This window comes from Bubalus bubalis, chromosome 12 (assembly GCF_019923935.1).
Source record: "Bubalus bubalis isolate 160015118507 breed Murrah chromosome 12, NDDB_SH_1, whole genome shotgun sequence".
In the NCBI taxonomy this organism is placed as follows: Eukaryota; Metazoa; Chordata; class Mammalia; order Artiodactyla; family Bovidae; genus Bubalus; species Bubalus bubalis.
The window spans coordinates 101,842,309-102,048,236 of NC_059168.1; the positions used below are offsets into that span (position 1 = coordinate 101,842,309).

General features: G+C 48.9%; 2 protein-coding genes across 7 annotated transcripts; one reads left to right on the forward strand and one right to left on the reverse strand.

Moving 5' to 3' along the window:
• Positions 1–4,802: 4,802 nt before the first annotated feature.
• On the reverse strand, positions 4,803–41,164 carry TTF1 (transcription termination factor 1). Of its 6 annotated transcripts, none has more exons than XM_025261928.3 (12): positions 41,015–41,161; positions 34,321–35,343; positions 30,762–30,982; positions 29,172–29,357; positions 27,947–28,025; positions 24,666–24,796; positions 22,652–22,886; positions 19,635–19,724; positions 18,381–18,446; positions 13,656–13,741; positions 12,239–12,418; positions 4,816–7,122 (listed from the first exon to the last, which is right to left on the reverse strand). In XM_025261928.3, exons 2-12 carry the CDS (start codon positions 35,334–35,336, stop codon positions 7,109–7,111), a joined length of 2,304 nt encoding a protein of 767 aa, XP_025117713.2. In that variant the 5' UTR covers positions 35,337–35,343; positions 41,015–41,161; the 3' UTR covers positions 4,816–7,108. The 6 variants fall into 6 exon arrangements, 5 of the variants coding, with proteins under 5 accessions (XP_044782418.1, XP_025117713.2, XP_044782417.1 ...); XM_044926482.2 differs by having other exon boundaries at positions 4,817–7,122; positions 34,321–35,354; positions 41,015–41,164; XM_025261927.3 differs by lacking the exon at positions 41,015–41,161 and adding an exon at positions 38,029–39,459 and having other exon boundaries at positions 4,817–7,122; positions 34,321–35,354.
• A 5,431-nt stretch (positions 41,165–46,595) lies between these two features.
• On the forward strand, positions 46,596–197,581 carry CFAP77 (cilia and flagella associated protein 77). The gene is made up of 6 exons (XM_025261933.3): positions 46,596–46,912; positions 137,833–137,932; positions 138,682–138,910; positions 169,509–169,614; positions 173,411–173,512; positions 197,139–197,581. The coding sequence occupies exons 1-6, from the start codon at positions 46,718–46,720 to the stop codon at positions 197,259–197,261; spliced, it is 855 nt and encodes a 284-aa protein (XP_025117718.2). The 5' UTR covers positions 46,596–46,717; the 3' UTR covers positions 197,262–197,581.
• The last annotated feature ends 8,347 nt before the right edge of the window (positions 197,582–205,928 follow it).

Below are 205,928 nucleotides of genomic sequence, written 5' to 3' on the forward strand. Positions count from 1 at the left end.
AGTACTCTTGCCTGGAAAATCCCATGGACGGAGGAGCCTGGTGGGCTGCAGTCCATGGGGTTGCAAAGAGTCGGACACAACTGAGCGACTTTCCTTTCAGTTTCACCTTTCTGGTCTGAAAACCCTCCCATGTCTAGATCTGATGCTTGCTCTGTCTCTTCAAATTGTGGTTTCGCCTCATGGTATGCCTTTGGGTTTTGTTGTTATTGTTTGTTGGTTTTGTTATTTTTTTGGCTGCAGAGGGGGACATGGGGGATCTTAGCTCCCCAACCAGAATTGAATCCGTGCCCCTTGCAGTGGAAGAGTAGAGTTCTCACCACTGGACCAGCGATCTCGCTGTAAATTGTTCTTGACAGTGGGACAGAATGCACTATGTAAAAGTGACTGTTACAAATAGGCTTTTAGGGAATGGTGGTGAGGTGTGGCAGGAGGCATTGTTGTATAGTCCTGTGATTAGGTCCAAATCTTTTACTGATCTACCACTGAACTGTGAACTTCACAAGTGTTTTCCTTTTTTTTCCACAAGTGTTTTTAATTTTTTTTTTCTCCCTGTTTCGGTTGCAGTGGGTGGGTAGAACTGCAGGAACTGGGTCTTTCCCTTCCCCCAGGTCAGTTACGCTCTGACAATATTCTGCCTGCTAGGTTGTCCTGAAGGTAGGTTTTGTTGAGAACAGAATGCTCTGGTGTATTTCTTCTTCTCTTCCTGCTGGAGGAACAAGGGGAATTTTCTTTGGTACTGTGGGAACCTCATCAAATTCCTGGAGGTAAAACTCATAAAATTGGTGGGGATTGGGGAGGGGATGGGGGGGGCCTTCTCTGTGAGTCAGTGCTCCTAGAGTTTTTAACCCTCTGAGTTGTCCACAGTAGCCTGGATCTCCTGCATTGCAGGCAGATTTTTTTACCGTCTGAGCCACCAGTGAAAGTGAAAGTCGCTCAGTCATGTCCGACTCTTTGCGGCCCCACGCATAGTCCATGGGATTCTCCAGGCCAGAACACTGGAGTGGGTAGACGTTTTTCTCCAGGGGATCTTCCCAACCCAGGAATCGAACTCAGGTCTCCCGCATTGCAGGTGGGTTCTTTACCAGCTGAGCCACCAGAATACTGGAGTGGGTAGTCTATCCCTTCTCCATCGGATCTTCCTGACCCAGGGATTGAACCAGGGTCTCCTGCATTGCAGGCAGATTCTTTACCAGCTGAGTTACCAGGAAAGTCTCCAAGCCACCAGGGAAGCTGGTGGCAATTGTAGTTGAGATTTTCTTGAGTAGCACTGGTTCCCATGGCAGTTTTCATTTGTGGGTTTCTGCTCAGGTAAATTGTTGTTCTTTGTATTTGCCTCTGTCTCTCCAGTCTTTCAGGTGGCATATTGCCCTTATTTCCTGCTCTCTTATAGATGTTAGAAGGGTTGATTTTTCAGTTGTGTATGCATGTTGAGTCACTTCAGTCTTGTCCGACTCTTTTCAACCTCATGAACTGCAGCCTGCCAGGCTCCTCTATGGAATTCTCCAGGCAAAAATACTGGAGTGGGTTACCATCACCTACTCCAGGGGATCTTCCCAGCCCAGGGATCAAACCCGAGTCTCCTGCAGTGGCAGACTGATTCTTTACCATCTGAGCCACCAGAGTTTGTAGTGGTTGATAATTATCTGATGCAAAACATGTAACAAAATATATTTGCTAGATTGTTTTCCAGATTGCACCTGCCCTTTGGCATCCAATATAAAGCTCTCCCATAAACAGTGGTGAAATTCACTTAATAATTACTTTATATTAATCATTTTTCTCCCCACCCCTCTTCTCACAGTGGCACCATATTACTAAAAGCTATAAGTACCTAGGATTTGTGCCTCAAATCAAGACATCATTTGGGTAATTTCAAATAATGTACAGCTCTTCATGTAAAAAAGGTCCTTTATGGTCACAAGTCTAAAAATAATTATATTCCAACAGCCTGATATACCATGTGTTAGAAATCACAAAAGCATGGTTTTGACACATATAATTTTTTAAGCTAAGAAAATGCGAGATGCTGAAAGATGAGAACAGCCATCCTTCTGTGTAAGTTTGCAGTGCTACGAAACTCAGGCAATGACTTTGCTTTTTCAGCTAACTTATCCAGCCCACAGTGGTGGTGGCTTAGTCACTAAGTTGTGTCTGACTCTTGTGCCCCCAGGAATTATAGCCCACCAGGCTCCTCCGTCCATAGGACTTCCCAGGCAAAAATACTGAAGTGGGTTGCTATTTCCTTCGCCAGTGGATCTTCCCGACCCAGGGATCGAACCTGAATCTCCTGCATTGGCAGGCAGATTCTTTACTCCTGAGCCACCAGGAAAGCCCATCCAGCTCATAGGGACAATGTATGAAATAAGGACTTTGGGAAGTACAAATAACTTTACCAAGTTACAAAATTTTGCCAAATCAAGCTAGTGGCCTGTAATACAATAAAAATAATACTTTTGTTGAAGTCACGTTACTCTCTTGATAGTTTTCATTCTAAAAATATAATTTTAAGTACCAAATCAGAACGTTGTGGCTTTCATGGTGGGTTTATAATACTGCAGGATAGTTGATATGAATACAAATACATATGACTGCTGCTGCTGCTAAGTCACTTCAGTCATGTCTGACTCTGTGTGACCCCATAGACGGCAGCCCACCAGTCTCCCCAGTCCCTGGGATTCTCTAGGCAAGAACACTGGAGTGGGTTGACTTTTCCTTCTCCAGTGCATGAAAGTGAAAGTTAAGTCGATCAGTTGTGTCCAACTCTTAGTGACCCCATGGACTGCAGCCTACCAGGCTCCTCCATCCATGGGATTTTCCAGGCAAGAGTACTGGAGTGGGGTGCCATTGCCTTCTCCTACTTATGACTTTAAAAGTACTTAATTTCTCCTCTTAAAAGTAAATTCTTTCCCTTCGCTGTTCACCTGAAACTATCACAATATTGTTAATCAGCCATACCCCAATACAAAAAGTTCAAAAGAAAATAAAGTAAATTCTCAGACTTCCCTGGTGGTACAGAGGATGGGAGTCTGCCTGCCGATTCAGGGGACGCATGTTCGATTACTGGTCAAGGAAGATTCCTCATTCTGTGGAGCAACTAAGCCTGTGTGCCATAACTACTGAAGCCCGTGTGCCTAGAGCCTGTGCACCTCAACAAGAGAAGCCACCTAAATGGGAGGCCCACATACCGCAAGAAGACCCAGCTCAACCAAAAATGAAAATAAGTTAAATTCTTTCATGGAAGCTGTTGAGGTTTAATGCACCTGAGCAGGTACATGTATATAAATTATGGCTCTTCTCTGAGGTTGGTCCCATGCCAGGTAGAGTTTATATGCATGAAAAGCTTTAGAATTGTACCTTAGTGAGATTCAACAGTCTCTAACTTTTCCCCCAATAATTTAGATTTCCCAATTTTATAGTTGTTTTTTTTTTAATTTTCATAGAGGACTTGCTTGTATTCTTTTAAAAAAATTAACTATTTTATTTTGGTTGTGCTGGGTCTTCACTGCGGCTTGCCAGCTTTCTCTAGCTGCAGCGAGCAGGGGTTACTCTTCATTGAGTGGCACTGGCTTCTCATTGCAGTGACTTTTCTTGGGGAGCATGGGCTGTAGGCATTCAGGCTTCAATAGTTGCAGCACTGGGGTTCAGCAGTCATGGCACATGGGCTTAGTTGCTCTGAGGCATGTGGCATCTTCCTGGGCCAGGGATTGAACTTATGTCCCCTATCATTGGCAGTCTTCATCACTGGACCAGCAGGAAAGTCCTGATGCCTGAGCTTTGGAGGATGCTTCAGAGTTTGGTAAGCAAATGAGGTGGGGAGGATATTCCAGGTAAAGGAAATAGCACCTGGAGAATCAGGGAGACAGGAAGGATGTTGTGTGTGAGAGCTGCTAGAGAAAAACATTGGGGACTGGGAGTGTGGAAGCTTCCCTGTTGCTCAGTTGGTAAAAAATCCACCTGTGATGCAGGAGACCCCAGTTCGATTCCTGAGTCGGGAAGATCCACTGGAGAAGGGATAGGCTACCCATTCCAGTATTCTTGGGCTTCACTTGTGGCTCAGTTGGTAAAGAACCCGCCTGCAATGAGGGAGGCCTGGGTTCGATCCCTGGGTTGGGAAGATCCCCTGGAGAAGGGAAATGCTACCCACTCCAGTATTCTGGCCTGGAGAATTCCATGGACTGTATAGTCTATGGGGTCACAAAGAGTCAGATACGACTGAGCGGCTTTCACTTTCTTCACTTTCTGGGAATGTGGAATTTGGGAGAGGAGATGACTGCAAAATGTGGGCACACGCTGGATGTGGGCCTAGATTGTCAATAATGAAAGCACTGACAACACCAGCTCTCATTAAGTCCTAAGCTTCTGTAAGATAGGTCCCCTTCTACAAGTGAGGGAAGGGAGGCATGGCTCACTCATATCTTGCATCTACATAGCTAATAACCGTAGTTGTCCAGGCCGTGTGCTTAATCAGTACACCACACTGCCTGCCTGGAGACTGTGGTTAGGGTCTAAGTCTTTAGCTTACAGCCAGCAGGAAAACAGCTCCACAACCACCAGGAACTGGATTCTTTCAACGAGCCAGAGGAGCAGGAGCCAGACTCCCTCCAAGAGCCTCCAGACAAGAAAGCCTCCAGTCCTGCTGACATCCTGACCTCAGCCTCATGACACCCATACAAGACGTCTGACCCACAGGACAGTACGATAATAATTTCTGTGGTTTTAGGCCACGAACCTTGGGATGATTTTTTTATTGCAGCATAGGAACTTAATATTTACATAAAATTTAAAATTTTGTTTATCACTGGTATAGAGATGGAGTTGATTTTTATATATTGAACTTGTCTCTAGTAACTTTGCTTAACACATTAATTCCAATACATCCTTTACAGAGTCTTTTGGATTTCCTGAGTTCACACTCAACTCATCTATGGATAATGGCCATTTTAGACCTTCATTCCCAATCCATGTAGCTTTCACTTCCTTTCCTTCCCTGACAGCACTGACTGGCTAAGGCTGAGGAGTTAAGTGTAGGAATCCTTCTCTTTCTTTATCTCAAAGCGAAACATTTCAGTGTGTTGCCTTTAAGAATAATGTTGGCTGCAGGTTTTTGCAGATAACCTTTACCAGTTTGAGGTGGTTGCCGTCTATTCTTATTGGTTGGAGCTGGAATTTATCAAGTGCAATTTCCTTATTTTTTGCCCCCACATGTAGCTTTTATTCTTCATTAACATGGTGAATTGTACTGATGGGATTCCTTAAGTTTTTATTTATTTTTTTGTAGAGCGAGGGGAATGGGAGCCTAGAAAGATAAGATTGTGCAGAACCTTCGTAGACAACGACATAGAGTTTGAACATTATCCAAAAGTGCAGCGAGAAGTCATTTCAAAGGTTCTAAACAGGGTGATGACATGACCCATTTTGCAGCTGTAGAGAGTCTAGCTTGAAAAAGGACCAGTAGTGAATGCAGGGAGGTCAGTATATTTCCTACAAAGAGGGTGCTGCCCAAGATTAAGGTGGCTGGTGGAGGCACACCGCAGGTGCAGGTCAGTGTCTGGAAGCAGAATTGAGGGGGCCTGCTGACCGGCTGACTGTGGAGGCGCTGGGGGAAGGTGCGCACAGCAAGGACGGATGACTCCCGGGTTTCTGACTGGAGCAGTGCCGTGAACAGTGACACCAGCAGCAGCCATGAGGAAGGCTGGGCGCGGGTGAGACTCTGAGGTGTGTGTAGACAACTACAAAGCTGTTTGTAACATGTCAAAGTGAGGTGTAAGATGCTTGAGTGGAGATGGCAGGTAGGCAGATAAATTTTGTAGCTTGGGGTTTGTGGGAGAATCTGACCTCTAACTACACATTTCAGAGCCATCAGCCTATAGATGTTATTTCAAGGCACTGGGAGACTGTGAAGAGCCCCCCAAAGCCTCTAGGAACATGAACAATTAGAAGTTGAGGGCAGTGGGAGGAGTGTAGCAGAAAGTGCTATTTGATTCTGTATACGTAGAATCAAAGGTGGCTTGAAGGATCCAGAATAGGTGTTATTCAGTCACCAAGTCATGTGCGATTCTTCACCACCCCAGGGACTGCAGCATGCCAGGCTTCCCTGTCCTTCACCATCTCCCGGAGTATGCTCAAACTCATGTCCATCGAGTTGGTGATGCCATTCAACCATCTCATCCGATGTCATCTGCTTCTCCTCCAGGATAGATGATGAAACTGATAATTTAGAAGAGTCAGCAAAGGTTCGAAATCTCTAAGATAAAGGAGACAGACTGAAGGGCTCAGGTAGAGGGACTCAGCTTGCAGTAGGAGGAATGAGTATAGATGAAGGCACGGTTGACTGGTTGGTGTAGGGGAGAGGGAGTTGATGGACAATGGCTTCAATTTTCTCAATGAACCGAGGAAAGAACAGAGGAGGGACATGGGAGAGTTGAATATACAGAATAGCTGATGCGGGTCAAAGAACAGTAAGCCTGTCAGAGGGTTGCTGATAACACTGGGTCCTTTCAAGGTTTACAGTCATTCAACCAGCTCAGTTGTGTGATTTTTTTCTAGGAATACTTGGCTCTTGTGGTGCAAGTAGGAGGCAGATGGAAGGACTCACCCAGGTCTTGTTCAGAAGGGAGGGAGTGTCACGATGAAGCCCTGGATAGGCTAGGAGTGGGCTGATGGATCAATGGATTATTTGATGAGGTTGAAGAATTATAATTGTGGCGTGTATTTCAGGAGGTGAATTTGAAAACGTGTTCAGGAAGGGCTAGATTGTGTGGCCTCCAGGAAAACAGGAACCAAGTCTGCGTGGTTCCCTCTCGCATCTTTAGCTCTGAACAGGGCCTGGCTCACAGCACAAGTGGCCCACGATGTTTGCTGAGCTGAAAGTAGTGCTCCGAGGAGAAGAGGCGCCCGGCTCCTGCAACGACTCCAAGAGACGCCCGGCTCCTGAAACGACTCCAAGAGACGCCCGGCTCCTGCAACGACTCCGAGAAGAGACGCCCGGCTCCTGCAACGACTCCGAGAAGAGACGCCCGGCTCCTGCAACGACTCCGAGAAGAGACGCCCGGCTCCTGCAGCGACGCCCATTGTTTGCCTCCTCCGTGCTGTGGTCCTGGCCTCCTCGTTAGACAATGAAGTCTACAAATCAAGATAAACAGCTACAAGTCATGCTTATTCAAAGTGCTCAGTGGCCAAGAACAGGGTCAAGGATGCAAATAAATGCAGTCAAGACTATTAAAAGTTTTATTTGTTCCAATGTCTTGTGTTAGGTCATTTTTTTCCTCTTTACTTCTGTTCAATTTCTGAGTCTACTCCTCAGAGTAGTACAGGTTTCCTCTTCTGCCCTTTTTCTCACTCTAAATGGGGTTGTTCATTTCATGGCCCCAACTTTCACCCTGGTGGAGTTAACATACCAACCCATCACTCTAGTGTGGCTTTTTCTTTCTCTCCATGCTGTGGACGGGGGTCTCCTCAAATGGTCCCTGTCGGTCCTACAAAGTCTACACATTCAAACCAAACTCAGGGTTTTCCATTTTCTCTACTCTCAGACCTGCGTTTGACAAATACAGTCTAGTAGTCCCGTCTCTGTCTTCCAGATTTCTGGATCTTTATATGTAAAAAGGGCGTTTGGCAAAGGTAAGATTTTTTTGGGGGGTGGGGGTGGAGGGGCATGGAGCTAGGGATGAGAAAAAATTAAAAAACTACACTTTCACGAAGTGCCGAAGTTTATCGGGTCAAATCCACAGCACAGGTAATGACCCACACTCCTGCATGTATGGGTTGCTTTCTCTGAGTCCGTTCACCTCTTCTGCTATATTGCGACCCTGGTTTTCCGTTGGGCTGTTTACCCTTTCAGTCACATAGGCATGCTGAGCTCCAGAAAGGACCCAGGTAGGTTGAAGACCATCCTGTTTTCCTGGCTGGGGCGATGGCTCAGAATTGGGCACAAGCTCTAACTTGGGCACTGGGAACAAAAGCCAGGATTTGAGCAACAGCTCTTGTTCTCTTCTTTGAATGGCACCCTCTATTTAAATAGTAAGAATGCTATAACATGGGGCTCCATGAAGGCATCCTTGGGGCAAAAGGGGCCCCCATTGTGTGGACTGAAGACGAAGTGGACTCTGGAGAAGGGAGAGCCTAGAATCAGCAAGAACACATGTTTTGAGGATGCTGAGTAACGGGACCCATCCTCTCCCTCTGGATTTCCAGTCTTGAGAGTTCCCAAATCCCTTTGGTCTACCTGAGTCTGATTTTCTGGCATTTTCAGATTGAGAGTTCTAGCCCCAAAACTCAACAATCCCACTGCCTGGAGAGACCCACTGTCAGCACTTCGGGTTTCATTCCTCCTATACATTTTAATGCATCTGTATTTACACAATTTTCTTTTACTGGTAGCAAAATTAAGAAAATATATGTACTTTTCTGCATGAAATACAGAAAGTACTTCATTCAGTATTTTAGATGATAATACTGTTCACCTTTTATGTTAACAAAATCTATCATCATTTTTAATTATTGCCTAATATTCCATTTTCAATGGACAGGAGTTTTGAGCAAACTCTGGGAGATAGTGAAGGTCAGGGAAGCCTGGCATGCTGCAATCCATGGGGTCACAAAGAGTTGGACATGACTTAGAGACTGAACAATATTTGATTCGAGGAATATACCGTAATACAGTGAATTTCCTCTAAGGAACACTCATTTCTAGGTTGCATATTGTAAATCTGCCAGTCTTTTACACTTGTTCTATTTTCTCTTTAGGTCCTAGAAGTACAATTGCTGGATCACAGAATACGTACATTCTTTTTTCCCACATTTTTTGGAGCATTTACTAGGTGTCAGGCACTGTTTAGCACTTTACCTTGTGAACTGATTTACTCTAACAGTCTTCTAAGACGGGTACCACTCTCCCCACTTTACACAGAAGAAAACTAAGGCAGCAAAAGGTTAAGTGCCTTGTCCACAGTCACGCACTTAGGAAAGGGCCAACTCAGGCTTCGGATTCAGGCCCTTCAGACGCCAAAGCACAAGTGCTCTTTTGCACGTGCAGCAGCTGGCAGGCCTGCTCCCCACTGGGGCCCGGGGTAGAACTCTGGCCTCCCCAAGGGCTTAGAACCTCTTCCCAATTACCCACAGCCCTGCAGGGCCTGAGTCAGCGCATGGAGTACTGGTGGTCTTGAAGCCTGGCATGGAGAGCCTGTACCTCTGAATCTGCTGGGGTTTCCAGTACAGGGGAGAGAGCTGGCAGGGCAGGAGTTTCCTGTGGCTGCCACCACAAATTGCTGCACACTTCGTGGCTTTAAATGATGCAAACGATTATATTACAGTTCTGCAGGTTGGAAGTCTGACATGGGTCTCTAAAATCAAGGTGTCATCAAGGCTGTGTTCCCCCTTAGCATCCTGGCGAAGAATTCACTTCCTCACTTTTCCCAGTTCCTAGAGGTCTCCTGTATTCCTTGGCTGGTGGCCTCTTCATCTTCAAAGACAGACCACAGCAGATCCTGACCTTCTGGTGTTGCTCCACCTGACTCTGCTTCCTTCATCCTTTTTCTTCCTCTGACTCTCTGGGACTTCCTGCGTTGCTTCAGAGGCCTGCTGCAGGGAAGGGTCAGAGAGCTGCCTCCTCGTCCTTCTTTGCAGTATAAGACTCCAGTCCCACCACTACCTAGGGGGCAAAGGTGGTCTTGGGGGGCACTCCATGGCAGGCACCATGCCTGCTTTGCAGTTTCTGGAGGACACAGCAGAACTGGCCTTGGCCCCCAGCATTGGTTCACATTCTTTGTCTGCTGCACAGTGGACATCCCACCTGGCTTTTCTTGGTCTCCCTGAAGGCGTCCTGCCCCCAGAGGACCTGTTTAGACACTCAGAATATGTACATTCTTAAGGCTCTGATGTATTCTACCACATTGTCCTCCAGAAGTGAAAGTCGCTCAGCGTGTCCAACTCTTTGCAAACCCAAGGACTATACAGTCCATGGAATTCTCCAGGCCAGAATACTGGAGTGGGTAGCCTTTCCCTTCTCCAGGGGATCTTCCCAACCCAGGAACAGAACCCAGGTCTCCCACATTGAAGGCTGATTCTTTACCAGCTGAACCACAAGGGAAGTCATATTTCCATCAGCATGAAGATTGGTATGTTTGACAGACAGAAGGAGGTGACTAGGGCAAAATGCTTGTTATATAGAAAATCCTCACTTGTTTCCTGAATACTTATTGTCTGTTCTGTGTACAACATGGTGATAGGTCTGGGGATATACTGTAAAGAAAGCTGAGCGCCGAAGAATTGATGGCTTTTGAAATGTGGTGTTGGAGAAGACTCTTGAGAGTCCCTTGAACTGCAAGGAGATCAGTCCTGGGTGTTCACTGGAAGGACTGATGTTGAAGCTGAAACTCCAATACTTTGGCCACTTGATGCGAAGAGCTGACTCATTTGAAAAGACCCTGATGCTAGGAAAGATTGAAGGTGGGAAGAGAAGGGGACGACAGAGGATGAGATGGTTGGATGGCATCACGGACTCAATGGACATGAGTTTGGGTAAACTCTGGGAGTTGGTGATGGACAGGGAGGCCTGGTGTGCTGCGGTTCATGGGGTCGCAAAGAGTCAGACACGACTGAGCGACTGAAGTGAACTGAACTGAACTGAGGACTCCTAAATTCGTTCTCTGTATTCTTCCTTCTCCCATGATGGCAAGTTTGGGAGAATGTCTAGCTCTGTGGATGAGTTAACCAACATCGCATATCATGGTGCCACATAAACAACATCAGAGAATTCTCAGGGGAGGGGGTGTCGCATCTTGGCACAGAGGGGGACATCACAGCATGCGATGCTGTTCACCCACACCTCCTTTTCTATGTTCTCCCCTGTAGAGACGAGGCTAGAAGCCTGGGAACTTGATTCCCCTCGCCAGCAGGGTTCTGCTAAGGGGCTGCCCATGGGAGGCACTTGTGGGAGGCTAGGCTAGGCTAGGAGGGAGGCAGAAGCCGTTGTGTTCTAAGCAGACACAGGTGCATAGGCTCCTGCAGCAGCAGACAGCCCAGAGTCTGCAAAGTCAGCACCAGGGCGTGTTCATCTGGGCCGCTCGGGGCTGTAGCCGCTTCCCCTCAGTTCCCCATCACTGGGCAGTTCAGCCTCTCTCCCGTTTGCCCCTTTGTCCTGTGAACAATTTCATAACCTAAATCCCTATACTAAATTCTCTGTTTGAAATATCTAGAGCGGTTTGCTTTCCAGATCGATGGACTAGCCCAATGTTAAAATTACCTTTCAGCTTCCATCAGGTATGGGTTGTGACCGAGACCCAGACAGCATCTGCCAGTAAGTCTTAACGGAGGCAGTTTTTTCCAGAAGCAGTGGAAGAGACTGCTGGCTGGTTTGTTTTTTCCAGTTAAACAGCAGGTAAATTCTGTGACTGGCTTTGAAAGGGCCAGTTTTATGGACAACACCTATCTTCAATACTAGAATCACACACAGGAAGACGAGATACACCCACCATGACGGGCACATGGGAACTGAAACTGGGCTGTGGAAACACAAACCTCCCTGTACCACTTACCTAATACACACACAAAACATACGTCTAAACAACTGAAAAACAGAAAGCAGAATGGCATGCACTAACAAAACTGTTAATGTTCTTTTTTTGCCGAGTGTACATACAGTTGAATCCACACCATGAAAATGTTCACTGGAGGAATTCCGTGGCGGTCCAGTGGCTGGGATTCTGCGCTTTCATTGCCTAGGGCCTGGGTTCAGTACCTGGTCAGGAAACTAAGACCCCAAAAGTTGCACGGTGCAGCCAAAAAAAAAAGAAAGAGAGAAAATGTTCTTCAGACGTGACTGCCTTGTTGCCATTAGAAGGATCTGGGACCCTGCTGTTTTGTGAAAACCATTCAAAAGCAAAGTGCTAGTCACTCAGTCGTGTCCGACTCTGCAATCCCATAGACTGTAGCCCGCCAGGCTCCTCTGTCCATGGGATCTCCTAGGCAAGAAACTGGAGTGGGTTGCCATTCCCTTCTCCAGGGGATCTTCTTGACACAATGGCACAGAAATATTAAATGAACCCATACACTCACCTTTCTTTTCACATTCAGACAGACTTGAATATGAAATGTGAACCAATGTTTAAATGCTCCAGAATGTAAGTTATCATTTTCAGACCCTTCTTTAGTAAAATCAATAGTGAAAATATCTTTATTGACATCTATAAATAAAACCAAACCCAGAAAAATGGACAAGAGAGAGTAACAGCTGCTTAACTTTTTTCATCTCTGTCTTCTCCCTCACTGTCGTCGTCATCATAATAAAAGATGTCTCGAAACAGGAAGACAGGCTTAGGGGCTGCTGGAGCCTGGATCTCAGTCCCTTTTTTCTCCATCTTCTTCTCCAACTTCTCTTTAAGCAGCGGGAGACTAGTCTCATAAAGGTAGTCTATGATCTCTAAAGAAAAGAGATTGAATCTTGAGATGGTCTGACAATGCCTCATTTCAAAGTCAAGGACAGAGGGTGCTTATGATGACAATGTATCGCTACTGGCTTTACTGTGTGCCAAGACCCAGCTCTTACTGGTTCACTCACAGTCCCTTGTTCAACCCACTAAAAAATCCTATGAGGGGTAGGCACTATTGTTCACCCATTTTTCAAATGAGGCATAAAGACATTATGTAACTTGCCCAAAGTCATGGAGTCAGGAGGGTAAAGTCAGATTCAAAGCCAGGAAGTGGGGTCTGCTGAATGCAGGAAGCAATTGGTCACACTACGGAGCAGAGTATCACTCAAGCCAGCAGTTCCCAAACAGACGCTGGGCAGGGTACTGGTGACTCAGTTGTAAGTTTGTTAGAGAAAAATCTCGCCTCTGGACCCAGCCTAGACATTAGGATGCACCGTATCTGCGGTAAAGCCCAGGGTAAGTCCCCTACATAGGAACCTTCAAGCTGAGAACTTTCAAAATACGAGCATGTGTTTGCATCTCCAATTACGTACGTCAGTTCGCGTGTCTGGTGTGCCCTGTCACAGGTGTGCATCCCCTACAGGTGGCTTTGCTTTGTGTACTTTACATATACCTCTTACTCTCATGGTCCAGGTTTGAGAATTACATGTGGAAATCACTCACAAAAGGCTTCAGACAAAGAGCTGGGCGCATCCAGTTGTCTGTGAAACTGTGTGTGCAGGCATGTGGTGTGAACCAGTGTATGTAAGCGTATGGTGTGTGCAACCCAGGATCACTCACAGTTACACGTCAAGTGCTTGCTAAGTGCCCAGCACCCTGGTGACCACATTTTACAAGTTTGTTAGCTCTTCTAGTACGTTCAAAAAAAGGTGGGGTTGCATGCGTGTGTGTTCACTTGCTCAGTTGTGTCTGACTCTCTGCAACCCCATGGACTGTAGCTTGCTAGGCTCCTCTGTCCGTGTGATTCTCCAGGCAAGAATACTGGAATTGGTTGCCCTTTCCTTCTCCAGGGGATCTTCACAACCCAAGGATTGAACCCATGTCTCCTGCATTGGCAGGCAGGTTCTGTACCACTGAGCTGCCAGAGAAGCCCCAGGCAGGGGTTATCATTTGTCAATTTTCACATTTGAAAAGTCTGAGGCTCCCAGAAGTCACCTGCCCGAGGTCACACGACCAACATGTGCCCGCACGCGCTGCTTTAACTATTCAAATACTGACGGCACTGACCTGGGAAAGTCTTCTTCTGCCAAAAGGGAACGCAGGTAGCTTTCAGTTTATAAAATTTAGTCTGGACGTAAGATGGGGGAACATCCCTTTAGAAAGGAAAAGGTGTCAAAAAGTTAGTGGCAGTTCAAAATAACTCATTCCAGTCCTGTGTACTAAACGCGCTGATTAAGGAAGGGGTGGTCTACAGACACAAGTAGCTTTCTTAATCCTCGTGTCTGCACACGTGTGACAAAAATAAGACATATGAAAAGCTACTGTCCACGTAAACACACACATACGAAAGGAAGACAGACAGCAGTGCACTGAGATGAACTCTGTCCAAACTAGAATAAACCACCTGCGACACCAGTGCACACGGGCTGATGCTTCCGTGTCCTGGCCTGGCTCCCTGCTCGCCACGGAGCAGCAACGAGCCTCACCACCGCTCTGCGAGGGGGCTCCGACTCTGAGCCCTCACTTTGGAGATGGGGAAACCGAGGCACAGAGAGCCAGCCAAGGTTTTACAGCTGTGAAGGGCAAGGGCTGGGACGTCGCTAGGGTCCATTCCAAATTCTATACTTTTTTTGGCTATCAGATAGATTTTTTTTTAAATTGAAGTTAATTTATAATATTAAGTTTCAAGTGTGCAGCAAAGTGATTCAGTCACACACAGTCACACATATTCTTTCCTCAGATTTTTTCCATTATAGATTAGTATAGGATATTGAGTATAGTTCCCTGTGCTATACAGTAGGTCCTTGTCATTTACATTATATAGTTGTATAGATATGTTAATCCCAAACTCCTAATTCATCCCCTCATCCCTTCCCACTCTCCTTTGGTAACCATAAATCTGTTTTCTATGTCCATGAGTCCATTTCTGTTCATAAGTAAGTTCATTTGTATCATCTTTTTAGATTCCACACATATCACATGATATGTGTCTTTCTTTGACTTATTGCACTTAACTAGGATATCTCTAGGTCCATCTATGTGGCTACAGATGGCATTATTCACAAGTCCTACACTCTTTACTACAGTTAGGATAACTATATATTTGTCACGATGCAAAGGCAGGTGTCTGGACTTTTAATTTTGCAAAGCTGAAGAAAGTGGACACTTACGGTGTGATGGTGAGTCAAATTCATTTTCCACTTACAAGAAGCAGGATGGACACAAACAAATCTTAAAAACTTTTTTTTAATTGAAAATTCACTAATGTCACTTCCTGGGCATGTGAAAGTGAAAGTCGCTCAGTTGTGTCCAACTCTTTGTGACCCCACAGACTATATAGTCTGAGGAATTCTCAAGGCCAGAATACGGGAGTGGGTAGCCTTTCCCTTCTCCAGGGGGTCTTCCCAAACCCAGGGATTGAACCCAGGTCTCCCACATTGCAGGTGGATTCTTTACCAGCTGAGCCACAAAGGAAGCCCTCCTGGGCATGTCTTCCCCTTTAAACCATAAAAGTGTGACATATTTGTTTTGACAATTAGCTAATCTAGATGTTATATGATTAGTGGGAACAATTTGATCTGCTACACACGTGGAAGACAGCTGGGCTCTTTATACCTCTTTGCGGCAGCGGCGGCTCGCCGAGCACACACTATGCGCCACGCACCGTCCCCTTCGGTCCTGATTACGGACGCGTTCAACCATCCCGCAAACGAGGAACGGTGGCGCGGAGACCAGCGAGGGGACCGCCTGACGAAGGCCAGCTAAATACCGAGCAGAGTTCTGGGTCTTGACGCCCAGTCTGTCTGACTGCAGAGGCCAAGTTCTAGGCCATCTGGAAAACCTTCCTTCTTCCCACAGTGCCCTGTGCCAGACTGCTCTGCAGATCAAAGCTTGGGCTTCAAGAAGTAACATTTTCAAATGAAGTGGGTGTTACATCTCATTAGGCAGGGATGCTGTCTTTAAAATCCTGCCTAAATAATTCATGAGGGAGGCTTCAAGAACCTGAGGAGACCAAACTTTCAATTTAATTACTTTCACTGTTTTAATTTATTATTAAAACTTTGAGAATGTTCTACTTCCAACAGTATTTGACTGGATGCCACGATGTCTATTTTATAGCTTTGAGATTCCTAAATCTCTTTTTTCTTCTTTCTAATCTTTTGGCCATGCTGCACAGCATGTAGGATCTTAGTTCCCCGACCAAGGATCAAACCCACGTCCCCTGCATTGGCAGCGCGGACTCTTGAGCACTGCACCTCTAGGGAAGTCCTGAGATTTCTAAATCTTAACCAGAACATTCAATATTTAAGTATATAATTCTACTTAAAATCACTAAAAATCCACTTTAAGAAACGTGATTTGAGGCAATGTTGCAAGATACCCAAACACTTATTGGAAAAGTCAGGGTTTTTCAAAAGTGGTTTGTATGGCAAAGGCAGAGATGTATCCACATGAATACTTCTTGGGGTGGGAGTTGGTGGGGTGCACAGCAGGATCTCCTTCCTTCAAAGCCCCTGACACCTCCCCCTTAGGGACCCACCAGCTGAAGACCAGATGGTGTACTGCTGAGACGAGCGAGAAAGAAAGGAAAGGGTTTGGAACCGTGGGCGTGTGTGACTCTTGACAGGGCCTGCCACTAAATGATTCCAATGCCAAGTAAAAACAAACAGCCAAAACTGACTGTGCTTTGTCCATAATCCTGAGATATAAATAACTGACCACTATGCCTTATGTTTGAAACTCCAATACTTTGGCCACCTGATGCGAAGAACTGACTCATCTGAAAAGACCCTGATGCTGGGAAAGACTGAAGGTGGGAGGAGACAGGGACGACAGAGGATGAGACGGTTGGATGGCATCACTGACTCAATGGACATGAGTTTGGGTAAACTCCGGGAGTTGGTGATGGACAGGGAGGCCTGGCGTGCTACAGTCCACGGGGTTGCAAAGAGTCAGACAGGACTGAGCTACTGAACTGGACTGATGCTTTATGGACTATGCTTTGTCCATAATCCTGAAATATAAATAACTAACCACTAGAACCAGTTTACACCCTTCCTAATGGGTCAATGACAACCTCACATCAGCAGCCAGGGTTCTGAAAGGCAGCCAGGCTGCAGGAGCCCTGCTCCCTGCTCCACCGTTCAAACCTAAAGGCCAGAGGGTCCCTCAATGCCCCGCCTCCCAAAGCCCACCAACCCTGCGCCCCACAGTGCCTGGCAATCTGCTGGGCTTAGAGGCACAGGGCTCTGCCGGCCAGCTCTCCCTGCTGGGCCAGCAGTGGCTTCAGATCTTAGGAGGGGTGGCCTCTCCTTCACTGGCTGAAAATGCAAGGACTTGTAGCAACAAAGGCAGAGAGTGACAGCGGATGAGAGTGAAATGGCACTCCTCAGGTGAGAAATGCAAATGATCAGCACAGCGAGGCCCCGAGAGGAAGAGGAACCTGAGGGGGTCTCAAAATATCTCCCCACAGCCGTTTCCTACCACCAGGAGAGAAACTGTCACTTTTCTACAAGGGGAAATGAGGCAGAGTCCAGGGGTCAGAACCACAGGCCTCAGGACAAGGTGGGACCTGGTGACAAAGACACAGCCCCGCCCCTGAGGGACTCCCATGTACAATACAAAACGCAAAGCCTAGCCGTGAGGGAGCCTCCGACAAGCTTCAGCTGAGGCAAGTTCTACAGGACGACTAGCCTGCGTTCTCCCACAGTTTCAACATCATTGAAGACAAAGGCGTTAACAGATACATGCTGTTGTGTATAAAACAAATAAACAGCAAAGACCTAGCGTATAGCCCAGGGAACTATATTCAACACCTTATAATAATGGAACAGAATGTGAAGGACTTCCCTGGTGGCCCAGTGCTGAAGAACCTGCCTTCCAACGCAGGGGGCGAGGGTTCGATCCCTGGTCAGAGGACTAAGATCCCATGTGCGGAGGGGCAGTGCCACAACAAAGACTCAGTGTAGCCAAAATAAATACAATTTCTTTTTTAAAAAAATGGAAAAGAATCTGAAAATACACACACACACACACACACACACACAAAACTGAATCGCTTTGTTGTACACGTGAAACAAATCAACGACACTGCAATGATAAAAAGAAAGAAACACAGAGGCAGAAGAATTCTGCGGATTAGATGACGCTAAGGAGACAGATCCTGGGTTGGATCCTAAGACGGTGGAATGTGCTTTGAAGGGATTTCTGGGACAACGGGTGAAATCCGCACGGGGCTGTGTGTTAGAGAAGAACACTGCAGCCACGCAGACGCCCCGGGCGTGATCACTGTGCCGGCAGATGCAGGGTAACATCCTTGCTGAGGACACGTCGTCCACCACTAACCCTCAAGTGGTTGATGGAAACAATTCTATTCCCTTGGAACGGGGAGCAGGAGGGGGACAGGGACGGAGGGATGACAGAGCCAACGTGGCAGATGGTAGGAGGCTGGTGATGGGTGAGGGCCACGTGGGGTCCTCCTGCCAGTCGTAACTGGTGAGTTCTTTAAGAGACTCTACACACATTTCATTCACTCTTCGCAGGTGTCCTGGGGGTGGAGATGGGGGCTGGAGTAGAGGGAGGGTTGGTATGATTAACCTGGTCTGGTACTAAGGGGGGCAGGGGCGGTTCACCAAGACAATACATTTTCTAAGGTTCATAAATATAATTTATAAGGTGAGTAACATAAGCAGCGCAAATTTCAGTCCTGTTCTTTGAAGTCTGATAGCCAGTCATTTATTAGATGTCATCTCTTATCTTTTCATTAGCTTAATATTAAACAAATGGCCTTACCCTATGATGCTAGCAAGATCTTCCCAGTCTATTTCATTAACATCTTGCACATTTATTTCGTACAACCTATGAGAAAAAAATAAAAATTTAGTTTTCAAGCCAAAATTCAGCATGATGGCCATCTTCATGGACTCACAGAATATTAAGAGCTGGAAGGCCTCAGTGTGTCCACCTCTGTTCCAGCTCCCTGTGTTACCCAGGCCCAGTGGGTAACACAGGCAGGCAAACCCAAGGTTAGTCCAAGGTCATGGGGTACGTGAACTCCAGACCAAAAAGCCTCCTCTCCTCCTCCTGAGCCCTTTGCACCTGCCACCAAGCCATGTCGCCTCCTCACAGTAAAAAACATCAACTTCACAGTTAATGTTCAACATCCTGTGATAAACCGTCATGGAAAAGAACGAAATATGAAAAAGTATACTGTATATATAGAAATACACATATATATGTATAACTAAGTCACTTTGCTGTACAGCAGAAATTAAATCAACTTAAGACTTCCCTGGTGACTCAGACGGTAAAGCGTCTGCCTACAATGCGGGAGACCCGGGTTCAATCCTTGGGTCGGGAAGATCTCCTGGAGAAGGAAATGGCAACCCACTCCAGTATTCTTGCCTGGAAAATCCCATGGGCGGAGGAGCCTGGTGGGCTACAGTCCAAGGGGTCACAAAGAGTCGGACATGACTGAGCGACTTCACTTTCACTTTCCTTTCATACTTCAATTTATAAAAACAAACACAAGCTCGCCATTCAACGCAGACACACAGGAGTAGTGACTGTGCGCTCAGCAATGACTATGTGACAGACACTGGGTTAAGGCCTTGCACCCGTGAATCCACTCGCCCTCGACACTATCTGCTGAAGCTGGGGGGACTGTGTCTATTCTGCACACCAGGAGACGCACTGAGAGCTCGGGTCACTGTGGGACCACCAACACGATGTACCCTCACTGGAGCCCAGGCCCGCCTGACTTGAGAGGTGCTCCTTGTCTCTGCTAGTCCCTCTGGTAGAGAAATAAAGGGGGGGCGGGCATCCCCAGCCAGGCCAGGGTGGAGAATGAGGAAGCCCACCGAGGAAGGAGCAGCAGCATTCCTGACAGAGAAAGGATGAAGGGTGCCCAGAATCCAGAGGCTTCTTCAGCTCTTCGGCGCCCCTCCTTTGACACAAGCCCAGGTCCATTAGACCCACAGGCTTGGTTAACTACTCATTGCCTAGAGGGAAAAACGGGTAAAACAGTGTTGCTGACTATTTCTGTACCTTTCGATCAGATTGATCTTGGCCTGCAGGGCGTTCACTCCTCGGTACACGTCCCGACCATTCGTCATCCTCTTGGTTAGAATTTCCGTCCTGTGTTAACAGAAAAACAGTTTACTTTCAGGGTAAAGTTTCCATTAAAATGTCCTTTGTTTTCCTCATTGAAATTGTCCTTATTCAGGATGTTGTTCAGGCCGTAAGGTGGTATCTCAGTGGTGCTTCCTCTAGGATGAAAGTACCTAAGTTCCATATGGAAGGCTGAGCACCGAAGATTCGATGCTTTTGAACTGTGATACTGGAGAAGACTCTTGAGAGTCCCTTGGACAGCCAGGAGATCAAACCAGTCAATCCTAAAGGAAATCAACCCTGAATATTCATTAGAAGGACTGATGCTGAAGCTCCAATTTGGTCACCTGATTGGAAGAGCTGACTCACTGGAAAAGACCCTGATGCTGGGAAAGACTGAGGGCAGGAGAAGGGGGTGACAGAGCATGAGATAGTTGGATGGTATCACAAACTCAATGGACACAAGTCTGAGAAAACTCTGGGAGATAGTGGAGGGCAGAGGAAACCAGCGTGCCATAGTCCATGGGGTTGCACAGATGGACATGACTTAGCGAACAACAACCAAGTTCCAAGGCATCATACACTCCAGCACTGAAGCAGCCCCCCAGCCTTGGCTCACCTCCCCTCAAGTATAGAGAAAATTAAAGAAATATTTGGAAAAATTAAAAAAACAATTGTCCTTATTCAGAACTACTTTCTAACTTTTGCAACCCATCACTGCTAGCATTTACCACGATCAAGAATACACTTGTTTTTAAGTGGGAAAGTACAAATAAATTGACAGAAAGCTGTTGATTATTTATTGAAACTGGATGATGGCTACAAGGAGTTCTAAGTTAGTGTGTCATAAAATTTTAATGATAAACAGTTAAACAAAGGAAGAAAGAAAAAATAAGCCTGCTTGCTGGTGCTAAAGGGTGCTGTGTAGACTCAATTTATTTTTGATTGCTTATAGAACAGGGACATGGCTGTTATTACCTTTGAGCTGTTGAAATACCAAATAAGAGACATTGAGTAAAGTGATAAATGATTCAATGATTCCTGTAAGGCTCAAAGCTCATGGCTGAGGAAAAGGGTTCCCTGGAGTTCCTAATGAGAGCAGGAACCTAATTAAAAATATTTAAAAAGTGCTTCTCTTAAAGAGTGAAATTTGTCACAATCTGATGGACAGATCACAAGCTGTGACATTTGCTTTCCTGAGAAGGAAGATGCATGACACACTCAGAAACCGACACTTCTTGGTCGGCTGCCCACGTCCCTGGTTTTGAAATGTATCACCTGATGCCACTTCAGTGTTTCGTGAAGTAAATCAATGTTCAGTGTTCCAGTTTTCTACATTTTCTTCCAATTAAAAAAGACGCCCTGCCTGTTATTTAGTTACGCTGATTCTGAGGCATGGCCCTCTTGGTCGTTTCCCTTCTAAGACACTGGCGTCTCATCTCTAAGGCTTATCACCCACTCTTTTTCTTAGCCACATGACTTGCAGGATCATAGCTCCCCGAGCAGGGATCAAACCCAGGCCTGACCCAGTGAAGGCATGCAGTCCTAACCACAGGACACCAGGGAAGTCTCACTGCTTTTTGTTTGGCCACAACCTGCAGCAAGTGGAACTTCTCCGACCAGGGATCGAACCTTTGCCCCCTGCAGTGGAAGTGCAGACTGAAACCAGTGGACAGCCAGGGAAGTCCTCCCACTTCTTCAAGTCTAAGTTACCAGAGGTAGAAAGGTCTCTGATTCCTCCATAGTACCTGTTTCCCCACCTAAAACATTATCTGTTCTTTGGAGTTTATGTCCTGAGGACAGTCTTCTAGAAAAATAAATAAGTACCCTACAGCAGAGCTGCCAGGTATGTACACGGTATACAGTATAATCCAGGAGTTTGCTTTTAACGCACAACATGCCCACTCTGGAGTCCATTCTTCAATAGTCAAGTCGATGGGGCCCCCTTTGTGTAGGAGGCCTGGGGCGTGAGCTCAGGACCACTGCTGCAAGCTATCATGTTGCAGCTGAAGTTCAGCTCAGAGCCTTTGCAGGCTGGGGAAACACTACCCCAGGCAAAGAATGTGTGGCCAGAGCCAGACTGAAACCACTTCTACGGATGCACCTAAAAGCCTTCCAGGACGAACGTACGGCCGCCCTGCTTCGGCGAAGGGGAGTCTGAATGAGAAAGAGAAAGTCAAAGTCAAAAAAACAAAACAAAACAAAAAAAAAAAACCAAAGAAAGCAAAAATAAAGAGGGAGAGCTATTTCTGATCATTAGGCTTGTGATTTCTCTCCTGAATGTTAGTTTTGTACTTTTTTTTCATGCTATAAATAGGTAACAGCCTTGTTTTATGAAGAAAGGGACAGAGTGAAAAAACCAGAAGTCAATACAATATTCAATAATATTGAATACAATATTCAATATTAAGAAGATTCAAGTTCTATTTACAAAACAGACATAGAAAACAAAGTTTTGGTAACGAAAGGGTCAGTGGGGGAGGGACAGATTAGGAGATGGGGAGTAGCAGGTGCTAACTCCTAGATACAAAAGAGACACACCAGGTACAAGCACAGGGAACTGTACTCAGTATCCTGTAAATACTGGAAAAGAATATGAAAAATTCTCTCTATATAGCTGAATCACTTAGCTATATCTCTGAAACTAATACAACATTGTAAATCAAGTATACTTCAATTAAAATAATAAAAAGAATTTAAAAGGTTCAAGTTATTTATGAAGTAGCCACACGATGAATCAGGGTTGGCTAAGTGCCACCTTACATCAGACACTGACATCGAAGCTGCTGGAGCCGAGGATCAGAGAGGATTCCTCTTGACCTGCAAGGCTTTCCACATGGTAGGTAGTTACAGGTATTCTTAGCAACCTCCCCAGCCCACCCACTCACTACAAACTGCCAAGAAGGGGGAGGTCGGCACCTTGTTGAGATTTAGGTAAGAAGCCTCAAACTTACCACTTACTTTTACACTGCATCCAATTCCTGGTTTCCACTCTAGCCTCCACTTCTACCCAGGATATGCCTTTGTAGAGCTTCTCCCGAACAATCGACAGGCGGCCTTCAGGGTTCAGCTGCAGTTTAGAATCCATCTCGTTTAACTCCTGGGGAGACATTTTCTTCAGAATCACTTCTTCAACGGCCTTGATTAGTTTCTGGGTTTCCGTCTTGCTCCAGGCACCATGATTAATTTCTGTTGACAGAAAAGGATGGTCTTGAAGCTGCTCATCGATTTGCTTTCAAACACAGTATTAAAAACACGACGAGAATGATGCAGATGTGTCACGGACATCAGTCCAAACCCCCAGAAGGGACAACAGCTAGAGAGGTTCCTGTCGTCGACTGTGGACTCTGGGGGGCTGAGACCTGCCACCGTCGGTTCATGGACTGTAACACGTGGGCCACTCTGCTGGGGGGCTGCTGATGGTGGGGGAGGCTGTGCGTGTGAGGGGTGGGCATACAGGAAATCTCTGTACCATCCTCTCACTTTAACCGTGACCCCGAAACTGCTCTGGAAAAATGAAGTCTTTACAAACAAAAAGATAATCAGCCACTTTCCAAAAGATAACGGGCAACATCTGAATTCTACAAACAGTTTACATGCAAATCAAGACGAAACTACTAAAGTGCCCACAGATTCTTTTTAAGAATCAAGGGTGTGTATACACGCACACGCATGCACACACATACAACCAATGGCTAAAAAAAAAAAAACAAAAAAAACCAACCCTTTCTTAAAGCAATCTATTTTTTGTTTTTAACTTTGAAAAAGCCGTTCTTTCTGTTTCTAAGAGTAATCTCTCCTGCAGGTAGTTGTGAGTTCCCTAAACATTTAGTGGGGAAAAAAGCAACCAAAGGTCTTCCATGTTATATGCGTAACTCCCCACAAGAGTTCCCGGAGAGGAGTACACGGTGGAGCGAGGCCACAGCAGCACGTGAGGATGAAGGCATCTGAGAACCTCGACAGCCAATCACCGCTGCAGGCGCCAGAGCACCCACTGTTCACCCTTCTTGTCTAGCTGCTCACATGCTAAGGACGAGGCCGCAAACCGGCAGGCTACACCTATCTTTGATTTGGCCTCAGTGTTACTGTTACTATTTTCCCAATAACAATTAGGATGAATATTTAAAAGTCAGGAGAGTCCCAAGGATAAAAAAGTAAAATTCCCAAAAGATACTTTGATTTCACATGTGCGCGCAAATTCGGATGTTTGCTTTACTCCCTGGAAACTGGCAGAACTGGCCACGCTGAGGCTTGGCTGGCACTGGTGGCACAGAAGGCCTGGTCTCCACCCCCTCGGGGTCTACCGCATGCAGACATGCAGACGCCTGGCTGGGACCCACTGCCCCGTTCTGCCTGCAGGCGGGAGACTGGCCATCGCCCCATGAAACTCTGCATTGATGCAACTGAATCACGCTGCAATGACATCACACTCGTGCTCAGCTCCACCTTCAAATATTTACTGGAAACGCAAGGCTGATTTAGCCTCTGGGCTGATGCCAACACCTGCTAAGGACTGCCTTCTTAAAGCTAACTGGGGATTTTTTTTAATGTGGAGAGTACAACCAAGGCAGCTTTTAATGAAAGAGGAGGAAGAGAGACAGGCGATGGCGGACACTGTGGGAAACACCCCCACCCAACAGGCCCTCCCTGCAACGGCCTCCTGGGCCACCTCGGGGAACAGACCTTGGCGGCCCCAGCTCTCCTGTCCACCGGCTTCCTCGGGTTTCGGTTTATCTGGCAGTTACAGTCAGGCTGAAAGCTACTGAACTGAGTTCAGTGCAGCATAGAAATCAGCCTGGGGAGTAAGGGTTGTGTGGTTTCAACCGTGCCCATGAAGAAATGAATCGGTCAGGGAATGGCTGAAAAAGTGATGGCTCTCTCAGCAGACAGGTGGGCAGTGATGCCTGGGCCCTGGGCCATTCTGGGCTGGGTTGTTCACCCGGGTGGGCACCAGGGGCCACGACTTACGACCGCTGATCTGGGAGAACTTCAGGGCCACGGAGAGGCTGCTTCGAGACACCATCTCGCCAATCTTCTTCCAGTCGTTCCCGTGCAGGGACTGGTATATCTTCAACTTCTCGGTATCTCCTTTGCTGTACCTAAGAGGAAGAGAAAACAGGTCACAGCTGAGCAGGAACCATAAGCTTAAAACCTGTATCCTCACTGGGCACTCTGCGGTGCTGGAAGCGGCTGAGTGGGGTGGGCCATCAGGATACCAGCTCCCAGGATCCAGAGCCCTGCCCCTTCCTGCCTTGGCATCTCACCCGTGACAGTGAAGTGAAAGTCACTCAGCTGTGTCAGCTGTGTCTGACTCTTTGGACTGTACAGTCCATGGAATTCTCCAGGCCAGAATACTGGAGTGGGTAGCCTTTCCTTTCTCCAGGGGATCTTCCCAACCCAAGGATTGAACCCAGGTCTTTCGCACTGCAGGCGGAGTCTTTACCAGCTGAGCCACAAGGGAAGCCCATCTCACCTACGGGCATCCTATAAATCGGTCACCACGGTCCCTGGCCAGAGGCCTGGCTCACTTACGCAGAGGCTAGGGCAGATGGATCTGATTATTCTCCAGCCAGACACATAAAGGCTCCGAACAATAAAACCGGGACTTTTGGACTATGCCTGCAAAGGCCAGCGCTCTCCACGGTTCAGCTCCACCAGTCACCTTGGCCTCTAGACCTGCGATGGGAAGCCCTCCTCTCCCTTCCACTCGACCCCCTGGAAAGCTCCTGCCGGCTCTTCAGATGCAGTTGAAGTGGTGCGTCTCCAGCCAGGCTTTCCTGACCATCAGGGCTGGCGGTGCCCTGCCATCCCATTACTGCCCTGTCACTACTTCCAACCGTGTACTGTGGCTCCCTGGTTTGCCTGACCTTCCCCCACGCCACCACCGGCCAATGGAAATGTTGTCTGAGTCAACTGTGTCACTTAGAAATTTCTAGGGGTTGTGTGAAAATTAATTGTATTTGGTTTTAGATGAGTTAATTTAATAACACATTTTATTTAACCCAATGTATTAAAGTTAGAGTAAACTCCGGGAGTTGGTGATGGACAGCGAGGCCTGGCATGCTGCAGTCCATGGGGTTGCAAAGGGTCGGACACGACTGAGCGATTGAACTGAACTGAACTGAATGTATTAAACCTGCAGCCATTTCAACATGTAATCAGAACCTCAAAATATGAATAAGGGACTTTATATTCCCTTCTCTACACTGGGGCTTCCCTTGTGGCTCAGCGGGTAAAGAATCTGCCTGCAACGTGGGAGATCTGGGTTTGATCCCTGGGTTGAGAAGATACCCTGGAGAAGGGAAGGCTGCCCACTCCAGTGTTCTGGCCTGGAGAATTCCATGCAGTAGGACGCAGAGAGTCAGACGTGACTGAGTGACCTTTACTCCACTTCTTCTCCATACGAGGCCTTCTAAATCCAGTATTTTATTCTTCAGAACGGCAAGGCTTGGACTAACCACGGCTTGAGTGCTCCACGTCGTGTGAGGGTAGTGGTCCCAAGACGGACAGCACAGCTCTGCAGGGGACGTCCTTGGAGGGCGGGGCCCCATGGACTTTCTTGACACATAATAGACTCTCAATAAAGACATGACAGGTGGCTTAGCACAAATCTGTCAGTTTAAGGAAGTTAAGGTGAATGAACCCCACATAAAAGCAAAGATATTCAAGAAAAGAACTAAAATGCACTATAAAGAGATTTTTGAGATCAAACACCTAAAATGTTTAAGTGAAGAAGCAGCCATCTTTATGACATTCTACAACTCCTTATGGATGGAGTGGGGGACGTGGAGGTTGATGTTATTACTAATATGACATGAAAGCAGCCTTTATAAAATACTAACCATCTCTAGTGAGAGTGATCCACAGCTATCTCAGGACAGTTAAGATTCCAGTGTTCTCAGAAATGTATCTAAAATGCAGAGAATGGTTCAACGACATTGAATGGCAATCCTTCACCACTAAGAATCAAGCGTTCCAGCAGTTTCCTTCTCAGGGCAGGCAGGGTCTTACTGAGATTTAAAACATGACTTAAGAGCACCTTTGCAGCCACAGAAAAGAGGTGCGGAGAAACTGAGTGGACGAAAATGAGGAAACAAGTGTTCTGACCTCTGCAGCTCCTTGGAGCCTTTCAATTCTTTGATTTTTGACTTCCTGTGGCTTTCTCACTTAAGAATTCCTTAAACTATAAAAACACTCTTAGGGTACATGGCCACCACAACATAAATATGGCAGCAATGAACTGTATGATCAGAATGAGACTTCCATTATTCTAAAAATGTCATTCCCACACCTAGGTTACCTCATTTGTCAACACTGATTTAGCAAAAGTGTTCTTTTAAGTCCCACTGAACATGTCATCTCTGGTGAATTTTCTTAAAGTTCTGTCCACAGCTGTGTGACGCTGGGGCTTGGGGAAGGGGTGGGGGACAGGTTTCAGTCCCCATGAACACCTTTCCTCTACTTTAGCTTTATTTCTTTCAGGCAAAAGTTTCAAAAAAGAAACCAAGGTCATATCTGTGTTAAGATCTGATAACACGTATGTCTTGGTTTAAAATCATGGCGCTAAGGAGGACCCAATGGCCCTGATAGGTTCACACTGTCTGCCTCCTGGAGGTGGGATCAGTGGTTGAGCCCTTGGTGGCTGGCTGGAACCTCATGCGCGGGAGCTGACACTTTTCTGCTCATCCCTTTGTTCTGAAGCAGAGTGCTTACCTACAACCGATGCTCAATCTACATTTGTTTTATTTGGAGTGTTAGAAACAGACCATAATTGGGTATTTTACTTAGGAAAAAACGAGAGGAAAGACTGGCCATTGCCCCATGAAACTCTCTGCACTGATGCAACTGAATCACGCTGGGATGGCCTTACTCGTGCTCAGCTCCACCTTCCAATATTCACCGGAAACCCAGCACCGGGCTCAGCGCTGCAGGCGCGCTGCACTGAGAAGGGGCGTCTGGGCTCCCAAGGAGCTTACAGCTTGGGAGGCCACCGAGAAAACCTCATGAGCAATGGTAAGAGGCAGTGCATGGTGAGTACTAAGATAAAAGCAGAAAGGAAAACTAGGGGTTTAAAAGAGGGATATTGTGGAAGATTTACTCAAGAGGTTGCACCTGAAAGGGTCCTTGGAGACATACAAATGGCAACACACCTTGTCTCGCACACAAGAATCTTCACCATTTTGTTGTGGACCCTTTGACTTATATTATCACAAAGACCAGAGAAATGTCCTGCTCCCGTTTTTTCTTACCTGCCTTTGTAATTGTTGACATCAAACATCTTCTTTGCTCGATAATATACGAGTTTCCAGGGCCGGGCAATGCCCTTACCTGAAGCCAGAAAAGAGGTGGTCAGAGGGACTCTGGGAGTGTGGCAGGGAACGCAGTTGCAATTATAAAAGAAACCCAGGAGAGCCCCTTTTTACTACATGAGCGATCCTAGACCCCAGGTGGAGGCCGGGATTTCCTAGGTCCTGCAGAAAGCTGTCTTGGGAAGCAGATATATTGATACAAAATCCCATTTCCTGGATGGTCTCTGAAAACTACATGCTCAGTATGGAGGCTCTCTGGCTTCTGGTCTCCTAAATTCATGAAAAGAACCTCATAAGGCACAGGCGCTGAATTAGAAGGGGAGGCTGAGGTGGAGGACACACACCAGCAGTTCTCTGTAAGATAAAACAAAAATCTTTTCCAAGCGAATAAGCTTTTTCCTGCTTTTCCACTCCAACGATGAAATGGTCCCCCAGCAGGCTGACTGTTCTGCTTTCCTTTGTGCATTCCAGACAAAAACCTAAGAAATCCTCCTCTTTAAATACAACAGAGATTTACTATTATTATTATTTATTTGTCTCCACCAGGTCTTAGTCGTGGCGTGGAAATTCTTTCAGTTGCAGCATGTGGGGTCTAGTTCCCTGACCAGGGATCAAACCCAGGTCTCTTGAATTAGGAGCGCCGAGTCTTAGTCATTGGACCACCAGGGGAGTCACAAGAGACTTTTTTTCAGTCCAAACCTATACTGCTTCATGACCTTCTCCGACTTTCCAAGGATACCTCCAGGACGAGGGTCCCAGCTCAAGCACACACATGGCTCTACTTAGAGACCCTGGGAGGTGCTGGCACACAGAGGGATGTGCTTTTTGCAGTATATGCAAAAAAATAAAATAAAATAAAATACACAGTACAGGACTGTGAGAGGAACCAAAACTGTGACTGTTACCCAGTAGCAAAGAGTCAGACAGGACTGAAGCGTAAGCATGCAGGAAACCCGGAAGCCGATCATTTCTTACACCTGTCAACGCGCTAGTGAACACGTTGCAAAGCCCTGGAAGTACAGGCTGGCAGGAAAAGGACTGCTCACACAGCAGCCACCACGCGCTGCTGCAGCGGTGGCCAGAGCCCGCGCTCACTGATCGCCGTGATCACACACGCAAGGCTGGAAGGCTGTGGAGGCTCAAAGAGCCCCAGTTCTAAACTTACTAATGTGCACTCTGAACGCGTATTTCCTCTTTAAGTCGGTGATCACAGACTTCTCCTCCGGGTATCTGTCTGCGTACAGCAGCTTGTCTGCATTCTCGATTCCCGTCAGGGACAGGAATTCTTGCACATTCTTCTCCAACTGCTGATTTTCCTTCACGGAAAACTTGCCAAATTTAATAGTGACACCTAGGATTGGGGGTGGTGGGGGCGGGAGAAAAAGGCACCAATGTTAAGTCTTTAGGAACTTATGACACAGTGCCTGTCAGCCCCTCCCCTCGTGTCAGGGAGCAGCCCCCGCCTGGGCCCTGGACATCTGCTCCCCTAAAGAGTTCAGCTCAAGCCACACTGTCCTCCCCAAGTCTCCCCTGGTCATCCTACTCCAGTGTGACCTCTGCTGTGTCATCAATCCCTTCTTATACAGTTACTTTAAAGAAATATTGAGAGTAATATACATTAAAAATTCAAACTATTGACACAGAAGTTTAAAAGAAGCCCCCTTCACTCTCCTCTGCCACACAGTCCCCTAAAGCAGTGCTGCCGATTGGCTTGCACTTACGTGAACACGTATGTACATTCTGTGTGTGGACCTTGGGGGATGGAGGGGTCAAGGTCACTGCGATTCACGTTTTATTCCTTGTCATAATTCCAAGCACTCAAGTCTCATTATTAATGACTGCGTTACACAGTACACCTTCCCATTCTTAGACTTATTTTTTGGCCAAGCCACGTGGCATGTGGGATCTTAGTTCCTAACCAGGCATTGAACCTATGCCCCCTGCAGTGGAAGTGAGGCCACTGGACCGCCAAGGAGGTCCCAGACTTATTTTTAAAATCTTTTCATAAAATACACACTCATAAAAATGTCAACATAAAATACAGAAATAAAATGGGGTCCTTTATAGATACTGCTCAATGAATTGTTCTTGCTTAGTTTGTCTATTTTTTTAAAAAACTAATCAACATGATGAATTCTATAAGGCTAACGCCCCCCTTTTACTTTTGTCAATAACCAGTGGCACCGGGCGTCACACGGCAGACAGTCGTGAGTAAATACCACTCACTTGCAGTACGAAGCCCTACACTAGCGGTTCATTCTGAAATCCAATAGGCTTTCTGAGAGCTTCTTGTAACACAGTGAAATCAAGGAGGAGACCAAGCTGGGTAATGCTTGAAACCAGCTCACCCTCCAATTAACACCCTGGAAATTACATCTCATCAAAGCCAATGATATTTGATACGAGTATTTTCGTTTAATCTCAGTGGTGCATCCTTCCCAGCCTCTTAGCCACTTAACCTCTTTCCCCACATTTTCCAGGCTTCATCTGTGTTCTCCGGGTTCTTTCAGCCTTGTTCTTCCCTCACCTCCCCTACCAAAACTTGCGTCAAAAAAGAGGAAAACCATTGCGCTTTATTTTGCTAATTTTATAGCACAGATGACGGTTCCGGAAGGAGATGAAGCTGCAAGCAGCTAAGGGATGCTTCCCGTAAACTATAAAGCGGAGCCTGTGCACAAAGGAGGTCCGGGCAATTTACACACATATTAATAGCAAAGAAGTCTGACCAACATTCAAGCTCAGTCCACAAACTCACCCTGGGCTTTGAACTCTTTAAACCGCCCCAGGTCATCTCGGTACATCCGCTTGATGGTGGTGGCAGCCCTGTCCTTGATGTCGGGGATGAATTCCTGCAGCTGCTTCACTGCAGACTCCAAGTCCACCTCCGGATCTTCGGAATCTCGCGAATCTTCAGATAAATATTTAGCTATGGAATCTTTAGCCGAATTGCTTTCATCGTCATTTGTAGGTTCTGACCTACGGAGAAAAACTGGGTTGATTAACCTCAATGGGTCACGTGCCCAATGGCTTTCAGATTCTTTTCTTACAATGACTCTCATTTAGACTGTGACAACATTAAAGCTTGCAGGGATCCTGCAGTTGATTCAGTCCACGACATCTGAACTCTTTAATGTGCTGAACAGCTTTACTAACTCGATACACCTTTGGGGCTGACAAGAAGGTAAACACGCAGCCCTAATCCCTATTTCCACAAGGTGTTGCTTCTTATATTTAGTGTTTCTCAACTTTATTGTTTCAGATATTGACTTCCTAATAAACCAGGCCCTCTTCTACGCTCATGGATACTCAAGACACCTCTGGGACTCTTTCAGTGAGTTACGTTCTATAATAATGGTTATTAATTAGGTAAGTCAATATTTAGGGTCTTCATAGTTACCACTACTTCAGTGCAGTTAACAACGGCCATATTTTTTCCCCTTTGCAGTATAAAGAAACACAGTTTTCTATGTATTGGTCATTAATTCATCCCCAGAAACTTCCAATCAGCTGTCCAAAGCCGCTCTTAGTCAACTATATCAGCTAGCTGCTCAGATAGGTAACTGAAAAATGAAACTGAAACTGTATGCACTTGTCTGAGCAAAGGGTCGACAGTCTTCACAGGTTCACAGCTCAGTACAAGAACCATGAGCCTAGAACACTCCTGCCTCCTTATGAGTGACCTAAAATGCCCTGATGAGATGACACGGAGGGTGATGTGAGCTGGGCCCTAGGCCATTTAACTTCTACTTCAAGCCAGGACAATCTTCTAGTCAGCAAAGAGAAGAAAGTCACTGATAAGGAAATGGGGAGGAAACCGGTCCCAAGCGCCAGGAAATCAGATAAAGTGGTTTAGGAAAACTCCTGCATCTATTCATCAGCCGTGATATTTAAATGATAACTATGTAAATAACAATATCTAAACTTCTTTTATTTGGGAGAACCCTAATTCAAGTTTTCTTCCTGCTCCAGTAACATTCTAAGTTCTCTAATCCTTTCTCCTATCTATGTGCATACAGACAAAGGGAACTTTGGGGTCTTAAAATGCCTTTTAAACTTATGCATAGAATTTCAGAGCCAGAGAGTCAGAGACATAAAGAAGGAACTTAGGGTTGTGGTGGCGGGGCGGGGGAAAGGGGGGGGAAGATGGGAGGAAGGAATAGTTACTGGGTTGGGATGGACAAGTACACACTGCTATATTTAAAACAAACAACAAGGACCCACTGTATAGCACAAGGAACTGCGCTCAGTGTTACATGGCAGCCTGGAGGTGGCGGGGGCGGGGGGAGGGGGCGTGTGCAGTTTGGGGGAGAATGGATACATGTATATGTAAGGGCTGAGTCCCTTCACTGCTCACCTGAGACTATCACAACGTTGTTAACTGGCTACACCCAATACAAAAGAAATGGTAGGGACCTCACAGAAGCAGAGGATATTAAGAAAGAAGCAGAAATGGTAGGGACCTAACAGAAGCAGAAGATATTAAGAGGTGGCAAGAATACACTCAAGAACTGTACAAAAAAAATCTTCATGACCCAGATAATCACGACGGTGTGATCATTCACCTAGAGCCAGACATCCTGGAATGTGAGGTCAAGTGGGCCTTAGGAAGCATCACTACGAACAAAGATAGTGGAGGTGATGGAATTCCAGCTGAGCTATTTCAATTCCTGGAAGATGATGCTGTGAAAGTGCTGCACTCAATATGCCAGCAAATCTGGAAAACTCAGCAGTGGCCACAGGACTGGAAAAGGTGTTTTCATTCCAATCCCAAAGAAAGGAAATGCCAAAGAATGCTCAAACTATGGCACAATTGCACTCATCTCACACGCTAGTAAAGTAATGCTCAAAATTCTCCAAGCCAGGCTTCAGCAACATGTGAACCGTGAACTTCCAGATGTTCAAGCTGGTTTTAGAAAAGACAGAGGAACCAGAGATCAAAGTGCCAACATCTGCTGGATCATGGAAAAAGCAAGAGAGTTCCAGAAAAACATCTATTTCTGCTTTACTGACTATGCCAAAGCCTTTGACTGTGTGGATCACAATAAACTGTGGAAAATTCTGAAAGAGATAGGAATACCAGACCACCTGACCTGCCTCTTGAGAAACCTGTATGCAGGTCAGGAAGCAACAGTTAGAACTGGACATGGAATAACAGACCGATTCCAAGTAGGAAAAGGAGCATGTCAAGGCTGTATATTGTCACCCTGCTTTTTTTTAACTTATATGCAGAGTACATCATGAGAAATGCTGGGCTGGAGGAAACACAAGCTGGAATCAAGATTGCTGGGAGAAATATCAATAACCTCAGATATGCAGATGGCACCACCCTTATGGCAGAAAGTGAAGAGGAACTAAAGAGCTTCTTGATGAAAGTGAAAGAGGAGAGTGAAAAAGTTGGCTTAAAGCTCAACATTCAGAAAACTAAGATCATGGCATCCGGTCCCATCACTTCATGGCAAATAGACAGGGAAACAGTGGAAACAGTGGGTGACTTTATTTTTCTGGGCTCCAAAATCATGGCAGATGGTGATTGCAGTCATGAAATTAAAATATGCTTACTCCTTGGAAGGAAAGTTATGACCAACCTAGATAGCATATTAAAAAGCAGAGACATTACTTTGCCAACAAAGGTCCGTCTAGTCAAGGCTATGGTTTTTCCAGTGGTCATGTATGGATGTGAGAGTTGGACTATAAAGAAAGCTGAGCACCGAAGAATTGATGCTTTTGAACTGTGGTGTTGGAGAAGACTCTTGAAAGTCCTTGGACTGCAAGGAGATCCAACCAGTCCATCCTAAAGGAGATCAGTCCTGGCTGTTCATTGGAAGGACTGATATTGAAGCTGAAACTCCTAATACTTTGGCCACCTGATGCGAAGAGCTGACTCATTTGAAAAGACCCTGATCCTGCAAAAGATTGAGGGCAGGAGGAGAAGGGCACGACAGAAGATGAGATGGTTGGATGGCATCACTGACTCGATGGACATAGGTTTGGGTTGACTCCGGGAGTTGGTGATGGACAGGGAGGCCTGGCGTGCTGCGGTTCATGGGGTCGCAGAGTTGGACACGACTGAGCGACTGAACTGAATACAAAAGAAAAAGTTAAAAAAAAAAAATAGTTCTCATGAAAACAGAATCTAACTGCCTTATTATATACACGAAGAAAGGAAGGTCCCTGACAAGTTATGCAGTTAGTTCTGCACGTCACTCTATACCCGGATGGTACACCTCTTCATGATTTCTAGCACTCACTATAGCTCGGCTGAACAAAGAGGTCACAGGCAGGATTCACACACAAGATGTACACCATCACGTTACCTCTGCACCTTTTTGGAACAGGCCTGGGGATTCTCCTCTTGTGGCCTGGGTTTCGCACTTCCTTCAACCAAGGTACCTTCCAGGGAATCAAGAGGCGTGTCCTCAGAGCTCCTCCTGGGCACTGAAAAATCACCAGGCTCCATGGTGCTCTCAAGAGATCTTCGCTTCCTTTTCTTAGACTTTTTCTTGAGGCCGCTGGAATCCTGACTGCCTCCTGAAGTCTCGACCTCGTCGGCTACTCGGGATCCCTCCGAGTACACACTCTTGGCCCTCTTGGGCGCAGCCAAGGCCTCGAATTCTGGGGGATCTGGATGCTTCCTCTTCCTTTTCCTGGACTTGCTGTGACCCGCAGACATTGAGAGTTGCACGATTCCCTCTTCTTGGTCCACTTGAGGCTGCGGTTCCTGCTCCTGGGAGGCTGCCCTGGGCAGGGCGATGCTTGCACCCAGACTTTCCTGGACAGCATCCCAGGATTCAACTTCCCTCTGACGTTTTTTGTGCTTCTTCTTCTTCTTCTTCTTCTTCCGAACTTCACTGTGCAGCTCCTCGGACGTGTTTTCACGTGGCTTAGTAACTGAATGGGGTTCGTCTACTTCAGGCCGTTCTGCCGACTTCTGCTCCTTGCTCGCATCAACGTAAACGACATCCACATCGCTTCTGAAATTCTTCGGTGTGTTCTCAATATTTTCTTTATCCACCAGGACGTACGCAACACCTGTTTCCTCGTCGACTCCCGAAGCACTTTTTCTTCTCTTTTTCTTCTTTTTTGGTTTAGATGTGGCCATTTCAGTCTCATCGCAGATTTCTGATATCTTCAAAGGAGAAGAAACGAGACACTGGCTGTCCTTTCTCTTTTTTTTACTCTTTGTTATGTCACACTGCTCGTTTGCCAGGGAGTCGGTTCTGAAACTCTCCTGGGAATGCCTCCGATGTCTGTCCTTATGTTTAGAATGCTTAGCCTTTTTCTTCATGAAAACGGGAGTTTGGGTTTCCAAGCTGCTTGATTCTCTTTCCATTTTACTCCTGTAGGGGAACTTAACAACACGGTTTATTTTTGCAGTGCATTTTATACATTAGCCTCAGAATAAAGAAAACAAAATCACAGAAGGATGAAACTGCATGACAAACGATAAGCCTGGAGTCATGATTATAAATGTCCTATTACTCTAAAAGCACAGCAAGCTCACTATAATTCACTTGTCTGCTTCCATTGCCTTTATGATATAGGAAGAAAAACCAGTTAGCTGAGAACAATGCTCTGGCGTGATCAGGCCCTTGCTCCCCCTCCTCTTTTACCTCTCTTTTGTGTTCCAGCCAAACATGCCTTTTTCTTTTTCTTTCTATGGCTCCCCAAACATGCTCCAATCCTCTCCTTGGCTCAAAGTCTGATAAAACATAATTTCCTCTCTCCAGGATGCTCTCCATTGCCTCCCGCCCCTCCCTGCCTCCTGCCTCCTTTCATCTTTCAGAGCTTGGCTTGAACATCGCTTCTTCAAGAAAGTTTTAAAAGAACACATACATTATGATACCATGTATATTAAATTAAAAAAATATACACATTATGGTTCCCAGGTGGCTCAGTGGTAAAGAATCCACTTGCCAAGCAAGAGACACAGGTTTGATCCTTGGGTCAGGAAGATCCCCTGGAGAAGGGAATGGCAACCCACCCAGTATCCTTGCCTGGGAAATCCCATGGACACAGGAGCCTGGCGGGCTACGGTCCATGGGTTTGCAAAGAGTCAGACTAAATAACAACCAAATATATTACATTTAAAACACAAAAAAACAGTTTTCTGAATGGATATATATGTGGCAAAACTATGAACACAGTAAACTGGCAAATCATGGATTAGGGACAAGTAGAGAGCCAGCTCGGAAAAGGCAAGGGCACCCCACTCCAGCACTCTTGCCTGGAAAATCCCATGGACGGAGGAGCCTGATGGGCTGCAGTCCATGGGGTCGCTAAGAGTCAGACATGACTGAGCGACTTCACTTTCACTTTTCACTTTCATGCATTGGAGAAGGAAATGGCAACCCACTCCAGTGTTCTTGCCTGGAGAATCCTAGGAACGGGGGAGCCTGGTGGGCTGCCGTCTATGGGGTCACACAGAGTCGGACACGACTGAAGCGACTTAGCAGCTTAGCAGAGAGCCAGCTTCTCTCATATCTGTAAATTTTTCTTTCTCTTCCTTTTTTTTTAGGCCACGCCCTATGACGGCATGTGAGATTTCAGTTCTATAACCAGGGATCCACGCGTGTTCCCTGCAGTGGGAGTGCAGGGTCTTAACCACTGGACTGCTAGGGAAGTCCCTGTAGTCTTTTATTTCTTAACTGGAGTAATGAGTACAGGGGTGTTTGTTATATTTTTGTCTACGCTTACTTGACTGCCTTAAATAGTTCACTTTATAAAGCAAGGGGCAGAACAAGGGCACAGGTTGCTTTCACTTGTGTTAAAAACAAGCAAATGAAGGATATAAATGTACTAAGTATCTACAAAAGGGAAAGACAGAAAAGAAAGTTTTCCTGATCACTTGGGCTTTGTCTATTCCCCAGACAATATACTTTCACAGCAAACTACTTCTCTTTTACAGCATTTAGCCCAGCTGTGGTTCACAGCGAGGACAGCAGGCAACCACTGACCTCAAGCTAAAAGATTATCTCTTTGAGAAAGAAGCTGAATGGGCCTTATTAGTGGTTCAAAGAAGAGTCCAAGTTCTGCAGTTAGTTGGAATGAAGTTTAATAAGGCCCCCAAGTCAGTTCTTATACACAGCACGTGCACTCTGGAGTTTGAATACAGGAATAGAAATGTACTTCACAAAAGACATGGTTAAAAATATAATTTTACAAACATGTCTTATACCTCTCCTTGCTCTGTACTGCTTCTGGGTTTCAATTTTTAAGATTTTACTTCTCTGTAAGTAGGAAGTATGTTTACAGGGGTCAAACATCAAAGTAATCTCTGAGTAGCCCTCCTCCTTTTCACACAGAAGGTGCAGGAGTGCTAAGTCACTTTGGTTGTGTCCAGCTCTTTGTGACCCTCTGGACTGTAGCCCACCAGGCTCCTCCCCGCCAGGCTTCAGGCAAGAACACTGGATTGGATTGTCGTTCCCACCTCCAGGGGATCTTCCCCACCCAGGAATCGAACCAGGAATCTCTTCTGTCTCCTGCGTTGGCAGGCGGGGTTTTTATCACTGGCACCACCTAGGAAGCCCCTCACACGGTGTCTGTATTTTACGATCTGCATTTTGTGATTTTCATTTAACAGATTCTGGAGACCTCGCTGTATCAATGGTCTTTCAATTCGGAATGCTACGCACATTTTCTACAGAAGCTACCTACTTTTTCCTAGGTAGTAAAGAAACTGTAACAGCTGTGGGGCTTCCCTGGTGGTCCGGTGGTTAGGAGTCCCCCCTACCAATGCAGCGGACCTGAATTCAATCCCCAGTCCAGGAAGGTCCCACATGCTGCAGAACAACTGGGTCTGCGCTCTAGAGCCCGTGCTCTGCTCTGCAACAAGAGAAGCCCCCCGATGAGAGGCCTGTGCACCGCACCCAAGAGCAGCCCCTGCTCGCCACAACTAGAGAACGTCCCTGCAGCAGCCAAATATTAAAACAACAAAAAAAGAATTGTGTAGCTGGAAGGTCTGGGAATGACAAACATGTGGACTGATCAGACTAAGAGCCAAATCCCCAGTCTCACGATTGTACCTTCAACGGAGGCACCAGGAGCTTTGGTGGAGGCCTCTCTTCCTGGCATCACTCGGAGACACATGGGCACCCATCTCTGACTCTCTGAGACCTCAGCCGTAAGCAGTGTAACGTCTGCAACTCGATGGCCTGTTCAGAGAGGGCCCAGCGGGCTTTGGCTGTCTCCTCCACTATCAGAGCCCCAGCGTCTAGCACAGTGCCTGGTTCACGGGAGGAATCCAATAAATACGTTTTGAGAATGAATTAATGCCTTCTCTTTGGTTGCTCTGGAACTGTTAAGAACAGGTGGAGGAAAAAACTCACAACTGGGCAGATGGGCACTACTTTAAGCCCTTAGCTGCTGACAACAGCTGGGACCTGAGCAGTGACCAGCAACTGAGCCCTGTCTCTCTAGTTCTGTGCTGTCCAATACAGCAGCCACGAGCCACATGAGGCTGCTGAGTGCTTAAACGTGGTTAGGCCAAACTGCGTCTAAGCATAAATACACACTGCATTTCAAAGACTTGGAACAGAGACAGAGAAAGAGCTCACCCATAGCTGTTGTTTATTGCTTTCATGATGAAATGATGGTTTGGATATAGTTCAGTATGTGCATTCCTACTTCTCTTTCCTTTTTATGTTTTTTTTTTTTAATGTAGCTACTAGCAAATTCTAAATGACACACGTGGCTTGTGTTCTTATGTTTTCTGAGAACAGCAGTGCTCCAGAAGGCTCACTTGCCTACTCTTCTTGAAATGGTTATTTCAAATCTTCCCAGGTGGCGCTAGTGGTAAAGAACCCACCTACCAATGCAGGAGATATAAAAGATACCGGTTCAATCCCTGGGTTGGGAAGATCCCTTGGAGGAGGGCATGGCAACCCACTCCAGTATTCTTGCCTGGAGAATCCCATGGATAGAGGAGCCTGGCAGGGTACAGTCCGTGAGGTTGCAAAGAGTTGGACATGACTGAAATGATTTAGCACACATGAATTTTGCAGCTCAACAAGCTACAAAATTTCATCCTTCACTCTGACCTGAAGTAGATTAACTTGCCTCTGACCTCACACACTTACACACATTAGCTAAGAAATATGTCCCCCCAAATCTAACATGTTTGCCTGCATTTGCCCTGTTCTCCCCTCTTGCTGCTGCAAAGGAAGTGTTTCTTCTCCGTGGACCCCAACCTCCTCCTCCTCCTCCTCAGAGAGATGGTGATCCATCAGCTAACCAGTCTCTCCCCTTCTACCTCCTGCACTGGATCCCTTCTAGCAATGTCCAACAATCTTCAGACTATTTTCTAACTTAAAACAAAAAACAAGGATGCCACTATCCTCCAATCCCAAAGTCCCACCTAGCTATTCTCTTTCCTCCCCTTCACAACAAAATTTCTTTTTTTTTTTTTTTGCCACACCACACAACTTGTGGGATCTTACTTCCCTGAAAGTGAAAGTCGCTCAGTCCCATCCAACTCTTTTGACCCCATGGATTATACAGCCCATGGAATTCTCCAGGCCAGAATACTGGAGTGCGTAGCCTTTTTCCTTCTCCAGGGGATCTTCCCAACCCGGGAATTGAACCCAGGTCTCCCACATTGCATGTGGACTCCTTGCCAGCTGAGCCACCCTGACCAGGGATCAAACCTATGTCCCCTGTAGTGCAAGCATGGTGTCCCAGCCACTGGACCACCAGAGACTTCTCTCAAGCTCTCTTAATAACAATGAACAGAGCAGATAATTCTTTTAAATATTCATTTACCTTTCATCCGTTTCTTTCTTTTTGGTAAATACCTTGTATGTTGCTCCTTCTGGTTTCTTGAACTCAGCACAACCTTTTATGTATAGGGTCACTTCCCCACTAAAAACCATTTTTCTTTTTTTTTTTTTTTAATGGCCTCTCCATTGTTCTTAAGACAGAATCCCAAATCCTTACAGATCTACCATTCCCTTTATGATTTAGTCTGGTCCAAGACCACCTCTCCACCTCTCATTTTTCTGTGGGTTTCAGACATCCTGTTTTCTTTATGTCCCCAGAATATACCATGATATCTTTATCAGGGGATTTACAAAAGCACCTCATTCTCCCAGGAATGCATTTCCCTCTGCGTTACCTTTCTGCGCTATAACTAGTCTTCCCCGCCCCCCCTTCCCCCTATAACTAGTCTTAAGTTTGAAAATCACTTTCTCTAATTCCTCCTGGGTCCCGCCTCCTCCTTACAGGGTTTCTCAACAATCCAGCTGTTTCCCCGATGGCACTTAGCTCCGGAGGGACGTAACCGGCCACCTAAGGGCTGCGGTCTCCTCGTCCTGTTTGTTTCCCAAACGGTTCCCTGGATATGCATTTATCCCTATTTATACGCATTTATCCCTGTTTATGGAGAAGGCAATGGCAACCCACTCCAGTACTCTTGCCTGGAAAATCCCATGGACGGAGGAGCCTGGTGGGCTGCAGTCCATGGGGTCGCTAAGAGTAGGGCACGACTGAGCGACTTCACTTTCACTTTTCACTTTCATGCATTGGAGAAGGAAATGGCAGCCCACTCCATTGTTTTTGCCTGGAGAATCCCAGGGACGGGGGAGCCTGGTGGGCTGCAGTCTATGGGGTCGCAGAGTCGGACACGACTGAAGCGACTTAGCAGCAGCAGCAGCATCCCTATTTATATGCATTTATCCCTATTTATATTCAGAATAGACCACTTCCTGCCTTGCAGGGACGTGCCCAAGCTTGGTCCCGGATTCCCTCCCCACTCTGGGGTTCCATGAAGACCCCGCTCGGCCCCAGGATGGGCATTCCGGGCCTGATAGGAAAAAAAAAACAAACAAACAACGAAAGTTCCCGCGTGGAAGCGCCTGGAGCGGCTGCGAGAAAACAGGCACCACGTCCATCCCTGGGGACCTGGGTCCAACGCAGGCCTCTGGGGAGATGAAGACAAGCGGCCATAAACAGCTCGGTTCAGACACGATCACTGGGGAAAAAAAACCGGAACAACTGAAAAGCACTCTCACCCACCTGCCAAACGCGTCGTCTCCTTGCCTTTCAATCCGGAAGTGCCGGTGTCGTGGAAGCGGATATCGTCGTGCGTCACTTCCGGCCCGCCCTCCGGCAACGCGTTGCTATGACAGCATGCCGGCCTGCTCTAGGCTGTAATTCGTAGGCCTTTGTTTTCTGCAGGTTTTGTTTACTACCGCGATCTTTGGGAGTTGGGTGCGTCAGGGGAGGGGCTTCCCAGGTGGCGCTCATGGTTAAGAACCTGCCGGCCAAGGCAGGAGATGTGAGAGACTCTAGAGACAAGGGTTCGATCCCTGGGTGGGGAAGATCCCCTGGAGGAAGGCATGGCCACCCACCAGTATTCTTGCCTGGAAAATTGCCATGGACAGAAGAGCCTGGCGGGATACGGTCCATAGGGTCTCACAGAGTCGGAAACAACTGAAGTGACTTAGCATGCACGCACAGGGCAGGGGAGAAAGTGGGACGACAGAGCTCTTCCGTCGACTTGCTGGTTCATGCCTACACTGCCATGTATTCAACGGTTATTTTGCTGAGGTCCATCTACACTGAACTGTGATGTTGGAGAAGACTCTTGAGAGTCCCTTGGACTGCAAGGAGATCCAGCCAGTCCATTCTGAAGGAGATCAGCCCTGGGTGTTCTTTGGAAGGAATGATGCTAAAGCTGAAACTCCAGTACTTTGGCCACCTCATGCGAAGAGCTGACTCATTGGAAAACACTCTGATGCTGGGAGGGATTGGGGGCAGGAGAAGAAGGGGATGACAGAGGATGGTGAGAGAGTCATTTCCTAGGCAGATTGATAGGAAATCTAGGGGTCCCCAAGGAGAGAGGGGTCTCCAAATGGAGAAAATAGCCTGCAAGTGTCAGACATTTTTATCTCTCTTAAACGGCAGGAGGAAACAAACTAACAATATTTTTTTCCTTCTCTATACAAATTTAAAGAGAGGTTTCTCTTAAAATACTGTGTTGTCATAATGACACCTGGTTTCGCCTGAAGTTAGCTATTCTTGAGCCTAGAGATAACCAATGCCTTTTTCTTATGGAAATGTTTGTCTTAAGCTATGCTAATGTACTACACCTTTACCCCAAACTCTGTCTCCAAGTCGGTTCCGCCTCTTGGCCCAAAACCTACTTGACAAACCAGTATGTTATACTCAGATATTGTTCCCCTAATCTATGTAAATGAAACTATTTGTATGGTGGTCTGCCCTTCTTTAAGATTCAAGTTAATCATTTTATGGCCCAGGATAAACCATTTGGTGCCATTCTGAATTTTAAGACATTCCTTTCTTTCATTAACAGACTGCTAGTGACTATATAACATCCAATTGAAGACTAGCAGGGGGGGTACTCTTTCTGCCCCCTTCTGATGCCTATGTCAGAAGCTTTCTCTATCTCCTTTATACTTTAATAAAACTTTATTACACAAAAGCTCTGAGCGATCAAGCCTCATCTCTGGCCCCGGATTGAATTCTTCTTCTCCGGGGGCCGAGAATCCCAGTGTATTCGCGTGATTCAACAACAACCTTTCAATGAGATGGCTGGATGGCATCACTGACTCGATGGATGTGAGTCTGAGTGAACTCCGGGAGTTGGTGATGGACAGGGAGGCCTGGGCGTGCTGCAATTTATGGGGTCGCAAAGAGTCGGAATCGACTGAACGACTGAACTGAATTGATCTACAGTCCAGGAGTGAACGAGAAGGTGAGGATTACCCGAGGAAGACAGAGAACAAGCAGATCAACCAAAATAATTTCAGATTACCCTCCAAGGAAAATAAAACAGGGCAATGTGATGGAGAACGACTGGGGTCAGTGAGTGCTAGGTTAGAAGACTGATGAGTGACAGTTGAGTTTGAAACGAAAAAGATGAACAAAAATCAAGATGGTAGAGTGTTCCAGGCTGGGAACAGATCCGGAGGCCCTGAACTTGGTTGCTGGAGGAACTGAAAGAAGGCCAGGGCAGTGGGAGCACCGTGAAAGACAGGGGAGAGGTGGGAGGTGACCTCAGGGGTTGGCAGGGGTGAACTGGTGCAGGGTCTGATGCACGTTGAACTTCCGTTAAAGTTAGAGCTAGAAGAAGCCTCGAATATCTATTCCGATTCTTTGATTTCCACTGTGTTCCGAAGAAACATAGTTTATGATTAAAAGTAAAGTTTTAAGCAGGTCATCAAGTCAAAGACAGAATGCATGCCACGCAAACTTTTTAGCCTTATTGCACAGTGAACATAATCACACGAGCGACGAGACTCCTCATTGAATCCTATAACAACCCGCTGCTGTAGGAATCTTTATTAGGCGATATCAGCCTTACCTTGGGCCTGAGAAAGCTAGTTCAGTTCAGTTCAGTCGCTCAGTCGTGTCCGACTCTTTGCGACCCCATGAACTGCAGCACGCCAGGCCTCCCTGTCACCATCTGCAGTGATTTTGGAGCCCCAAAAAACAAAGTCTGACACTTTTCCACTGTTTCCCCATCTATTTCCCATGAAGTGATGGGACCAGATGCCATGATCTCAGTTTTCTGAATGTTGAGCTTTAAGCCAACTTTTTCACTCTCCTCTTTCACTTTCATCAAGAGGCTTTTTAGTTCCTCTTCAGTTTTTGCCATAAGGGTGGTGTCATCTGCATATCTGAGGTTATTGATATTTCTTCCGGCAATCATGTAACTTGTCCCAGCGGACTTACATTGCCCCCAGCTAGGATTAAAACCTGTGAACTTTCCATTACTCCAGGAGCCTACCCCTTGCTGTACCATTTGACCTTCTCTGTGTGTGAGTTGCCGAGCAGCTTTGATTAAAAAATGAACAAGAGGGACTTCCTTTGTGGTCCAGTTGCTGAAACACTGCACTTCCAGTGCAGGGGGCTCTGGTTCCCTCCTTAGTCAGGGAACTAGATCTCACATGCCGCAACTAAGAGTTCACATGCCAGCACCTAAAGATTCCACGTGCTGTAACTAAAGACTCCAGTGCCATGACTAAGACCTGGCACAGCCAAATAAATATTTTTTTAAGTGCATAATGTACATATATGTGAAAACCTGAAAGCAAAGTAGACTAGAGAAACCATAAGCCTGCATCATACATACATATGCTATGCTAAGTCGCTTCAGTCGTGTCCAACTCTGTGCGACCCCATAGACGGCAGCCCACCAGGCTCCCCCGTCCCTGGGAGTCTCCAGGCAAGAACACTGGAGTAGGTTGCCATTTCCTTCTCCAATGCATGAAAGTGAAAAGTGAAAAGTGAAAGTGAAGTCGTTCAGTCATATCTGACTCTTCTCGACCCCATGGGCTGCAGCCCTCCAGGCTCCTCCATCACATGTCACCACTCAAAGGCTGCTCCAGGCCTCGGATGAGCAGTTGGAATTCTGGCTTTTGCTCTTGAGATGCAATGCTGGTGTTGTCCACTGTTGGTGTGAATGGCCTGAGTGCAGGTTTGTTGTCTGTGCAACTAACTCTGTGGTGAACCCCTTACCCAGAGCCTTGTAGACATTTGCACATTTAATGAAGGTGATCATGATGAGTGAATGACCCCACAGAAGGCTGAAACTAGAAGGCAGACCAAACATCCAGGCTAGTGGTTCCCAAAACAGTGCAGCGGTTACTAGGGCAGCTCTTAAAGTGCAGATTCCCAGCTTTGCACATGGACTGCAGAGTGTGTTAGTCGCTCACTCACGTCCGACTGTTTTCAACCCCATGGGCTAGCCATGGGTGGGCATGAATACTGGAGTGGGTTGCTATTCCCTTCTCCAGGGGATCTTCCTGACCCAGGGATGGAACACAAGTCTCCGGCATTGCAGTCAGATTCTTTACCCTCTGAGCTACCACTGTATCACATTAAAATCCATAGACATAATAGCATTCTATAAGAAAATGTCCTTATTCTTGGCAAATACATGTATTTAAGGTCAAATATGATACTGTCTCCCTGGAGGAAGACATGGCAACCTGCTCCAGTATTCTTGCCCCATGGACAGAGGAGCCTGGTGGGCTACAGTCCATTGGGTCTCAAAGAATTGGCCACAACTGAGCGACTTAGCACAAATGCACGATACTGTCTGCAGATATTTTCAAAATGATTCGGCAGTATGTGTGTGTGAAAGTAAATAGGGCAAATACTAAGGACCAGTGAATCTAGGCCTTGCAGATGGTGACTGCAGCCATGAAATTAGAAGACACTTGCTCCTTGGAAGAAAAGCTATGACTAACCTAGACAGCATATTAAAATGTAGAGGCATTACTTTGCCGACAAAGGTCCATCTAGTCAAAGCTATGGTTTTTCCAGTAGTCACGTATGGATGTGAGAGTTGGACCATAAAGACAGCTGAGTGCCAAAGAATCGATGCTTTTGAACTGTGGTGTTGGAGAAGACTCTTGAGAGTCCCTTGGACTGCAAGGAGATCTAACCAGTCAATCCCAAAGGAAATCAGTGCTGAATATTCATTGGAAGGACTGATGCTGAAGCTGAAGCTCCAGTACTTTGGATTCACTGGAAAAGACCCTGATGCTGGGCAAGATTGAAGGCAGGAGGAGAAAGGGACGACAGAGGACAAGATGGTTGTATGGCATCGCCGACTCAAAGGACACGAGTCTGAGCAAGCCCTGGAAGCTGATGATGGACAGGGAAGCCTGGAGCACTGCAGTCCATGGGGTCGCAAAGAATCGGGCATGACTGAGCGACTGGACTGGACTGAATGAATCTAGGTGAAGTCTACACAGACTTTCATTGCACTCTTCTTTCAAAGTTTCTGTAGCTTCGAACTTAAAAAAAAAAGAAAAAATCCAAAGGGGAAGGAGTATTAAAATGCAGATTCCTAGATCCCATTTCCAGATATTCTGATTCAGTGAGTCTGTATTTTTCAACTTCTCTTTGTTCTGTTGCGCAAAGTTGAGTACCATTGATTTCATTCAACTCTAGACTTTCCTCACTACCCACTTCACAGAAGAAAACAGAGGACTCAAGAATACGACTAATCTGAGATTAGCAGTAACATCAGTCCTAGAATGCCAATTTCTATTTCATCCTGAAACGCATAGCAGCCTGCCCTGTGTGTGTGTGTGTGTGTGTGTGTGTGTGTGTGTGTATGTGGCAAGGGAACGGCGCGGGGGGGTGGGATGGAGACGGGGGAGGGGCGCTGGGGAAAATGGGAAGGGGTGGAGAGGGGAGGGGTGTTTTATCTTGGAAATCAGGTGTAAATGGTCCTCTAGAAATCCGTCGCTTTTAAAAATCTGTGTAGACTTCAGCTAGATTCGTAGCCCTGTGGTGATTCCTGAGTTTTCCTCGAGTAAGAAAACTCCGAAACAGGTCCAATTAGGTGGCCGCCAGTAAGTTTCCTGTAAGTCAATCGACCTGTTCTGTTCCAGCGCCGTTGGCGTCCCGTCGCCACGGAGACGGGCGGTTCCATTTTTCCTTAAGGGGTGGTCATGATTTTCTCCCCTTTTCAAATCCACAGCGAGGCTCCCAGAAGACGCTCTCATAAACCTACAGAGAGGTTTATGTGGGTCTTAGCTCTCCTCGCAAGGAGGCGGGGGAGTGCGAGGTGGGAACGCCTCCCTCCGGATGGAGCCCGGAGTCCTAGCCTACCCCGGGGTCCAGGTGGTGCGTCCCGGGACAGGGGGCTCACCCGCTCTGAGCTCTGCGGCTGCCCGCCCCCAAGCTGGGAAGCGCGCTGAATCCAGCCTGCAGGCGGACTCCCGGCGACCCCCTAGGATGCCAGAGGCTAGGAACTCCTGCCAGGACCTCACGCGATGGAAGAAGAAGAAGCCGCCGGTCCGCCGCACGGTTAGCCAGATCTGCCCACCCCCGCGGCGGCCCCTGACCGTGGCCGACATCCGGCCGGGCATGGAGAACGAGAGGCTGGGGGTCGTGCGGGATTCCATGTTTCAGAACCCTCTCATCGTCAAGGTGAGGCCCGCCCCACACCCACTGGCCCCTTTGCGCTCGTCCCCTCACTGGGCATCCGCGGGGCCGCGGGTTTCTACCTGTTCTGCCCGGGTCCCACCCCTCCCGCCCGAGCGCGGCGTTGGAAGCTCCAGCTCTGGTCCAGACAGACCTGGACCCTTCCCCCCTCCACGTCCCCCGGCCTTGGTGCGGTCAGTGGCAGGCCGCGTAGTCTCGCTGAGCCTTAGTTTCCTCATCCTCAAAGTGGGTCGAGAATGGAACTCTTTCAAGGGAGTGATCGGGCAGATCGCATAAGGTAATCCCTGCGGGACCGCCGACACGCGCGCGGTAAGCCCTCCACGTTGGCGGCTGCTATTTGCATATGTATTCGCCCGGAATGAACCCAAGGGGTGACGGACTGGTTGTCCTTACCACCTGCCAGCCCTCCCAGGGTGCAGGCCGCCTCCCTCAATTCTTCTGCACGCCCGGGCTGCTGTTATGTACGAGGGTTCTGTATCTATCCTGAAAGTTTAACTTCCGTGTTAATTTCCACCCGGTCATACTCTTATGCAAAATTACGACCCGACGCATCGTCACCACACCCACCACCAAAAACCGCAGAACTCTCTGCCATAGGGGGCCCACAGGCACCGGCGAGAGGGAGGCACAGTTTCCAAAGAGTTCGCCTCCCCTTTGATCGCAAGCCCGCTCGCGTTAGTCACGTTTCCAGGCTAGTGATAACCCAACGCCGTGGCATCCAAGCGCCTTCCCGGGATGAGGGCGCCAGGAAAGTCAAGTTGAAGTTTGGCGCTAGGAAAGCAGGTCATGCAATTTTACCTTGCGTCACTGGAGGGCAGTGTGCCTTTAAAAATGCGCGCAGCTCCCCAGACGCGGGAGGTGGAAGGCGCAGGTGATAACGGTGGATTCAGTAGCAATTATTTATCTGAACGCCAGGAGCTGCTCAGAGCTCAGAGGTTTTGGTTGTTGTTTGTTTGTTTGTTTTTGGTACAGGGAACCTAGGCTATCTTAACATCCTAGTAAGATGAGCTGAGTTAATTGGCTCCTTTGAAAACCTTGACTTTCTCCTCTTGCCTTTTTCAAACTATTTTTATGTTCCTGGGCCAGCAGCTGGGAGAAGCTGGCTTGTTTCACTGGGCACTCTTCTATCTAATATGCTCCCCTTCTTTGGCCACCCAAAGTGGAGCAAAGTTCTTCACCTGTTTCTAGGTGAGAATAGCCATTCTCAGAGGACCGGTGCCTCCCACAGATGGGATCAAGATCAGACATTCTGGGATCAAGAGGACATCAACATCCCTGCCTCTGATCATTGCTTTTACTCAAGCAGTTACTGATGGGCCAACACCTTCCTACTTCAGTACAAAATGGACAGACAACATAATGGAGTTATTCTCCATGGCGAATGAATAGTGTGTGATACCCGTCCCAAGCTACCATATATACATAGAGACACATATACATTATAGGTAGATGTGTAGATATACAGGTGGCACTTGCTAAAGAGTCTGCCTGCCAATGCAGGTAGATGCAGGAAACACAGGTTCAGTCCCTGGATTGGGAAGATCCCCTGGAGGAGGGCATGGCAGTCTACTCCAGTATTCTTGCCTGGAGAATTTCATGGGCAGAAGAGACTGGCAGGCTACAGTCCACAGGGTCACAAAGAGTCGGACACGACTGAAATGACTTAGCATGCACACACATACATATTATACACGTATGTTTTGCATATGTGTGCACACATGTATGTATGTACAATATACATGTGTATGTATATTGTGTCGTACATACATGTGTATGTATATAATGAGCTTCCCAGGTGGCTCAGTGACAAAGAATCCACCTGCCAAGCAGGAGACAAAGGTTCCCTCCCTAGGAACGAAGGAAGCATTCTTGCCTGGGACATCCCATGGACAGAGGAACCTGGCAGGCTACAGTCCATGGGATTGCAAAAAGTCGGACACAGCTTAGCAACTAAACAACAGCAACAAACATGTATAATATACGTCTACGGGTAAAAATTCCTGTGCCTTTTCCCTTTTGCTTGTACTGCGTATCAAGAAGGACAGCATTTGGCCTCTGGATGGCGCTAGCTGCACAGCTTCCAGACATTCAGTCCTATTTCCTGAACCTGAACTTTGGGTTGGAAAATGTACAGGAGTCACTGGCCTACGGGTGGGGGTTCTGTCTTCAGGGCCTGAGACACAGAGCCAGCAGGGACGGGGCTCGAGCGGCAGGGGGCGTCCTGGTGACTGTGCCCAGCTTGTTTCATTGGGGCAGCTGGATTTCTTTCTTTCCTCCCTCCAGTTTTTTTTTTTTTAAACGTCATTTTAAAAAAAATTTTATATTTTACTTTATTTTTTTAACTTTACAATATTGTATTGGTTTTGCCATATATCAACATGAATCCGCCACCGGTATACATGTGTTCCCCATCCTGAACCCGCCACCCTCCTCCCTCCCCGTACCATCCCACTGGGTCGTCCCAGTGCACCAGCCCCAAGCATCCAGTATTGTGCATCGAACCTGGACTGGCAGCTCGTTTCGTATATGCTCCCTCCAGTTTTTTATGGGCCCTAAGGTACCGACAGAGGGTGAGATGGCTGAATGGCATCACCGACTCGACGGACATGAGTATGAGTAAACTCCGGGAGTTGGTTATGGACAGGGAGGCCTCGCGTGCTGCAGTCCATGGAGTCGCAGAGTTGGACACGACTGAGCTACTGAACTGAACTGAAGGTACTTTCAGTAGCAGTTAAGATTATGTCCACATTTCAATACTGACCTCTGCTGCCGGATTTTCTACCAAAACCTGACCTAAGTCAGAGTTGCAGAAACGCCGAGCCCGAGGCGCAGCCTTGACTGTTGCCTTCTCCAGACCTCTCCTGCCCTGGGCATGCTGGGGCTGTGTGGCAGGCTCTTTGTGCCAGGTTCTGGCGGGACTCAGGGTAGAAGCGACGTTCACTGGCTCCCAGGGCAGCTCTCCTCTCACCACTTCAAACTCCAAACAGCTTCCTCTATTTTAAAGAAAATTTAAATTATGAAAAAACTTGGGGAGGGAGGGTTTCAGCTCTCAAGGAAAGGAGAAGATTGAAAGTGTCCAAGATGGTGGAGCCTTTAAAAAAAAAATCTTTTCAAAAATAATATATTGCTGAACTTTCTGTTGAGGCATGGCTTGTGGATTTCTTCACTGTGGCATGTCAGTTTCACGAACCCAGATTTTCAGACCCTCCTTTCTGTGCGCTTTCTCATTGTGTGCAGCAGAGGCGGGAGTGCCCTCTGCCCGGGGTGTCTGCAGGAGGATGATTGGAACTGAGATATATTTGGGTTTTGTCTCACTCTGAACCTGAAGGCTGTTATCTATATTGGGAGAATGTAACACCATAGCTATAGTCATTTACTCCCCCGGAACTGGGGGTGTTGTTGCTCAGATTGTTTTCTCCAGTGAATAGGATCAGGGCTTTTTTTCATTTAAAATGCAGACACACTGCCTTGAACAAACACAACAGCGCTGTTTCACACCCATGGAATTTACCGGGACGTACACATATCAGTTATTCAAGAATGTGTCTGCAAGATGCCACCGTAACCAAGTGAAAAGTGAAAACCTCAGACATCCAAGCAGATATTTTATCAGCAAATGCTCAGCAACTGTTTGCCTCATTTAAAACCAAGCCAACCGGCTACTGAGTGGGGCTGGTTGAATCAACCCCGTGTTTTCATGTGGCCCCCAAGAAGAAGTAAATATTTTCCACTAGAAAGGGCTCCTATTCTATTGTATAAAGTGACGTGAGCCAGTTTTCCTTCAAATGTGATTCTCTGGGAAGAATAAAATTAAACAGAGAAAGAAGCCAGCTTCTCCCTGCTCGATTCTCATTCCGCCAGAACTCTGTGACTCAACATAGGATCCTGCTCCAATAGCCTTCAAGGCTCCTTCACAGAACCTGTCAGGGTTCACCCTTCCTGCCAGCCGAACTCAGCTGATAGCCTGTCAATACAATTATGGGGAGAGACTGTTTGGTTTGCTTCGCTGACAGCCTTGAATCTTCTGTCGCCCTGGAGAGGCAGGCGAGGTACAGGGGTGGAATTTATTGAATTGAGCATCCTTAGAGAGTGCAAATGATCACGGCACCCGATTTTTTCATAATTTATCACCAACTTTGTTTTTCTGTGGGGGTTTATGTCACAAATAAGAAGTGCATGCGTTTGTAAGATAGAGTTACAGAATCACATCATTTGGGGGCTGGAAGGAGGCTTACAGCCATCTAGTCCAATTCTTTTTTTTTTTTTTTTTTTTGAGGATCTTAAGGCTCAGAGGAGGGAAGAGACTTGCCCAAGGTGCTACCCTGACCTGCTCACCAAAGTGGGGTGAGACTTACATCACCTAGCCTCCAGTCCCGTGCTCTTTTTGGCCACAATACATGATTAGCTAATGAGTGATGACCCGGATTGGTTATGTATCTATACAGCAGGTAGTCAAAAGATGTTCACCAATGAGTCTGATTCCATTATTGTTTCACACAACATGCCTTTCAGAGTGAACTCTACTAATTTCTTGGGATTTGTTCAGAGTCAAGAAATATTTACTAAATGTTTATGAAGTACTCAGCACCATGCTAAGCTCTGTTGAGGGCATAGAGGCAAATTCAGAGCTCAGCTTTTGCCTGCAAGGAGTTAATTATTCAGCTACAGAGATGGAATATATATATTTATGTAATTATTTTTGTTGCTGTTTAGTCACTGAGTCACATCCAACTCTCTTGCAACCCCATGCATTCCATTTGTGGCTCGCCAGGCACCTCTGTCCACATATATATGTGTATTTCATATGTATGGCATATATATGTGTGTGTGTATTGTATATATGTGTATGTGTATATATGTGTATACACCCTTCCTGCCAGCCGAACTCAGCTGATATCCTGTCAATACAATTATGGCGAGAGACTGGTTTGCTTCGCTGACAGTCTTGAATCTTCTGTTGCTCTGGAGAGGCAGGTGAGATCTGTTTGGTTTGCTTGGTATATGTGTATATACGTGTGTAACACAGGTATATTTGTGTGTGTGTGTGTTACTATTGTGTGTGTGCATGCACACACACACACATACACAGATAATAATAAGACAGGCAATGTCATAGGTCACCCTTTGTAAGTTTCAAGTTTCTGCACTACCTGGGAGGGCTCAGATTTGGGAGGAGGAAACGCTGAGCAGGACACGAGAGGCTTTATAGAGGAAAAGTCCCGAAACTGGACCTTGAAGGGCGAAAAGGTAGATTCTGGTCCTGGGGTGGGGGTGGAGACTAGGAGAAACCAAGCCTTCCAGGGCTGTTTGATTCCACCCTCCTCAGATCCTGAGTGTTCACAGATTTCCACCCCAACCCCAACTGAGGTCTAGTTCCTCAGCCTTGGCACCAGCGCTGGGATCGTAGTCATCGTCATCACGAGGAAGCATTTATTTAGAGCCAGTGTGTTCAAACTGGATGCTTGACGAAATTAGGCAACCACACTAGGAACGTAACATCTCTAATAAGTGTTGATGCTGGTGAACATCAACGCGTAGGTAGAGACAGATGCAAAGAGATTGGCAGACCCACAGTCGGGGGAACACCCCAGTGCGGGTCAGGGTCTTTTTCATGATCGAGTAAAGCGTGACAGTGTTACGTTCCGCTTCTGCACTGAAGACGATGTGCCTCTGATTGTTCAGATGCTTTTACATTCAATTTACAGAGTAACTGGGGAAAATACAGCATGAGGAAGGGGGCTGAAATTTCACCACCACCCTAATGACAGTCTCAGCCAGCTGGTGGGAAGCTTTTATTTTTCCAGGGAAAGCTGTGGGCTCATTCATCCCTGGAACTCTTTCTCTCTCGGTCCTTTTTTTCTTTTCTCTTCCTCCTTTTTTTCTCCCCCTTTTCTTTTAAATCAGAACTTCTGGCTTCCTGGCACCCAGGCACATCCTTTGGTGATCAGGGTGAGCGAGCAGGGGCTGTAGCTGTTTCAGAAAGCAGACTTGCTCCCTCTCAGGCTTTTTATCATCATGGTAGGGGGCGCAGGTTAGGGCGGAGGCAGCTCTGCTTGAGACCTGCCTTCCTCTTTGTCCTTCTGAAGAAGGAGCCTTTGGCTCTCAAAACTCAGGAATTTGGGTTCCCCAGGATGAACCCAGCCCCTTTCTAAAGTCTCAGATCGCAGGCAGTAAGGCTGTTCCTCTAGGAAGAATTCTGAGTCCTGTATGGACAAGTCAGCAGTCGTTTCCAGCACCTTCCAGAACCTTCCAGGCTCAAGTGCTGCTCATTCATAGAATTTAGGCCATTTTTCCTGTATTTGAAAGACAGAGTTTTCTCGATTTAGAACTGGCCCTGTGGAAATTTCAAGCCCCTATTTCCTATTGCAGTGGTTCTCAAGTCAGTCATCTGTTTCTAGCAGCATGCGTTCTCATAAAGTGTCTCACTCAAACCACTTGTTAAGAAAATGCACCTTATAAAAACCCCCAAAACGCACCTTTAACTGTTTAAAAAGTATAATGGGAAGGCAACTCAATTAAACGTGTTCTATATGGAGACCCTAACTTGTTAGGTATGATTTGAGTTGGTCTTGTGTTTGTGCTGACCCTGCAGTGAACGAGTCACAGACTGAGGGGGTTGGAAGCAAGCTCAGACCTTGATGGGCTTTTGAGGCTGGGCGATTCCGTTCCTGGAGGCCAGTGTGCAGAGCCATCGTCCGGCCCTGGGGGCCCGGCTCTGTGAAACCCTGGGTTCCTCTGCTGGGCCGTCACTCCAGGACCCTCTGGCTGGCTGGGCAAAAACAAGCCAAGGCACAGTCACAATCGTACTGCATTTTGGCGGGTTTTAGCAGATATTGTGAGTGTTGTGTGCTTCTTGCCTGACTTGTATTAAATATTTGTAAAGAAAAAAAAGATGCGAGCATTTGTTGACTGTTGGTAACAATTCAACTCTAGATGAAATTGCCACTTGACTCCTTTCAAACACCAGAATTTGTGTGAACAAGGACTGTGAAAACAATTCCAGGCTACAGCTTGTGTTTTCATATGATCGCAAGACATACAGCTGTAAGTTGGCTGCTCAGGCAGGTATAAAACTGCAGCCGCCGCACTGGAGAGGAAGGCGGTGTGGGGATGGCAGGCTAGAGCCAGGCAGATCCCAGGGTGGGTTCTGTCTCAGCCGCTTTCTTGCTGTGCCACGTGTGAGGTTACTTAGCTTTGAGCCTCAGTTTCCTCTCTGTAAAATGGGCCGTTAGAGTTAACATCAGCCATGGGGGAGTCATGAGGATTCGATGAGACGACTCATTAGAAAAGACCCTGATGCTGGGAAAGACTGAGGGCAGGAGGAGAAGGGGACGATGGTAGGATGGCATGGTCGGCTCAGTGGACGTGAGTTTGGACAAACTCCGGGAGATAGTGAAAGATAGGGAAGCCTGGCGTGCTGCAGTTCATGGGGTTGCAAAGAGCTGGACATAATTTAGTGACTGAACAACGACAAATGAGATGACACGGCTGTGCCAGGCTCAGGAGGGCACTGAATAAGGGGGCACTTTGGTTATTTTCCTTCATCCTGCTTCCAACACTTAAGTTCCTCAAAACAACCTTATTCTCATTAATCGACCTTCAGTAAATGTCCTCAGTCTGAACTTATGAATGTATCATGAAACAGATCCACTCAGGGGCTTACTCTTTTCCCCCTTTGTGCTCTTTTTTGGAAAATACCTTTGCCCACCCCACCGGATATATCCTAAAGCCATGTATCCTGGAACAGATGGGTGCGCCCTGGCTAAGGGTGAAGACAATCCTACTTCTAACTCTCTTGAGGGTTCTTGGGCAAATGGCTTAATGTCTAAGCCTGTTTCCTCATTTGTAAAGTATGAGTTGGAGAAGACTCTTGAGAGTCCCTTGGACTGCAAGGAGATCCAACCAGTCCATTCTGAAGGAGATCAGCCCTGGGATTTCTTTGGAGGGAATGATGCTGAAGCTGAAACTCCAGTACTTTGGCCACATCATATGAAGAGTTGACTCATTGGAAAAGACTCTGATGCTGGGAGGGATTGGGGGCAGGAGGAGAAGGGGACGACAGAGGATGAGATGGCTGGATGGCATCCCTGACTTGATGGATGTGAGTCTGAGTGAACTCCGGGAGTTGGTGATGGACAGGGAGGCCTGGCGTGCTGCGATTCATGGGGTTGCAGAGTTGGACACGACTGAGCGACTGAACTGAACTGAAAGTATGAGTGCCAATACTTACCTTGTTTACTTCTCAAGGATGTAAGGAAGACAGATTTGAACGAGACACTATCTTACAGAAGAGATTATGGCACTCTAGAAGCAGACCAGTGGTTCTCAACCTCGAGGGGCAGCCTGGCTCCCTAAAGAACATTCAGCCATGTCAGAAGAATGCTTTTGGTTATCAGAACTGGAAAGGGCGCTGCTAGTGGCTAGGAGCAGGGGTGCCCTCCAACAATGCACAGGACGCCCGCCCCCACCACCCTAAGAAAGAAATCATCTCCCCAAGTACCAATAGTGCTGAGGCAGGGTTTCTCTAAAACCCTGAACCAGAAAACATCAACATGTGGAGGATTCATTATTAGTTCATCTGTGGTCCAGGGTCTCTTGAAAATTTAACACAAAGAAGATAGAAATGCAATGCTTTAGTTTAATTGCTTCTGTCCCCCAACTCCATTCATTGTTATGGCCATTTAATTTCTTTTAATTTTGAAAAACTTTTATTTATTGGCCGTGTTGCACATCTTGCGAGATCTTAGCTCCCGGACCATGAGAACCCTTGGACCGTTTATGGCCATTTAAAATCCCTTGCTTTTTTTTTTTTTTAATTTAAAGATTTTTTTTTTTGAAAATTTGGACCATTTTAAAAGTCTTTACAGAATTTATTACAATGTGGTTTCTGTTTTATGCTTTGGTTTCTTGGCCATGAGGCATGTGGGATCTTAGCTCTCTGACCAAGGATTGAACCTACACCCCCTGCATTGGAAGGCAACATCCCAGCCACTGGACCACCAGGGAAGTCTCTCAAATCCCCTTCTTTGGCTCCATCTCCTTTCCCTTCGTTACACGTTCCATTTGCTTGCTGGTTTCCGTCAGGGCTTGTCTATCTCCAGCCTCACCCACGTTGGAGTGAAAAAAAAAAAAAATCATCTCCAGCCATCCGCAGAGTGTGGCCCGGTAATTCATCAGCTAAACTGGTTAGCATGGGGCTGGTTTGTCTAGCGGCCACTGGCCGCCGCGCACAGGCTCTGTCTCCCTGGCGCGTCGCCTGCCACGGGCTTGTGTTGGTTGCGTTTTTCTCAGCATGGACTCATTTAAGATTTAAAATGGAATTGATTTGGTTAATCAGAAATTAAACTCCTGGTGGACCGGAGCTGCAGCCCAGCCCATACACTCTTGTTGTGCCACTAACCACAACATTTCAGGCGAGCAGGTCAACGTGCTTTATAAAGAAAACAGCTGTATTTTTCCACCCAACAGTTTAAAGGCCCATCAGGGTTTGGTCAAGAAACTGACTGACGTGGGTCAGTGAGCAGAAAGGTCAACATGAAGGGCACGCGGGGGGAGAACAGCTAACCAAGAGCATTGTAGAAAACACATAATGAGCCAAGAAAAGGGATTTTTTTGATCTTTTATATGAACCAAACAATACATATTGGCGGGGAGTGGGTGGAGGGTGGTGGGGAGGCCAATGAAGCCAGAAGCGAACAAGATGAATTTCTTTGTGTGGATCAAAACCTTTTGTGTTTGTCCAGAGGAATGAAAGTGGAGAATCAGAAGCGCTTTGATTTCGAGGTAAAACATTCGTGAGAGGCCACATCACTGCCAGGTGGCTGGCCCTTTGGAACCAATGGCACAACGTCCAAGCTCTCTCGCCACATCAGAGAAAAAGCCCCAGCTAGCTAGCCAAAGCTCAGAGGCCGCAACCGCTCACAAAGATGCGGGCACCCCAAAAGTCACGAAAAGGGGCAATCTTATGGCCGGAGAGTTGCAGTTAAGGGAGTTGGAAAATTTGCTGGCAGCTTTTTGGGTCAGTCTTGCTGGACTCTAGTCAGTTTGGCCATATTGCTGCCTAAAATGCTGTTTTAATGGTCCCGTTTAAGAGCTGCATTCCTGTATCCCCATGGTCTCCCACAGATCTTTAAGAACAGAGACACTGACTTTAAAACATTTGTCTTCGTGTGTGTTTGAAGCTGTCAGTGAACCCATCTGTCAATGAGCAAATATTTATTGCACACCTATAATGCACAAGGCACAAGTGGAAACAGGAGAGGTTTAAGACTTCGTTTCTAAGGAGTTTATGGTCCGGTCAGGGAGAACTAGACTCGGTGCATTAAAACGACTCCTAAGTCATTAGAGGCGGAAGGAGGGGCGCTGAGAGGTGTATCTGAGGGTGAAAGTAGAGCAGTATTGGAGCACCCAGGGCAGCTCAGAGAGCCTGTGCACCTGGGCTGGGGCTGTGGGGTGGGTTGGATACCAGTGACTGGACAGGAGAGGAGAGGGCACCTGGGGAGGAGCTGGCCCGAGCAAGGGTCTGAAATGGACAAGAGAAGGTGCAGCCTTAACTCACTGCTTGAATTAACAGAATTAACTGCTTGTGTAGCAGACACAGAGCTAAGCACCAAGGATACGGGGTTGGGGGAGGGGTATAAACCAATCTGGTTATGGGCCTTGCTGTCACAGAGCTTACAATCTCATAGAGAGAAACAGGCATTAAAATAAACAGCAAAGCCTGGCTGGGCTTCCCAGGTGGCTCAGTGGTAAAGAATCTGCCTACCACTGCAGGAGATGCAGGTTCGATCCCTGGCTTGGGAAGATCCCCTGGAGGAAGAAATGGCAACCCACTCCAGCATTCTTGTTTGGAGAATTCCATGGACAGAAGAGCCTGGTGGGCTACAGTCCACGGGGTCGCAAAGAATTGGACATGACTGAGTGACTGAGCAAGCACTCGGTGATGGCTGTCTGTCTGGATGGATTTGTGTTTAGCGCCTGAGGGCAGCTGTGCCTGGATGGAGGGGTGTGAGGGAAGGTCTTCTAGGCCGGATGACTTGAGCTGAATCTTGACACCAAGATGAGCCAGGAGAGATAAGATGGGGGCAGAGTTAGAGAAAGGTAGGGATTGTGTGGCCTGCAGCTTATGCAATTCGGGGATCTCTTTTTAAGTAAAAGGGTACAGGGACTTCCCTGGTGGTGCAGTGGTTAGGGCTCAGTGCTTTCACGGCAGGGATCCAGTTTCAGTCTGTGGTCTGAGAACTAAGATCCTGCAACTTGCATGGTGAGGCCAAAAAAAAAAAAAAAAATTAAAAATTGAAAAAGAAATAGTATAAAACTAAAAATGATGTTGGAAATGAGATCCAAGGCCCTGGAAGGTGCCACGTGCAAAGAAGGGCCCTGAAGACGAAGCTTCATTCGTTTCAGGGTGAATCAACTTTGGACTGAGAGAAACTTTCTGGGAAAAAAGGATGGCATGTTCATGGGGAGGGGGAAGGGGGAAAAATGCACTGAATTGTCAGACTTGAGCATCCTCAGTTCCTCCTCAGGTTATGTGTCATCCATCCATCCATCCACCCATCCATCCATCCACCCATCCATCCATCCATCTACCCATCCACCCATCCATCCATCCACCCATCCATCCATCCACCCATCCATCCATCTACCCATCCATCCATCCATCTACCCATCCACCCATCCATCCATCCATCCATCCACCCATCCATCCATCCATCCATCCATCTACCCATCCTTCCATCATCCATCCACCCATCCATCCATCCACCCACCCATCCATCCATCCACTCATCCATCCATCATCCATCCACCCATCCATCCATCCATCCATCCACCCATCCATCCATCCACCCATCCATCCATCCATCCACTCATCCATCCATCCATCCACCCAACCATCCATCCATCCATCCATCCACTCATCCATCCATCATCCATCCACCCATCCATCCATCCACCCATTTATCCATCCATCCACCCACCCATCCATCCACCCATCTACCCATCCATGCATCCACCCATCCATCCATCCACCTACCCATCCATCCATCCATCCACCTATCCATCCATCCATCCATCTAACCACCCATCCATCCATCCACCCATCCACCCATCCATCCATCCATCCACCTATCCATCCATCCATCCATCTAACCACCCATCCATCCATCCACCCATCCACCCATCCATCCATCCACCCATCCACCCATCCATCCATCCATCCATCCACCCATTTATCCATCCACCCATCCATCCATCCATCCACCTATCCATCCATCCATCCATCTAACCACCCATCCATCCATCCACCCATCCACCCATCTACCCATCCTCCATCCACCCATCCACCCAGTCATCCATCCATCCACCCATCCACCCATCCACCCATCTATCCACCCATCCACCCATCCTCCATCCACCCATCCACCCAGTCATCCATCCATCCACCCATCCACCCATCTATCCATCCATCCACCCATCCATCCATTCATCCATCCATCCATCCTTCCACCCATCCACCCATCCATCCACTCATCATCCATCCATCCATCTATCCATCCATCCATTCATTCAGTGCTACACACTTCCTCTGGACCAGACACTCCAGGCCCCAGAACTAGTCATGAGCTCTTAGTTTCCTGCACACTCTTGTTGACTCAGAAACCTTGGGCAAGTCCCTGGAATGTCCTGAAGCCTTGGTTTCTGCACACCTGCATGGCTTTCTCCCTGAGAACCATCTGGAGCCTACCTTTCATTTGCTCATTCGACACTTTGCAAAATGTTTATCAAGGGGCTGTTGGGTGCCAGGCAGCATGCTGGGCCTGGAGTGACCTCTGTGGACAGGAGAGCCTGAGTTCCTGTTTGGAGGCAGCACAAAGCCCTGGTGAAGACAGTGTGTGCATGTGTGCTAAGTCGCTTCAGTCATGTCTGACTCTTTGTGACCCTATGGACTGTAGCCCACCAAGCTTCTCTGTCCATGGGATTCTCCAGGCAAGAATACTGGAGTGGGTTGCCATGCCCTCCTCCAGGGGATCTTCCCGACCCAGGGACGGAACCCTCATCTCTTAGGTCTCCTGCACTTGGCAAGCTTCTGTACCACTAGCGCCACCTGGGAAGCCCCTGATGAAGGCAGACAACAGGGCAACTCCCTCTTCCCTAGGGATAAGCATCGTGGAGGTGGTTGCAGTGTCAGGAGGCTAAAGTCCAAGCCCAGGGATGTGACATCTCATCCCAACCTCCTGGAATGAGTGGAGTGGTCAGTTACTGGGTGCTGGCCGGAGTGTGTATGTGTTTGTGTTTGGGTGGGTGGTCGGTGGAGACTGTTTCAGACAAAATAAGTGGTTTCATGCCTCCAGGGCAAGGAGAAACTTGGAACTCAGGAAGTTTCAGGGAAGCAAAAGCTGAGAGGAGGCTGGGTGAGGAGTGAGGCCAGATAAAGTGGGGCTCCCGGTTGGATCTGAGAGCTGCAGGGGCCAAAGCAAGTAGGATAAACAAGACTGAGAACAGAGGGTGAGAGAAAAATCCAGACATCAACGGTAGGTCTAAATGCCAGCCTCCCCCCACGCCCGCCCCCAGTGCTACTGGGGACAGAGGGACCCATGCCTGGCTGCAGGATGCTGCGGGTGGACTGGAGGAATCATCACAAGCCCTTCTCTGCTGGGACAGACGTGGTCATTGCAGCCTGGGACCCTACCAGGCTGCATGTTTGGAGCACCGTGGGTGGGATGAGCAACACGATGGTTTAGGGTTAATGCCTGTGATTTGTTTACTTTTTGCAAGTTAAAAAAGCCCCCTAGTCTGTCATGCTCTGAATTTTCCCCACATTATTTGAGGGAGCCTGTTGGGGCGATTCTGAGGGATCCCTTAGGACTGAATGCCGGGTTTCATGTCTGCCTCCAAAACCTTTATAAACTGTCACTTAAGACTTTGCTCTCTTTGTAGGCACCCAGTGGGCATAAATCTGGAGGTTTAAGCGAGTCTTTCAGAAACTCCCCTTCTAAAAGGAAAGTGTCTGGTGTTTCCGAAACCTCCATCTTTCCTTCGAGCAGTAGTGTGGTCCTCTGGCGGCAGATCCACCCAGGATGGCCTGGCAGGATGCTCGCAGGCCTGACTTCTCCTGGAGAGGGAGTTTGTGTGGAGGTGGAGGCCTGGAGTCTGGGTTTCCAGAAAGTTCCTGGCTGGTGACCCGTTTGGCCAGCTGATGCTCTCCTGAGGCAGCTGACAGCAGTTGTACTTCGTGGAGCCCACTGTGTACCAGGCACTCTCTGCTGGTTCTTCTTAGGCATCACCTCCCTAAAATCTTGGCCACAATTCTAAAAATGTGGGATTACCATCGTTCCCATTTTACAGATGGGAAAGTTGAGTCTCAGAGCGGTTTCACAAGTTGCCCACAGTCATCCAGCACGTGGGTGGAGGTGCCAGGCTTTGAGAGGTCTGGGACTCTGTAGCCTGAGGTTCCAGCCACTGGACTAATCAAAAGAACTTGGTGACATCCACAGCCCTCATTGTTAAATACCTGCTAAGTGCCAGACTTTTGAGTCTATGATCTCAGCTCGATCTATGAGAGAGAAAAATCTAATCCATCTACATCTGTGTGTGCATGCGTGCTAAGTCGCTTCAGTCATGTCCAACTCTTTGTGGCCCTATGGACCATAGCCCATCAGCCTCCTCTGTCCATGGGATTCTCTAGACAAGAATACTGGACCGGGTTTCCATGCCCTCCTCCAGGAGATCTTCCCGACCCAGGGACTGAACTCGCCTTTCTTGCATCTCCTGCATTGGCAGGCGGGTTCTTTACCTCTAGTGCCACCTGGGAAGCCCCCATCTATGCCTACACCTGTCTAAAAGGTCAATGTCATCCACAGGTGTGTTTTCTGTTCTCAAGGAGCTTATAGTGTACTTGGGCACGTTTGCCACACCAGATGCGTGTGTGCGTACACACACACGCTCCCTAGAAGTTGCTGCACTTCTAAGGCTGAAACCTATAAGGCCAGTGTGACTCAGACCTACGAGACAGACAAAACAGTTGAAAGGAGGCCCTGTGGCCTGGATTGGTCCAGAAAAGCCTGTTGGAGTTTCTGGACGACCAAGCGGGACTCAGGGGACTGAGAGGAGAAAGCTGAGCATTTTAGATGTAGAAGATGACCAGACAGGGTGAGACGCTGGATGCCACGAGCTTGGGTGTATTTGGAGGGAAAGTCTGGAGGGGGTGTGATAGGAAGAAGGCAAGGAGGGACCGATGCTGGGTGGCTTAAGGTAAAGCCTGCCCTTTCAGCATGGCAACCCACTCCAGTATTCTTGCCAGGAAAATCCCATGGACAGAGCAGGCTGGTGGGCTACAGTCTGTGAGGGTCGCGCAACAGTCGGACGCGACTGAGCACGCATGTGCGCACATATGGTCTCAAGAAGAGACAAGACATAAAAAGAACAGGAGCGTGGACACTTGGTTTCCCACGGGTGCCTGGAGTTTATGTTATTCTAAACATGTGCATCTGCGGGCCAGGGAGCCAGGAGCTCTGGGGGTGGGGGGTGGGGCTCACCAGAATGGCCCCCCCTTTCAACGGGCAGGCCTCCCCTCCTCCTCTCCCACCCACCGCCGTCCCCTCCCCGCCCCCCTAATCAGAGAGAGCAAATTGTCATCAGATTAGCGCCAGCAAAGAAAAGCACAGCCCTGCTCACCCCCACGGTTCGTTAGCATTTAGATAGACTGGGACAGGGTCCCACACAATGGGCATCAAAGCCTGGCTGGGGCGGGCGGCAGGGCGGATTAATTCCTTTAACCAATAGGCCCGAGCTGGCCCTCACTCATTACCCTGCCTTGTCCGAGTGGCTGTTCGATTCGATTGAAGATTACGCCATTTAGGCCCTTCCCTTGTCTTCTGCCGAAACCCAGGGCTATTGAATTGCACATTCTCGTGTTGCCCCGTCAATACTCAGCGGCCTGAGGTTCTAATTCTGCTTCATTTAAACTTCATCAACTTTTCCAATCAAGTGGAAGGATCCGAAATAGGCTCTGTGAGCAGAAAGGCCCCAGCTTCCCTTTGTCAGATAATTTATTCTGTTTTCCCATCCCCTCCCCGCCTCCTTCTTTCTCTCTCCAGCCTTGCTTCCACCCTCCCAGGATCCCCCCTCCCTTTCTTTATCCCAATGCTGAAAATGAGATTACAGTATTTAAATGACTATGATAATCAATCTAGGGACCCGGAGCTGAGATTGAGGTTAATTTTTCTTAGCAGAACAAAGAAGCGTGATGCCTTTGGGGATGTGAAGGTGCAATCTGGGTTTCTTGCTCATGTGTTTTTCTTTTTCCCCCTGCAATTGCAGTTTTAGGAGTCTTTTCTTGTTACTAACTAGGCGCCGAGTGTGATTTTGAATGGGCGGCAGCCCCGAAGAGAGCAGAAATGTAACTTCGAGCTGATAAACAGCTAACGGCCTTCAATCAACAATTTTAATAGGAAAAAAAGGCACTTATATGATATGAGTACAGATCTAATGAAAGGGTGATCATTTACCTTATTTATTTTTAAACACACCAGGAATACTTTCCCACTGCGTTAGAACTAGTAATTACAGCTATGCAGTTCACCCGTGAACCTGTGGATGAGGAGTCTTGTCACTCCGTCCATCTTCTCCCTGGCAGTTTGTGCCGCTATAAAGTTAGGATTTTGTCATGTTTTGGCTAATTGGAAACAGGGTCATTATACCATTGAACATCGACATGAAAGTGACTTGTTCAATTGTTACCTGAAGCATTCAAAGCTGGCCAGTCATTCTGCCGCTACCCGCCTCCCCCCACCCCTCCCCAGCCCAGCTTCTAAAACCGAGAGCATCAAAATATGCATATTTCTTTGTCTCCCTTTGCTGTCTTGTCAGAGCTGTTTTACATGCTGCCACCCAATGTTATCTTTTATTTGTGTCAGGAGAAAGGATTTGACAAGTTCAGTATACAACGTTCATTTGGCAAGGCAAATTTTTCATGCCCATTTTGAGGAGGAAATGAAACTGTCTTTCAACAGAATGAGCACCATCATTTTTGGACAGACTTATTATGAGAGAGGAGTCGCAGAACTTCATTTCCTTGCGTGATCCTGAAAAGTCTAATCCATTTTTTAAAAAGTAGGATTGGGTTTCCACCTGCAACGCTAGCTGGGGGGAAATAAGAAAACACCCATAACGTCTTCAAACAGGGACATCTCATGTTCTGTTCCCCTCCCTGCGCCCCACAAGTTATTAATACGCTGGAATAAATTGTTCCTCTTCTCTATTATAATGAGTTTGTTTCAGACTCTTTAAACTGGGTGAATCTCTGACAGTTATTTACATTTGCAAAGCAAAGTATTTAATAACCGCCATTGTCTGAAGGAGAGAACGAAAAACCATAAGCAATCCTATTTGTGAAGAGTGAACCCCCCCGGACCCCCAGATCCAGACTCCATCACTGTTTACCTAAAGAAGAAGCCTCTCTCACCCTCTGTGCTACCAAATTCATTTGGGGCAGTGGTTTATGGTGACATTTTTCTTTCTTAAAGCAAATATTGACTCACCACGGGGAAATTAAAACTCCATTAGGCATCGCTACATTGTACAGCAGCCTGCATTACAGCAGTCAAGCTACTATTAATTGGCTTCTTCCGCAGGAATAATTCAGGCAGGGCAGAGGGAAAGGGGAGAGAGGAGACGGATCTAAGCCATAATTTCTTAAAATGACATCATCTAAATCAGCCCAGGTGATCATTATGTGGTCATTAATCTAAATATAAAGAAGACACTACCTAATAAGACAATGAATTTATCAATACAAAAAGCTTGCAGTGGAGTTACTGCAAGGCTGGGGAGAGTAGGCGTTAAGACACACGTGGACCAGCCTCAACCAGGTTTGGGCAGCTCAGGACTGACTTCTCGGAGCATGAGAAGCTCTGACTCTTGCATGCGGGAGTAAGATGCCTTCCAGCCTGTCCACTGCTTTCTTCCCAAAGTGAAAGGTCTGCTTTTCTGCACCTTTTGCCCTTTCCTCTGGAGCCCAGCCTGATCACATCTGCTCCATCATGACCTCTCTGGTCATTACTGGGTCTAGTGATCTTGCCCTCTGCTTTGGATGACCAGGGCTGGTAGGACAAAAAATGACCACAATTGAGGCGGTTTAAAAGCAGAAATTCATTGCCTTGCAGTCTGGAGGTTGGAAATCCGGGATCAAGGTGTCAGCTCAGCCTTGAAACCTTAGATCAAAAATCAGGGGCTGGTTCTTTCTGAGGCCACTTGGGAAGGATCTGTTACAGGATTCTCTCTCTTAAAGTAGGCCATCTCCATGTCTACACAGCATTCCCCCTGCATGTGTGTCTATGTCTAAATCCACGCCCCCTTTTCGGCCATGCCCATCGACTTTTCTGGTCTTAGTTCCCTGACCAGGGATTGAACCGGGTTCACAGTGAAAGCACGGAGTCTCAACTGCTGGGCCACCAGGGAATTCTCCTAATTTCCCTTTTCTCTCAGGACGTCAGTCATTTTGGATTAGGGGCCCACCCTAGGTTCATTATGATCTCATCTTAGCTAATTACCTTTGGAATGACCCTAGGGTCAAATCAGGTCACATTCTGAGGTCCTGGGGGTTAGGACTTCAACATGTAACACCTTTGGGCCTGAGTCCTAGTCCCTGATCCATGAGTTGTGGTAAGAATAATACGACCATCAGTAGAGCGGCATCCTTTGTGTTGTTCTTGACAGGCTGGTATCTTGGTGGCTGTGGCAAGCATTTAGAACTCTGTGGTCTCTTCTCCAGTGTGGTGTGGACACCATTCATAGGACCATCATGGCGATCTTGTGCCATCTATGGTATTTTTGCCTCATTATTGGTATTTAATCCTTAAGCACAACTAATGTGGATCACTAACAATCTGTATGGTTTTTCCAGCAGTCATGTATGGATGTGGGAGTTGGACCATAAAGAAAGTTGAGGACTGAAGAACTGATGCTTTTGGATTGTGGTGTTGGAGAATACTGTTGCGAGTCCCTTGGACTGCAAGGAGATCCAACCAGTCCATCCTAAAGGAGATCAGTCCTGGGTGTTCATTGGAAGGACTGATGTTGAAGCTGAAACTCCAATACTTTGGCCACCTGATGCAAACAACTGACTCAACTGACTCATCAGGGTCTTTTGAAAAGACCCTGATGCTGGGAAAGATTGAGGGCAGGAGGAGAAGGGGACAACAGAGGATGAGATGGTTGGATGGCATCATCAACTCAATGGACATGAGTTTAAGCAAACTCTGGGAGATGGGAAGGACAGGGAAGGCTGGCGTGCTGCAGTCCATGGGGTCCCAAAATTGGATACAACTTAGTGACTGAACAACATCAAATGGGAAGCCAATGAAGGCTGTTGAGCAGTGAAGCAGTAATCGGGACTGGAGGTGGAAGGATGTGTCGGATTGGCATTAGAAAGGCCCTTCTGGCTACAGTGTGGAGAATGGACTGCAGAGCACCAGGGTGACCATAGGGAGATCCATTGGGATGCTCATGAAGTCCTGCAGGTGAGAGACAATCCTTGAATGAGGATGGAGGAGATGGAGACGGGTGGGCACATTGGAGGGAGATCAGGAGGCAGACCTAGCAGGACTTTGTGAAGTGCGATGTATGAGTGCACGGGGTGAGGGAGAAGGAGGTGTGAGGAGTTTGGTGGGAAGGTCACAGGCTTGCTTTTGGATGCTTCTTGTGGGCAAGTGTCTATCTCTTGGTAAGTGTCTGATGATTCAGTAGGTTTCTGGGTACTCTCTGGACCTGACTTCAGTTATATCCCCATCTACAGCTCCCTGCACATCCCCATCTGCATCTCCTCCTGTAACTCCTCACGTTTCTACCCTCTGCCTGTTCACTGTACCCCTTGCTTGCTCCTACACATTCTTTAAGACTCAGTTTAAGAAGTTTCTCCTGGAAAGTGATTCTTTATCTGCCAGTGCATTCTGTGTGCCTCTCTCACTTTATACTCTATTGAAATTGTCCCTTTCTGTGGCTCTCTACCTGCAGTGACTTGTGACTGAATCTAGGCAAGGACTGTGTCTTTTTCATTGCTTTAGTTCAAGTTCTTAGCCAGTATTTGGCAAATCACGGGCACTCTATATGGTCTCTTGAATAAATGAATGGATGAATATAGAAGAAAATGAACGAGTGAGTATTTTGGTGGTTTAGAGGTGTCTGCTGACAGGCTGTGGGAGGTACTGCAGTAAACAGGAGTTACATGCACCGGTGGCCCTGGTTTTGTTTGTTTGTTTGTGTTTTGTTTTGCTGCATCATTTTGTTCAGTCACTCAGTGGTGTCTGACCCTTTGTGATCCCATGAACTGCAGCACACCAGGCTTCCCCGCCCTTTACTATCTCCCAGAGCTTGCTCAAACTCATGTCCATTGAGTCAGTGATACCATCCAACCATCTCATCCTTTGTCGCCCCACCTTCTGCTCCTGCCCTCAGTCTTTCCCAGCATCAGGGTCATTTCCAATGAATTGGCTCTTCCCATCAGGTGGCCAAAGTATTGGCGCTTTAGGACTATTCTCCATCTTTATGCTCCAATAATATTATCTCTAATTACACAGGCTGCTCTCTCTGCCTGGAACAGCTTCCTTACTCTTTTCATGGGCTGGAAAAAGTGCATTCTCATCCCCAAAGTCTCAATCCAAATGCTTCCTCTTCTTCTCTGACTCCCTCTGTGATGTGAATACTGCCTGTGTGTTCTTTGTGCACAATTTCATGGTGGGAATCACCTTGATGTGCTGTGGTCCTTGGGGCCAGAGATTGCTCCTTTTTATCTCTCTATTCTTAGAAGCTTGTACAGGGCCTGGCATACAATAGGTGCTCAATAAATGGCTGTTAGTTGAAGGGATGAATGAATGACAAGCTGTGTGACTTTGCGTGTATTATTTCTCTTCCTTTCTCATTTGCAAGATTTTGAATTTATTCTTTAGCTATACTAGTGTATTTTTTTTTTTTCAAGAAAAAATAGATGTGTTGTCCTTTGATATCTCTTAGGGAATGAATTTTTAAAAAGCGTCTTCTATTTGCCTTATTAACTCTATTTCCTCAAGTGTGAGTCTTGTTTGTCTTCATTCTTTCTTGGTAATGTTTTTTCTCAACTATTTGACTACTCTTTGTTGTGCAGAATATTTATATTTCCTATTCCTTAAATACTTGTATGGGCAACTTTTGTCTCTTTCTTATGGCCTACCTCTGGTGATTGTTGGGGAAGAGTTGGATGTATTGGGAGGTGGGATGAACCGGTGGTTTTTCTTCTGGGCGAGACCCTACTTTGGGGAATAAGGAGCCTTTCGTCTCTCCTTCCCATGCTCACTGCTTCAGTCTGGGTGTGGGTGCTGCTGCTGCTGTCTGCCTAGGGAACCTCGGAAACGGAAAGACTGAGCCAACCTGCTTGTTCCCAAAACAGCTCCTCAGATAGGCCCTGACTAGTGCTCCAGAGACATTCCTTTCCTGTGTGTTTGATCTGGACTTGACCTTCTCCTGAACACTCCTTGACTCTACGGTATCATTTCCCACACTTATTTCTGGTGATGGTTTCCTCTGGTTTTGCTTTCTGTATTTCTAATCCTGTCTGATTTTGACCATTTGGAAACTTCTCAAAAGTCCTGGTCCCTTGATAGAGTTCTTTCTTGTTTTCCTACACTATTTTGGGTTTTTCCTTGTGTAACATACTTTCTTTATCCTTTCATGATATTTTAGGAGAGTGGGAAGGTAGATATACATGCTCAGTCCACCGTTCGGGACCAATCTTGTTTCTTTTTCCTAAGATTTTGCAGGCATTACATCTCATGATATGTTGTGAAGGGGTAATCCATATCATAGCCTAAAGATAGTTATGTTTATCTTTTAAACAGAACTTTAGAAGGCATCCCTGGTGGCTCAGTGGTAAAGGATCCACTGGCCAATGCAGGAGACATGGGTACCTTCCCTGATCCGGGAAGATCCCACATGCATCGGAGCAACTAAGCCCGAGCATCACAACTACTGACCCTGTGCTCTGGAGCCCGGGAGCCGCAGCTCCGGAGCCTGTGCTCCCCAACAAGAGAAGCCCCCGCACTGCAGCAGAGGGTAGGAGCCCCCCTCATGGCAAGGAGAGAAAAGCCCAAGTAGCAGTGAAGACCCAACACAGCCAAAAAATAAACAAATACACTTATAATAAAAAGAGCTTTAGAAATTACCTTAGCATCTGCCCATAAGTTAAACACAACAAAGAGTATCTCCACTTTTTCCCGCCATGACCGGAGTTACCCTTTGAAAATTACTTCCTTGCTGTGATCTGAAGAAAACCCCTTCTTCCTTCCAGACTTCCGAAAAATCTCAGCAGGATTTGTTCTCTTATTTGAGGCACCTGGGATCTCAGTGAGTGTGTCAGAAGGAGGAGGCAACATATTTTTAAGTCATTTTTATCTAGTAGCAGTTGCCAACAAAGGACTGTCTAGTCAAGGCTATGGTTCTTCCAGTGGTCATGTGTGGATGTGAGAGTTGGACTATAAAGAAAGCTGACTGCTGAAGAATTGATGCTTTTGAACTGTGGTGTTGGAGAAGACTCTTGAGAGTCCCTTGAACTGCAAGGAGATCCAACCAGTCCATTCTAAAGGAGATCAGTCCTGAGTGTTCATTGGAAGGACTGATGTTGAAGCTGAAACTCCAATACTTTAGGCAACTGATGTGAAGATCTGACTCATTTGAAAAGACCCTGTTGCTGGGAAAGATTGAAGGGGGGAGGAGAAGGGGACGACAGAGGATGAGATGGTTGGGTGGCATCACTGACTCAATGGACATGAGTCTGAGTAAGCTCTGGTGATGGACCAGGGGGGCCTGGCGTGCTGCCGTTCATGGGGTCACAAAGAGTCCGACACGACTGAGCGACTGAACTAAACTGAACTGAGCAGAGATCTTGTTCCTCTTCTGGTCATGACCAAGTAAGCTCCTATCAGACCAACCCTCTTAGAGATAACATTTATAAACTCCAGGTGAAATTATTTATGAAAACTACCCAGGGCTCTGGAAAGGCTGTGAGCACGGGTAGATACTATGCTATGAGCAGGCAGATGGGCGTGCTGACACATGAAGAAGGGAAGATCAGAGAGTCTTGCCTTATCACCTCCATGAGGATGGATACCCCGAGATGCCAAGAACTAGTTGGTGTGACTGGTTGCCGGCCTGTGGGCACGTCTCCTTGCTCCTGCCTCGGGGGCTGCTTCTCTGTCTCCCCCTGCCTCCAGTTCTCCTGTGGTCTTTCCTCTGCCAGCTCCAAGTCCTCACCGTCGAGAAGCCTTTTGGACTCTATCACCATCCTGAGATGTTTTGTTTGCTCACCCAGCCCTTACCTCTAAAATATCCTGAGTGCATTTCTGGCCTCACTCTTAGCACATATATTTAAAATGTCTGTTTTGTGGGTTCGTTCCTTGCCGGCAGGAATTCATCTTTTCATCCCCAGCGCCTGCAGTACTCGGCATAAAGTAGGTGCTCAATAAATGTTTGTTGCACGAGTGAATAAATAAATGGTTTAATGAGAGCCTGGGAGACTGTCTCCTGGTAAATAGTAATCTTGGCATGTCTGTGAGCATATAGATTTATTTTTCAATTCAATCTTAAGACACTTTCATTTTAAGATTTAGAGACAGACTGTTCTCCGTGAAAGAAAACATAGCTGTGTGCACAGGTGGCTAAAAGCTATGAATCTGCTATTTGACCTCATGGAGAAGCAAAACAGTGTAGAACTTGGTGTCAACAAAATGCAATCAATATCAGCATGAGTGTTATCAAGCCCCCAAGCACCTAAAAGCAGTGGGAATGCATATATGAGTCTGATGGGGGCCTGGGGAATGTTTCTGGTCAGCCTTTTGATTTGAGCATCTAACAAGTAAATCCAGTGGGGGACTTTGGAGCCTTGATCCCATTGAGCATGGCCATTCTGTCAGATGTGCCCTCTGTCTGGGCAGCCCGGGGCACAAAAGGGGAAAAGAGGAACACATGGCTGGTCCCAAACTAGAAAGAGCTTTCCTGTGAGAGGATATTGAGCTGTTTGATAAAGCCCAATATTACGCTTGAATTATGCTTGAATGCTCTAGTGAAAGTACATTGTTCCAAGGCACTCACCCTGGGCTGGGGTGGATCCGCTTTCTGCTGTTGCCTTCTGAGGTGGCATTGTGGGCTGTAATGATTTGTATTGTATTTATCAGCTGACAGGGTAATCCTGGGAACAGCAGGGGCGGAGGCAACCGAGGCGGACTTCTCAACCCTGCTAATTAAAACAATCCTTCCTCTCCCCATGAAGGCTAATGAGACAGAAAGAGAGCGGGCTAATGAAAATGTCACCACGAGATTGCCCACTCATTTTATTTATTAACTTAATGCTGTCACTCCCATTTTGGGGTCCTGCGAGAGAGAGAGATTTTTCAAATATTTGCTTGAAGACCCCTTCTGACGCATCACCACTCTGCATAACACGAGCTCTCACCAAGCACATCCTTGGTTGCTGTTATTCAGTCACTGATTCATGTCCAACTCTCTGTGACCCTATGGACTGTGGCCCGCCAGGCTCCTCTGTCCCTGGGATTCTCAGGCAAGAATACTGGAGTGGGTTGCCATTTCCTTCTCTGGGGGATCTTCCCGACCCAGGGATAGGGTCCGACTCTTCTGCATTCCAGGCAGATTCTTTACGACTGAGTCACCTGGAAGCCCGTGCTAATTAGTGGTCTGAAATTTCACATCCGGTTGTCAATAAATGACACTATTCTAGGAAGAGGGGTTTGCCTGTGCTCACTTTGAACAAAATAAAAATGAATCTGAATCCCTTTTCAGCATAATCCAAGAGGCCAGTTTGTTTATGAAAGCCTTGACCCCTGGGGGTGAGTGGCCAGTGAAGCTGGAGGAACCCCAAGGACACCGAGTGCTATTTAGAGAGATAAGTTCACTGCACTCGAGCAGATTGAACATTGATCCCATCAAGCGCTTGGTTCCGCCAAGATGGCGGAATTCAATTAATATCATATTTAATGGAGCCCAGCATGACCTGACCTGTCAATACCTTGAGGGCACCCCAGGGCCCTCCTGGTTCATTTCTACCCTTTGAATACTTGGTGATTTCAACTGATGACTTCATTAGCACCCACTGTCTATAAGACAGATGAAAAAGGAAGAGAGTCTTCACTTTGGCATAGATTCCATCAAGTGGGATTTTTATGCAGGGCAACCCCCTGAGTTTTTTTTGTTACCAGAGGGTATTTGTACAACAAGTGGACTGTGAGGTTTGGGGTCACCCATCCATCAGCAGCCAGCACTCATTCCCAGAGAGAACCCAGGCAGTGAAGAGAGGAAAGTCTGGTTATGGATTCGCCAGATATGTTCGTTTCCTCCAGCCACCATAACGAGCTGTCTCACACTGGATGGCTTGAAACGACAGAAATAGATTCTCTCACAGTTCTGGAGACCAGAGGTCAGAAGTTACGGTGTTGCTTTGAGAATCCTTGCAGCCTCTGGTGGCTCAGGTACTACTTGGTTTGTGACCCAATCATATCAGTCTTTGCCTCCATGGTCATATGACCTTCTCCTCTGTGTCTGTCTTTTCCTAGTCTTTAAAAAAAATGTTTATTTATGTACTTATTTGGCTGTGCCAGGGCTCAGTTGTAGCATGTGGGATCTTTAGTTGCAGCACGTGGGAGCTAATTCCATGACCAGGAATTGAACCTGGGCCCCTTGCACTGGGAGTGCAGTCGTGGCCACTGAGCCACCAGGGAAGTCTCTTCCTAGTTTTTCTTGTAAGGACACTTTTCATTCGACTTAGGCCCCATCCCCTAAATCTCATCTCAAGAGCCTTCGTTTAATTACATCTGTAAAGACCCATTTTCCAAGTAAGGTCACGCTCACAAGCTCTGGGGGTATGTCTTTCTGGGGGACACTATTCAATGAACTGTAGCAGAGTTGGACCAAATAAAGTTGAGTTGATCAGTTGGTCTGAGTCTATTAAAGCAGCATTTCCTGTTCTTGCATCAAGAAAGAATTTATGCCTCCACTTCTTTTTTCATGGCATGAAGATACATGCAGACTGATTTCTATAGAAAGAACACCCAGAAAAGAATACAACTTTTTTTTTAAAGAATACAACTTTTTAAAGACGTCAGCCACCATCTCTTTTTAAATATAATTTTCTTTCTTTCTTTCTTTATGGCTGTGCTGCGTCTTTGTTGCTGAGGGAGTTTTCTCTAGTTGCAGCAGGAGGGGGCTGCTCTCTAGCTCCAGAGCGTGGGCTTCTCACTGCGGTGCCTCTTCTCACTGTGGAGCACGGGCTCGAGGGCGCGAGGGCTCAGTGGTTGCAGCTCCCAGGCTCTAGATCACAGGTTCAATAGTTGAGACTCAGAACTTGGTTTCTCTGCAGCGCGTGGGGTCTTCCCTGATCAGGGCTCGAACCTGTGTCTCCTGCATTTGGCAGGCAGGTTCTTTACCACTGAGCCACCAGGAAAGCCTGATCACCATCTTTTTATTTCCATCATTCTATATTTCTTTTATTGAAATATATTTTCCTTTATTGAAATATATTCTATATTTCTTTTATTTTATATATATATATATATATAAAAAGTGAAGTACAGTTGGTTAACAATGTTGTGTTTCAGGTGTACAGCAAAGTGATCAGATATAGATATATATGTATGTATATATATGTATATCATATATTTTTAGATTCTTTTCTCTTATAGGTTATTACAAAAGATTGAGTATAGTTCCCTGTGTATATAGTTCAGTTCAGTTCAGTTCAGTCGCTCAGTCGTGTCTGACTCTTTGTGACCCCACGAATCGCAGCACGCCAGGCCTCCCTGTCCATCACCAACTCCCGGACTTCAGCCAGACTCACATCCATCGAGTCGGTGATGCCATCCAGCCATCTCATCCTCTGTCGTCCCCTTCTCCTCCTACCCTCAATCCCTCCCAGCATCAGAGTCTTTTCCAATGAGTCAGCTCTTCACATGAGGTGGCCAAAGTACTGGAGTTTCAGCTTTAGCATCATTCCTTCCAAAGAACACCCAGGACTGATCTCCCTTAGGATGGACTGGTTGGATCTCCTTGCAGTCCAAGGGACTCTCAAGAGTCTTCTTCAACACCACAGTTCAAAAGCATCAATTCTTCGGCGCTCAGCTTTCTTCACAGGCCAACTCTCACATCCATAAATGACCACAGGAAAAACCATAGCCTTGACTAGATGGACCTTTGTTGGCAAAGTAATGTCTCTGCTTTTCAAGATGCTATCTAGGTTGGTCATAACTTTCTTTCCAAGAAGTAAACGTCTTTTAATTTCATGGTTGCAATCACCATCTGCCGTGATTTTGGAGCCCAAGAAAATAAAGTCTGACACTGTTTCCACTGTTTCTCCATCTATTTCCCATGAAGTGATGGGACCAGATGCCATCATCTTCGTTTTCTGAATGTTGAGCTTTAAGCCAACTTTGTCACTCTCCTCTTTCACTTTCATCAAGAGGCTTTTTAGTTCCCCTTCACTTTCTGCCATAAGGGTGGTGTCAGCTGTGTATGTAGTAGGTCCTTGTTATATATATATTTATTTATATATAGTAGTGTGTCTATGTTAATCCCAAACTCCCAATTTTATCCCTCCCCGATCCCCTTTCTCCCTGGGTAACCATAAGTTTGTTTTTTATGTCTGTGGGTCTATTTCTGTGTTGTAAATAAGTTCGTTTGTATCTTTTCTCTTTTAAGATACCACATATAAGCGATATCATATATTTGTCTTTCTCTGGCTTACTTTGTTAGTATGATAATCTCTACGTCCATCCATATTGCCACAAAAAAATGTACATATCTTAATTTAAAAATGCTTTATTCCTGGAGAAAAGACAATCTCTTTAACAAGTGGTGCTGGGAAAACTGGTCAACCACTTGTAAAAGAATGAAACTAGAACACTTTCTAACACCATACACAAAAATAAACTCAAAATGGATTAAAGATCTAAACATAAGACCAGAAACTATAAAACTCCTAGAGGAGAACATAGGCAAAACAGTCTCCGACATAAATCACAGCAGGATCCTCTATGATCCACCTCCCAGAATTTTGGAAATAAAAGCAAAAATAAACAAATGGGACCTAATTAAAATTAAAAGCTTCTGCACAACAAAGGAAACTATAAGCGAGGTGAAAAGACAGCCTTCAGAATGGGAGAAAATAATAGCAAATGAAGCAACTGCCAAAGAATTAATCTCAAAAATATACAAGCAACTCCTGCAGCTCAATTCCAGAAAAATAAACGACCCAATCAAAAAATGGGCCAAAGAACTAAATAGACATGTCTCCAAAGAAGACATACAGATGGCCAACAAACACATGAAAAGATGCTCAACATCACTCATTATCAGAGAAATGCAAATCAAAACCACAATGAGGTACCATTTCACGCCAGTCAGAATGGCTGCTATCCAAAAGTCTACAAGCAATAAATGCTAGAGAGGGTATGGAGAAAAGGGAACCCTCTTACACTGTTGGTGGGAATGCAAACTAGTACAGCCACTATGGAGAATAGTGTGGAGATTCCTTAAAAAACTGGAAATAGAACTGCCATACGACCCAGCAATCCTACTGCTGGGCATACACGCTGAGGAAACCAGAATTGAAAGAGACACGTGTACCCCAATGTTCATCGCAGCACTGTTTATAATAGCCAGGACATGGAAGCAACCTAGATGTCCATCAGCAGACGAATGGATAAGAAAGCTGTGGTACATATACACAATGAAATATTACTCAGCCATTAAAAAGAATACATTTGAATCAGTTCTAATGAGGTGGATGAAACTGGAGCCTATTATACAGAGTGAAGTAAGCCAGAAAGAAAAACACCACTATAGTATGCTGCTGCTAAGTCACTTCAGTCGTGTCCGATTCTGTGCGACCCCATAGACGGCAGCCCATCAGGCTCCCCCGTCCCTGGGATTCTCCAGGCAAGAACACTGGAGTGGGTTGCCATTTCCTTCTCCAGTGCATGAAAGTGAAAAGTGAAAGTGAAGTCGCTCAGTCGTGTCCGACTCTGTGCGACCCCATGGGCTGCAGCCTCCCAGGCTTCTCTGTCCATGGGATTTTCCAGGCAAGAGTACTGGGGTGGGGCACCATTGCCTTACTAACGCATATATATGGAATTTAGAAAGATGGTAACAATAACCCTGTATGTGAGACAGCAAAAGAGACACAGATGTATAGAACAGTCTTTTGGACTCTGTGGGAGAGGGCGAGGGTGGGATGATTTGGGAGAATAGCATTGAAACATGTATAATATCATATGTGAAACAAATGGCCAGACCAGGCTCGATGCATGATATAGGATGCTCAGGGCTGGTGCACTGGGATGACCCAGAGGGTAGTATGGGGAGGGAGGTGGGAGAGGGTTCAGGATGGGGAACACGTGTACACTCGTGGTGGGTTCATGTTGTTGTATGGCAAAACCAATGCGATATTGGAAAGTAATTAGCCTCCAATTAAAATAGATAAATTCATATTAAAAAAAAAAAACTTTATTCCAAAAATATGCTGAACATCATCTGACCCTTCAGCAAGTTATAGTCTTTTTGCAATAATAACATCAAAGATCCCTGATCACAGATCACAGTAACAAATATAATAATAATGGAAAATTTGAAATGTTGTGGAAATTACCAAGATGACACAGAGACATGAAGTGAGACAAGCACAGTTGGAAAGATGACACCAATAGACTTGCTCAACACAAGGCTGTTGTAAGCCTTCAATTCCCCCCCCCCCAAAAAAAACCCCACTGTCTGCAATGCACAATAGAATGAGATCTGCCTGTAGAGGTGGCATCTCGTCAGGCAGGGAGAGAGAGACTCTTGGGAGACAGATATGGGAAGAAGACTTCCTCTTCATTTTACACCCTTTGTATCTTCTTCTGAATTTTGTGCCATGTGCCAGTAATACTTATTCAAAACACCAGTTACATAAAAAACTGAGGGACTTCCCTGGTGGCCCAGTGGTTGAGAATCTGCCTTGCAATGCAGGGGTCCACAGGTTAGATCCCTGATTGGGGAACTAAGATTCCACATGCTGTGGAACAACTAAACCTGCGCCACGACTAGGCACAATGGGAGATCCTGTGTGCTGCAATTAAGACCTGACACAGCCAAATAAATTAAACAAAAAAGATGAAAAGTCCTGTTATCATAAAAACTTCTCTAATCAGCATCTCCCCAGAAGCTGGACCTACTTTCTGAGTGCTCCTTTAACTGTTTGCATACTGCTCTCATGTTTATCACACCATTTTGCAATGGTGAAGTCAAGTGCGCCTTAGAAAGCATCACTACGAACAAAGCTAGTGGAGGTGATGGAATTCCAGTTGAGCTATTTCAAATCCTGGAAGATGATGCTGTGAAAGTGCTGCACTCAATATACCAGCAAATTTGGAAAACTCATTAGTGCCCACAGGACTGGAAAAGGTCAGTTTTCATTCCAATCCCAAAGAAAGGCAATGCCAAAGAATGTTCAAACTACTACACAATTGCATTCATCTCACACGCTAGTAAAGTAATGCTCAAAAATCTCCAAGCCAGGCTTCAGCAATAGGTGAACTGTGAACTTCCAGATGTTCAAGCTGGTTTTAGAAAAGACAGAGGAACCAGAGATCAAATTGCCAACATCTGCTGGATCATGGAAAAAGCAAGAGAGTGCCAGAAAAACATCTAGTTCTGCTTTATTGACTATGCCAAAGCCTTTGACTATGTGGAACACGATAAACTGTGGAAAATTCTGAAAGAGATGGGAATACCAAACCACCTGACCTGCCTCTTGAGAAATTTGTATGCAGGTCAGGAAGCAACAGTTAGAACTGGACATGGAACAAAAGACCGGTTCCAAATAGGAAAATGAGTATGTCAAGGCTGTATATCGTCACCCTGCTTATTTAACTTCTATGCAGAGGACATCATGAGAAACGCTGGGCTGGAAGAAGCACAAGCTGGAATCAAGATTGCCGGGAGAAATATCAATAACCTCAGATATGCAGATGACACCACCCTTCTGGCAGAAAGTGAAGAGGAACTAAAAAGCCTCTTGATGAAAGTGAAAGAGGAGAGCGAAAAAGTTGGCTTAAAGCTCAACATTCAGAAAACTAAGATCATGGTATCTGGTCCCATCACTTCATGGGAAATAGATGGGGAAACAGTGGAAACAGTGTCAGACTTTATTTTCTTGGGCTCCAAAATCACTGCAGATGGTGACTGAAGCCATGAAATTAAAAGACGATTACTCCTTGGAAGAAAAGTTATGACCAACCTAGATAGCATCTTTTAAAGCAGAGACATTACTTTGCCAACAAAGGTCCGTCTAGTCAAGGCTATGGTTTTTCCAGTGGTCATTTATGGATGTGAGAGTTGGACTGTGAAGAAAGCTGAGCACCAAAGAATTGATGCTTTTGAACTGTGGTGTTGAAGAAGACTCTTGAGAGTCCCTTGGACTACAAGGAGATCCAACCAGCCCATTCTAAAGGAGATCAGCCCTGGGTGTTCTTTGGAAGGAATGATGCTAAAGCTGAAACTCCAGTACTTTGGCCACCTCATGCAAAGAGTTGACTCATTGGAAAAGACTCTGATGCTGGGAGGGATTGGGGGCAGGAGGAGAAGGGGACGACAGAGGATGAGATGGCTGGATGGCATCACCGACTCGATGGACGTGAGTTTGAGTGAACTCTGGGAGTTGGTGATGGACAGGGAGGCCTGGCGTGCTGCGATTCATGGGGTTGCAAAGAGTCGGACATGACTGAGTGACTGAACTGAACTGATGTACTCCTAGAGCCAGACATCCTGGAGTGCAAAGTCAAGTGGGCCTTAGGAAGCATCACTACGAACAAAGCTAGTGGAGGTGATGGAATTCCAGTTGAGCTATTTCAAATCCTAAAAGATGATTTTGTGAAAGTGCTTCACTCAATATGCCAGCAAATTTGGAAAACTCAGCAGTGGCCACAGAACTGGAAAAGCTAAGTTGCTTCAGTCGTGTCCGACTCTGTGTGACCCCATAGACGGCAGCCCACCAGGCTCCCCCATCTCTGGGATTCTCCAGGCAAGAACACTGGAGTGGGTTGCCATTTCCTTCTCCAATGCAGAAAAGTGAAAAAGTGAAAGTGAAGTCGCTCAGGCGTGTCCGACTCTTCGAGACCCCATGGACTGCAGCCTACCAGGCTCCTCCATCCATGGGAGTTTCCAGGCAAGAGTACTGGAGTGGGGTGCCATTGCCTTCTCCGAACTGGAAAAGGTCTGTGTTAATTCCAATCCCAAAGAAAGGCAATGCCAAAGAATGTTCAAACTACTGCACAATTGCACTCATTTCAGACACTAGCAAAGTAATGCTCAAAAATTCTCCAAGCCAGGCTCAACAGTATGTGAACCATGAGCTACCAGATGTTCAAGCTGGTTTTAGAAAAGGCAGAGGAACCAGAGATCAAATTGCCAACATCCGTTGGATCATCAAAAAAGCAAGAGCATTCCAGAGAAACATCTACTTCTGCTTTATTGACTATGTCAAAGCCTTTGACAGTGTGGATCACAGCAAACTGTGGAAAATTCTTAAAGTGATGGGAATACCAGATCACCTGATCTGACTCCTGAGAAATCTATATGCATATCAAGAAGCAACAGTTAGAACTGGACATGGAACAACAGACTGGGGCCAAATCAGCAAAGGAGTATGTCAAGGCTGTATATTGTCACCGTGCTTATTTAACTTATATGCAGAGTACATCATGCAAAATGCTGGGCTGGATGAAGCACAAGCTGGAATCAAGATTTCCAGAAGAAATATCAATAACCTCAGATATGCAAATGATACCACCCTTATGGCAGAAAGCAAAGAAGAACTAAAGAGCCTCTTAATGAAAGTAAAAGAGGAGAGTGAAAATGTTGGCTTAAAACTCAACATTAAGAAAACTACGATTATGACATCTGGTCCCATCACTTCATGGCAAATAGATGGGGAAACAGTGTAAACAGTGACAAACTTTATTTTTGGGGGCTCCAAAATCACTGCAGATGGTGACTGCAGCCATGAAATTAAAAGATGCTTACTCCTTAGAAGAAAAGCTATGACCAACCTAGACAGCATATTAAAAAGAAAAGACATTATTTTGCCAACAAAAGTCCATCTAGTCAAAGCTATGGTTTTTCCATTAGTCATGTATGGATGTGAGATTTGGACTATAAAGAAAGCTGAGCACTGAAGAATTGATGCTTTTGAACTGTGGTGCTGGAGAAGACTCTTGAGAGTTCCTTGGACTGCAAGGAGATCCAACCAGTCCATCCTAAAGGAAATCAGTCCTAAATATTCATTGGACAGACTGATGCTGAAGCTGAAACTCCAATACTTTGGCTACCTGATGCGATAAACTGACACACTGGAAAAGACCCTGATGCTGGGAAAGATTGAAGGCAGGAGGAGAAGGGGATGACAGAGGATGAGATGGTTGGATGGCATCACCGACTCAATGGACATAAGTTTGAGTAAGCTCCAGGAGTTGGTGATGGACAGGGAGGCCTGGCATGCTGCAGTCTATGGGGTTGCAAAGAGTTTGACATAACTGAGTGACTGAACTGGACTGATGTACTTCTAGCCTCTAGAGTGTAGGTAACAGCGTGGGCTGAGACCATGTAGACCAGAAAGGCAGTCAGCGTGTGTGTGTGATGAGATGCTCAGGCATATCAGACTCTTTGCCATCCCATGGACTCCAGCCCACCAAGCTCTTCTATCCATGGGATTTTCCAGGCAAGAATACATGAGTGGATTGCTAGTTCCTCTTCCAGGGGGATCTTCCCAATCCAGGAATCAAGCGCATGTTTCTTAGGTGTCCTGCGTTGGCAAGCGGATTCTTTCCTGCTAGTGTCACCTGGGGAGCCTGACAGTCAGCACCTGCAGGTTGAAATTCAAGGCAGAGCGTGGAAAGAAGTAGATCTGGAGGAAGGATTCTTGGACGCCATGATAGGAGCCTCTGGATTTTGTATGAGGGCAGTGGGAAGCCCGTAAAAAGGATATGATGAAATTTAGAAAGATCACCCTAAAGGGGGAAATGAGTGTATAGTATTTCACTATATAGATATAATAGAGGTAAATAAATCTCAAGAGTATAGGTAATCATAAAATGTAGTAAAGTAATTAGAAAGTGATGAGTTTTAGGTATTCATTGGTTTTTTTATTGCCTTTGTTTTTAATTGTTGTTAGTTGCTTAGTCGTGTCCGACTGTTGTAGGCCCAGGACTGTAGCCCACCAGGCTCCTCTGTCTATAAGACTTCCCAGGCAAGAATACTAGAGTGGGTTGCCATTTCCTTCTACATCTCATTTAATTGTAGCCTTATATAATTTAATTCTATTAATGACTTGCAAAATTTCTGAATATTTAACTATCAGCTCTGATGAGCTGGAACACATGGGCTCTACATACCATTTGGTATCCATATATGTGTATTTTAGGAGAATGTAATCACCACTGCATTGTAGACCTTCAGGGAAAAGAGGATGTCCAAGTTCCCCTTTGTTTTGTGGGGTCAGGGAGGTATGGTCAATAATCTTAAATAAAGGCTAAGGAAGAAGTTGAATGTAATGATTGTCAGCACTGAGTCCAACCCTAGGCTTCAAAGACCTGGAAGATGTAGGTGGTAACTGCTAAGCCAACAAGGGACTTCTGGATGCGGGCATGTGGGATCACCATTCCCTATTTCGTCACCTGCTTAAATCACTGGTTTGGGCTCCCCTCCTCCAGGAAGTGCCCTGATTAAACCCATATAAGCAGCTGGAACATCTTCCTTCACATCTGAGCTCTGTGCTGAGAGATTCCACTCTTTGTGGTCTGATTCAGTCTCTCCAATTCATGCTCATCTAAATCAGTTTTGTTACAGTTCCAACTCTCAGTCTGGGTAATATGCCCTAATCTACATGTCCAGAGCTGGCATCTCTCTTGGTCCTTGATCCTATGATGCAGTGATCTAGATCACCACTCAGGAAGAATGGAGCATCTCACTATCATCACCATCAGCATCATCAACATCAACACTTATCATCATCATCAACACCATCACCATCATCAACATCAGCACCATCATCAGCATCAATACCATCACCATCATCAACATCAGCACCATTGTCAACATCAACACCATCACCATCATCAACACCATCACCATCATCAACATCAACACCATCATCAGCATCAATACCATCACCATCATCAACACCATCAACATCAACACCATCGTCAGCATCAACACCATCAACATCAACACCATCATCAACATCAACACCATCATCAGCATCAACACCATCACCATCATCAACACCATCAACATCAACACCATCCTCAATATCAACACCATCATCAACATCAACACCATCATCAACATCAACACCATCACCATCATCAACACCATCAACACCAACACCATCCTCAATATCAACACCATCATCAACATCACCATCATCATTAGCGATAACATCATCCTCAATTTTGTCACCATCATTATCATCAGTGGGGACTGTCTCTATCATCACCCAGAGCAGCAGTAACAATAATAAGAGCTCACATTTCCTGGGTTCTTTCTATGGGCCAGGCAGTAGTTTTAAGGTGCATTCTTGCATCAGTTCAGTTCAGTTCAGTCACACAGTCGTGTCCGACTCTTTGCAACCCCATGGACTGCAGCACGCCAGGCCTCCCTGTCCATCACCAACTCCCGGAGCCCACCCAAACTTATGTCCATCGAGTCGGTGATGCCATCCAACCATCTCATCTTCTGTCGTCCCCTTCGTCTCATGCCCTCAATCTTTCCCAGCATCAGGGTCTTTTCAAATGAGTCAGCTCTTTGCATCAGGTGGCCAAAGTATTGGAGTTTCAGCTTCAACATCAGTCCTTCCAATGAACACCCAGGACTGATCTCCTTTAGGATGGACTGGTTAGATCTCCTTGCAGTCCCAAGGGACTCTCGAGTCTCTTACAGCACCACAGTTCAAAAGCATCAATTCTTTGGCGCTTAGCTTTCTTTATAGTCCAAAGCTCACATCCATACATGACCATTAGAAAAACCATCCTCATAATAACCCCACAAGGGTAGGTATTGACGTTATCTCCATTTTATAGATGAGAAAACTGAGGCTCAGAGAGGTATAGCAGCTTACCTGAAGTCACACTACTGGTAAGCAGTGGAGCCAAGAGTCAGACCTTAGCTGGGCTGATGCCAAAGCCCACACCTTAATTTTTATCCAGTAGCTACATAATAATGATTAGCAATTAGATTATACTTGAGGATTTAAAGTATCTTCATATTCATCATCTCATTTGCTTTCACCACATGAGGCCATCATTATTCTTGTTGTCATTTGAGAGTCTGACATCTGAGGCTTAGAGAGGTGAAGGGACTTTAAAATCCCACAGTTGGCAGGTGGTAGAGTGGTTCTTGAACCTAGGTCTTGAAACCTGCAGGCTGTGTGGGCTGCCACTTTCTGAGGTCTGGGTCATTCTTCTTCAGCAAATATCTCCCGGATATGGCGCTTTTGATGCAAGCCTGTGTGTGTTCTCAAAATAGCTGTTGAGTGACAGTCTGACTCCTTGATTGGAGCTGGCAAAGACCACCGTGTCCATCACCATCACCCTTCTCTCCTTGCCTCTTCACCCCCACTCCCTCCTCTGCACCCTAAACACACAACACTGGAGTTGGTGGGACCACATGCTTTCGTTTTCCAAGTGAAGTGTGTTGAGCACCTTACCCCATAAATCTGCTGTGTGCGTGTTTCTTTGGGAGCAGGGGGAAAGGAGGCTGGGGACCGGGTATTCTTATGCAATTCTACTCATTATTTACGCAGACAAGGAGATATTTCAGTAAAGCTGCACTCAACTCTGAGTGACAAGGTATCTCTCTGCAGTGCAAGGTTCAGGGAAATTGTAGTGAAGTTGACAGCTTTTTAATGTACAGTTGCTATTCCGCTGAAAGACGGCATGTTTTTATTTTGGAAGTACAAGATGACCTGTTTATTAGCTGTGATTCCAACTGAGTTTACATGCTTAGAAACACAAAGGCAGAAAGAGCAGCAGGTTTCTCTGGGGGAGGGCCACAGACTCTTCCCCGCTCCCCCCGCCACACATAAGAAGACATACAACACCGAGGGTTGGGAATTGAGTTGGATGTATTTTCCTCGAAATGACAGCCTACCATGGAATCATGGGAAAAAGTTGCCAATTGCCTTAATCACCCTCCCCAGGGGTAACCAGGAAGTGCTCCGGCGCCTCTATGCCGGGAGGACTAGCGAGCAGTGAGGTCTGGGGAGACAAACCACCCGGGTGTCTGACCTGGAAACCTGCACTTTTTCTTCAGTGACAAGGCTTAGGGTCTGGCATGCTTGGACTCCTGTTCCTCCAAATAGGACTGCTGGACCAGCAGCGTCCGTATCCCTGGGCACTTGTTGGAAACACAGAATGTCAGCTCCCATCCCAGGCCGATAAATCAGAATCTGCGTCTCTAATGAGGTCCCAGGTGAGGGGTGCATGCATCCTAGGTTGAGAAGAGATGACCCAGAGTCCCCTCCACCCATCACCCAGGCTGAGTGAAATTCTGTTGCTGGGGTCATTCATTTGCTCAGCACACAATTATTTGCCATTTGCTATGTGCCAGGAGCCAACTTAGGTGCTAGGAATACAGAGAATAAGGTGGAAAAGAACCCCCGATCTTTTTTAGGGAGCTTGCTAGCCAGCCAGATGTGAAGCCAGATGTGGAATGAGAAATCACAAGTAGGATGGATCATGAAACCATCCTTACCCAGACAGCACAGTATTTGCATCTTATTGGGATTGCAACCAGCAGAATTTATCCAGGGACTTTGCTGGTGGTCCTCCGGTTAAGGCTTCACCTTCCAATGCAGGGAGTGTGGGTTCGATCCCTGGTGGAGGAGTTAAGATCCCACACCCCTGGTGGCCAAAAAACCAAAAAACATAAAACAGAAGCAATTTGTAACAAATTGAATAAAAACTTAAAAATGATCCACACCAAAAGTAAGGAAAAATCTTTAGCAAAAAATTTATTCAAATGAGAAAAAAATCTGTGTTCCAGTTTGTGCTGCCTCATTTCATTTTGCATATTAAACCTTATCTTAGACTATTTTGTACTGGAATGTTTTTTTATTGATGTGAAATACATGTAATTAACCATCTGAAGGATATAATTCAGTCACATTTAGTGTATTCATAATGTTTTTCAACTACCACCTCCTTGTACCCACTAGGCAGTCAGTCTCCACTCCCTTCTCCCCTCATCTCCTGATAACCTCTCATCTGCTTGCTGTCTATGGATTTGCCTATTCTGGATTCTTTTGCTTGGCATAGTGTTTTCCAGGTTCATCTACATAATGTTGTTCAGTCGCTCAGTCATGTCCGACTCTTTGTGACCCCACGGACTGCAGCACGCCAGGCTTCCCTGTCTTTCACCATCACCTGGAGCTTGCTCAGACTCAGGTCCATCAAGTCGGTAATACCATCCAACCGTCTCATCTTCTATCATCCCCTTCTCCTCCCGCCTTCAGTCTTTCCCAGAATCAGGGTCTTTTCTAATGGGTCGGCTCTCCACATCAGGTGGCCAAAGTACTGGAGTTTCAGTTTCAGCATCAGTCCTTCCAATAAATATTCAGGGTTGATTTCCTTTAGGATAGACTGGTTGGATCTCCTTGCAGTCCAAGGGACTCTTAAGAGTCTTCTCCAACACCACAGTTCAAAAGCAGCAATTCTTCGGTGCTCAGCTTTCTTTATGGTCCACCTGTCACATCCATACATGACTACTGGAAAAACCATAGCCTTGACTATAAGGACCTTTGTTGGCAAGGTCATGTCTCTGCTTTTTAATATGCTGTCTAGGTTTGTCATACCATACGTTGGTACTCCATTCCTTTTTAATGGCTGAGCACTATTCCATTGTAAGTATGAACTACAGTTTACTTATCCACTTATTCATTTTGTTTTTTAAAATTAATATTGTTTTAAAAATTATTTATGTATTTCTGGCTGCACTGGGTCTCGGCTACTGCACGCGGGCTTTCTCCAGTTGCAGGGCTCGGGCTTCTCACTGCAGTGGTTGCTCTTGGTGCGGAGCACAGGCTGTGGGCGTGAGGACTTGGTGGTTGTGGCGCATGGGCTTTAGCTGCCCTCAGCACATGGAATCTTCCCCGAAACTCGTGTTCCCTGCCTTGGCAGGTGGACTCTTAACCACTGGGCCACCAGGGAGGGCCTCCACTCATTTGTTGATGGACATTCATGTTCATTAAAAAGAAATCTTTCAGTTTAAAATCGGCCTCTGTTGGGAATTCCCCTGGCGGTCCAGTGGTTCAGATGCCACACTTCCATGGCAGGAGGCAGGGGTTCAATCCCTGGTTGGGGAACTCAGATCTTGCAGGCTGTGCAGTGAGAAAAACAATAACAATAAACAAAGTAAAGTAAAATAGGCCTGTGTCTTTCCCTGCATGAAACAGATCACCTTGGGGAGCTTTGTGAGGCAACGATGCTCATTTTGGATTATTATGTTATCAAAGTGTCAGTTGTTGTCACTTATATGAGTCTGGAAGGGTCAAATCAGAGCATTACCTGGAGAACAGGACTACAGGTTACATTCGTGGGGCTCCTGGACGTGCTCGAATGGTAGATACTGGCACTTGAACACCACCCATTTGGGTGTGCAAAGGATGAATTTTGCAGCCGCAACACTGCATGAAGTCAGTGGCAGTTCTGGGCCCTTCCCCATTATATTCACCCAACACTGAATCAACAGCCATTTATCGAGGGTCAGCTCTGCCCTGGGCCCTGGATAGACGACAGCAGGCCTCCAGGGTTTCTCTGTAAAATGCCTGGAAGACTCCGGGAGGAAAGCTGGGAAGCCCACCTGGGGGAAGGGCCCCAGCGGGCCCCTCATTGGGCTCTGAAGACACCCTGCCCCCTCCCGCTGTCTATTTATGACAGAGTTGGGGGGGCCTGTGGCTCTGAGGGAAATCAGCTTGAAAATGAAAGCCCTGGGCATCAGTGCGAGCAGAGGAAGAAGGTATTTGTGGGGATAAGGTGCTCAGATGGAGCTTTCCGGCCTGTAAGCACAGAGCCACCTGCAGCCAGAGACACAAATGCCACATCTGGAAAGATATCAGCCTAATCCACAGCTTGTCATTTGGGCAGGAAGTATTCGCTCTCCTTGGAGGATCTTCCTAATTATGGGCTGGATTTGTGCCAGGAAAGCCGAAAGAGAGGGAAATAATGTGGCAGCGCACACGCAGCACAGCCACGCCCCAGACCCAACCCGCTGTCCTCATCCCACCCCCGGGAAGGCCACCCTGCCGGTGATCCTGGCTGTGGACCCCTGAAAAGCTTCACAGTTTAAATCCACGGGGATGTGTGTTGCAAATCATTTGTTGCTACTGGGGAAAAACTGACTTTTGCAAGTCATTGCTTTTTTGGTCCTTAGCAAATTGTGGTGAAATACACATAGCATTTACCATCTTACCCATTTAAAAATATGTATGTATGTATGTATTTGGCTACGGTGGCTCTTAGCTTTGGCATACAGTACTCTCAGTTGTGACATGTGGATCTAGTTCCCCAATCAGATTGAACCTGTGAAAGTGAAAGTCACTCAGTCGTGTCTGACTCTTTTCGACCCCATGGACTATACAGTCCATGGAATTCTCCAGGCCAGAATATTGGAGTGGGAAGCCTTTCCCTTCTCCAGGGGAACTTCCCAACCCAGGGATCAAACCCCTGCATTTAGGAACATAAAGTCTTAGCCACTGGACCATGAGGGGAGTCCTCATCTTACCCATTTTTAAGTATGTGAAATACATTCCCGTTCTTGTCCAACAGTCACCATCCATCTCCAGAACTTTTTCTTCCTCCCAAATTGAAACTGTCCCCACCGAGAGGCAAATATTGTCAGGCCTCACATGGTTATGCTAACCATGAAGGACCTTTCTGACTTAATTGCTGTAAATGATCATCATAGTGGAGACTTTCCTCAAGACCTAGGTGTGTCCCCAGGCACTGTGAGAACTCGTAAACCTGACCTACACAGTGGCCGTGTGAGCAGCTGATTGGCTCTTTTCTTTTGCAACTAGACATGGAATTGCACCAAAAGGATTATCCTGCAGTTGACTGAGGGCTCTGCTCTGTGTCGGGGAGTGTGCTGAAAGATGTATGGGCATCACCTCGTTCAGGCTGATCTTTCAGCAGCCTCGTGACATAGGAATTAGTTCTTCCACTTTATAGAGGCTCCACCAGTGTAGATGACAAGCCCCCAAAGTCTCAGAGTCAGTAAAATAGGGGAGCCGGTAAAATAGGGGAGCCGGTATACAAACTCGAGCCAGAATCGACACTCTGCTGCTGATTCTGCATTGTGTTTTTCCCCCTTAAAGTCAACTAAGGGGGGACTTCCCTGGTGGTCCAGTGGTTAAGACTCTGGACTCCCAATGCAGGGGGCCTGGGTCCCATCCCTGGATGGAGAACTAGATCCCACAGACTAAGACCCCGCATGCCACAACTAAGACCTGACACGGCTAAATAAATATTTTTAAAAAAATCAACTAACGAGTGAAATCTGTTGTGGAACATGGCTGAAGGTGGCCCGCCTCTATCAATTAGCTGCTGCTAAGCTGCTAAGTCACTTCAGTCGTGTCCAACTCTGTGCAACCCCATAGACGGCAGCCCACCAGGCTCCCCTGTCCCTGGGATTCTCCAGGCAAGAACACTGGAGTGGGTTGCCATTTCCTTCTCCAATGCATGAAAGTGAAAAGTGAAAGTTAAGTTGCTTAGTCGTGTCCGACTCTAGCGACCCCATGGACTGCAGCCCACCAGGCTCCTCCATCCATGGGATTTTCCAGGCAAGAGTACTGGAGTGGGGTGCCATTGCCTTCTCTATCAATTAGCACCTTGTCTCTACTGCAGGGATGCAGAGAGCAAACTAGGTCAGATTAATTGATCCTTTTCTATTTCAGGGGACCCCTCTCAAGGGGAAAAAAGCCATATATTATCTCATTCCAGGGCTTCCCAGGTAGCTCAGTGGTAAAGAATTTTCTGGCAAAGGCAGGAGACACAGGAAATGCTGGTTTGATCCCCAGGTAGGAAAGATCCCCTGGAGGAGGAAATGGCAACCCACACCAGTATTTTTGCCTGGAGAACTCCATGGACAAAGGAGCCTGGTGGGCTATAGTCCATGGGGTTGCAAAAGAGTCAGACATGGCTGAATGATTGAGCCACGCACATTCTCATTCCAGTTTCAAGCCTAGTAAATTATTGAGAGCAACTCACCCTGTGAAGCTGCAGAGGACTTATCCGCCCCCACCCGCCATCCCCCCCACCACGAGGAGATAACCTCTCCTGCTCCCCGGGGAGAGTGACCTCTCCCCCCGCCCCACCCAAAGCAGGGTGCAGACATGGCTCTGGTCTGCCCAGGATGGTACGCCCGCTGCACCCAGCGAGCCCTCCCTGCGTGTGCTCTAAACTCCCCCTCCCCTTAAACTCACACTAAGCTGCTGACAGCAGCGAACACGAGGACTTCAAATGCCTGTGCGATGTACATGTCAAAAGAGCGGGTTTCTAGAAAGCTGAATGGGAGAACACACCAGAAAATGGGGCCGATGAAGGAATCCACCTGCCTCTTCTTCAATGCCCGGCCCTAGAATGTTTCTTCGTAAACATGTGCAGCATTCAAAGGATCTCCACTGAAGGGAAAGACCAACTTTAGGAGCGCAGGTTCCACGGCCGTGGGGTTATTGGTTTCACAGCCAGACACTGTATAAGGCAGTGAGGGGCCGCCGGGGGAGGCAGCCACTGTTAGCGTGGTGACACCGTTATGTGCTTTCTTTGGGAGGGCGGCTTAATTAGACGACAACGTGGAGGTGCTGGCTGTGTGCAGGGTGATACTGGCCTCCTGGGCGGAGGGCTTGTTTAGGTTTCTGGTTTAACTCAGAAATGAGGAAAGAGAAAAAGCTCAGATTGTAGTGGATCAAGAACACATACACGCACTATGCGTGCAACAGAAAGCTCAGCATGACCCTGGGAAGACTGAGGAGGGGAAGAATGGAAGGGCCCTGCATTCACCTGGATTCAGTATAACACATTGCTCTTGACAAACCTCTCTCGTGCGTACATTGCATCAAGCAGTGTAATGCTGTGTTTAAGGCAGAGCTTGACTCCGACAGACAGACAGACCTGGTTTTGAAGTTCAGCCCCACCCCTTCTAGCTGCCTGACTTTGGGCAGGTATTTAATCAACCTTTCAACGTCTCTAAGCCTCCTTCTTTTTTTTTTTTAAATTATTTATTTGGCTGTGCTGGGTCTTAATGGCGGCATATGGCATATTGTTCCCCAACTAGGGATTGAACCCAGGTCCCTGTGTTGGGAGCGCAGAGTCTTAGCTACTGGACCACCAGGGAAGTCCCACCTCTATCTTTGTGTAAAGCTGGGACAGTCCTACCTGCCACCTGGGGTGGCTGTCAGGCTCAGCTGGGGACATGTAAGACAGTAAGCACTTGGCAGGTTCTTGAAACTTGTTTCCTGGTGACAAGGCACAGTGGGGGACAGAGGTGAATGAAGGATCCCAGGCCCTCACCTCTTGATAGATCGAGAGACAGACCTGTCTGACTAATGCCAAGGTCATGGGAAAAGTCCAACAAATGGGACGTGAACCAGGACAGGACAGCTGGAGGGGGTAATCAGAGAAGGGGGGCCTTTTTATTAGGGGGCAGTCTGGAGGTTCGTTTTAACAGTTTCCTCTCTTTGTCACTTAAGTATTATTGTCATCAATAAAATTCACGCATTTTAAGCATCCAGTTTGGTGAGTTCTGGTAGCTGTGTGCAGTCACATGACCTCCCTCACGGTTAAGATGTGGGACCATTTTCTTTCCCTTAAAAGCTCCCGTGTGCCCCTTCACACGGCATCGCCTTTCCTCTTCCTGGTCCCAGGCGATCTCAGATTGCTCTCTGCCAATAGAGTTCTGTTTTCCCTAGAATTTTGTATGAAAGGCACTGCCAGTTTAGTCTTTGGTGTCTGACATTAGCACAATGCACTTGTAATTCATCTGTGTTGCAGCATGCATCTGTGCTTCCTTCTCTTTTATTGCCAAGTGGTTTTCCATCGTATGGATGTACCACAGTTTGTCTATCCCTTCACCGGCTGATGCATGTTTGGGTTGCGGCCAGTTTGGGACTACTACGAATAATTCTGTGATGAACAGCCACACACATGTTTTTGTGTAGGCAGATATTTTTATTTCTCTTGGGTAAATACGTAGGAGTGGGAGCTGGGTTACATAATAAGTACAACACTTATGAGTGTCTTGGAGAAGGAAATGGCAACCCAGTCCAGTATTCTTGCCTGGAGGATTCTGTGGACAGAGGAGCCTGGGGGGCTACAGCCCATGGGGTCACCGAGAGTCAGACATGACTGAGTGACTGACACTTCATGTGGTTTCCCAAAGGAGCCACAGCATTCTGCATCCTCACCAGCAGCGGACGAGAGCTCTGGGTGCTCTGTATTCTCACTCATGCTTGCTATTGTCAACATTTTTAAATTTGATGCCTGAGTTTTGGAGGATACTTAAGAGTTTGGTAGGCAAATGAGTTGGGGGGGATATTCCAGGTAAAGGAAACAGCACCTGGAGAATCAGGGAGACAAGAAGGATGCTGTGTGTGAGAGCTGCTAGGGAAAACGGGTGGGGCCTGGGAGTGTGGAATTTGGGAGAGATGACTGTAAAATGTGGGCATATGCTGGATGTGGGCCTAGATTGTGAATAATGAAAGCATTGACAACACTGCTGCTGCTGCTGAGTCGCTTCAGTCGTGTCCGACTCTGTGCGACCCCAGAGACGGCAGCCCACCAGGCTCCCCTGTCCCTGGGATTCTCCAGGCAACAACACTGGAGTGGGTTGCCATTTCCTTCTCCAATGCATGAAAGTGAAAAGTGAAAGTGAAGTTGCTCGGTCATATCTGACTCTTAGTGACCCCATGGACTGCAGCCTACCAGGCTCCTCCGTCCATGGGATTTTCCAGGCAAGAGTACTGGAGTGGGGTGCCATTGCCTTCTCTGATTGACACTAGCTCCCATCAAGTCCTAAGCTTCTGTGAGATGAGTCCCCTTCTACAAATGAGGACATGGAGGCGTGATTCATTCATATCTTGCATCCAAGGACTTACCTGGTAGTTTAGTGGATAAGACTCCATGCTCCCAATGCAGGGGGCCCGGGTTCGATCCCTAGTGGGGTAACTAAGATCCCATGAACTCCAGCTAAGCCCGTGCACCACAACTGCCTAGCTCACACACTCTAGAGCCAGCGTGCCACAACCAGAGAGGCACGTGTGCTGCAATGAAGACCCAATGCAGCCAAAACAAAACAAAACAACCCTCCAAATAGCTATTCACATAGCTAGTAGCTGTAGCTGTCCAGGCCGTGTGCTTAAACCATTATACCACACTGCCTGCCTGGAGATCTTAGTTCTGGCCCTACACTTTAAAAAGTTTGAAATAAAGACGTGAAATGAAAGGAACCGATTTTTTTTGCAAGACCACCAGGCTGCAGAATGTCAATAGATCGGAGGCCAGGAGACCCAGGGGAGGTCACCGCGGCTGTGCAGGGGAGAGGCGAGAGGTCTTAGGTTAAGTCAGTACTGTGGGGATGGCTTAGGGAGTTACTTAGGAATTCCCTGATTGAGGGTGGAGGGCAAGGGAAAGAAGTTGAAGGTGGATATAAAATTTTGGTTTGGATACCTGAGTCAATGATGGTAAATCTAAGCGAAATAGAAAATTCCAGAGTGGGAGCAGGTCTGCAGAAAGATGGTGAATTTGGTTTGGACTTGTGGATGTGGGCCATGGGTCTGACACAAACTGTGGTCTTTTGGTGCTAGTGGTTTTAATGCTCACAGGAAGGGCAAGAAGTCCTGGGGTATTCGGTGATGTATAGTTTTCTGGAAAATAAATAATAACATATATTAATAATTATAAGTAATGCTATATTCATTATTTATGTAATTGGCCATGCTGAGTCTTTGTTGCTGTGCATGGGCATTCCTCTAGGCTCAGTGAACGGAGGCTACTCCGCTGTGGTGTGTGGACTTCTCGTTGCAGTGGCTTCTCTGGCTGCAGAGCACAGGCTCTAGCGTGTGCAGGCTTTGGTAGTTCCCGTGACCGGCTTAGTAGTTGTGGCTTACACGCTTAGTTGCTCTTAGTTGCAAGTGGGATCCTCCCGGACCAGGAATTGAACCCATGTCTCCTGCACTGGCAGGTGGATTCTTTACCACTGAACCACCAGGGAAGCCCCTGCTGCTTCTGTCTTGATGAGAGCTTTGACACTACTTCTTTGGGAGCCTAAGCAAAAATTCACGGAGAAGGCAATGGCACCCCACTCCAGTACTCTTGCCTGGAAAATCCCATGGACGGAGGAGCCTGGAAGGCTGCAGTCCATGGGGTCGCTGAGGGTCGGACACGACTGAGCAACTTCACTTTCACTTTTCACTTTCACGCATTGGAGAAGGAAATGGCAACCCACTCCAATGTTCTTGCCTGGAGAATCCCAGGGATGGGGGAGCCTGGTGGGCTGCCGTCTATGGGGTTGCACAGGGTCGGACATGACTGAAGCGACTTAGCAAGCAAAAATTTAAGCTTGTTCCCTAGAACAATCTTACAGCGGCCAAGTGGTGTTGGCCTGTGCACTGACGTTACGCATAGGCAATACCTGTCCAGCACTTTCTTCCTCTGTTCTGGCCACCTGGAGTACACTGGGCATGAAGAAAAAGGGAAAAGGTGGTGAGCCATCCAGAAGCCATGGGAGGACCAGTCAAAAGAGAAGAAGGGGCCAAGGTTAAATTCGATGATTTTCAAGTCTTTGAAGAATTGTTCCATAGAAATGGAGACAGCTTTTCTGATTCGCTCCAGAGGCAGGAAGAATTTAAATGCTACCAACGTTGGATTCTTACCAGGTATCAGGTCTCGGCCAGGCAACTAGGACTCAGTGGATTGGGCTGCCTGATACAGAAGGGGTGCCTCGTCATGGGAACTAACGCCAGATGGTTAAAGTGCCATGGACTTCACAAGGAACAGTCATTGGGTCTGAGTGGCAGGGTAGACCAGATGCCCTCTTGGCCCTTTCTCCCAAATTCTCTTACTCCAAGAGGCAATTCCATTTCTGATAAGATGATGGCTAAAAAGCAATTGGCTTCCCAGGTATATTAGGGGTAACGAATCCGCCTGCCAATGCAGGAGATGCTGGTTCAATCCTGCTTTGGGAAGATCCCCTGAAGGATGAAATGGCAACCCGCTCCAGTATTCTTGCCTGGAAAATTCCATGGATAGAGGAGCCTGGTGGACTACAGTCCATGGAGTCACAAAGAGTTGGACACGGTGAGCATGCATGCGAAAAGCACTTAGTGACGCCATGTTGGATTCATGCTGGGTGCTCAGTTAACACAAACTACTCTACTTTTCTTTGGTCAAGCATCATGGCAGGGAGGCTAGATACGCCTGGGCCTGGCCTGATGCTTGGCTTGGACTCTCTCCTGCATGCCCTCGGTGAGTTTCAGCTTCTCCTCAGTAAGAGGAAGGGAGTAACTCAGTGATTTCCAAAATTCATTCCAATGAAACATTCAAATGTGTCTCATGTTAGTTAAAATCGCACCTTAAAAAATTAATTTTTTTTTTTAAAGCATAGAAACATTTCATAAAAAGGACTTCAGTCTGGAGGCTGGGGCCAGAAGCATCAGATAGTGGTCCCCAATCCTGCATCTTGCTGCCCACTGTGGTGGCAATTCCTGAATTCTAGGCTAAGATTCAGAAAGTCTGGATAAGAGTGGGTGTTTCCCCCTTCAATTATCTTTCACTGTCTCACTTCTGAGTATATAGGAATCATTTGCTTTTCTAATTTACAATACTTCCTTTGGAAGCAGTGTTTCTTACTGATTCAGAGAAAGGAGGACATTTGTTTTAATGGATTTTATCAACCTGTGTATTTGCACCAAAGCATAATAATAATAAATTATGGTCCTAATAAGTAGGCTGCCCAGAAAGATGATGGTGGCCTCCCCCAATTATTGATGTACAATCTTTGGAATTTAGGGGCATCATAATTTATCAGGGTTCATTTTTTCCTATCCAATTTGAGGAAAGGCAGCTGTGTTTTGTAAGCAATAAACTCTGCCACTGTATTTCTTGGCTAAGCAGAGAAAAGCAGTCTTATTATTTTTTGGCTGTTTCCTAGTTATTACTGCAGTATCTAGTAGCTTCTTTACAGGAAAGAGTTTATCAATATTTCAATTATAAACTCCAATTTTCAGGAGGTTTGTAACTCGTCTATTTAAAAATCAGATCAGGCAGAGAACACAGTAACTTGTCATGCCGGGAACTCGAGTGCTCTCTAAAATATTAAACAACCAGTGTGAGACAGTTTGCTTGCTTTCAACTTTGAGGGTGAAACTTTGGTTTTTCTAACCAACACGAGTAAAGTGGAATTAAGCTTATTTTTCCATCAGAAGTATTCAGATATTCCTGGGGTTTTTGCTGCCTGCAGTGGAAGGGAACAGATCGTAGAATCAGTGTCTCCCCATACCCTCCTGGTGGCTATGTTCTGGAGAAGCTGCCCCCAAATCACCTTTTTTTCTTTTTACCAGTTGGGTGGGATAATGTGATACAACACCCTTTAGAAAGGAATGGGGTGTTGAATCCTTTTCTGTTCATAGAAGTGAAGACTCCATCGGAAAAGCAAACAAGTGCTCTTAATTTTGCGACGGACACACTGGGTTTTTTTATACATAAGGTATTTATTTGTTTGCTTAGTTTCTTACTGATGTTTGGCTGTGCTGGGTCTTTGCTGCTGCGTGGGGGCTTTCTTTAGCTGTGGCGGGCAGGGGCTACTCGAGTTGCTGTGCAAGGGCGTCTCGCTGCGGTGATACGCTGTAGGCGCCTGGGCTCAGTAGCTGTGGCTCTTGGAGCTTAGCTGCCCCACAGCACGTGGGATCTTCCTGGACCAGGGATCGAGCCTGTGTCCCCTGCCTTGGCAGGTGCATTCTTAACCATTGGGCCATCAGGGAAGCCCTGACATTGGCTTTTAGGAGAGTGGGCACGCCCACAGGTGCAGCCAGAGGCAGTGCCGCCCTCACTGTTGAGCTGACAAGGCAGGCGCGTCACGGATGGTTCAGGCTGCAGGGTGGACTGGCCACATACTCCAGGACCCAAGGACAACCTGTTGACCTCAACCAACCCCTGGCTGAAAGCAGTTCTCCCCACCCGAGTAACACACCAAGGTTTCAAAGCCCCCTTCAATCAGAGGTGCTTGGTCACTTAGAGCACCCGAGGGCTGCGAGGACCCTAAATGTCATGACACGCCATGCACAGTATCCTCTGGTTACAGTCCCGTATAGACTTGGTTTCATCGCGTTGGCCTTTGAAAGGGAAGTGGATAAATTAGCCTGCGGGAAGAACTGCTGCCGTATCTCATACAGGAGGGGGCAGCCTTCTTATTCTACTTGCAGACCTTATCTGGACCTTGCTTAGGCCTCCTTAGGGATGGTTGGAATCTGGCTCCTGGCAATGTCCTCTGTCACTGCAGCAGAGCCCGTTAGTACTTTGCTTGGGCTTCTCACCTTAAAAATAAGGACAAATCCTTCATAGTCTTTCCCCATTCAGTTCCCAACAAGACGACCTTGTCAGTGTAAGGCATGAAGTTCTAACTTGAGGGTTTGGGGAGGTCATGGAATGTGGTGGCCAGTGTGTGAGTTTTAGGTCCACAGACCCCAGCTCTCATCCTGCCTCAGCCACCTACTAGCTGTGTGCCCTTGAACAAATTACATAACCGCTCTTGGTTTTCCCATCTGTAAAAATGGGGATAATCATACGTACCTGGGAGCATTGCTGAGGGGATTGAATGAGAAAGTGAGTGCCAATACTCACTTTGCATTTATTTTATTTATTTATTTATCCACTCATGCATTTATTCATATTCATTAATTCATACACTCACTCATTCGTTCATTCATATTCATATTCATTCATTCATTCATACATATTCATTCATTCATACACTCAATCATTCATATGTACACTCATTCATTCATTTGTACACTCATTCATTCATTCATTCATACACTGTCTCCCTCTCTTTTTCTTGGCTGCTCTGCAGGGCATGCAGGATCTTACTTCCCCGACCAGGGATCAAACCCAAGCCCCCTGAACTACTGGATCACCAGTCACTGCCCTTTTATGAAGCATCTACTATGTGTCAGGCAGCAGCCTAGGCTCTGGGGAGATGACAGTGGATGAGAGAGACCAGGTGCCTCGCTCATGATAATTTTAATGGAGGAAAAACAGACAATAAAGGATTAACTAAAAACTTGTGTTTCTTGTGGCAAACAGCTGGACAGGGGCCAGGAAGGCTGCCCTGGGCGGATGACTGGGGACAGAACCTGTCCACAGTAGCAGCTGTCCTTCCTTCAAGACACATTTCCAAGGGTACCTCCTCCAGCCAGCCTGGCCTCACCCCCACCCTGACGTCTCCTGCGCTTTGCCCAGCGTGTACGCCTGTACCTGGCCATGCCTCACCCTCAGCTGACTCCACGTCTCTCCTGTACATCGATGGCCGGGAACTCAGAAGCAAAGCCTAACCGAGATTTCCAGACGGGCGTCCATCACAATGGCCTTGCTGCCACGCCAGACCTCAGGTCTGTCTCTGCTCCTTCTGGTCGTCATGGGATGACAGCAGGTCAAAGAAACTGTTTGGTCTAGGCAACAGCGGATTGGAAGAAGCTGCTGGAGATCTTAAAGAGGTCATGCCCTGACCACATGGCATGACCTGCAACAAAGGGCAGCCCTCTGTTTACTCGGGAGCCAACCGAGCCCTAGGATGGTCTCCCCCTGAAGATGAGGGAGGTGAGGGTGTAGCTGAGATCAGAGCATCCCCTGGCAGAGCCCTCTGCCCACTGCGACGCTGGGCAGCCTCTTTCCACACGGGCCCTCCAGTGGCTCAGAACCCCAGTAACTGACAGGAGGCCGCATCTCATCAAAGGAAAAAAAAGGATTAAAATCAAGATTTTGCCATTATTTTTCTCTGATACGAGTGCAGCGAGGAATAGCTCAGTTGTGTCACATCCTAGTTTTTCATTTGTGTTTTTGTTTCATGCTTCAATATCTTCCTCCAGCTGCTCATGTCTCCCTTTCTTTCTCCTCGCTTTGATCTATTCGTTTTCCCCAGAAATGGGGTTTATAAATCATTGTAATGCAGCCTTGGGAAAGATGGTGCTTAGTGCAGGGAGAAATACATTGCCGCTAACAGCCCCGGCAGGGAGAAAAACTCTCGGCTTGTTGCTGGGTTTCTGGCGACGGGTTACTGATGGTATTTGCTTTTTATGTCTGCGCGCGTGCCATCGGGCCAGGGCCGCGGGGAGCGTTCCACATGCCACCTTTGTAATATTTCAAGCTTCCACTGGCAGGCGAAAACAAACGGCTGCCGCCTGCTCCCAGGGAAGCAGAGAGAGGAAGGGAAGGGAAACGCGCACACAGGGAAGGAGCATAAAGAAGTGGGCATGTTTGTCTTTGGAGTCCACCTCGGGTCACCCCAGCTCCAAGAACATCCTTCTTTTCCCTTCCTTAAACCCATCTGCGCATCTGACATCACGAGCCCACCCTCTGGGGTCCCCAGGCCCAACTCTCCCCGGCACAGTTAGGAACCTAACAGCCCCGGTCCCTTCCTTCCCGAGGCCCTTGCCTCCCTTATCGTGTTTTATGGGCCCATTTTTTCAGCAGCTCAGAGCAGCAGGGAAGCACTGGGCTTGAGCTGCGGGTCTCCTTCCGACTCAGAACGGTGCCTTGCTGTGCGTGTGAGATCGGGGATGCCGCAGTGAAAACCCTGCCAGGCCTTAAATCAGAACATCAAGAAGGATCCCATCGTCCTGGAGCCAGACACGTTCGTGCCGGCCGGGCCCTCGGTGGGCCTGCGTCGCACCGAGTGGTGTTTATAACCGCCGCCACTTTTCCGGGGACTTTGATGTCTTCCTTATCAGCAGGCCTCTCCACCTGCTTGTACGTGGCAGGGGGGCATGGACAGCTCAGCGGATCCCGACTTGCCCACCTCCTTTCCTCCACGTGGGGCATCTGGGCTGAATCTTCCCAGCCCTGTGTAATCTATCCACTTCCCCTTCCTTCTGAAGCAAAGTAGTATCCTATCAACGATTGTGACTCCGATCAAAAAAACGTGTATTTCCTTTCGAAGATCAGGTCTACACTGGTCAGAGTGACATGGAGACCACTGCCCGGTGATCTGGCGCTGTGTAGACCAGCGCAGCACTTTTCATGGAGCCTTCTTCGGTGATGGGAGCCACCTGTTTCTGCTCCATCTGACAGTGTTACCGCCATCTCAGGAGCACGCTGAGCACTTGAGATCTGGCTCGTGCAACCAAAGACTACATTTTCAATTGTTTCAAAAAACCTAAATAGTTAAAATGGATAACCAACAAGGACGTAATGTATAGCACACAGAACTCTGCTCAGCGTTATGTGGCAGCCTGGATGGGAGGGGAGTTTGCAGGGGAGAACTGATATTTGTATATGTATGGCTGAGTCCCTTTGCTGTTCACCTGACACTATCGTAGCTAATCGGCTGTCGTTGTTGTTTAGTCGAGGAGTCATGTCTGACTCTTTGTGACCCCAGAGACTATAGCCCACCAGGCTTCTCTGTCCATGGGATCTCCCAGGCAAGAATACTGGAGTGGGTTGCCCTTTCCTTCTCCAGGGTACTCCAATATAAAATAAAAAGTTTAAAAAATAAATAAATAAACCTAAATAGCATTTGTGACTAGTGGCTGTCGTCTTTGGCAGCACAGATGTAGACAGACACTGTGGAAAATTCAGAGAGGAAGCCTTCTTTGGGTTATGTCTTTCACGATACCTAGCAGCTGCTTTTCCAAGTAAGCTATTGCTGAAAAAGAATGGAGATGTGTACAAGGAGATAAAAGTATTGGGAACAAAGTCATGAAATGATTGAGCCCTTTTGAAGTCATACTCTTTCCCCCAAGCACAACCAGGGGTGAAGACACTCACAGATTTGATAACCAGACCAGATCCTGGAAGAAAACTTGCCTTGGGGGTAAAAATGGAAAGATAGTCAGGTAAACTGTGACTTGTGTTCTCAGGAGCAGCTTAGCTTACAACCCTGGAATTGTGTAATTTATCCCCCTGCATCCAGTCCAGCCTGGATGGATGGATGGATGGTTGTGTGTGTGTGTGTGTGTGTGTGTGCTGGAGGCATTAAGAAACTACTCTTGATCATCCCGGTCTTAAAATATCATTCAGTACAGTGCACTGAATACCCTGTAAGTCTTCATAAACCATACAGTTACTGACCAACTCCTTTATTTATCAAGTTTTAAAGTATTTATTTATTTATGGCTGTGCTGGGTCTTTGTTGCTGCATGTGGGTTTTTCCTCTAGTTGCTATGCGGGGGTCTTCTCATTGCAGTGGCTTCTCGTGTTGCAAAGCAAGGGCTCTCAGCATGGGCTTCAGTAGTTGAGGCACGTGGGCTTCCAGGGTCTAGAGCGCAGGCTCAATAGTTGTGGCACGCTGGCTTAATTGATCCCAGGCGTGTGGGACCCTCCCAGACTGGGGATAGAACCTGTGGCTCCTGCATTGGCAGGCGGATTCCTGACCACTGAGCCTGCCGGGGATACTGCTGACCACCCCCTTCAAGGTTACTTGAAGGGCTTTTCTGCTGCAGAAAACTCACCATGTCCTGTTTCCTGCGTTGCTCCCCCTGCCACTGCCCTTGGCCTGATTCCTCTCCTGGCCCTTGGCCAGCTCAGTGGTCCAATTGCCTGGCCACACCTGGGCTCCTTCACTTCTTGAGTTTGGGGGCCTCGGGTAAGCAGCTTGGCTTTCAAATACCCTGTTTCCTCCTCTGTAGAATGGAAATGATGACAGCACCCACTTCAAAATCATATGACCCCCCATCGATGGATGAAGGGATGAATAAAATGTAGTCTCTCCGGACAATGGAATATTGTACAACCACGCACATGAGCAAACCCTGACACCTGAGGTAGATGAACCTCAAAAACCTGATGCTAAATGAACGATACCAGACACAAAAGGGCACATGTTGATTCCATTCATATGAAATCTCTCCAGTAGACCGATCCATAGAGACTAAAGTAGACTAGTAGGTGCCTGGGGCTGAGGAGATGGGGTGTGGGTAGTGAATGCTTAATGGTGCTGATTTTCTTTTGGGGTGATGAAAAGGTTTTGGTGCTCCACGGAGGCAGTGGTTGTAGAGCATCGTGAATGTACTACATGCCACAAATTTTACACTTTAAAGCAGTCAATTGTATATTACGTGACTTTCAGTAAAAAAAAATTCTTTTTAATTTAAAAATGTATGAGATAGACATATACACACTGTGGTTCATTTGAAAAGTCACGTCTGACTCTTTGTGATCTCATGGACTGCAGCATGCCAGCCTTCCCTGTCCTTCACTATCTCCCAGAGTTTGCTCAAACTCATGTTCATGAAGTTGGTGATGCTATCTAACCATCTAATCCTCAGTCTACCCCTTCTCTTTTTGCCTTAGATATTTCCCTTTATCAGGATCTTTTCCAATGAGTGGGCTCTTTGCATCAGGTGGCCAAGCTATTGGAACTTCAGCTTCAGCCTCAGTCCTTTCAATGTATATTCAGGATTGATTTCCTTTATGATTGATTGTTTGATTTCCTTGCAGTACAAGGGACTCTCAAGAATCTTCTCCAGTACCACAATTCAAATATATGAAGTAGATAGTAATAAGGACCTTCTTTCTTTTTTTTTTTTTTTCGGACTCCAAAATCAGGGCAGATGGTGACTGCAGGCATGAAATTAAAAGATGCTTGCTCCTTGGAAGAAAAGCTATGACCAACCTAGACAGCATATTAAAAAGCAGAGACATTACTTTGGCAACAAAGGTCTGTATAGTCAAAGCTATGGTTTTTCCAGTAGTCATGTATGGATGTGAGAGTTGGACTATAAAGAAAGCTGAGCACCGAAGAATTGATGCTGTTGAACTGTGGTGTTGGAGAAGACTCTTGAGAGTTCCTTGGACTGAAGGAGATCCAACCAGTCCATCCTAAAGGAAGTCAGTCCTAAATGTTCCTTCCAAGGACTGATGCTGAAGCTGAAACTCCAATACTTCGGCCACCTGATGCGAAGAGCTGACTCATTTGAAAAGACCCTGATGGTGGGAATTGAAGGCGAGAGGAGAAGGGGATAACAGAGGATGAGATGGTTGGATGGCATCACCAACTTGATGGACATGAGTTTAAGTAAGTTCTGGGAGTTGGTGATGGACAGGGAAGGCTGGTGTGCTGCAGTCCATGGGGTCGCAGAGTCGGACATGACTGAGCAACTGAATAAGGAGCTACTGTATAGCACAGGAAACTCTATTGAATACTCTGTAATGGCCTATGTGGGAAAAGAATCTAAAAAGAGTGGATATATGTCTATGGATAACTGATTCACTTTGTGAGCAGAAACTAACACAACATTGTAAATCAACTATACTCCAATAAAATTTTTTCAAAAATAGGAAAAAAATGTATGAAGGTTCTTTAACATAAAATGCTCAGCCTCATGCTTGGCACATAGTAGCACTGAATGATGGCTGGGCCTCTAGTAGCAGTGATACCCTGACACATGTGCTCTGATATCTGTAGAAATCTTCACTTCCGATCAGACATGTTCTTCTAAGAGGAGGAACCGGCCACACACACTTTTCAAGGGTGACGCTTAAAAAGTGACTATGTGAGGAGGATGCTTATAGATAGCACAGGTGAGCCGGGGCTGAGTGAAGGGCCAGGTGCTTCCGGGTCAGACAAAATCCAGAAGATGTGTGGTTTGGTTCAGGGCGTGCTTTTGCCTGCCTCCCTCCGTAACGGCAGGCGGAGTTAGAGACCCCGTGGTCCATCCCATTTGTGCCGCTGCTACAATTTGGCTAACGTGTTAATTGCATCTGCCTCGGCGGCCTTGCCTCTGGCTCGGGGACCACTTCCATTTTGCCACTCACCGGTCCCCAGCAGCTGAGGGGGGCAGCCCCAGCAGCAGGAACAGCTTGATTTCTCAAGCCCAGGGAAGCTATAAATCTGGAGCTTTAATCATGTCTTCATGATCATTCAGCAAAGAGCACCGGAGGATTTATTCTGCGGGGACAGCAAAGGGAAGACCGCAGGGGGTTGTCGTGGGGGCTATTGGTTTAGCAAAGGTAGAACTGCTCCCCGGGGCCCTTCCCGGGACCTGCCGGTGAACGATGACACCGATGGCCGTAACAAAGCAATTACCGGTGGTGCTGGCAATGCTTTGTTAAAGAGGCAGGCTTCCTGCGTGGACCCAGTGGCACCGCCTCAGCCCAGTCACAGCGCCTGAGATTTCCCCCGTCTCTGCTCTAGAGCCGACGTCCTTGAGAAAGCAGAAAGCATTTTTTAAAAGCCCCAAGGGTCCTCCTGGTTTTCTCTGCAAATGTTAAGGAGGAGGGATCAGGGAAACCCAGAGAGGACTCTGTGGTCCCTGGCCCACGGTAGGCACCTGACATCTATTTATTGAAGAAAGAGGCTCAGAGAGGTAGCGATTAGTCACTGTCACACAGCCAGAGTCTCCAGGTCCCGGAGGGAGCCAATTGCTTTAGTGTGTGGCCTTGGATACAAACCTCAGTCTTGGCGCAACAGGAAAGGAGTGGGTTCCCTTGGGACAAAGAGAAGAAACCCAGCGCCGTTCCCTGGGAGTGATCTCTGTGGGGCATGTCTTCTGAGTTACTCCAGGAAACGTTCAAGTGTGTGCAAGCGTTCCTGTTGGTTTGTTTGGTTTTCCCACCAATGGGTTTTCTTTTCATCTCCGTCAGAAGTGGGACACCTTTCCATAGCAGTGGGTGTACCACTTTCTCCTTTTTCAAAGCTTAGCATCTGGTTCTGTGGATGGACCATCAGATCTGCAGCCCACATCACCCACCCCTGGATCCCCCGCCGTCCTGTTGAGGTTTTCAACGTTATCAAATCACACTGCAAGGCCACGTTTGTAACAAAGTGCAAGTATTTCTGTAGGTTAAATTAAAAAATATACATATTTACTTTTGGCTTCACTGGCTCCTCATTGCTGCTCACGGGCTTTCTCTAGCTGTGGAACACGGGCTTCACGTCGCAGTGGCGTCTCCTGCTGTGGACCATGGGCTCCAGGGCACTCAGGCTTCAGTAGTTGCGACTCTCAGGCTCTAGAGTGCGGCTCAGTAGTTGTGGCACACAGGCTTAGTTGCTCTGTGGCATGTGGAATCTTCCCCAACCAGGGATCGAACCCATATCCCCCGAATTAGCAGGCAGATTCTTAACCACTGGACCACCAGGGAAGTCCTCTGTAGGTTAAAACTTAACCTAGCAGTTGCTGGGCCAAAAGGTCTTCACATTTAGAGAGATCACAGCCACTGCAGAGTGCCTTGCTCAAGGACTGGCCGCTGGCACTTGGGCACGCATCATCTGAGTACCACCTTCCGTCCCTCTCCAGGGCAGCTGCCTTTTCCATGCACAGGCTGCTTATATGCTTCTTTCGTATTCCCCGACTTCACCACCCCCTCCCTCAACCTGCTAGCCAGCCCTCTGTTGGACAGGTAGACACAGAACAGGTGCTCAAGGAGGGTGGGGTGAATCAGGAGAGTGGCACTGACATGCATACACCACCATGCGTGAAATTAGATAGCTGGTGGGAAGCTGCTGGACGGCACAAGGAGCTCAGCTCGGTTGAGGATTGGGTGGAGGTGGGGGGAGGCAGGAGGGAGGCTTGCCTGGGAGGGTAAATATGTATACGTATAGCTGATTCGCTTTGTTGTACAGCAGAAACTAACTCAACACTGTAAAGCAATTATTGTTGTTTAGTCGCTAAGTCGTGTCCAACTCTTTGTGACCCCATGGACTGTAGCATGCCAGACTTCCCTGTCCTTCACCGTCTCCCAGAGTTTGCTCAGACTCATGTCCATTGAGTCGGTGATGCCATCCAATCATCTCATCCTCTGTCGTCCCCTTCTCCTTTTGCCCTCAATCTTTCCCATCATCAGAGTCTTTTCCAATGAGTCAGCTCTTCGCATGAGGTGGCCAAAGTATTGGAGGTTCAGGTTTTATACTCCAATAAAAAAAGAACAGGTGTTCAAAAATATGGAACACACTGTGAGTTTCTGAGCACCCACTAGGTGCTAGGCGTTTCTAGAGCTGCAACAAAGACCCAGGCCTGTCTTCAAGGTGGGAAACTGGAACGGGTTGCTGGATGAGGTTGGAGGCTTTGTGTCCACCTGGGCCACCCACCTGGATAACCCGAAGAAGGTGGCTTTCCCAGGCATCCACCACATGCTAGAGGTTACTCCCAGGAGAAGAGTGGGCTTGGCCTCAGTGGAAGAATCCTAGTGACACGGGAGAAAAGGGGGCACCAGTCTAATGAAAGGGAGGGGTCGCTGTGACTGGCGGCAGACAGAAATGTGAAATGTGATCCCTGGAGGGAAACTTGAAGTCAGCCTGAGGACAGATGTGTCCCTGTGACCTGCCTATGGGAAGAGGCCAAACCTTACCTGGCTTGGCCTCAAAGGGCATGAACTTAGCCTCGGATGCACAAGCATCTTAGATGCACAGAGTGAGTTCTACTCCAAGGCAGCCTGAGCTAGGAATCTCTAACGGTGGGACTTCCTAATTTTGGCAGCAGTTGGGGGTGGCATTGGGCAGAGGGCTGAGATGGGAATCATGGAAAGAGGTGGATTGACCTAAGTCCAAATAAAGCCTGCTCACAGGTAACATCTCCACATGGAAGACGGTTTTATCTGTTAACAAGAGAAACCGTCAGGTGTTTGTAAGAAAAAGTGAAGGTGAGAGCCGCTCAGTTGTGTCCAACTCTTTTCGACCCCATAGACTATACAGTCCATGGAATTCTCCAGGCCAGAATGCTGGAGTGGGTAGCCGTTCCCTTCTCCAGGGGATCTTCCCAACCCAGGGATCGAACCCAGGTCTCCCGTGTTGTAGGCGGATTCTTTACCAGCTGAGCCACAAGGGAAGCCCAAGAATACTGGAGTGGGTAGCCTAACCCTTCTCCAGCAGATCTTCCTGACCCAGGAATCAAACCAGGGTCTCCTGCATTGCAGGTGAATTCTTTTCCAGCTGAACTATCAGGAAATGGTACCTATGTCAGGAAATGGTACCTAAAACCTTCACACACATTTTATAATTTCATGTTGAAAGAAAATGTGTTACTTTTCTGGTCAACAGGTAGGATAGGGATAGCTGCCATTAACTGAATGTGTGCCCTGGGGCTGGACCCCAAGCTCAGTCTCTGTGGATGTTTTCCCATGAGCTCTCTTGATGTCCCCCATTTTGCAGATGAGGAAACTGAGGCTTGGAAAGTTTCAGTGGCTTACCCAGGTTAACAGCATAGGAAGAGGCAGAACTGAGGTTTCAGTTCCGATCCCCTGGAGGAGGAAGTGGCAACCCACTCCAGTATTCTTGCCTGGAAAATCCCATGGACAAAGGAGTCTGGTGAGCTATAGTCCATGGAGTCGCAAAAAGTCAGACATGAAGCAAAAGTTATATCTATAAGCTGTGCTGGAGGGAGAGAGGCACGTTGCAAATCCCACTGATGTGGGGCAAAATCCCTGTCTTTGTATAAATGTTGACATATGTGCATATGTTTAAGTGAGAAAGTCTTAGAAGGACACACCCAGCTGTTAACCTGGAGTCTTGAGTGGGTGGGATGTGGGCAAGAAGACTGTTTGCGTTGGCTTTATACACGTCTGAGCGTTGGATTTCTACAATAAGCAAGAACTGCGTTATAGACTGCCCATAATGGACTTTCTAAAAAGTCCCCCAGTTTTGTCAAATCCTGCCTCTGGGCCCTAGAACAGAGCAGACAGCTTCTCTAACCACTGATCCTGGCACTTTATGGGAGCAATTCGTTTTTAGAAACAAACAGGGTGAACTGGGTGAAGGCGTGAGGCGACATAAAAATGAAAGAAGAAAAGAATTCGACTTAAAAAGAGGCACCAAATGAACTGCGGAGGAGGAATTGTCCGCAGAAACCTCAGAACCTTCCTGTCTGACAAGTAAACCTGTCTAGGAAACAGACAGAATCACAGACATAGAGAACAGGCTGGTGCTTGCCAAGGGGTGAGGGTTGGGAGGGATGGAATAGGAGTTTGGGATTAGCAGATGCAAGCTATTGTCTACAGGATGGATAAACAACAAAGTCCTACTGTATAGCATGAGGAACGATATTCAATATCCTGAAGTAAACCATAATGAAAAAGAACGTATTTTTTAAAAGATGATGTGTCTAACTGAATCACTTTGCTGTATAGCAGTAATTAACACAACATTGTAAATCAATTATGCTTCAATAAAAAAATCTGTAGAATCAGCTTTTACATTAAAAAAAAGAACATTCATACCTGCCTTGATCTGTGAATATCTGATATGAATACTATTTGAATTTGCAAAACCCACAAGTAAGGGGATTGTAACTTAGGTTACAAAGATTCTTTGATTGCAGAATATTTAGGGCTGGGACCCAAACATTAGCATTTAAACATTTAAACTGAAGTGTAGTTGATCCATAGTGTTTCAAAGTGATTCAGATTTCTATCTTCACATATATGTTTATATACATATTTTTATTTACATAGATTCACTTTCAGATTCTTTTCCATTATACGTTATTACAGATACTGAATATAATTCCCTGTGCTATACAATAGGACCTTGCTTATCTATTTTATATACAGTGGTGTTCACCTGTTAAGCCCAAATTCACAGTTTATCCCTCTCCACCCTCTTGCCTTTTGGTAACCATAAGTTTGTTTTCTATGTGTGTGAGTCTGTATCTATTTTTAAAGACTTTTAATTGTGTATTGGAGTATAGTCGATGAACGATGTTGTGAGAGCCCCAGGTGAACAGGGAAGGGACTCCAACATACATGTTGATGTATCCATTCTCCCCCAAACTCTCCTCCCATCCGGGCTGCCACATACCATTGAACACCCTGTGCCATACAGTAGGTCCTTGTAAATTATGTATTTTAAATGTAGCAGTGTGTACATGAGGTGAAGTGAAGTGAACTTGCTCAGTCGTGTCCGACTCTTTACGACCCCGTAGACTGTAGCCTACCAGGCTCCTCTGCCCATGGGATTCTCCAGGCAAGAACACTGGAGTGGGTTGCAATTTCCTTCTCCACGGGATCTTCCTGACCCAGGGATCGAACTGACGTCTCCCACACTGCGGGCAGACGCTTTACCCTCTGAGCTACCAATGTCCACCCCAAATTCCCTAACTGTATATTTTGTATATAAGTTCATTTGTATCATTTTTAAGATCCCACATATAAGTGATATCGTATGGTATTTGTCTTTCTCTGTCTGACTTACTTCACTTAGTAAGATCATCTCTTTGTATTTCAGGTCATGCCTCCCTGGGACAGGGGACACTGGGAGTCTTATTCCCCTACCCCAGCAGTTCCTGCCCTGGCTACGTTCATTCTCACCCGGCTATTCCTCACCCTTCAGGTCCCAACTCAAATGTCTTTCTCCCAGGAAGCCTTCCCTGACCACCCTGGACCAGGGCACAGCGGCCCTCCCCCTCAGCACCTGCACGGGGTAATTCATCACTTCATCCCGTCGTAGCTGCCTTTCTGGTTAGGATGTAAACATCACGTGCCCAGGGACTAGCATGTCTCCTTCCCTCGTGGCTCTTCCCCTAGTGTCTTTCACATAGTAGTCGTTGTTTAGTCACTGAGTCCGACTCTGTGGCCCAACGGACTGTAACCTGCCAAGCTCCTCTGTCCATGGGGTTTTCCAGGTAAGAATGCTGGAGTGGGTTGCCATGTCCTACTCTAGGGGATTTCCCAACCCGGGATCGAGTCCCCGTCTCTTGCACTGGCAGATGGATTCTTTACCACCGAACCACCAGGGGAGACCCTTTCACATAGTCGCTGCTCACTAAAATCTTTGGGGGGAGTGGGGAAAGTGAAGGAACACGCCTGCACACTCGGCGCCCCTCTGTCCCAGCTGAACTCTCAGCCACTGTGCTCAAACCCAGGCAGTCCTTTTTAAGATGAAAGAACTGAAATAATTATAAAACACATGCTATTTCCTTCGGATCTTCCCCTTCCCCAAATTTCCTTTCTTTCTCCAGTCAGGCGTAAATGCCTAGTAAATACCAGTCTTTGTCACTTTGCATCTTTGTAATCCAGCTGAGAAGCTTCGAAGGAGAAAAAACAATGCTCCCTTGCTAGCAAAAGGGTGGTGGGGAAAATGCAGACCCTGCCTGGGGAGAAGGTGGTCTCTGCACAGCCTGAGAGTGCCAGGGCAGGGCCGCCCCCCACCAGAGGGGCTGTGGGGCCAGCAAGTGCAGTCACGGAAGTCTTTTTCCTCCAAGCGCCTTCCAAGAGAAGATAAAAGCAAGACAGAAATATCTTGCATCCCCCCTAATTTGTAGTTTTCTGGTGTTAGCAAGGCTTATAAGACACATGCTCTCAATTAGCTGCTCCTCTTAATTTAAATGCTTCATAAATTATCTCCTGCGCGTGTGGATTATCACTTCATAATGCGAGTTAGCATTTAAATAAATAGCTGCGGTGTAGAAAATTAGAGAGGTTTACTTCGGAGGCGCTGGCATAATGAAGGAAAATACCACGACAGCTGAACGGGGGGGCGGGGGGGGCGCTGTGGGAGAGGACGTGAGGGGACACATGGGCACATCCGTGTTTCCCAGAAAATGAGAGTTATTTGCAAAGTCCATTCGCCCTTTATTAGCATCAACGTTCTCTTTCATGAGGGGGATCTCCTTGGCTCCATCTTTTTTTTTTTTTAACTTTTAATTTTGAAATAATTATAGACTCCAAGGAAGTTTGCAAAAACAGTACATAGAGGCCCCGAGCACCCTTCACCCAGCTTCCCTCAGTGGTGACATCTTAAATAACAAGTGAAATATCACAGCCGGGAGACTGACACTGGTTCCATCCACCAGCCTTATTCAGATTCTACCAGTTGCTCCATCTTTTTTTTTTTTTAACTTTTTGACCTTGTCTTGTAGCATGTGGAAGCTTACTTTCCTTGACCAGGGATTGCAGTCGTGCCCCCTGCACTGGAAGCTTGGAGTCTTCACCACTGGACCACCAGAGTCCTCCCACCAGAGGACTGTGGCGGTCACTGTCGCGGCGGGGGTGGAGCCAGTTCCCTTCCATCTCTGTGTTCTTCCTGCTTGATATGTGTTGCCTCTTGGGCAGCAATACCCTGAATCTGGCTGCTTATTCCTTTTTCTTTTTTTTTCACGGTGCTGGGTCTTTGCTGGGGCCTGTGGACTTTCTCCAGCTGCCGCGCAGGTCTAGTTGCCCTGAGGGCGTGGGCTCTTAGTTCCCTGAGTAGGGATTGAACACACGTGCGCCACGTTGCAAGGCAGTTTCTTAACCACAGGACCCCAGGGAAGTCCCCTTGCTTATTCCTGTTTGAGAAAGAAATCTGGGCCCTTTCCCAAGTGAGTCCAATGCTTTGAGCATTCTGTGGGTGACCACAGACATACAAACTGGATTGTACGTGGTCTAAAGGTCACAAGCTGTGGGTACTTTTGTCTTCATGAGTCCACATATTTTAGATTAAAAATTATATTTTACGAACAGATATGTTTACTTTTTCCTTCTGCTTGGAAGAGACATCAAAGTCCCACAAATCCTGGTCACGGCGCCCCAGGACCTGATAAAGGAGTCGGCCTTGTGTGCACAACTCGGAGTGTCTGGGAAGCAGTCAGAGAACTCTCTTGGTTAGCAAAGCCATGGGCCTTGAAGGATTTGGCCTTGGCGACTATCACCCAAAACCTGCCAGGAAATAACACTGGACAAGAGGCAGAAATTGGGAAGGTCTCACAAAGCAATCTGGAGGATGTGACTACGAACCCAGCTCCCTGGAGTTCTGAGGCCAGGCAGGTAACAGAGCCCCAGGGCCGAACTCACCACTGTCAGGAGCATCCGGTCTGCCCGAGGGGCTTTCTGGCCCCTGAAGTGAGCTCCAACCCCTTCTTTCTATCTTTTTTATGGGCCCCAAGTCCATAATAGCTATGACCAACCTAGACAGCATATTAAAAAGCAGAGGCATCACTTTGCCAACAAAGGTCTGTATAGTCAAATCTATGGTTTTTCCAGTAGTCATGTGAGAGTTGGACCATAAAGAAGGCTGAGTGCCAAAGAACTGATGCTCTCAAATTGTGTGTTGGAGAAGATTCTCGAGAGTCCCTTGGACAGCAAGGAGATCAAACCAGTCCATCCTAAAGAAGATCAGCCCTGAATACTCACTGGACAGACTGATGCTGAAGCTCTAATCCTTTGGCCACCTGGTGTGAAGAGCCCACTCATTGGAAAAGACCCTGATGCTGGGAAAGATTGAAGGTGGGAGGAGAAGGGGACAGAGGATGAGATGGTTGGATGGCATTACCTACTCAATGGACATGAGTTTGAGCGAACTCTGGGAGATGGAGAAGGACAGGGAAGCTGGTGTGCTGCAGTCCACAGGCTTGCAAAGAGTTGGACGCAACTCAGCGGCTGAGCAACAAAAGTCCAGGGCCATGCCTTCAGGTCCTGCACAGACTTCTAAAGTCACTTCTTGGCATCTCATGTTTCTTCCACTTAGGGATATTTTTACACTGTGCTCTAAAGATAATCAAGAAGGGTGGTGACAGGAAACCTGGCCAGCCCTGGGGTTTAGCTAACACAGGTGTAATAGGCTTTCTTTGCAGGGGCATTCTGTTTTATGAGTGTGTGTGTGTGAGCTCAGTCATGTCCGACTCTTTGTGACTCCATGGACTGTAGACTGCCAGGCTCCTCTGTTCATGGAATTTTCCAGGCAAGAATTCTGGAGTGGGTTGCTATTTCCTCCTCCAGGGGATCTTCCCAACCCAGGGATTGAACCCTCATCTCTTGTGTCTCCTGCATTGGCAGGCAGATTCTTTACCAACGGTGCCACCGTTCTGTTTCAAGGGTAGTATAATTTTTACCTGAAAGATGCATTGCAGTGGACTGAATGCACCCATATTCGTATGTTAAAACCCCTCTCCCCAAATTCGTATGTTGAAACCTAATCCCCCAGGTGATGGTGTTGGGAAGTGGCAGCCTTTGGGAGGTGATTAGGTCATGAAGGACAAGACCTCACAAATGGAATTAGTGCCCTTATGATGGGGACCCCAGGCGGCTCCCTCTCCTCTTCTGTCATATGAGGACACAATGAAAAGTTAGCCGTCTGAAGCCAGAAACGGGTTCTCAACAGACATGGAATCTGCCAGGCCTTGATCTTGGGCTTCCCAGCCTTCAAAACTGGGAGAAATAGATACGTGTTGTTTAAGTTGCCCAAGTGCTGGCATTCTGTCCTCTCAGCCCAAATGGACTATGACATCTGTGGACCCGTCACTTGATAATATGCCGGGGGTCATCACTCAAGTCAAAATGATTTCTGATGAGGATGACAACAGCCTTTGGCCCTCTTCTGAGGGTGAAATGGAATTTTTATGTGGCTTGGGCCACCAGCTAGAATATAGGATGTCCAGTTAAATTTGAATTTCAGATATCCAATGAATAATAAGAATGCCCTGTGCAATGATAAGTATGCTGCATGAAATATCTGGGACACGTTTATATAAAAAAAGTTATTCATTGTTTATCCGAAATGAATTTAACTAGGTGTCCTGCATTTTTGAGGCTTCCCAGATGGCACAGTGGTAAGGAATCTGCCTACCAATGTAGGAAATGCAACAGTCACAGGTTCGATCCCTGGGTCAGGAAGATCCCCTGGAGTAGGACATGCAAGCTGCTCCAGTATTCTTCCCTGAAAAATCCCATGGGCAGAGGAGCCTGGCGGGCTATAGTCCACGGGATCACAAAGCGCTGGGCATGACTCAGTGACTAAGCAGGTCCCACATCACTTGTTCCTTTCTTTCTATCCTTCAGGAAATTACAAGTGTTTTGGGTGAGGGCAGGGAGTGGGAGGGGCAAGAATTTTGTCTCTCATTTAGTATCCCCAGCACCGAGTGCAATACCTGGCACTCACCTGTCTGCAAATTTTTGTTGAGTGGTGACACCCACTCAGGGAGGTTTCTGTGAGGAGATGGGCCGGTTTACTTAGGAAAGTATTTACGAGGCTCTTTATTGTAAAATGAAGCCGCCAGGCTGCAGCGTGTGTACCAGTGTGACCTGCCCTGGACATCCTTAGATTCGATCACTGTGTTCATGGTGTTGGCCAGCGTGAACACAAGCGTAGCGGTAACGGCCCCCTTTACTGTTTGGGGATCACAGGCACTGGGCAGTATTGGGTTAAACAGTATCAAAGGGCCAGAGTTTTTCTGGTTTGGACCCACAAAACCAGTCGCTTTTCAGGATTCATGCTGGAAGGGCATCATCTTCTCTGAGTCTCATAATAATCCCTGGAGGCAGTTTCTATTTGGCACCTCCATTTTACCCCTGGGGGGACGGAGTCAGACTCCTCAGGGGTGAAGTCACTTGCTCAAGGTTGATCAGCTGGTACCAGAGCTTGGGCTTCAGCCCAGGCAGGTAATCAAGGCTCCCACACCTGCTCATTGACCCACCAAACCGCACACCCATCGGGATAACACCTTGTATCCAGAGACGTCTTGTTGTTCAGTTGCTAAGTCGTGTCTGATTCTTTGCAACCCCATGAACTGCAGCACATCAGGCTTCCCTGTCCTTCACTATCTCCCAGAGTTTTCTCAAACTCATGACCATTGAGTTGATGATGCCATCCAACCATCCCGTCCTCTGTTGCCCCCTTCTACTCCTACCCTCAATCTTTCCCAGCATCAGGATATTTTCCAATGAGTGGGCTCTTCATATCAGATGGCTAAAATATTGGGGCTTCAGCATCAGTCATTCCAATGAATATTCAGGACTGATTTCCTTTAGGATGGACTGCTTTGATCTCCAGAGAGGGCTGCTCCGGGCCAAACTAGATGTGTGAAATCAAACAATCCTAGACGCATCCTAGAAGCCTCCCCTGGTGCTGGTACATGGGTCCTGGTTGTGGCAGGAGCTGGCGCCGACCCTCTCAGATCTCTGGAGCCAGACATCCTATCGATGACATCAGCTCCTCTTCTGACAAACCCTGGTCTCTATCGCCTGCCCTGGACATGTAATGCAGGTGCCCTGGAAGTGTCACTAACATAATTGGGATTTGTCTCTTGCAAGGATTTGCATTTACAGAAGCCTTGCTTGTTTCAAGGCAAGATTTAATGTGCATTCTAAGATCGATGTCTTTGATTTAAGAAGGGGGTACGTGTGGTCCGATGGAAGCCTTCCCCTGAAAGACGGTGCTTTTCCTAGTCCCTGTTCTGTGTGGCTTTCCTTTTTTTAAAACATTGATTTATTTATTCATTTTTGGCTTCACTGGGCCTGCATTGCACGGTGCACAGGGGCTCCTCCTGGTTGTGCTGCTCGGGCTTCTCCTCGAGGTGCCCTCTCTTGTTTCAGAGCTTGGGCTGTGGGCGGGCAGGCTCAGTGGTTGTGGTGCATGGGCTTATTTGCTCCACGGTGTGTGTAATTTTCCCGGATGAGGGATCAAACCCATGTCACCTGCATTGGCAGGTGGATTCTCATCCACTGTGCCACCAGGCAAGTCCCTGTATGCCTTTCTATTGGGCAGCTGTACACTTAGGAAAGCCTTGTGGATTCATTGATTCACTTGTTCATTATTCACCCATTCATTCACTTAAACATGAAAATTCCTGAACTGAACCTCTGACTCCATCCATCCCAGGACAGAGCAGGACTCCAGTGACTCGGGATAAGTTCAGTGACATGGGATGGTTCACAGTGAGTCAGGACACCACCGGTTCCTATCGCTCGAGGACACCAGGGATCAAAGACCACCCTTGGAATGTTCTAAGCCCTTTGAAGCTCTTAACAAAGGGGTTTCTGAGAAAGTTCGGTCATTAGGACCAGAGGGAAGCTCACAGACAAAGCTCCTGGGGATGCATTGCAGGGGAAACATGAGTCGAGTGGTGGCAGAAGGTTTTTCTGTGCAGAGAACCCGTAGGGCATCACCAAGTTAGTGAAGCCTGGACTTGTGGGGATAGAGGAGGGAGGCAGGCAGAGAGCAATCCTGTCCCAGGGCAGCTTGGTGAGGGGTTCCAAAGTTTTCTCTGAAATATTCAAGCTTGCAGCTGAGTACTTAAGTCTTTCCAACTGATCTGCTAATCATATTTCTTCAAATTTTCTATCCCTGACCCTTGTAAAAGGATTGCATTGAAGACGTGTTTTAAGCTGCATTTTAATAAGTCAATAAGAAAGCTCAAAATTATTTAAAGCTTCTTAAAGAGGATTATATTTGATTTCTAAGGGGAATTCTGGGGTGTAGAATGGCAAAGATGCTCCATCCTTCTGAGATGGTTTTATATCAAGAAAGCACATCATTTTAGACAGAAAATGTTAACTATTTTATTGTTGGAAAGGGAGTGATTCAGTACAAGAAGACTTCTGCTACCGGCTGGCAGCGTTCATTGAGCCTGTGGTCTTCAGCAGGGGAAAGAATAGCATTTTCAGCTTTCAAGAAAATATTGGAATTCTCCTTTGTAGCTTGACCCTAGCCTTTAAGAATCAGTTTCCTGGGACTTCCCTGGTGGCCCAGTGGTTAGGACTTGGCACTTCCGCTGATGGGGGCTCAGGTTCAATCCCTGGTTGGGGAACTAAGATCCTGCAAACCTCAAAGCACAATTAAAAAAAAAATCAGACTTTTCTGACATTCTGAAAAGGACTATCAGATTTCCAAAGTTTCTGGGTAGCCCAGCCTGGCTGGAAGCATGTGTTGTGGGGAATAGAAAAATCTAGGCCAGGGCGTAGATTTAAATTTTGTTCTAAGGCTCATCTACAGAGGGAACATCACGGGCCCCAGGCTGGCTTCAGTCTCCCAGCTGAGGGGTGGGGAGGAGGACCACTTAGGGGCTGAGCAGAGAGTCCACTTTGAACCTCCTCAGTACTTGCAGTCGCTGGAGAAATTAAGGGAATGTGGGCAAGGAGAAAGGCTAGTTTAGGGGCAGGAAGCATACAGAAGCCGTATGCAATGCAGCCGGCAGCTTTCTCTGCGTTGACTCGGCTTTGGACACACTTGGGAGGGAAGAACTCGGAAGTCTCCCCTTGATACTGAGTCAGGAAGGTCCTGACAGCTGCCCTCTGGGTTCTGGTCTTGTCTCCTCCCGCCAACCCCGCTGGAGTGCAGAGCCAGACTCCTGGGGAGCCCTCATCTCCTGCTCTCTCTCATGGTCTCTGCTCTACTCACCACTGGCACCACTTTCCTAAACCACAGGACTGGTCATCCCCCCACCCTAGACTCCCAGCCATCCATGACTCCATGAAGAAGACAGCCTGGCAGGTCTGGCCCCACTACCTATCCTTCCCCAGGGCAGCTGGACCACTTTCTGCTGCCCTTCTCTCTCTCTTTTTTTCCCCCTTTAATTTTTATTGATGTATAGTTGATTTACAATGTTATGTTAGTTTCAGGTGTACAGCAAAGTAAATCAGTTATACATATACATGTATCCACTCTTTTTAAGATTTTTTTCCCCATATAGGTCATTCCTGAGTTTTAGAGTAGAGTTTAGAGTAGAGTTTCCTATGCTATCCAGTAGGTCCTTATTAGTTGTCTATTTTATATATAGTAGTGTATAGATGTCTACCCCAATAACCCAATTTATCCCTCTCCACACTCCCACTTCCCTCCAGTCACCAGAAGTTTTTGGTTTCCCTTGTGACTCAGCTGGTAAAGAATCCATCTGCAATGTGGGAGTCCTGGGTTCAATCCCTGGGTTGGGAAGATGCCCTGGAGAAGGAAAAGGCTACCCACTCCAGTATTCTGGCCTGGAGAATTCCATGGACTGTGTAGTCCATGGGGTCGCAAAGAGTTGGACACGACTGAGCGACCTTCACTTTCACCATAAGTTTGTTTTCTGCATCTGTGACTCTATTTCTTTTTTGTAAAGAAGTTCATTTGTACCATTTTTAAGGATCCCCCATATAAGCGATTCCTGAGTGAAGTAAGTCGGGCAGAGAAAGACAAACGCCCATGATAGCGCTTCTACGCGCCCTTGTTTCCTGTTTGTGCTCTTTGCCGTCACGGCACACGCTGCCCTGCATCTCTCTGTCCGACATTCCAAGTCCTTCTCCAGCACCGCCTCTCCCTGGAGGTCTGCCTGGTGGGCAGATGAGCCCCGCTCCCTCCTGGGAGTCCCCACAGCCCGTTTCCCTTCCCTCATGACACTCCGGCCAGCCTCCTTTGTGCCCAGAGATTCTGCAGGTGTCTTATCTTCTGCTTGGTCCCGGGGATCACCAGGAACGCCCGTCATGTGTCACTGCTAGAAGAATCCACTCACCCCTCCCTTGCTGCATCACAAGCTACATGATCTGAGAAATCTTCCCCAGGATGTCTGCCCTGGGGGAGCTTCTTTTGGTTTCCAGGCCCCAGAAGGTAGCTTATCTACCACTAGCCGGTCAAGCTCTGATCTCTCATCTTCTCATGAGCTATAGTCAGGGATTCACACATGAGGTCAGTCCCAAGAAATGGGGGTCCCGTTCATCTATTTTTTTTTTAATTGAAGTATGGTTGATGTACAATGTTGTGTTAATTTCTGTGCTACAGTGAAGTGATTCAGTTATATAGATGTACATTATTTTAAATATTCTTTTCCATTATGATTTATCATAGGATATTGAATATGGTTCCCTGTGCTATGCAGTAGGACCTTGTTGTTTATCCAGTCCATATATAAAAGCTTACATCTGCTCACCCCAAACTCCTACTCCGTCTGTCTCCCAAGCACTCCCCTTTGGCCACCGGGAGCCTGATCTCTATGTCTGAGACTCTGTTTCTGCTTCGTAGATAGGTTCATTTGTGCCGCATTTTAGATTCCACCTAGAAGTGATATCGTATGGCATTTGTCTTTCTGACTTACTTCTCTTAGTATGGTCATCTCTAGTTGCATCCATGTTGCTGCAAATGGCATTATTTCGTTCTTTTTAATAGCTGAGTAGTATCCCATCGTATGGGGCTTCCCAGGTGGTGCTGGTGATAAAGAATGTGCCTGCCAATGCAGGAGACTTAAGAGACATGGGTTCAATCCCTGGGTTGGGATGATCTCCTGGAGGAAGGCATGGCAACCCACTCCAGTATTCTTGCCTGGAGAATCCTATGGATAGAGGGGCCTGGAGGGCCACAGTCCATCAGGTCCCAGAGTCAGACATGACTGAAGCAACTTAGCGCGTGCACACACATACACACACACTCCATTGTATATATGCGCCGCGTCTTCTTCATCCATCAGTTGTCGATGAGCATTTAGCTTGCTCCCATGTCTTGGCTATTACGACTAGTGCTGCTATGAACATTGAGATGCGTGTATCTTTTCAAATGGTAGTTTTGTCTGGAGATATGCCGAGGAGTAGGAGTGCGGGACCCTAGGGTGATTCTATTTTTAGTTTTCTGAAGAACCTCCATACTGTTCTCCATAGTGGCCGCACCAACGTACACTCCCACCAGAGGAGGGTTCCTTTCCTCCGCACCCTCTCCAGCATTTGTTATTTGTAGCCTTTTAAATGATGGCCATTCTGACCATGTGAGGCGGAGCATCACTGTAGTCTTGGTTTGCGTGGGGTCTAGCTCATTTGAGGCAGCACTGAGCACCAAGGGGAGCCCCACGCCGTGCTGTCAGCTCCAGCCTGGGCAGTGATAGCGTCCCCCTCGCTAGCCAGCATGGCTGGTTGGATGGTACCACTATGTCATGCTGTTAATAGGATATGTCCTCGAAAGACGTGTCCAAGACCTAACTCCTGGTGCCTGTGAGTGTGACCTTATTTGGAAATAGGTCTTTGCAGGTGTAGCCAAGTTAAGGATCTCAAGATGACACCATACTGGATTTAGGGTGAAACTCTAGACCAATAACTGGTGTCCTTAGAAGAAAAAGAAGAGAGTGATTTGAGACACAGACAGAGGGGTCAGAGGCCATGTGAAAACAGTCATAGAGATCAGAGTAATATACCTGCAAGCCATGGAATACAAGAATGGCCAACAGCCCACAGAAGCTGGGAGAGAGGCATGAAACACATCCTCCCTGACAGCCTCTGAAGGAACCAACCCTGCTGGCACCTTGATTTTGGACTCCTGGCTTTCAGGACTCAGCAAAAGCAAAATTTTGCCGTTTTTAAGCAGCCACAGGAAACTAATACAGAAGAGATGGTTCAGGAAAAGAGAGAGGACTTCTTGATGTGTCTGTGCTGGGACCTTGACCTTCTCAGGCCTGGGGCAGCCGGAACCATGAACAGCCTCTTGCATTTACCTCAGTGCCTCCGATCAAGCTGATGGCTCTCTCTGTGCTCCAGGACTATAAAAAGGCTGTAGTAGATCATAGAGGCACCAGCCAGGGCGTCCTAGAGTCAGGTACCCGGTCTCCCAGCCCTGTGTCTGGCCATTAGCTGAGTGACCCGGACATGCACGTGACCTTGTTCAGTTGTTGTTTAGTTGCTAAGTTGTGTCCGACTCTTTGCGACCCTGTGGACTGCAGCATGCCAGGCTTCCCCGTCCTTCAGTGTAACTCTGCTGAGCGCTAATCTGTAAAACTGGGACAAGACGAGGCCTGCTTCATATGTTATGATGAAAATTCATTCATTCAATCCCTGTTCAACAAAGATTTCTTGAATATCTACTATGTGTGAAGAATTATTCTAGGCATGAAGACAGAGCAGTGAACAACAGTAACACAAGAAATAATCCCTGCCTCATCAAGCTCCCATGTTAGGGAGGGAAGAAAGGCGATGGCCAAACTTTATCAGTAAAACACAGAGTTGGTGAGATTTCCCTGGCAATCCAGTGGTTAGGACTCTGTGCTTCCACTGCAGGGGGCAGGGTTTCCATCCCTGGCTGGGGAACTAAGATCCTGCATGCCACAGTGTGGCCAAAGAAATTTTTTAAAAGCCCACAGAGTTGGTGATAAGTGCTTTGGAAAAGCAGAGAGCAGGGGAGGGGAGGAGGAGAGGCTAAGCACAGTTTAAATGGAAGGTCAGGTCAGGAAGGGTCAAGGAATTGGCAGGCGTCAAGTACAGACCCCTGACCAAGACAGCAGGCACATAGTAATTGTTCAACCCATAGCGGCTGCTTGTACTTGTCAGCTGGGGCTACTAGAACAAGACCTGGAGGCTTAAATAACAAATACTTCTCATAGTTCTGGGAGTCAGCAGGGTATGTTTCTTGGTTTACAGACATTTGGCTCTCTGATCTCTTCTTATAAGGGCACTAATCCCATTTATGGGGGCTCCATCCGTAAGACCTCATCACCTTCCAAAGGCTCCATCTCCTAACACCAGGAGGGGACAAGTGATCTCTCATGGACCCTGTCTCATGCACCTCTTCCCTTTACTGATTCTAGTCTAGTTCCTTCTGCTGTAAGAAACCACAACCATGAGTAGAATGGCTCTTCTGAGTTCTGTGGGTCATTCTAGTGAACTGTTGAATCTGAGGACTATCTTGTGAACGCAGGAACAGCAACCAAGCATTTGGCCTCTGCTTACCCCTGAAGTATCTGCTTGAGGCTGAGGGGCTTGTGCCAGCATCTCTGTGTGGGGCAAGATAGATGTGTGTTGTAATCCTCTGTGGGCCAAAGAGAACCCACCTGGTCAGACAACTGATCCTGTGATTGACTAGAGAGGCAGGCACCCTGGCTTCAAGCCTTCAAACAGGCAGCAGCCAGGGACGCTCAGGCGGATATCTGGTCTACCTTGCAGGTTGAGCTGCAGGGTTGGTTTTCCCCCAGTCTCTCTGTCAGTGCCAATGGCATTGGGTGTGCATTCAACCCTCCAGACTTCAGAAGATGCACCCTCAGAGAATAGCAGCAGATTCCTCTAATAAGCAAAACCCCATTGGCTTTTATTACTTTGGGCAAAATAAAATTTGCTCCTGAATAAGCAAAAGCTCCCTGACAGCTCTGTCGACACGAGGCACCCTATTTGAAAAGATATGAGAGGCGAGGGACAGGAAATGTGAGGCTCCTCCGAGGCAGGTGGGGCCTGGTGCGGGCTCGAGGTGACAAGGAGAGGACTAATAATCTAATGAAGAAGAGGGCTAGGCATGGAGGCACTCATCTCAGCCTAGCCCTTTAAAACCAAAATGATGGAGTTCATTTGCATTTAGATCTCCTTGGCTCCCTCTTTTCATCTAAAGACAAATCCTCACAAAAGGCTGCTTAATTAGACCAAATTAGATTTCCGCTCAGCAGCTTGTCATTCATTACAAAATGCTGTTCTTTTTTTTTTTCTTCCCCATTTTGGTAATTATGGGCTGGTCTATACCAGTTTGTAAGCGTTCACCCCAGCCGCTGAGTATGACTAGCATTCCTGATTTTGTGCAGAGAAGAGGAAAATTATTCAGTTGCACCAAATCTGTCTATTTTATAAGTTGGATCAAGACCATCTTCACTCGAGTCTTTTACAATAATGGGTATTCTCACTCTTAATTCTTTAATGATTAATCGTAGGAGCAGCACAGAGCTTGGTAATTTCCAGAACTAAAAGCTTAAGTACAAACAGACTTCACATGTAGCAATTATGCCATATATTTGAAATCTTCACCTGAGTTATGCAGCCCGATTCCATCTTTGAAACCACCCATTAAATCATTTATCACACAGTCTCTCATCCTGAGCGGTTAATATTGCTCAGCTCAGATCTTCTCTCCCATGGTCTGTTCCCCAGCCCCTCCCAACCACAGAGCCTTGGCAGTTCCAATTTTCAGTTGTGGATGTAGACATGAGGGGGTGGGGGCATGGGAGGGTGTTGGAGGATGGGGCTTGGTTTGGCGGATCCACGGTTTTCATCATCCCATTCTCCAAATCCTTTCTATCCATTGTATGTGATGCGGCTCAGCGTTCAGAGGATTTCCTACAAACCCGGGGAGGGGCCTCAGAGTGGCAGGCAGGTTGGGTCTGAGAGGAAGGGGTGGAGGTCCATCCCAGGGCAGCCCAGTTGATTTGCTCTGGTCGTTCTGGTTGAGTGCAGGTGGGCAGGTCCCCAGGCTCAGATGCTGCTAATGGAGGTGTCAAGCATAGCATCCACTCTCTCTAATAACAACTGCCACTCAAGCCTACTGCTGAGTTTCAGTGAGGCTTGTTATGGGAGGGACATTGAATAGTCTCTGCTCACACCAAGCCTATGAATCGGGTGGTGTTCAGAGAGGAGTTGGCAAATGGGAGATTGGACAGTGGCGCCCAGGTCAGGCTGACGTGACCCCAAAGCATGTCCACTGAGTGCTCTGCCTTCCCAAACAAAAGAATCAGATGACATGGGTCTAGGCGATGTGGATTCGAACTTGCTCCAAAAAGAGAATGGCAGAGCTGGAGTGGCCCGGAGATCAGCTAGCTCTGCTCCCTCGTTTTACAGACAGGAGCACTGGAGGCCCAGGAGTGAGGAGGAAACCTCCTCCAGGTGACCCTCCTAGGTTGGGCCTCCCCGTTAGCCTTTGGTCTCCTGTCCTTCTTGGCTGCTGCGCACCTGCCACGGTTGCGAGGCAGCAAACTGCCAATTCTGCTGCTCCCACTGAATCCAGAAACTCCTACCTTCCCGCGGGCTCACAGTGGGCAAGGCTGACTTTTCTACCTTTTCCCTAATAGCTCCGTTTCCTGGAGAACCTAGCCCCAAAGTGAAAGTGTTAGTCGCTCAGTCATGTCTGACTTTATGTGACCCCATGGACTGTAGCCCACCAGGCTCCTCTGTCCATGGGATTTCCCAGGCAAGAATACTGGAGTAGGTTGCTATTCCCTTCTCCAGGGAATCTTCCCGCCCCAGGGGTCAAACCCTGGTCTCCTGCATTGCAGGCAGATTCTTTACCACCCGAGCCACCAGGCAAGCCCCAGCCTAGCCCAAACAGGCAGATTTTTAGCCACTGGGGACTTGCCCATTTTTCAATTTCCTTAATACTACACCAATATCTGGTCATTGATAAGATATAGCCTCCTGGTCATAAGACCCCCAAGCCTCAGCTGACCTTTGAGATCTCAGACCCAGAGACTCCCTGCCCTGCTCAGAGTGACATCAAGTGGATGCCTGAGACCCTCTCCCAGCCCCCAGTACCCCGGAGTTCCCCTGCCCTCCCCCTTCCTGGACTGCAGCCCCTCGGCCATAAGCCCCCGGACAGTCTTCGTAAGTCCTCTTCTCTCTCTCACTCCTGTCCAAGCCCCACCAGCAAAGCTTGTGGTTAATGCTTCCCCGTGGCCATATCTTTTTCCTCCCTCTACAACTAGGTTATCATCCATCTCTGAAAACTCCCAAGTGCCAAGCATGGTGCCCTATGCCCTGTAAGTGGCCTCCGTCACCTCTGCTATATAAAACAGCATTGCTTCAGGCCAGCCTGACCTCTCCTATAAACTGGAAACCCAGAACCCACCAGAAAACAGCCCCAAGGCTGCAAAGACGGGGCTGAGGTGGGACCTTGTTCTCCAGCCGCCCAGCTTTGTGCTGGAATCAACAGCCGTCCTTATTAACCGGCTTCATTTCAGAACCCCTTCCTCCACTCCTGCGATCTGCTGTGCTAACAGGTCAGCTGCCATTTTGTGTTAAACTCCTTCTCACTTATTACAATACTGGTTTTTTTATTGACACGGAAATAAAACTTACAATCAATGAGATATTATGAAATATACATCAAAACAAAAGTCACTGGAGCTGGCGTTTTCATCTGTTCTTGGGAAAGAACAAGGGTTTATGGGGGTGGGGGGGAGAAAACACTGAACATTTTTCTTCCCTATTACATGATGCGATTTTCAATGAATCTATAAAGAAAATGAAAACATAAATAGAGTAACCAAACAGAATGATCCCTGCAGCTGTCAAAACTTAAAACAGTTCCATTTTCCTTTGATTTCTGTTTTAAGTTTTGAAAAGTACATAGATCATTCTCTGCTTTTGCTTTTTCTTTCTTTCTTTCCTTTTTTTTTCCTTTTGGTAGGGAGCCTCTTTCTTAAATCTGATTTCTCCACGGACCATTGGCTTTGACCCTTAGCAGCTGAACTGACCGAGTGACCAAATGAAGATGCCATTTATTTCTTACGCCTTCAGGTGTGAGAAGGTAGAGGCAAACTCTTATTCTATTTCTTCTCCAGCATCTGGAAACTGGCTCCTTCCCTCCTTGGTGCCACATCAAAGCCAACCCAGCGGCTATTCTTCCTTTACTAAGCCAGTGGCATGTGGGCAGCAAAGGGCAAAGGGGGGAGCCCTTCCCAGCTGGTGGGCACCCCTGCTGCATGCTGGGCACTCCTGGGCACCTTTCTTCAGTCGTCTTATCTAAATCCTGTCATTATTTGCTGAAGTGGGGACAGTTGTCCCCATTTCACAAATGTTGAGGAGCTGACTCAAAGGGGTGCAGAAGGATCAGAGCCTGGATTCCGATCCCACCCATCTACACCAGGAGAGGACCTCTGCATGGCCTTAGTTGAGCGATTTCAAGTTTTCCTTAAAATGGAAGAACCCTTTCTTCCAAAGAAGACTGACATGGAGCCCCGCATAAATAGAACATGTCTCTCAGCGGCCGCCTGGCCGGCTCAGGACACAGGCTTTGTGTTCTGGGTGTACATCCACCTGAGGTTGTCTGACCTCTTCTCTGACATCCTCCAGGGCCCCAGGAACAGGTGAGATGGGGCCTCAGGAGGAGGGGGAGAGGAGCTAGGCATAAGTATCCAGGTCTCCAAACCCACAGTCCAGCATTCCGTCTCCCTTCCACTGCTCCTTCTGCCAACTGTGGCCTTCCAAAAGTGCCCAAAGCAAAGGTATTCCTTGCACAATGGAGCCCAACCGGTTTCACTGGTCCTCAGGTTGGCCTTCGAACAGAAGTATTCTTGGAGCTCTAAGACGCACCTAACAGACAGATCTGCCCCAGCTCCCAGCGTGCAGACCATCAGAGACACACGATTGGGGTGGGATACGGTCCCCCGGCCCCTGCATCCATTTCCACCCAGTCTCACCTCCTTGAAGCTGTGCGACGTTTTCAACCACGTGGTCCATGATCCCACAGTGAGACAGTGGCCACTTCATTTGCACTTCTTTCCTTTCCCATCCTAAAGAGAGAGAGAGGAATGTCCTAAATTGTCCAGATAAGAGGCATGGCATAACCTTCAGTTCAGTCTCTCAGTCATGTCTGACTCTTTGCGACCCCATGGACTGCAGCACACCAGGCCTCCCTGTCCATCACCAACTCCCGGAGTTTACTCACACTCATGTCCATTGAGTCAGAGATGCCATCCAACCATCTCATCCTCTGTCGTCCCCTTCTCCTCCTGCCTTCAATCTTTCCCAGCATCAAGGTCTTTTCCAATGAGTCAGCTCTTTGCATCAGGTGGCCAAAGTATTGGAGTTTCAGCTTCAACATCAGTCCACCCAATGAATACTCAGGACTGATCTCCTTTAGGATGGACTGGTTGGATCTTCTTGCAGTCCAAGGAACTCTCAAGAGTCTTCTCCAACACCACAGTTCAAAAGCATCAATTCTTCGGTGCTCAGCTTTCTTTATAGTCCAACTCTCACATCCATACATGACTACTGGAAAAACCATAGTCTTGACTAGACCTTTGTTGGCAAAGTAATGTCTCTGCTTTTGAATATGCTGTCTAAATTGGTCATAACTTTCCTTCCAAGGAGCGAGCGTCTTTTAATTTCATGGCTTCAGTCACCATCTGCAGTGATTTTGGAGCCCAGAAAAATAAAGTCAGCCACTGTTTCCACTGTTTCCCCATCTATTTGCCATGAAGTGATGGGACTGGATGCCATGATCTTTGTTTTCTGAATGTTGAGCTTTAAGCCAACTTTTTCACTCCCCTCTTTCACTTTCATCAAGAGGCTCTTTAGCTCTTCTTCACTTTCTGCCATAAGGGTGGTGTCATCTGCATATCTGAGGTTATTGATATTTCTCCCAGCAATCCTGATTCCGGCTTGTGCTTCATCCAGCCCAACATGGACATATTAATTTTTCTTTTTATTGAGGCAAAATTTATATAAAATTAGCTATTACCGATTTCCTCAGTGTATGATTCAGTGGCATTTAACACCTTTATGATGCTGCACACTCACGCCTTCTGTTTCATTCCAGGATGTGTTCATCACCCCAGAAGGAAATCCCACAGCCATGAAGCGATCACTACTGTTCCCCACTCCCCCATTCCCCAGCAATCACTTTTCTGCTTTCTGTCTCTGTGGACTTAACTATTCTGGATGTTTCCTGTAAATGAAACCACACGTTATGTGGCCTTTGTCATCTGACTTCTGTCCCTCAACCTGTGTTTTCAAGGTTCTTGCATATGTGAGCACTCCATTCCTTTGCATGGCTATCTAATATTCTACTATATATGTATGGATAGACCACACTTTTTCCATTCACCTGGTGCTGCACACTTGGGTGGTTTCCGTCCTTCGGCTCTTGAGGATAATGCTACTGTAGACATGTGTGTACATATATTAGCTTGAACACCTGTTGTCAGATCCTTTGGGCTTAGCAGAATTGCTGGAACACATGGCAATTCTATGTTTAATTTTTTGAGGCACCATCAAGGGATTTATTAATTTTATAGCTAGTTTTCTGTTCAAATAGAGACAAAGTCACTGATAATTCCACCCAGTGGATAGGCTAATGATGTCCACCAGCTAGTATGACTGCCTCTTCCTTTTTAAAAAATTATTTATTTTGGCTGGGCTGGGTCTTCATTGCCGCACCCAGGCTTCCTCTAGTTGCAGCAAATGGGCGCCACTCTTCGTTGCGATGTGCAGGCTTCTCCAAGCAGGGGCTTCTCTAGTTGTGGACCATGGGCTCTAGAGAGAGGACTCAGTAGCTGTGGCACGTGGGCTTAGATGCCCTGCAGCATGTGAGGTCTTCCTGGACCAGGGATCAAACCTGTTTCCCCTGCACTGCTAAGCAGATTCTTAACCACTGAACCACCAGAGGAGTCTGTATGACTGCTTCTTACTGAGAACTTTCTTGGCCCTCTGCTAAGAACTCCCCTGGCATTATGAAAGGTTCCAATAACCCTCCTGAGCTGGGTATTCCCATTGTAACTATTGTATCAGTAAGGAAGTGGGGGCTCAGAAGTTCAACAACTTGTTCAAGGCCACACAGAGTTGAGAATCCAGAATTCCAACCTGTGCATTTGGCCTCAAACTTGTGGGGATGTTTTTGTTTTGTTCTTGTTGTTCTGTGGGTTTTTGTGTTTGTTTTTTCGCTATGCCCTTCAGCATAAGGCAATGGCAACCCCTTCCAGTACTCTTGTCTGGAAAATCCCATGGATGGAGGAGCCTGGTAGGCTGCAGTCCATGGGGTCGCTAAGAGTTGGACACGACTGAGCAACTTCACTTTTACTTTTCACTTTCATGCGTTGGAAAAGGAAATGGCAACCCACTCCAGTGTTCTTGCCTGGAGAACCCCAGGGACGGGGGAGCCTGGTGGGCTGCCGTCTATGGGGACACACAGTCGGACACGACTGAAGAGACTTAGCAATAGCAGCAGCAGCAGCATAAGGCATCTTAGTTCCCCCAACCAGGGATCCAACCTGTGCCTCCTGCAGTGGGAGCACAGAGTCTTAACCACTGGACCACCAGGGGAGCCCCCAAACTTGTGTTTTTAAGCACCAAACTGTAAAGTCCCAGTAAGGTGCCAAATGATTTCTGTCTGGAGCTGGGATGTGATGAGCAATACGCTGGTAGCAGCAGATCTCTGCTCCTAATTACGCCCAGCTCAGACCATTAGGAAAACGAGTCTGCCTTCCTAGAGCTCGCCCCAGCTGTGCGCTCCCAGAGCTGGACTGCTGGGAGTCTGGGATTAAACCCTACACGACGGATAAATCACAAAACAGGCGAGTAACACTTAGCAAAGCCCTACACCCGGTGATTTCTCTCCACCAGGGTGTTTAGCTTTATCCACTGTGTCTTCAGAGAATGGCCAGTCGTGCTCGTAACAGCTTCATTTATCAGGTACCCGCTCCTCATCCACCATAGTGCCAAGAGCATCTCGTCTGCCTGTCTCAGCCGCAGACCTAAAATGGGGTGTTGTCTCCCCCACTTTACAGATAGGGAACTTGGGGTGCAGGCCGGTTGAGAGACTGTGTCAAGACCACGCAGGTGTAACTGACAGAGCCCCCGTTGACCCAGACATTCCGGTTCGAGAGCCGTCCTTGTAAGCGGGAGTCCGTCCCCGCCGCCTCCCGACAGCAGAGGCAGCATCTCTTGTGGGAGATTCTGCTGCTGCCCAGGAGGAAGTTCTCCCAGGACAGTGAGCTCCCTCCTGAATGTGGCACGGGTCTGCTCATAATCTCAGAGGATACCTAGTCAATTTTCATTGCTTTAAAAGAAAAAAAATCCAAATCATGGTGTTTGTTCCTTCCAACCTCTCATGTTTGCCTTTTTTGAAACGCACAGCGTTTCCCCCTCATCCACCTAAACCCGCTATTGAGTTACTGGCCCCCCGAGGCCGCGGGCTCAGAGCGAGGCATCCGTGCACTTTGCTGCTCGCTGCCTTCTCTGAGTGTAATCAAACATCAAGCTAAGTAGCAAATAAATCTCTCGATCTCATAAGCTGCACAGCGAGATCATGTAAATGCAAATGAAGGACCTGGTTTCAAGCTGTTGAGGGGGGAGGGGAGGACACGCCGGGGCCCTATCCCTGTGACCGCCTCGCACACCAAGGGCCATACATCAGCTGCAGCAACGGTTCTGGCAGCACCAAGGGAGCCGGGGCTGCCCCGGGGAGTGGAGGACGGAGGAACCCCGGCAGGCGGCGAAACACAGGCGGCCCCGGGGCATGGGAACCAGGCAGGGGCCCATGGGGTGGCCGGGCAGGTTCAGTGGGGCCTGGATAGGTGTCTGCAGTGCCCGGGCCGCACCCCCCTTGACCTGAGCTGGTGAGCTGACCCAGTAACCCCAACAATGACAGCAGTAATGGAGACCACTGGCTTATTGGGCTCCAGTCCTCAGTCAGGGAGGTTTTACAGGTGAGCAATGGGGACCAGAGAAGTCAAGTGACTTGCCCAAGGTCACACAGGAACTGGCAGAGCAAGGTCTCAGCTCTGTGACATCAATATGTTGGCTTTCCACATCTTCCTATGGGCTTGGGGCTCCCCTCTCCCCTCCCTTCCTCCCCTGACCTGGGGAAGCCAGTTCAGCCCCCAGTACACAAGTGCAGCAGAGTAGTGATGACCCAGGAGAAGAACTCTAACTCTGATGCTTGGCGGGAGGGAACACAGAAAACAGAAACTGGCTTTAACTCTGCCTTTTTAATTATAAAAATAAAGTCTCAATACCCAGCCCCCACCCTTGGCCCCCCGCGCAAAGGCCCCATCTCTAAGGACATACCCTCACACATACCTTCTTATGGTTACTTCCAGTATTTTTTTTTTTCAATGAATTCTTTTCTGCGTGTTCGTAACAATAGTATATGTAAATTTTTGAATCCCGCTGATTTTTTTTTCCACTTAACGTTATTTTCGATGCCTTTGATCATATATGGATGTGGTCTTCTGGTGTGTGGCTTTTTAGTGTCGTTATGCGATGTTTGACTGCTGCTCACACAATACACACGGTTCAAAGAACCCGGCTTCTGAGACGACGCCGGGGTCCTTTGATGCATAATGCACCTTATTTCACATGATTGTTTATCTGAGGTTCTCATTATGGAAATAAATAAATATCCTCTATGCTAATCGTGATCACAATTTGCATTTATATTGTGCTTTTCATTCGAGGATCTTAAGTTGTTTTACAATAATGAACTCCCCCTCCGCGAGCAAGACGGGATGTGTGTGCGTGCGCGGGTGTGGGCAGAGCCGTATACAGATATTTATTTAATAACTACCAGGCAATAACCGTGGGATTTCACAGAACTACGCTTTAATAGGATGCGGGAAAGCGAGCGGAGGCTTCTCAACTGTCGAAGAAGCGTTCATTGAGCTGAGACTCTGGACTAGAGGGTTAATGAGTCACAGCCTTCTGTGGCTGCCAGGAGGTGGGAGTGACTCCCCTGGGGGGGCTCGGTCCTCACAGATGAACACCTAAGACTGGTCCGGAACTCAGGCATTGAGCTCCCAGGCAGAAAACCCATCTTGGAAATGACCACCAGCTCGTTTGTGCAGAGCAAGATCCAGTGTAGACCGTTCAAGAAGCAAAGCCAGTTAATTTCACCCATTTTTACCTCTTTGGTGAGAAATGGGGGCAAGTTAAGGATTTTTTTAAGAGCGTACGGGGTGGAGAATCGTCACACTTGAGTTGTAAGGCCGGGTCACTTTTTTTGAATTGTCCCCTGGTACTTCTTCCTGGGTCTCCAGTGACTCCAAAGGCAGCCTGCCGGCAGTACCTGCCACTTGTACTTACCTCCGGAAAGCCCCAGCGGTCTCGAGGCTGGCGACAGGCCGCTCTGAGGGGGCTTCCGGGCCAGGGGCTGCCTGCCTGGCCTGGATCTCAGCACGGATTTCCAGGGCTTGGTCCTCGATGTTGGGGAGCAGAGAGGAGCGGCCGTGCAAGAAGGAGACCAGAGAATCCCAAGACCACCCCTGGGACGGGGAGCGAGATGGTTTTAATTAGAGCTGGGAGACAAGAAGCAAGGCAGCGAGGGATGACATCTTAATGAGGTTTAATGAAGCTGTCTGCTGATGGGGACAGCTGTCACCCAGAGCTGTATTCCAGCCAAACCACTCTGCGACAGAGCAAACTCCGAGAAAGGCGCAGTTTGAAACGGCTAAGAAGGGCAGGGCGGCCAGACCCAGGGCAGGGATTTGTCTCCCACATTCGCCTCTTGAGTCTAACCACCACGAGGACAAGGATTCCCTCTAGGAGCCCAGATCCGAGTAGCTGCCAGTATTTCAGTTCCCCGTTGTGCAAAGTGAAGGTGTGCCTCTGAAAAGACCTTGAGTGTCGTGCTTGAGATGTCTTCGAAGTCAGCCATAAGAACGAGAAATACAAGGAGGGCTTAGCATTGCGGGGCAGTGGGGCGAGGGCAGTGGGAAATGAAAGGAGTCTGCCATTCCATCCCTTTCTGAGCCTCGACTTCCCCATCTGTCCAGTGGGGACAATGTGACCTCCCTTATAGAGTGGTTGTGAGGGGCCGCTGAGGGTGAGCACAGAAGTATGATATCAGAGGGCTGAGGTTAACTGCAGCGCTTCCCTTTACTGGGCTTCCCACGTGGCACTAGTGGTAAAGAACCCACCTGCCATGCAGGAGACATAAGGTCCCTGGGTCAGGAAGACCCCCTGGCGGAGGGCATGGCACCCTACTCCAGTGCTCTTGCCTGGAGAATCCCAAGGACAGAGGAGCCTGGCGGGCCACAGTCCATGGGGTCGCACAGAGTTGGACATGACTGAAGCGACTTAGCACACACTTCCACCTGGGTGCCTTTGGGCAAGTAGGAACCTCTTTAAGCTCCAGTTTTCCCACCCATCAAATGGGAGAACAACCTCCCGGTGGGGTTGGGAGAGTCCAGGGAGAAGTACAACAAGCTCTCAGGACACAGGAAGTGCTCGCTAACAGGGCTTGATAAGCAAGGTCACAGGGTATAACTTGAGCCTTGCATGTAGCAGATGCTCAGGAAATATTCGCTCTTACTTGTTGTTTCCTTTACTTCTGTTATAAAGAGAACAAGGTGGTCTCTGGGGACCCCTGTGTGGGCAGGTGCTCTCTGCCTTCACGTGGCCCAACATCTGTGCATTTGCCCCAGGACCTTTGACCATCCCAGTTGAGCACTCTCTCTCATCCTCTCCTGGGCTGAACCCACAGACCGCCTGGTTTACCCAAGTGTCCAGTCAGAGCTGATTTGTGACCACGACTCAGTAGTTTCACAGCCTGTCTGCCTACGTCCAGAAGTTCAGAGTCAGGAGCTCCTCTGGGCACCTGTTGGTCAGCCCTTAACCAGTCCCCTGAGTTGCCCAGGGAACCGCAGACCCTTCTGTCAGGCAGCTTTTCTCTGTAGGCTTCTAGAAAGCCCCTCTGGACTAACTGGGGCGGGAGGCCCAGAGCCGGTGCCAGGCCACCCCACCTCTGGCTGGTCCTTTTACTGCTTCTGGGGAGCCCCTCAAAGGACCGGCAGCACTCCTGTTCTCCCGGGCTGCCCCACTCGAATCGTTTTTAGATCGGCTCTCCCCAAAAATGCCAACCCAAGAGCTGGATCTTCTTTCCTGTCCAGCTCTGACCCAGGCATGACTTAGCTGTCCCATGTCCAGGTCACTGAAATGATAGCTTTTCCTATCACCCCCAGTCTATACAGCAAACAGTGCCTGTGCCCAGGGCTCTCCTGGACAGATGGCTACTCATATCCTCCGTGTGTGTGGAGGGCGTCATGCAAACATGAGCAAAATCCAGTCTGCGGAGCTGACTTTGCGCACAGGAAAAGACAATGGAGAATCCCAGGCAATTGATGCTACATGCCAAGGGGCAGCAAAGACGTGGAGTCCAGTGTGGGTTCAGATCCAGCCGTGGCCTCTCATTAGCAGTGAAGCTTTGGGCAAACAAGTCCAGCTGTCCAGGCCTCCCTTTCCCACCCGAAAAGCTGTGTAGTTTGCAGGGCTGCCTTAACTGTTAGGGGTACAAGGGGTAAGCGCCCCCATGGAGCCCGGCCCACGGTCACCATGACTACGATGTTGCCGTGGTTGGCGGTGGTAGCACCAGGGTGGGCCCAGTTATCCCGTGTCATTGGGCAGCTGAGCTGGTAATGGGTGAATACGCTGCTCCTCTGTGGTATTTCCCTAGAGGAAAAGACTCTGATGCCGGGAAAGATTGAGGCCAGGAGGATAAACGGGAGACAAACAATGAGATGGTTGGATGGCATCACCAACTCGATGGACATGAGTTTGAGCAAACTCCTGGAGACAGTGAAGGACAGGGAAGCCTGGGGTGCTGCAGTCCATGGGATCACAAAGAATTGGACATGACTGAGCAACTGCACAACATCTAGGGTGTTTATATGTGAATGCAAGGACTCTGAGACACACAGCATGAACCTAAAGGATTAAATTGCCAAGGGTAGGACATCAAGCATGAAGGTAATATCAGGAGCCCGCTGCTCTTGCGCCATGTGGCCACTATCACACATGAACGGGTTTTGCAGGAGGGAAGCAGACAGGACCTCGTAGGGCACCCACGCCATGAGGGCAAGCAGGACCAACACCCCCAAAGCCTCCTTGTGCTGCTTACAGCCAGTGTCCCTGCCCCAAAGGTACCCACCCTCCTGACTTCTAAAGCCAGATGTTAGTAGTGCTGTGTTTGAACTTCATCCACGTGAAGCAGTGTGTAAGTTCTATGTCCGGCTCCTTTCACCCCACACTGAGTGAGAACCACACGTGGCTGTGTAGAGCTGATCTTTCATCCCTGTTGCAGTGGGCAGCTCCTCAGCCGACTGGCGTGGGGGCCAGATGACTCTCTGTTATTGGGGGTGGGGGCTGTCTTGTGGATCTTGGGATGTTGGCCAACATCTCTGGCCTTCACCCACTGGACCGAGGGCAGTGCCGACTCCGTGGCTGTGACAACCACAAATGTCTCCAGACATGGGCAAATGTCATCTGGGAGGGCAAAACTGCCCCCAGTTCAGCACCACTGCTGTGGAGTATTCTATGGAATGAATCGGTCACCACTTTTTTATCCACCTGGGATGGCCATTTTGGTGGTTGGCTATGACAAATCAAGCTACTGTGAGCATTCTCAGACATCTGTTTGGGTGGACATGGGCACACATTCCCATTGGGTGTCCAGGAGGGAATTGTTGGGTTATTGGTAGGTATATGTTTAGCTTTAATAGGTATTGCTGAACAGTTTTCTGTGGTGCTTGTACCAATTTACACTCCTACCAAGCACCTGAATGTTCTGGTTACTTCACATCTTTACCAATAGCACTGAGTTTTTATTTTGCAATCCTCAGAGGTTGAGCACCTTGACTTGGGGGTCCTGGCCATCTTGACATCCTCTTAATAAAGGGCCTATTCAAGTCTTTTCTTGTCTTTCTATAGGATCGCCTGGCTTTCTCTCATTGATCTGTAGCAACTCTTTATATATGATGGATAACAGCTCTTTGTCAGATGTATGTATTGCAAATACCTTCTCTCACTCTATAGACTCACACATTCTCAGAGCTAGAGGCAGTCTGTGCTCCTCTATCGAACCCTCTGATGCCCTTGGTTGTCATTACTTGTTCCGTTTGTCCTTGTAGCAAGATAATGAATTTCATAAGGGCAGGGGGCAGTTTGTTCACCTTGCAACTCCTGGCACAGAGCCTGGTGCAGAGGAAATGCAAAATAAATATTTGTGCAGGGAACGAATGAGTGACTTTCCCATTGGGATGATTTTTGTAGCCCAAGGCTTCAGTGTTTTTGGCCGCTGTTGATTCCTGGGCAACCGTCACTAAAAAGCGTGGAGATGGTGGCACTCGCTTTCCCCCCCGCTTCCTTCTCCACCGCCCCCTGCCCAGTGGCAGCCATGGAGTCTGTCTGTCGATCCTCTGCCAGCTGGAAGTCGGCCCACCTGCACCTGCTGGAGGGAGGCGGGGCCTCTCCCGGAGAAGTCACATTTTAATTAACTTCCCTCCCCGGCACTGGAGAGGGCAGATCATTTTCATAAACAAATGAGGAGCCAGGGCTTTGTCTGCGGCTCGGAGTGAATCATGTAGAAGGAAATCAAAACAAACCACCCAGCTGAGGCCCCTGCCTGAAACTCAGAACTCCTAGTTCTCAAGGAAGGTCGAGGCCTGGGATCCGAGATGAGACGGAAGAGGGAGGAAAATGGTGAGGCGGTGGGTAGCAAAGAACTGATAGTGTCTCCAAAGACGCAGCTCATTCATTCATTCACTTGATCAACCCCTCTCTACTGGTATCTCTTCTCTGCTGATCGGTTTGAAAATCAGGGGTGGAAATAAATACTCTCTATGAGGTGTGTTGAGAATCTCTGCTCAATTTTGCTGTAAGCCCAAGACTGCTCTAAAAATAAAGTCTATTTTTAAAATAATCAACCTTGAAAGAAAGGAAAGAAGGGAGGGAGGGACAGAGAGAGAGAAGGAAAGAAGAAAGAAAGAAAAACAGCAGACAGTCTACCAAGGGAGACAGACATTAAACTGATCACCACACAATTAATAACGCAATTACACTACTTTGTAACCTTTAATGGCTTTATTGGGCTATAATTCACATACTATACAATTCGCCCGTTTAAAGTATACGATCCAGTGGCTTTCAGCATATACACAGGATTGGGCAACCAGCGCCACGGTCAATTTCAGAACATTTTCATTGCCCCCGAAAGAAGTCTCATACCCCTTAACCGTCACTCCTAAATCATTCTACTCCCTTTGCCATCTCAGCCGTAGGCAACCACTAATCCACTTTCAGTTTCTATGGATTTGCCTATTAGGGACATTTCATGAAATAAAATCATACAATATGTGGTCCTCTGTCACTGACTTCTTCACCAAGCACCACACTGTCATAGCCTGTCCCCGCTGAAGCAGTTCTACTATTTCCAGTGTGTAATTCTGTTTCTTGTTTTTTTTTTTTTTTTTTGACCATGCTGCATGTTGGACCTTAGTTCCCTGACCAGGAATTGAACCCATGCCCTCTGCACTGGAAGCACAGAGTCTTTAACCACTGGACCACCCTAAATGTGAGCTCAGGGCCCGATGGGGCCATAGACAAGGAAGTTTGTCTGCACTGAGGGCAACCCAGGAGGGCTTCCCAGAGGAGGCAGTTTTTAATCTCAGGTATTTAGTGAGCATTGGTTACATGCAATCAGGAAAAAGAAACCGACAGAAGCCATGGTTCTAGATGCATAGGAATTTATAATCCAGGCAGGCTGGCCTGCATGTGCATTCCTAGAAACTGAGGTCACTTAAGTTCTAAGCTTATCCAAATGAACAGAACATATAGGAAGAGTTACTGGAGCCAGAGGAGGGAGAAGCCACTGTGAGCTGGAGGGCTCCAGTAAGTTTGAAGAATAAGAACCAGAAAAGGGAAGGCAGGCAGGAGCAAAAGCGACTGGGCTGCCTGCAGACCCTTCAGGGTGGGGAGTGGTCTGTTGTGCCCAAGTCTGAGGGTCACATTGGGGAGTTGGGGGCAAACTTGCAGAGGTGGCGGGGTTGGAAAGTGCAGGGCCCAGACTGCCGGGCTAAGGGAGTGGTTTATTCCAAAGGCGGTGATGAGCCATTATGGGTGGTCCTGGATCATCCACTTTTGTGCACCCTGGTCTCTGGGAGCCTGAGCTGTGGAGACAGAGACTGACAGGGGACTGGAGAAAGGGTGAGGGCGGAGCCACCGGACAGTCTTTGGTGAGGCTGGAGCAGTGAAGTCCTGGGGGTTTAACACCCTGCAACTGGGAGCCTGGGGCCTGCAGGGGTGGGAGGAGCAGCTGCACCCACCCAGCTCATAAAGTCCCCGGCCCCCAGGCCTGATGGCACCAGGAGCCACGCACCCCTGGCTGGTATCTCTTTAGCAGGCGGATCTGAGTGTGGGCCGGAGAACACAGCCTGGGTTCCAACCCCAGCTCTGCCGCTTCTTCCCATGTGGCTTCGTGCCGCCTGTCTGACCTCTCTGTGCCTCAGCTTCCCCGTCTGAGAAATGGGGACAGCGATGGGCTGCCTCACAGGGCAGCCGTGAAGACTAAGTAAGAGAAGCAGATGGAGAACCCAGACCTTGGCAGGTGCCCACTGACAAACAGCAGCAACGTTCTAAGCACCGTAAGGACCCCTGCGCCCAGGGAGCTAGCTGCTCGTCTACAGAGAGGCAGCGCAAGCATCGTGCTTAAGAGGGATCTTTACCCCAGGATTACCTGGTGATTCCATGGCGAAGAATGTGCCTGCCAATGCAGGAGACATGGGTTTGATCCCTGGTCTGGGAACATCCCACGTGCTTCGGAGCACCTAAGCCTGTGGATCACAGCTCCTGAGACCATGTGCCCTAGAGCCCGTGCTCTGCAACAAAAGTCCCGACAGTGAGAAGCCTGGTCTCTGCAACTAGAGAAAAGCCCACGCAACCGTGAAGACCCAGCACAGTCAAAAATAAATAAATAAATATATAATTTTTTTTTTTAAAGAGCTTCACCCGGAGGCCAAACACACCTGCACATCACAGCCGGCCCTATCCTTTAGGAGCCGAGGATCATGGTCCTGCCGCTCTGGTTCTCAGCTTCCCTACCTGTACAATGGGGAAATCGATGTGGTCGATCACAGAGCAATTTCATCCCCACAAACCCCTTCTGTGGGGTCAAGGAGGAGTTGACCCGAGACGCAGAGTGAGAATGGCTGTCCCGCCGCTGGGAGGGTGACAGTGGGCCTTGTCACCGCAGCCCCCCACATCAGGCAGCTCCAGGGACAAGGATTGGAGGGCCCAGCTATGAGTGAAGGGTCAGGGAGGAAGACTCCCCCTCCTTCGGGGGGTGGCTCCACTGGAGTCTCCGTGAACCAGGTCTTTCCATCCATCTCCATGATACATCATCTGCAGCACCAGGTGGGCGGATCTAGGCTGGACCCAAGAGCGGCTGCTCGGTGTGGGACTGTGCCACCCTCTCCTGCCTCATAAATGTGCCTTCTCCTTCGGGGCCTGGGTCCCAACCACCCGCTACCACCAGGGTCCTCCTGACTCTGCTCTCCTCACCCGCCCCTGAGCAGGAGCCCAGCAGGCAGGCTTCCCCAAGGTGTGTCTCAACGCCCAACAGCGCTTAGTGCTTGTCTCAGGGGCGTCGGCGGTCCACACCCCAGTCACGCTGAGATCGTCCACAGGCCCTGGGGCCACTGATTTCAGTGTAACACCCTGGGTCTGAGATCCCACTCCTGACCTGTGCTCTCTGTCTTTTCCTAACAGGCTGAGCTTGGGAAGCCCCGGGAAAGAAGCTGCAGTCTGCCCGGAATTAATTTTAATTACGGACTCTACATCCGGGGGCTGGATGGAGGGGTCCCTGAAGGTGAGCAAGCGTCCTTGGTCGCCAAAGGAACTTGAGCCCTCTAACCAGGCCACATGGCAGCTGGTCATGCTCCAGGAAAAGAGTCGGGGGTCTGCCCTGCAGCATGATTCCAAGTCAGCTTAGCTGAAAAGGACAGGACCACACGGGGTCCAGGTCTAGTGTGTCAGAGAAAGAGCAAGGGTCCCTGACCGTGTGAGCCTTGTCCCCAGGCAGGAGACTGTGCTCTGCACCTTCTGAATTGCAAGCATGGGCAGGGTCAGGACCAGCCCTCTGATCGCTCAAAGGAGGCCTGTGGCTGCTGTTGTTTGGTCGCTAAGTCGTCTCTGACCCTTTGTGACCCCACGTACTGCAGCCTGCCAGGCTCCTCTGTCCATGGGATTTCCCAGGCAAGAATAGTGGAGTGGGTCACCATTTCTTCTCCAGGGGATCTTCTTGACAAAAGAAGACACAGGGATGGAACCTGCACCTCCTGCATTGGCAGGCAGATTCTTTACTGCTGAGCCACCAGGGAAGCCCCAAAGGAGGCCAAGGGTGGGCAAGCCCAGCTCCATGAAGGATGCTCAGGCCCCAACTAGAATCTGGGAATCCTGACCCCTCCCTTTCTGGGGAGCCGAGCAGGGCTGTCCCTCCGCTGGTTCTGGCTTAATGAAAGATATCTGTGCCCCAGTTTCCTCCCAGTGAGATGCCACGATTGCTTTACTTCCCTGACTGACTTTGGTGGCCCTGGCCCCGTCTCTCCCCGCCCTCAGCCATCGGACACTGGAACGTGTTTAAACAGCAGCCGACTTGCCCCCACGAGCTGACCCGGAATTATATTGCCATGAACAGAGGGGCCGTAAAGGCTGGCCTGGTCACTGCCCGGGAGAATTTGCACTACCGTCAGCTCAACGACATCCGCATCAGTGACCAGGATGACAGGCGCCTCAAGAAGGAACTGCCCTCCCTCCCTCCAAATATGACGTTCGGGATCCGGGCACGGTAAGATGGCTGGTACCCAAGGCTCCATCCCCTCACCGGAGCGGTGACAGGGCGCTCACGGTCAGGAACTGTGGACTCCAGGGAGGGGTGAGTGATCCAGGCCTGGCCAATCAGCGTATTTCACAAACCACCTTCACGGTGATTGGCTCAGAGGCAGACATGTGACCCACGTCCCAACTCTGGAATCTGTGACATTCTATAAAATACTGTGGTTGCATGTAATCAAGTCTCAAACAACTTGGATTTTTTTTTTTTTTAATGGGGAATTTATTGGCTCACATGAGTGAAAGGGAAGAGCTTCAGGCAGAGCTGGATCTAGGCACTCAGGCAATGCCATGTTTGTCTCTCCATGACTTGGCTGTGCTTCCCAGTTTTGGCTCCAGTCTCTGATAAGCTTCTTCCTCACTTGGCAAAATGGCCAGGGACAGCTGCATCCTTAGATCCTATGCGTTTAGTGACCTCAGTGGAAAGCAACCATAAAAGCCTTGAGGTTAAGATTCTTTGGCCCGACTTCAGTACCGTGCTTGTCCCTGACCCAACCGCAGGGGCGAGTAGAAATTGCAAAATACACTGATTGGCCAGGCCGGGGTCACTGTGCCTTGCCTCCAGTTACTGAGGCCGGGGGATTCTGATGCTCTGATGGGTCAGGCCTAACCCCTGGCCCCTCGTTGGAGGGGGCTTGCTTGGAATCAGTCTCCACAATCTATATGGGCTGACGGTGGAAAAGATGTGGAAAGAGGGGTTCTGACCCAGAAGGATGAGAACAGAACACAACGGCAGGCAAAAACAGCAGTTGTCCAGCACAGCAGAATTTCCTAACCCATAGTATGTGTTTGTCCTTTTGTGTCTGGCATGTTTCACTCAGCATAATGTACTTGAGAGTCATCTGTGGCGTAGTATGGATCAGAATTCCTTTCCTTCTTAAGGCTAAATAATAGTCCAAACTATATCACATTTTGTTTATCCATTCAGAATAGTCATCCGGGTTGCTTCCACCTTTTGGCTATTGTGACTGGTGCTGCTATGAGCATGGGTGTGCGAGTATCTGCTTGAGTCCCTGCTCTCGATTCTTTTGCATATATACCCGCGAGTGGAACTGCTGGACCACATGGGGATTCTGTTTATTTTTTTTTTAGCTGACGTGTGTTTCCCACAGTGTCCGCCACCATTCTTTTGTATGCTTTTCCCTCTGCCTTTTCTCACCATCCTACCTGGTAAAACCTACTTGTTCATCAAAGCTCAATGCAGCATCCTCTCTTTGGTAAGCTTTCCTGTCTCCCTAGCCTCAAATAATACGTACCACTCTCTTACTGGAAATGCATTTCTGTTCATCAGCCCTCAAGACCTGGAATGTGGCACTAGAGACACATTGGAAAGTCACTCGTGGGCCAGATTGACTAATTATCTGTACATCATCCTTCTTCCCGCTTTGAAATAACACCCGAGTCAGTCTCTGAAGGCGAGGCAAGGTTCTCCGGCGCAGTGCAGAGTCCCCACTGTGTGGTCACTAGCCTGGCCCATTTTGGTCGCCAGTGTCTTGAAGACAGCATGGTGTCCCGGGGGAGCCCCGGCCAGGAGTCGCCCGGGCATTTCATCACACCTTCATTCCCAACCCTCGTTCCTCCTAGGACTTCTGTTCCTTCATCTGTAAGTAGGATGTTACAGCAGTAACCAGCATACTGGGATTCTCAGGGTATGTTCTGCCTCTATGTCAGTTCCAGCCCATCATCCTTAAAACCCTGTGCAGCCTAGTGTTTCACAGCAGCGCTGTTTAGCTAAGATCTGGAAGCAATCTAGAAGTTGTGATGGACAGATGAATGGATAGAGAAGATGTGGCGTATATATATGTTAGTGTGAGTTGCTCAGTCCTGTCTGACTCTTTGCGACCCCATGGACTGTAGCCTGCCAGGCTCCTATGTCCATGGAGTTCTCCAGGCAAGAATAGTGGGGTGGGTTGCCATTCCCTTCTCCAAGGGATCTTCCCAACCCATGTGTATACATACACACAAGGGAATGCTACTCAGCAATAAAAAAGAATGGAATAATGCAATTTGCAGCAACGTGGATAGACGTATGGAATATCATACTAAGTGAATAAGTCGGGCAGAGAAAGACAAATATATGATATCACTTATATGTGGAATCTAAAATAGGGTACAAATGGACTTATTTATAAAACAGAAACAGACTCCCAGACATAGAAAGCAAACCTATGGTTACCAAAGGGGGAAGGGGATAGAGGAGGAATAAATTGGGAGTTTGGGATTAGCAGATACACATAGAACAGATAAACAACAATGCCTTATTGCATAGCCCAGGGAACTATAGTCGATATCCTGTAATAAACCATAATGGAAAAGATTATGGAAAAGAATATATATATGTTATATATGTACAACTGAACCTCTTTGCCATACCCGAGAAACTAGCACAACATTGAAAATGAAACACTGTGCAGGAAGCAGGCAGGGTTACTCACCCAGCTGAGCCACGGAGAGACGAACTGACCTCCCTAAGACCACACAACTTTTTCCCAGAAAGGCTTGGCCCGGATTCTTAACTGGCATGCGTACATTTAGAAATACGGGGACTGCCACGGCGGTTCAGCGGTTGAGATGTTGTGCTTCCATGGCAGGGTGTAGGGTTTCGACCCCTGGTCAGGGAACTAAGACCTTGAGTGCTGTGGGGGTGCAGCTAAAAGTTTTATTTAAAAAAAAAAGAGATATTAGAACACAGCTCCTTAGCAATCATTTGGTTCGAAGCCCTTCTTTGAAACAGGAAAACAGAAGTTCAGAGAGGTGAAGAAATGTTCACAAGGTCACACAGCAGGGCGTGACCGACCCAAGTCAGATCTCGGCTGGCCAGCACTCCCCATCCAGTGCTCTTTCTTCAGGTACCGTGCGACCCCCCAAAGTGTCTGGGGCTGTGTGGCTTTACGTACAATGGAAAAGCTTAAGTCAGCCGGGCTCAGAAAGAACATCCATTACCATCGAGCTTTCAATATAAAAATCTTAAATCGCTATAAAACTGAGTGGCTACAATTCCAGGGGAAGGACGTGATGAAGTGCCGGCTATATCTTCTGTGATGGTAAATGGGCTTTGCATATGCAAATTGAATGGATTTTAAAATGGTATTTAATGACAATTTTCGTAGCAGACGTTAACATTAATTGCACAAAAATGAAAATGCTGCATTAGGTTGCTGTTAGCAGCAAATATTGTGGCCATAAAGCTTTATCTTTATCAACAGCGGCCCTTTCTGATGTGACAGGGCAGCTCAGCAAATTGCAAGCAAAAGCGCTTTTATGGAACAAAAATACCCCCCAAAGCAGGCCCAAATCGGCATCAATTTCGCTTTATTTCTTCGTAAATGGAGGTTAAATGGCTGCTGGAAAAGCTTTTACTGCAACGCCCGACCTGCCCGCGAAGCCCCTCAACCTTCCAACATCCGTGCAAGGAACAGTTATAAAATCATTGCCCCCTCTCATAATGGGGCTATTACTTTAAAGTTATGGGACCGAGGCCCATTCTCTAATGATCACCTTTTACAAGCCTCGATTGTATTTATTTCTTTACTTTAAAAGCATGTTAGAAACCAAATCCGATTACACCCGACTACCCGAGGAGTGGTTGGGGTGATTTGATCCAATAAAGAAAGAAGCAAAGAAACAAATGACTACTAATTACTCACAAGTACAAATATATTAAAAAGTAAAGTTCCATTTCAGACTGAACACAGGAGAGGCCTACTCTAAGCTAGGGATGCTGTGTTTGTAGGTTTAACCCCCAGGTGAGAGAACACTCTGATCACAATTCTGCCCCCCTGCCTCCCCCAGGATCAAATCCTCTGGCCTTTGATACATTTCACAATGGACAAAATAACCAGACCTGAGTGGCCCTGTGCACCTCCACCCACCCACTCATTCGACCTCTCAACGCCAGACGGAGTCAAAACCTGAATCTTCGACTATTCAATTACTTCCTTTCCAGTTAGCTGATTTGGTTTCCAATCCGCACCAATTTGTTACAGATTGTCCCTAAATCAGAAAGGTACATTTCGATCCTTGAGCCTCCAGCTAGAAGGAAGTGGACACCTAAGCAATTATCTGGCAAAGGATGCCCATGAACACACGTGATCACGAGTAGGGGTGGAGGCCAAATCAACCCACAGAGGTGTTCATTTGGCCCAGGCAGTGATTTTAAAAAATCAAAATTTCAGGACTTCGCTCGTGATCCAGTCGTTAAGACTCCATGCTGCCAATGCAGGGGGCACAGGTTTGATCCCTGCCAGAAGATCCCACATGCTGCAGAGCTCAGCCAGAAAAGTTTGAATGACTTGCCACATTAAAAAAAAAAAATCAGGAGATCTCATATAAAAACAGTTTAGTAGCTAAGATGTGTCCAACTCTTTGCAACCCCATGGACTATATAGCCCACCAGGCTCCTCTGTCCATGGGCTTCTCCAGGCAAGAATACTGGAGTGGGTTGCCATTTCCTCCTCCAGGGGATCTTCCTGATGCAGGGATTGAACCCCAGTCTCTTGTGTCTCCAGCATGGGCAGGCGGATTCTTTACTATTGAGCCACCTGGGAAGCCGGAAAGGGAGGATTCAGGCACTCCCCGAGGCTGCACAATGGCAGAGCCTGGATTTGCACCCTGGCTAGCTGGCGGGCTTTGAAGAGTGAACCCCTAGGATCAGGCAGCTGGAAAGAAGCCTGGGCATCCTTGCTCTGCTGTTTCACTGTCAAACTCAGAATCCAAGCGAGGGAAGAATTTTTAATTCTCGTTACGTGTAAGGTCATAACACAGATCTCAAAGCACGCTGTGACCCCAGGTCCATTAACAGATAAACAGATACATCTGGAGGCCAGAAATGTAACCATTAAAGAAGGGCTTAATTATTGATGTGTCTTAATAAGTGTTTGCAAATGTTCACATGCCCTCGGCACATCTTAATTGTTACTGGTCCTAATTGGTTCAACATTTTCAATTATGATAAGACAAGGATGGCTTGCGGGGGGCAGGAGGAGATCTGGGCAGCAGCTGGTGCTCCGGGCTGATTCTGGGTGCCCAGGGCTCTGCCTTCATGGATGCTAGTGGGGGATCCATCATTCAGTCAATGAGCAAACAGCCCCCTGCGCGCCAGCACCTGACATGAGCAGGTGGAAGATGGGCAGACCCTTCTTTGAACTAACAACTACTATTATTGTTACCACTCCATGCCCGACATTGCTGAGCACCTCAGAGGTCTTCTCTCCTTGAATAACTGAACAGCTCAGTGAGTACAAGTCTTACATCCCCATCGCACAGAAGAAGAGACCGAGGGTCAGAGAGGAGAAGTCGTTTGCCCCCGGCTGCTCTGTACTGGAATGGAGGTTAGTCTGGCCCCACTCCCTGTGATGGTGACCATGGCACTGAGCTGCCTCCCCAACAAACGTAAGGATGGAGGTGACATGGGTAGAGATGCTACCCAAATTTTTCCTGCACAAGAGGTGTGCTGAGACAGAGTATATATGATGAAGGCCATCTTGTCTGGATTTTCCTTAAAGCTTTAAACATAATCTGTGTGCTTGTGTGTGTGCTCAGTCACTTGGTCATATCTGACTATTTTGTGAGCCTATGGACTGTAGCCCGTCAAGCTCCTCTCTCCATATGATTTTCCAGGCAAGAATACTGGAGTGGGTTGCCATTTCCTACTCTGGGGGATCTTCTGACCCAAGGATCGAACCTGAGTCTCCTGGGTCTCCTGCGTTGGCAGGAGGATTCTTTACCACTGCGCCACCTGGGAAGCATCTGAAGAGCCCAGTGAACTTCCCTTTGGAGGTCTTATTTCCCTTCCCCTTTGCCTTCGCCCACCTCCCAGTAAACGAGCTCTGTGATGGGGCATCCAGAACTGCCCTGCACGGGATGCTCCAGGTCTGCTTTGCCCCCTCCCGCCCCAGCATCCCTGGTGCCAACCCCAGTGCCTTTGCTGAAAAGCCCTCAGTAAATATTGGCTGAATGAATGTACGAGCATGGCCACACTGAAGTCTGACTATGAAGCCAGTAACAACTTGGGTAGAACTCTTACCTCACCCACCAATTAGTCTAGCCTAGGCTCCCTCCAACCCAGGTGCTGAAAGTGTTCAGACCACGGGAAAACAAGAAACACAAGAAGGACGGGGAACGTTGCCAGCCCACCCTCCCAGCCGCGGTCGCTGCTCACCCAGCTATCAGATGCATCATCAGCCTGACACTGACAAATGTGAAGGATGGAGGAAGTTTTACAGGCTGTTAAAAAAATGTTTGCTGCCTGACAGGTTTTTTTGAATCTCTCTGCCAAGCTGATTTATTTTACAAATTTACAAGGGGCCCATCAATCACCCTGGGTTATTTTGTTTCTCCCAGAGCTGACGGCCGAAATCCAAGCCACCCACCCAAACTCCTATAAAATAATAATAAGCCCCTTCCCAAGCACCTGTCCTAGGGATCTGAGACAGGTTTTGAACGGGAAGACCAGTTCTGGGTGCTATCACGGGCCAAAACTCAGCAGAGTGAAACCAGGCTGACCACAAGGGGGAGCATGTGGACCTCACAAGGACCCTGGTGCCGGGGAGCTGGGCTGAAAGGGTCATCCTGCCAGGCAGCCAGCCCCCCACCAATACGCTCCCCAATGCTGATGGCAACTGTGGTAAATAGTCTTCTGCTTCTTCATCGGCTGCTCAGGTCCTGGAGGCCATGGACCTTGTCAGTTTTGTCCACCACTCTATCATCGGAGCCTGGACCATAGTAGGCACTCAGTTAATATTTGCTGGAGAAATGCGGTCCAGGGCCTTTTAAGGCTTTGAGACATTATTCACAGTGAGGAGGAAGTTGATTTGAGATGCAGAGATGAGATGGTAAAACCAGAGATTCCTTTATCATTTAGCCAACAGTGGTCCCCCAAATTTTGGCACCAGGGACAGGTTTTGTGGAAGATCATTTTTCCAGGGACTGTAGGGGATGGTTTCAGGATGATTCAGACAAATTACATTTATTGTGTACTTTATTTCTATTATTATTTTATCAGATCATCAAGCATTAGATCCCAGAGTTTGGAAACCCCTGATTTAGCAGACTCTGCTGTCTTCCCCTATGGTGGATGTTATGAATCCACATTGCAATGATGCATCCTCAAAGACCAAATGTGTTTCTTGGCCACATTAATAGAGGTAGCAGGTCCAGAATGAGGGAGGTGACCTTCCTATTCTCTTCTGCCACTCAGGTCACTCTTCTGGCATCATTTTAAAATATGAGCCGTCACAGATTCAGGGGAAGGCCCATAACCAGCGGAGCATCCAGACAGGAGACATCAGCCTGGGACAAGGGCAAGGAGGTCACTGTGTCAGAGAACATGGCAGGAAATGGTCTTCCCCAGCTGCATGAGGAAAGACTTAGACGGTTCTCAATAGCCTGAGGCCCTGCTTTGAGGACAGTGGAGGGGCTTTGCTCTCAGGGGTTTCAGAAAATAAAGCGAGGACCAGCTTATGTATGTGTGTCCGGGGGGCAGTCCCAGTGGCTAACATTTGCAGAGCCCTCGCTAAGCAGCCGATGGACATAATGTTGAGTGCTTTACATGCATCATCTCATTAAATCCTCACAATTCTGTCAAGTTTGGACCGTTGTCCCCATTTTACAGATGTGGAAACTGAGGCCAAGAGACTCACTTGTCCAAGGCCACACGGCCGGTCAGTGGCTGTGGCAGGATTTGCGCCACGTTTTCCTTCCGAGCCGCAGTTCATGTCTGCAGTGGGCTGAATTCTTCCAGGAGGCAGAGGCAGCCCTCTGGGCATGGAGGGGAGTCCTCACAGCAGGATGGTGTCTCTGAACAACAGCCAAGGCCGAGGACCACTTGCTTTTCGCAGAATAACTTAGTTCATCCTCACTGAAACCCGGCACCTCCATTCACCTAAGAGGAACTAAGGCGTGGAGGGGGAGGTTGTGTCCCTCCGCAGGTGGTGAGTGTTCACTCCAGGACCTGTACACTCAGCGGCTGGAAAAGATTCTCACAGTAGGTGGAAGTGTTGGCTGGCTCATCACAGCCCGCCTGGGGCCAGGGACACCCCACACTGGACCCGACAGGGGTGCCTCCTGCTCAGAACCAGCCTGCTTCCCTGGGCCTGACCTGGAGGGAGTTCTGCTAAAGAGGGGCCCAGGCGGGCAGCGATAGCCCGGGACCTTGTGATCTGAGGATCGCACTCTGTCCCTCCTCCTCTCCTGGAAGGCCAGCCTCTAGGGGGAACCCCTGCCAGACTCCTCCTGCTCCATCGCCTCCCATCTCCCCAAACTCCCGCTCACTTGCTCCTTCCTCCAAGGCGGCTTTGTTGCCAGAGCCCGAAGGAGACATTTTTCATGCTTTGCCTTTTTTCCCCTCTCATCTCTCCTGCGGCCCAAAGATTTATTCCTGGCCCGAGGCTCCCTGTATCCAGAGCAGAGAGGGCTCCGGGAGGCACTGATGGGCCCATAATGGATAGGACCGCCATCCCCCAGGGGCCTGTCCCACCCAAGCCCCATCCATCAGGAGCAGCTCAATGCCGGGGTCAGCGCTAACGAGGCCGGGCTGCTCCCCCTCGGGGCCTCCCCAGTCGCAACTCACAGGCTTCGGCTCCTGCTTTGATTTTTCCAGAGCCGGGCCTCACCCTCCCAGGTCGGTGGGTGAAGCGTGGGAAGTGGGCTCGGTGCCCGGCCTGGCGGAGGGTCCCTCGTCCTCACCTCTGCACGCCTCCAGCCTTGACGTAATTAGAGGGGTGGCTGGGGGGCAGCTGCTCTGCCCCTCCCATGGCACGGTGTTCCCTCGACACAGGTGTGGAGAAGCTGGTACTGTGGGGGAGCCAGCCAGCACCGCCTGGGCCACAGCAAGAACCAGGCCTTAAGACCTGCGCATCATTCCTGTCCTTGCTGGAACCAAAGCCCAAAAATTAGATCCCACATGCCGCAACTGAAGATCCCGCATACCTGCAACTGGACCTGATGCAGCCAAATAAATAAATAAGGCAAATTGCCAATATTTCTTTAAAAAAATATTTATTTGACTACACAGGAGTCTTAGTTGTGGCATACAGAATCTTTAGTTGAGCCATGTGGGATCTGGTTACCTGACGAGGGATTGAACCCAGGCCCCCTGCATTGGGAGCACAGAGTCTTAGCCACTGGACCACCAGGGAAATCCCCAAATGCCAATATTTAAAAAAGAATAGACAGCTTGATGGCATGATGGTGATCCATCCCTGATTTAGAGAACAGCCAATATTCTCAGGCTGGAGAGCTCAGGGGACAACCAACCCTTTCCTGGGCATGACTTGCCGGGCCCTGAGCTTCAGCTGTTATTTCTGGGTCTCTGTAACAATGACCACAAACTCACTGGCTTGAAACATGTGAAATGTATTCTTTTTTAATGTGGAGCCCAGAAGTCCAAAGTCGGGGTGTCGCAGGGCTGCACTCCCTCCGAAGGCTCTAGGGCAGACCCTTCTTCGTTTCTTCCAGCTCCTGGTGGTACCAGTGTCCTCGGCTTCTGACTGCTTCTCACCAATCTCTGCTCACGTGGCCGCCTTCTGTGCATCTGTATCTTCTTCTCTTTTGTCTCAAATAGAAACACTTGTCAGGCAATACAGGCCTCACCCAAGGCAAGCCATGGGTGGGTCTGATCTCAAGGTCCTTAATGAATGACCTCTTCAAAGACTCCTTTTCCAAATAAGGTCACATTCCTGGGTTCTGGGACTTAGAATTAGGACATATATTTTGGGGGGTCCACCCACCACTCAACCCACTATGATCACCAAAGCATCTTAACACAAAGTCAGAAAGGTCTGCATTTTAGATACTGGCTTTTGAGAAAAACTGGTGGCTCAGATGGTTAAAGAATCCGCCTGCGATGCAGGAGACGCAAGTTCGATCTCTGGGTCTGGAGCACTCCCTGTAGAAATAGGGACTGGTAGCCCGCTCCAGTATTGTTACCTGGAGAATCCCATGGACAGAGGAGCTTGGCGGGCTACAGTCCATGGGGGTCACAAAGAGTTGGATATGACTGAGTGACTAACACTTTTACTTTGAGAAAACCACCTTCAACGTTATTATTTTATAATAGCTTCCCCTGGCATCTTGCTACATACAGATTATGTTTCAATTAAAAATATAAAAGTGCTTTGTAATCAGTCAAGAGTTGGAATCAGCCAAAATATGATGGGTGTAAATGCTTTCCTAACAATCAGACATCTATTTCTGCCAACTTTTTCTTTTGTGTTTTTGAGGAAGTTCTCCAAAAAAAGAAATAGAGAAATTCAGAAGCTACATAACTCACTGCCATGACTCCACGCTCAAAGTTAACAAATGCCCCACTTGGTCATTTTTGCTTCTGATCTTTATTATTATTATTATTGGCTGCACTGGCTCTTCATTGCAGCACGCGGGCTCTTCGTCCTGGCGTGCAGACTTCTCTAGTTGTGGCACTCAGACTTCAGAGCACACCGGCTCCGTATTTTCGTTGCACGGGCTTAGTTGCCCCAAGGCGTGTGGGATCTTAGTTCCTCAACTGGGGATTGAACCCGAGTCCCTTTAATTGAAAAACAGGTCCAACAGGGAAGTCCCTGAACCTTTACTATTATTATCATTATTAAAGAAATAAAATAAAGCAAACATAAGTGGAAGCCCCTCCTCAACTCTCCTAATCCCACACTCTTCCCTCTGTCCCCTGAGGACTATCCTGAGGCTGGAACAGGCTTTCCTCCCAGGAGTTCACATATGTGTTATACCCTTAAATGTTCATAAATAATGCATATTATTTAGTATGGTTTCAAGGTGGTGCTAGTAGGAAAGAACCCACCTGCCAGTGCAGGGGACGTAAGAGACGCAGGTTCCATTCCTGGGTCGGAAAGATCCCCTGCAGAAGGAAATGGCAACTCACTCCAGTATCCTTGCCTAGAGAATCCCATGGACAGAAGAGCCTGGCGGGTTGTAGTCCACAGGCTCACAAAGAGAGTCGGACTCGACTGAAGTGACTCAGCACATAGGCACGCAAACCATTAAAATCTCGTTGCATGGTGACTTGCTTTTTCACTCTGCATGTTTGCGTAAGTCCCCAGGTCCCTGTCCAAATCACCCACGGTGGGCTCATCCCTTTCCCACCACTTGACACCCAGCTTGCTTCTCACTTCTCCCATGATGATGAGGAAATGCGGAATTCTTTGGGGTCATGGTCCACCAGCAGAGTTTCCACACCGAAGCGGGACCCCCTCAGCTTACACAGAGCCCCCAGTGGATCTGAAACCGATTGGTGTCATTTCAGGGGCTCCAAAGAGCTCCGGTACCCTAGCCCTTAATGTCTCAGTGCAGAGAAGAATTCAGCGAAAGCAAAGTAGATAAGAAGTGATTCATTAGAGCAGGATGCCTGTGAGGCTTCCAAGAGAGTGGGTGAGAAATGCCCGTGCCCTGAGAACTTAACTAAGTGGGCCGCAGTTTTCTAATCAAAGGAAAAGTGGGGAGGGGGAGAAGACCTTCTTTGTCTTTCTTGAGTACATGTACATTTCCATCATCAGCTCCTCCTCCAGGTAAGTCAGGGAAGTTTACTCGCCGTTCCCTAGACGGTCAGGCCATGACTATCACAGCAATTTGGAAAAAATATTTTCAGGTCTCGGTACATACAGTGAGAGTCTTTCATTTTGAAAAGTCACCTCCCCATAAAGGATTGTTTTCTATGTGCGCAGAGCCTGTTTTTTTTGGGGGGGGGGCATTATCCTGATGATACCGTTGGGCAGGTTGTAGGCCTTTTTTTTCTACTATTGTTTTACTGTTTGAGGGGCATGCTGCAAAGAACATGTCTTAGGAGCCAAAGAACGTGTTTGAGGGGTTACTAATTCACTGAGCTCACTGGGCAGGATGCAGGTCTCACACCAGCACTCTTATTGTTTAGGAGCAGGTCTGGTGCCTCTGTTGCGTGGTTTTGTTGCTAAGCAAGCCTGCCTGGCTTTGTGGTTAAGCAACCCTGCTTTCTCGAGGGATCATTAACTTACAGGGGTCTCCTACATTTTTCTATTTACAGTTCCCTAGTGGGATTAGCTATTTAATCATCTATTTTGTCCCTATCAGGCCTGATCTTTCTGCCCGTGCTCTCGCTACCAGCCTCATACTCCCTGGCGGGGATCCCGTCTGGGGCTCACCTGTTTCCCCAGATGCCAAGATCCTCCTGCACACAGATTCCCCAGGAGTCTAGCTTGGCGGTCCCCAGCCTTTTCTGGCACCAGGGATCTCTTTTGTGGAGGACATTTGTTCCAGGGACTGATTGTGGGGTCGGGGGGATGTTTTTGGGATGATTCAGGTGTATTACCTTGATTGCACACCTTTATTCCTATTATTATTCCATCGACTCCACCGCAGATCATCAGGCACCAGATCCTGGAGTCTGGGGACCCCTGGTCTATAGGCTACTTCCTCCATTCGGCTGTGTTGAGCCTTTTCTCTCCAGAAGGGCTTAAGTCACAGCCGGCTGGGTCAGGAGCGGGGTGTGCGGTGTTGGGGGCAGGGTGTGGGGAGAGCCCCCGAGTTTCCAGCTCAGGCACTCAAGGCTGGGAGAAGCTTCCTGGAAGCCCGGTCCAGCTTCTCTGCCAATCCTGTCACTCTCTGCTGAGCACCGGTGAGGGGACTGCTAATTGAATTCACCCTTGTGAAAAATGTTAACAAATTGCAAATGACCTCTTAGACAAATTTAGAAGTCAGGAGTGTGCTGCTAACTAAGCCTCCCTCCTCTGTCATTAGCTTTTACGTTGGACCCACAAACAATTAAAAAATAACTGCCAGCCCAGAGGTCCTCTCCTCTAATTAGCTCTAAGAGTCCTGCCAGGGAGAGAGGCTGCACCTCAATTACCGCCCCTTCCTCCAGGCTAGTTAGAAAAGACAGGCCCGCAGGCCAAGCGGGGACAATTAAGAAAAAGGCGGCAGGGGTAAGAGGGGACAAAGAGGCTGCAGGCGTCCCTTGGGACCAGAGGGGCCGGCTAGCCCACCCCAGGCAAGGTGCTGGTGGCCACTAGGCTGGAGGGGCCTCTGCAAGGAAGAGGCTTAGAGCAGTAGACCCCCCAAAGAGTGCCAGGGGCCACATGGCCAGCATCCCACAGGGGGCAGGGCGTTCACCCCGGGAACAGTGCGGAGGCCTGGGTCCCGGCCCAGGCCTGGCGAGCCAGACTGTGATGGTGGGACCCAGGCATTGCTCTTCTGTCAATAAGATCTCTGGGTCATTCCTATTTATCCACAAGACAGAGACTCTCTGACCTCAGCAGGGTGAGAGAGGAGTTATTTAGTCGCTTAGTCGTGTCCGACTCTTTGCGACCCCATGGACTGTAGCCCGCTGGGCTCCTCTGTCCACGGGATTTCCCAGGCAAGAACACTGGAGTGGGTTGCCATTTTCTTCTCCAAGGGCTGTTCCCGACCCGGGAATCCGGCCCACGTCTCCTGCATTGGCAGGCAGATTCTTTACCACTGAGCCACCTGGGAAGCCAGAGGGGAGGAAAAACAGTATTAAATGCAGCTTCTGGCTCTAGGGCAGGACTTCTAAGGGCTTTGGGGACTCTTACCTTCATGAGTCCCTTCATCCATTAAAAAAATAATAATAATTTAAAGTTTTTTATGGATGTGTTGGTATAAAGATGAATATAACCCAGGCTGTGTTACTTTTATTTTCCCCTTCTGATTTTAAAAGGAATTAGAACATTTTTGATGAGTCTCTAGGAGTGTCCTGGGGCCCAGGCACCATCCTCTTGGGCCAATGAGCAAGTTGGCCCTTGTTTCCCTCTAGAGGCATCATCATCCCCTTCCTCCTCTAGGGGGTTTCCTCTCTTTTCCCAGCCTGCCCCTCCCAGCACCCCCTTTATGGTGGGAGCAGAGATGAAGGCGGAAAGAGGATGAACAGCTGGCCTCAAAGCCTGAAGCCTGGACTCAACACAGCTCTCCTGCTCCCTCATTGACCTTGAGCTCATTATTTACCATCTCCGTGGGCCTCCATTTCCCCATCTGTTAAGTGGGACCAATTCTACCTCCTGCTGTGTCAGAACAATGGTGCAAGTTCATCAGTAAGTTCTTTGGGCTCTTGGAAAGATAGGGAAATACCAAGCAATTTTGTTATTTAAGAGGCGTGGAGCTGGGGCTACACCATCACAGGCCTGCAGAGGCCTAGCGGGCCCAAGGGCAAAGCCGGCCCTGTGTTAAGGCAATAGGGAGTGGTGGGGACTGCGTCAAACTCCAGCTAGTTACTGACAGTTGAGAATGTGAGTCCTGTGTTACCAGATGATCTGATGCCTCCTTAAGGAAAGCCAGACACTGGAATTTTAATGTGAGCTTTTCCTTCTGGCTTAAAAATGCATATATCGGTAACAAGAATTTTTAAATGTGACAGACCAAACCAAGCATGTCTGCAGGCCAGATATGTCTGTTGTTGTTGTTCAGTCGCTCAGTCGTGTCCGACTCTGTGACCCCGCGGACTGCAGCACACCAGGGACCCCTGTCCTTCACCATCTCTCAGACTTTGCTCAAACTCATATCCATTGAGTCAGTGAGGCCATCCAGCCATCTCATCCTCTGTTGTCCCCTTCTCCTCCCACCTTCAATCTTTCCCAGCATCAGGATCTTTTCCAATGAGTTGGCTGTTTGTATCAGGTGGCCAAAGGATTGGAGTTTCTGCTTCAGCATCAGTCCTTCCAATGAATATTCAGAGTTGATTTCCTTTAGGATTGACTGGTTTGATCTCCTTGCAGTCCAAGGGACTCTCAAGTCTTCTCCAACACCACAGTTCAAGAGCATCAGTTCATCAGCGCTCAGCCTTTCAACTCTCACATCCACACATGACTACTGGAAAAACCATAGCTTGACTAGACGGACCTTTGTCAGCAAAGTAATGTCTCTGCTTTTTAATATGCTGTCTAGGTTGTCATAGCTTTTCTTCCAAGGAGTAGTGAAAAGTGAAGTCGCTCAGTCGTGTCTGACTCTTTGTGACCCCATGGACTGTAGCCTACCAGGCTCCTCCGTCCATGGGATTTTCCAGGCAAGAATACTGGAGTGGGTTGCCATTTGCTTCTCCAGGGGATCTTCCCCACCCAGGGATTGAAACCTGGTCTCCCGCGTTGTAGGCAGACGCTTTACTATCTGAGCCACCAGGGAAGTCCATGGAGTAAGCATCTTTTAATTTCACGGTTGCAGTCACCATCTGTAGTGATTTTGGAGCCGAAGAAAATTAGGTCTGTCCCTGTTTCCATTGTTTCCCCATCTATTTGCCATGAAGTGATGGGACCAGATCCATGATCTTAGTTTTTTGAATGTTGAGTTTTAAGCCATCTTTTTAACTCTCCTCTTTCACCTTCGTCAAGAGATTCTTTAGTTCCTCTTCACTTTCTGCCTTAAGGGTGGTGTCATCTGCATATCTGAGATTATTGATATTTCTCCTGGCAATCTTGATTCCAGCTTGTGCTTCATCCAGTCCAGCATTTCACATGATGCACTCTGCATATAAGTTAAATATGCAGGATGACAATATACAGGTTTGACATACTCCTTTCCCAATTTGGAACCTGTCTGTTGTTTCTTGTCCGGTTCTAATTGTTGCTCCTTGACCTGCATATGGGTTTCCCAGGAGGCAGGTAGAGTGGTCTGCTATTCCCATATTTTTAAGAATTTTCCACAGTTTGTTGTGATCCACACCATCGAAGGCTTTGGCATAGTCAATGAAGCATAAGGAGATGTTTTTCTGGAATTCTCTTGCTTTTTCTATGATCCAACAGATGTTGGCAATTTGATCTCTGATTCCTCTGCCTTTTCTAAATCCAGCTTGAACATCTGGAAGTTCTCGGTTCACACAGTGTTGAAGTCTGGCTTGGAGACTTTTGAGCACTACTTTGCTAACATGTGAAGTGAGTTGCAATTGTGCGGTAGTTCAGACATTCTTTGGCATTGCCCTTCTTTGGGATTGGAATGAAAACTGACCTTTTCCAGTCCTGTGGCCACTGCTGAGTTTTTTCAAATTTGCTGGCATATTGAGTGCAGCATTTTAACAGCATCATCTTTTAGGATTTGAAATAGCTCAACTGGAATTCCATCACCTCCACTAGCTTTGTCCGTAGTGAGGCTTCCTAAGGCCCACTTGACTTCACACTCCAAGATGTCTGGCTAGATCTAGGTGAGTGATCACATCATGGGCTATCTATTTGCAATCACATAGTGCAGTATTGCCTGATATTGATCCCAAGCAAGTTTTTCATCTCACTAAGCTTTCTTTTTAATGGATTATTTATTTATTTATTTTTGGCTGTGCAAAGTCTTCGTTGCTGAGCGGGCTTCTCTCCAGTTGTGGCAAGTGGGGGTTACCCTCTTGCTGTGGTGCACAGGCTTCTCGTTGCAGTGACTTCTCTTGCTGTGGAACCCGGGCTGTAGGGCACACGGGATTCAGTAGCTGCAGTTCCCAGGCTCTGGAGCACACAGGTTCAGTAGCTGTGGCACGGGCTTAGTTGCTCTGCGGCATGTGAGATCAGACCAGAGATCAAACCTGTGTCACCTGCATTGGCAGGTGGGTTCTTTATCACTGAGCCACCAGGGAAGCCCTCATTGAATGGTTTATTGATAGTTCAATAGCAGTATCGATAGTTCTGTATCGATCAGTTTCTTTATCAATAAAATGACATAATAGTAGTTCCTATCTGCTAGGGTTCTTTTTATTCATTCATTCATTTGGCTGCACTGGGCTTTAGTTACGGGATGCGGGATCTTTAGTTGTGGCACGTGGGATCTAGTTCCCTGACCAGGGATCAAACCTGGGCTCCCTGCATTGGGAATGTGGATTCTTAGCCACTGGACAACCAGGAAAGTCCACTGGTAGTGTTCTCGTAAGGATGGAAAGAAAACATCCTAGGCCCGTGGGTGCAGCGCAGGAGGAACATGGGTGATGTTATAAAAGCATAACAGTGAGCATCCTTGAGGTGAAGGAGCCGTTTTGTATTTTGACTGTAGTGGTGAGTCCATAGACCTGCACATGATTGAAATTGTACACAAGCAAATACACCAGTGAGTATGAGTTAATTTGCCCTTTGTACTGTCCATGGGGTCCTCTCCAGGCAAGAATACTGGAGTGGGTTGCCATTCCCTTCTCCAGTGGACCACTTTTTGTCAGAACTCTTCACTATGACTGGTCCTGCACAGCATGGCTCATAGCTTCATTGAGTTACGCAAGCCCCTTCACCACAAGGCTGCGATCCATGAGGGGGAAGATGGGTGAATTATCCACTGTCAGCATCCTGGTTTTGACTCCATTCTTTAGTTTTACCAGATGTCACCACTGGGGGAAGCGGGGTCAGGGATACAGAGGCTTCTCTGCGTATCTTCCCCCTCTCCCTCTCTGTATTATTTCTTAACAATTGCATGTGAATCTCCAATGACCTTAAAAAATTTTTCAATTGCAAAAAAAAAAAAAAAAAAAGAAAGAAAGGAAAAGGCTTTAGCTGTGCTTTGGTAGCCTGTGAGCCATGTTAACCAGAATCCCTTATTACAAGAAACAGTGGCACCCTTTAGGCACCAGGCAAGTACCCAGTCATGGTCCCTGAGGCCACCTGCCCACACAGATGTGCCCATTCAGGAAGCCTCAGGTGAGGCCAAGAAGGGAGTGCCCTCACTGCCCGGTGCTGTCCGAGAACGCATCCAATGCGGAGATGGGACAGAATTTGAGCCTCCTCAGATGGTGCCACGGTTGGCTGTCCCTAGCAGGCTGGGTTTTGACTTAGAGCTGCTGAGAGATGCCCAGCCCCTCAGCCTCTCCCCTCCTCCAAAACCAGACCCTCCAATGGTCCATAGCGTGTTCCGAACTTCATACACAGCCAAGAATGTGCGGCCCACTCCAGAAGCCACCATCCACTCCCAAGTCCCCGGGGCTGTGTCGGGACCGGGGCCAGGGCCTCTCCTTGCCCACCCCTGGGAGCAGCAGACCGCTGGCACATTAGAGATGGATTTTAATTTTATTTTAACAAAATAGCTGTCTCCACTGGAAGAAGCATCAAGCGCCAAATAAGGACCCGTCTTGAGCGGAATCACGTTGAACAGACCTCCGTGCTGTCATTGATTTTCCAGGAAGAAAAAAATTGCCTCTGGCTACTAAACCGAATTAGTAGTCACTGATGACCAATTATTTTAGCCCGCTGTGAACGGAGAGCCGCACTAAAATCCGGTTTGTCAGACCCAAGGCTCCCTTCTCAAACACCTTTCAACAAATGTGTACCTCGTGTCCCTCAGAAGCTTCCTACAGCTTCCTCCCTTCCGCCAACTTCTCCAGCTCCACAAAGTTTTAATGAGCAGCAAAGATGAAGATGGGTTTGCCATGAAAGGGGCCCCCTCTAATCCACTAGAGCCTCCTCGGCAGAGAGGAGCCACGGCGGCAAATCAGAACTGTCAGCCCTCTCTGCCCCCCCACGCACAAAGTGTCAGTCTAATGTTTGCAAATGATAATTTCCATTCCCCTTGCTCGTCCCTGGGTGCCGCCATGGGAGATCAACCCCTGGTCTGGGGGTTATCAATCGCAAAGTAGTAGCTGAAGATGGGCCGGATGCAACTAATTTGAGGTTTCTCCCTACCCCGAGTAGCTGCTGATTTCATTTCATTTTATTCCCCATTTTCCGCTCGACCAGACTGAGTTTTGACACGGTTTTGTTGTCAGCGGGAACGCCAGGGTGGCGAGGATCTTTTCCGAGAGGGTCCTGCCAGGTCATCAGCAAATAATTTTTTGAAGCCCTTCGCGGCGCCCTCGCTGGCACGGATCACTCGGAGCCTAACTATCACAACCCCGGGGTCTTCAGAGCCGGGGAATCCAGATGGGATGCTGGCTTCGCCCACCGGCTGCCCTGTGTCTGTGAGCAAACCTTGGGCCAGTCGCTTGATTTCTCTGCATGTCATTTTCCACACCTGAAGGCAGGCGTGTTAACCCTCCCTTTCAAGGTTATGGAAGAGGCAGGGGGACTGCAGTTGGAAGTGCAGCCAGCGGGCTTGGTGTAGGAAGTGCTCATTAAAAACCGGGAGGCAGTTTTGAATGCCTGTTACTCTCCGATGCCCATCAGGCCACTCTAGGGCTGCGAGGCACAGTGCCAGCCAGGCCCGATCCCTTGTCTTTGTTCACACCGAGCCCTCTGTCTGGAGTATCCTACTCATTTCTCCACCCAATCACCTCCTGTTCATCCCCAAAGACCCACCGAAAAGCTCAGAGGAGACTTTCCTGGTTCCATGTTCGTGCGTGCTACGTTTCTTTAGTTGTGTCTGACTCTTTGAGACCCTAAAGATTGTACCCTGCCAGGCTCCCTCTGTCCATGAGATTCTCCAGGCAAGAATACTGGAGTGGCTTGCCATTTCCTTCTCCAGGGGACCTTCCTGACCCAGGGATCAAACCCTCATCTCTTATGTCTCCTGCATTGGCAGGCAGGTTCTTTACCACTAGCGCCACCTGGGAAGCCCTCGGTGTTCCACGCCCTTGCTCAATTAACTGTTCTCTCCTCTGAGCTTCGGCCGTGTGTCCACTGGCGATTAGCTCTCAGCTCTGCAGGGGGAAAGAGCTGCAGGGTGGATACGCTCACGGACCTCCCGGGCAAATGCAACATATCACCCAGTGGCTGCGTGGTCTTGGGCAAAACAGTGAACTTCTCTGGGCCTCAGACTTGTCCTCTGTGAAAAGAGGGTATTAGTATCTGTTTCTAGAGATATTGTCTTAAGGATACAGGAAGCAGACAGAAGTGTGAGCAGTGGTGGATCTCAGCCCTTCTGAGGCAGGCCCCGAAACCCCAGGGTGCAGAGAGCACGTCCCCACATCTCACAGAGCCTGGCCCATCACGAGGAGCTGGTTAATGCTCCTGGGTGCGCCAGGTGGATGGATGGACACGAGAGTAAGTGAGCACAGGGTCGAGGTCTCATTCGTTAAGGTGTGTAACCCTCCTGCTCTATCTTTCCTGCCCCTGAAATGGCCTTGGATCCTCAAATCCTATTCCCTTCCACTAATTCACTCCGCCAGCCCTGGCAACTGCTCCAAAGTGTGACTCTCACCATGCTCTCCCCTCGCTCACAAACCATCCGTAGCTCCCTAGTGTTATGGCAAAGACTTTCTGTGATGACTCCTACTTCCTCAGTCTTCTTAGTTTTTGCTTTTAAAACAATTTTGAAAGTGAAAGTGTTAGTCATTCAGTCTTGTCCGACTCTTTGTGACCCTGTGGACTATAGCCTGTCAGACTACATGGAATTCTATCCATGGAATTCTCCAGGCAAGGATAAAGCAGTGGGTTACCATTCCCTTCTCCAGGGGATCTTCTCAACCCAGGGACTGAACCAGGGTCTCCTGCACTGCAGGCAGATTCTTTACCATCTGAGCCACCAGGGAAGAGTCCAACAACTTTTCAGTTCAGTTCAATTGCTCTGCTGCTGCTGCTGCTGCTAAGTTGCTTCAGCCGTGTCCGATTCTGTGCGACCCCATAGACGGCAGCCCACCAGGCTCCCTGTCCCTGGGATTCTCCAGGCAAGAACACTGGAGTGGGTTGCCATTTCCTTCTCCAGTGCCCGAAAGTGAAAAGTGAAAGTGAAGTCCCTCAGTCGTGTCCAACTCTTAGCGACCCCACAGACTGCAGCCCACCAGGCTCCTCCATCCATGGGATTTTCCAGGCAAGAGTACTGGAGTGGGGTGCCATTGCTCAGTTGTGTCCAACTCCTTGCAACCCCATGGACTGCAGCACACCAAGCTTCCCTGTCCTTCACTCTCTCCCAGATTTTGCTCAAACTCATGTCCATCGAATCGGTGATGCCATCCAACCATCTCATCCTCTGTTGTCCCCTTCTCCTCCTGCCTTCAATCTTTCCCACCCTCAGGGTCTTTTCCAATGAGTCAGTTCTTTGCACCAACTTTAATGAGGTACAATTTACAGATAATGATGTGGTCCATGTTTAATCTGATGAATCTTGACAAATTTATACAGCTGGGCACCCAGTGAAGCCATAGCATGTTTCCATCATCCCAGAACCGGCCCCCCACCATGCCCCTTTGTGTCCAGTCCCTTCCCCCACCTCCAAGAGGACCCCTGCCCTGACCAAGCTCCCCAGCGCTGGTGTGGACCTGTTCTGATTCCTTCTGGCCTCTCCACAGATGCTTATTCATGGCCAGCCTGCTTCTTTTCTCTCTCCGGGCTCCAAATTGCCTCTAAGTGCCCCCAACCTCCATCCCCAAGCCTCCAGTACACTGGGGGAACCCTTCCAGCATCACATGTGAGAAATGAAGTATTTCCTGCTGTATCAGTAAACAAGGATGTCACAGTCATCAGCGATTGCAGCTCCTATACGAGCCCCTGAGCCCCAAGGGCACTCAGAAAGGAGAAGCGTACTTGCCATCTGCCCGCCATCAGACCGCAGCCACTCCCTATGGTGAGCCTCAGGGAAGCTCAGGATATGAAAAATGCAGGGTGCTGGCCCCAGAGAGCTGAGATGCATATGAAAGGAATGCCTTCATCGAGCCCAGAATCTTGCATCTTCCCATACATAGAAAAGCACAAAATTCCTTAACTTGAGATATCTATTTCCTTTAGTTAAAATAACCATTTGATGTTCAGACTACCTGCCCTTTAAAAACTTCTATATGACCTGGCTCCTCCCCTTGCCTCTTAGGAACAGTTCTCTCAGGGTTACTTGAGATGCTGTCTCCCGGACTTGAAGTCCTACAAGTTCCCACCAAATAAAACATAACGCTCAGCTTTTTAGTTGTGACTGTTTTTTTGAGTCACCACATGGAAGACTGAATCACTTTTGAGCGTGCTTCTCAAGATTCATTATGAACGGGTCTGAGGGCCCCAGGTTTCCCTGGTTGACTGGGCTCTCAGAGGACCCATGTTCAGCCTCATCTTCTGCTTCACGGGCCCCCTAATTCATCCCTGGGACAGGGCCTCTTCCCCTGTATCACCCCCCACAGACTGCACCCTCTATTCTTGGGGGGTGGGGAGGAACTGCCATTGCTGCCCCATTCCAGAGCCAGGATTCACTCTGACATGCCAGTTTCAACACCTGAGCGCCCGAGACAGAGGGGGAGAGGAATAAAGAGGTCCATGGTGGGGCCTCAGAGCCTGAACCCCTTCTGTAGGACTCAGGCCACCCCTATGTTGTCACTGGGCTGCCCAAGGGAAAGCTCATTTCTGCCACAGACCTCCCTCCCGGGCATTGAGGAGGTCAGTATCTCAGGAAGATAGTCTTTAAAGGCTTCTGGGGCCATTCAGCATTTTTACAAAGTGCAGACTGTCCCGGCCTGGATGCACAGTGAACAATCCAGCCACAGTCCCTGCCACGTGGGGCTCAGAGCTTAATCAGAAAGGAAGACACTGAATCCATCCGTTGATCACTGAAAATATTAAAAACAAACAAACAAAAACCTCTCCCAAGTGCAAAGAGCAACTAGGAAGGCGAAGTTGACAATGCTAAGGGAGGTCTTGGGGAGGGACTTGGGGGTAGGGGTGGGGCATCTCATTGAGACCGATACCTGAAGGATGGGACGGAGTGACCAGGGGAAGGTGGGGAGGCTCCTGGGGGGACATGGGTACAGAGATGGCAGCCCAAGGCCAGGACCTTGGAAGACTGTGCCCAACACCAAAGGGCAAAGAGAAGCCAGGTCAGGTGCTGAGGGAGACAGCGTCAGACTCATGTGGTTGGAAAGGCCTCAGTTCCTATGTGGAGGGGAGGGTCTGGGGTCCTGGCCAGAGTGTAGCCAGGCCTCTGGATTTGGCCTCTATCTGCAGTCAGCTAGCCGGCAGCCCCATGAGCCTGTTTGGAAGTGGGTTTGCATTCCCTTGGCTGAAGACAGTGTAGCCTGAGGGGTGTGGGTGTGGGTGTGGGTGGGGATCCAGGCTAGGCTACTGAGTGTGCTGTGTGACCCTGGGCCAGCCATTTGACCTCTCTGGGCTTCAGCTTCCCCACTCCCACCTTTCCCATCTCATTTAGTGAGGATAAATAATTGAGATCTTCTGAGTGAACCCCTTCCAGCTCCTCAAAAGACAGCTGCAGTTTGGCTAGCTGTAATTGTGACCACAGGGGCTCTCGGCCTCTGGCAAAAATCATTTATTCTGGGGTGGAAAAAACGTCTTTTTTATTGTAAAGAACTACGTTTATTTTAAAACAAAAAAGACAACCCTGAACATGTTTTAATGTAGCAGAAAAAGAAAAAAAACAAATAGTTGTGGAAGAAAGTAAGAGAAATGGCTCCTAAAGGTGCATCTGTCCTGGACTCTCCCGGTGGTACAGTGGATAGGAGTCTGCCTGGCAATGCAGGAGACACAGGTTTGATCCCTGGTCTGGGAAGATTCCATATGCCATGGAGCAACTAAGCCCGTGCACCCCAGTGACTGAGCCCAGGTGATGCAACTGCTGAAGCCCGTGCTTCTCAACAAGAGAGTCCGAAGCAATCAGAAGCTCTTGCCCCTCAATAAAGAGCAGCCCCCGCTCCCGCAACTAGAGAGAGCCCACGTGCAGCAACAACGACCCAGAGCAACCAAAAATAAATCAACTGATTTTTTTTTAATGCAAAAAAAAAAAAAGATGCATCCTGCAACGGCCAAGTACACAGGAAAACGCTGAAACTTAGCTTCAAACAGTGGGGCCCAGAAGGCCCGGCCACCCCCATCTGATTATGATGAAAGAGGCAAAAAGCAAACTGCCTGGCTAGTTCCGGTGTGATGTTGGCAGAGCTGTGCATGGTGGGGGAGGTGGAGGGGGAGGAGCTTGCATCCTGACACCGATTCTGACCCAGATTCATCACCCTGTCACTGACCGTGGCCCTGGCCGAGTCCCATGACCTCTCAGATGTGGGTTTCTTGTTTTGCTTTACTTGTTGCATAAGAGTCACAAGGTGGCTCAGATGGTAAAGTGTCTACCTACACTGCGGGAGACCTGGGTTCCACCCCTGGGTTGGGAAGATCCCCTGGAGAAGGAAATGGCAACCCACTCCAGTACTCCGCCTGGAAAATCCCATGGATAGAGGAGCCTGGTGGGCTACAGTCCATGGGGTCGCAAAGAGCCGGACACAACTGAGCGACTTCACTTTCACTTTTCAAGAGTCACATAAAACCAGTAAGTAGACTGGAGGGGAGGAGCCCCTTGCCCCGCCCACCATGTCTGCCCCCTCCCCCAGCACCGTCCTCTGCGGCCTTCCTTCCGGTCCTTCACCATCCTTCACGCCTGCGTCGATGCACTTACACAAGTATGGCTCTTTCTCCCCAGCTTCTTCCTTTATACTTGACCTACGTCTTGGAGATCTTCCTGAGTCATTACTCGCATGGCCACTTCATTCTTTCTAGCAGCTTCATAATATTTCCTGATAAATGTGCACAAGTGGGAGGGGCAAGGGGCTTCGGAACGTGAGCGTCCTTGCCTTGTTCACAGCTGCTCTGAGGGTTAGCTGCTTTCCCAGCCCCTTTTCTGAGTGAAGTCTCAGGCCATCCGTGGCTTTTCTGCTCACTTGCAATCACAAAAGGCCAGCTCAGTGCACTGGTTAATACGTCCGGCCTAGTGTAATCCTCGCATCGCAACTTCCAGCTGCACTGGGAGGACAGTCTCTTTCCTCCCTGCCTTGGAGGCTCAGCGGGAAGCGGCAGGGGGTGAGCTGCCCTCTGGGACCCCTCCTTGGCTCCCCACTCCTCGTCTCCAGCGTGGGTGGAGTGCGTTACAGGAGGGCCTTCTGGTATTAGTACATTGCCCGATTTGTTCTAGTAATATTTCACTTAGTATTCGTTCTCTTTTTTTTTTAGTTTTCAAGCATAACTTTGTTTCATTTCTTTAGGTTCCTTTTTTTTTAAGTTGGAGTGTAGCTGCTTTACACTGTTGTGTTAGTTGCTAGCTGATAGCAAAATGAATCAGCTATACCTATACATATATCCTGGCTTTCCTGGTGGTTCAGTGGTAAAGAATCCACTGGCAATGCAGGAGCTGAAGGAGACGCAGGTTCGATCCCTGAGTCGGGAAGATCCCCTGGAGGATGGCTTGGCAACCCACTCCAGTGATCTTGCCTGGAGAATCCCATGGACAGAGGAGCTGGTGTGCTACAGTCCATAGGGTTGCAAAGAGTCAGACATGACTGATGTGACATAGCACGCACATACATATATCCCCTCTTTCTTGGGTTTCCTTTCCATTTAGGTCACCACAGAGCTAAACGGGTTCCCTGTGTTATACAGTAGGTTGTCTATTTTATACCCAGCAGTGTATATATGTCAATCCCAGAACCCTAAATTCATCACACCCTTGAGCAGTCTTTCATTTGCCCTTCTAAGTGATACTGACCAAGACATTTTCCTTCTCTTGATTTGGGATCATAGCATGATGTGGGAAGCTTTTTTATAAAAACTTCTGGAAAGCCCTGGAATACTGTTCTCAGCAAGGCTAGGAGGTCACACATGTGAACATACCTTGGTCTGTTACCCGTGGCTCTACTAACGTTTTATATATGCACTTCAGTCAACTTTGATCTTTTATATTTTCCTAGATAAATCACCTATTTTGTTTTGGTTTCACATTATTAGCATGAAGTTATACCTAATACTGTCTTATAATAAAAAGAAACATTTTACCTTCACACAAGGGCAGCTCCATGTTTCATGGGACCAGGAACTTATTCATATTTGAGGGTTCTCTAAGAAAAACAAAGTTCAAAATCCTGAATACAAATTTAGGCATAAAACTGAATACTTAATTAGAACGAGAAAAAGAATCAGAACAAATTAAAATTTTAAATAAGCTGACAAATATCATAAGCCACAAAATCCAGAAAAATAACACATTTTTTAAAAATTAATTTCCTGCCACACCCTATATTCATTTTTCCTGCATTTTTTTGGCTCCAAACTCTTTGATCACCTCTTTGTATGACAGTAATATTGTAGTGTTTTTTCTATAAAGTTGGAAAGCTAGTTCATGCATGCTTGATTGCATTTTGAGAAAATATTTTACTTGGAAATAATTATAAAGCCACAGGAAGTTGTAAAAATAGTACAGAGAGATCCTGTTTACTCTTCACCCTGTTATCCCCTATGATAAAATCCTATGTAACTATAGTGCAATATCAAAGCTAAAAACCTGGGACTTCCCTGATGGCCCAGTGGTGAAGAATCCGCCTTTCGATGCTGAGGACACAGGTTCGATTCCTGGCCTGGGAACGAAGGGCCCACGTGCCGCAAGGCAACTAAGCCGATGTGCCACAACTGCTGAGCCCACGCAGCCCTGAGCCCGTGTGCCACAACTGGAGAGTCCGGGCACCACGAGAGCTCCTGCACGACGCAGTGAAGAGTCTAAGGCCCGACACAGCCAAATTCATTACATCTGAAAAAAAATTAAAAAAAAAAAGCCTAAAAAACTGGCCCTGATACAATATACAGATTTCATTCAGATTCCACCAGTTTTACTTGCAGTTTGTGTCTGCGTATCTGGCGTCCATGCATTGTATCACATGTGTAGATTTGTGTTACAAATCGAGATACAGAACTGTTCTATCACCTGCAAGACACCCCTTCACGCACCTGTGTAGTGACCCCTGTCCCCACCATTCCCTGATCCCTGGGACACTCCAGGAGAGGTGTGTACATGAAATCATACCGTATGTGACCTTATGCAACTGGCCTTCTTCCATGAGCATAACAGCCTCGACATCATCCAAGCTGTTGCTGTAACAATCGTCCTTTCCTTTTTTACTATTGAATGGTATTCCACAGTATGGATGGACCACCGTTTATTCATCCACCGAAGGGTGTTTGGGTTGTTCCCAGTTTGGGGATATTACAAGTATTCCAGCTATGAACATGGGTGTATAGATGTCTGTGTAGACACCTAAGTTTCCATTTTTCAGGAATAAATGCCCAGGAGTACAACTGCTGGGCTCCTACGGTAAGTGTAGGTTTAGTTTTTCAAGAAACTAGCAAACCATTTCCCAGAGCGACTGTGCCACGTTATCTTCTCTCCAACAGTGTGTGAGAGGTTTAGTTTCTCCGTGTCCTTGCCAGCACTGAGCATTGTCACTGTGGTTAGTTGCTCAGTTACGTCCGACGCTTTGCAACCCCGTGCATCGTAGCCCACTGGGCTGCTCTGTCCACGGGATTTCCCAGGCGAGAACACTGGAGTGGGTCGCCATTCCTTTCTCCAGGGGACCTTCCTGATCCAGGGATCAAACCCAGGTCTCCTGCACTGCAGGCGGATTCTTTACCCTCTGAGCCACCAGGGAAGCCCCTCTGTCACTACACGTTCCTTACTTTAGTTGCACTAACAGGTGTGCGGTGACATGTCATCAGGCTCTCAATTTACATTTCTCCAATGGCGAAGCATGTTACTATTTTTTCCTGTACTTATTTGCCATCCATATACCCTCTGTCTCTTCGTGTTTTGTCCTTTTTCTAATACACTCATTTGTTTGTTTTCATTTTGTTTTATTGTTCAATTTTGAGAGTTTTATATACAGTCGAGATAGGAGTCCTTTGTCAGATACACGGTTTGCAAATATTTTCTCCTAGTGATGGTTTACCTTGTCATATTCTCAAGAGGCTCTTTCAACGAGCAAAAGTTCTTAATTTAGAGGAAGTTCAATTTATCTTTTTTTTTTCTTTCCTGGATCATGCTTTTGGTGTCAAACCTAAACGCATCACCTAGCCTAGCCCTAGGTCCCAAAGAGCGTCTCCTATGTTTTCTTCAAAAAGTTTCATGGTTTCACATTTAACTGTATGCTCCATTTTGAGTTACTTCTTGTATAAAGTATGAGACTTGGGCCAAGAGGTTTTTCTTTGGTTTTGTCCATGGTGTCCAATTGTTCCACTGCCATTTGTTAGGAAGACTATCTTTCCTTCCCTGGATTATAATTTCCATCAATTTACTCTCAATTTTATTACAACTCACATATAGCTTGATTTACACTACCCTGACTTATTAAAAGTTTATTTCCTAAAATGTTCACCTAATCTTTCTTTCTCTGACTAATTCCCTCCTTCTCGCCCCCTCCTTTTCAACAATGCATAATTATTGAGAGCAAATCATTCCCGCTGTCATTGGTATTCGATGGTCGAGAGCAGTTATAGACTAGTGACGAATACACAAGAGGGCTTCTGTAGGGGAGGGCACCAGGCAAGGGCCATTGGAAGATGGACCGGTCAGGGGCAAGCCCTCTGAGGAGGTGACCCAAAAGCTGAGACCTGTAGGCAAAGGAGCTGCTGAGGGTCTGAGAGGAGTTCGGGGAGGGGAGGCTTTACCAGGTTCCGGCAAGGAATCTAGATTGAGTCTAAGAAATGGGAGGCTGCCGAGGGCATTTTAAGCAAGAGATGACGTGATACAATTTACATCCTGGGTTTTCGCCATGTCCAACAAGCCTCTCCCCGTTGTGATCCGATTGAACGAGCCAGAACAAAAATGGGCAAAACCTTCTGGACCTCCACCAGGCAGTCAGGACTGGGCTGTTGTAACTTACAAGCTTTGTCAGCTCTTCTCCTGTTCCGAGCGCCCTGCCCCTGCCTCTTTCCAGCAATAAGAACCGCTGGCCGAAACAGGACACAAAGACGGTCAGCGAGGCTGTGGGAGGGCCGTGGGGGTGGGTTTGCGGTGCTGTGGGCAGTGGAGGCTGCTGGAAAGATAGCTTTTCTGTTGTGAAAGGCCTCTTGGGGTAGATCTTGTGAGATTACGCATCTTGTGTCATTAGAAAGCACGGCTATAAATTAGGCTGCTCAGAAGCATGGGGTGTGTAATAATTAAGTAATAAAAGTCGCCGCAGGGGTAAAGGAACCAGAAAACAAAGAGCCCCTGTTTGTAGACGCTCTGCAGGCTACTCTGGAAAGAGACCTCTGAGCTCGAGTGGCATTTCAAAGCCGAGGAAGCGCCACTCAAAAGGAGTCCCAGGTCAGCCCGGTCCCAGAGAAGTCCGCCTGGAGGGTGGGAGAGCTGGGGGTGGGTGTTTAGGGTCCAGTCTAGCTCTATGTCTGTTTCTGGGGCCACAAAATCCAATGCTTGGAGGGGCCCAGCAGGCAGTGGAGTGCAGTAGGGAAGGGAGGGGACTTGGGCTAAATGACACCTGATACTCAGCTCCAGCCAACTGTTGCCACATAGGAAGGCAGACCTATGTGATCAGAACATATACATCTTCAGGACAATCTGGGAAAGCTGGGGGTTTTTTTTTTTAATGTAAAATTTCCTAATTTTTAAGGGCCGACAACAATTTCCAAGACTTTAAATACCACTGTGCAGGCCGTATAAAACACAAAGCCAGGGGGTTTCCCCTGGAGGTTCAGTGGTTAAAACTCTGCACTTCCAATGCAGGGGGCAGGGGTTCGATCCCCGGTCGGGGAATTAAGATCCCACATGCTGCAGAGCAATGCAGCCCGCCTGCCGCGACTACTGAGCCCACAGGCCACAACTAGAGAATCTGAAAGCTGCCTCAAAAGATTCCAACGTGATGCAATGACGACCCCACATGCTGCAACTAAGACCCAGCACAGCCAAATAAATAAATAAAACGCAGTCCTGGGCCCATGTCTGTCACTTTCAGCGATGGTGAGATTGATCGCTTGGGCAGATTTTATGTTTTGCACATTTATCACAATAAGAACAAATTGATCCTGCGGTTCAGCCGCTGCAGCCTAAGCCATCCATTGTGAAGTTCCCTGCCAGCCGTCTACCTAATCATCACTTATTACCTAAATCCATTATTTCATTAGGAGTCACAAGGTAATGATGCTCTTCCCCTCAATTCTGTCCTTCCTCCTGCGTCTTATTAGCTTTGGTTCTTCTAGAAAGTACTTTCCCTCATCACCTATTAGGTTGCCTTGAGAGAGCCTCACACACAGCCCTGCCCCCACTCTTCTGGGACCTGACCCCCTCATCTGCAGGATGAGTGATAGTATTAAGAGAACCCACTTCACAGTGTTGTGAGGAGTGGGGTATGCAAAATGCTGCACGCAGGGTATGTGCTCCTTGGCCGGAGACCCCTGTCAAAGAGAATCAGAGCAGAGGCTGAAGGCAATAAAGACAGATTTTATTCAGTACTATTTCAAAGGGGAAAGTGACGTCAGGATAGAGCTGGGCTCAGTTCTTAATACAACACAAATGGGGATTTCTACCCAAGGAGCAGAGTGGAAGGCAGGTTACTAAGAGGAGACTTCAAGGGTAGGTAGGGGATTCTTACTAAACTGCCTTAACAGGACTCTTGGTAAAGGCAAGCCAAGGTGATGAGACATCAGGGGTGGGGGGACTGACTTAGCAGGGTTCTCTACTAAGGCTGACTTCATCCAGCCAAAGATAGGTCCCAAGGACAAGGCCTGATGGAAAGGAGGGGTCTGAGGAGTCTGTCTTAAATCTGGCCGAGGATAGAGTCTGTCACCATATAAGGCCCAGCACTTGATTGGTGGGCAGTAAACATTTGTTGAATGATTTACAGAAGGCACCCATTTCTTCCACGGCTGCAGAAAGCCAGAAAGAGGTTCTCACAGCCTTGGGGAGGGCACTCTTCCCCGCAGCCCTGATGGTCAGGCAGGCAGCCTCCAGGGAAGGAGGGGTCTCTGGCTCTTCCCAGACCTCAAACCCATCTGACTTCTTCCCCACAGGCCTTCCACCCCCTTCTTTGATCTGCTGCAGCATCGGTACCAGCAGCTGTGGGTGCAGGAACAGAAGGACACCCAGAAAGCCATTAAACTGGAGAAAAAGCATAAGGTAAACACCACGCTCATGGCAGGGTGGATGCCTGATGGGGTGGAAGGGGAGCAAAAGGCAAGGCCTGGGGAGGGGCAAGGCTTTGAGGCTGCCCCCCCCCACCCCCGTGCATGTTTGTTGCTGGTGGGCGAGGCGGAGTGTTGACTGGGCCATCGCGTTGCTCATTGCTGTGCTGAAAGGGTCTTGGGGATGATCAGGTTCAACTTTGGCTTAAGCCCCTAGAGAGGAAGACTCTGATTTCTGCCTAAGGCCCCTCCAGGCTGTCCTCAGCGGTGGGGAGAGTCAGAAATCAGAGACAACCACTCAGAGCAGAGCACGTTATTTAAAATAATGTATTGTGAATTGATTAATTAATTCTATTTTCGGCTTCGTGAGTCTCCATCGCTGCACGTGGGCGTTCTACAGTCCCCGTGAGTGGGGCTTCTCTTTGTCACGGTGTACAGGCTTCTCACTGTGGGGGCTTCTCTTGTTGCTGAGCACAGACTCCAGGCACGCGGGCTTCAGTAGTTGCACCACACAGCCTCAGTAGCTGTGGCATGTGGGCTTAGATGCTCCTTGGCACGTAGAATCTTCCTGAATCTACATTCGATACGGGATCGAACCCGTATCCCCTGCACTGGTAGGCGGATTTTTACCCAGTGTGCCACCAGGGAAGTCTCTGTAATAATATTTTAAAAGCAGTCCATGACTAGTTTATTCATTAATAGCTCAAGAAAGAGCTCACTATGGCAACGACCAGTTTTTTCCGAGGGAACATTACCGTTACATGCTGCTACTTCATATCGATAGCTCCAGGCCAGAGTCGTGTTTTTAATTAGTAGCTATTTCACAACAACTCAGAGGGCCACAGGTCCATGGAATCCGGAGCCTCCGAGGACACGTCTCCTGAATCTAGAGACAGTCTTATGGCCAGTGCCCCTCCTTTTTCAACAGAGAACCCTGTTCAGTTCAGTTCAGTTCAGTCACTCAGTCATGTCCGACTCTCTGGGACCCCATGGACTGCAGTACACCAGGCTTCCCTGTCCATCACCAACTCCCAGAGCTTGCTCAAACTCATGTCCATCGCATTGGTGATGCCATCCAACCATCTCATCCTCTGCCGTCCCCTTCTCCTCCTGCCTTCAGTCTTTCCCAGCATCAGGGTCTTTTCCAGTGAGTCAGTTCTTCACATCGGGTGGCCAAAGTATTGGCCTGTAGTCAACCTCTATCAGTGGCTCCACCCCAGGTACTGGTCGGGGACTGGTGCCAGCCCAGGGGGTTGTGGCTTTGAGTGAATAGCCGCTTTGCTTGTTGCTGTTCAGTCTCTCAGTCGTGTCTGACTCTTTGCAACCCCATAGACCGTAGTACACCAGGTTTCCCTGTCCTTCACTGTCTCCCAGAGTTTGCTCAAACTCATGTCCGTTGAGTCAGTGATGCCATCCAAACTGGGGTCCCAATGACCTTGATGGGCAAAAAAAGGGGTCAGGTTGAATGAGGGCCCGGCACATAGTCGGGGCTTCCCAGGACATAGAAGGGGGCTTCCCTGGTGGCTCAGAAGGTAAAGAATCCACCTGCGACGCAGGAGACCTAAGTTTGATTGCTGGGTCGGGAGGATCCCCTGGAGAAGGAAATGGCCACCCACTCCAATATTCTTGCCTGGAGAATTCCATGGACAGAGGAGCCTGGCGGGCTATAGTCCACAGGGTTGCAGAGTCAGACACGACTGAGTGACTAACACTTTCACAGGACATAGTAAGTACTCAAAAAGCACTTGTCAAACCAACCACAGAGTTCTTCTGTTCCAAGATTCTCTGTGGCTGTGATGCTTTCTATCAAAGGGCTACAAATACCCAGACCCTCAAAACACTGAGGGGCGGACACACAGTCTGTTAGGGTTGATGGGATGGTTGATTTACAAGGTCAGATTGCTCCCATCTTAGGAGAAACTGGTCTCTTAGCAGCTCAGGATGTCCTGGGTTTTGGACAGTGATGACCCCAAACGAAATTCTTGGAAACTGGCTTCTTCCATTTAGTGAGCAATTGTCTAGGACCAGACACTCTGCTCAAAGCTAACTCAGCAAATCCTATAAGAACCTGTTTGCTAGGCATCTGTACCCCATTTCCTGCAGCGGACACTGAGGTTGAGAAAGGTGCTAAGACTCACTTTCATCCTCCTAATTCTGAAGCCCGGGTCATTAAGCCCTGGCGAGGGCAGCCTCTCAGCTTTGGTTTGAGATGAATATTCAAAGCTGCTGTTCTAGGAAGCAGAGGGGAGAGTTGATCCAAAGGGCTCAGAAGTTATCCACAGACACATTAAATAAAATTAATATAATTGATTAACAAAATAAGTCAATAAAAGGGGTTCCCTGCCAGTCCAGTGGTTAGGGCTCCATGCTCCCAATGCAGGGGACCCTGGTTTGATCCCTAGTCAGGGAACTAAGATCCCACATGCCGCATGGCTCGGCCAAAAAATAAATCAATAAAATAAAGAGATGCTATCTTAAAAAAAAAGTAAAATAAAAGGGGTTCGATAGGGTGGTGGCATCTTCGGTTAAATTCAGGTCAGCTTTTATTTGTTGGCTGCACCGTCTGACCCGTGTCACTCTCTCATGCCCCTTTCTGCAGTGCCCCATGCTCTTTGGGTCACTTGGGTACCAGCGCATCGTCCAGCTCATCCACTCCAGGTGTGGAGCTCCAACTCTCTAGCTCTAGGTATAAACAAGAGCCCCCTATTTACCTGCTAACTCCCCTAGGAGGTTTTGAGTTCTGACAAGGTCACAGCTGTGAGCTAAGGTCTGACTGTGCATGGAGTTCCCCAGGGGCACACATTGAATCAGAGTCCCCCTCTGATCCTGCACCTGGGGGCCGGGGACCTTGGGTGAGTCTGCTGGGGTGACCGTGACACCGTATGATAGACTGGGTGGCTTGAACCACAGAAATCCTGGAGGCTGGAAGTCCAAGGTGGGGGTGGCAGCGCCGGTGGCCCTGGAGGCCTCTCTCCTCGGCCTGAAGACGGCCGCCTTCTCACCCCGTCCTCACAGGGCCTTTCCTGTATGGACACCCTTCTGCTTCGTGTAAGGACATCTGTCCTGTTGGATTACAGCCCCATCCTCTGACGTCACTGAGCCTTAGTCACCTCCTTAAAGGCCCAGCTCCAAATAACGGTCCCAACTTAGGGCTAGGGCTTCACCATACAGATTTGGAGGGGACACAGTTCAGTCCACAGCAGACCCCGTGAGCTACGGGTCCCTCACCATAGGCTCGCAGCATCTGTTCATGGGTACGGGGGGTGCAGCTTAGGAGGAGCTGGACAGCCTCTGCGGCTCTGAAATCCCACCCACAGAGACCTCAAGGGCTCTCCACTGAGCCCTCTAATTCCTCCTCTCAAAGGAGTCCTTGCTTTTCCACGAGCAGACAATGCTGAGGACCTGCTTCCCATAAATGGCAACAGCCCCGTCAAATCATTCATTCGTTCAGACCTGGTGGCATCCCTAGTAACCACCAGGGCTGTCTTAGCTAAGGAGGACACATCCCTTCCCTTGAGGCAGCTGCCTTCCAGAACCCAGAGAGTTCTAGGGTCGAACCAGAAACCAAAACAGCACGCTCTCAGCAGCCCCATGGTCCCCTCCCTGAGTCCACCTGGTCCCAGGCAAGGCCAGGGGTACAGGTGCCCTGAAATCAGACTGGGAGAAGGGCCGGAACCAGGGGGAAAGTGCCCCACGGGGCTGCCCCAGCAGGAATCCCAGCCCCTTCGTCATGGCTCCGGCCTCTGCAGGAGCCGGTCACCACCAGGCCTCGGCCTTTCTCTGACCTGCAGGTGATCCTTGGGAAGCTCTACGAGACCCGGAGCAGTCAGCTGAGGAAGTACAAGCCGCCCGTGGGGCTGGACACCCTCTGGCACATGCCCCACTTCCAGAAGGTCAGTCCCGCCACCAACTGCCCCTGCCCGCACCCAGCGGATGCCCCCGCTTCCTGTTCTTTACCTGTCCTCTAGACAGGGGCTTCCGTGGGCTTCTACCCCTCGACTGGCACAACAGTGACCACAACAACAGCAATGCCAGGAAGAGCTAACCTGTTGGAGCCCTTCCTAAGTGCCACCAGGGACACCCTGGCCCCGGGAAGACAGCCACACAAGGCCATGTTCCTGGCCAGACCAGGCCCGGCCGCTTGTTTGAGTTAAACTGCAATTTAGACAATGAAGGGGCCCGTGCCTTCCTGAGCCTAATGCAACTGAACAGGCTGCCAGTGAGGCCTGCCGGCCGCCCTTGATGCGGCGCCCATGTCCTGCCCAAGTGGCCGCCATCAGCATATGTCAGTGGCCATTCACCCCGCTGCCCATCAGTCTGGGCTGTCGCCGCACACACGGGCAGGGCCGAGCACAGCGCAGGGGAGCAGGGTGTGCCGCTGGCCTGTTGCCACTCCCTGGCCAGCCTGGGCAGTGCCCATCGCCTCCCCCAGGGTCTTTCCTTTTCGCCCTCATCCCTCCTGCCCCGTCTCCACACTCGGGCGTTTGGCCCACAGCCTCCTTTCTGGCCCCTCTTTCTGTTGCCTTTCCTCATTCACTCTTCTTTTTCTGATTTTCCTGACATTCGATGTCCGTGGTGGGGTGGGGGGACAGACATCCTGGGGACCCTGCCCAGGGAGGGATGGGACCCACAGCTCCCCGGGTACGAGATAACCTGCTGGCACTCTGCTCTACAATGCCAACCCCAGCCCCTCTCAGCCCCTCGTCTCTGATTTAAAATCTACCTGTAGTTCCTAGGGGTTTCCCTGGTGGCTCAGATGGTAAAGAAGCCGCCTGCAAATGCAGGAGACCTGGATTCGATCTCTGGGTCAGGAAGATCCCTGGAGAAGGGAATGGTTACCCACTCCAGTATTCTTGTCTGGAGAATTCCATGGACCGAGGAGACTGGCTGGCTACAGTCCAGGGGGCAGCAAAGAGTCAGACACGACTGAGTGACTTAGCACACACATAGCTCCCAAGGCAATGGACAAAGGGCTCAGGTGGTCTCCCCTGACCCTGCTGGGGCAAGGAAAGGGCCCCTTTCCCTGTCCAACACGCCCCACCCAAGTAACACAGATTCCCCTGTGTCAGGAGCCCTGTCTCACCTGCAGGTACCCCCACAGCCTGGCCCAGAGCAGGAGCAGAAATCCAGAAATAAATGAGTTTCTATTTCTTCTTCTTTAATCACTCAGTTGTATCCGATTCTCTACTACCCCATGGACTGCAACACGCCAGGCTTCCCTGACCATCACCAACTCCCGGAGTTTGATCAAACTCATGTCCATTGAGTCGATGATTCCATCCAACCATCTCATCATCTGTTGCCCCCTTCTCCTACCTTCAATCTTTCCCAGCATCAGGGTCTTTTCCAATGAGTCTAAGAGAGGGGATTTGACTCAACTGAGCACAGGTCTCTTCTGATCTTAAGACTGTTGTTATAAAAACCCGTTAGGAACAGGGCCACCTACCTGTGATGCCAGCCCTGTATCCATGCTGAGTCATTTACACATATTATTTCACATAGCAGCCTTACCTGAGTTCTGCGGAGGACTGGCAGAGATGGTGTTCATTTTCAAGTGGCTGGACCCGGAACCCAGGTCCCTCTAACCACCAGGCCCGAGGTCAAAGGCACCATCCACTGTGCCATTGAAATAACAAGAAGTAGAATAAAATGCAAGCGCCTGAGCTTACCAGGTGTTTTCTCTTCTTCCCCGGGGAGGCTCATGGGCCATGAAGTTCAGCCACAGGAATCTTAGCAGGGCTGGTCCTTGGGCACCAGCCAGGACAGCCCTGCAGAGGAGCCAAGAGCCCCAGGGTGCTGCCGCCACTGCCGAGACACTCAGCCCCCTCCCTACTGGGAAATACCACCGGTGAAAAGTACTTCCTGAGCTTCTACTGTGTCCCAAGTGCCAGACATGCATTATCTCATAGAATATGTCCATTCTATGGACAGATGAGGAGACTGAGGCTCAGAGAGGGGAAGGAACTTGCCCTGAGAGAAAGGGGTTCCTACTTGATCCAGGGCCTCTTCTCTGGTGGCTGGGCAGTGATGCCTCCTGAGGACACTATCCTTCACTTTCCAGTCCCACCCTGGCAGGTCCCCTCTTTGATACCAATGGGCTCTTTTCTGCCCCTTTGAGGCACTTAGCTGCACTGCAATTCATTCATTAACTGGGCCACTCGTTGTTCAATATCCATCTTCCCCAGTGTGAGCCCACAAGGACATGTCTGTTGCGTCCCCACTGTGTCCCAGGAGCCCAGCATGGGGCCTGACACCCAACAGTAACTAACATTTTCAATGTTAGTCACTCAGTTGTGTCTGACTCTTTTGTGACCTCATGGACTGTAGTCCACCAAGCTCCTCTGTCCATGGGATTTCCCAGGCAAGAACACTGGACTGGGTTGCCACTTCCTCCTCCAGGGGATCTTCCCCACCCAGAAGTTGAACGTGGGTCTCCTACATCTCCTGCATTGGCAGGTGGATTCTTTACCATTGGAGCCACCAAGAAAGCCCTGACACCCAACAGGTAAGTGTTTGTGGGAAGAATGAATAAAGGATTGGATGAATGAATGAATGTCCAGTACCGCCCAGGAGGACAGAAGAATTGAATAGCCTTTCACAGACCCTGTGAGACCCCCTTCCCAACTTAAATGTCCCAGTACCCACCAGCCCGGCAGCCACCGGCGGGGTCTGGATCCACAAGGGCCAGTCGTGGCTAGAGCCGCTCCTCCCTTGGGGCAGGGAGGGGGCTCTGGATGTTGTCGGGGCCCCAGGAGGGTCTTTGTGCCTCGTGTCTGTGCTGATCCGCCTGTCCCCCTTCCCCACCCGGCCCCATTATGAAAGGAAAAGGCGCTTCCAAAAAAGTGGAATCTGTCACGGTGATGGATAACCTAAATGGACTCTCCCCGCTCGCGAACAGATGTCGACGCTGAACTCTGTCAGAAATAATTAAACACCTTTCACACGGAAAAGCAGCAGGCAGGGCGCGGGCGCTCCCGGGCCGGGTCAGTGCGGAGCGAGCTGGCTTTCTACCCACCCGTCCCCACCGGGTGCCACTCGGGGCCCCTCCCGTCTGAGCCCGGAGGGACCACGGAGGGAGCAGAGCAGAAGCACCCCTCGGTGGGGCTCCCTTTTTGGACACACGGTTTCCAGCGCTACCTCCTGGGCTGTGCAGCCAGCAGTTGCCACGCGACGGCCAGTGCCCAGAGGGAGGGTCGGCCGACAGCTGGCGAGTGGCCTCTCTGCCAGGATGCTCATGACGAGCCGCCAGCCAGGCCCCGGGCCTGGGCCAGTGGCTGGCCCTCCCTGGGCCTCAGTTTCCCCACCTGAAAATGGGGTGGTGGGGCACTGGTTCTTAAGGGTCTCTTCCAACCCCAGCTTCCAGGACCAAGCAGCCACATGGCAGGAAGCACGGGGCTTGCGGAGGCTGCAGACCCCAAACTGGGGTGAACTGGGACAGGCCCTCATTCTCGGGAAGGGACATGAATTCATCGCCTCGTCCCTGAGTGGGGGGACTGCTGGGCTTGGAGCCTGCACCTTCTGTTCCTGCTGGCCGGGCTGTCCCTGCCCTCCACGAGGTGCACTGGGGGCCAGCAGAGCGGAAGACGGGGGCAGTGCAGTATGTTTGTGTGCGCGCGACTCCAGGGTCGGCCAGACCTGCGCCGGGTGGTGACCCTGCCACTCCCGACCTGGCACGTGGCTTGACCTGTCCAAGGTCCCGTTTCCTCTTCTGTAAAATGGGCCTGTGCCTGTCGGCAGAGCTGCTGGGAGGGTTTGATGGGAACACGTGCAGTGTTTAGCAGAGCACCCGACCCTTATCAAGCCGCCAATAAATGGCAGCTGCCACGAGGATGGTCCTGGTGATCACTCATTCACTCGTTCACTCATTCATTCATTTACAAACCTCATCCCTGAGCGCCTTTGTGTCAGACCCTGTTCTCAGCGCTGACAATATGCCTCCACAGGGCTGCTGGCGACAGGCAAAGAGTAAAGTGGACAGACGGCTGGTGGAGACAGGTAACTGTGCAGGTGGACAGCTAGATGGGGAAATTTGGAGAAGTTCCAGCCCTGGGCGTCCAACTCTCTCAGCCTGAAATGCTGGGGGGATGTCAACCTGGGTTGGCAGCCTCAAGTCTGGGGGTGGGGATGACCCCCCATAACAAAAGCTCCAACACCATGCACGCTCCAGTCGGCCCAGCCTGTTCTCCGGCCTTTTGTGGAAGCCTCCCTGGGTGTCCCTGGGCGGGGAGGGGGTCTGGCTCCCCAGGACAGCCCTCCCTGGGGCCTGTTGGGAGGCAGAATTATTAACAAGTGCCCCTCTGCTCTCAAAAGTGACCCAATCTGAACCATATATTCTCTGGTCTCCTGGTATTAAATCAAGAAAAACAGACAGTTTTATCCCCTTTTACAAAAAGACTACCAATGATAAAGGACCAAAGACAAAGGCGTGGGGTGCCCCCTATATTTATGGTGGTCCTGACAGCGATGGTGAGAGGCTGGAGACGTCCCAGGCCCAGCAATGGCTTAAGTATATGTTGGGACACGTTACGCAGATATTACGAGACAATGTACAGTGTCACTTTATTACGCAGCCACTGAAAACACTTTAACACATTTTATTTATGTTTGGCTGTGCTGGGTCTTCGCTGTTGTGCGGGCTTTCTCTAGTTGTGGCGACCAGGGTGGGTGCGACTCTCTAGTTGCCGGGAGTGGGCTTCTCGCTCTGTCGTCTCCTTTTGTTTCCAAGCACGGGCTCTAGAGCGTTCGTGGGCTCAGTAGTCGTGGCGCCTGGGCTCGGCTGTCCTGTGACGTGCAGGGTCCTCCCGGGTCAAGGATTGGACCCTGTGTCCCCCGCATTGGCAGGTGGATTCTTATCACTGGACCACCAGGCAAGTCCACCACTGAAAATATTGACTTTAGCCTGTACTTATTGGCATTTTAATCATATTTCCCCGGTTTAGTTCTGCTTGGCCTACATATTATTGGGGGAAAGAACCTGTCTTATGTGACCCTGTCTGAATGGAGGCACCCATCCGTCACGTGGGGTCGGTGCTCCAGAACAGATGTCCGGGAGGGGGGCCCCGAGTGGCAGCAGCGAATTCCTGGGGTGAGCTGGAGGCTGTTTGATTTTCTCAGACTCTCTTTCCTGCAGTTTCCATTTTTATAGTGAGTACATGTAACTTTTACAAAGCCAGTTAGGTTTTTTCTTAATGTTTTTTAGGGACTTCCCTGGTGGGCTAGTGGTTAAGACTCCTCGCTTCCAATGCAGGGGGCACGGGTTTGATCTCTGGTCAAGGAACTAAGATCCCACAGACCACATGGCAAGGCCAAAAAAATGAAAATAAATAAAATAGCAATGGGAATAATAAAATAATTTTTAAAATGCTTTTAATGGGTGAGGACTCTACATCCTTCCCCGGGGTGCCTGTCCCTGTGCTCAAGCCCCTTTCGGCCGTGTTCCTCCCCACGGCTCACGGAGCGCTCCCAGAGTTCCCGGTGAAGCCCGGTCTCCCCTAAGCAGTTTCCCTCAGGCCTGAAGGTCAGACGCCGGCACTCTCCCCCAGCCAAGAAGGCGGCTGACTTGTGGAGTCTGGACCTCTGTGGCTAAGTCTGTGTTATAATTGCCAAGATCCACTCTAGAGGGGGATTTGCCCAAGCATCTCGGGGTCTCTGCTTCAACCTGAACCCTCCGCCTCTCCCCCACCAAGCCCTCTACAGCCCCGATACCCCACCGACATTACATAGTCATTCAGTCACTAAAGTATGAACAAATTGACTATATTTTCATTTGGCTTTCGGTTTCAGCCCCACTGCTTTAGAATAATGGCCCAAGCTATTAAGCTAACAGTTTGATTTACAAGCTCCTGTGCTCTGAACGCTGGGATCAGACTCCTCTCTTTGTGGAAGACTAACCCTGCCTCGGGTCTCCTGGGCCCCTGACTCCCTAATAGAACAGGAGACAGCGAGGAAGGAAAAAAAAAAATCAGCAGTCAGCCAAGCAGTGACACCAAGAGATGCAGCTGATTAGTGGAAGCTGCTGAATCTAAGAAAAGGATTTTCTTTCCCACCTTTAAGCTCTCTTAGAAATCATAGCAGGCTGGAAGGTTAACTCTCTGTTAAAGCCCCAGAGCAGCCTCTCAGCCCGTCCACCCCACAGCCGCCCTCTTTCCAGAGAGCCTGCACCGTTCAAATAAAGATGGACCATTCTCTGAACGGGCATCTCCAGCCCCGAAGTCACTCCTCCAGGAAGGACAGACTCCAGGTGGACTGGCCCTCCCCGAGGCCCCTGCACCAGGGATGTATTTTAAGAACCCTGCCTCGCTGTCGCGTTGGAATAAGAATCATCTCAGGGTGCCGTGTAGGGCACTGAGAGCAGGGATGGAATATGTCACATGCGGGGAGATGGGGCAAGGGGAAGAATGATTCAGAGGCCCTGATGCTCTTGACAAGTCTTCCCTAAATACAGATTCCACCCCCCACCCCGCCGCCCCGCTCCATCATAAATCAGATCAGTATGCGGGAAGGCTGACTCGCCGAAGGAATAAAGGCAGGGGCTTAATTGGTTTTACATAATCCGGCACCTCAGAGAGGCAGAATTTTTAGGCACCTGCTCACGAGTTGACACTGCTGCTGAAATCACGGTGAGCCGAAGCTCTGAGAACGCGGGCAAGAGGGGAAGAGGAGGCTGGGCGAGGGGGGCGGGCCAGGGGAGACAGAGGCAACATTTCTGGTGCTGCTGGAGAAATCTCGAAGTCTGGGTGCGCCCGGGTCGTGGAAGGAGGTGGCAGGCGTTGTAGGGGAGGCAGGAGCTGGCACGCGCACCAGAAACAGCCCTGAAACCTGGGGATCCCCCCCTCCCCCAGCCCGGCTGTCCCTGTAATCTTTCCAGCACCCAGGAATTTGCAATTTAATCCAGGAGGCACTTCCGCCCTCCCCCATTGGGTGGCCAAAATACTGGGTTGGCTGAAAAGTTCCTTCAGGTTTTTCCGTAAGATGGTTGCCATTTCATGTTGAAAATCAGCTGGAAAATAGACTAAGACCAGCCTGTTTTGACATCAGGTATATACATCTAATCTCTGGAGATGGCTAGAATCTCATGTTGAGTTTTGGGAGTTGATAAGACTTTCCAGGTCCCCGGTTTCTTCTTCCAGCTCATCCCCGAGAGAATCCATCCTCCGCGATCTAAAGAGAATCTCCCTGGGTTTGAGAGGGCGTTCAGGTTAACATCTGCCCCCTCTGGAAGGACTCCTTCCCCGTCTCCCACGAATCCCTCGATTCTGCACGTCCCCACTTGTCAGCTTCTGTCACTTGGCACCAGGGCTGTGGGCGTGATGGGGGTCCTAGCCGCCTGGCATGTGGCCAGCAGGAGGGTCTCGCAGATAAACAACATCAAATCACCTACTCAGATAATTCGGGGTTCATTCAAACTGAGGTTTGTCAACAGTGCAGGCAGGATGAATGCAGAGGCTGGTATCCTCGTATCCACGAGCCGCAAGCAAAAAGCACAGCCTCCCTGGTTACCCTGGGAGATGCCAAGTTCGTGGACATCAGAGAACACAATGCATCGGGCAGGAAGTGACACAATGGTGATGTTTTATGTGGCCTCTTCCTTTCCTCTGCTCAAAGGGATCCTGGGAGATGATGCCTCCATGGTGCAGACAACGTGGGTAGTTTGACCAAAGTCCACTGGCTGGAGGCATGGCGGGAAGGACATCCAAGAAGATGGGGCTCCCAGAGGACAGCAGAAAGCCTCACCAACAGCTCACACATTTCAAGAGCCGCCGAGGGGCTCCCCCGAGCGCTCTGAAGGACGGTCTTGTGTTGTGTCAATGTTCACAGCAACCCTACGTGACAGGGATAAGTCACGCCATCTCAGAGATGAGGAAACCAAAGCTTGGAGGCTTCAGTGGCCACTGTTAAAAAGTGGCAGGTGGTGGCTGAGCCCTCTGGCCCGCTACCTCCAGGTCTCAGGCCCTGGAAGGGCTGATAAATACTAAGGACCTGCAACTGAGGTCAGGGACCAGTGAGGGCCAAACGCAGGACCTGGGAATGAAAGCAAAGGGTAGTCAGGAACTCAGGTGTTTATAGGTGTCCAGAGGGTCATGGCTGGCCCTGCTCTGGCTGATTGAAGCCCTCACAATAAACAAAACTTCCCACTGCCCTGATAGACTTTAGACCTTGACAAAGCCCCTGAGCATTTTTTAAATTGCAGCTTGGACCCAAGGCTAAAGAGGAAAGAGCCCATTGATGGGGGCTCAAGCTTGTTGTATCAAATGATGCAAGGCAGAGACGGAGCCCGGCAGCAGGGCTGAACCCAGGGGGCTTGGAAACTACGCTGGTGCTCCAGAACCCAGCCTGCCTCGGCCTCTGCATCTGTAAAGTGGGGATCACAGCAGAATCAGATGCAACTGTGCATGGACAGCACGTGGCAGGGGCCTGGCTGGGGCAAGGTCACGGAGCAGTCGCGTCTCTGGGTAGGACAGGGCTTTGCCATCTGCTCTTCTAGAAAAACAGTTCTCAAACTTGGCTGTGCCTGGAGTCCTCCGAGAGGTTTAAAATGCAGATTCCAGGTCCACCCCCAGCCCAGGGCCCCCAATCCAGTGGGTCTGGAGTAGCTGCCAAGCCTGCATTTTCAGTAAGTAGCTCCCCAGCTCCCTGGGTCAGTGTCATCTCCTCCTACACAGATGTGTTCTAAGCGCATATTTACCAAGTCAGGCAGTGCCCTTTCATATGTTTGACATAAAGCAGGCCAGGGGTTCAAAAGGAACGTCCCATTGGAGGCAGGCTGTTGTTTATTAAATAGCCGTAAGGTTTATGAATGTCTGTCTTTTTTTTTTTTTTTTGGTGATGTTGCACAGTATGCAGGATCTTAGTTCCCTGACCAGAGATCAAACCTGTGCCCCCTGCAGTGGAAGCATGAATCCTAACCACCAGACCTCCAGGGAAGTCCCTGGATGTCTGTCTTAATCTGCTCAGAACACTACTACAAAAATACCGTAGGCTGGGTGGCTTAAGCAATGGATATTTATTTCTGGCGGTTGGAAGTTGGAAATCAAGGTGCCAGCACGGACAGGATCTGATGAGCCTCTCTTCCTGGCTTATGGACAGCCGCCTTCTCACTGTGACCCAAGCACTCCAGCATCTCTTCCTAAAAGGGTGCTAATCCCATCATGGGGTGCCCATCCTCATGACCTCATCTAAACTTAACCACCTCTCAATGCCATCACCCTGTGGGGCTGGGCTTCACACACGCATTTTAGAGGGACCCACTTCAGTCCACAGCAGCTTCCTTTGCAAGTTCACTCGAAGCTCTGCCCGCTTGTACCTCCTTCCACCTCCAGGTCATGTCTCTCCTTTTGGAACCCCATGGAGCCATCTGCCTCCCCTTCTAAGTAACAGCCCTGCAAATACCTGGAGTAAGATACTGCTTTGTCACTGATGTCCTGGTTCTGGATTGTTCCTCCAGGCAGAGTTCCGAATGTCAGAAGGTGAGACCCTGTGTTGCAGGGACCATGGGTCACCTGAATGCCATGATGTCTGCCACGCAGCTTACTTTCTCTACTTCTGTCCACCATCACAGAGGATTTGTCGACTGGAACTGCCTTTCTACATATTTTTGAACAAAACTGAGGGTACAAATATTGAAGAAAATAAAACCCCCTTCTCCTTATAGGTTTAGCTGAAGGAGATGGAGAGGATCTTTAAGGATGTTTGAATCTCAGAGGCTTTTCTAAGGACTCTGTTGCCTTATCTCAGGCTCCTAACCCAACCATCCATCGGTCCAACAATCCATCTATCCATCCATCAGTCCAACCATCCATTCATCCATCCATCTGCCCATCCATCCATCCATCCATCCATCCATTTATCCATCCATCCCTCTGTCCATCCAATAATCCAGCCAGGATTTGTTGAATGTCCACAGGGCACCCCTAGCAGTCAAGTAAGGTCCCCTGTCCATTGACATTTCCCAGGAACAGCATCTGGAATATGGTATCAACGTCCTTGCTGTCCAGTTGATGAACCCTTAACTCTAAATTCCTGTTTGTGACTTGACAGGATCAGCCTTCTCAACTACAGAGTCTGTTCCTCCTTAAAATATACTGGAAGAATCTTCCTGCTTATTATTCTAAAAGGAGAAAAGGGGAAAGACAACACCAAGCCTGTACCCCACCCCAGTGAGCCACGGACACCACACATCTGAGTATGTCCCCAGCTTCCCTGGCAGCAACACAGGAGTTGTTCAACAGCCAATATGAATAAGCGATAAGGCGCTGATGGGCACTGCGTGGACAGCTCAGCAAAGGACTTAATTTGCAACCGAGCACAAAATCAAAGAGTCTGTCAACCGAGGAACCGTGCGCCTGGATAACCACCTTGCCGCTACCTGGGAAAGCATTGTCAGGTAAATTTCCAGAGAAAGTAATTAAGGAATCCCCACTGCCTAAACTCAGCAGCAAAATCGGAAGCTCTGGAATTCGATGCTCGCCAGGGATCTGGTGTCTCCTCCCAGCTTGATCCTTCATCACAATGAATAGTAGAAGTTTATGAAGAAGTGGGCTGGTGCGACTCCCCCCTCGCCCTCGGGAAGATGCTCTCCAGCACCGCATGGTCTGCTCGTGTTGTCTTGGCAGGGAAGCAGTAGGCAGCAAATGAAACCCCTGCTTGCGGGGCCGGGGTAGGAGGGGTGAGATTAATACACAAATATATAGCCCTCTCTGAGATCTGGCAGGTGCCAATTAATATTTATCAAGTACCCACAGCACGCACAGTACCGAGTATCCACATGGAAAACACAGTCCAGGGCGTCGGGGAGTCTACCCTCTGACTCAGAAAGCTACAAGCGGATAGATGCTCCGTGTGCTTGGAGGCCCCCGTGCTGATGCGAGGACCCATTGGGAGTTTAGGTCAGTATCTGCAGCTAGCGGCCTCCTCCTTCTGAGACGATGAGCAGTTCTCAACCAGGCATCCTCACCGCCGTGGCCTCCATGGGGTGAGCACCCGGGTCTCTGGGGCCTGCCCTGTTCACAAAGGTTCTCCGTCAGAACATCGCCTCCTCCCCTAACTCCCTCCTTCGTTTGAGTTTAAAACAAAAGAAGTCTATTAAAGTAAAGAAAGTTCTGCTGCCCACTGCAGATTAGAACCCCGCCGTGACCATCCATGTCCTGACAGGTCTAAGTTGGGTGGGCGGGTGAACCTGTCCAGCTGGGATAGCCCTCCACCCCGGCAGGCTGACCCCCCTCCAGCCAGATGCCTCTGGGCTACCTCCCAGAAGAAGAGCGCCAAGCAGACGCCCATCATCTGAACTCTGAAAAGGCAAGGGGAGACCCCCCCCCACTTCCTGGCAGCTCTGCTTGTCACGGTGCATGCTGACAACCCCATTGAAAACAGCCCTCGCCGCCACTGTGAAGCTCTTTCCGTCTCCCATTCAGTCCTTTCTCAGACAGTTTTTGAAAGGTGAAGAAAAGTCTGGAAAACGCTCGCCTCCAGCCCCCCTACCTCCACCCCCAGCCCCATCACCGAGGGAGAGGGGCGGCAGCTTGGGGGGAGCCGGGCTACCGAGCAGCCTCACCTGGCCCCACGGTGCACCGCCTCCAATTAAATCAAAATGGTTTGTTTTTAATGGTCTTTTACACTGACAAGTGGGCGATCATTTTGGGCCCACGAGCTGTCAGGGAACCGAGGCAAATCCTCCGTTGATAATGCCCAATGCTTCCAATTAGGAGCCGGGGCCGCTCCCGGCGTCCTAACGATTCCCTAGCCGCCCCCCAGGCCCCTTTGGCGCGGGCTGTTTCTTCTTCCTCCTCCGCCGCAAATTACTGACACAAAACGGAAAGGCCCCGCATCTCCTCCGCCACGCCAGGCCCAGGCCCTGTTGGGCTTAATGAGCCGATGGAAGTTTCGTGGCTCCGGCGCTAAATTCTTTTCTTGTTTGACAGCTGCTCGGCTAAGGCGAGTGTTGACCTTATAAAAGATTTAGTGTTTCTCATTATTTTCTGTCAAGCTTCACAAGTGATGGCTCTGCGGTTATCATTTGCATCCTGGGTTGTGTGTGCGTGTGCGTGCGTGTGCGTGCGTGCGTGTGTGTGTAGGGGGCTCTGGTGCAGATGGGGAAAAGGGGCTTTCTCTGCCCGAGTTGCATTTGGCCCCCACACACCAGCTCCCCGCCTGACACCCTTCTCCTGGGGACTTTCAAAGAGAAGGCAGGAAGCAGAGCCAAGGTGACCGGACAGTTCGGTGGCTTCCAGGCCTCCCAGATGGAGCTTCTGCAGAGGCAGCCCGAGGCAGGCGGACTCCCAGAGGCTGCGGGAGCTGGCCCAGCCCGTGATGGACGTGCCGGACAAAAGGACCGGCTGGGGCAGATGTGGTGCTGAGCACAGTTCAGAACCACACTCAAGGCTTTATCACCGGGAACTTACACTACTTAAAGGCCCCGTGGAAAGCCACGGCCAGCACGATTCTGGCCTCTGCATCCTAAATGAAGGTTTAACGGTTTTGAAAAGCAGAAGCAATTTTTCTAAGTGGCACGTATCACTGTCCCCTGTGGGATGTCCCCTGTGGGATGACTATGGAGCATGTGTTAGTCCTTATTTGTCTCCTGCACCTACGCCCAAGGCGGGTTGGGGGGCCCATTTTATAAATAACAAGACTCTGGGGAGTCCATGCTGGCTCTTTCACCAGCCTCCTGCTGGTCCCTCCGTCTCCTCTCTTTCATTCTCTGTGTTCTCCCCTCCTGCTAACTTACCCACTGGCCATCCCGGGTGAGGGTGCCCCAAGGTTGCCCCGAAAGGGAGAGAGACAGTTCAGGGCAGGTGAACACATGGATGTCTTCTCCAGGGGTTCTGAGTCTTTGTGCCCCCTCCTTGTTACCATGCGAGACCCTGTTTCGATCTCTTAGAGCAAATCCACGATGCACTCTCCCGCCCGTGCCCATGGCAGACCTTGCTAATCAATCACGGCACACTTTTTCAGGAGCCTCTATTTAGCCTGAGAATATTTTATGACCAAATGTGGCCACATCATGATGGGGAGTGCTGCCTACTTGCCATCCCTGCCTTAGAGGGGCCATTTGAATAAACTGCCACGCTACCGCATAGGGGAAACTTGAGGATGTTAGCTGAATAAAAGAAGCTGATCACCAAAGACCATGTACTGTATGACTTGATCATCAGGGAATATCCAGAATGGGCAAATGCCTAGAGACAAAGAGTAGATTTGTTGTTGCAGGGGCTGGAGGGAGGGAAATGTGGTGCAATTCCTCGGGGTCCAAGGTTTCTTGAATTATGAAAATATTCTAAACTTACATTGTGCTGGTGGTTGCATAGCCCTAGGAATATACTAAAAATCATTGATGTGTACACTTCTTTGGGAGAAAACTTTATTTTTTTCTTTAAAATTTTTTAAATTTAATTTTTATTTTATATTTGAGTAGAGCTGATTTACAAGCTCATGTTAGTTTCAGGTGAACAGCAAAGATTTATATACTTGGGGTGAATTTTATGGTGTATGAATTATATCTCAATTGTTATTGTTGTTTAGTCACTAAGTTATGCCCAGCTTTTTGCGAGCCCATGGACTGTAGCCCACCCGGTCCTCTGTCCATGGGATTTCCCAGGCAAGAATACTGGAGTGGGTTACCATTCCTTCTCCAGGGCATCTTCCCGATCCAGGGATCGAAGCTGTGTCTGCATCTCCTGTATTGCAGGCGGATTCTTTACTGCTGAGCCACCAGGGAAGCCCTTATATCTCAATAAAGCTATTTTAAAAATTGGGGAAAAGCAGCCCACTGGAGTCAGATGAGTGCTCATCGCCCAGATTCTGTCTCTGGAGCCCCGAGCAGGGTGATAATGGGGCCCCAAGAAATGGCCTCAGATGAGGGAGGGTCCAGGGTGTCCTCAGCCTCCCCAGTGAGATACTGTGCCTCTCACTTTCATTGTTGTTGTCGCTCAGTCGCTCAGTCGTGTCTGACTCTCTGTGACCCTGGACTGTAGCCCGCCAGGCTCCTCTGTCCATGGGATTCTCCAAGAAAGAATACTGGAGCGGGTTGCCATGCCCTCCTCCAGGGGATCTTCTCCTGGAATTTGCTCAAATTCACGTCCAGTGAGTTGGTGATGCTATCTAACCATCTCATCCTCTGCCGCCCCCTTCTCTTTTTGCCTTCAATCTTTCCCAGCATCAGGGTCTTTCCCAACGAGTCGACTCTTCGGATCAGGTGGCTATAAGTATTGGAGTTTCACTTACCTGGAGCCTATTAAACTTAGACACTGAAGGAGCAGAGATGGGCACCAACCCAGAGTTTTTCGGAAAATTCAAACACCCTGCCTTGGGATTGCCCTATGATTTATCTACCAACCTCTGGCAAACAGATTCACTGTTCAATTTTGATCTCAACTGCTGCCGACTAGCCTTAGCTAATCCTCGGGAATGATCTAGAGATTTTGTTTGGCTTCTGGAAATAGCAAATCGATTCTCCTGCTCAAAGACAAATGCATGACTGTCTTTTTCTTCTGCCCCACTGAGTCTCAAGAACTTCACAGTCTGTGGAGCAGAAACCTGGTTCCCGGGTCCAGCTTTGCCACGTAGTAGCTGGGGCTCCTTGAGCCAGTGTCTTAACCATCCTGAGAATCAGTCTCCTCTGTTTTCAGTGACGATGCCCTGTCCCGACTCCTTACGCCCTCCCCCTTCACCTGACACGGTCCCCCGCAGTCCCACGTTAGGTCTTGCAGGCAGGCAGGAAGTTTGTTTTCTAAGCCCAGGTTTGGCTGTTCTCTGAAAACACAGCATGTGTCAGCAGAGCGGGTCAGGTCCTGTGTCCTTGCTCCATCTATTTTTGGACCGCAGAGAAATTAGAGCTGTAGTAGAATAACAATTTAGGGGACCAGATGTCTCAGGAGAGACTGCCGCCCTTGTTAATTACTTACACTGCAGACCTGCTCCGTCAGAGTCGAGGACCCACCGCTTCCACCAGCAACATCCTACATGGATTTGTTTTCTACGGGGCCTCTGACCTCCAGCTGCCCGAGCTTGACAGAAATTACTGACCTGGGACTGATCCATAATTTTCAAGTACCTCTCATTAGAGGAGACAGCCTCTCAATCTTTTAAAGCGAAATCTCTCTCCCAGTCACCTGAGCGGCTGTCACTTAAAAAAAAAAAACTAAACTAAAATCTCTATAGCTGTCATTTTTTTTTTTTTTTTTTTTTTAGTTCTTGGGGAGATTTTTCTGTTGTTAACTCGGCTATTTCTTCTCAGATTCTACCCGGACTTCTTGGCCCCCAGACTGGGCATTGGAGATTTTAGTGTCCAGTTGGGGAATCGTTGTGTGGCTCATGAGAGGGTTTGGGAAAGCAGCCTGGCCCCTCTGCCCCTTTTAGGAGGATGTGTCAGGGTGGGGGGGGACTGTGGGAAAGCTGCTCCATTTGTGAACTCGACAGTGGTGATCAAAATCTCTAGGTCGTTCCCAAGGATTAGCCCCCTCCCACCAGGGGCTCAAGCCAAAGTCACACACCGCTGGTAATGACCCTGGAGACCGGACTCAGGATTCACATGGAATCCAACACAAATCACCAGCAAATAAGTCTCTAAATAGTGGGTGTATGGAGGGAGAGACTTCTGGCCCCAAGCTGCTTCTCCAAAACGCAGCTTGAAAATCATCCCTCGTGTTTCCATCTTAGAAAGACAAATAAGGGAACAGATAAAACCGAAGCTGTCTCTGCTTCCCTGTCCTCCCCTCTCCCTCCCAGAGGGGAGGCCAGGCAGGACTTCTGGGCATATTCTTTCCTCCAACTTCTTTCCATTTAACTAGATTCATGCACAGGCTTGAATAACACAGGGGATCATTTTGCAGGTTTAGAAATTGTCATATAAATGGCATCCTACTTATGTTCTTTTCTTTCTTAGTTGGATCTTAGTTGCAGCATGTGAGATCTAGTTCCCCGATCAGGGATAGAACCTGGGCCCCCTTCACTGGGAGCATGGAGTCCTAGCCACTGCACCAGCAGGGAAGTCACGATACTTCTTTTAATAGTTAGCACGACTATAAGCAAATAAGCAGTTGTGTGATTGTATTTTTATTGCGAGTTTCCTGGCTCTGTGATAGCAGAGACTATCTGAATTCTCCCTGACTCCTAGCACCTGGCACACAGTGGGTACTCGGTAACTATTCAATAAGAGAAATAATGAGCACGCAGATGAAGGGGCAATGGTCACACCTTATCCCCTAACCCAGGTCACGTGGGCACCTTCTCTATGACGGCACCAGTTTATTCCGCATAGTGACTTTCTGTCCAAAGTGGATCCGACTTTTCACACAAGCATATGCTATGCTAAGTCACTTCGGTCGTGGCCGACTCTGTTCAACCCCATAGACGGCAGCCCACCAAGCTCCCCCATCCCTGGGACTCTCCAGGCAAGAACAATGGAGTGGGTTGCCATTTCCTTCTCCAATGCAAGAAAGTGAAAAGTGAAAGTGAAGTCACTCAGTCATGTCCGACTCTTGCGACCCCATGGATTGCAGCCTAACAGGCTCCTCCGTCCATGGGATTTTCCAAGCAAGAGTACTGGAGTGGGGTGCCATTGCCTTCTCCGCACACAAGCATAAGAACTCAACAAACACCAAAGGGTCTGATTCACACAGATCACTTTGGCACCAAAGAAATTAAATTAGAAAATCAGTCACAGACGTAACTAACGAACTTGCCTGGAAATGTAAAACCCTATTTATAAATAACTTCAGGACGAAAGAAGAAATCCGAATGAAATTTGATGGAGATTAGATGAAAAGAGAATCAAACAAAAGTAAATATTCTCAAAACTTGTGAGATGAGATAAAAGAAAATTTAGAGGGAAACATAGTTGCCAATGCTATGTTTTATAAATGTTGATATTAGGGGAAAAGAGAAAGATTAAAAGGCAATTACAGCTAAGCAGACAACTCTAGACGCTGGAAACAGAACAACAGAGAGACTTCAAAGAAGGAAACCACAAAGTCAAGAGCAAAATTAATGAATGTCAAAGGCACAATTAAAGATATCAATCGGATGAAAAGTTGATTCATTGCAAGTAGACCGGAAAAGCACAGAGGCTTTCGAATGAATTGGGAAATGGGATCCAGGAATCCAGATCCCCTGGGGCAGAGTGGGGCCCATAGTGACAGGGGCAGGGACCTCAGGAAATGGTGATGGAGTGGCTCTTGGTGTCAGCTCTGCCCAGGACCACGGAGACCCTGAGAGAATCACTTCCCACCTCTGTGCCTTGGCTCTTCCATCTGTATAATGGGAGAGTTGGAGATACCGATCTCTGAGGTCTCTTCCAACCCTAGGTTTCTGGGAATCTTTTATTCCAATCTGGTTGCAGAGAGGCAAAGGGTATCATCCAGGCAGGGGATTGCGGTCCCTAACAAATCTATTTTTAAGGCTTGATGGTGATAATTGCTCACCTCCCCAGCCTTGTCTCTGTGTCCCCCAGCCACACTCACTGGCTTTCATTCTCTCCCGTTTGGCCACATTTGCTCAGGGTTTGGGCTGGTCCCTCTCATCTAGAACATCTTTGCCTTCCTCTTCTGGATAGCTCCCTCGTCCTCTCTAGAAAGACCTTCCTGCCCCCAGATGGACTTAGAATTCCCCAGTCCACAGTGCTACTAATTGCCATTAAATGATGACATGTACCGTGCATTTAGCGGCCGCCTCTTGTGCCATCTCGCAGGGTCCGTGTGGGCTGGCCTTGTTCACCAGCACGTCCCCAGGATGTCCTCTGTAGTGCAGGCACCTGGTCCTTATTTGAGCAACGTATTGAGATGCTCCCCATTCAAACAGGACCAGTGCCTTCGCCAACCTGCCCATCCTGCTCCCAGGGCTGCTGGCAGGCCAGTGGCGCTCGCCTCTTATTTACCTGCATTGACCTGAGAGTGACTCAGCTCCATTCAGCAGAGCTGTCTCCTGCCAAAGCCGTTACAGTTTCTTAGCTCCAGGCGGAGACAGACTGCAGATGGCTTAATTTAGAAGCATCTCGGAAGGAATTCTTTGCTCCACAGCTCTTCATCCTTTGACTCCGGGGGTCTGCGGGGTCGTGACCACACGCGCTTGAGGTCTGACTTGTGGTTAGGACCCTCATCTCTGGCGGAGCTGCTATTTTGGGAGGAGAGAGTGTGCAGGCGGGTGGGATGGGAGCTGCCCGGTGTCCAGCAGGGCCTTTCCCTTGACTCATTTCCTGGGCATTTGTTAAGAGAGTGGAGTTTCTTGGTGAGGATCTGGGGCCGGGAGGACCCCACGGCGCTGGGGTTCTGTGAGACCTGGGGCGAGTGACCTAACCTTCTGGGGCCCCTGGCTCCCCATCTGTAAGATGGAGACAACAGTGCATGCTCTGAGGCTTGTGTTAAATAAGTGCACTGCGCCTGGCAAACAGCAGGTCTGTTACCAAAACAGCCACGGGCCCAAGGTCCCAGTCGCTGGTCTCCAGGGCACATTCTGCAGAGGGGCACTTGCTTCTTCGTGTTCTGAAAGCCAAAACACCCGTCTCTGTGAACTTCCATATTCTGCTTCGGGAGCTGGGGACTTCATGGGTACAGAATATGCCCCCTCTCTTCTCTTTCTGTCTCGTGGACTCCCCTGGTGGTTCAGACAGTAAAGAATCTGCCTGCAATGCAGGAGACCCGGCTTTCGATCCCTGGGTCGGGGAGATCCCCTGAAAAGGGGAAAGGCAACCCACTCCAGCATTCTTGCCTGGAGGATTCCATAGACAGAGAAGCCTGGTGGGCTACAGTCCATGGGTTCACAAAGTGTTGGATACAACTGAGTGCCTTTCACTTCTCTTTCTAAATAACAGTCCCATGAGGGCCAGGGAGTCAGCTTCTGCTTGAGTGAGCTCTCTGGAGCGTCCCCCAGCCCCAGCCACTAAGCATCTCCTTTGATTTTTCACCTTCTCCCTCTGCTGACACCATTTCCTCTGCTGTATTCCCCTGCCAACCCTCTCATCCCAATCCTCCCAGGCCATAGTCAAGTCCCACCTGGCCTGAGAAGCCCTCCCTGACCACCTGAAGCCTGGTGAATTTCACCCCCTTCCTTTCTTCACTCATCCACTCATCTGTTCGGTCTTTTCAACTTTGTTTCAACACATCCTGAATGCCAGGCCCCATGCCAGGCACTGGAGGTCGTTGGGGAACAGGGCAGGTGCAGACCCCACCTTACAGGGCTCTGGGGCTGGACACTCACCCGTGCTCCCCTGGGTCCCTCCCATGCAAGACTGAAGTCATCCGTCCCATGAGTAACTTAACTCCGAGAAAGTCCAGCAGGAATGGGAATCCTTCAACAGCAGGGACCACATACTAAATGCCTGCCTCCCACATGTCAGCCCGGTGCTGCTGAGAACACAGTAGGTGTCAGAGCGTGTTGTCAGTCACTGGGGCGAACCTCTTGTGCCCCACACACCCCTGTAGAAAACCAGGGGGACATGGAAGCAGGAACACCAAAGCACAAAGGGTGTGGCACTTCACTGTCCTTGGCACTTAGGTACTTAATAAGTACTTTTTGATGGATGGATGAATGAATATTTCTTCCTTGACAAAGTTTCCAAGGAAGGAAAAAGAAAACTTCCCCTGGGCTTCTCTTTTGTTTGTGTGCTGATGTTAACCTGATTACCTCTAAGCTGAGCAGCACCTAGGACATGGATCCTCCTGTCACCTACTCCGGAGACTAGTGTTCCAAGCCACCTGTCACTAGCACTGCACACAATCACGTCAGCCACTGTCAGTACCATCCACCATCAGGACCACCCATCATCAATACCACTCACCACCCACCATCAGCACCACCCACCATCAGCACCATCCACCATCAGCACCACCCATCATCAATACCACCCACCATCAGCACCACCCACCATCAACACCACTCACCACCCACCATCAGCACCACCCACCATCAGCACCACTCACCACCCACCATCAGCACCACCCACCATCAGTACCACTCACCACCCATCATCAGTACCACCCACCATCAGCACCACCCACCATCAGCACCACTCACCATCAACACCACTCACCACCCACCATCAGCACCACCCACCATCAGCACCACTCACCACCCATCATCAGTACCACCCACCATCAGCACCACCCACCATCAGCACCACTCACCATCAACACCACTCACCACCCACCATCAGCACCACCCACCATCAGCACCACTCACCACCCATCATCAATACCACCCACCATCAGCACCACCCACCATCAGTACCACTCACCACCCACCATCAGCACCACCCACCATCAATACCACTCACCAACCGCCATCAGCACCACCCACCATCAGCACCACCCACCATCAATACCACTCACCACCCACCATCAGCACCATTCACCATCAATACCACTCACCACCCACCATCAGCACCACCCACCATCAGCACCACTCACCATCAATACCACTCACCACCCACCATCAGCACCACTCACCATCAATACCACTCACCACCCACCACCCACCATCAACATCACCCACCATCAGCATCACGCCCCATCAGTCACTGGTGGCTTCTGGCGTTCCCGAGTTCTGGCCTCATCACTCCAGTCTACGGCTCTGTCTTCACATGGCCTTCCCCTCTCCCTGTGACTTTTGTCTCTTACAAGGATGCCTGTCATTAGATTCAGAGCCCACCTAAATACTCGGGGTAATTCTCATCTCGAGATCTGTAATTATATCTAGAAAGCCCCCTTTCACAAATAATGGTCACAGTCACAGGTCCCAGGGTTAGAATGTGGATGTGTCTTTGGCCGGGAGGTCACCATTCAGTCCTTTCGAGAGCCAGAGGGATGCGTGGACTTCAGGGCTGTGCTTCCCAGTGAGGAATGGCTGGCGCCTGCCCCCCCGGGTCAGGACTATTGCCGCTCTGGATGCCACAGATGACCACGGAGGTCAGCTTGGCATCTCCATTGGCTGGGGTGCCCAGGAGGTCTTACTGAGCGTCTCTAGCTGCCTTCTGGGAAGCACGGGTGTCAGGAGACACATATCACTGTCTACAAGCCCCTGTCCCATGCCAGAGGGGACACAGGATAGACCCTGGAAAAGGCCTTTTGTTTACAGCTACTTCCGTCCTGCACGAAGTATTGGACCTTCTCTCTTCTCAGTACCTTCCGTGAGGCCACTTGGTAAGTTTTCTGAAACTGGAGACCAAGCTGAGAACAGCATTGTGGTGCGTCATGTAGACACTGCTGTATTTAAGATGGATAACCAAGCCTTGAGCCTGGGCCTGAGTGGCCTTTGGTGACGGTGGGAAGGGCCCGCCCAGGGGGACTCAGAGCTTTGGGCCTGGGCTTGGGCCCTGCCTGGAGAACAACCCTGATGCATGGCCCAGAAACAGGAGGCCTGAGGCTGGAGCTGGGACGGCTCCCGGAAATGCCGCCACGAGTGTCCACAGAGGGACCGGAGAAGCATGTCCATGCATCTCCTGCACTATTTGTTCCTTAGGACTCGTGGGCATATATTTTCCCAGAGGAGCAGGTCATGGCTTTCTGCAGAGACTCCAGAGGGCCCACAGCCCCGAGAATAAGGGATGCAGATTTATGTCCTGGAGTAGCTAACTCAATCTACTCATCACCATTTGATTTTTTTTTTTTACCAGTTTCTAATAAGTTTTTGCAGTGCCCTTCAGACGCTGCCAGAGCAGCAGCCATGGCAGAATATTCTAGAAGGAATCCAGAACCTAGTACCCAGGGGCTCATGGTGGGGGGAGTGCTAAGGCAGAGCTTCTCTGTCCCTGATTCCCTTTGGGGCCAGCCCTGGACCAACTCTGCTCTGGGCCTCAGTTTCCTCACCTGTAAAAATGAACACAGTGGAGTTAGATCCCGCTAGGCTCTGCATGCACCCTGACTCACCGTCTCCCTGGACCTGAGGTGTCCCACCCTAACCTGTGACCGAGACCTTGGACTGGGGGAGCTGACGGGGTCTGCAAGGAGGTCAAGCTCTGGTGAAAGTCATGACCTCCCCCCGGGGGTGGGGGTCCCCAGGCCACGGTGAGTCCTAATGGGGACCAGGGTGTGGGACACGGAGCACAGAGACATTCCCTGCAAGTTCCTCCCGCCTCCCCTCTGTGTCTGCGAGTGCTAAGTTGTTCCAGTCGTGTCCAGCATTTTGCAACCCCACCGGACTCCTTTGTCCATGGGATTCTCCGGCAAGAATACCGGCGTGGGCTGCCCTGCCCTCCTCCAGGGGATCTTCCTGACCCAGGGATAAAATGGGTGTCTCTTCCGTCTCCTGCATAGGCGGGTGGGTTCTTTACCGCTAGAGCCACCTGGGAAGGCCTGCCTTCGCTCTGTTTCCTTTAATTCTTCATCCGCTCTCTGTTTCTCTTTTCTCTCAGCTCTGTGGTCTTAGCTAACCCCTGCAGGGAGGGGTCCCTTGGCCTGGCTCTTGACGAGAACCTGTGGCCATGCTGGCCATGTGGGTCCCACCTTATCCTGAAGTCACGGCAGAGTCTTCAGCTGCTCCAGCGGACCCTTCGTCCGGACCACCACGTCCCCTCGTGACCCTGAGCTGTGGGGGGCCCCAAGGCCAGCACACATGCAGCCCCCTTACCATGGAACCCCCAGTTCCTCCTATAAGCCCCCTTTGTTCCCCAGAGAGGCCCTGACTCCGGGGAGGGTCAAGTCCATCTCTTTGTGCTCCTTGCAGCCCCCAACCACTCCACGGACTCTCATGAAACAGCTGTAGCCATCATCCACATCTTTTCCCCGCCCCCACCCCGACCCCCGCCCAGGAAAAGTGAGTCCCCCTCGTTCACTGTGGGACCCAGTGCCTGGCACAGAGCTGTGCTCAGAGATTAACACGTGTGGCCTGAATGAATGAATGAATGAACGGATGCACGCCTCAACAAGCAAGCCTGAATGAACCCTTTCTACCCCGTGCCTCCGTAGAAGAGAAATGCCATTTGGGGGGGATTCTCATATATTTGGAGGTGCTGCAGCAGACCTAGGAGACAGAAGGGTCTCCACTCATCACCACTTCTCGAGAGGGAAAGACTGGTCAAAATACTGACTGCACAACCATTTAACAGCAGAGGCCCCCACACCTCGGGTCTGGCTCTGGTTCTGGCCCAACTGTCAGCCGCGGGGATGGGGGTGGGGGTCAGATGGTCTTACAGTGACGGACAGGGCTCCAACTGTGCCTGGAGGCCCCCCTTGGAGAGAGTGGTTCGTTTGGGGTTTTAATGGTGGAGAATCAGCTTTGAAGGATGATGCTGGCTGAGAGGTCCCACTGCCTGGTGACCCCCATCACCGGCAGGTGACATTTATCAAGTGCACGTTGTCTCGGCAACAAACAAGACAGAAGGAAAAACGCGGGCACCGGTCAGCTCTGCTCTGACGCCCCTCCCTGTCCCACGGTGGGTCCCCCCAGCTTCACCCTGGAACACCAGGACAGCACTTTCCTTCCACTTGGTTCCCTCTGACAGAGACTTTCATTATCAAAGGTGGAAGGATGGGGCATCCCCGGGGGAGCCCTGGAGCACTCAAGCCCGCTGACTGGCTCTCCCTCTGTCTGCAGGTGGGCCCCCATCTCGCAACCTTCCCCACCGAGGCCGATCGCCAGAGAGCCTTCAAAGCCCACCGGGAAGAGTGTGCCGTGCGCCAGGGGACCCTGAGGATGGGCAACTACACCCACCCCTAAAGCCTGTCTGACGCGGTAGAAAATTCTCTGAAGGAGTCGCCTGCCTTGCCCCAACTCACACAAGACACTCCCCCATTGCTCCGGGTTCTGCCTCGGCCAGGACCTCGGACTCGGGTCTTAGATGAATTATTTTTGCTAAGAGCCCCCTTTAGAGTTAGCCACTCTCACTCCCCTTAGCCCCAGCAACCCCTCACTTAGGGACTCCCCTCCTCCAGCAGGACTCTACCTCGCTTCTCAAGCCCCAGGCTGATAAGAGAAACTCAAGTTTCAGGGCAGATTTTATAGGCTCCAGACTAAGGCTCTGTCCTCAAGTACTAAAAACAACCCAAGTATTTGCTGTAGAGAGTGTGACAGTGTCATGCTTCGAAAGCCCTCATTTCGTATTCCAAACAGATTTAATTTCTCTTTTCGGGGATGCCTGGTATCTCTCCGTGGCAGTACTATCTCTCTGGGACCCCTGAGGGCAGGAAGAGCCCACGCTCCTTACTTGGAGCGGGCCCTCACCTCTTCAGGGCTAAGTCACCTCCACCAACACTGATCTTGGAAGGTCACCCCTCCCACCTCCTGAAAGACAATGCCCTCCGGGGATGGAAGCACCCAGACTGGGGCCCTTCCTACCTCCAGCTCTCTGCAGGTCCTCTGCTTTCTCCCCACAAATTAGATACCGATCTACTTTAAATTAAAAGTGCTATTTGTCATCCTCCTCTTGTGCCTTTATTTGAAAAGCAGTAAACCAGTGTGAGAATCAGCCTCAGACTCTCCAAGGGCCATGACTTTCTCCACAACATCTCGACCAGCACCTATAAAAAGTCAGGCAAACTCTTAAGTTTTAAAATCCCCTGACTAGTCTGAGGGTTCCCAGCATTGACCTTCAACTTGGATCTCTCCCCAGAATCCCACACTCATTTATCCAACTGCGACTCCCCGGTCCCCTGCCCCGGGCCAGGTGTCTCCACTCAAGCGTCGGCCATTCATCTTAAACCAGCACAGCCGAGACAGAATTCTGGATTTTTTTTTCCCCACCAAACTTGCTTCTCCCTCCATTTTCCCCATCTCATACTTGAGACCACCCAGAGGCTGAAGACAAAAATCGACACGACTCTGCTTCCTTCACTCTTACATCCAATCCATCAACAAGCCTGTCAGTGTTTCTTCCAAAAGCACCCTGATTCATCCTTGGGTCCCCATCATCTGTCTGGAGAATTGTATCAGGTTCCTGCTTCTTCCCACAATCCCTTCTCCACAGCTTGTCACCTGCCCACCCCTTCTTGTCATTTAGATCTTAGCTCAAAAGCCAAGTCCCCCCAACCCCCTCAGGCAGTTCCCTGGTGGGCTCATGGTTAGGATTCCCGGCTTTTACTGCGAGGGCCCAGGTTCAGTCCCTGGTCGGGGACCCCATGAGACACATGACGCAGCCAAAAATAAAATAAAATCAGGACTTAGTTTAAAAAACAAAAAAGGGTAAGATGTCCCCTTTGGGAATTCCCTGATAGTCCAGTGGTTAGGACTCAGGTCCAGGTTCAATCCCTGGTCAGGGAACTAAAGATTCTGCAAGTTGTGTGGTGTGGACAAAATATATATATATGAACAAGTCTCCCACTCAAAAGGCCTTCCCTGGACTGTGTGTGTGTCCGACTCTTCGTGACCCTATGGAGTGCAGCCCACCAGGCTCCTCTGTCCATGGGGATTCTCCAGGCAAGAATACTGGAGTTGGTTGCCATGCCCTCCAGGGATTTTCCCAACCCAGTGACAGAACCCAGGTCTCCCGCGTCGCAGGTAGATTCTTTACCCTCTGAGCCACCGGGGGTAGCCCCCAGTTAAACCCACACCAACCTGTTATTCTCAGCAAAACAATGAGCCCTTATTCACTGCCTGTCTCCTCCTCTAGAAGGGAAGTGGCCCCGGATCAGGGGTCTAAGATCCCAGGGCCCAGAGCTAGGGGCCTGTGGAATGCCCCATGGTACAAACATCCGCTGTGGCTCCTGCTCCCTGCCCCCAACCCAGGCCAAGTGCCTGGCGGGGTCGTCCATCAGCCTCATCAGAGACCCAGGGAGTCTGTGACTACAGATCTGAGTGTTTTCTTGAACAGCCTCCCCAACCTCAACACAGGCCAGCACTGCAGCTCCTTAGAAGCTAATTCCATAAAAATGCCGCACACACTAACCAACCCCCTCGGAAATCTGGCTCAGCGGGGCCCTGATGGACCCCCACCCCATCCTAAGGGTCTAAAGTCCCCCTCCCACCCCATGCACCAGACAAGCATCCCCACTGTCTTTGCTAAAGCCCACCTGCAGCCTTCTGAGCCCTGGGAGCAGGGCCCCTGGTGAGGGGCCTGGTCGCTGAGCACGCAGCCGTTCCAGGGCATGACGCCCGACTCCGCTGAGAAACTTCTGTGTGACCCTGTGTCAGTGCCCTCCTCTGTGAGTCAGGACCCCGACACACCACAGGATGTTTTCTCAAGCAAACGTCGGTAATGATCACAGTGAAGCTCGTGTCTCATGTGATTAGCAGACTCCGGCACTTCCAAAGAGTAGGTGAATGTGGATGATTTTCTTATCAATAAAGCACACTGAAGAGGGACAACTGGATGTCTGAGGGGGATCGAGGGATGAAGGCAGGATGCTCCAAGGAGCTTTTGTGTCCAGATGCACCAAGAAGGTCAAGATATTTTGAATGGAGCTCTCTCTCTTGCTCTGAAATCCACAATGGATAGGGGGGTACACATCAGGACACAGAATTCCCTAAAGGATCCCAAATTAGGCCCTATCTGCCGTGGCAATGAGCAAGATGCCCCACTGGTCAGTGGCCCCTCCAGGCCAGCTTTACCAAGGACGGGGCCAAGGTGGGGAAATACGGACTTGGCCAGAAAACGCTGCAGGAAATCTCGTTCATCTATCCGATTACGTCTTGCCTCTGCAGCGGGTCGGGCAGACCGCGTGCTGCGGGACGGGGGCGGGGACTGGTCGGGGCTGTGATCCATACACCAGGAGCACGCCTTCACCCTCTCCGGGAGTCCCCCAACCGCTGGTGCTCCAGGGCCAGGCTCAAGCGCGCAGCAGAGTTGCTCAGCTCCTTGTCCTACAGCGCCACCCGCTGGCAGGTCTAAGCAGGAGGCCAAGGAGGAGCCCGGACCTTCCCTCCCTCCCCTAGCTTGGTCCTTCCCTCCTCATCAATTATTTGCGCCCGCACAAAGCCCCAGGTCTGATTCCAGTCCGATTCTGCCTTCTCAGGTATCCTGTCGTGTCGGCCACACGCCTGCCCTCGCTCACGCAGAGCTGGGGGAACCTCGAGGCACAACTGGGGTCCTTGACCATCCTTCACAACCCAGGGTAGAGCCCACCCCCAACCCCCAAAGGTTCCAGTCTGCAGGAACTGCAGACTGAGTTAGGGCTCATCCGCTAACCTCCCTCCTCCACCATCCTCTCCACTTCACAGGTGGAAAAGAGATGTCGAAGGGGCCCGACTTCACTCAGTGAGTCGGCCCCAAGCCAGGGATCGGTCCCGTGTGTCCCAGAGTCTGCCGCCCAAAAGCCACCTCTCAATTAAAGAGGGGCGGATATGGGGACAGCTCCTGATCACTTGCCAAAGAATGCCACGCTGGCACTGCCCTCACCAGGGATGTGACCTTTAGCCCTTGGTTTTGCTCATTTCCCTGGTGGTTGGCATTTGGGAACATTCCGCCTTTCCGCCTCCAGGTTGGGTTTCTTGGCCAAACCCCACCAGAGAGTCAACCAGACAAAGAGGCCCGTGTGTACTGTCCTCCCAAGCCTCAGAGAGGCGGCTGGTCTGGACCCCCACCCAGTCAGCTTGAAATTCTCAGAAGTTTCCTCGGAGGTGGGAGGAAGGCAGTGCCTGTGTTCATGTACATTAGGCAGGAGGTGGGAGCAAGCGGGGGCCTGGGGTGCTGAGACTTTGAAACAGGACTCACAAAACTGGGAGGGGCCTGAGGACACCTCTGGTCCTGCCAGAAGAGAAGGAGCCAAACCAGGACCAGAGCAGACTTCTTGGCTGCTAGGTCCAGCTTTCTTTTCACCGTGAATCCCCACTGACTTCAGCCTCTTTCCAGATTTTTAAACTAGAGCCCAAACCCCATTGATTCTCTCCCTGCCACCCCCTACCCTGATCAAACCAGGTAACTAACAATCTTCTCATCCAGAAGAAAGGAGATGGGGTTCTGGAGTCTGACAATTGTACAAGATGTTTAGCAGGGATGGTAGCAATGAGCCAATGGTGATTGATGTCTGAGCTCTGCCTGGCAGGGAGCTTCTAGAAGCCTAGAGAGAAAGCAATGCTCAAAGGCCACCAATGCATATCCAGTCCTGGGAGGTCCCTGGGTCCAGCAGGAGATGGCTTGGCTCTTTGACTCATTCATCCAAGCTTCCCAACTTAGACCCACAGATTCCAGGGCCCAGAGCAAGCACATGTGCATGACAGCATGACCAGCAGCTCGGGCGCCAAGGTGGGCCTGGGTGACAGACACACGGGTCTGTGTCTCCAGTCAAAAACCCTCTCTCGCATTCATCCTTCTGAATCCAAACCATCTTTCAGCTGCATTTCTTTTTACTTGGGAAACACTTTGATGCTTGAAATCATCATTAAATGAGAAAAAAATCTAGGTTGGCTTTTTATACAGGTTCCTAGAACTGAATGCAAGCAATTTAAAAACGTGAATTCACAATTGGGAAGTAATCTTTGGAGACAAATGTAGGATGATGGGTGTCGTTGCGCTCTGTGAGACTGAGGCGTGAGAGTCCATCCCACCCTGCCCTGGTGACATCGCCAGCAGGGAGCATGGCCCACAGTGTGCAGGACTGAATGCACATTTCCAGGGGAGGAAGGAAGAAGGGAAGGAAAGAGAAAGAGAAGGGGAGCAAGGGTAAGAGGAGAGAGGAAGGTAGGAGGGAGGGAGAGAAGAACAGAGGAAAAGAAAGAATATGTTCTCTTTCAGGTTTCAGGATCTCCGTGGGGTTTTGAGCTAAACCAACAAAAATGATTGAGAGCAGCATGACCTTGGAACCCACCAACTGTCCAAATCCTTGTCCGGCCCATCTGTTTGCAGAAAGATATTAGCACCCAAGCTTGGCCCATATCACCCAAATCCCTTGTCCCCGCCATGTTAAAAACTGGTTCCTGTAGGAAGGCCTGAGGCAAAGGGCAGGGCTGGGAGCTGACTTCTCTGGGGGGCCCTAACCTGCCAGAGGAAAAGCTCTGGCTGTCGCTCTTAGTAGTCGTCATATGAAAGGCATAATCACTGTTCTCCAGGATCCGAGCCAAGTGCCGAGTTCTCACCACGACCACGTGAAGGGGGCAACTCCGCTGAAAAACATACAGCCCAGAAGGTGACCTTGAGAAAGCTCAAGGTCTCAGAGCAGGGCTGGGACCATGGTTTGGCAGGCAAACCCCAGGCTAGGATACAAACCTTTTGACTTTCCGCCAAACTCGGTAACCAAGACAGACAATATTTTAATGCAATATTTTGAAATCAAAATTTAAAAATCCCTGATGGACAAAACAGCAACAGGTTCAGACTTCCTTGGTGATCCAGTGGTTAAAACTCTGCGCTTCCAATGCAGGGGACTTGGGTTTGATCCCTGGTCAGGGAACTAAGATCCCACATGCCACTCAGCCAAATATATATACATATATATATATATATATATATATATATATATATTTTTTTTTTAATGGCAACAGGTTCAATAGACTTGTGTTATTCACCTCACTTGCCTCACCTTGGCCCCAGCCCTGGGCTCTAGGGCCAGGATTCTACTTTAGGCCTGCCCCGTTCTGGAGTCCATATCCCCAGCCACCTCACTCCACTGGTGGTATACTGACTGCCCTTGGCTCCAGGTACTCAGAACCTTGAATGATGGCATTCAAGCTACAATCTTCCACAAGAAGAAAAGACTTGAGGACCATTTACGAAAAGCTTTGAGCACATCTCCCCGTGTGACTCTGCCTGTAAGTCAGTGAGCAAAACTGGTCAAAATAAGGCCTTTTCCATGCTCAGGACTGGGGGTACTGAGTGACGTGGAGTGGAGAGGCAGGTGGGGCTACGGATAAGGAAGTTGCTAAGAAACATTGCTCAGCCAGAGGCCCAGGCCCCATCCTGACCCAAAGCCAAACTCAAGCCCAGAGCCCCCGACTGGGCAGAGGGCCTGAAGTCCATAGATAGGCCACTTCATAGCCGGCATGGGCCTCTCCCATCCTTGCCTCTTGCTACAAGCCTCTGATGTTAATGTCTTTGGACCAAAGCAAAAGTCCAGGCAAGAGAGAGGAGCTGCCCGGAGTGGGAGCAGGGCCAGAGCCCCAGCCTTCTACAGGCCAGTCCGTGCAGCTGCCTCCTTGCCCTGGAGAAGAGAAATGGCTCCTTCTCCATCGGTGTTGCCCTGTGAGTGCTTGGTTTGGGATTTTCCAGGGCTCTGGGTCCACAGAGAGACAGAAGGTTTAAAAGAAAGCAATTTCAAAGGGCTGGATGGCCAGGGGGCCAGCATTTGAAGCTAGAGGATACCAGAGGCAGGAGGCTGGGGAAGAGGTGTTGGAGCCCAGAACAGCGGTCTGGGGGTGCTAGTCCTGGATCTGACTGCATCTCCCCCGTTGCCTTTTCTCCCCTGAGTCTTCCAAGCCTCTCCCTTCCCTAGGTGGAGGAGGTGGGTCAAGACAGCTGGGTAGAGGGCTGGGGCTCAGAAGGGACAGAGAGGGAGCAAGGTCTGTTTCCTGCCGTGTAAATGAAGTTCTCAGAGGTTAATCTGCCATGTTTCACACCCCGTTTTGTTGAACCGTCCACCCCTCCAGGATCGACCAGGCTCCTTTCTCAAAGTGAGGGGTGGATCACCCACCCAGGAGTCCCGGGAACCTTAGTAAAGTTCCAATTCTTGGACTTCTTCCCAGCTAAACAAGAGCCTAGGTGGGTACACACACACCTCTCAGGCTGTGGACAGGTTGAGATGCAAGAACTATCCCCTTGATGGAGAAAAGAAAAAGATGGGGGCACAGTAGTGGAGCTGGAAACCCCCAAATAGGAATAAAACAATGTTAGCAACAGTGGGCTGGATCCAAATTCCAGGTGGGATAAATGGCATAGCATGCTTTTATCACCGTATACTAGATAATTCAAAACTAATGATAATATAACAACCTGTGTATTTTTGGGCTTGGAGAATCACAGAGAAGCCGGCTAGGGCTGCAGCAGGTGGCGGGGGTGGGGGCGGTGGGGGTTTAGCCTTTTTTTTTCCAAGGTAAGAGGTTGACCCCCGCCTTTACTACTCATCCCCCATACCCGCGCAGTGCCTTGCACCGCCGGAGGCATCGCTTTCGCTGGGCCGGGCATCCGAACCCCAGCGTAAGACTCCAAGGCCAGAAAAAGTCCGCCAAAGGCAGGGGCAGCTGGGACCGCCGCGGGCGGAGCAGGACCGGACTTGCTTTCGGCTTAGAGGATGCCGCGGATGCGGGCCCAGGGCGTCAAGATCTCTAACAGGCCCAGGATGACGGGCCCGCTGACCCAAGCTGGGACCCTGGGATCTGGGGGAGATGAGGTTCTTCCCGAGGCGCGGGCAGCAGGCTGGGAGCGGGGGTGGGGTGAGCAGTAGAGGGGGTAGCGGAGCCTCCGGAGGTGCCTGGAGGGGGAGCGAGGCCCAAGTCGAGGACTGGCCGGGAAGGGCGAGGGCAGCCCAGGGTCCTCGTGATTTATGTCCCCCTCCCCGTCCACCAAACGAAAACCGGCAATCCGGCTCGGCCCGGGCGCGCGAGGCGCCCGCTGCAGCGGCTGCCGGGCCAGGGCGGGGGCCCGTGAGCTCCTGGCCCCTCGGCGCCCGCCCTCCCGCCTCCCCCGACAGCTTGCAGCCGAGCCGGGCCTGCCGTCCCCGGGGAGCCGCCCGTCCTCGCCCCCAGCTCGGCCGGCGGCGAGGCCGCTTCCAATCTGCCGGGAGGCTCAGGGGGAGAGCGCGGGGAGCCGGGCGAGAGGCCACCGCCGGCCTGGCTCGAGGGAGAAGAAAGTTTCTGCTCCGTCCAGCTGCACCAGCCTTCCCCGGCCGGGTCTCGGGTGTGGGGGGATTCGGGCGCTTCGCTATTCCGCTGCGATCTTAGATGCTGAGTCTGACGCCGGGCTAGGGTATTTTCTTGGGGCCCGAGGGGAGGGGGGCCAGGAGGGTGCCCTCCCGCTTGGAAAGGCCTGAGCTCCGGGCGCAAAGCGGGTGAAGGGCGCCTCTGGCCGGTGGGGGGGCGCCTCTGGTAGGCGCGCGGGCTGGTTTTCCTCCTCCCTTAGACCGCAGAGCCGGTCGCCCACCCCTGGCGTCGCCTCTAGAGGATCCAGGCCCCAGACGCGCTTCAGTTCTGCCCGCAGCCCTGGGCCCCACACGGGAGGCCGAACTCCGAAAGGAGCAGAGCTGGAGTACCACCGTGACGGAGTTGGGGAGGGTGGAGGGGGCGAGTTATTCACAGCCAAAAGACCGTGTTTCCAGCCCTGCTTTGAAAACAAATCCTCGGGCGGGCTTTCGCTGCTTGCGAAATGCGAAGTCGTTAGCAGACGTCTACACTGGCACTCAGAAGCTCGCGCAGGTTACTCTTTAGAGGTACAGAAACACCCGACCCCCGAGACACTCTCCGCCGCAGGAGAGACTGTCGACTGGGTTGGGGTCCTTTGCGCGGCCCCTCTCTGGCCACACGGAT

Excerpts from the sequence above, each read along its gene's own strand:
- TTF1 (XM_025261928.3), bottom strand. The coding sequence starts at position 35,336 with ATGGAAAGAGAATCAAGCAGCTTGGAAACCCAAACTCCCGTTTTCATG. Across the intron at positions 19,725-22,651 it reads ATGCAGTGTAAAAGTAAGTG|GACGGAAATTCTAACCAAGA; the intron begins GTAAGTTTGAGG and ends CTGTTAACACAG. Across the intron at positions 12,419-13,655 it reads GCAGAAGAAGACTTTCCCAG|AGATCATAGACTACCTTTAT; the intron begins GTCAGTGCCGTC and ends TCTTTTCTTTAG.
- CFAP77 (XM_025261933.3), top strand. The coding sequence starts at position 46,718 with ATGCCAGAGGCTAGGAACTCCTGCCAGGACCTCACGCGATGGAAGAAG. Across the intron at positions 137,933-138,681 it reads GGATGGAGGGGTCCCTGAAG|CCATCGGACACTGGAACGTG; the intron begins GTGAGCAAGCGT and ends CCCCGCCCTCAG. Across the intron at positions 138,911-169,508 it reads ACGTTCGGGATCCGGGCACG|GCCTTCCACCCCCTTCTTTG; the intron begins GTAAGATGGCTG and ends TCTTCCCCACAG.